At 36.8% G+C, this 246,118-nt stretch overlaps 1 protein-coding gene and 1 long non-coding RNA gene across 2 annotated transcripts; one reads left to right on the top strand and one right to left on the bottom strand.

Moving 5' to 3' along the window:
- Positions 1 to 20,646: 20,646 nt before the first annotated feature.
- Positions 20,647 to 21,415, top strand: LOC131434551 (uncharacterized). Its single transcript, XR_009230351.1, has 3 exons — positions 20,647 to 20,810; positions 20,863 to 21,038; positions 21,098 to 21,415. It is a non-coding gene; the product is annotated as an uncharacterized LOC131434551 (long non-coding RNA).
- A 3,540-nt stretch (positions 21,416 to 24,955) lies between these two features.
- On the bottom strand, positions 24,956 to 163,317 carry LOC131434822 (lysosome membrane protein 2). Its single transcript, XM_058601993.1, has 11 exons — positions 162,465 to 163,317; positions 93,237 to 93,556; positions 62,854 to 62,945; positions 62,620 to 62,777; positions 53,870 to 54,008; positions 53,584 to 53,787; positions 26,706 to 26,961; positions 26,478 to 26,606; positions 26,292 to 26,410; positions 26,098 to 26,223; positions 24,956 to 26,023 (listed from the first exon to the last, which is right to left on the bottom strand). Exons 2-11 carry the CDS (start codon positions 93,367 to 93,369, stop codon positions 25,523 to 25,525), a joined length of 1,857 nt encoding a protein of 618 aa, XP_058457976.1. The 5' UTR covers positions 93,370 to 93,556; positions 162,465 to 163,317; the 3' UTR covers positions 24,956 to 25,522.
- Positions 163,318 to 246,118: the final 82,801 nt, after the last annotated feature.

The raw sequence follows: 246,118 nt of genomic DNA, 5'->3' as shown, positions 1-246,118 counted from the left end.
TGTTCCATCTGACAATAACAATCTTAATGAATATATGGTCAAGTTATAAAATCGAGGATTGCGACACTTTCTGAACAAACTTATACGATGATTCACCAAAATCGAATAAATTTTCAACTAGGGAAAAAGTTCGAACACACGCTGCAATAGTTTCATTGACTCCAAACGTTGTCCGATGGAATCTTCGTTGTAGCAAACCTGTTGATCGTAGTTCGTTGTGAAGCGCGGAAATCGATGAGGGACAGGATCTTTGGAGAGTCGATTTCGCCGTTGATAATCTTCGCCACAAACGCAGCTTGTTGAATCTTCCTTAGTCGTTTCAGGGTGTCAAGACCAAACAGGCGACATCGATCAGGGTATGGTGGCAGATCCAAGAAATTTCGCCAAGGAAGATCTCTTAGCGCAAGCCGAATAAATCTTTTCTGAAGGTCCAACCGAGTTGATATGGACTCCATACCAAACTGGCATTTTCCAGCAATGGTCGCACTAAGGGACAGTATAACGCCTTCAAACAATGTGGATCCTTGAAATCTCTGCTGATTTTAGCTACGAATCCGAGTTGTTTCGTTGCCTTATTGAAGCAGAACGATGCTGATTAAATGTGAGTTTTGCATCCAATACAACACCAAGGTCGTTAACACGGTCAACTCTTGTAAGTGTTTGTCCATCAATTTTGTAGTCGAAGATTAATGGACGAAGTATTCGGTGAAATGTAATTACTTGACATTTGGCAATGCTGATCACAAGATGGTTTCGTCGACACCATGCGACAAATTCATCTAGCAGTTCTTGAAGATGAACGCAGTCCTTATAATTACGAATTACTAACTTCAGCTTCAAATCGTTGGCGTAGATCAGCTTGCATCCATAACCAAGCAGCAAAGCGGCATCGTTGAAAAACAGTGCGAACAAAAGGGGACTCATATTACTGCCTTGCGGAACTCCTGATTTATTCGTAAACGGGGATGAAACTGAGGTTCCCAATTGTACACGTAGAACTCTACCACACGAATAGGAACTCAGGCATTCAATGAACTTGTGTGATGCACCAAGTCGCATCAGTTTACATAATAGAATTCGGTGGTCTACACGATCAAATACCGCTTTTAAATCGGTGTATACTGCATCAATTTGTACCCTTTCCTCCATACGCGAAGAGCAGGTCGAGGTAAAATCGAGCAAATTTGTACTAACTGATCGTCCTGATATAAATCCATGCTGATCGGTTGATATATATTTTTTTGTACGAGAAAGATTAACAGAGCTGACAACTATTTCGAATAGCTTGAAGGTAGCAGATAGGCTCTAAAAAGAACTGATTTGCGAAATCTATCCAATGTTTACTTTTTGCCTTCATTTATTTATCTGTTCATGAACCAAAATTCTTGATCAGGGTTCAGGAGCTGAAACAAAATTCAAGGACTAAATTCGACATATGGAAGAAGTACGGGTGTGTCATGTCAGAGACATAACCGGATGTCGTGAATACGAATAAAACTGACACGATTTCTTTATACTTTCGAATTCGAATTGATAGTTGATCGATTGTGTGAATTGTGAAAATTTCCTCTTTTTCACTACTAGAATTTTAAACGATTTTTGACGTCGATTATCTCATTTCGGATTTGCATATTTCATTGCAAGAAATTATCAAGATGCTGTACAGGGTTCATTTCTGTCTTTAAGAAGGACCAAATTGTGGAATTCTGTACGATAATTAGCAAAGTTTGAAACATTTTTCTCGAACGATTTTCGTTCAGCGAAAAGTGCACGAAACAAATCAATTTATTTTGGATTTTCACTAAACTGATGATTTTTACTTTCGATTTGCAAAGAAGTAATCGTAATAGTTCTTTAGATAACATTTAGAGCCATTAAGATCTGAGGGCAGAGGGTCGCGTGTTGAGTTTTAAATCGACCACGTGGCTCGCTCAATTCTCTTTGCGCATCGTATTTCTCTTGTACTCTCTCGTATATGAGCAAACTGTACCGGGTTGCCAGCATACATTTTATTATTTTGATGAGAAGTTTTATCACAATAATCTATCGTATGGGTTGGACATTACATGGATTCCAATGAACAATGAAAAAATTTTCAATTTTCACAAAGATTGAATGTCTGTGTGTTTGGCAGCCTTGTCGAGCCAATATTATTTCTCTCTCCTTTTTCAGAATGCTATCAGGAAACCAAAGCGAAAAAAATGGCGGATGCATTGAAACTGACTTTGTTTCACAGAAAAATACAAAAATTTATTTTTATCGCGATAACATATATGTTTTTATATACTAATCGCATCTAAACTAAATTATCTAGACTTTGTCACGGTAAATTTATGGTACAAGCCTTCAAAGCCGAGATATTCGATGAACGAGTAGAGGTATGCATTTCCGAGGGTTCCAATTTTCAGCAGTTCTTCAGTCAGAAAAAAAATACAACGCGACAGCTAACCTCAATGAATCATTCTGAAAATTTCACAGAATATTCTCAACTAAATTTCGAAGACATTGTCAGGTGGGTTTTTCTATATTTCCAAGAAAATTTAATTTGAAACGGGAAAATAGCAAAAAACCTACCACTTTACAGTACTGTCCTTAGCCTTTAACACGGCTGATTTTGTATAATATCGTTATCTAATCGCTCGTACTTTTCACAATGCCGATTGATTTAATACTAAACAAATTTTGGTTAAGAACTTTTCTCTACGTGTTTTCTTTGTAGCTTTTACACAAGTGATCAGTCCGAACGGCAATAAAAATAACAACATACAGAATTTTGATGTCGATTATTTCATTTCGAATTTGCATATTCCATTGAAAGAAACTATATTGAATTCTGTTCGGAATATTTTTCTCGAACGCGATGCAGTTAAATGCTAGCTTTATTTGCGCTCGTTTGGAGCGAATTTTGCACTGAGGAAATAACACAAAGCTAATCAAATTATTCTAGATTTGCACTAAACTGATGATTTTTATCTTCGATTTGCAAAGAATTATTAGTTCTTTAGATAACATTCAGAGCTATTAGAACAACTGATTTTATATAATGTTTTCCACTTTTCGTTTTTCGTTTTCAATGCAAACGACCAGCAGCTCTGTTGTATGATGCAATCACTCTTGTTTGCGCGAAAACCCCAAGCGAAAGTAAAGAGTTTGCCGAGTTGTTTACAAATTTCGAGAAAACTTAATTTTTGAGTTGTTTGTGGTTATCGCACACTGTTCAAACTTTTATCCTAAATTCCTGATCATATTTTTGATGAAATAGTGGAAGAATTATGTTGCTACTATTAATACAAGTCGAGATATTCACGATTGAGTTCTGCCCATTCTTCCATATGGCTAATTTTGAAAAGGCGTAAGTCGTATTCACGACAAAAGGCACCGATTTCAGTTACAAAATTCTGGTTTGGAATCCAGCTCAAGATTTCAGGTCATGAATTTAGTCCTAGAAATATGAAACTGATTTCATATTCAGAATTGAAATCTGGGACTGGACCTTAACCTTAATGAAGGAACTGAATTCAGTTTTGAAATCTAGTTCCAGAATCCAAGTTCTGAACTCAGTTCTAGTATGCAGATTCTGAGTTCTGGAATTGAATTCTAAAACTGAACTCAGAAAATAAGTTCTGAAACTGAATTCTGGAATACATTCTAGTTCAGAAAGCAGAAATCTAACATTGAGAACAGAATCCAGGTTTGAAATTTAGGTCCCAAATTTTGTTTCAGAATTCGGAAGTTGGAAACTTCAATCAGAATTCTGAATTCAAATTCCGAACTAAATCCTGCTCCAAAATCTAGTCAAGAAACCAGAACTGGGTTTCAGTTTATAGTTATAACTAAATTCTTAACCAGAATGCAGGTGGACCAGAATTCAGGATCTAAATACAGTTATGAAATTCAGTTTTAAGACTTTGTTCCGGAATCCAATTCAAAATTCAGTTCTCGAGTTCAAATCCAGTTCCGAAGCTGAATTTGATTACTGACAATATGTTGTTCCTGCTACTGGTTGGTCGACATGACATGGGTAGAATAGGCAATCGCAGTGGGAAAGCCCGGACAGCTTCAATTCTCACTAGTGCTACCATATCGGATGCATCCCTCGCCCGGCACCATTTTGAATTGGAAACAAAAATTCCGCTCTCCAACTCTCAACTTTTCTTTTGTCGTGAATACGACTCACTTCACTATGGGGCGCCTTTTCAAAGTTTACCCTCTGAGAGAGTGATAAGTTTTTGATCGTGAATATCTCCTGTTGTATCTAATGAATCAACATAATTCTTGCTACATGCCATCGGAAGTATGATCACAAATATTTGTGACATAATCTCAAATAGTTCAAAATTAAACTTTTCTGAAATGTTTGGTATAAACGAGTATCAAAGAAGATAATTCATAAGGCGCGTTTACCTTTCTCGTATTTTGAAAGTTCATAGCTCAGTGATCCGTGGAAGGATTTATATAATCTAACTACCAATAGAATCGAAAATTTTCAACTTGAACGTGTATTGCAACAACATTGAAGTTTTTCAATAGTACACTATTGAAAAACCTGTTTGATTTACCCTATGACAGCACCAGCCAACCAGAACACGAGATGTCTGTTACTATACAAGAGCATCCATAGAAAAGTTGAGTGGTTCATTTGTTTTTGCTGAGCAACTGTTTCCAAAACAAGACACACGAGAGCAACATCGAGGACCTGTCGTCTTACAGTTTCCCGTTCTGCGAACAGGAAAGGAATTTTAGCAAAGGAGCTGTCCGTACATCGCTGCCAGTAGCAGGTATAAAATGAAATGTGATGTGAGAAATAGCGTCATTTGAGTTAAAGCAGCTACTCTGATCGTCACGACACCGTCAGCACGATGGCACCGAAAACTGGTAGAAAGGTAGCCAAAAAGTCCAACGAGGCCATTCAAAGCACTTTTCAGAGTGCTTTTCAGACAATTCAAAGCACTTTTCAGTGCTAAAGATTATCATAAAGAACTAGTTGAATTTTGTCGCTTTCCTACAATTTTCTGAGTAACTGTTGCCCTTGTTTCGGCAACACACGAGAAGTTAAAATAATTTGGACCGTCACTAACACATTCAATTCGAAAAGAATCTGATATCTTCGAACTTCATAGCTTAAATAAAAATAAACTACAAATTTGTCGTACATAGCCTCCTATGTTGGCAAATTAAAAAAGAATTGTTTCAAGTTTGGAATATACAGTTGTAGAATAGTAGCTGTTTAATGTAACTAATCTGTACTTTAATGTAGGTGCATCGCTTAAAACTCTATTAGTGAAAAAGGGGAAAGCTTGCACAATTCATACAATCAATCAACTAACTGATATTCGGAAAAGTGATGGGAGTTTTTTCGTATTCACGACATCCAGTTATGTCTCTGACATTACCCACCCGCCTTTTTATGTCACAAATATCATAGAATCGTTGCGATGTAATACCCGATGCTGAAGACATATTTGGGTACAGCTGCGAAATTATTCGCACTTTGTTAGGAGTGTATGTATTTAAACTAGAATTTGAATTACCACAAGATCCATGATGCGAAGGACATGCGATGGGTTTTTTCGAAGCGGGTTAATTTTCGTGGTAGCAAAATGTAATTCTATGGGTAAGCTAGTTAGTGGAGACAGGAAAGCTCTCAAATTGTGGAATCGGAGGTCTAAACAGAACGGAAGCCAAGTATGTTGTACTTTATTTCGGTAAAATTAATCAAAAACAATAAACTTCATTTTAGCATGTCTGAGAGGATCAAGAAATCTCGATCGAAATTTAAATTATGTTAAAACCACGGAGACAAATATATTCTATTTAATCTTGTTTGCAGCTTTTTTTTCTGAATGAATCGTCACTAAATTCTTAAACTCCTTTTTAAATGCTTCGTAAATCATCGTCTCGTTTTTAGAATCGAGTTGCTGTAGTAAACTGTAAACCACCACACTGTCATATTTTTCATTTGAGATAAACAAATAACAAATTCTAAGCTCTTATTCTACTGAATGTTTGAAGGAAATTGTGTAATCGCGTTATTTATCAGTTGTGTAATAGCAAAGCAACAAGAAAAACAGTTTTAGGCAAAGTTTAGAGGCGTTCGGCTCATGATAAATAAATTCGATTAGATTCATCACACTTAGCCCTAGCAGTTCGTATGATTATGACATAGGAAAAGGAAATCTCATAAAAGAAACAACAGATTTTATTATGTCGTATATCTTCATCGGGCAAACGATAGGAACGAAATTTTATCAAATATTGCGTGTAGTTTGAGGATGCTTGCTTTTGAAAAACCCTTCCGCAAAAGGTAATTTAATGTGATTAGCTTCAAATTGATGCAACATGGGTTATTTAACATCGATTAGATCCATAAAATTTGTTAGGTGAGCCAAAATACATGAAGTGGCCAAAAACCCTCTGTTACCCTTCGTGTAAGATTAAAAATAGACCTGCATCTGCATGGAAAGTATAAATGTATAAAGTTCCAGGATAGTTAAAATGGTAGCACAGTTCCCGTGATTGGAGAGTGGTTTGAAAGATTTTTGGTTTTCGTAATCCCATTTTATTATTTAACACTTCTCAACCTGTTTTTCGTTGGGTTTTAAATAAAAATTTAGCTAAGGTAATGAGATCTTTTACATCATGATAAAATCATATGAATCTTCGTACTGCGGCCTGGCAAAATTTGTGTAAGTTCGGCAGCCCTGCAGCTTCTGCTAGTCCGACACTGCCGAGCGGGCCTGTGCAAGTGGCAATCCTAATTCTTGCTATTTTGAATCAATCATTTATACTAACGAAGATAGATGACTATATCACTTGCGCTTATTTCTCCGTAATGGTCGATTCCAGTGGAAATTCTGAAACGGTTCTTGTATCTGATTGCATGGAAGTTTGTACGCAAATTGTGCTTTCTTGTATACTTCATTCATCCGAAGCCGTTGCATGCAGCATTGTACAGTGACGCCTTGATTATTAACCCAGGAATTTTTTTGGTGGTTGATTTGTATTCCAAAAATATGAAGGTTTAAAAAGGATTTTCAAATTGCATCTAGGCGTTTGGATAGAGATGAGTCATAATCAGCAGAATATTCAGCATCCTTCTCCGTTTGTTATTTTAGATAGTTGTTATAGAAGTAACTTGTCAAAATCGTAGCTCTTTCTATATCAAGTCTATGAATATTTTCGATGATTGCCAAAAATCGAAATTTAAATACTTCGTTTCGTTTTTGGTCGGTGCCTGTGTCTTCTATTTGCTGTTAAGTCGATTGTCGAAAAAATTGTTGGCCTACTTCAATCCGTTCATTCATTGAAACCAGCGATAGAAGATCTGCTCGTTATTCACCTTTGTGAATGAACTTAATTAATTTATTAATTGCAACTTATTCCCTGGGGCGGTGGTAAACAGTGAGCGGAAGTTGTTACATCTTTTACACTGCTTGTTATTGTGGATGACAGAACTTTGGCGCCCCTCCGTAGCGTGGTTTTAACAAAGCTTTCAACTTTTCTCCAGGAGCACAGCATTAAAATTGAAATAACATCAAACGATTACGCTAAAAACCTAATCAACTTGTGTGGTGTTTTCGTTTACCTTCCACCCCCACCAATCGCCCGCCGGTTCTACTCCATTTAATTAATCCTCCCGACTGCTAAGCGCCGAGGTGTCTCGCGGCGAATGTTGATTGTATAATGAAGAAGGCGGGCGATGATAATTACGCGTGGATCTTTTCCCTGTTGTCGCGTGCCGGAATGTCAGACGTCGTCGTTGAAAGACGCGGATGCTCTAAATAACCGACCGGTTAGTGACTTATGGTGAACTGAATCAACATCGACTGATTGAATTGATCTCGGTTGCGACGGGAGGTGTCTGTTCTCCGGTGGCATGACTTGGCAGGATCATCGTTGCGTGGAATATAACTTTATCGGCTAGCAGCAGACGACAACCGTGCAATAAAACGTGGCTTATGTAAATCAGATGTTTTCAGTTGTAAAATGTAGTTGAGGACATATTGCTCCTTTGCGTCAGATAATGAGATTATTTACTGCTACTTTGGTTTAATTAGAGTGTTAATAATGACTGGTACATTCAGACCTTGTTAGTAGAAAAGGTGACGAGTGCTCTTGACCTGATGACCGTACCGTGACGCAGCCCGTAAATATCGGTCTATTGCGCGTCGTTTGACGTGTAGTCAGAACTACAGATTTATTGGGCTTGGTTCTCATAGTTCAAGTGATACTAGAAGGTCCCATAGAATTATTGAATACTATTAATTCAATTAATAACCTTTTCAGAATCTTCAGGTTAAGGATTCTTACGTTCGATGGACGAACTATCGAGATATTTCTTAGCTAAATCAGAATAACTAGCCACTAGCATTACATACGATGATTTACGGATGATTTTTGACACATTGAAAGGAAGTTTGTTATGAACCGACTTAGTAGACTAAGGCCGTTTTGTATCTCTCTAAATAATTAATCATTTTAGACCTTAAGGTGAAATGTAGCGGAATGCGAAAATCGCGTTTTTGATCAATTATTCAAAAACTAGACCGATTTTCGAAAAACCAAAAACACTTAAGTTTTCGAAATCAAATTTATCATAACTAAGTATTCTTAGAATTTTGAAATTTTTCTTTGCCGAGCCGTAATTGGTTTTTGAAATGTATAAACGGTAACTGTTCCGTTCCACGGGGATGATTTTAGAACTGAAAAGTAGTGTTTGTAGCAGAATTTCACAAAGAATCTGAAAATGCAACTCAAAATTATAAAATTTTAGCTAAAACAACCGAAATTTGAAAAAGTTTACATAAACTTTTCCGCATTTTTTTTATTGCTTGCGCGCTGCTGTTTCGTATTGAGGTGGTGTGAGAAATGCACGGTGGGCACGGTGGCATTATATCGTGAGCAAAAATTACATGTAAAATTATGACGCGAATTTATGCAGCATTGGGTTTTGTGTTGAAATAAAAACGAGTTGAATACAATAAAATGGGTATTGTAAGAAATTGTTTATTTTCTTATAATGCTAATAATGTCCAATTCTGTTGAGTTCAATGCATTGATGTTGCTGAAGCAATAAAACTTGGCTGTGTAATATCGTATAACAGGTATTATTTTAGATTGTAGCAATTTTTATAGCAAAACTATAACTTCATCATTGACAAGCTACTGAATGAAATACAAACCAAGTATTATCGTGATATAAACAATGTGATAAACATTGATAAACAACAGGCATATACATGGTTATCAAGTTGGTTAATACATATACATATAACCTCATGTTAGTCATTCATAATTACTCATGATTTATAGCTCTAGTGTAAGAGTAATCACTAACAATAACGCTTGAATTAGCATATATTCAAAGTGTGAAGGATTAAAAAATCCATTACGTCCAGTCTTTTTTACAAGCCAATGTAACGGGAGGTAAACCCACTGCGCTCAATCATTGAAAAAAGTTCTTGTTTCTATGTGTCTGTTTTTCTTGGTATGCTTTGTGCGACGGTTCGTTCAACTGAAGCGGATAAAATTTTGCGCGAATTTTATGACGCTACATTTCACCTTAATGTTTGCTCTACCTAAAGACTGTCCCAAAAAGTATAGACGCACACTGAGTTCGCTGTTCTAATAAATTTGGAGCTTCGGGAATGCAATCCCTCTGCATTCCCGAAAGAAGGCAGAACGATTCGAAATATTTATGAACAGAAGTAAATTCGACACACCAAAAAAACATTTAGCGTCTACACAGGAAGAATATATTCACTCCAGGTAGAACGATGAACCCCTCTGACTATAGCACCTTACCACATTGGGTGAGAGACGATACAATATCCATCAATTCATGATCTCCATACACAGATTGAACCCTGTATGGCGAACCAAAAACCCGGATACGTTATTGCGTCAATGCGGGACTGTTGCATATCAGATGATATGAAGTACCGTAATCGCATTCATACACTCATAGCAAAAAAAGAGTTGTAACAATCTCAATGTGATTATCAATCGATGTGAAAAAAAATTAGACGCACTGAACATCAAATGCAATTATTTTCTGTTTTCAAGAAATATTGTAGATCAAACACATGTTATTACATCGAAATAACGTATTGAGTAGATTACATTAATTAGAATGAATACCTAGACGATTCTGATAGGAAATTATGCATCTTTTCGTGTAATATTACAATTTTTAGAACGACACCAACACATTTGTGATATTACATCAAAATAGTTGCACATTACTACTCACTACTGATGTGCAGAGATTACGATATAATATCACAACAATCTTGGTGTCGTTCTTGAGGTTGTAATATTACACGAAAAGATGCATAATTTCAGATCAGAATCATATAAGTTAAGGTGGTGTAATGTACTCAATACGTTATTTCGATAAAATAACGTGTGATTTATCTGCAATATTTCTTGAAAACCGAAAATTATTCCATCTGATGTTCAGAACGTCTAAATTTTTGTTCACATCGATTGGTAATCGCATCTTATTTACTTATTTTCTCAAATATTTTCATATCATAACCTTTATGTCGATACACGAATACTACACTAAAAGCTAATTCTTATTGCTATTATTCCATCGCTATAAGGCGCACTGAAAGAGAATGCAATGACTGTGAAAAATTGAAATGATTGATTCCTCTGAAAATATGACCTTTATATGCGTGTTTTGTTATTAGTTTGCACTCGCTTTCAGCGCACCTGTGGGACTAAGCGAGATTGTCGAGAACGAATTTCAATGACGGCTAGTCCACGCCGTACCAATCCTTGCGTGAGCTCGGCGCTACGCCGAAGCCGAAGAAATAAAAATGGGGACGGGTACAGTGTGATGCCTTTCATGCAGCCCACCTGGATTCGATTCCCAACCCCGCCCATAGGGTTAGAAAGTTTTTCTGGCTTGAAGAGGCGAATGACCTTAAGGTTAAATCCTCTATAATTCAAACAAAAAAATGTTCCGTCGTGATGGGAATTGACTTCAATCTGTTGCGATACTGTAAGTATCGAGACCAAAAGTATCGATACTAACAGCAACTACAAATAATAATACCCCTAGGTCCCATACAAAAGCATGCAATTTTTTTGGTTCACCAAAAGAACAAGTTGGCCTAGCCCATCTCTTAGTTTTGAACTGACAGATCAGAATAGCAGAAAAAAAACATATCTGGCAACGCTACATCGAAGTTGCTACGATACGGAACTAGTTTGTTTGTTGTTTTCCTGACTTTATGTATTGCATTCTGAATACCAGTTATGCAGTATTTAGTAATTGCAGAGATCGACAACCACATGATTCTGGCTGTATCGTAACAATATGGCTGAATGAGGCGAATGTAGAATGGATGAGGATGATGTAACCGTACGCTCTAGCATGGAAAATATTCTGTATTCTTTTGTTTTCTGTAAATCCCGCTAGTGGTTCTGCTGAGTGTGTCAATGAACCCTTTATTTTCTACTTCACTAAACAAAACATTTATTTCTGGAAGAACAGAACAGATTTATGTACATACTACGCAACTAACTGCTGCTTTAACAGTTGATTTTATTTATATTGATTAAAGTAGTGAACGTGATTTCTGGAATGGTTTTGGGTCATCTCTTCTAATAAAAACGTGTTTAATCCACCTAGCAGTGAGATGATATCTATTTTTATCAATCCGCATGTGTTTTTTGCATGAATATTCTTCGGTGTTTAAGTTTTCATGACATTATTTTAATAACCGTCGTTTTAAGCGACAATTTGAGATTTTAATCACTCATTACTCTGTAATGTCGAAACTGCAAATCGGATCGAATTTGAATCTAGAAGTGTGATAATCGATTAAACATGCCATGATATGTAAGTTTCACTCTAGATTTTACGGTAATTTAAGGTACTTCCAGAGCCGGTATTCAGGAACCAGCATAACCCAAACCGATTCGTATGGCCATATGACGAATAAATTACAACAGTTTTGAGTCCAACTTTGAAGCTTTTCGGGATTGTCATCTTCTATATCGGTTTGAATTTTAAAAATTCATCATCATGTAATTCGAGAACCGGAAGTCATAATTGGATAAAATTAATTAATTTTTGTATATAAGTTTGTTTTAATTTGAATTTTTGTTTCTGAAATTTGATTAAGCTTTTTATACTGGAACCGGAATTCTAAAAGCGGTATGGTCGAAGTCAGATAAATTCACCTGAATAGCTGTATAGTTTACATTTGTTTCAAAATATTTGCAAATCAGTTAAGACATCTTTGAGAGATCATAGCACGAATTAAATTTTTAGGTGCATTCTGATCGACAACTGAATACCACTAAAACTGAAAGAAGTTAATTTTTTTATCGACTATCCAAATCTGCTAACCCGATAAACCAGATTAATTTATGTGGAATAGACATTTTTATACTAATCAACCTGTATCCCCGAAACCGGAAGTTGGATCTGACTGAAAAGCAAGATGTTTTATAGAATCTTGAACCATTTGAATCTTAGATGATTCTTAGATTTCATTTGAATCTTAGATCGGTTTAGCCATCTACGAGAAAAATGAGTTACACAATTTTGATTTCGTTTCACATATCATCCTGTAGTTCCAGAACCAGAGCTCGGAACCAAACATAATTCAGGAACTTTGTTTGGGAGCATACGACTTTTCGTATGAATCTGAATTTGTAGAAAAGAAATTTTCAGAGAAAATTGAGTGAAATTATTTGTCACACACGCATTTGCTGATCTCGACGAACTGATTCGAATGGTATGTGGATGTTATGTTCTTCCAGCATTTATTGCTGTAAGTAGTTTAAAACAATATAATTAAAAAAAATTCTGCCATCATCTGGTTTATATATGTCATATTCGAACGACTATGTTGCCAAAAACGAGCCGTGCCAAAATCGGTCCGAGGCTAAATGTCATGAAAAAGGATGCTGTACACAATCCTTTTGGTACTTAGAAACAATTGTATGTAACAGTATAAAAAATCGTGTTTTCCGTTGCTCCCAAGCATTTCTTTGTCATACAGCGCTCAAAACTTGTACTGCTGGAATAGGGGGAAAAGTCGTTTACACAAAAATTTCGATATCTCCGTTAAAAATGGACGGATTTTAACAATCTATGGCTTGTTGGATAGGTATTACCGTGTGGAATCTAAGTCTGAAAACATATTCTGTTTTCAAGGTCAATTGTGACAGATACTGTCAAAAAACTGAAAATTTTGACATAAAACTTTGTATAACTCAAAAAGTAAACATCCGATCTCAAAACCATTCAATAGCGTTTTGGGTGACGGGGAGACCTTTCATTTGCGACTAGTTTGATCAAAATCGGTTCAGCCATCTTGAGATCTCGACCTCTTTGTTGACAACACACATACAGACACACACACATACACACACACACACACACACACACACACACACACACACACACACACACACAGACATTTGCTCAGTTCGTCGAGCTGAATCGATTGGTATATGTCATTCGGCCCTCCGGGCCTCGGAAAAATTTTCTAAAGTTTGAGCGAATTCTATACCTATTTTTTATATATATAAAAATAGGTAAAAAGGTAAAAATGATACCATGTAGGGTTGGAATAATACAGAACACTATCGTTAGGTCTTAGATTCATGTATTTATTAGACTTGATTTACTTTTGGTCACCTCAATCATAACCGGTTAGCAAGTATGGCCGATTCAAATATACCAAAGCACCTAGCTTTGACAATAAGTTTTCGGTAGTTCTTGAATGATTAAATTCGATCGTATTATGGAACGGATTCTTTATTTTTAATACAATAAATATGAAAACAAACGAACTTTCTCACTTACTAAACGAGTTATCACATTTTACAGGAGTTGACTAAAATACAAAATGTCTTCATCTCCTTCAGCCCTTTACCAGTCAACTTGTCTGGAATTTGATGTGGAATTCAGTATGATTTCCAAATGGATTCCGACTCGGATCGGTTCGGAATCGGTTGTTGTATCTGACTCGGAACCCATTTGAAGATCATACTGAATTCCAAATCAAATTCTTGACTAGTATAATGACGACACAACCATGCACTTCGTAGGAAAATCAAAACGAGAAGTGTCCCTGAAGCTTCCCCGGGATTTTCCTGTTCAATCGTTTGTTTAACATTCCGAATGGATGAAAACTGAACTAAGAACAATTCTTACTCGAAAGTTTCGTCTAATTCCTCCAACCGGTAGGAAATATCCTACACTAGCACTTTCGGTAATCCGTTTACTTTATAGTCAGTATCCAACACTGGCCAATGACGAATCGGAGTTGGCATCACTGGGAGTGCAATTCGGTGTCCTGCTGCTGCTATCAAAAAAGTATAATTTTAATGTGTTGTTTGATACGTATATTTAATATTTTGGTTGAAATAGTTATTTTGACGTGACAAATAGTTATTTTTGGTGTGACAAATGTGTGTTTAGTAGTGAGAGTGCTATTTATTGAATAATATTGATCCGCGAAACTAAAGATTCTCAAGCGGCGGATACTGTGAAATTGCGCCCCAAAATTCAATTATGTTAACCTGTTAATCGATCGAAGCGCCGTCTGTATGTCATTGTCGGTTTTGTCGGATTTCTATGGAATGTGTGAAATTTTACAAGTCGATCGTGTCATTCAGACTGAAGGTCTAGAGCTGGTCTGTAGCGAACCCATTCGCGAGTGTTTTTATTCTATTCTTTCAGTGGTCGTGTTTCATCTCGCGTTGCTGACAGCAGAGCGAACAGGAGAAAAGGGATACTGGTGAGATCGTTCCTTGGAGATATTTTATATTTTTCTTGCTCATTATATTTCTCCTGAATATCGCAAATCAGATTTTGTTGAGATCATATTGTTTACCAAAACATATTCGGATCTTTTTCCCTCCCTACTAACGAAACTCCTATCCCGTGATACTCGTGGAGATACAGTGGTACCCGCGGTCTCTAGAAACAACGAGTATCGGACTAACATTCCTTCCTTTCCCTCAGTAGCACAGCCTTTGGTCGTAGCCAGCGTCGTTATTGATCATTTAATAAAAAGTTAGGAGTGAGTGGGTATGTACAGTGAAAATGATTTGCTTCTCCCAAGCTTCAATTTCTTGGTTCTTTGTACATTTCCACTCATTCGGTCAATCACGAAGTGCAACTACGGGTGATCTACTTCAGCGAGCTGAGCTGAGCTCAGTATCCAACACTGGCCAATGACGTAATTTGTTTAACTGGTCTGGGTTCGCGTGTGGCATATGCAGGCCTGTTAGCTATACGACCGACGATTGTCCTACTCAAAATAAAATGTTTAATATATCACCGTTCAAATTCATGACAGTAAACAAAAACCCTGGTATGTCGAACCGTATTATCATTCTGAGAAATTGTACACACTTAAAACCGATTCTCGAGCTCGGCATAATGAAATGCCGAATTATATCGGCAACACTTAATTTTACTGACTATTCAGTAATTAACATGCTCTTTTCCGAAAATCGTTAAAGTTCTATGCTGATATCTCGGTAAAGCGAGTTCTTTTGCTGAAGTTTGGCAAAATATTATACTGAACGTGTCAGTAAACAACAAATATACCGAGATCAGCAAAACCGTTTGCCGAGATTTCGAACAGCGACTTAGCTTTTACTGAAAATCGGTGAGACACTTGTCATCTGATGTTTTCTTTCGATTTTCCAAGCATCACGTCGCCATTGCTCGTGGAACTTGAAAACATTTAAATTGGAATGAAGGAAAAAGATTTGTATAGGGCAACGGCTCCCTATTTCATCTGAGCTCCTATATCCATCTTATCCCTTCACCTCATAACTTTGAACATGAATAATATTTTACAACCTACCGGAAGCAAACTGTGAAATGTTTTAAAATGATTTGAAAAGCTATTGTCACACTTTCCTATTGAAAGAAATGGTTTTAAATTCTTCGGTGATCTTTTTTTTCATATAAAATAAACTTCACTTTTCAATTTAGGACACATTTTCGTCTCAAGATTTACAGTTCGTCATGTTTCTGAATATCTACTAATCGATTCGTCTCAAAACATGATCACTATTTAGCACAATTACACTACCATTGAATGCTGGATGACTTCATAATTAGTTATGTTCACTTGCCACTTGTTTAGTTAACGATTAAAAACTTCAAAATTTACCCGACAAGCAATAAAAGTCTTCAAAAATATGAGATGAAAGTTTTTCACTTCGTTCACTTGATTGCGCTTTGTTTTCATCTCATTTGGTTTCGCAAAGTTGCCAAGTTATTTCATAATGTTACAAAACAAAAATTGTTTATCTTCTTTAAATTATCATCAAAAAGTATTTTTTTGGTATCCGTGACATTAGTTTAATTATATTATTGATATTAATATTTCAATAAAACTGTTTCTGCTTCGAATATTACCAGAAAGAACGTGTTAAATACTAATGAAATAACCCCTGTGGCAAATCTAGTAGCACTGGTTTCATTCCTCTATACGCCAACATATCGCTGTGAAGTGTGCGTGTGTGTTTCATCGGCTGTGCACAGAGATGCCAGGTATTTTCATAGAAAATATGTATTACTTTGCATAGAAAGTCCATATCTGTTCTATCTGTTTTCACTAATAAAATGATGTTAGAAGATAGTTCTTTAGATCTCCGTAAGTCATTGCCCCATTAATTAGATAATTCAACGAGTAAATTTTTTAACAATAATAATAATGTGGAAAAATCCTGGTGGGTAAAAAAAAAATTCAAAATTTCGAAAATTTCACGTTGAGGTTGTATCGTTTGAGTTGTATATCTGGCAGCGGTAAGGCAGTCGGTCACCAGAATGTCTGCAAGCCATATTTTTCCAGCTGGCAGCGTTTAGTCAGCCATCTGGCAGCCATGCGTATGCGGGTGAGAGTGTAATAGTGGAATATTTTGTTTTGATTGCTGTCGCCATTGCTAATTTATAGGATGAATAAAAGATCAACGATAGGATGGATAAAAATCAATTGAGATGAAATTAGGAGCAGAGAAGTGAAAACATCATTAGTGTTTTTAGCTGTTTTGTAAATATTAGTTGAATTTTCAAGAAATGTGAATCAATTTTCAACGTGGAGCAAGGCGAATGAAGCAGTAATATGAAATAGTTACAGTGATTTTAGTGGCTAAATCGGGGTTTGAAGGCGACGTCCTTACAAATGAGATGAAATAGGGAGCCCTTACCCTATTTTGTTAAAAGATAAGTAAAATCGAAAACTATCTAATTTGCATATATATATATATATATATATATATATATATATATATATATATATATATATATATATATATATATATATATATATATATATATATATATATATATATATATATATATATATATATATATATATATATATATATATATATATATATATATATATATATATATATATATATATATTTATATCTGCTTATTTACAGGTAAAGGCGTGAGGAGCACTAGAAACAATTGTCTCTAGCCGTAACGTTTTCGTTTGGTGTTTGCGCTTTTTTGGTTTGCTGAATTGAAATGACCATCAATAAAATATTCCTTTCACCAACATTAGCTTTTGTGATAGTAATTTCATACAAAAATAAAAAAATATCTTTCCTTTTTTCGATTACTGATGACTCGGCATTTCATGATTCCTTCCTGATAACTTTTGCCGAGCTAACAGCAAAATTTCTGCTGACAAATTCGGCAATAATTGACAGTTGACAAATTTTGGATTGCCGAGATTCTCAGTAATTATACATTTTGCCGTGACGATTACCGAGCACTCGGCTGTGCAATTCTCGGCATATTTTTGCCGAGATTCAGCAAGAAATTTCAAGTGTGTAATATTTGTTATGCTGTCGATATCTGGCTGAAGTTGGCATATGATCGGTTAGGGGAATCAGTTTCTTCGGCGAAAGTTTACGATTATTCTTTGTCACGGAAGCCGATAGTGCGATTACTGGAAACTATCCTACACACATTCGTGCGATTCTTGCCTTAAATTATGTGGAGTCTTCCAGGTAGTTAAAACTGTATACAAAGATTAGTCGATTAAATATAAGCGAATTGGGACGATTTTTATAATGTGGGAATACTACCTCGTCACTTGATCATAATAAATCCGATATCGCGAGTTCAAATTCAATGGTTAATATCTTAGTCCGTTTCACTTTTGCGCTGCACAAGATTTCCCAGCAGAATCAAACTTAGCCACGCCGAGTTCATCGTTGGAATGTTCCGAACTTTTTTTGGAATTTTGTATTTCTGGTTATCGATTTGCAGACAAATCCAAACTGTTTCGTCTTTTTCATAAAAATAAACAGTAACTATGGTGAATAAATTTTCACCTTTCAGCGTTGCTAGTTGAATGGTTCGTTCGTTTGGGTACATTGTCACTCTGACAGTGCATTTCGACAGTGTACCGCATCGACGACACGACCTGCCACTCGCTTTTAAAATTGTATCGTAAATCGAGCTACCCCTCTGTAACTGGTAATGTCAAAATGGTATCTTATGAAAAATGTTTAAAATTGGCAACGCGGTCAGAGAAATTGTTGTTGTCAAAATACCAGTTAATGTAACCCTAGTTACCATTGTTTATCTTTTCAATGTAATCGTTATCGGTTTCATTATTGCACCAGCCCAATCTAGAGCAACTCTAACGCTCTCATTGTCGACTGCGGATCTAGTTCGGAATTGAGATTTTTTTGGCTTGCTAATTTTCTATTTAATTATATATTCTGTTCACTAATAATATGTATTCTTATAGCCTCTCTTCAAAGTTCGTAAAGACCCGAAACTAAATACCGACCGCTTTTGAGTTTATGTACGGCGTGATGCTCAGAGGGCGGAGAAAATCTCACCGTGAGACCGGAATGATCTTCAACCCATTGCATTGTAGCACTCAGATGAACAGTATGACCCCGAATGTTGGTATTGTGCTGCAATTTTGATAATATAGCTACTTGTTAAAATCATTACTTGTTTGTACATTTCGGTGTCGAAAATTCCGTGGTAGTGCTAAAAAAGCCCGGCATTTTAGTCTCGATCGTGATTGCCATTATTTAATACTTTTAAATGTAATAATAAGCCTTCACAAATTTTATATGACATCTTCACTAATATTGAAATTATTTAAAAGTCCTACAATAAATGAATGTTTATTACTTGTGAAATATGCAGCGATTACAATTTCAATCAACTGTGATCTGTTCTTCGCTGATATGATTGGATTTAATGATATATGTGGATAGCCACATGCCGCTGTTTGAAGGAATCAAAAGAAGTGGACGGAACCGTAGGTCAAGTGGCCTACCCTAAAATGCGAAAACGGAGTGTCTCTTTTTAACTCTTCTTTTTCTTCTGTTGTAGGCATATTAAGAAACCGTGTAGAGCTAAAAAGGCATCCTAGTGTAAATAAAACATTTTTGTTTTATTCCTTTTTTATGATAATGAACAATATCCATCAGGATGCGATTTAGCGGACCATATTTATCTATTAATCCAATTTCAATTGCATTTCATTTGAGAGAATTAGAGAACAGCTGTCGGTTTTGATATGAGAGTTCACAATCAATCTTAGATTAGATTTTGTATTAGTGGTAATCGAAAACATGATAAAATGTTGAAACGTGAATAATTTAAGAAAATGATCGGCTTTACTGCATCTTTCAGGGTTGTTGGTCTATTTGAAAGATATTTAAGGTATAGTCGCGCATACTAATGAACTATCCAATATTACAAATATATTTCTGATTCATTTTCCAACATATATTTCTGAATTATTTTAGTTATGGCATAAAATTTGAGCCTTTTTGCACAATTTTATACCATTTCTGACATTTTGACTTTCTAGCCGATGCAAATTAGATTCTAGATGTTGTCCATCGCTAATTATCAGGCTGATTATGAGTTTCAGAGTTATCAACGATATAGTTGAAACCGTGTTGATATTTTGCTGGTTTTGTTGAATACTTCTTCATAAACTAGTACTTCTAAAGGTTATTAAAAGCTGTCATTGTTATGACCTGGAAAATAGTCTCATTAGAACAGTAAATTTTGAGATCTAGCAGTTTTTATTCGTATCTTCATTTCATTTAAATAAATCCGCTAAAAAATAGCCTGTTTAACAAATACACTACAGTTTTCTGAAGTTTTTTGTACTAATCGCTTTTTATAATCGAAATGAGCTGCATATTAAAATTTGTTATTTGTTTTTATGAAGGTATCTTGGTAACTAGCTCGTAGCAACATATACAGTGTTGCTCGAAAATTTTTCTTTTGTCATTAACAAGGGGCTGTTCAATAAATGGAAACTGATGGTAAATCGCTCACAGACACTTTTTATTCCAATTTTTCTTCGGAGTGTCTGGTCGTGTCGTCGACCGCATGTTGGAAAACGTGTCCTCGAAAATTTGTCGAAGCATTTCGTATTATAATTTGTATTTGCTAACAGTGTCGCCGACGACACGACCCGACACTCCGAATAAAAAGTGTTCGTGAGCGATTTACCGCCAGTTACCACAAATATAGCGACCCCTTGAAAATGATAATAATAATTTTCTTGCGCAACACTGTTTGAGTTGCTAAGAACTCGTTACCAAGGAGCCCCATAGTAAATAAATAAACCGTAGTGTCGAATAAAATCAAAACCGATTTTCCCTAGTGATTTCAAACTTCTACAAGACCAAATGTATATTAGTGATTGATTTTATTTTTGAAATTATCCTGAGTCTCGACTTGATCTTGCTGGATTACTCTGCGGAGGACGATTCAACAAGGCAGAATAAGTATTGGATCAGTTTCACACAAGGTTAAAAAGTCTGATTGTTACTTTGGCATTTCATTATGACGAATCGTTTCAGAACACCAAATATGACACCTGGACCACGCGATGGGGTAATAAGTATCAGGCCATAATAAAACATGTCGGGAAGAAATATGACTGTTTGAGGACTGCAATGTGGTCGAGAATTGGCTGTCTATGCAAATGCGAGTTGAACGATCTTCCAGAAGAGTTTAGAATTTTACGACACTGCAAGTAGTTTGAAAGTAATCTTTTCGATCGTATTGAATATTTTTGTATATTTCGAATTACAGAACTATCCTGCACCAGATCCAAGTTCAACAGTTGACCATGTAGGGTATCTGAGGTATTTTGGCCACTCTAATATATTTTAGCCCGGCGTACATATTTCTGGATATAATCAGAACTAAGTACATAAGTTCATCATGTCTCAGAATTTAAAAAAAATTTCCATTCATAAACTTATTAGGTATGAATATGTACTTCATTTTGATTATAATTAAAAATATATGCACCAGGCCAAAATATATTACAGTGGCCGAAATAACTCCGTTGCCCAATTTGTTAACAGTTAAAAGACCAGTTTTTTATCCCTATCGCGATTATCAAAATTAAATACCTCTAATAAAAAAAATAAGAAATTGGACCCATGGATTTTTTTTAACTTTGAGCGAAGTGATTGTTTTTTTTTCTAATTGATACGAATTATATGTACTGCAACGTGCTTTAGATCGTAGCTTTCACTTGATGATACCGCAAAGATGCAAGCTCAATTCAGTATCTGTTTAAACACGTCCAGAAACTAATTTAGAGCAAGCATTAATAGGTCGATTCATAGTTTCGTCTATAAAAGATTCTGATATTCGAATGCCTTTTTATCTTCGATTTCGAAATTCGGTATGGTATCGATTGATGTAATAAATTATGCACAATTCCGCTAGCGAAGATAAATCCTACGAATATTTCCTAATACGTTTTTTCCTAATACGAATCTAAACCATCAAACCTCTTTGAAAAATATAACAGTGTGGCTTCGAAGACCGCTGCAAAGAAACCGTACGATCCTCAAATGAATGGTTTCTCTGTAAAGATGGTAGAGCTGCTCTGTAGCGAAATAACCTTCGCTTTTAAAAATATTTAGATTTAAATTCCTCTTTCAACTGTTATGAAAAGATTAAGGTAAATAAATGATACTACGGTAACGGTAACTGTTATTCCAAAAACAACAGTTTTTCAGACTGCGTTGCCAGTTTCAAACATTTTTCAAGTGATGTCATTTTGACATTACGAGTTACTGAGGGGTAGTTAAATTTGTGATACAGTTTTTAATAGTGAGTGGCAGGTCGTGTCGTCGGTGTCGCTCTAATGCGATATCGATACCAAAAATACCCGATTCTTGAAAAAAAGTATCGATACCTCAAAGTATCGACTCGGTATCGGACATCCCTACTGATCACAGTACTGCAATAATGCTTGAAAGAAATGCAGTAAGCATTTTGACATTTTCAGATAAAATCTGGTAACGACGGTTTTGTCTGAGCGCAAGTTTGCTAGCTTCGCCCTCAGTCCATTCATTTCCCATAATAAGTAAACAGTATTTGAAATGCAGAGATGTTCGATTTGAGTTCGACATGCGATCACAAGACCGTGAACCGACAGTGAATCATTCGAGCTGCCTGTAGGAACAAAAATAAATTCGCTTACCACAGATTATCTGCTGAAGCGTCGTACCCCACGCAGAATCGCGTAGTTTTCTGCTTGAGACACAGTACAGTATCCACCAAGTGAATGATACTGCTGTAATCTCATTTCACGACAGTAGACATCGGCAGAATCCAACAGAGAACCGTCATAAAAGATAATTGTTCGATGAATCGCGTTTCTGTATTCTAAATGTATATAGATTTGTAAATAAATGATTATGATTACGGCGGTATATCTTCGGATTTATGTAACAGTATAATACTGATATTAAACTTAATCTAATTTAAATAGTTATCCCTGAAAAATCGTAAGAAAATAATTTTTTCACAGTGATTGCATAACCTTTCTTTATGAGAAAGCAAAAATGGGTCTCCTCGCAAAAATAAAATGTTGGTCCAAACGTTGTACCAAACCTCTTGAGTAGTGTTAAGAAGAAGGCTCGTGCATTTCGATATGGTATTGAAGTTGAATAAAGCGAACATGGAAAAAGTTGATTGATATCTTTGAATTGATTCGCCAAAGGTTTGGAGATGATTTTCTTGTGATGCAATTCGATTTCATACACCCTTTGTGATGATCAGTCGCTTCTTACCTTGATGCATCGAGTAAGGAGAAATATCGGAATCTGTCATCGAGCAAAATAAAAATTAGAGGGTTGTATTCAAGACACGACCGAGCACAATAACATTAAAAATGAAACGTTTCTAGGGTCTTCATACTAAATACAAAAATAAAGATGATAATGATGATGATACACTAAACTTCACTACACTTTAAAGTTACTTGAAAGCTCACTTTTAGATACAAACAACCTAAAGATTTAAACCTGAACAAATGAAACTATTTTATTTTATGATGATAATTTTCGAGAAACGTACAAACTTATTAATTTGATTCGATTTATATCGTTTATTTACCCCCAGTTTCAACCTAATAATGGTCGTTCACTGGGTGGACTTATTAATTTTATAAACAATTAATCGATCCAAGAGAATGTTGCACCAGTAATCTCAGTAATGGTGTAATTTTATGAATCCTTCAAAATCGTCGATAATCTTCGGAAAGTGTCGGTAAATAATATGGCAACAATACGACGAAGAAAACATGTGAAACAGTCCGCATAAAATATTTAGTTACTTACATTGATTTTCGCTTTGACATATTAGGAATATACGGAATGGATACGCAACAAAATTCCGAATTTTTTTTTTAACACATGAATAAACATTGTCATAGTTACAACGCGTGTAGCCATCAGACGCTTATTGTTTTGAAGCAAATAATAATTCAACTGAAACTGGTCATTAACTAAATTGTACGAGGGTTCATAGTCAAACGATACATGTAAAATTTGTTCGTATGGGAATGAAGATTTAAGTATGCAAACCGATCCGTTGACAAATTAAAACATTTTTAAGCGTACAATATTGAAGCTTTGGAATCATTTAAATTAGGAAAATCCATTAACAAATCATCGAGTAACAAGCGCTCCAAATTAGATCCGGAAAATCTATCGCCGATAATTCTAAATTGGCCTGATAGTTACCAGGGAACCAAAATAAAATACTCAATTCAAACCTATTTTTCAATGGTATGCAATTGAAATATTCAAATGACATTATCTCATAAGTTTAAGTTAAATGTTTCCGAATCGATTAGTTGTTGAATTAAATAAATCCATCAACAAATGACTGAGTCATAAGCGTTCAAAATTATGACAGAAAAATTTTACGCGATTAGTTTTGCATGTTTTAAATTGACACCCAGCCTCGGGAAGCGAAGTGTAAGGCATTTTTAATGGCAAAATCGACCAAAAATTTGCCAAATACATGGGATATTTCAAAAGAATCGGTAACCACGCTGATTCGGTTCTTCAATAGCTAGATGATATATAAGATACTCAAGCGAACACGGTGTTGCAGACAACAGGAAATTTCACCAACACAAAATGCAAAAGCGACAATCCAGCAAGTGAACGCATATACAATCCAGTCATCAGCTCACTGGACGAGCTACTTATTTCATTCACAGTCAAACATCAACTAGGCAAAGAAATATTTTGCCGCCTATATTTATAAATTCCTCTTCGAACTACGCAGAATGGTGCGGTGTTTTTATGCATGACGCAAAGCCTTCTATGCCGAATAAAAAGTTGACGTCATTTTGTACAACAGGGATTGGTGGATGAAAACATAGGTCGATTCCAACCATTTTTTCAATAGTACGCTATTGAAATACTGAAACGACGTCGTCATACATGTTTAAGTTAAAAGTTTCCGAATCGATTGGTTTTTAAATTATAACAATCCATCAACAAATGACCGAGTTATTAACGTTCAAAATTATGACACAAAAAGGTTACGCGACTATTTTTGAAACTTTTAATTGACACCCGGCCCCATATAGTGAAGAGTAAGGCATTTTTAATGCCAAAAAAAAAACAACGCTTTGGTGAACAATATTTACAAACTATATTTACAGGGTAAAAACCAATGTGTTGTGCATATATCTTTTTTTCCATTTTTGTTATGATTCACGGTACTATTTTAACGAAGGCAAGTTCAGGGCAAGTATGTACAATTCTGAATGGTTGCTATTGAATTAGATGACACATTAAACTAACGGACTGTTGCTTGCTGTTTTTTTTCTTCATATTAAGTTAAAACTTATTTGCTAGGAAAACTTGAGCAATCGTCATTTTAGAATCGGCACATGGGACCATGTGACAGTTTCCAACTGGCTGGCGATAAACAATATTCTATAGTTATAACTAGACTTATTCGAAAACAACTGAAGAAAAATAGAACAGAATAGAATAGAATAGAGAAAACACAAAAGGAATCGTATGATGCGAATTACGCACACTAGAGAAGAGATTTCGCACACTAGTTTAAAACACAGTCTCTGTCACCGTTTTTATTATTCTAAATTGAGCGAAAAAAAATCGCCGAATATGAATAGCCCTTAGGTTCGGAATGATCAGATCAGTTTTCCCTCGAAACTGAGAAAATAACCTATGCCGGTGAGTTATCCTCGTTCAGCAGACTCTGTTCCTGAGGATGCTGATGGTTGTGGTGACTGTGATGATGATTATGATGATGATGACTTCGTTGGTGGTGATGGCTTTGAAGTAGATTGTGGTTGTGACTACTGACATTGTTGTTGTTGTTGTTGTTGTTGTGGTTGCTATTGCCGTTGCCGTTGCTATGGTGATAGAGGTTTGGATCGGCACTGGTCTTCAGCAGGATGTAGCTATCCCGTTGCACCATTATCCGGTGTTGGCCGTTGATGATCATGCTGCTACCGCGTCGAAGCGATCGTCGTCCCATCTCCAGAAATTCGGTCGTGGGATCCGAGGTGAACACAAAGTTTTTGTACGCCCGAACAAACACGTAGATCAGGGCAAATGTTCCGGTCAGGATCATACCGTAGGACAGAATTGGCAGCGCAGTTGGGGCAAAAACCGTACCCAGGTAGATCCATCGGCGAATCGGAGGCGTTAGGTCACTGACACCCTTGAAAAGGAAAGAAACGAAAAAGAACCGGTTTAATTTTCTTGGCTTTAGAAGCGCTTCAGAGTTACTGGTACCTCCTCAAGCCACATGATTGGGAAGACAAAGTCTCGGAAATTTTTGGTTGCCATAACATTTGGTGCTTCTTCGACTAGTAGGTTCAGCTGGACTCTCACTTGTCCCTCCAGAGGTACGCCAAGTTTCTGGAAAGAATCGGCGATGGATGGTGAATTGGAACAGAGAAAAAAAACAGGTTGCAATTGGGACTTACAGGTTGAATTTTGAAAAACGTTTGATGTAGTTCTTTCTCGGGTTTCAGCCCTTCGACGGCATCCAGCAGCTGCGGGTCGGATTGGTAGAAGTGTGGGTTGGAAATGTACACAGGGGCACCTGCGAGAAGAGAAAAGAAATACGGTCGGTAATTCGTCGAACTCCTTTCGGACCAAACATTACTCACCATACTGACAGGGGCTGATGTTTTGCAACCCTTGGTACCGTTTGTAATCCGGATGATCGAAGCAGGTGTTATTCTTGTTGTTCGGTCCATACGCGTTCTCCGCCAGTGTGTAAAGATCTGCCGCGATACCTAAAAAAAGAGCTTCAGTTTTAGAAGTTCCGGTGCTGTTTTCAGCAAATCTCCCTGGAAGAGGAAACACATCTCTCGACTCTTGGTCGGTTAGCTTACCATCCTTTTCGACGGGATACCGGTAGACCAGTGGCAGCGAGCGACACAGATCCTTGTCGTAGATGTAGACCACATCGGCATTGGTGACCTCCCGGGGTGGAAAGAATGACCCTTCCGATGCCTCGATGCTGGAACACGGTGGTTTCTCCCAGTTCGGCAAATGATCCAGCCCGTTCAGTTTGTCGAAGTAGCCAAATCGGTCCATCCCGGTGTAACCGGTGTTCATCGTCGCGTACTCGGGCAGGGTTCCATTCCGCTAGATTTCGGTGTTCAACAACACATAACAAGAAGGACGGAAAACGAAACGAAATAGGATCGGGGTTGTTTTTTTTGTCTATTCAGAGTTGTGCTTTGAAATTGGATTTTGGAAAGATGACAGATTTTGATGAATATTATGAAGAACTAAAAAAAAAGTAATAAACGGGGCTGAAATAGGAATGTACATGAAGTTGAAACGATTAGTCGGTGAGAGTTGAACTTAGAGAGAAATGTAAATGAGGCTGCTTTTTTTTCGGAGTGTCGTTGTATCCTAATCTTAAAAATTGCTAATATTTTCAAAACTAGAACGTTTTATGCAAATTTATTTTTTTTGATTGAAGAAAAGTAGAAAAACGTTACGTCAGTATAGTTCATACTTACACCTTGGCACATCTAGCTTCGAGCAGTTCGAGTTATCAGTTTTGGTTGAACAAATATTGTCCGTCGGTCCTTGAGCTCAAGACAAGCCAGTTGAAACTACAAAGTACATGCAATTACTCCATGGTTTCTCGTCATGGAATCATAGGTCAGAAGTCAGTATATTCGTTTGATAAAGTTATCAGAATTACATCTCTCAATTATGGTCATGGTCTAGCCTTGCAGGTAGGACGAAAAATATAGGTTACACCCCGTCCCCAACCACTGGAATTAATGCACCCGAAACGTCTTAATCATACGCGATGTACATGTCGATCGTTCGAAATCTTTTCATACTTCAATCTGATGGCGCTCAAGCTGGCAGCAAAAACCCATTCAAGCCGAACAGCCTGGCGTCTGGTTTGTCTAGTTGCTCAGCGGCTGAATAAAATTATCGTAACTTTTGACGCTCAACGCGCGCGGCGTGGCCGACGAAATGGGAGTGCACCTTCGCCTCACCCAGTACCCGGTCAATCGCGGTCTATACCAAAGCCAATCGATTATTGCATGCTATTATTTGTTAGCAGCCTATTATATTGGTATCGGCTCTCACATTAAGAAGCTCGGAAGAGCAGGCAGTATAATTTTATCGCCAGAAAGAAGTATTGGCGAGCTTGGAACGGTTCTGGTTCCCTCTCTTGTTGTTGTTGATTATTAACCAATTATCAGACCGATAATAGCCCATTAATGCGCGGATCAGCTTAACAAAACGAATCGACTGAGCATGGCCGCCTCATCCTCGATCAGCATAATGCCACTAGCAAGTTAACAGGATAAATACATGCTATTTATTAAATATAATATTTCAGCTTCCGATACGATACAGACGAGAACTAGAGCCTGCTTTGATCAGCAGGGATGCCAGATTTCCAGTTGGTTGATTTTCAACTCAGGAAACATTAGACAAAACTGATTCAGAAGACTGAAGAACCCATACACAGCTGCTGAAGAACCGCTGAGTGAACTATGTCCATCATTACTCTACTTTTTTCGATTTCGAGCAAATATATCCTAATGATTTCATCACGATATTGAAAAAGACGGCTGGGTAATGTCAGAGACATACCTGGATGACGTGAATGCGAATAAAACTGACATTTTTTTTTAGTTTGAGCAAATTCTAAACCTATTTATCATATGAAAGAAATCCATTAATGTCGAATGTTACCAAAAATTAGGGATAATACTATTTTTCATGATATTGTAAGTAAAATGATGGTGTCGATCCCATATGGGTTTTGGCCACTTTTGAGTTGGCCCGACGGATAACGTTTATTTCTACGTTCCTTTCAGAAATTGAAAAAAACAATTTGCAGTCCTAACAGTGAGATGATACCTTTTTTCATCAATCAGCATGAATATTCTTCGTTATGTTTAGTTTCCATGAAATTATTTGATGAGCGTCGTTTTTAATTGATTGTAACTAAAATTTACAAACTACAAGACGAATCGAAGATAGAAATTGTATGAAACCTTAAAAGTATTCCTTTCAATCTAAACGTGTGACAATCGATTAAGCATTCCATGAGATGTAGAAGTGAGTTCTTCAAAGTTTTTGTCATTATTTACGGTGCTTCCAGAAACGGTATTCAGAGACCAGCATAACCGAAAATAGTTCGTATGTCCATGAATAAAGTGAATTAGTTTTGAGCCAAGCTTTGAAGATTTTTTGGTATGACGGTTTGAATTTTAAAAACTCGTCACCCATAATAATGTCAAAATTTGAAGTAGGAGTCGAATAAAATTTACATATTAATAAGTTAATTTTAATTTGAATTTTTGTTTAATGAATTCGTTCTGGCCTTCTTTTAGCTTCTCTGTTCACGATACTTTCGGGAACGGAATTCGGAAATCGGTGTAGCCGAAGTCAGTTAAATTCGCCTAAAGGATTGCTATCCATTTCATTAGATTCGAAATCTTAGAGAAATCATAGTGCGTTCCAAAACAAATTTTTGGGTACCTTCCGGGATTGAAAACCGAATACCGGTGAAATAAGTTTAAATTTATGTGAAATTGTTACACTCAGGCTCGTACCTAGGATTTCGTTTTGGGAGGGGCCATCACCATGATTTTTGACATTCCGCAAATCGACTGTACTTTGTAAACAATCAACATGGAAGCCGTAAGAAGGGAAAAAATGTGCACAGTTATTTGGAAAATCCATTGTGGTCTGCATCTAGGCTAGCTAAACAGCTGAAATTGCCCAGAAATACCGTATGGCGCGTTATCAAACGGTATAAGAAAACATTGACGACAATTCGGAAGCCTCAAGCCGATCGTCGGAGTCGAACTGTCGACCGGAAACTGCGTGGTAAGATTTTGAAGACGATTAAGAGGAATCCTAATCTGTCGGACCGTGATTTGGCCAGAAAATTCGGTGCTGCCCATAGTACCGTGAGGAGAACTCGACTCCGGGAAGGAATCAAGTCGTATCCAGCTAACAAACAGACGAATCGGACCATAAAACAAAATAGTGTGGTCAAAATTCGTGCTCGGAAACTATATGACCAGGTGCTGACCAAGTTCGACGGGTGTCTTCTGATGGACGATGAAACCTATGTCAAGTCTGACTTCGGACAAATCCCAGGTCAAAAATTTTACTTGGCAACGGCTCGGGGGGATGCTCCAGCCAAATTTAAATTTGTTTTCACCGATAAATTTGCAAGAAAATTTATGATTTGGCAGGGCATTCGCAGCTGTGGCAAAAAAACGAAAGTTTTCGTTATAAATAAATCAATGACATCTGAACTATACCAAAAAGAGTGTCTCCAAAAACGAATTTTGCCGTTCATTCGATCCCACGACCATTCCTTAATGTTTTTGGCCAGATTTGGCAAGCTGTTATTACAGCAAAGTCGTTCAAGAATGATATGCAGAGAAAGGGGTCCAGTTTGTTCCGAAAAACCTTAACCCACCCATCTGCCCCCAGTTTCACCCTATTGAGATATACTGGGCAATCATGAAGAGGAGACCCAAGGCAAAGGGAAAGTTTGTCAAAGACATCAATCAGATGACGACCTGGTGGAATAAGATTGCTAAAACGATGGACGAAGAAGGTGTGCGCAGCCTAATGAGCCGTGTTACAGGAAAAAATTCGAGAATTCGTGACGAATAATTTTATCCGTATTTTTTTAAAAGTATGAAGAAAACGCTACATTTGTATAAAAAAAGTTCTTGAATTCAATAATAAATAACTGAAATACAGGCAATTGTCTTTGTTCCAATTCTATCTGAAGCAAGATTTAAGGCCCTTTCATAGCGATTTCGGTCTTTATTCGCTTTATTAATGCACGTTTATACGTGCATTGTGATAGTCCAGAAGTATACTAGGACAATCGCAGAAAACTGCCATCATGATCTTTCCGACCCATTGAGCCTTCCTTTCAGGCACTCGTACCGCTTCGAAGTACGACTTCAGTCCATTGTAGGATAATCGTTCTGTTCTCTGTCATATTATAATGGATCCAGCCAAACATGTGCTCGAAGTGCGCTTGCGTTCGCCTTTCTAGACCTAAACAAGTATGTGCGGGAACCAGCGGCAGCATATCTTTCTCATCTGCAGAATCTTGCCCAATCGTGCTTTTTCTTTTTCTGGTTTCTCGTATTATTATTTTTCTGTTTTTTTACCCCGGTTTTAACCTACAATTTATTTAGTTTTGACACTGTTCGCTTTGTATCAAACTTTCTGTTTTTAATTTCGGGAGGGGCCACCCTTCTGGGTGCGTGCCTGGTTACACTAATTACCCTGTATCTCCTGAGCCGGTAGTCGGATCTGACTAAAAAACAAGCATTGATGGGACCTTAGATCTTTTATTTGAATGTTAGATGGACGAAATCGGTTCAGCCATCTACTAGCAAAATAAGTGATATTATTTTAATTTTATTACATGTATCATCCTGTAGTTCCGCACGGAGAACCCTTCGATCATAAAATTGCGATATCGCAGTTTTTGATTTTTGCGATAGTTGATTTAACTAATTTCTTTTTGATTCAACCAATATGGTTTTTGATTTGCACATATTCAAGTAGTTGAAAAATATGTTGTTTTGAATGCTGTCAAATGCCGGAGACAGTTGAAAGCAAAACAATAATCGCAATGCAAAATCAACAACTTGTTTAGTTGAAATCTGTTCGCGTCGCTTCAAAATGTCAATGAAAACAACATCGATGGTTAAAGCGTTTGGTGAAATTGTGTTTATTCGATTTCGGTGAAATTGTGTTTATCTAACAGCGGTGTTGTGTTTGTCCCGGGTTGGTGGTTCAATGCATAGGGCGCTGGTCTTACAAACCAGTTGTCGTATGTTCGAGCCTCGACATGGAAGAATTCGTAGTGTCAGTAGAATCGTAGCACCAGCCATGCACTGGTTCTGTACACTCCGAATCGGTTGCGCGAAGTCTGTTGAAACAGAAGGTCAAATTCCACTACAGGAATGTAATACCAAGGCTTTGGCTTTGTTGTGATAAAGTTAACTTTGTTTAAGATGAAAAAGATTTGTTGACAAATTAGAAAATGTTAATGAATGATCATCTCGTAATCTTTCAGGTATGCACAAAAAGTTTATGCTTCAAATTCGATCATTATTTACTTCCAGCAGACTGTTTTACTTCCAGCTGTTTGTTACCGATGATGATGTTCATGCATTAGCAATAAAACGCTTTTTGACATGAATTTAATTTATAAAAGTAACAGGAACGAAGGGTTTCAAACACATAGAACGCGCTGCGATTGAATGGCGCGATTGAATTGCCGTCGCAAAATTCCAATTCCCAGGGGTTGATGCACTCAAGCTCATATAAATTGACTAAAATTATCAGTGCATAAGTTTAGTTCAACCGTTTGAAGGTATCATCTTCCAATACTCATTTTAGGTAAATTTAATAGTTTCGCTAATTTACTCGCCCCTTTCGGGCGCTTTTTGCTAATTAAAAACGTTTTTCTACATCAATCATTTCCGATCGAATCAGAAGTATTTTTTTAGAATTTAGATCTTTACTGATCTCAACTTGACATGATCATGATCATACAAAAATCAAAATCACTTAGAGATCAGATTAGTTCTGATTTCGTAATGAAAATATATTCCTTGGTTAAGATCACTTGAATTCAGCAGTGATCGGTGGTTTTCCCAGCCCTAATGATATTAAATGTCAATATAAAATACTATTTATATTTTAACAGGATATTTATTTCATGATTCTCAACATACCGAACTTATTTCAAATAGATCATGATGTGTATCAGTAAGTATATTTTGATTATTTTCGCAAATCAATAACATTGTTCGAGTTGATTCAGCTATTTGCAATGTCTAAAACAAATAAAACCGATTTATTTTTCAACTAATAGAATTTTGTTTCAATAACAACACCAGTTATTTCAACTAAAAAATTTGTTGAAATTGAAAGGTATGTGTCCTCGCTAATTGACAGCATTTTTTTTTCAAACAGTTAAATTAGTTGTTTCAACCATCGTTTCTGCTAATCGAAAAACAAAAATGACAGTTTAGTTAAAACAACAATCGATTCGTTGTACCAAATTTTAACCAATCGAATTCAGAAAATCAACTAATATTCTGGTTGAAATGGGATCGCGGGTGGTTCTGTGCGGAACTAGAATACTGATCCAAATGAACTTCAGAAACCTTATGTCATGTTCGAAAGGGTGCTGTCTTTTAGGCGCTAAGAAATAATTGCATCAAACAGTATTGAAAATCGTGTTTCACTTTGCTCTGAAACATCGCTTTATCATCAAGCGCGTTAAACTCCTACTACTGGAATAAGGCGAAAAGTGGCTAACACAAAAACATCGATATTTCCGTTGAAAATGGACGGATTTTAACAGTCTATGGCGCCAGCGCCAGCGCCAGCGCAGACACCGTCGTTGGCGGCAGTCACGTACCCAGAGGGGGCCCCGAGGGGACCGCAACCCCCCCCCCGAAATCAAAAACAGATATATAATTATTCAAAAAGTCTCAGACATATGTTTCAGAAATAGCAAGACAGTAAACGTATAGAAATGTAATACAATAACAGCTCCAGTGGAAAAGTTTAAAGTGTCTGTTAAAAACACCCGTAAAAGGTACACCGAGAATTAGGTCCATAAGCAATCTTCATTAATATGATTTTTTATCTTTGGGCCCCTCCCGAAACGAAATCCTGGGTACGGGCCTGGTTGGCGGAGCTTAGAAACAAAACAAAATTTCGAAAAATCGAGTGATGAATACCGCAAATTGAATGCCGGTTTAGATAGAGCTTACGTCATGCGAGTTCAAACGGACCTACGTAGAAACCCCAGGAATTTTTGGAATTTTGTGAATTCGAAGCGAAAATGTTCAATCACTCCTCAGAACGTTTGTTTTGACGGTGTGACGTCTGCATCAACCTCAGACTCATGTGAGTTGTTTGCTAAATTCTTCGATTCCGTGTTTACTTAAAAAGTGGCCTCCAACATCGAAGCTGAAGTCGCCGCTTCATATGTTCCTGAAAAACTTGGTGGATTTGCGTACATTTATAATCACTCCCGAAATGATCATTGCTGCAGCAAAGAAACTGAAGAGTTCGTACTCGGCTGGACCTGATGGAATTCCATCTGTCGTTTATACTCGCTGTGCAACTGCTCTGCTCGAACCAGTCGTTCATGTTTCCAATCTACAAAAAACGGTGATCGAAAGGACGTGAGAAATTATCGTGGTATTACGAGCCTATCTGCTGCCTCCAAGCTATTCGAAATAGTTGTCAGCTCTGTTGTTCTTTCTCGTACGCGAAGTTATATATCAACCGATCAGCATGGATTTATGCCAGGACGATCCGTTAGTACAAATTTGCTCGAATTTACCTCGACCTGCTTTTCGCGGATGGAGGAAAGGGTACAAATTGATGCAGTGTACACCGATCTAAAAGCGGCATTTGATCGTACAGACCACCGAATTCTATTATGTAAACTGATGCGACTTGGTGCATCGCACAAGTTCGTTGAATGGTCCTACGTGTACAATTGGGAACCTCAGTTTCATCCCCGTTTACGAATAAATCAGGAGCTCCGCAAGGCAGTAATATGGGTTCCCTTCTGTTCGCACTGTTTTTCAACGATGCCGCTTTGCTGCTTGGTTATGGATGCAAGCTGATCGTAATTCGTAATTATGAGGACTGCGGCCATCTTCAAAAACTGCTAGATGAATTTGTCGCATGGTGTCGACGAAACCATCTTGTGATCAGCATTGCCAAATGTCAAGTAATTACATTTCACCGAATACTTCGTCCATTTATCTTCGACTACAAAATTGATGGAAGTGATTACAAGAGTTGAACGTGTTAACGAATACAAAACTCACATTTATTCAGCATCGTTCAGCTTTAATATCTAAGGCAATGAAACAACTCGGATTCGTAGCTAGAATCGGCAGAGATTTCAAGGATCCACATTGTTTGAAGGTGTTATACTATTCCTTAGTGCGACCATTGCCGGAAAATGCCAGTTTGGTATGGAGTCCATATCAACTCGGTTGGACCTTGCGGATTGAGCGTGTTCGGAAAAGATTTTTTCGGCTTGCGCTAAGAGATCTTCCCTGGCGAAATTTCTTGGATCTGCCACCATACCCTGATCGATGTCGCCTGTTATGTCTTGACACCCTGGAACGACGAAGGAAGATTCAACAAGCTGCGTTTGTGGCGAAGATTATCAACAGCTAAATCGACTCTCCAAAGATTCTGTCTCTCATCGACTTCCGGGTTTCACAACGAACTCTACGATCAACAGGTTCGCTACAACGAAGATTCCATCGGACATCGTTTGGAGCCAATGAACCTATTGCAGCGTGTGTTCGAACTTTCTCCCTAGTTGAAAATTTATTTGATTTTGGTTAATCATCGCATAAGTTTGTTCAGAAAGTGTCACAATCCTCGATTTTATAACTTGACCTTATATTCATTAAGAGTTTTATTGTCAGATAGAACAAGCAAACAAATAATCAAATAAACAAATGTATCAAAGAGTTTAACTACCTCGGTCAATCGACCACAACAAGTTTCACACTCAGCCTTCTCATTTCTCGCTTATGAACCCAAAGCGCAGTACACAGCTCATGCCAAATATTTTGATCTGTAACGAATAATGAACAATTTCGCTATACGCAAAATAATCAATGATAAGAGCATTTTGGTTTTAAATTGAATGGCTGAATTGACCGTCTTATATAACATGCACAAATGTTTCTCCCTCTTATTAGTCAATTAAAAATACTCATGGTTTATAACCGTACATTAGTGTTAGTGCTTGTTTTAATAGCGAACAAACCGTGTCATAAGCTCACTGCACTGTATCCACTGAAAATATTCCGAATTTCTATATATCGGTTTTGAACGATACGCTTAGTGCGATGATTCGTTTAATTCATATGGTTGGAATTTTGCGTGCCTTATGTCGGCACTGAATTTCAACCTAAATGCTTGCTCATACCAAACACTCTAATTTCAATTTTGAGTTACTACTCAAAACTTTATCGTAAATTGCTGAACATATTTTCGATGGTATGGAGAAAGAAATCTTTTTAATACCTTAAATACAACAAGAGATATTCACGATTAAGTTCTACCCATTCTGGAACATGGTAAATTTTGAAAAGGCACCACATAGTGGGGTAAGTCGTATTAACGACAATAAACAATCCGCTTTGTGCTTGATTCATTTTTTTTACGTTAGCTCCGCCTTTATTGGTGACAGTGTATAACGATGTTGATATTTAAACAGTGCTCTTTCACGCCACCTGTTCAGTTCTTTAGCTCCGATTTGAGGCTATCGTTTTTATCGACATTATTATAAAATGAAATGGTTTCCTGTTTTTTTAAATGATTCTTCAATTGAAAGCTGACTACGACCTATACAACGAGAGCTATTCACGAACAAAGATTTATGACTCTCTCAGAAGGTAAATTTAGAAAAGGCACCCAATAGTGAAGTAAGTTGTATTTCCGAAAAAAAAAACACGAAATACGACAGGCCCTAGACTGCCAACTCTCCCCTATATGTGCAAAACCGACTTTTACACTAACACGTTTATAAAGTGAGCGAAAATTCCATGACATTTATAATATCACTGTCAACCAGGTTGATCGAGCACTCAGAAACGAGCAGTCCAGTAAGAATTCATTACTCAGTACGTTTTTGAGATAATGTAACAATTCAAACAAACGGTAACAATTTTCGAACAATAAACTCTGTAAGTGTTAACAATCGAACTGTGTTGAATATTTATTGCAGTCTATAACCAGTCTGGCATCACTGATGACTACCCTGAACTTTGACAGGCAAGCTTCGACCGGTTCAGTATATCGTCTATGGCTGCCCATCACTCAAGTTTTAAATCATCACTTACCGCCTCAACAAAACAACTCCTTTATCGTGGAGACGCGTGATGCATGGTTTGTCGGAACAAGTTAAATTGCCTGTCCTGAGTCCGATCAATAATCATCAAATTACAGAGAGTTCTCAGTTCGAAAAAGCGAGAATCGCATTCGTTCGTCAGTTCTGTTCTAACGCCAATCCATGTTATTATTCGTAATTATATGTCCGTCCATCATTACTATCTATCTGATAAGAAAAATATCGACGGAGTGCTGCTGTAGCCGCTTGTGGTCACAGAAAACATGACGGTTTTCCCCATTTCCACACGGGTCCCATGGGATCTAATCGAATCAGTTCAATTACTAGCATCAATGGCCGCATGACGCCGACTCACGGTAATCGGGTGCAGATCTATTGCATAATAAATTGTTCATTAGTTGGTAAATCTCTACACAACAAACAAACTAACGGGACGCTCTTTCTCGAGTCGGCGGAGTCTGTTATGTGCGGTGCGCGTGGGAGAACACTGTTATCGCTGACGAGTGACCGATCCGATAACGTCGATTGTTTACAGTTTTTTTGCGCTTTGCTAGATTGCCATCGTCAGTATTATGTCAGCTGATGCCTTTGCTATCGGGTTGGATTACATTTATAATACGGAGGAAAAGTACTAATCTTCTTTGTTTATTGCATCATTACTGAAACGTAGTACTTTTGTTTATCTCGTGTTCGGTGATGAATTATTTTAACAAAGGATTCGAATACAAGGTTGGATCCGATTAAAATCTTCTAAATAACTTGTTTTTTAGTGTTTGACATAGAGTTATAGAAAATCATTGTTTGTAGCTAAAAAAAAACAAAACACGACTAGAATTTATGTAACGTTTGATCGGATCGCCAGGTACGGAAAATTACTAATGATTGTCTAATATCGATCCGGCATAATAGAACGCATCGAAGATAGGAATCGCTTAGTGCCAAATGTGGACGATATGGTGAATGCGTCGAAAATTTCCCATCGATATCTCCGAATTTTTACCGAATTCACCACTGACGTGAGTGACCGAATGTTCTCCTGATGGAACTCGGCACTTTCTGGTGATCGATTCTTGACGTTTTTGATGAAGTGATTTCCGGATTTCAAATTTAGTCAATGATCCGATGTGAAGCAACGATCAGAACCGTCGGCCGTGCAAAAGGAATCAAGAGGATGACATCCTAATGGCCGGCTGTGATTAATTTGTGAAAACATAGGTTGACTCTAAGCAATTCTTCGATGGTTTGCTACTGAAATACTGAAACCAAGGATGGCTTTTATCGTATCAAAGAACGCTCACTGGCAACTCTTCACACGATTGAATCAGTGCCATCAAAGAGAGACGGATATCATCGCAAAAACAAAATCCCGGTATGGCTCATTTAACAAAGAATGGACACCAGTGCGAGAGCGAATTTCTCTCGATGACCTGTCTGAGAATTAAAGGTTAGCACGCTGCTGTGGGGATCCTCTCTGAAGCAACAAACGGTCGCTTATTCTCCTTTCGCGATCCGATTCTATACAGGCAGTTGATAATTGCGATAGAATCATTTTACTCTTGCCGCTTATTCTAAATATGTGCATATAACCTTTGTATAAGTTATGTCTATGAAAATGTATGTGAATGCTCCACACAAGGGTTTTGAAATATTGCAACTCTCTTGGGAAATTTCACACAGCACCGATCATTATCAGACTGTAATTAAAAAAAAAAAACTCAGAGTATAAAGTGGAGCGAAGAAATGTACCAAAATTCTCTCACGGTTCATGCATTGAGAGACTCGAGTTCTTGTAGCATCTTCTACCAGATTGAAAATGTTCTATACAATATAGATAGGAATATAGTAGCTTCTGTCAAATTTTCGGCAATCACCAACACTGACTGAAACTCCGTTGCCATACACGTTTAAGTTGAATATTCCCGAATCGATTGGTAAATAAACTGGTAAATAACTTAGTTATTATCATTCAAAATTCTGACAGAAAAGGGTTACGCGGCTAGTTTCGTATGTTTCAATTATCATCCGGCCTCGTACAGTGAAGAATAAGGCATTTTTAATGCCAAAAAAACAAGAGTTTTTCTTGTAGTCCTACAATAATAATTCATACTTGAAAATGATATGTTAAATATACGTAGGACGATTTAAAAGCAAAACTAATCAAACCGAATCATTTAGAGGAAGATGGGGTCTCCTAAGGAAACGTAGCTAACATATTTCCTAACTAAAGAAAATAAACGAGCATTTTGCTCCACATAAGTTTAGCCATTTTGTTCCCATAAACATGAGACGACAACTTTGAACGTTATTCTATTTAATGGAAAATACATAATCTGTAACAGAACAGAATTTTGAAAATCGAAGGATTGGCATGCAGCTTCAATGGTTATCGGATTATAATTGTTCGCATATCTCAAGAAAATTACTATGGAACGAGCGCTTCAAATTCCATATTATAACGACACAATGGTGTTTTTTGTTTATTTTTCCACTCATAAAACATGAATTTTATAGGTGACATAATTCTACAAACGATACGATTCATAACAATTTAACTTGTCAAATGACGCAATATTCCATTCGTGCAGAAGTCTACTGCCCCCTAGTGTAATTTGTACTTGGCTACCAAGTGACGCTGTATGCATTTATAAGTTATGTATCAATTATTCATTAGGCAGATATGTGCTTCTGTGGCTCAGTCGATTTACTGGAGTGCTTTGCGATCTGATGGTTCTTGGTTCAAGTCGCGCGCCATTGATCTTTTGTTTTTCATTTCACTCGATTTCAAGCCATGTAATTTTCAAATTACACAATTTTACATGTTCTTGCATATAAATTTGTGTGAAATACCACACTCCATTTATGTGCATCTTATAGGATGTAAAATCACAAGTTTGGTTCGAATTGTGCATATATGACTGGTTCTCAGTTTCACAGAAATTTCTGTGAAAAAAGTTGATAACTTCTGGAAAAAGAAAGGGGACGTTTCGTCTCGCAGGTGCGTTTTACCTCATCTTCCCCAAAAGAATTTCTTCATGCAATTTATAGAGAAATCACTTGTTCGCTTGTTCTTCGCCGGATATGGAAAGGTACATTAAATTGAAGACTTACTTTACATAATTTAGGCTGTAAACCATCTCGTGAGTTATGAAAACCTTTTTATTTAAAATTTGACAGTCGAGCAATTATTTTTTGTCGAGTAGTTGAACTTAACTTAAACTGCGGCCTATTTCAAAGTTTAATGGATGGAAAGTTATTAGAGTTTATTTTACACTGAAAATTGAATGACATCAAGTGATACAATAATTGCAATGCAACGTAAGTAAGGAGAACTTCGAGAAAAACTTAATTTGTTTGACAATGTATTGAAACATTTCATTGGGCTATTGTCTTTTATAGAAAGTATTATAAACAATTACAAATAAGTAGTTTTTACTGAAAATCTTGAGTTAGAATTTTTTTTGCAAAATTTTTTCAGTGTCAGAAAATAACCATCGACCAGAGTGTCAGAAAATAACCATGCTTTAGAGCAGGATTATTTTTGGTAACGACAAAATAACTGCTAGACTCAAATTCAAATTTTAACAAAAAGTTAAAATAATTCACGAGATGGTTCACAGCCTTAGCCATCCTAACTTATATCAGTGTACACACTTATCAGCCGCTACCTAATTTTGGGTAGAAACCTACTCAAAGTAACTAGAGTGCATCTCTGTATATTCAGATAACTAGCGTTTTACAAAAACCAGACTAACGAATGATGACGTCAATATTCCAAAGTGTTGTCATGGGAACATTGACAATGCTCGCTACCTATTTTTTACGCTTTACGTGGCCCAAATCTTTTTTCTTAACCTGCTCATAGAAAAGCTTGACAATGAGCAATTCAAAAAAAAAAGTTTTCAGTGTGCGGGAGTTGACAGTCGACGAAAATAATCGTAGTAGTCATGTTAATCTGGTGCACTAATAGCTTAGGGCAAAAGATCCAAATAGACTTCCATTTCAAAACTTTTTCAACAAATAAGATTGTTTGTCACTAGATTTTTTGTGAAAAAAAAGTGATAGGGTTATTGTACTAATAGTCAGCTCATTACTAGAGTCGCCATATTATTTAACCGATTACTTGATTTTCATACTTGCTTCGGTTCTAAGAAGCAATACCGCAGAAAAATAGCTCGAAAATACTACTGGTATAGCGACGCGAATGCATCAATTTTCATCTCCCTCTTAAGGTCAATCAATCGAACAGATTTGACCCTAAGTCCTTAACTAATAGTTTGCTTATATGAGATGACTACTGGAGCCGTTACTCTACGATGAAGATTTACTGGAAATAGGGTCTCAACTCGGATGCATCCTTGACACGGCAGCAATTTTCTTTGAGAAAAAAAGAACTTGAATTTGGAAAGACTTATTCATTTAAGTTTTCGGTTTAACATATCATCGATACTGGAGACGTAACTGAGTGCCAGTTATACCTTATTATTCTCACTTTGTCTGGAGTGTTATAGATCTATTTTCTACAAATTTAACAATGCGTGGAAGATGCGCATTGTTTTATCTAAGTGAGCTGATCCATTTATGAATATCCGATGAATTATCGGTGAATTGTAGTATCTAAAGCTAAAGCTTTACATAATATGATTGTGATCTTACCAAAAACATTGACCGTATGCTTCAATCCATATGCAAACAGAGGAAAAAATATCTTGCCAAATCTAGGCGAATTCAGTTTTTGTTTTGTAAAGAGAAGTGATGAAAGGTGAATTTGCGATTCTCGAAGAGTATTGCAATGAAAGTTTACTGATGGTTCCCGTTTTTTATGGAACTTTACTACAACAGCAATAAAAAAATAATGTTGATTCTATGCCACTGGCTAGTATTTTCATCTTCAGTCTTTCATTTTTATTCGGCTTGTAGAGTAAGAGCGTGTCCATTTTAATTTTGATAGTTTATTAAATAATAGTTTTTGGCTTATACATACATTGAAAACATACTGTGGTAACGGCGCTTACAGTTTAATAGTGAGTCCAATCAATACCAGCATCATTTATCGCTTGGCATCCCCGAGGCATACTTTCCACTAAATGTTCGGCGTATTCGAGGAGAAGCGCATTCCAAATGAGCTTAAAATTGCAAACACGTTTTTCGACGAAGCTTCTGTTTGATGTAGGCCCAAACGTATTCAATTGTCACAATGCATTTTTACCCGTTTTCGTTAATTATTATCTTCTTGCACGATCCAGAACTCGTTTTTTCGTTGATTAGGTACAGATGTTCCTGAATGGCGACGTGAAATAACTCGAAACAAACCTTTTTGCTTCAATTTCGTTTGTCCTTGACGTAAGCATAAACCAGCATTGCGCGAAAACAAAGCGACGATTCGTTTTTCGTCCTTTTTGATCACTGCCTACCGAACTACGATTAGGAAGGTAATTGACGGTTTTTGACTCTTTAAATCGTTGAACCCACTTTTTGACAACGACACCGACTTTTAAACGTATAGAACTCATTTTTGGTTCTCTAGGGTGGGTGCAAATGAACACGGCCTCCAAGCGTTTTACGTAAATGGCTTTCATCGTGATTTTAGTGTATTTCCAATGGAAGATTGACTTTAAGTTGATATCACTTACCAATCGCAAGATATGATGGACTCGTTCTTACTTAACATACTGTACATGGTGAAAATATGAGAGCTCGCGAAGGGAATCTATCAAAAATGAACGATGAACGATGTCCAAAATGTCCAAAAATTATACCAGAGGTTAACATTGTAGGCAAAAAATCGTTTCGGTAACATTTCAACAGTGTAAAAAGAGCTCCGGCGTAACAACGCACTAAATTGATATTGCATAGAACCACGACGAATTTATATTATGGGAGACCGGAGTGAAAATTGCCACTCGCAATAATTCGAAAACTAAATGTTACATCTCATCGGATAAGCCTTCTATACGTGAGCTCGAACAATAGCTACAATTGGCTTATGTTTATTTGACATGCCGTCCATGCATTTCAGTCACAGTAGGCGGTGAGAGCGAAAGTGTTGAATTTTTCATCACTAGTCAAATTTTCTAGTTCCAGAATTTTCGATTGTAGAATATATTCCGGTGAGTTTTTTTTAAATAATTAAGATGCGTAATATGATTCGCAAAACCAAAACGAAGCGATGGGGCGAAAATAGCCAATTACTCATTGACTCTCATTGACAACTAATTTCGTTATTAAAATCAGAAAATTTGTTTCTATTTATCTATCATCGTCATTACTGAAGGACTGCACAAAGAAAACAAAAATGAAATTTGTTTTATTAACAAGTTTATTAGCCAAAAACTCATCAGAAGTGTCAAAGCAAAACAATCCATTAAAAATTTAAAAGGGACAGTCTTGTTGAAACTGCTTGAAAATTGTTTTGATGTTTTTCGCATGTGTTACGATATATCCATATATAAATTTCTAAACCGATATGTAAAAATGACGTAAACTGTTAGTGAAAAGTGTATTTATTCAGAATTTGTACGCATTTGAGGCGATTGTGGGTAATAATGTTTTTACGCGGAACAGTGAAGTGAGTTTCGAATGTTGCACTCTAATTGTACAAGTCAAATGATGTTTTTTGTATCTTCTAACATTCCGGGCTACGCCGTGAGAGAGTCGATTTCGCGAAGTCGAATGAAGTAAACAACGATTTAGAAGAAAAATTTTCAAAAAGAAGTTGTTGTTTCGCTTATTGCTTTTTCTCCAACACAACATCGTATTTATACCTGCCAATATAGAAAAGATAACCGCGACTGAATTTTTTTTCACTACTACAGTGTGCCATCTAGTGGCTAGTAGTCATTACGGTGTTAACGTTTTTTCGGCGACAGAGCGCCATATAGCTGCAAATTGCAGAAACCAATTCAACCATATATGTTGGTTGAAAACAACGTTTTATTTCTCTAATTCAACTAAAAAATTAGTTGAATGGATTTGAAGTGTGCCTTAGCTAGGAAAAGACAGCACGTTTAATTGGTGGATTCAACTGAAAAAATAGTCATCTCAACAAATATTTTATTATTATTAAGGGAATTAGAATTAAAAAATCTAAATTAGCAAAAGTAAGATTTTTTTAGTTGTCTCAAAAAATAACTAACCTTATTCAGAAAATCAACCAATTTTTTTTCGCCAAAATGCTGATTTCGGTCTTTCCGTGTTTGAGAGGTAAACTTATCGTTGTTTTTACCTTTTTTTTATATATATAAAAATAGGTATAGAATTCGCTCAAACTTTAGAAAAATTTTCCGGAGGGCCGAATGACATATACCAATCGATTCAGCTCGACGAACTGAGCAAATGTCCGTGTGTGTGTGTGTGTGTCTGTATGTGTGTTGTCAACTAAGAGGTCGAGATCTCAGAGATGGCTGGACCGATTTTGATCAAACTAGTCACAAATGAAATGTCTTCCCGTCACCCAAAACGCCAGTGAATGGTTTTGAGATAGGATATTTACTTTTTGAGTTATACGAAATTTTATGTCAAAATTTTCAGTTTTTTGACAGTATCTGTCACAATTGACCTTGAAAACAGAATATGTTTCCAAACTTAGATTCCGCAAGGTTATAGCTACCCAACAAGCCATAGTTTGTTAAAATCCGTCCACTTTCAACGGAGATATCGACATTTTTGTATACGCGACTTTTCCCCCTATTCCAGCAGTAGGAGTTTTGAGCGCTGTATGACAAAGCAATGCTTGGGAGCAACGTGAAACACGATTTTTTATACTGTTACATACAATTGTTTCTAAGTATCAAAGAGACTGTATACAGCATCATTTTTATGATATTTTTTCTTGGACTGATTTTAGCACGGTTTGTTTTTGGCAACATAATCGTTCGAGTATGACATGTAAATAGATGATATCAGCATTTTCGAGTTGAAAGTAATTCCATAATTATATTGATTTAAACTACTTACAGCAATAAATGCTGGAGGAACTTAACACCCATATACCATTCGAATCAGTTCGTCGAGATTAGCAAATGCGAGTGACAAATAGGTTCACTCAATTTTCTCGGAGATGACCCAACCGTTTTCTACAAACTCAGATTCATATGAAAAGTCATATGCTCCTAAACAAGGTTCCTGAATTATGTTTGGATCCGACTTCTGGTACCGGAACTACAGGATGATTTGTGAAACGATATTAAAATTGTGTAACCCATTTTTCTCGTAGATGGCTGAACCGATCTAAGATTCAAATGAAATCTAAGAATCATCTAAGATTCAAATGAAAAGTTTTCAAGATCCTATAAAACATCTCGCTTTTCAGTCAGATCCAACTTCCGCTTTAGGGGATACATGGTGATTAGTATAAATATATCCATTTCACATAAATTAATCAGGTTTATCGGGTCTGCTGATTTGAATAGTCGGCAGCCAAATAAACTTATTTCAGTTTTAACGGTAGTCAATTTTCGATCCGGAAGGCACCCAAAAATTTAACTCGCACTACCATTTCTCAAAGATGTCTCACTGATTTTCAAACATTTTGAATCGAATGTGAACTAGACAGTTCGTCAGATGAATTTAACTGACTTCGGTTAAACCGACTTTCGAATTCCGGTTCCAGTATCGAATCGTCTCCAAAAGCTCAATCGTTTTCTTAAAAGAAGGCCAAATAGAATTTCAAAAACAAAAATTCGAACTAAAGGATTTATGGTCCCGTACAAAATTAATGAATTTTATCCGATTTTGACTTCCGATTTTGAATTACAGGTTGATGAGTTTTTAAAATTCAAACCGATATTGCAGATGCCAATCCAAAACAGCTTCAAAGTCATATTTATTTATACCGGCCATACGAATCGTTTTCGATTATGCTGGTTTCTGAATACCGTCTCTGAAAATATCTTAAATAACCGTAAACTCTAAAGTGGAACCTACTTCGACATATCATTGAATGTTCAGCCGCACTTTTAGACTCAAATTCGATCCAATTTGCAGTTTCGACATTACAGAGTAATGAGTGATTAAAATCTAAAATTACCGCTCAAATCTAAAATCTAAAATTACCGCTTAAAACGACGGTCATTCAAATAATGTCATGAGAACCAAAAAACATCCAGAATATTCATGCAAAAAACACATGCGGATTGATAAAAAAGGTATCATCTCTGCTAGGTGGATTAAGGCCATCGTCCAAGTACCATGCGCGCGGGTGGTTTTAAGAAATTTTCGATGGAATTTTTGAAAAATTTGACAAAACCAAAACAATACAGACCTTTGAAATACTTTTATCTATCTACAGGGTGAAAATGGCTGGAAAATTCGGAGGATTTTCCGAGTCTTATCAAAAATAGCTCTGAAAAATGGGTGTTTTTGTGATCTTTCACAATTATCTGGAAAAATAATGCGATGACATAAACTTTTTTTTCAAATAAACCTTATGATGGATACAAAGTTAACAATTGGGAAACAATTTTGGAAAACCTTTTCACGCTTTTCATAGAAAATCCACGAATTTCAAAAATTTTCACGAAATCTGTTATATGAAATTCGTTGATTTTCCATGAAAAGCATGAAAAGGTTTTGTAAAAATGTGTCCGAATGTGATCCTTGTTGCCAGCGTAAGGTTTTTTTGAAAAAAAAATTCATTCCATCGAATTATTTTTTTAAAAAATTGTGAAAGATTACAAAAAAGCTCATTTTTTCAGTGCTATTTTTGATAAGACTCGGAAAATTCTCCGAATTTTCCAGCCATTTTCACCCTGTAGATAGATAAAAGTATTTCAAAGGTCTGTATGTTTTTGGTTTTTGTAAAATTTTTCCAAATTTCCATCGAAAATTTCCTAAAACCACCCGCGCGCATGGTACTTGGACGATGGTCTTAAGCACGTTTTTTGTGCTCTAATCACAGCATGCTCTGCGATTGGCTGTCAGCTTTCGTTTGTTTACTTGTTTGTGCGGTTGAAATTCTGCGTTTTCAAAACGTCTTTAGACTCAGTTTGCTTTAGACTTATGTAAAGGAGGACTCAAAATCCCTTTTAGGTCCTCAGTACTTTACTGTCGTCGTTGGGGGAGGATGTGAGCGATGCGGACAGGTCGATTCAAGTGGAGGAATTCGGTCGAAAGATACTGGTATGGCAAGCAATATGTTCCTGTGGTTTGAAGTCAATCATTTTTTACACTACCGGAACTATAAATGCAGAAATCTATCGATCTGAGTGTCTCCAGAAGAGATTGTGGCCTTTATATAAGAAGCATAGTACACCTCCCATGTTTTGGCCGGATTTAGCGGCGCACAGTGATGCCTATCCATACAAAAGTTGGCAAAAACCTTAAATACGTCGATAAACATCAGCTGGATGTTTTTTTTATTAATAATGTGAGGTCTCTGAAAATATTTCCATCTTAATAATGTATGAAAAAATATTGGATCCACCTAAAAGTGACATGATGCACCGTTCGCTACGGACCGGAAAATGACGACTTTTTTTTAAATAAATTAACTTGTGTATTTTTATTTATTTCTTGATTGATCAGGAGCTTTCACTAATGTTTCAAATAATGAATAAACCTGTGTGGAAAATGTATACACTAAGAAAAAAAAAACTTTCCTTATATCTTGAAAACATCAATTTTCTGCAGAAGGGCTTATCTTGATATTTTTATTTTCTGATATATTGACAGAGCATTGCATGAAAAGCGGACGCAATAAGAAGATCTTCATGGCATAGTATGTTTGCTTCATGACAATGCAAGACTCCATGTTTCGAAATTTGTAAAAGCTTTTGTTTTGTAATCGCTGCAATGAAATGTTCTGCCCCAGTCGCCATTTTTTATCAGATATTGTTCCATACGGTCGCCATTTGCTGCAATACATGACGCATAACTTGTCAGGTCAGTTTCAAAAACTACGATATCACCAAAAATTGGATTGATTCGGATCGTCGAATCTGAGGAAAAGGAATTTTTCAAACGTGGTATCCGAGTCTTACCAGAAAGATGACAGAAAGTGGTACATAACGATGGACTATACTTTGAAAATCTCACTAAAAATCATGAAACTTAGCAGAAAAAACGCATTTATTGTTGACCCCGCAAACAATTGAAAATAACCTTCAAGGTGCAGAGATGTGCAGGATCGCATAATGGTTTCGAAAAGTAGAGAAAAAATGCTATACAATCAAATACTATTGAACAGTGGCAGCCCTTTCCTACCTATATAGAACTTTAATCGCAAAACATCATCATTTCGTCATATATTTTGTACGTAAGGATGAAAAGAAAGTTTACAATACCCTATCTTTGAGAGGATATGGAGAGATTATTCCTTATTCAAAAATTTTCATACTTTAAACTGTAATCCTTCACTTATCTGAGAATTAAAAAAAAATTAATACAGTGCAGGAAAAAAATAACATTTATTTTTTGGATGTCTGCCACCTTGGCATCACTGTGCGTTGGCTCACTAGGGTATTACTATGCAAGAATTGGCGAAGCGGTTTGGAATTCATCATGCCAATGTTAAAACCACCAGTAATAAGTTTGGGGAACACTATTCTTTGGATGAGCTACCAGGAAGAGGCAGAAAACCCGGTTCTTCCAATCCGAAACTGGACCAGAGAGTGGTATCTCTAATCATGAAGAACAAATCAATGTCAATACGTGATTTGGCCAAAAATGCAGGAACGAGTATCGGAATTATCCAGCGTATCAAGGGGCGAAGTCACCTGAAGACCTACAAGAAGCAGACAATCTCGAAACAAAGTGTAGAACAGCAGAAGCGAGAAGCAACAAGGGTCCGGAAATTGTGTTCGCGTCTTTTGCAGTGTCCGGATGCATGCGTTTTGATGGACGATGAGACATATGTAAAGGAGGACTCAAAAACCCTCCAGGTCCACAATACTTTACTGTCGTCTGGTATGGCAAGCAATTTGTTCCTGTGGTTTGAAGTCAACCATTTTTTACACTACCGGAACTATAAATGCAGAAATCCATCGATCTGAGTGTCTCCAGAAGAGATTGCTGCCTTTATATAAGAAGCATAGTACACCTCCACTGTTTTGGCCGGATTTAGCGTCGGCCTAGCGGAAAAGGGTATAAATTATAATAATTTTAATTCAAAAAAAGTTGGGCTCAAGTGTTCAAAAAAAGCGATGCAACACTTGTCCGGAACTTGATGAAGAGCGGCGTTCGATCAAAAGTTCGAAAATTCGTGAAGGAATAACTTCAATTTTATCCGGTTTTCATTATGCTCAAATTTAACCTTGTACAATAAAGGATAAATTTCGAGTTTCAATAAAATATCGTTTTTTATCATAATTTGAAAGAAAAAATTGTGGATAGTTTATTTTCAATACACTCCTTACGTACCCACAAATTAGTCCGAAAATTCCCATCTCTCGAGCATAATCGATGATCACAAATTACCGAATCTAAACGTTTCTAAAGCCCATTCGTCATCGGCAGCATAAAAGTTGAGCGAAGATTCGGATCCATTGAATGATTTGGACAAATGCTGCATTTACTAGGACACATTACTCAATATTCATTGCTACAAAGTTTGCATTGAAGGCTAGCAGTATTCCTGAGCCAAACAGTGAATCAGATTATGAGTGAAATGTTTTTATTCATTTAGATTTTGATCTTAGCTCAAAGACAACTGTATTGAATTGCACATATTATTTTCTCATCATTATTTTTTTTTTCTCGACAAAAATGGTAATTTTAAGATGAAATGATGTTTTTTATATACGAAGTAGTAGCAAGATATCAATAAAAGTTTTTCAATTCCGAGTTTGGTGCACTCCAAGACCGATTGCGTTGCGATTTGCAACTGAAGGCTGTAGCTTTTGAACAGTATATAACATTCCGAGTGTAAATAATATTTTCCGCACTATTTTTTGCACAACACCAAAAGCTATTTTCGCCCCGGTATCCCCTACTTATTTTGTGCAGAAAAACAACAATGCACATGTAAACAGAAAGTTTTTGGTTTTTTGAAATTTAAATTTTTGAAATTTAAATTTTTGAAAAAAATTTAAATGCAACATGCATGTGCATTAGTTTTAAATTAAATTTAGTGATTGTGTAATTTTGAAATTGTTAAATCGTTGTCTCCCAATCTTTATCAACTGTTCTGCCGACTTCACAAGTTCAGAACTCTGCATAAAATATCGGTGTAAAGTTCAAACAAAGTGTCAGTTTTTTTCTCGCATATTATTCCATTCTAGAGTTTAAAATAGAGAGAGAGAGAGAGAGAGTGTTACGTCATAGCTTTAATTTGAATAGAAAATTTTAACAGAGAATAATTTTGTGTTCCCTTCTCGAACAATTCCCTAACAAATAGTATAGACAAAGACTAAACTGTCAAAATTCAAAGACTATACTTATTACTTATTTTGAAAATATCATTGTTTCAATGCTAGGTCTAACTTTCGGTTGAACGCGTATATATCAATCTATATATATATATATATATATATATATATATATATATATATATATATATATATATATATATATATATATATATATATATATATATATATATATATATATATATATATATATATATATATATATATATATATATATATATATATGTATATATATATATATATAAATGGACATAAGTTTGTATGTTTGTAACGCCATAACTTCGGAACTACTGGACGGATTGCCACCAAACTTGGCACAGGTACTACTCGCATTTCAGAAATGGTTTAGGAAGAATTTTTTTTAGGGGAGAGAGCGCAGAAAGTGTAATTAACAGAAGGGGGTCATGAAAAAATTCATATAACTTGATTAGAATCGATACGTTTTGAAGACCATATTAACATTTTGCAGACATTAGATATGACTTTACGGGGGGTGGATGTAGCAAGTGGCTTTAAAAAGGGGGGTGTAATGTTTGAAACGGAACAATTCCGAAACTATTGAACGGATTGCCACCAAACTCGGCACAGATACTTCTTGCTCTTTTGAGAAGGTCATAAGGGTATTTTAATGGGGGAGCAAGCGTAGTAAGTGTCCTTAACCCCCCTGTTAAGGACACTTACTACGCCCCCTGGTCATGAAAAAATTTGTCTAATTTGACGAGAATCGATACTTTTTTAGACCATAGAAACAGTTTGCATATATTAGATATGATTATATGGATGGTGGATGTAGCAAGTGCCTTTAAAAAAAGGGCGGAGGGGGGGGGGGGGGGGGGGGGTGTAATGTTTGTAATGCAATAACTCCGGAACTAATTAACAGATTGCTATCAAACTTGGTACAGATACTTATTGCTCTTAAAAGATGATCATAAGGGTATTTTTGTGGGGGAGGGAGCGTAGCAAGTGTCCTTAACAGGGAGAGGGGGGTCATGAAAAAATTTGTCTAATTTGACGAGAATCGATACTTTTTGAAAACCATTGAAACATTTTGCATTCCGTAGGTATGATTATATGGGGGTTGGATGTACCTTTAAAAAGGGGGGTGTGATATTTTTCACGGCATAACTCCAAAACTACTGAACGTATTGAAATCAAACTTGGCATAGGTACTTCTTGCTCTTCAGAGATGATCATTAGGACATTCTCAGGGGAGAGAGTTTGTAGCAAGCGTTCTTAATTTGAGCAGGTCATGTCGAAATGTCCCGGGTTGGCGGTTCAATGCATGGGACGCTGGTCTCACAAGCCAGTTGTCGTATGTTCGAGCCCCGACCTGGAAGGATTCTTAGTGTCAGTAGGATCGTAGTACTAGCCATGCAATGATTCTGTACACTAAGAATCGTTTAATGTGAAGTTTATAGAATTTTCCATAAAACGATACTTCTTGTTGAGTACAGATATTATTTGCGCTTCAGATGATCCTGAGAGCATTTCTAAGAAGAGAGTGGGAGCGGGTGGATAAAGTAAGGGTCTCATCCAAGGGAGGAGCAAAGTTCAAATTGTTAATATAATCGAACGTAACTCCAAAAAACTCAAACTCATCACACCAAACTAGGTTGGATATTTTAAGATGGAGAGAGTGGGGGGTTAGGAAAGTACCATAACAACTCAGTAAAGGTACTTCTTACTATTCAGAGGTGGTCATGACAAGCTTAGATATTCATGACAATGGTTTATTGTAACATTTTCTTATTCGTCGTCAAACGAGATAGGGGGCGGATTCAGACTAGGAGAAGAGGATCTTGAAAATCAATTTTCATCTTGATTTTTTTTATAAAATAAGAGAGGGGCAAGAATGTCAAGATTGTGCTAGATAGTATTGCTATAGTTAATTTGAATTAAGTAGTACTGCTATTGTTAATTTTAATGAATTAATCGATACTTTTTGAAGAGCACAGATACTTCATACACTACTAAGAGGTTGTCATAAGAATTATCATGGAGGAGAGCTGTAGTAAGTTCACTAATAAAAGGGGAGTTCAATATAAAATTTATTCTACGAGAAACGATGCATCTTGACAAATACAGATGCTACTTTTATGTCAATGTAGATTAAAAGGTTATTTTAAGAGAGAGGGAGTGCAGCAAGTGTCCCAAACATGGGAAGTGTAAGGTAAAATTGATTGAATAGCAACATAAAACTGCTCAGAATATTACAGTAAGTAGGACAACTTCAGGAATTTTGTTCGGCCTTTTCTTCCCGAAACATTTCCGAGCAACGTCGGATCATTAAGCTAGTAGGCGTATAAAATCATAATGAAGTCAGTATGCAATCTGTCAACTTCATCATCAAAATCAATTTCGAAGAATAAAAAGTATAAGAAGTCTAAATACACTGTCGTCCAAAATGAGACCTTATATTCAAAACCAGCGGACCGGAATTGCTACAAAAACATCTGTCTACGTTGTGAATCTTTTATAGAACAGTTTCGTAATAATAATTGTATACTTGTGTGATATGTAGCTTAATTAACAGCTTGCATATAGCCTAGCGAAGTTTCCATCTTCCAATTTCTAAAATAATGACAGGTTATGATAATTTATTCAAAAACTAATCGAAAAATGTTAACCAGTTCCGCTACAACGGTTCTTTCAATTCGAACAGAACATCTAATCGTCTGATGTAATTCATATTAAACAAATAGTGAGTTAGATATCATCACCATTGCTAATTATGCATAAACACCGGCTATTCCCACGATACTAATCAATGTGATTACAACTCGGCATCGGCATCGGCGGCAGCATGGATGTGTGGTAGCAGCATAGAACTCAGCTATGATACACAAGTACGATCAAGGTGATCTTAATAGTTCGGTTGATCATCGTACGAGATAATAACATAAAATTTCCAGCTTCATTCATGCGAATTCAGCCGCGCCATGAGCCAGGGAAAAGCCACTGGGGCGTGAAAAATCGATCGATCGGGAATTTGTGAGCGACGAATCTAGGATCTACGACTACGACATGCGGAAAAACAGCGCGAAACTGTTGTAATGCGGAAACCCTTCTCGTCTCCGTTGAATAAATTTTATGATTATTGTTATTATTATTATTATTAAGTGAAAAACAGACAGCGACAGGAAAGGGAAAAAGATCAGTTCGATCGACGGTTTACAGATGATACTAGGTCCAAATGATACTATGTACTGACGCGATAAGCGAGATGACGATGAACGATACTTTTTTTTGCAGTTTTTGCTGCTGCTCTCGTTGAACAATTGTGATCGGATGGTGACAGAGCTTCGCTCCTTGTGGTTTATGAGTTCGCAGTGTGATCCTGGAAGTAGCAAAAGAGGGAAAACATGGCGCGAGCAGAGAACGAAACGAAGCGATGCTGGATTCTTGTCTGGTCTGCATAGTTTGCAAGGTAGGAAAAGATGACACTAGACTGATGGCACTCACCCCGTTCAGCAGACCCATCTGCGACATTGGCCTCCGATTCCGCGGATAGAACCGATGGGCGAGGCTTACGAGGGTGTCATCGTATCCAAACACCAGCTCGTCGGCGGTCAACGAAATGAACGGTTTGTACTTGGTGGCCGTTAGCACCAGTGAGATTGTTTTCGCCAGGAAGTAGCCGAGATGTTTGCTCTGGGTTGAGATTGTCTGTGAGAATGAAAGAAACATAAGTATTCAGTGTAACCGAGTTTAACCTCGAACCATAAAAATAGAAGAAAAAAAAACCTACCAGCAGAGGGATATTTGGTGTCGTTATTCGTTGGTCCTTATCTACGCTTAGTTCAGGAACAAAATGTAATATTTTCTTGTGCTGATATGTTACAGTGTAGTTGTCATGGAATTTGATATTCACTTTTTCCATATCTTCTCTGAAACAACGCATGGGGAAATATTCATGTTAGGAAAAGATAAATTCAATTAGGCATTTGATGTACGACTGAAATGATTCATGAACTGATGCAAATTAATTACTCATTATTACCAGATTACTAATGAACACGATAGACCTCTGAGCATCTGTGAAAACTTACTACGATGACTAACAAACACACACAAACTTTGAAACAGTGCCAGCAACTTGAAGACATTTAAGAAATAAAATATTTACACATTTTTTCTAACGGCCGGCATTGCCTTCAGGCCCCCGGCTAGACGTTTATGACCGGTTGAACTTGAGAGTGTCCATCCTCATCCTCTGGCGGTTGTTGGTGAATGTACTGCAACTGTTGCAGTGGTGCACGTAGACACCCGGGGGTCGTACGAGCAGCCTACAAGGGCACACAGATTCCATTGACGTGGTGCTGCAACCTCCTAACGGAACGCGAATTTTGCCCCCGGTATGGAGTCAAAAATAGATTCAGGAAGTGCAACTGTCGCTGAGGAACTGTGCGTGTTTGCACATTTGCATGTTTTTTCAGCTCATTAGCATATATCAAGTGCGACGGCACGCTAGGTAAGAATTCAGATGAAAAATTTCCATTTGATTGCTCACAGTGGAATAATACGGAAACGATTGTTTGTCTGGTCTGGAAAGATTTTGTTGAATGAACAGTTTCGTAAAATACGGTGTAATAATCGAAGGGGGTTTCCAATTTCGTATGAGTTGAATGCGTGGCTTGAGTACATGATTCGTTCATAGAAAGTTCCGGATTTTCTATGACTAATTATAATACAAACTTCTTCCACTCGCAATAATTCGAACAGTAAATATCAGTAAATATCATCGAGCATTAGCTACGATTAGCTTTGTTAGTTCATTTGACATGCCGTCCACTCGTTTGAGCCTCAGTAGGCGGTGAGTTCGAAAAGTGTCGAATTTTTCGCCAAAAGTAAAATTTTCTTGTTCCAGATTTCCTGCGACGACACGACCAGGCACTTCGAAGAAAAATCGGGATAAAAAGTGTTCGTGAACGATTTACCCCTTTGAAAATGATAAAAATGATCTTAAGAAACACTGTTAAAGTTGCAACGAACCTAGGACAGGACCAGACAACAGGCTTCTTTTTCCAGAAAAATATGTCTCCTCTTCTTATTCCGGTTGCTTCCTGTTATAAATAAAACATTTCTCGCGATCACTGTTGCCAGTAGAGATCATTATTCATTCTGAAAAGCTTCTTCCCTTATAAGATGCGAATATTTATCATTTGAAAACACTTTGACAAATGTTATATCAGCCAAAAATATAGCTCTGATATTTGATCTGATGCTTATTTTAAAGAAATAGTTGAAAAAGTTTTTTATTAAAATTGTTCTAAAACGTATTTTTGGATAATTAATTTTTGCAGCTCCATTAACTAAAGTATCCAAAATATTCAATTTGAGAGAAAGACTAACAAATAGAAGTATCCAAAGATTTGGTGTTATTCTCAAGTACAACTAACATAATCAATATTGTCGTTCATATCGCACTTCGTGATTTCAGGCTTACTCTTTGTATCATCTAGTGATTGTTAAATGTACTCGTATACTTTCCACATTGATAGGACTTAAAAACAAATTGAACTTAAATCCTTTTGAAATTAATAATTTTAAAAAGATGATCTGAAAAACAAAATATGCAACACCAAACGACATTGTTACCGACGATACTGACAACACTTTTTCTGCCACCCTGCTGTAATATTAATTTCAACAACTTGTACTTGCTTATGTCAATTTCAACCAATCACGAGCTGGTCTGAAATTGGTTCTCGAAATGGGTTAACAATTGTCAAGAACTAGTTTCCGAGGAACACTGGGAGCTTGAATGATTAAACAAATTAAAAAAAATTGTTTTATTCATTTATTTAAATTTTAGCATGAAGACTAACGATTTCAAAAGAAATTTATTTCTTAAGTATTTGTTTATTAACACTCCTAATACCAAGCCTAAAAAAGTTACGCGAAGCACCAAGCCTGAAAAAAAGTTGGAACGGTAACTTTAAGCTATCATAGCTCAGTTGTTACTTGACCAATTTCGATAAATTTTCCACCCTCGAATTTTGTGAAGTTTGTAGATAATTTTAAGTATATCATTATTGGCAATCTTTTAGGAAAAACTAATGAAAATCTGATTTTTCCCGTTCCAAGTCATTTTTCAAGCTTAAAATATGCCCTATCTACATTCATGCGGCACATGTATAGCGAATCGGATATTGAGAACTTCAACTTTCCCGAGTCATAACTTTGTTGTTAGTTAACCCTAAGACAAGACCTGACAACTGGCTTCTTATTCTTCCTTCCGAATTATCCTTCTCGTCATTTTCGCCCTGTGGAATAAATACCAACGTATCGGGTACAGTGTAGCCATATTTACAGATTCTTAATAACTTTATGCTAAGAAAGAAATATTTGTTAAATCTAAATTTTTAGACGCGTTTTTTGATTTGGAATAAACATGAAAAATGTTTTGGTGAATGCATATTTTTATTATTTATTAATGTTTAAAACAAAGCTTTGATGACAAAATACGAAATATCTCATGTTGAACGCGAAATCGAATCCATTGTTGACGTATTACCGGATCTTTTGGAAACCGGAAAAAGTCAAGTTTGGATAGAAATGCTTAGTGTGACCACAGTGTGGAACACAACAGTTCATTCTTCTCGTAAAACTAAAAACACTTTCGAGTTTACACTAATTTAACAAATCTTTTTGGTTACACTTTAACACACTAAAAAGAAAAACGGTTTGATGCTGATTTTAATTACACAGTGATGCCACTATAAACATTTATTACAAATAAGATTGAAAAAAAGTGAAATATCCTCTGAAAATTTTTATTTTCATTGGTCAGTTAAAATTATACATTTTAATAAACTTGTTTTCTGAAATTCTTTATACTTGGCATCATTGCTCGCGTACCCTGCAAAAGTTTTTTCTTTTCACAATATGCGGGTAAGGAGTGTATCGAAAATAAGCTATCCACAAATTTTTCTTTCAAATAATGATAAAAAACGATATTTTATTTAAACTAAAAATTGATCCTTTATTGTACGAGGTTAAACTTGAGCATAATGAAAACCGGCTGAAATTTAAGTTATTCTTTCACGAATTTTCGAACTTTTGATCGAACATTCTTCATCAAGTTCCGGACAAGCGTTGCATCGCATTTTGTGGACGCTTGAGCCCAAATTTTTTTGCACTCCTGCATGTTCCCAGCTGCCTTACCAGTCCTCTTGAAGACCCTCTTCGCGATTGCCCAGTAACGTTCGATGGGTCGAAGCTGAGGGCAATTTGGTGGATTGATATTTTTCTCGACGAAATTTATACCCTTTTCCGCAAGCCAATTGAGAGTGGCTTTGGCACAGTGAGCCGACGCTAAATCCGGCCAAAACAGTGCTTCTTAAATAAAGGCAGCAATCTCTTCTGGAGACACTCAGATCAATAGATTCCTGCATTTATAGTTCCGGTAGTGTAAAAAATGGTTGACATCAAACCACAGGAACATATTGCTTGCCATACCAGACGACAGTAAAGTATTGTGGATCTGGAAGGGTTTTGAGTCCTTCTTTACATAAGTTTCATTGTCCATCAAAATGCATGCATCAGGACACTGCAAAAGACGGGAATACAATTTCCGGGCCCTTGTTGCTACTCGCTTCTTCTGTTCTACACTTTGTTTCGAGATTTTCTGATTCTTGTAGGTCTTCAGGTGATTTCGCCTCTTGATACGCTGGATCATTTCGATACTCGTTCCTGCTTTTTTGGCCAAATCACGTATTGACATTAACTTGTTCTTCGTGATTAGAGATACCACTTTCTTGTCCAGTTTCGGGCTGGAAGAACCGGGTTTTCTGCTTATTTCTGGTAGCTCATCTAAAGAATAGTGTTCCCCAAACTTATTTATGATGGTTTTAACACTGGCATGATGAATTCCAAACCGCCTCGTCAATTTTCGCATAGTAATACCTTTCTCACTTAGCCCTGTGTCCAGAACCTTAATTTTCACTTGCTTTACAATACATGATATTTTGAAAACGCAGAATTTCAACCGCACAAACAAGTAAACAAACGAAACCTGACAGCCAAACGCATAGCATGCTGTGATCTGAGCATAAAAAACCATCACAGATACATGCGTACAACACAAATGTATGTGGATAGCTTATTTTCGATACACTCCTTAGCAACATCAACATCAGCCAATCAGAAACTGATCCATTTTGGAACAAAAGCAGCCCCCCAGTTGTCAGGTCTTGTCTTAGAGTCAACCGATTTTCGAAATTTGTTCACCATTGGAAAGGTACTACTTCCAGAAATAAAATGCACTGAAAATAAAACGAAAAATAGGGTTGTCTACCCAAAGTTATCATGAAAACTGTAGATAGATGACTTCTGAAAAAGTGAGACTTTTTACAATGCTCGTAAATATCTCGAAATTCAATGCGACGACCTGTATATTTTTACACATCATACGATTGCTAGTGATACCAGCTACAATTTTCGTCCAACTACCATTCTTGCACTATCAAAAGAAAACCTTAAAAAAATCGATGAATTTACAAGTATATATGAATTTATCATTTTTTTTTCACATGTTCGTATATATTTCAAAAATTAAAGCGATGACATGTAGATTTTTCTGCTCCAAAATATTGGAATCATTACCAGAAACAATGTGTTGATGAACAAAATTATATATCCGTTCAAAGAATCTCAAGAAATTTGACACAAATACAGAGAATTTCTATTATTGGGAAAATTTTTCCAAACCAAATCAAAACAAAACTTTGAAATTATATGACATATATTTTTTTATTATTTTAGTTGGAAAGTTATTATGAACAAAATTCACGAAAAAACTGAAACTTGGATTTCACTGACAATCTTAAAAATTCTGCCAAATACACCTAAACTCTAAAAATAATTATATTTTTGTATTTGACAAAAGATCTAAACAATTTTTATGCACAACCCAAACGCAATTGATAACTACTAAAATTCTGATTTTGTTTAAGGTTTTCCGTAAAATCTCAAAAAATCGGTAGAAGATAGGAAATTTCAAAATTTCCGAGTTACATTACATTGCAATTAGGGGGACAAAAACATTTGTGGCCTAACCTTATATTATTATTATTATATCGTTTATTTATACCCGGTTTTAACCTAGTTACGGTCGTTCACCGGGTCCGACCTTAACCTTATACTTTAGAGCTATGATGTCTTCAAAACAAATGATCAGTGAAAGATAAACCATATTTCGATGTACATGGTATTAGGGTGGCTCTTATTATTAAGACGATCCAAAACTTATGTTACGGATGTGTTGAGAGAGAGAGAGGACGGCAAAATTGTAGATAAACTTATATCGAGCAGCTTTGCTGAAGACACCATTGTGGTATTTGCAACGGTTTTAGTGTTACAGCTATTTTTAAAGAGCAACTTAGGGTGTTTCTCAAAAAATCAGATTTTTTGCTCTAGCATTTTTATTTTTCACTTTTCGTATTAGATATCTTTGAACATCTTTTAGAGTTTGTTAAAAACAATTTTTTAATGACTGGCGCATTCAGGTAGCGTTTTCTGAACCGAAGTTATGAGCAAAACTAGTTCAGAAACAGGTTATTTTTAAACTGCTACATCTAACATTGAGGCAAATGAAAAAAATCCGTTTCTTGCATTTGACAGAAGATATTTTTTTAATTTTTTTTTAATTGTGCTCAAACATTGGGTTTTTTCATTGAAAAAAAAGGCGGAGGGGATATTTTTTTTATTGCGCTCAAACATTGGGTTTTTTCATTGATCATGTAAGGTATTTATTAGCTACATAATAAAATAAGGTATTTTTATCATCTAGAGTTTTAAAACTAACTCAGGTGCATATTCGGGAAGATGAAGTTCACTCACGTGTTCGTTGCTCTATTTGATAATGCTATTACAGAGATAATCTGACTTTAAAAGCAATCGTTTGAATACCTCTTCCAGATTCACTAAACGATCGGATTTTCCTATACTTGTGTATTGATTAATTTCGACTTTCTTGCACTTCCTCACTGAACGTCCAGATCATGAGTCAACTCGAATTTTTTTTTTGAAAAAAATCGACTCTCTGGGACTTTGAATTTTAAGATTTCCGATATCGAACGTCGAGATCTGGTGTTATCTCGACGTTTCATTCAATTCTAAAATATATGTCATAAAAAAAATTTCCGATTTCAGTGAATTTTTTTCAAAAATAAAAAAATGTTTTCAAAAATCAAACAAAATTCTTTGAAGAATACCTTTTTCATATGAGAATAAGGCATCATTACACTATTAGGTGGATAAAAACAGGTTTTACTTAATTTCGTGAGATTTTTTGTGCTAAATTTGTAACTCTACTTTTCCTGAATTGATAAACAAGTATATGGTAGATTTTCGAGTGGAATTTACTAATATAAAATTAAAATAATTTTCGAATTTTATACATTCCGAAATAATTCTAAGTTTTTGAAATTTAAATTTGAATATTCTATTGATTATAATTGACTTCGTTTAGGATAGCGGAAAATTTAAGATATATGTTTTTGTTCTTAATTTCTTGTGAAATAAAAATCAAACAATAAATTGTGTTTAAATTGTAGTTGGTTTCTTTTGCCATGAAATTAATATAATTTTACGTTCTATTTCATATTGTACAAAGCCATTGAAATAATTTCAAATTTTTGTGTTTTCACAAAATTTATTTTAATAATAAAAAACAAATTCTACGTCTCTTTGAAACAGATGAAATAAACACGGATTGCAATATATTTACTTTGATTTGCAGAAACGTTGGAACGTAATATATAAAAGAAAATTTTGAAATTTCCGTTCTTCTACCGATTTTTTTGATAATTTACGGAAAACCTTTAACAAAATCAGAATTTTAGTAGTTATCAATTGAGTTTGGGTTGTGCATAAAAATTGTTCAGATCTTTTGTCCAATACAAAAATATAATTAGTTTTAGAGTTTAAGATTGTCAGTGAAATCCAAGTTTCAGTTTTTTCGTGAATTTTGTTCATAATAACTTTCCAACTAAAATAATAAAAAATTATATCTCATATAATTTAAAAGTTTTGTTTTGATTTTGTTTGGAAAAATTTTCCCAATAATAGAAATTCTCTTTATTTGTGTCAAATTTCTTGAGATTCTTTGAACGGATATATAATTTTGTTCATCAACGCATTGTTTCTGGTAATGATTCCAATATTTTGGAGCAGAGAAATGTACATGTCATCGCTTTAATTTTTGAGTTATATACGAACATGTGAAAAAAATGATAATTTCATATATACTTGTAAATTCATCGATTTTCTAAGGTTTTCGTTTGATAGTGCAAGAATGGTAGTTGGACGAAAATTGTAGCTGGTATCACTAGCAATCGAATGATGTGTAAAAATATATAGGTAATTGCTTTGAATTTCGAGATATTTACGAACATTGTAAAAAGTCTCACCGTTTCAGAGGTCATCTATCTACAGTTTTCATTATAACTTTGGGTAGACAACCCTATTTTTCGCTTTATTTTCAGTGCATTTTATTTCTGGAAGTAGTACCTTTCCAATGGTGAACAAATTTCGAAAATCGGTTTACTAACAACAAAGTTATGACTCGGTGAAATTGAAGTGTTCAATATTTTCTATGCAACGTTTATGCCAAAGGAAAGAAAATTGAAAAGCAGATAGGGCATTTTGGGCGCGTGAAAAAAACCTGGAACGGGAAAAATTAAATTTTCATTGGTTTTCCTTTACCAATCGTATCCTACAAAATTTTTGAATCAATCTTCGAACTTCACAAAATTCAAGGATGTAAGATTTGAGATTCGTTGAAAAACAGCTGAGCTATGACAGCTCGAAGTAACCGTTCGAATTTTTTTTCCAGGCTTGGTATTTGGAGTGTTAAATAAGAACAGGTGATTTTGCTGGACGAGTCAGTCTTTAAAAAAAATATTCGCGATTCTCGTCAGAAAATTTCATAAAAAAAATTCCAACTGGTACTATTATTTTAATTAAAACATTTGGTTTACTGTGCACTACCCAGAAACATTTATAAAGATGATTCATTCGGCGAAAGTACTCTCGGTGAAACGACCTAAATACCCTGACCCGTATTAAGGCTGCTGGAGAGGTGGTTCGTTAAGAAGTAACTGTTGCTATTGGAACGGCTTTTACTGTCGTTCGGTGACTGGATAAACTTTGACCGTAGACGTAGAATCGGAATGTCGCAACTTAGCTAACTGCGTACCAAGTGGGTGATGGGAGAATCGAATGAACTAGCTCAAGCTTCCGGAGCAGGTTTGCACCGAGCGACAAAACAAACAACGATCATCGTATGTGCAAGCTAAATTGGAACTGAAGTATTTTCGTTGTTTTGCGGAAGCTCTTGTAACGCCGTCATACGCAAACATGGTATTTCCGGCTTCATTCTGCAAAAAGACTATCTAGCTTGATTTTGAATGATTAACACTAGCATCAGGATGAGCGCAACGACGAGCTCAGTGCGAATTGCTGATGATTGATGAATGGGTCGGGTTTGCTTACCTATAAACGAAAGGTCCTACTTCAACTAGTTTTGGCTTTTCACCGGCGAGAAAACCCTCCGGATTGGTTACGTTAAATATGTACACCTTAGTTAACCTAGTGACGCCCGGTCGCTGCCAGTAGTGGAAGCTTAGCGTGCCGTTCCATAGTCTTAAATTCTGTAACGAGAACATTTCGGAGGCGTATTTTGTTAGATGAATCCATTAAATCCAATCCAAGGAACCGCCAACTCACCCTCATAATAAAAATATTCAGCCAAGGAACCGAAGATAATATCACACCGGCAATGAGGGTTACTATCCCGAAAATAATTACTGCTACACGATCTGCAACGAAAGCAAATAAAGATAGATGTTAGAAAAAATGATCATTTAATAGTCGTAGGCTACGTAAAAAAACCCTGATCAGCCGGTATCGATTACATTAATTTGGCAAGTCAGAAATCATGAGCGGAGGCTAGGTTTATTGGTAAACAAACAATGTTTAATCGAATTATTTGGCTGCTGTAGGGAACTGGTTTATCGAATCGTTGTATTCATTCGGCTCTGGCGTCACTAGACGGTTGGCGGTGATGCAAAGTTTGCTGATTTTTTTTCGAAGAAGTTCGTCGTTGCGAACCAAAAACCAATTTGACACTCAGAAGATTGGATATGATAAAGAGACTTCATGAGCCAGTCCAATTGAATACAACATTAGTTTCGTCATTGTTTCCTTCGAATCACTCACCTTCACACGAAAAAAAATAAACATTCACTTCTACTTAGCATAGAATTACCACGTAATTACAATCAAACAGAGTTCAGTATTTCATTTTCTTTTCAAACAAGCAAAAGTTAATTTTCGAAAAATTTTGACGGAGGTTAATTTTTGTTGCGTCTGACAAGCACGCCTACTGCGATTGTTTCACTAAAATTATGGATACGGACTTCATCTTGATATTTTAATCAATCATTCTCCGGTAGCCTTTCTTGCATACAACATAAGTCACCAGCTGCGTATTTTGTAAGTATAGTTCAAATGTAGACTTAAAATATAAATATAGCGCATTTTTCATTGATATCAATCGTTCATTTTTTCAACGAAGCGTCACGATCTATTCCGCTTCATCATCAATGACGCGACCCGACTGGTGCTCATTCAGCTAGACCGGGCTGTTCATTTGATCGGTGGGTTGGGATCATACTCAAAAACAGTGTATGGATGATATAATTGCAATTATTTAATATTTGTGTAAATAAAAAACCTGATTTAATTAAGTTCTACGGCATCATGCCGGATAATTAGCCCCTGAATTGGTTTGTGGGTTGTATTTTTGCAATCGCAACGTATATTCTTCGTTTTTTGCTATATTTTATTAATACCGGTATCAGACAACAGTGGATTTCGAGTCTGTCCGAACCAGGGATTCCCGAAATAGTCGATATCGACCGCATGGGGTTGAAATTAGTTCTGCATCGACATGAACGCAAGCTGATGCAAGAAGTGTTGAAACACACACACAAGTTTTATGAGACATTGTATTACATGTAAAGTAAGTAAATTAAAAAAACATTTGATTTGGAAACCTATTTTCATCCTTGGAAGCACCCAAAGATCTTGTAATATTTTAGGCGGAATTGGTAAGCTGCCACTAGAGTCGAGCAGACAATTTAATCGTTCCGTGACAACAAGGCAAATTTCATTCAGGAGATTTCCATTCCTCCTAACTGCTCTCAATTTTACCAGATCGCGATCCTTTGCACAATTATTGAGCAGAAGTTATAAAGTACTTAAAAAGTGATAAAATTGCCAAAAGATGATGCCGAATAAAATAGGTGACATTTTGGGTGAAATGTCATCTTAGCCAATAATAATACATCTTTCTCAAAGTTTGTACACTAGTCAACATCTCGACTTCGTTTTGATAAGAACTAATTTCTGAAACAATTACATTTGCTTAAAAAAAACGTGATTAATCCACCTAGCAGTGAGATGATACCTTTTTTTTATCAATCCGCATGTGTTTTTTGCATGAATATTCTTCGGTGTTTAAGTTTTCATTACATTATTTTAATGACCGTCGTTTTAAGCGACAATTTGAGATTGTAATCACTCATTACTCTGTAATGTCGAAACTGCAAATACAATCGAATTTAAATCTAGAAGTGTGATAATCGATTAAACATGCCATGATATGTAAGTTCCACTTTAGAGTTTACGGTAATTTAAGGTACTTCCAGAGCCGGTATTCAGGAACCAGCATAACCCAAACCGATTCGTATGGCCATATGACGAATAAATTACAGTTTTGAGTACAACTTTGAAGCTTAATTGGATAAAATTCATTAATTTTTGTATGTATGTATAAAACTAATTAATTTTGTATATAAGTTTAATTCAATTTGAATTTTTGTTTCTGAAATTTGATTAGGCTTTTTTGAGAAAACGATTGAGCTTTGAGAAACGATTTTATACTGGAACCGGAATTCTAAAATCGGTATGGCCGAAGTCAGATAAATTCATCTGAATAGCTGTATAGTTTACATTTGTTTCAAAATATTTGAAAATCAGTGAAGACATCTTTGAGAAATCATAGCATGAATTAAATTTTTAGGTGCCTTCTGAATCGACAACTGAATACCACTAAAACTGAAAGAAGTTAATTTTTTTATCGACTATCCAAATCTGCTAACCCGATAAACCAGATTAATTTATGTGGAATAGACATTTTTATACTAATCAACCTGTATCCCCGAAACCGGAAGTTGGATCTGACTAAAGAGCAACATGTTTTAAAGAGTCTTGAAACTTTTCATTTGCATCTTAGATGATTCTTAGATTTCATTTGAATCTTAGATCGGTTCAGCCATCTACGAGAAGAATGAGTTACACAATTTTGATTTCGTTTCATATATCATCCTGTAGTTCCGGAACCAGAGGTCGGAACCAAACATAATTCAGGAGCTTTGTTTGGGAGCATACGACTTTTCGTATGAATCTGAATTTGTAGAAAAGAAATTTTCAGAGAAAATTGAGTGAAATTATTTGCCACACACGCATTTGCTGATCTCGACGAACTGATTCGAATGGTATATGGATGTTATGTTCTTCCAGCATTTATTGCTGTAAGTAGTTTAAAACAATATAATTAAAAATAATCTGCCATCATCTGGTTTATATATGTCATATTCGAACGATTATGTTGCCAAAAACGAGCCGTGCTAAATTCGGTCCGAGGCAAATTGTCATGAAAAAGGATGCTGTACACAGTCTTTTTGGTACTTAGAAACAATTGAATGTAACAGAATAAAAAATCGTGTTTTCCGTTGCTCCCAAGCATTGCTTTGTCATACAGCGCTCAAAACTCCTACTGCTGGAATAGGGGAAAAAGTCGTTTACACAAAAATTTCGATATCTCCGTTAAAAATGGACGGATTTTAACAATCTATGGCTTGTTGAATAGGTATTATCGTGCGGAATCTAAGTCTGAAAACATATTCTGTTTTCAAGGTCAATTGTGACGGATACTGCCAAAAAACTGAAAATTTTGACATAAAACTTCGAATAACTCAAAAAGTAAACATCCGATCTCAAAACCATTCAATAGCGTGGGGTGACGAGGAGACCTTTCATTTGCGACTAGTTTGATCAAAATCGGTCCTGCCATCTCTGAGATCTCGACCTCTTAGTTGACAACACACATACAGACACACACACATACACACACACAGACATTTGCTCAGTTCGTCGAGCTGAATCGATTGGTATATGTCATTCGGCCCTCTGGGCCTCGGAAAAATTTTCGAAAGTTTGAGCAAATTCTATACCTATTTTTTATATATATAAAAAAAGGTAAAACGATTTAACAACTCGTACAAAAACTGTTACAATCAATCACATTACAAATGCTGCAGCGAAGATACGGTTATGAAACTCATTGAAAATATTTCGTAATGTAAACTGGAATTTATTTGATGTTCACAAAAACATAGCAAACAAAACTTCTAACAAACAAAGTTCACATCTGATGTTCAATATAACTGCACGTAACACAATCAGAGCTTATAAAAGTCAGTACTTTTCAAATTCTCAATGAAATCTGTCTTATTGTCACAGAACGACTGGATTGTCTGCTCGACTGTATTGGCAGCTTGCCAATTCTAGCCAAAATATGACAAGATCTTTGGGTGCTTTAAGGGGCGGGTAGGGTCTAACACTTTTGAAAAATCATTTTTTTTATTTTCTTTGTATTTTCTCATAGTAAAACATTTCAAGAATATTTTGTGAAATTTTAAAGCCTATCGGAGAAAAACTCGGAAAGTTATGGGCCTTTTTCTGCTTTGATCGACTTAAAAACTTGACAAAGCATTCTTGAAATGTTTCATTATAAAAGAATACAAAAGAAAAAATATGATTTTGTGAAAATGTTAGACCCTACGGGCTCCCTTGAGTAATAAATTGTTTCAATTGATTTTATAGACAAAAAACTTTAAAGTGCATATAATAGTGAACCCACTTCGTTTTCTTAAGGATGACTTACGCAATCAAAGCACTGTTTTATTCTGTATGTTATGCACAAACAATCTCTTGGTTTCTTTCAAAAATCGAAGAGAAACATTTTCAATAGAATACTACAATATTTTATACCTTATGATCAAAAAAGAACCGGAATTTTATAAAAACCCTGTTTTAATCCACCTAGTAATGATGCCTTTCTCATATCAATCATACTATCATATATAATACTGTGGTATTCTTCAAAATAATTCTCTGCGATTCTTGAAAGAATAACCGAAATCGGTTTGTTTGACCGCCTACTGATAAAAACTATCAATTGGAAAAGATTTGAGGTCGATTTAGAAATTTTTTCAAGGTTTTTCCCCATTTTCAGTGATGGTATACAATTTTTAACACACTTTACCCTATATTTTCGGATCCGAAAGTCGGTTCCGCATGAAATTCAGGGATTACGCATGGGACCACAGGACCTTTCATTTGAATCTAAGTTTGTGAAAATCGGTCGCGCCATCTATGAGAAAAGTTAGAACACATATTTTCTTATTTGCACATTTTACCCCATAACTCCCGAACCGGAAGTCGGATCCAAACAATATTCAGGAATTTTTTATGGGACCTCAAGATCTATCATTTGAATCTAAGTTTGTGAAAATCGGTTCAGCCATCTCTGGGGAAAGTTAGTGCACTTATTTTTACAATTTTTTGCACATTTTACCCCATAATTCCGGAACCGGAAGCCGGATCCAAATAATATTCAGGAATTTTGTATGGGACCACAAGACCTTTCATTTGAATCTAAGTTTGCGAAAATCGGTTCAGCCATCTCTGAGAAAAGTTAGTGCAAAAAAACGTTACATACACACATACGCACATACACACACAGACATTTTGCGTACTCGACGAACTGAGTCGAATGGTATATGAAACTCGGCCCTCCGGGCCTCGGTTCAAAAGTCGGTTTTCACAGTGATTGCATAACCTTTCTATATGAGAAAGGCAAAAACGCAAAATTTCAATTTTTAATAAATTTCTTTATTATCGCCTTCAAAGTACTCTCCTCCTGCGGCAATACATGCATGCCAACGCTTGATCCAATTTTCCATACAAGTTTTATAGGCCGCCGAAAGTATGGCCTTTAATTCACGCAGCGAATTCTCTTTTATAGTCTCTATGGTCTCATAACGCGTTCCCCGCAATGGCAATTTGAGTCTGGGGAAGAGGAAAAAGTCACACGGGGCCATATCTGGAGAGTACGGTGCTTGGTTGATGATATTGGTTGAATTTTTGGCCAAAAACTGCGACACAACCAACATCAACACGACGCTGTTTTTGAATGGAATTCAGCTTTTTTGGCACCAGCCGAGAAGCGACGCGTTTCAAACCCAAAACATCAGTTAAAATGTGTTCGGCTGATCCATAAGAGATGTCCAACAACACAGCAATCTCTCTAATCGGTACAGATTTTGCAACACGATTTGCTTCGCCGATTCAATGTTTTCTTCAGTAACAAATGTTGTTGGACGGCCAGGGATCTCATCATGATCCAAGCTTGTACGACCACCTTCGAAGCGTTTATACCACTCGTATGCCTGTGTTTTTCCTAGACACGATTCACCAAAGGCCTTTTCTAACATTTTCAACGTTTCGGAACACTTAAATCCATTTGAAACACAAAATTTGATGCACGCACGTTGTTCTAAATTTTCATCCATTATAAAAATCGCCACACGAAAATTCGTACTAACTAATCGTACGATATGCGTCAAAATTTGACAGAATGTGTATAAAAGTGTTGCCATAAAAGTTTACCGATTGGACAAGCGCGGGCATTTTAAAATGAAAATTCCGGTTCTTTTTTGATCATAAGGTACATGAGAAAGGCATCATTACACCACTAGGTGGATTAAAATAGGTTTTTTATCATAATTCGAAAGAAAAATTTGTGTATAGCTTATTTTCTATACAATCCTTACTTGGAGCTCACGAAAACAATGATAAGTGAAATTCTGGCTAGTTTTGGCAAGCTACTAAATAACTAATGTGGATGATTTCAAACATACCGACCTTCGGGAGGAAATCTATCCCGTCTTCTCTTCATCCTTGGATGGGCAAAGCCGATTTTATTTTTATTTCTTGCATCGTTTAACTTTGCCTAAAAATTAGTTAAAAAAAAGTTTGAGGCATTTCCAGCGTATTATATTATAAGGGTTAAGTCAAATCTATCTGATGGACCTTAAAAATGACCACGTGCTTTATGGCATAAGTGGAGTGGAGATTTCATTAATATATGAAACGATGGAAATTGATTCCTAGGTTGCTTTGATGGCGATGCAGCGATCATTCATGAAATTTTAACAAGGTCATTTATGTAGGGGAATGTATTGTACCAGGGAAGTAATTGGTAATTGGCAAATTAATTAATGTAGAAATGTTCATGACAAAAAATTGAATTAAAAAAAAATCATTTAGTCTAATTCCAGAGCGATCTTCTCCCTGTGGGAAAATAATCCACAAGGAATAACATGATAGCTTGGACGGTAATTATAATCACTCGATACCCTATTAGTGGGTTGCACAATTGTCATAAAATGCAACAGTTCCCTCCATGGCACCGATTCGTCGTCGTCGTCGTCGGACAGCCGCTCGTTCTGGGCGAGATTTATAACACATACAGAGTAAAAGTGTAGTTTTTTTTCTTGCACTGTGCTCGTTTATCTTCTTGCCGTGGGGCACATTGTCGTCATGGTAATGGATATGGCTATTTCTTCACCAGTTGAAGCACCCTTCGTTGTCCACAGGAGGTGCATCCCAGCAGCAGTGGCTAATGGCCGTGCCTCGTGGACACGACCGAATCAGTAAAGAACAAGAAAAAGTCTATCACATTACATTGCAGTAATTGATTTGAATTAATCTCTCTCTCTCTCTGTGTGGCGTCGGGCTGCATCTCGGTGTTTGTCATGTGTGATGGTGTTACAATCCTGACCGGGCGGTGTGACAACGACAAGAGATTGCATAATGGCAGGGGAAGGCGGGCGCGCGCGTTGCGAATTGCACATGGCATGCATGGCACCGAAGGCTTTAATTGGTGTCCAACTGACCTACCGCAAGCAGCAACTAGTTGAGCAAGTTTGGGCTGCAAGACTTGCTTTCTTGTGGCTTGTGGTAGCACTGCCATGTGGCAGTGAAAGATTTTCTAGTGCATGCGCACTACGTGCAACGAAGTACGAGCGTTTTGTCCAAGATCTTGCGACACCTTCTCGCTAGAAGGCGTCTAACCTAGTTTCGCTTTCATCCAAACGAAAAGTAATAAATTTTGAAGGAGATTTCTACCAACCGGTAAGGGGCAACCTAATTAGCCGCATGGAGTCGGCCAATCGGTTCTGCGGTAAATGCGGTACCGCGACGATTGCATGCTGCGGTGGTTACATTTCAGTAAATATTGATGAATGGGAGCCATAAATGCCATAAGTGCTTGATGACCGTTTTGTTTTGTTGAAAATTTAGGCTAAATGTGATGTTTAGTTTCGATTTTTTAACGTCGGTTGAATCATAACTTGAATCATGTGTGGATAGGTTTTTGATCACTATCACCTCTGCCGTTGCTAAGTCTTCGTGTCTGGTGAACATTCTACGTGAACGAACATAGATGTTGCTCTTTTCCTGCGGCTGCAGATTGTGCACCGGGCAGAACGAAACAGGTCGCAGATTGATTTTTTTTGCTTAGATATCACATTCTTCTATACTGCTCCTCGATTCAGTGAGACCTTTCGATCGTATGAATGTCATACCGAGGTATTTGATCACATTTGACTCTTCTCACGAAACGAGCATGCTTTGCATCATAGGTGCCACTTTCTGGAAACAAGATTATTATGTTACGAAATATATGGAAACGTCTGAAAATTTGTTCAGCTTCATTGGGACTCACTTTGTCCAGTGTCATTCGAATGTTTTCGCCTACTATGTTTGATGGATTATGCATTTTATAGCTTTCTCGTTTTTCAAACTGGCACTACACTGTGCAATCAATGCTACATTGATAAGTGTTCCAGAATTTCGTCTTATGAAATGGAACGGAAATTTTTTTTATGAAATTTCCAAATTTGTTTGAATGAATTCCATTGATGACGTTTTATGAGAATCATTTTATTATATCGAAAATTTTGTTCTGTAATTTAATTCGGAACATGTTTCTCTTGATATGTTTACGTTTCATCTTTGACTCATCAGTGCATAGTAAGGAGTATCGAAAATAAGCTATCCACATACATTTGTGGTGTACGCATGTATTTGAGACGGATTTCTATGCTAAGATCACGTTGGATTACGTTTGGATGTCAGCTTTCGTTTGTTTACTTGTTTGTTCGGTTGAAATTCTGCGTTTTCAAAATGTCGCGTATTGAAAACGAAGTGAAACTTAAGGTTCTGGATACATGGCTAAGTGAGAAGAGTATTACCATGCGAAAATTGGCGAAGCGGTTTGGAATTCATCATGCCAGTGTTTAAACCATCCATAATAAGTTTGGGGAACACTACTCTTTGGATGAGCTACCAGGAAGAGGCAGAAAACCCCGTTTCTTCCAACTCGCAACTGAACCAGAAAGTAGTATCTCTAATCATGAATAACAAATCAATGTCAATACCTGATTTGGCCAAAAAAAAAGCAGGAACGAGTGTCGGAATGATCCAGCGTATCAAGAGGCGAAATCACCTGAAGACCTACAAGAAGCAGAAAATCTCGAAACAAAGTGTAGAACAGAAGAAGCGAACAGCAACAAGGGCCTGGAAATTGTATTCGTGTCATTTGCAGTGTCCGGATGCATGCGTTTTGATGGACGATGAGACTTATGTAAAGGAGGACTCAAAAACCTTTCCAGGTCCACAAGACTTTACTGTCGTGGTTTAGGAAGATGTGAGCGATGCGAACAGGTCGATTCAAGTGGAAAAATTCAGTCGATAGGTATTTATATGGCAAGCAATATGTTCCTGTAGTTTGAAATCAACCATTTTTTACACTACCGGAGCTATAAACGCAGAAATCTATCGATCTGAGTGTCTCCAGAAGAGATTGCTGCCTTTATATAAGAAGAATATTACACCTCCATTGTGTTGACCGGATTTAGCGTCGGCTCACTACGCCAAAGCCACTCTTAATTGGCTTGCGGAAAAGGGTATAAATTTCGTTGAGAAAAATATCAATCCACCAAACTGCCCTCAGCTTCGACCCATCGAACGTTACTGGGCAATCGTGAAGAGGGCGTTCAAGAAGACTGGTAAGGCAGCTGGGAACATGCAGGAGTTCAAAAAAATTTGGGCTCAAGCGTCAAAAAATGCTATGCAACACTTGTCCGGAAATTGATGAAGAGCGTTCGATCAGAAGTTCGAAAATTCGTGAACTTAACTTAAATTTCATCCGGTTTTCAATATGCTCAAGTTTAACCTCGTACAATAAAGAATCAATTTTTAGTTTGAATAAAATATCGTTTTTATCATAATTCGAAAGAGAACTTTGTGGATAGCTTATTTTCGATACACTCCTTAGTTCAAATTTAACTGCTATGCGCATAACTCGGTAGTTCAATTCGAACCGCTAAGCGGACGTAAAATTTCTGATATTTGCAGAACACTTTTTTCTTTGTATAGAAATGCAATGTCAAAATCCAGGGGTTAGTCAAATTTTGTGCCCTAGCTGGCCAAAACTGCATCGGCCAGAAAGAGTCAACAATATGTTTTCGTTCGGTACGTCAGTATGGACATTGCAATTTCTATGCAAAGAAAAATAAGTGGGTGGGTAATGTCATGGACATTACTGGATGATCTGAATAAGAATAAAATGAATCGTTCAGTTTCTTTGACGTTAAAGATTTTGAACTCTTTAACTGGAACTCAGGAACCGATCTTTTTATCCGAATGCTAGAATTGAATTCTGAAGCTCAATATCGATGATAGATTCGGTAACTGAATTCTGAACAGTTAAATTCATCACTGAACCTGTGTTGTGGAACTGAACTCGAGACCAGGATTCTGAATGCTGATCCTGAATCCTAGCACTGAACTCTGGACTTGGGTTCTGATCCGCAGCTTAATTTTTGTTACAGAATTCTGATCCTGAATTTCGTTTCCAAATTCGGATCCAGAATTTAGTTCGAAGATCTTCCGAATCTAGTTCCTAAGTTTAGTTACATTTCTAGAATTGTAGAACTGAACTTTGGAACCAAATTCTAGCAGAATATTTTTTAACACCATTCAATTCTACTATATATAGTAGAATTGAATGGTCTTAAAATATTATTCCAGTGAAATTATTCTACTAAACGCTCAAGTGACAAATTAGTGACCAAATTCTAGACTAGCATTCTAGTCTAAAGCTCCGAACCTGGACTCTGGAATGCAGTGTAGAACTCAATTAATTACATCTTAATTTTGGATCTGAGTTTTGTTCCTGGATTTCGATCTGAAGATCCAGAATTTCTAGTTCAGAACCCTGAACCTAAATTCTGAAACTATATTCTAAATCAGAAATCCTACCAGGAATCTCTGAACTGAATTCTGATCTGAACCATTATTTCAGTTCCAGGATGCAGTTTCAAAATTCAGATCCAAAGTCCCCGTCTCGGATCAATCCTTATCTCAGATCCAGAATTCGGTTCCAAAATCTCGGCTTAGAATCAAGTTCTGGGTTCTGAAATGAATTCTGAAACCTTCTGAAATTTCAGAACTAAATCCTAGAATTGGATTCTGATCTGGACTGAACCAGTCAACTACGTAGGGAAGAATGAATGAATCATCAAGGGTTGATTTTTTATAATGTTCCCCATTTTGCTCCAATGCAAACGACCAGCAGCAAGATGACGCAATCGCCCTTGTTTGAAACGAAACTGGCTCTGCGAACGTCCCGCAATTGATTCAAATTTGAACTGAATTCTTGATACTAGAACTGGAACTGAGCTCTGGACCTGAACCAACCGGAATGATGCACTTCCTTCAGTCAACTGCGCACGCTAGAATGAACGAAATATATCAAGTGTTAACCTTTTTTTATATAATTTATTTGACCAGTCAACCTTTTATACCTACGAGAAAGGTGTAACTCTTTCGTAATCGTTGATAGCTAACATTTTAGAAAACTTTAGTTTTGAATTATTTGTGATTATGTCATACAACTGCAATTATGTTGAAACGTTAGATACAACAAGAGATATTCACGATCAAAAATTTATCACTCTCTCAGAGGCTACATTTTGAAAAGGCGCTCCATAGTAAAGTTAGTCGACAAAAATTTTTCTGAAAATAGCATAAACTTTACGTCTGCATAGCGGTTCTTAAGATATTTTCAGTACTAACCGATCTATACTGAAAACGCATTACATCACGTACTTGTGGTTCCTATCACTATTCAATTCAAGAATTCATGGAGACATTATTTCCATCTCGTTATGATATATTATTGATACATGACGGTTCTTCAAAGTAAATTGTAACAGTTGGTTTGGAAACCCTTACAATATAAGTAAGGGTTTTCAAGAATTTTCGATATACCGGAAGTCACTATATTGACTTTCAAAACGAGATCAAACATCGTTTTTTGGTATTCAGTCTATTCCGAAGATACCCTCATTTTCAGGGTTTTCAAGTAATATCGATACACTAAATGTTTCTATCCTGGTACTCGAAACGGCATCAAACATCGTTTTTTGACATCTGTTCATTAAACCCCTTCCGAAAATACCCACATTGAAAGAGTTTTCAAGAAATATCGAAAAACCGGAAGTCGCCAGCTTGGATTTCGAAACAACCTCTAAATCTCCCGGTTCCTACTAATCGACTAACTAATCCTACTAAACGACTTCAAACATAATTGTCCTTCTCCTACTAATCAAATCCGTTCCGAAATTATTCATATTGTAAGTGTTTTCAAGGAATTTCAATACATTGGAAGTTGCCATCTTGGTTATCCAAAATACTTAAAACAACATTTACCGGAATCTACTTTTTGAACTCGGTCCAAAAATATTCATATTGTACTAGTTTCCAAAGAATATGAATGAGACGGAAATCGTTTTTGTAGTATGCAAAAAACTCTTTTTACGAAGTTGGTTCGTAAAAAATGTTTACATTATTTGGGATTTGATTCGTAACAAGTTTTACGTGTCAGATTGCCGTTTCAACCTTCCGAGCGAACGGACGTGATTTGGATTTACTGCGAAAGCATTGAAAACCAGTTGTGTGTGTGTGATAAAGTGGTCGGACGATCGAAACGATATTGTGTGATAGACAATAGTGCTTTTTCCTCTGAGAGGTTTTTTTCGCATTATATAATAGAACAGTGCCTTATTGTGAGCGGTGGATCGAAACGGTACCGTTAGCCGGTTATTGTTTCGGCGATCAAGGCCAAGTGTGCGGATTATAAACAAGCGGCCATTGTGTGAGGATTATAAATAAGTGTGCTTTTTCCTCTCGGAGGTTTTTTGCACATCATCAAAGCGGCGATACGCCGACCGACGAAGACCAGCTTGGTGTCCCCCGTTGGATCTTAAGTTAAGTACCGTTACTTCGATTATTCGTTTTTGACCATTATATTTCCCCCCGAATTACTTGTTTCTGCGCGGAAGTAGTTCCGCGACATATCTAATTTAAGTCCTGGCCCCCCCGCTCCCGATGTTCAAATGGAGACTTCCCTTGTCTGTAAAATGTCCCGCATAAAGAGCTATCCTGATGGGCTCGCACTACCGGCCGGGCCTTACGCGGTCTATTTCCGGACCAAATCAAGAGAAAAAAATTTAAATATTTTAAAAATATCGCGAGACCTGTTTTCGCGATATAATACTATAAAAAGTATTGATAGAATACGGCCAGACAAGCTCAGGGTCCTGTTTACCAGCTCTAAACAGGCTAATGAGCTTGTTCAAAAGGATCCCTTTACGCAGGAGTACCGCGTCTACGTGCCCGCTCGCGAAGTAGAAATCGACGGTGTGGTCACCGATGCGAGTTTGACTTGCGAGGATATTCTTAAGTACGGGGCGGGTTGTTTTAAAGACCCCTCACTTAAGAATGTCAAGATACTGGATTGCAAGCGATTGCATTCAGTATCGATCGCAGGGGATGGAACAAAGTCTTATCCCCAATCAGACTCTTATCGTGTGACCTTCGCCGGCACTGCTTTGCCCAACTACATCCTCTTGGACCGGGTTCGTTTGCCTGTTCGTTTATTTGTACCCCGGATAATGAATTGTACCAATTGCAAACAACTGGGGCATACAGCTACTCATTGCAGCAATAAGCCACGTTGTGCTAACTGTGGGGAAGCTCATGCGGACGGCTCTTGCGGTAAGGATGCTGAAAAGTGTCTCTACTGTAAGGAGGGTCCACATGACCTCTCTGATTGTCCCGCTTACAAACTGCGAGGTGATCGAATGAAGCGTTCCCTAAAGGAGCACTCCAAGCGTTCCTTCGCAGAGATGCTTAAAAGTGCCACCCCTCCTAAACAGACAACGAATCCATATGCCTGCTTGTCGACTGACGAGAGCGATTCTGACGACCCTTTGGAAGGTCCATCTTCTGCGGTCCCTCATAGCTGTAGGAAAAGAATGAATAAATCTTCTCATAAGCTACCTAGTAAGGGTTCGAAGGTGTCTTCCGAAGGGCTTCGAAAAGTTACAGCTAACGGGAATCGGGAAAAATCACCGAAGCAAAAAGCTCCTGGTCTCGGAAAACTCAATTCCGAGATGGAATTCCCACCACTTCCAGGGACTACAAAATCCCCAAGCGTCCCTAAAAATCCACCAGAGAACCAACTAGGTGCTGGACTTATCAAGTTTTCTGATGTTGTGGACTGGATTTTTACAACTTTCAATATTTCAGACCCTCTTAGAAGCATTTTAATTGCTTTCATGCCTACAGTAAAAACATATTTGAAGCAGTTGACTGCAAATTGGCCCCTTCTTTCAGCGATTGTATCTTTCGATGGCTAAATCATCCACCGAGGTCACGGATCTAATCACTGTTTTACAGTGGAATTGTAGAAGTATTATCCCAAAAATAGATTCATTTAAATTTCTAGTAAATAATCTGAAATGTGACGCATTTGCATTGTGCGAAACTTGGTTAACTTCTGAAATACCCTTAAACTCCCACGATTTTAACATTATTCGCCTGGATCGAGATGATCCCTACGGAGGAGTACTTTTAGGGATCAAAAAGTGCTATTCTTTTTATCGAATTAACCTCCCCTCGATACCAGGTATTGAAGTTGTCGCATGTCATGTTACAATCAAAGGTAAGGACCTTTGTATTGCTTCCATCTACATTCCCCCAAGAGCCTCGGTTGGGCATCGGCGACTCAGTGATATCATTGAGCTCCTTCCCGCACCGACGTTGGTTTTGGGAGACTTTAACTCACACGGTACGGGATGGGGCTGTCTTCACGATGATAACAGATCAGCTATGATCCATGATATCTGCGATAACTTCAATATGACAATATTGAATACGGGAGAAATGACACGGATTCCTGCACCACCAGCAAGACCAAGTGCGCTGGATTTATCCCTTTGCTCGACATCGCTACGGTTGGATTGCACGTGGGAGGTAATTCCTGATCCCCACGGTAGCGATCACCTACCGATCGTAATATCAATCACCAGCGGCTCAAAACCATCGAAGACAATCAATGTTTCGTACGACCTCACACGAAATATTGATTGGAATAGCTATGCGACCTCGATATCTGAGAAACTTGAAAGAACTCAACAACTTCCTCCGGAGGAAGAGTACACGTTTTTGGCTGGCTTGATTCTCGACACCGCGACTCAAGCTCAGACGAAACGTGTACCCGGCGCGAAAACTAACATCCGTCCTCCCAACCCGTGGTGGGACAAAGAGTGCACACATTTAAACGCGGAGAGAGCCTCCGCGTATAAAATATTCAGAAAAAATGGAACACCTGATAATTACCGGAATTACGCGGCGTTAGACGTTAAAACTAAGAACTTGATCAGAGCCAAGAAACGCGGTTACTGGCGTCGGTTTATAGACGGCTTAACGAAAGAAACATCTATGAGCACTCTTTGGAACACAGCCCGACGAATGCGCAATCATAACACCACGAATGAAAGCGAGGAATATTCCAACCGCTGGATATTCGATTTCGCTAAAAAAGTATGCCCATACTCTGTACCGGAACAGAAGATCACCCGCGCCGCGACACCAAACACAAACGAAACACCGTTTTCGATGGTAGAGCTCTCACTTGCACTTTTGTCATGTAACAATAAAGCCCCGGGATTAGACAGAATAAAATTCAACTTGTTGAAAAATCTGCCAGACCCCGCCAAAAGGCGCTTGTTGAGTTTATTCAATAAGTTCCTTGAGGACAACATTGTTCCACATGACTGGAGACAAGTGAAAGTGATCGCCATTCAAAAACCAGGAAAATCAGCCTCCGATCACAATTCGTATCGGCCGATTGCTATGCTTTCCTGTATCCGGAAATTGTTCGAAAAAATGATTCTCTTCCGTCTAGACAATTGGGTCGAAACTAATGGCTTACTTTCAGATACACAATTTGGTTTCCGCAGGGGTAAAGGAACGAACGATTGTCTTGCGTTGCTCTCAACAGAAATTCAAATGGCATTTGCTCGTAAAGAACAAATGGCGTCAGTTTTCCTAGACATCAAGGGGGCTTTTGACTCAGTTTCCATAAACATCCTATCTGAGAAGCTGCATCAGCATGGTCTTTCGCCAGTTTTGAACAACTTTTTACATAATCTATTGTCTGAGAAACACATGTATTTCGCGCATGGTGATTTGTCGACAATACGATTCAGTTACATGGGTCTTCCTCAGGGCTCATGCTTAAGCCCCCTTCTATACAATTTTTACGTAAACGACATCGATAAATGTATCAACACATCTTGCACGCTAAGACAACTTGCCGACGACAGCGTTGTGTCTATTATAGGACCCAAAGCTGCCGATCTCCAAGGACCATTACAAGATACCCTTGACAACTTGTCGACATGGGCTCTTCAAATGGGTATCGAGTTCTCTACGGAGAAAACTGAGCTGGTTGTATTTTCAAGGAAGCGAGAACCAGCACAACTACAGCTTCAACTAGGGGGTGAAAACATAGCTCAGGTCTTCACATTTAAATATCTCGGGGTCTGGTTCGACTCCAAAGGCACATGGGGATGTCACATTAGGTATATGAAACGAAAATGCCAACAAAGAATCAACTTTCTTCGTACAATAACCGGATCGTGGTGGGGTGCCCATCCAGGAGACCTGATCAGGCTGTACCAAACAACGATATTGTCCGTGATGGAATACGGATGCTTTTGCTTCCGATCCGCGGCGAACACTCATTTCATCAAGCTGGAAAGAATTCAGTATCGTTGTTTGCGTATTGCCTTGGGTTGCATGCAATCGACTCATACGATGAGCCTCGAAGTGCTGGCGGGCGTTCTCCCATTGAAAAACCGGTTCTGGGATCTCTCATATCGTTTACTCATTCGATGCGACATTTTGAATCCTCTGGTGATTGAAAATTTCGAAAGGTTAGTTGAGCTCAATTCTCAAACCCGTTTTATGTCCTTGTATTTTGATTACATGGCTCAGAATATTAATCCTTCTTCGTTTGTTTCCAACCGTGCTCATTTCTTGGATACTTCTGATTCTACTGTGTTTTTCGATACTTCCATGAGAGAAGAGATTCGTGGAATTCCGTATCACGTGCGCCCTCAAGTGGCCCCAAATATTTTTTATAATAAATTTAGAACAGTCAACTGTGAAAAGGTGTTTTACACTGACGGATCAAACATTAACAAGTCCACAGGCTTCGGTATCTTCAATCAAAACATCACCGCTTCGTACAAACTCAGTGATCCGGCTTCAGTTTACGTCGCAGAATTAGCTGCTATTCAGTACACCCTCGAGATCATTGAAACCTCGCCCAAAGACCATTACTTCATTGTCACGGACAGTCTAAGCTCAATAGAAGCTCTCCGAGCAATGAAGCCAGGAAAGTATCCCCCTTATTTCCTGGGGAAAATACGGGAACATTTGAGTACTTTATCTGAACGGTCTTATTTAATATCGTTAGTCTGGGTTCCTTCGCATTGTTCCATTCCGGGCAATGAAAAGGCAGACTCATTGGCTAAAGTGGGCGCATTAGAAGGTGATATTTATGAAAGACCAATCTGCTTCAATGAATTTTTCAGTATCTCTCGTCAGAAAACTCTCGAAAGTTGGCAAACTTCATGGAGCAATGACGAACTGGGACGATGGCTACACTCCATTATCCCTAAGGTATCGACGAAACCTTGGTTCAAGGGGATGAACGTGAGTCGTGATTTCATTCGCGTTATGTCACGACTCATGTCAAATCACTATACATTCAACGCACATCTCCGGCGTATCGGGATCGTGGAGAACGGGCTCTGCACCTGTGGCGACGGTTATCAGGACATCGAGCATGTCGTGTGGTCGTGCGTAGAGTATCGCGACGCCAGGTCGAAGCTACTGGAATCCCTCAGGGCCCGAGGTAGACCGCCTGAGGTTCCGGTTCGGGATGTGTTGGCGAGTCGGGATAGTTCATATATGCTTCTCATATACCAGTTTCTCAAACACATTAATATACAAGTGTAATCTGTTACATCTGGCTTAGAAAGTTCCTCCTATTTATCGACGTTGTTTCAACTGTGGCTAAGAATTATTTCTCAACTGCAGGTTCGACACTAACTTCCGCCGATTATCCCGATTCCTCATCTGTCCACCATCTTCATCGGAACTAACAAGATCTTTGTGCTGTCACTAACCTTTTCGCTTCCCCCCTCCCCGTCTCTTCACCATCTCGATGTCAACTAATTAGATCTCTGTCGTTTTAGTCAATTCATTCCCATATCCCCTTTTTACTCCGTTTTCCGCAATATTTACTTCGCTATTTTTTTTTTTCTCATTTTCTTCTGTAACAACACCATCATCGCCCACGGAAACTTACCAACAGCATGCGGGCCACCCGCCGGGTATTCGTAACCTGGGGGTGTTTCCCGCGGACCCACACGGACCGAAGAATGCGGCCAACATGAACATTCACCAACGCCATATGGAAGACTCTCATGAAATATTCAATTCACCGGCCACTGCCGATCACCAGCTGAAGGCTGGATCTGCCAAAGTCAACCATTGCGACCCAAATATGACATTACTCAATGATACAACCCTAGTTTTAAGTTAGTCGTAAATTAAAATTAGTAAAAGCCCTTGGCATCTTAGAGCTTAAGCAGTGTGCCTTAAACATTATATTCTTGAATAAAAAAAAAAAGTTTTACGTGTCCACTTCGGCGAATGACCAAACGGTTAAAGCCGAGGTCCTAAATAAACGAATAATAATAATAATAATAATAAGTTTTACGTGAAAAGAGGTAGCGTAAAAAATCTATTCGTAAACGGAAGTTTTGGTGTACCATACGAATATGAATAATGTCTCGATCGGACTTCCGGTTCTGGAATTATTGGGTTATAAGTGTTTGAAAAAGGGAAATATTCTTCAAAATTGGATTTCAAACTGTTCCGTGTGGGGTCTAACACTTTCTAAAAGTAATTTATTTTTTCTTTGTATTTTCTTATAGTAAAACATTTCAAGAATATTGTGCGAGATTTTCAATCCTATCGGAAGACGATACCGTGGGAACCGCAAATCATGATTTTTAGGAAGCGTTCTTAAAAATACTTCTTCACCGACTTATTTCTCAATATTTTTCTCCAAAAAATTACTAAATTGTTGTTGATGCTTTGTATTATGCAAAACGTTTGAATTTATTTTGTTGAACGTCAAAACCATTAAAATGGATCATTTTTCTCTAAGATGACCGGATCTTCCCAAACTTAGATTCAAATGAAAGGTCTTACGGTGCCATACGGGATTCTGAAATTTTGTCTGGATTCGACTGCCGGTTTCGGAGCTGCAAAGTAAAGTGTGTTTAAAATTTCCAACGATGCAAAGAAGCGGAGAGAAATATTCTAATTTAGACTCCAAACTACTTTTTTTCTGTATCGATTATAGAGGTCATTCGCCTCTTCGGGCCAGAAAAACTTTCTGATCCCATGTGCGGGGTTGGGAATCGAACCCAGGCGGGCTGCGTGAATGGCATCGACTTACCCATCACGCTATACCCGTCCCCCTAGACACCAAATTAGTTTATAGTTTATGTCATTCCCGAACAAACTGTTTCTATTCAGATAAAAAAAACTTTTCTTTTCAAAAATCCTACCGTAATATTCATAGAAATATGAGTAATTTGAGAAGTTATAATCACACAGATGGATTAAATCAGGGTTTTGTACTAAAATTTATGTTTCTCACAGTTTTTACTCGCGTTAGCATTCTACGTTCATCAGGAAATGATGCAGTCTCAATGACAATTTCTTTACGCACTAATTTAACGACAGGAAGCTTAGAAACTTTTGTGCGAATCAAACATTTATGAGGCTTGTCAGTAGAAACTTCTGACTGTAAATGTAAGTCTGGTGAACTCCATTTTAGAAGATTTTGACCACTACTTCCGGAACTGTATTTACAGAACAGGATATCGGACACCAATGTGACCAATGGGACTCGGATATATGAATGATTTAATGTCAGGTTTGTTGGATTTTGCTGCTCTTTTTTGCGTTGCAATGCAAATGGACATTTTCAGCTTACCACACTAACAACCCGTGATTCCGGAACCCGAAGTCGGATCCGAATAAAATCATAGACTAAAATTTGGCGAAAAGCTTATTTGGGTTCACCCGAGTTTCAGGATAATGTGGTTCCTGGTATGCGAGCTTCGCCCTATACCATTCGACTCAGTTCGTCGAATAGAGCAATGCTTATCTGTGTGTGTGTGAGTATGTATGTATTAATGCTTGTGTGTGTGCGCGTGTGTGTACACTAAGGTCTCTTTTTACGCGGGATATTTTTGGAAAAAATCAACTATGGGAAAGTTTTTGAGATTTCCGAAACTGACATTTTTTTTAAGCCAAATGAGATATGGTGTAATATCAAAAATTTTTTTTTGTGGAAAACGACTTTTGGACTTAAAGAATTTGAAACCGCGTATCTTCGGAAATCCGTTTAGAAAAAAAAACGCAAAACTGAAGAATGTTTTATGATATCAAATGTCTTAGAAATGCATGAAACGTTGAGATATGGTATAATCTCTAAAAAAATCGAAAAAAATGTCTGGGACTTTGAAATAAAATTCTTTCATTTCCGCGTAATTTCGGAAATCCGAGCAGAAGAAATTTTTTTTGATACCGGATGTATTAGAAATACATGAAACGTCCAGTTCTGGAGTAATCTCAAGCATTTTTTTGAAAACTAGAACTGGAACTTGGGACTTTTTTGAAAATTGAGACTTTTTTGAGATTACCCGAATTAAGATTATTTTATGCCAAATGCCTTAGAAATGCATAAATCGTCGAGATCTAGTGTAATCTAAAAATTTTGTTTTTGAATAATAGTTTTAATAGTGTCAGAAATCCGAGATAACACCAGATCTCGACGTTTCATGCATTTCTAAGATAAAACAAGAAAATTGGATAACTTCGGATATCCGAGAAAAAATAACCTCATAACATCGGAAATCCGCGTAAGAAATCCGTGCAAAAAAAAAACTGATAAAAAACCACGTAAAAAAGACCTCTGTGTATATGTCAAATAATGACTCTCATTTTTCTTAGAGACGACTACACAGATTTTCACAAACTTAGGCTCAAATAAAAGGTCTTAAAATCCCATAAGTCACTATTGAATTCCATCCGGATCCAACTTTTGGTCCGAAAGTATAGGGAAAGTATGTTTTAAATTGTCAACCATCATTTAGAGCGACGATGAAAATTAGTGATAAATTCTACTGTAGAGTTACGTAATGGAAACCAATATTTACATTTTTTTACATCGCTCCAAAAAGGAGATGATGAGTTACCAAGGCCTATACATTGATGTTTGGTTTCTTGTTAAATACTGATTAACGGACAAAAGTTGACCAATGTCGTGAACAGTTCACAGTTATGATCAATATAATTGAACAATTACCGAGCGTAAATAGTGTCACCACCAATCGGTTTCGATTTCCCTCGAAGAAGATGGACCTGTTGTTCATCCTTGGCCGGACGTTCCCTTGAACAGCGGGGGTACGACTTTACCCGGGTGAAACGTCTCGTAAAATATGATAAGCAAAAAAAAACTGTTAAACCCTCACAGCCCAGTCCGGTTGTCGTTGACGCTCGGTTGTAATTAAATCGTGCCATCATGCGCATGGCGCTGTTTTGTATAGCGTCATGTTCGTTTTTTTCGACAATAGGCAATTAACACATAAGCATTGCAGATTTTTATATGTCAACCGTTCCTTCATCAAGATTTGGTTTGGACGAACAATTGGAAACGGAATGAGCAACAACATGAACCTGTAACGTGGTGTTGATGTCATGACAACTGCCTGCTGCGATGAGACTTGATCCGTTTTTCGTTCCATTCTGCTGTGAACGCATGCGTGATAAATTGAGAAACATATGAGACTACAACAACAACAACAACAAAAATGGTAAAAACGTTCGTCCGATTTTGTTGTGATTGCGGTACTTTGTCACTTCTAGAAGAAGGCGTGCTGAATGCTGTCATGGTGCATAAAAGGAATTGAAAAAAATTTCAGTTATGCTGCACGGATATTTTTTTAGTCACCGACTAGTGATGTAGTGCCGTTTTTTCTTTCAAAGAAAACTGTTGTCCGGTAGGTTATAATGTTGTTGAAACGCTTTTGTTCCGAAATGGCTTAGAACTACACATTTGCATCGTGATCTCGGTAACATATATTCAGCTTTGAATTTGCAGTTACGATGGCGTTTTATCACAGAAACAGTTATCGCATTGTTTTCTATGAATTTTTTTGCGGTTTTATTATGTTCGTTGACAGTAAGCTTAAGATTTAGCTGATGTAGAGAAAATATACCTGACAGTATATTATACTTCCACCACAAGTTGGTGAAATTGTTGAATAATGCCCAATCAACTGTCAACCCATGTAAAGAAAGTATTCGTAGAACTTAGAGTGCCTATAACTAGACTGACGACAGCTGTTCGTTTGGAATGACAGCTTTGTTCCAAAAGAGCAAACGACCTGTCAAATATAATGCAAATCTAGCGAAACTGTTAACGTCACTCTGATTATAGGCACTCTAGTAGAACGATTATCGAAAGCCAGGAAGACTAGATTGGAAGGATTCAAACGCAAAAACGTTTCTCCGCTAAGGATGTTGCAGACGAACTGGGAGTGTCGTCGTCGGATACAGATACAGTTTTTTATGTTTAGTTCGAACTGGACTTGGCCGTTCAATGTCCCGGGTTGGCGGTTCAATTCATAGGACGCTGGTCTTACAAGCCAGTTGTCGTATGTTCGAGCCCCGACCTGGAAGGATTGTTAGTGTCAGTAGGATCCATAGTACTAGCCATGCAATGATTCTGTACACTAAGAATCGGCTGCGAAGTCTGTTGAAACAGAAAGGCCAAATTCCACATAAGGAATGTAATGCCAGGACTTCGACTTTCGGAACCGGACTGGGTTCGGATGTGAGAATTTTAACATAAAGATTGTCGAGATTGTCGGGTATTTGAATCCAAAATCGAACCCAAGAATTTGCATACCTGACCATGTCTTGTTTTTTCCTTGTTTTGATTGACACTGACAAAAATGTCACCTTTCATGAAAACACTTGTTATGATCTTGTAATATTTTTGTAACTGATTTGACAAATAGCATTCGGAAAACGATGTTCAAGATGACTACTTCCGGTTAATTGAAATTCTTCGAACATGGATTTCATTGTGGATGTTTTAAAATGGATTTCTCCAGCAATTGCCAGATTAAAATATTCTATGAAATGATTTCACCGAAACGGGTTTGAAGAGTAGATTTTGTTTCGGTTAATCAGTACGCTTTGAAAACTGTTGAATGTGGGTGCTTTAGAGCGGGTTTGTTCAGTAAACTGAAAATAATGTTCTTGAAAATCCATGCGATGTATGTACTCAGTAAACCCGCTCAAAAGTAAACCCTCAAACATCATTTGTCGATTGATGCATGCCCAATTCACTATAATCATAATCGATATTTTCTTGAAAATTTCGAAAATCACAGATATTGGACTGGGAAACGACTTCAAACATTGCTTTTCTGCTGCTACACTTCAAATACTTTTTTTTTGTTTCAATTATAGAGGCTTTAACATCTTAGGTCATTCGCCTCTTCGGACCAGAAAAACTTTCTGACCCTATGTGCGGGGTTGGGAATCGAACCCAGGCGGGCTGCGTGAAAGGCATCGACTATCCCATCACGCTATACCCGTCCCCTTGAAATACTTTCTGATAGTATTTATATTTGAAAAGTTTTCAAAGAATCACGCATTTGTTTCCATGGAAACAGATAAATCTGTACGTAAACAATTAGAGCAAATTCAGCAGGTGGAAGTTTTACATGACAGATCTATAATAGAACTGAAACTGGAACAAACGTATCTCCAGCAATCTAGTTTTATTTATTCGAACAGTTCTACTGGCAAATATAAAACTGGTATGCACTGTTGTTCTATTTTTTGTATTTTTGAAGCACGAGTAAAACGCTGCTGGGGTTACCAGTTTGTCTTGTTATAATTTCCAGATTTAAATATTAAAACTGACATAAACTATGCATCTAGAACTAGAACACTTCTGAATGTGCTCTAATAAGCACATTTGGTTCGAACGAAAACGAAAAAGAACGAATTTCGAAACTCGAGATTGGTTCCGAATCCAGTTGCAAAAGTTAGATTCGGAGTCCAAATCAAGAATTCAGTTCATGAACTTAATGCTAGAATTCTGGAATTGAACTAATTTTCAGAGTCCAGGTTCCGAACTTAATTCAAGAATCATCAAAATGTAATTCCAGAACCCGAGATCTGCATTCAATTCCAGCTGGCAGGTTCTGAATTCTGAACCTAAAACCAAGAAAATAAATTTTGAAACTGAATTCAGAAAATAAATTATGGTTGAAAGTTTCGTTCCAAAATTCTGCTTTGGAGTTCAGATCTAAAATTTTGTTCCGAAACCCAGATTTAGAATTCATATATTGAATTTTACTTCTGAATTCTGAAGTTGAATTCCTGAATCAGAATTACGAATCAGAATTATTAATTTAATACGAATGTCGAACTAAAATTAAGGCAAAATATTCAGTTCTAAAATATAGTGAAGAAACTAGAGTCTTCGTTTTAAATTTTGAATCTGAATTATAAAGCTAAAATCTGAACTTGAAATTAAGTTTTGAATTCATGTTCTGAGCTCAGGTCAAGAACCCAAAATTCAGCTTCGGATTCCAGATCCAGAGTATATAAAAGCTGAATGCGATTACTGATTGTCTGAAGTTTCTAATGCTGTTTGAGAAGACGACTCGCTACGAAGTCCGAAAGCGAATGAGAGTAGAAACGGAGCATTTCTGGCTTTATATTACGCTTAATTAAGAAATGAAGAAGCTCTTACTTCTACTTACTTGTTGCTGTTGGTTGAAGGCAGGGTTGTCCCATATACAGATTAATCTGTATTTTACAGATAAATTGGCTAATGACGATATTTCTATGTTCATTTTTTTCTTGCAATTAGTATAGCGTAATCACGTATGCTCTTAAAACTTTCTTCTGATAAGAAAGAAAGATGATGGCCTCGGTCATAATGCTACATTATACCTAATAAACGCAAGTGAAAATAAGCAGAACAAGTGGTCAGTTTAAGACTGAATGTCTTTCATCAAATCAACCCAAAAATCACAACGTTCTGTACAACTACAAAATCATAAAAATCCAGACGATGAAAAGTTTTGTCCAGCCTTTCTCAAATAAAAATAACTTTTCAACCGAGGCTCGGAGGTACAATTCGATTCAGCTCGATGAACTGAGCAAATGTGTGTGTGTGTGTGTGTGCGCTCGAGCCTCAGTGCTTCCACAAATACGTCCTTGTTAAAGTTCGCTGTTTTCCACTTTCGCTCACCAAACTGCGTTCTGCTTGATTCCACCTGCGAGTTGCGTCCAACACAATACCGGATCGCTGTGGGTGTATTCTTCGCACACTCTCCAGTCCATGCTCCCTATCATTCCCGGGCTGCAGAAAGTGACATCTATGATGGACTCTCGACCATCCTTACGGTAGGTGGTGGTGGTACCGTCATTGGCAAGATCTACGTTCAGCTTAGCTAGGGCCTCCAGAAGACTGCTTCCCCTTGGGTTCGTGAGGCGGCTGCCCCATTCGACCGCCCAGGCATTGAAGTCACCAGCTACTACTACTGGTCTTCGGTCGGTTAGCTCTTCCGTTAGTTTGTCCAACATCCGGTTGAACAGTTCGATCGTCCATCGTGGAGGTGCATAACAACTACAGATGAAGACTCCGTTGATTTTGGCTATAACAAACCCTTCATCTGCGCAGTGCACCACTTCTTGAATGGGGTATTTTCCCACTGCCCATATTGCTGCTGTTTTGGCTCCGTCTGATGTCCAGTTTCCATCTCCGGGTGGAATTTGGTATGGCTCCGAAATTATCGCAACATCGCATCTATGTTCCGCAACAGATTGCCGCAGAAGATGTTGTGCCGTATCACAGTGGTTGAGGTTGATTTGCACTACCTCCACTGGGACTTCGTTGCACTCGCTTGTTTGAAGGCTGGGCATCTGCTACCGCCTGTAGGATGTTTGTTATCCTCCGTGGCAGCGCAAATTAGGCATTTCGGAGGCTTCGTGCAATCCTTTGCCTTGTGACCTTCCTCGCCACACCTTCTGCATAGTTTGCTCCTATCCGGCCCTTGACAGTTCCGTGCGAAGTGACCAAAACCCAGACACTTGAAGCACACGTCCGGTAGCTGGGAAACGCTCAGTGGGCACACAGACCAACCCACACATATTTTCTCCACTTTCAACGCTTTATTAGCTGCATCTACTGGCAGCTCAATTGAGGCTACCTTGGTGCCGTCAGGTCCATTCCTGATACGAATGGTCATCTGGACCTCTCCTAGCTCGCATTGCTCCTTCAGGGCTAATTTTACATCCTCCTCCGTAGTAATCTCGTCCAGATCTTTACACCGGAGAGTCGCTTCCGGGCACAAGGCTCTTACTTTCACCTTGTTTCCGAGGGCTTTCTCGGTAAGCTCCTTGTACGAGATGCTGCCTGCTTTGGGGTTTCTTTTCAGCTCGAGAAGCATCTCACCATTACGAGTGCGCCTGACCTTTTGCACCTTTTTTCCCCTAGCTCCTTAAGATCCGGGTTCATCCGCATAGCGCGTAGGACTTCGGCGTACGAGTGGTCGCTCGCTTTGACGATGAGAGCCTCGCTCTTATTCCTCGTGCTGACGACCTTACGTTTTTTGGGCGGGTTTTTCTTGCTCGCTTTCTCCTTTTTTTTGCCGACGACCTGCCATTCAGTGCGGCTATTTACCGCATCGGTTGCTTCTGGTGGTAGTTTAGCTCCAGTGACACGGGCATCCTTGTGTCTCTTGGGACCACCTGGTCTAACATCTCCAGGCGATGCCCTTGGCCTCTTTGGTGTGAAGAAGGGCGTGGACTGCACCCCAGGGGGGACACTACTCGCCGTGTTGACCTCCCTCTTAGCTGTGTCGGCTTCTGCCCTTTGCATTTGCGCTGCGCGACGTGCCTCTAAGGCAGTTTTCGCCGCTAACAACTCCTTCTCCCCAGCTTCTGCTCTCTGCACTACGCTTTTCCACTCCTTTACAGCTGAACCAAGAGCGCCTTGGAGCTTAATCACCAACGCCTTGATGTCTTTGTGCACGTTACTTCTCTTATCCACATACTCGTGTAGCTCGAAGTTCGACGGGTCAGCTAGTAGTGATTGAATAGATTTTCACTAAGTTAAATTCAGATGTAGTGTATCAATGTAGTAGTATTATGCAACAGAAATCTTCAAAACTATTTTCTAACCTTTTTTAAATTGTAGTATTTCGGTAGTATGAATATGAGAAAGGCATCATTACACCACTAGGTAGATTAAAACAGCTTTGTTTTTTTTTGTTTTTATAAACTTTTTTATTTCGTTCGATTTTTGCATGCAGATCTAAATGTGGCAACCCTGGTGGAAGGGCCTCACCATGACGTTTAGTTCCAGTTGAACATCAGGACTGATAGGTGCTTGACTACCTGAAAACCGTCGTCGCGGGTACGAGAAAGGCAAGCAAGCGTAATGAGCGTTCCAAAAGTTTGAGAAAACTAGGTTTTTGAGTTATTTATGGTTATCTCACACTGTTGAAAATTTAACCACAAATTGCTGATCATATTTTTGAGGGCATGTAGAAAGAATTATGTTTCTACGCTTAGCACAGCTCCAGATATTCACGATTATGTTCTGCCCATTCTTGTACCGGTCGAATTCTGAAAAGGTGTCCCATAGTAAAGTAAGACGTGTTCACGTCAAAAAAAATTTTTTGGTGAAAAATTGTTTCAATTTGTATGTTGTACTAGTTGTTAGTCGAACGAACTGATTTCAGCTATGACAGTTAATTTGTTTAGAGACGGCTGAGTGGATTATCACGAATTTAGACTTAAATGAAAAGTTTTGTGGTCCCACAGACTGCTAGCGATTTTTGTTCGGATGTGACTTCTGATTTCAGGTCAACAGAGCGAAGTGTGTTCAAAATTTATAACGCTATGTAGAGTAAAAATGCAAAAAAAAATCGAAGATTTTAAAATCCTTCAGCGATCGTTCATTTAAAAATAAATTGTTTTTTCCAATCTAGCAAACATTTTTGTCTCACATGATCACCATTTCATATTACATTACACCACTATTCAATGTTGGATGACTGCATAATTAGTTCACTTTTCATTTGCTTAATCAACGATTGAAAACTCCTAAAACTTCCCGCTAAGCAATAAAAACTTTTTAAAAATATAAATATTTGTACTTAATTTACTCGAGTGTTCCTTGTTTTCTCATAATGTAATTTTTTTTTCTTCTTTGAAAAAAATCAAGATCAACAAATATTTTTTTGGTTTCCGTGGCATTTGTTTAATTATATTATTGATATTCATATTTCAATAAAACTGTTTCGGCTTCGAATATTACTAGAAAATTAGTGTTAAATACTAATAAAATAACCACTATGGCAAATCTAGTAGCACGGTTTCATTCCGATATATGTCAACATAACGCTTTTAAGTGTGTGTGTGTTTGTTTCATCGGCTGTGCATTTGATATTTTTATATTTTTGAAAGGGCCAATCCAGATTAACCTTTCAGTAAAACGAAAGGAAACGAAAATGACCCAATAATTGTTAAAAGCCGAATTGATTCCAATCTGGTTCTAAAATTATCATGTGTTGTCTCACAGTTGGCATTAGGCCAACTTAGGCCAATTAGGAGAATGTAATAGTGCAATATTTTGTATTGATTGCTATTGCAATCGTATTATTCATGTTTTCGTATTATTCATGCTCGAAAATGTCTGTTTATGTACCCATTTCTCGCCATTTGCGGGAAGTTTTACTTTTCTGTTACAATTCGAAAAAAATGCAATCGAATGCTTTTAGAAACTTACGGTGATGCTGCTCTGAGTAAAAGAACGTGTCGGGAGTGGTTTCAACGATTTAAAAATAGTGATTTCGATGTCGAAGACAAACATCTTGGTGGAAGAGAAAAAACCTTCAAAGATGAATAACAATTTACTACGAGCTCTTGAAACCGGGTGAAACCATCTCAGGAGATCGCTACCGAACGCAACTGATGCGCCTAAGTCGTGCGCTGAAAGAAAAGCGGCCATAATATCAAGAGCGACATGACAAAGTCATCCTCCTACACGACAATGCTCGGCCTCACGTCGCAAAAGTGGTCAAAAAGTACCTGGAAACGCTGAAATGGGAAGTCTTGCCCCACCCGCCGTATTCCCCAGATGTCGCCCCTTCTGACTTCCACCTATTCCGTTCGATGGCACACGGCCTGGCAGATCAACATTTTCAATCCTTCGAAGAGTTGGAAAAATGGATTGCTTCATGGATAGCGTCAAAATAGGACTCCTTTTTTCGAGCCGGGATCCGAAAATTTCCGGAAAGATGGGAGAAAGTTGTCGCTAGCGATGGACAATACTTTGAATAATACATCTGTAAGCACTTTTTCGCAATAAAGCTTTATAATTTGGAAAAAACGGCGGAAGCAAAGTTGTACACCTAATAACTATAATGATTTTAGTGACTAAATCAGGATTTTTAAATAACATCCTCACAAATGAGTAGACATAGGCAACCGTTAACCTATCTGTTGTCATACACGGCAATTAATATTGGCTGCAATATAGCCTTTCACAATTCTCAAGAAGATTCTTCCAGCTATATATCAGCAATTAGGAAGCTTATCTGCTGTAAATCGAACAGTAATAAAAAATTTTTAAAGCGTGCTAACCAAAAATGAGTCGATGCGATGATGAATGAAAATTTTTAATTAAATACGAGTAAAACGCTTTAGGCAACTATACGTTGTCATAATGTGGCATTGGTTCGTGCTCATTGGTTGTCTAGGTTAGAGTGTTAACTCATGAATCATGTGGCAGAACATGGCAAAAAATCGCATGCATCAAAAATAAATTTAAACTGGCGCTTTACAACAACATCGGCAAATTTTTTCTTTCCCTAGTTCATGGAAACTTGTAAACGGTAGTGATTGGTACAGAGCATTCACGACGGCATAAGAAAATAACAATTACATTTCACAGGGATGGGGAGATGTGCAGAACAACTGAAGAAACTTGACTAATGTGCCAATTTGTGGTAAACCACTTAATGGGGTAGTTCATTTCATGCTGAAGGAGACGCCCCGTCCGACGAGGTGGTGATCGAATGAAACCAGGTGTGGACATGCTCTCGCTGACCAGTCATCGGTACAACATATGTCGTAAATTAGAAAATGACTTACATTCTTGGTTGAAATAACCGGTGAGAAATTTCTCATCACTTTACGATGTGGGTTTTTTTTAACGAGGCTATTATGTCGAAGTAATCCTTGACATTTCGCAAGTTCTTCTCTCGGCCCAATGGGTTTCGACTGTAAGCGAAAACTGTAATACTCACTGTTGTTGAATTTCGCTCCCTGCGAAATAAGCATCGATAGCGGCGTTGGGCCATTTGGGCCACGTGGCGACAGACCGAACAGCTGATTGCTAGCATTTTGTCCCACTTTGAAGTAGTTTTTGTGCAATCCCATCACGTGGTTGACAGCCCCGGATTAGTCCTGGGATCGTTGATAGTCTCGTCGTCTTCGTCTTCGTCAGCGTCTTCGTCGTCGTCGTCGTCGTCACCGTTGTTGTCGTCCGTGCCGTTTCCCTCGAAAAGGATCGGCTTTAATTTGACCGGTTTTCGAAGCCGTGACAAATTCCAGCTGCTAGGATAACCTGAAACAGAAAGAAAATGTATTGATAATTAGTATTTTTCAGTGTAACTTTACAATAACGGTAGAGAATGAAGAAATGATTAATGAAATTTGCGCTTGACATTGACAATTTATGTATATTCGCCACGGGCAGAGAGTAAGCAGCAAATCATGGCCATCTGATTGTCACCTCCATACAAGTCGTTGACATAAATCGAAACGTGTGATTTTGGATGACAACAAACAGTAATTCGGTAGGTTGTATAATAATCATCGCCTACTCATGGGCATCATTCATTTTTCTCTCGCATATCACCATCTCATCTGGTTGATTATACAAGATTTTGCCTGCCAGCTTGGACCGTTTCAAAAGATCCGTTCATTCATACTTATGACGGCTTCCTTGGAGACCAGATGTGTTTATTCGATGAAACAAAACTCATCGAAAAGGCGTCGTCGCAACGTCGGCGTAAGTATTTACAAACCCGACCAGTTGTTTGTGTCCGCAAACGATGTGTCACTGGTTTGCCAAGCCCGTCGAAGAGGTTGACATTGAGTGCAATAACGCACTATAGTTTGAAACCAAAATCGCACCCAGTTCCGCAAACAAGTATGATCCAGAAGTACACAGCGTCGAAGCTGAACCGAACTGTGGGATCTTCGAAAGGAAAATTTTGTTCTATTGATAGCGATACTAACGGAACTACCCAAGTAGCACACGTTATTTCACTTCAATGACAGTAACTTATATGAAACAAATTCATGGAACAAGTTGAAGACATTGAAATGTGCATTATAACTGCTATGTAACATGAAAAGCGTAAGAGGCGGAGCTTGGGCGACTTACCAAGGGTTGGAAAACAACTTCTCAGTAAAGAATATTTGATTTGATTCATCGCACACATCAGTCACAATGAAACAGAAAATATAAGGTGTGTCAAGTTACAATTTGTTGGTGTTTTTCCGATTCAACATTTACGGCCAAAAATTGGCATCCGATAATGAGAGCTGAAATATAGAATTCAATATTCTTAAAACTCACTATATCTACTCAAAATCTAAGTGCTATTCGATATTTATGGTGAAGTTGATCATTGTACTTATTGAAAACTTAATTATTGTGATTAATATTAGTTTTTCATATACCAAAGTTAACACAGTTGACCAATCGCAATAATAAAAAATTGCACTTTTTTTCAAATTTAAAGAACATAAGTTTTTCCATGCATACATTGCCGTGACAAAGTGTAGAAATATTTTCTCTGTTAGTGCGAATGTACTTCCCAAAACGAAACAAGTTTGCTTCGCATATGTACCGGTAAAAAAATTGCTAATAAGTGCAGATTTAACTTTAGTCAATTTTTTTTAAATTTAAGAAATTTTCTACTTATTCTACTTATTGATTTAATATTATTGTCCGGGATAGTGTATGGAAGCTTTCAACTGACACTGTGTTTGTATTTCTTTGTTGAATCACAACGAATACGGTAATCGATATGAAATCATTACTTAACTTTGTCTTATAGTGTGTCACTATTTCATTGTCGCATTTTGTTACGGTGACCAGTTGGCGACTAAAAACAGTCAATGCGAGCACGTCGTAAGAGTTAGATTACCTAAAAGTTACGTTGGAACTTATTGTAACTTAGTATGATGAGATGTGAATTCGTAACATTATTTTGACTCCATTGTCACCATCATAATACGACTTGTTTCGTCGTGTTTGTTATGCGACCATTATGCAGCATCTGTTTTGTTTTTATTTTTTATGAACAAGTTACATGTGCTACTTGGGTAATGAGTGTGGCCACTTGAAGTTGCAAAGTAAAGCAAACCCATGTTATCTGATGCAATACTATAAATGTTTTCGATAAACACTTTCCAAAGTGCTGAGATCATTTGAGCTTGTAATCTATATCAATATTGAAATTGAAGTTTTCCATTAAATTGATGTTTTTTATATCATTAGTATATACCATGAGGTATTCTCCATCCATGTAAGCGCTGCTATTTATTATCCACATATTTATCATGTAAAAAACTCTGGATAATATTTTGAGCAAAGTATTCCATATTCCATAAGTTTCATAAAATTTTCGTATTACTGATTTTATGATTTTTTAATATATTTAAATCAACTGAATTTACTCAAAACGAAAAGAATTATCCGTCGTTTGATAACCTTCAACCCAACACAAACCTTTTTTAATCCACAAATCTTGCTCCACAGAGTTTAAAAAAGGCAATAAATCCGACGTAACTAATTATCGTGCAATAGCTTCACTTTGCGTTGTCTCAAAGTTATTTGAAAAAATTGTTCTTGACTTTTCAGTTCACAATTGCAACAATTACATATCTGAAACGTAACACGGATTTATGCGATCAACGTCTACTAATTTAGCATCCTACACTTCGTTCATCATTCGAACTCTACAATCGCGTCTACGGGTGGCGGTGGCGTTCACGGTGGCGTTTGATAAAATACACCATCGAATGGCAATAGCTAAACTTTACCGACTTGGTTGCAGTCATATCTAACTGGACGGAAGATGTTTGTGAAAACAGGAAACAGGACAACAACACCTGTTACTGTTCGTTTTGGAGTGCCTCAAGAAAATCATTTAGGGCCGTTTATATTCTTACTCTATCTTAACGATCTCAACTTCACTGTAAATTCACAGATGATTTCAAACTATATCATCTGATATATGGCCAAGATGACGCAAGCTTTTCGTCATGACCAAGATGATGCAAGCTTTTTGGACGCTTTCGCAAAATGGTGTCATATCAACAAAATGATACAGAATGCCTCTAAATGTTCCGTTATATCCTTCTCTCGAAAGCATTCATCAATTATATAAGTATTAAGCTTAAAGGTTTTCGTAACGTGCACTGCTTGAAAGCTCTCTATTGTGTACTAGCCCGGTCAACCCTCGATCATGCAGCTATTGGTTGGTCATCCCATTATCAAATCTGGTCATATTGTTAGATAGTAAAAAGAAATAATTGCCAATTACATTATAATAAACACTATCTCTGAACGAAAATTAGCTGTGATTTTCATATTCGATTGAATAACTTTTTCATTTCGTCAAATTTCTTATCATTTTCATGTACAGATAAAGAATTTTGATCCCCCAATACAGATTTATAGATTTTTCTCTCGAAAAATATCTATTCAAAAGTGGCAGCTCTGCACGCTATTCGAAATTGCGCGAAACACGATGCAAATGGAGCAAAGTCTATGGTGTTTTCTTCTGATGCGTACCGTCATTTTGTCCGATGCGTACCGGTTTTGCATCGTCATTTTGTATGTCGGTTTGGAAGTTTTTACACAATCATCGCCTTATAATTCCAGAACCGAAAGTTGGATCTGGATGAAATTGCACAGTATCTTTTGAGACAATGCTTTAATTTGATTCATGATTTGTGAAAATAGGGTCAACCGTTGCTTTTCTTCACTATTATCGTTGCTTACGAAGCCGGCGACTCTAATCCCAAAGTAGGTTTATCTATCCAATAGCTAACAAACTTTGAAAACTGTATGAATTTACCAGTAGGTTTGATAAAAATTTGCACTTCGTTTCTCCATCATTTGTGGAAAAATACTCATGAATTTGAACATTTCTCACTTATTGCACTGTAATACCGGAACCGGAAGTCGGATCTGGATCAAATTTTTGGGGACTTTTTGAAGAAATTCAAGGCATTTTATTTGCATTTTAGGTTGTGAAAATCGGTTTTAAGCATATTGAGAAACTGTGAACCTGGGATTTCTGACATCATGTACGGATTCGTTGTTCGCTTACTACTGAGCAGTGATTCCTGATTATCACAATTTACATTTTGAAAATTATCGATGAACAAGTATAAAGCCTTGCCCATTTAGAAATAATAAATTAATCTGTATCTTGGTAACGAAATGACGTACACTTAAACGTAATACATAAAACCAAAGATAAATCACTCCTAATGAAAATTCTTCTCATCAATCGCGTCCCGAGCCGTTTTTCTACTTTTCTTAAGATTCCGCTTCATGATTGCCCAAAATCTCTCGATGGGCTGTAACTGCGGGCAGTTGGACGGAATTATGTTTTATCGCTGGAATCTAGGTTATTATTGCGATACCACTGGGTGACTTCCCGGCTGTAGTGACTATTCGTCAAATCTGGCCAAAACTTCACGGGAACTTCATGGACTTCAATGAAAGGTAGTTCGCAATTTTTGAGGCATTCTTCCTTGTTCATCATCTTATTTGTCAAGAACACTTTGGTCTTTGCTCCGCAGTTGTATATCCCTTGCCAAATCATCAGTTTTTTTTGGCAAATTTGTTCAAGTTCGATATTTTTAAAAGAGCGTAGATACTTTTTGCACAAATTATATTTGATAAAAAGAGAATTTGTGTACATAAAAACATTTTACATACCTTAGATATGACTGTGTGGGGGGTGGATGCAGAAAGTGCCTTTAAAAAGGGGGGTGTTTTGTTTATTGTGGCATAACTCCGAAACTACTGAACAGATTACTATTACATCTGGCACAGATACTTCTTGTTCTTCAATTATGGTCATAAGTGTATTTTTATCGGTAAGGAGCAAGTAGACAATACTTCTGGTTAAGTACAGATATTATTTGCACTTGAGATGATCCTAAGAGTAAGAAGGGGAGGGGTGTGACAAGTGTTTGCTCACAGGGGGACATTTTTCGACAGGCACAGATATTTATAACAGCTTAGAGATGGTCGTAAGGATATTTATACGCGTGAAAGAATCGCTAATAAACATGCTGGGCAAGAATTTCAAGGTCGTGCTAGATAGTACTGCTATTGTTAATTTCTATGCTACGCAAAATTTTTTAAATTATTTCAAAAGATCTGGTTTAATTTTTCCGGGGAATTTAAAATAAAACTAATAAGTTTGTACTTATTTTTCTCCCAAATACAAGTAGGTTTATATTTTATCCTTACAGCAAATGAGTTCTTGATAACAATAACTAAATCATGAAAATAATATAATTGAAAAGAATTTGGCGACTTTTCACAACATGAGTACTTTTGGAATGATTTTGGATTATGTATCCCTTAAATATCGAAAATTAAAGACTGTCCCAGAAAGTATGGACGCACTTTGATTTCGCTGTAAATAATTCACAAGTATTAGATATTCAAATTTTATTCGATATACTGATAATATTAAACTACAACAACAGAATATTATTCTCAACATTTGCTACTTAGCCATTTTAGACTAGTTGGCGCACCTTCTTGCGAACGTTCCTCATTAAATTTCGTACAGACTTTTTGGCGACAAGTTTTGACACTTTTTTCCAATCTTTTTCGAACTGTTGAATGGTTTCGGCAGCCGAGACATGTTTCCTAAGATGTGCCTTCGTTAATGCCCAAAATTCCTCAATTGGTCGAAGCAAAGCAAAATCTTGGTATTACATTCCTTTTGTGGAATTTGGCCTTTCTGTTTCAACAGACTTCGCAGCCGATTCTTAGTGTACAGAATCATTGCATGGCTAGTACTATGGATCCTACTGACACTAACAATTCTTCCAGGTCGGGGCTCGAACATACGACAACTGGCTTGTAAGACCAGCGTCCTATGCATTGAACCGCCAACCCGGGACGAATTGGTCGAAGTTGTGGGCAATTTGGTGGGTGTTTTGGGACGAAAGTGACATTTTTGGTAGTATACCATTCTAACGTTGATTTCGAGTAGTGGCAAGAAGCAAGATCTGGCCAGAAGATAACAGGATCCTTGTGGCTTCGAATCATGGGTAGAAGCCGTTTTTGTAAACATTCCTTGATGTATATTTCGCTGTTCATTGAAGCAGTGGTGATGAAGAGTTTCGAAATCTTACCGCTGCTACAAATTGCTTGCCAGACCATAGCTTTCTTACCAAATTTTTCGGCTTCAATCGATGTCTCGGACTGGTTTAACACTTGCCCTTCTCGCACCGTATAATATTGTGGTCCCGGCAAGGATTTGTAATGGAGTTTCACGTAGGTTTCGTCGTCCATGATTATGCAGTTCAAATTTCCAGCAGGAATCGTATTGTACAGCTTTCGAACCCTCGGCCTGATTGATGCTTCTTGTTTCGGATTACGTTTTTCGACCCGTTTTCGGTTTATCCTCAAAGGTGTTATCCTCACCGAACTTCCTGATTGCATTTCGCACGGTTTTTACACTTACTCCTTCAATTTTTGCTATCTTTCTCAGTGACAGTCCGCGTTCTGTGCACCATTTGTACATAATTTTTCGACGTTGTTCTGCTAAAAGTTCACGCATTTCGAAACAAACTAATGAAAACGAATAAACAACTGCACAAGTGGTTAGAGAAGAGTGTAAAGAATAGGACGCAGCCATAAAAATTGACAGATTCTGAAGCATTGCGAAATGACAGCGGTTTTGGTTGCGTCCATACTTTCTGGGGCAGTCTGCAGGATTATTATTTTTATATTAAATTGGTTTATTCGTTTTGTTTTATATCTTGGAGTAAGTCGTATTTAAAATTGATCCACTAAGTAATCTTAAAACTATATACGATGATTTCCAGTTAAAGAATATTTTTCAAATACCTTGCCATACAAAAATGCTTGGAAAAGGATCAAAATAGAATCAATTATGAATGAATCTAATTATGAATTTTCTTTTCCGCGAACAATCTATGCTGTTTTAAATTTTTTGATTTGGTGCATCCGCCACCATCTTTATGTTATTTATATGAATCTTAGAATTCCTTCATTTTTTTATGAAATTGTTCTCATTCGTGCCTTGCACACAACCTTGTAATTTTTTCTTCTGTGCAAGCAAATAAGTCCCCAGTTTTGAGTGAAAGAAATCAACTGCAGAAAGAAAGAACAAAAATTTTAAGTGTTACAAGCAGTAGTGTGTCTAAAGTTTTATGATATGAACTTCACTGAAATAAAAAATTGATCATTGATAGCGACCGCCGCGACTTGAACCGAGAATCATTGGCTACCAAAGTACGTCTGTCGATCGACTGAGCCACAGGAGCGCACATCTGCTTGGCTGGTAAAAGGTGCATTCAAATGCGTACAGTTACAGTCGAAACCAGTAAAATTCGTGCTAATCTAACATTAAGTCATTACAAACGGAAGCTTCCGTCATTTGACAAATTAAGTATTTATGAATTACATCCTATGAGGGATTAAGTCACCTGTAGAATTCAATTTTTTTTGGTGTCACATAAACTTAGTTTGTTGTAGGATCTTGGACTCAAGCTATTTGATTTAGGTATACAATTAGACTGTATCGATCCATGTTCGCGAGTTGTAACAACACAAAAACAGTCAACGATGGTCATTCTGCATCGATGAAAAGATACATTGATCAAACTAAGCAGATAACAAGCAGAACGAAATGATGATTGTCATTAAAATGCTGTACGGTTCGAACAAAACTATCGAACAAAAAAAATTATTATTATCCTGCAATAAGTCAGCGTATGTAACGTACGTTGTAAACCGCCCGAAAACGATCCGATCGACTTGAGAACACGATCAAGCTCATGGCGTGACTTAATTTAATTTGCTTTGTTTTCATTTTTTGTTTTCTTTCTTTCATCTGTCCAAGAAGTCATTCCTCTATCTGGTTGTTAGCCGTCGTTGTTTTCTTCCCCAAGTCAAGATAAATTGACAAAGGTCATCGCAGCAACCGGCGTACGTGAAAAAAAGGGTCCCAGCCGCAGGGAAGCAGACGCACACCGCAACCGGTTTCCGATGACTTCTTGCTCGGATGCTGACGCGGTTGCGCGCCCGGTGGCGGTGACGGTGTGAAGTTCAACTCATTCCCTCGGCAGGGAATCCGCTAATAACTGTCTGCGAAAATATTTTATTGAAACTTTATCGCTGCTCGTTTGTACGGTGCTGTTGTAGAGGATGGAGGTAACTCTGAGGACGGGTTGGAAAAGTTGGGCTGAAATTGAACTTGACTCTCACTGATGGCTAGCTGGCAAAGCCGAACGAAGGCGTCAACGACGACGACGACGACGACCGCAACGACTCGACGTCGTGGAGTTGAGCCTTTCTTACCAATTTGGGGAGAACTGGGTTAAGGTGAAAGTCAGTTTAGTTTTGTTTGAGGCGTTGGCGCGCGCGTGTCATCTGAGGTTGCGTTGCCGGCTTAATGGGTGACGAATTCCCGTTCTTGAACTTTCGGAAAGTGGAACTGCACATACCGGTATTGAGTGTGGTCGTGCGACTGGGAAAAGTATTGATTATCTAAATTTTGTGATTTATGATTCCAGCTTATTGGGTTGAATTTTTAACTACAAAATTCGATACTTTAATGTGAAAAGCAACCATCTTTCTGGAACCAATCAGTTTTTGATATTCTAGTGCCAAAAAGATATCATAATCACATTTGATCAAGCGTTGTCGTGATGAAAAATTACGCTCTCATATTCTGATCGATGTTTTTCCTTTAATGTCCGCTTTAAACGGCAATTGTTCCACCGGTAACTTGAGTACGGGTTTGTCCTTGTGCTACTGCCGGTTGGTTCTCGCTCGGCCAGCTGCAATTACTACATCACTCTATGTTTGACAGCATTATTACCGTTGGTTGTCTGCACATTTGATCCAAATAAATAGTTCGTGTGAGATAAAGAAAAAACCGAACTATAAAAAAAAACAAATCTGTTAATAATTACGAAATGTATGACAGCTTCTCGAGTTTGAAATCCATCGGCTGCCGTAAGGTTTTCAAGTATCAAGTTTATACTAATTACACTGGTGTAGAGTCAGGCCCGTACGCCGATAGGACTTTACATACATGCGCATACACTCGATCGTAGATCATGCAATGAAATAGTTCGTTCATTATTCAACTACCGACGCTGCACCGCCCGGTATGTTTTTGATGCGCTTGTGTTTAGGTTGAAAATTAACAGCTCATTCATCATTCGCAGTGGCAATCGATATTTTCAAGGGAAGCCCGGTAACCAAAGGAGCTAGAACCAACGCGATCACTGCAATGCCTACTGTTTACATTGCGTACAGTTATCCTCGTTTGTAGCTTTCCATCGGCCTACTAGTGCAGGCTTTTGTTAGTTCTAGGTCGCACTTCAGCCTTCACCAGCCGCTACCGTTCGAAGGGTGATCGAACGGGACACGAAAAACATGACTTCCATCCATCGGTGAAGGCTATAATTTAATTTCTTTCGATTGCTAAAATTCCTCAAACCAAACTCTAGAACCGAGCGCGCGCGGTCGGTAGCTCTCCGTTTGCTTGCGTCAAATCCAGTCAGTGGCAATTCTAGCAGTGTAAAAAAGGCAATTTTATTACCGCGAACTACCGCATGTCAAGTTGCAACATTTTCCAGCAGCTACCCAGTTGGTTGCGAACGTAAATCACCATCTCCGAGTCGGTGATCGGACCAGCGAAGAACAGTTTATGGTTGGTCTTTGGAAATGATCGGAGAGATCGGAGTGATATCCACAACAGTGAGAATGACAGTTCGATTCTGTTGCATGACACAGTATTTGCCTAATTGAGGCCAAACAAATCTAGTTAGCCGGAGAACGGAAATGATGGATGTTGATCGAAGAATTTCTTGTATGACAAGCTGTTGTTGTTGGATTTGTATTCAACTGAAGTTGTAAGCAAGCTGTTTAGTTTTTGCATCGAGGTTCTTTGAAGCGATGATAAATTGCCGCATTCACCTATACAAATCATTCTATGCGTAATGTTCAACCGTTACGAGATTATCATTAGTGTGACAATTTTCAAACTATTTGGGATTAAGGAGTGTATCGAAAAGTAGTTAGCAACATTGATTATTGAATAAAAAAGCGAAAAAAAAACATATTTTGACATCAATTTTCGATATATTGTAGAAAAATTACATTTGTTATGCATTTCACTGATTATATTGAAGAAAATCCTAGTTTCTGTGAAACGCTCGCACTTTGGATATGACTTTTTTTCATTAAATTCTGCACAGTTACTTTTGTGACTTTCCTGGTGGCAGCTGTCCAGTTTTTTTTTAACTCCTGCATGTTTTGTGACACTGTACCTTCCTTCCGAAAGTGCCGCTTGACAATTGCCCAATACCTTTCAATTGGCCGAAGATCCGGGCAGTTCAGTGGGTTGATGTGCTTTTCCACGAATTGTACATTATTTTTTTGACAACCACTGTAGAACGGAGTTGGCGTAGTGGGCTGAAGCCAAATCCGGCCAGAAGAGAGAAGGAGCCTTATGCTTTCTGTACAGTGGCAGCATTCTCTTCTTCAAACATTCTTCCTTATATAGGGTGATTTTTTAAGAGCTTGAGAACTTTTTTAAACAATAAAACGCATAAAATTTGCAAAATCTCATCGGTTCTTTATTTTAAACGTTAGATTGGTACATGACATTTACTTTTTGAAGATAATTTCATTTAAATGTTGACCGCGGCTGCGTCTTAGGTGGTCCATTCGGAAAGTTCAATTTTGGGCAACTTTTTCGAGCATTTCGGCCGGAATAGCCCGAATTTCTTCGGAAATGTTGTCTTCCAAAGCTGGAATAGTTACTGGCTTATTTCTGTAGACTTTAGACTTGACGTAGCCCCACAAAAAATAGTCTAAAGGCGTCAAATCGCATGATCTTGGTGGCCAACTTACCGGTCCATTTCTTGAGATGAATTGTTCTCCGAAGTTTTCCCTCAAAATGGCCATAGAATCGCGAGCTGTGTGGCATGTAGCGCCATCTTGTTGAAACCACATGTCTACCAAGTTCAGTTCTTCCATTTTTGGCAACAAAAAGTTTGTTAGCATCGAACGATAGCGATCGCCATTCACTGTAACGTTGCGTCCAACAGCATCTTTGAAAAAATACGGTCCAATGATTCCACCAGCGTACAAACCACACCAAACAGTGCATTTTTCGGGATGCATGGGCAGTTCTTGAACGGCTTCTGGTTGCTCTTCACTCCAAATGCGGCAATTTTGCTTATTTACGTAGCCATTCAACCAGAAATGAGCCTCATCGCTGAACAAAATTTGTCGATAAAAAAGCGGATTTTCCGAATGGACCACCTAAGACGCAGCCGCGGTCAACATTTAAATGAAATTATCTTCAAAAAGTAAATGTCATGTACCAATCTAACGTTTAAAATAAAGAACCGATGAGATTTTGCAAATTTTATGCGTTTTATTGTTTAAAAAAGTTCTCAAGCTCTTAAAAAATCACCCTTTACTTGGCGTTAATTGTGCCCTTCGTGAAGAAAATCGACGACCGCAAACCACAGGTACAAATTGCTTGTCAGACCAACACCTTCTGCCCAAACTTTTCCATCGCCACCGTGGTGTCAGCGTCGTCCTGGTCCTGGTACACCGATTTCGTATAATATTGCGGTCCGGGCAGCGCTCGAGTTTCTTTCTTGGCGTAGGTTTCGTCGTCGATCAGGATGCATCCGTCTTTATTCTGTAGAATCCGGTTATACAGTTTTCGCGCTCTTGTTTTGGCCTGAACTTGCTGTACCAGGTACTTTTTCGGCACCTTCTGTTTCTTGTACGTTTCCAGGGAGTTCCGAACTTTGATCCGTTGAATCATTTCGATGCTGGTGTTGAACTGCTTGGCCAAATCCCGCGTCGACGCCGATGGGTTTTTCCTGATGTACTCAACCACTTTTTTGTCCCGGCCGGGCTGGCTGGGACCCGTTTTCCTACCGAATGGGGCAAATCCTTCATGAAAAGGGTCTTACCGAACTTCTCGATAGTATTTTTGACACTGGTGTGGTGCACTTTCACCCGTTTTGCAATTTCGTTGTACGTGACACTACTTTCTGAGCACCAAGTGTGCAGAATTTTCTCTCGCGTTTCCGGATCAACTCGACTCATGATTGAAACGATAAACCGTACCAAAACCAATCGATTGCGCAGCTGTTAGTGACATGTAAACAAACATGTAACCGCAAAACACGCTGCAAAAATTAAGCTATTTCAGAGTAATAACTGTTTGAATGTTGCTAACTACTTATCGATACACTCCTTAAAATTTTCGGCAAGATGAATTATAATTCCAGCAGGTAGCGAAAGAAAGGACCGTTCTCAATCTTGGTAAAGACTGTACTAAAAAATAATGATACTCTTTCAATTGTGTGTAGTTTGAAGTATAATGTTTACATTACAGTCTGTCAAGTCGAGATGGTGTCCAAGGAAAATCCAGGCCAGGTCTCAACAGGTGAATTGCGAAGCAGTTGGGAATCGAGAATTCGACCGTGTCTCGTGTAGTAAAATCGTTCAAGTAGATCCAGACAATTCTGTGAAAGCAAGAAATGTGAGCAATCCGAACCTTTCGATTCGAGATGTGAACAAAAAAGTCAATTCTTCCATCTGATTTGTCCAGTAGACAATGAAGCGGGCCGAAATTCGTATATTCAAGTTAGGAGAGGCGCTGAAACGAACCGTTGAACAGAATATGAAGACCAAATCCTGCGCCATGAAGCGCGAGTGAGTAATTGATCAAAGTAGTCAATCGCCTTCAGAAATAATGTCAAATTGAACTTGAATGAAAAGTATGGAATCTTGTTCTAACGTATTTTAACAAAACTGTCAAAGGTCTGCTCTTTGATCGATGACGTAACATACGTCAAACACCATTCGTCCATGATTTGGCAAGCGATTGGCTGTTGTGGCCCGAAAGCGGAACCATTCGTCACATTCTCGACGATAACATCTCAATCCGGTCTCCGTTGCCATTGTGTTGGTGAGCTATATCAAGAAGAATGCTGTAAGTTTAAAGTCTTAACTATGGCACTGTAAAGCTACCGCTTGCTTGGCAGCCTTTCTGAGTCGATTTTATTTCTCTCTCAGTTTTCGTTACGTTACCAGGAAACGGGAGCAGAAACAATGGCGCGTGCTTAGAAATTCACTTACCTTCACAAAAATAACATTCACTTCATTTTTATCGCGACAACACCTACGTTTTTATGTTCTAAGAGAGGACTGAAGCCAGTTTGTTAGGGCTATTTTCACGCTTCAAATCTGATTTTCTCAGAAACGGTGACGAATATCAAAAAACCCAACTGACAATCTCTTAGGAAATTATTTTAGATTATTCTGTGGAAATTTCAGAATCATTCATTGACTTTAGCGGTCGGGAAAGTAAAAACGAACAATAGCATAGCTGAAAACGGCTACTTTCAACTTGTTCAATGAATATCTCCCCTTCAAAGTCATGCATCAAAAATCTATTCTGACAATGTTTAGATGATTTAATTATCTTATCGCATTTAATAAGTGCATGAAAACATAGGTGTTGTCGCGGTAAAAATGAAGTGAATGTTATTTTTGTGAAGGTAAGTCGATTTCTATGGCGGCGTTATTTTTTCTGCTCCAGTTTCCTGGTAACGTTACGAAACATGAGAGAGAAATAAAATCGACTAAGCAAGGCTGCCGAACAAGCGGTAGCTTTATTGGATACATATGCGAGAGAGCTTGGAGAGAAAGGTAATACGCAGAGCGAGACACGTGTTTATACTGGCCTCAGCCCTCAAGGTGAAATGTAGTCCCAAAAAAAACGCGCAAAATTTGAACTGCGTGAGTTGAACGAATCGTTGCACAAAGCATAACAGGCAAAAACCGACACATAGAAACCAGGAATATTTTCAGTAATTGCGCACAGTGTGCTTATCACACATTTTACTTGCTTATAAGGGAGAGACTTATTGATTCGTAATGGATTTGTGAATATTTCACAATTTGAATGCATCTTAATTCAATCTTTATCGTTATTGGTTATTATTACACTAGAACTAGAACATTGTACCTTATGATAAAAAAGAACCGGAATTTTCATTTTAAAATTCGCGTCCGATCGGTAAACTTTTATTCTCTCAACGTTGGCAACACTTTTATACACATTCTGTCAAATTTTGACGCATATCGTACGATCGTCGTCATCCAATGATACCACGATAATAACGTAGATTCCGGCCCATAGATAGATTTTGGCAATAATGAAATGGAAGCTTAAGAAAAGTGGAAAAACGGGACACGACTAAGGTGACCAAAATGTGGAACAAATGTACCAAGGAAGTTGACTCCAGCGGTGTGCAGCGTTTGATGGAAGGAATCAAGAAGAAGGAAAAGATTTGTATTGATATTTTTCCTTAAAGTACAGGGAATTATCTTTGGTTTGATGTATTACCCTTATTTGTACGTTATATATTCGTTACCGAGATACAGATGATTCTATTATTCCGAATTCTAAATGGACATAGCTTTAGGCTTATAGAGATTTTGGCAGCTAGCAAAATGGTTCGGTTTTGTCAATTTTTCACTGAAAGGGAGCGAAGTTATTGTGAATATTATTTCATTGTATTTTAGTTCTGACTCAGAATTTTTGAGTTACATTTCAGTGAGAGCGATCGATCAAGGAGGAGTGTAACGAAAATAAACTATCCACATACATTTGTGTTGTACGCATGTATTTGTGATGGTTTTTTAAGCTCAGATCACAGCATGCTGTGCGTTTGGCTGTCAGCTTTCGTTTGTTTGCTTGTTTGTGCGGTTGAAATTCTACGTTTTCAAAATGTCGCGTATTGAAAAGGAAGTGAAAATTAAGGTTCTGGACACATGGCTAAGTGAGAAAAGTTTTAATATACGAAAATTAGCGAAGCGGTTTGGAATTCATCATGCCAGCGTTAAAACCATCGTTAATAAGTTTGGGAAACACTATTATTTGGATGAGCTACCAGGAAAAGGCAGAAAACCCGGTTCTTTCAACCCGAAACTGGACCAGAAAGTGGTATCTCTAATCATGAAGATCAAATCAATGTCAATACGTGATTTGGTCAAAAAAGCAGGAACGAGTGATGGAATGATACAGCGTATCCAGACGCGAAATTACCTGAAAACCTACAAGAAGCAGAAAATCTCGAATCAAACTGTAGAACAGAAGAAGCGAGCAGCAACAAGCAGCAACAGGGCCCGGAAATTGTATTCGCGTCTTTTACAGTGTCCGGATGCATGCGTTTTGATGGACGATGAGACATATGTAAAGGAGGACTCAAAATCCCTTCCAGGTCCACAACACTTTACTTTACTGTCATCGTTGGGGAGGATGTGAGCGATGCGGACAGGTCGATTCAAGTGGAGAAATTCGGTCGAAAGGTACTGGTATGGCAAGCAATACGTTCCTGTGGTTTGAAGTTAACCATTTTTTACACTACCGGAACTATAAATGAAGAAATCTATCGATCTGAGTGTCTCGAGAAGAGATTGTTGCCTTTATATAAGAAGCATAGTACACCTCCACTGTTTTGGCCGGATTTAGCGTCGGCTCACTATGCTAAAACCACTCTCAATTGGATGCAACACTTGTCCGAAACTTGATGAGGAGCGTTCGATCAAAAGTTCGAAAATTCGTGAAGGAATAACTTAAATTTCATCCGGTTTTCTTATGCTCAATTTTAACCTCGTACAAGAAAGGATAAACTTTTAGTTTGAATAAAATATCATCTTTTATCATAATTTGATAGAACAATCTGTGGATAGATTATTTTCGATACTTGTCTTAGCAACAGCTAATTTGAGTTTCAAAAAAAAAAGTTTTATTGGCCGTATTTGTTCTCTGTTACGGAAGCACCAACAATTGCAATCGAGGAGTCCTAAATCGCATTAATTTCTCAGAAACAAAGACTCTACTGTCAAAAAGCCAAAGCATGAATTGTATGTTTATGTGCTCATAATTTTAGTTGTTTGTAAATAAATTGTGAATTGAAAGTATGAGAAAGGTAAAACTCGATCACTAGGTGAGCTGACCATTAACGTGCGATAAACATGCTGATTTCTTTAATTCTGAAAAAAGCCATTTGATTATGCGGAAATATGAACCCAATGATATTCGTCTAATATTCAATAGCACCCCGCGATCATAAATAATTTGACGGAGACGATCGCTTCTTCTGACCCTCCGCAGAGTCAAGTTCAACCTCAACCAGTACCAGGCGGCAGTACTCTATTACCGAGCGATGCCAGCAATTTACACCATCAGCAATCGTCAGATGCGTACCGGAGACTCGGTGTACATTCTAAATATCGAGGCGGCATCTAAGCTCTCCAAGCGATCGCAGGAGAATTTATTTCTGAGGTTGATTGCCTCTTTTAATTATACTCCAGACTACGGGCACTGAGTGGCTTAGCCATCGGAGCGCGTTTATCATTGTTCGCTTTGAAAAACGGTATTGACCACACAAATGAATGATTGAAAACGCGTTTGACACCCAGACGATAGACGACGGTTTTGGACGAACAGAAAATCTCCGTACCGCGCTCATCAGCGGTTCAAGTGGATGTCGCGACCTTCTATCGCCTAGCTGTTTGCAACTTTGCAATCGATTCTCAGTTGCAGTTGGGTGATTTATGAACAATTTCCCACAAGAACATCGTCAGTCAGCTGCCACGCATATCCTCCCTTTTTTCGAAAGTGTACAATTAAAAGCAAATAACGATTTATTTATTAACTTTACCTTGTGTTAATTGAGCGCAGTGTGTTAAGATTTGCCGTCGTAGCTTCACAGCCGATGCGCACCAGCTTAGCTTGCATTGTTCTTCTTCATGGCAACAAAAAAAAAAAAACGGTGTGTTGCGACTAACTGACTAAGCTGACGTTTCAAGCATTCTTAGTTTCTTAGTGGCCTTATGCCAAAAAGGGCCCACCACCACCACCACCACCACTGAAACGATCGATACGCTTTGATCATTAGCCCACCACCCTTCAATTACTTTGCACAAACATTGTAAAACACACAAAGAACAATTACCACCTCGGTTTCGCGACCGGACCGGCAGGCCCCGGTAGTCGCATTAGTGTATCCTCGGAGGAACTTAGCGTGTCTCGCGAGCAGACTAACCAACCACGAAGTAAGGAAGAATAGATTAGTAACTATTTTACCGTTTTCAGTTGCGCTGGCAAACGGGCGCCATTTTCGCATTACGGGGTTCGTGCGATCAATAGAGAGATAGAATTTGACTAACTTGACTTTCGATCCGTTGCGTTTGGCACTGACTGGCAGGAACCATACCGTGCAGAAATACGAACGGTGAAACATAAGTAAGTCATCAAATGAAAGAGAAATTCGGTACGGTATTCAACGAGGTTGATTCTAGTATTCTCGAGCATAACTAGCTTGGTGAATACCAACCCGACAGATAATTGAATCAAATCGATTTGATTTGCGGACAATCAACTCTCAGACTGGCTCTGCTATGGTATGTCAAATAAACTTAAATGATTTTGATCGGTCCACTCGGATTCGGTTGGAAGAATTATCTTCGGATCGTTTATCTTTGTGATCGCCAGAAGGGCACAACTTCATCGTAAGTGACTAATGACGTTGGCTGCTGTTTTGTGACTTTCTAACATCGAATTATTAGATAGTTAATGTATTTGTTAAATTACCGATGTTTTGGCCGTTTTTAATGGTCTTTTTTAAAGACTTCACCTAAATGTCAAACAATTTAACAAATAAATCTTTTGTAATGTGTGCTGATAGTGTACGACAGTGTTAGAACTGTATAAAATTGAGTTTAAAACCGGGACAAAATAAACGACAATCATAATAACACATAATATTGTACTGGATAACCGGAAAAAGAAACTGCACGAGCACGTCATAGTTGGGCAATATTCTACAAATGAGAAAGATATTCTGCCACTGGATCCCGCACGTACTTATTTAGGCCTGAAAGACGAACACAAGGGCACTTTGAATACATGTTTTGACTGGATCCATTGTTATAAACCAGAGAACAGAATAAATATTCGACAATGGACTGCAGTCGGCACGAGGGCTTCCAAATGGAACGAGGCCCAATGAGTCGGAACGATCATGATGTCGATTTACTGGGATTGTCATGGTATACTTTTGGAGGATTACCCCAAAAGAGAAATGCAAGTATTAGCGTGGAGCGATTGAAGAACGAAATCGATGTAAAATGACCTCACTTGAAGCATATGAGCATTGCTACCATGGTTATTACTTGGGCCCATCCACCTTATTCACCTGATTTGGCTCTCTCGAACTATTATCTGTTCCCAAACCTCAAATTATCTCTGAGCAATCTAGATGAGTTTCTTATTAAAATTTTAGACCACTACTTCCGGAACCTGAAACTGAAAACAGTATAGAAAAAGTTAGTTTGTATGGTTATTAACTAAAGACTGTCCCAGAAAGTATGTACGCAACCAAAAACCGTTGTTTACACTCTTCTCTAACCACTTGTGCAGTTGTTTATTCGTTTTCATTAGTTTGTTTCGAAATGCGTGGACTTTCAGCAGAACAACGTCGAAAAATTGTGTACAAATGGTGCACAGAACGCGGACTGTCACTGAGAAAGATAGCAAAAATGGAAAAAGTAAGTGAAAAAGCCGTGCGAAATGCAATCAGGAAGTTCGGTGAGGATAACACCTTTGAGGATAAACCGAAAACGGTCCGAAAAAAAGGTCCTGCAAACCCTCAGTCGGATAAACGTATACTGAAGGCGTTCGAGCAAAATAAGGAGGTTTCAGTTCGTGATGTGACCAAAAAAGTGGGCTCTTCGAAGTCAAATGTTCTTTGTGCTAAAGAACGTATGCATCTTCGAACCTACAAGAAGCAGAAACAACCAAAACGTAGTCCGAAACAAGAAGCATCGATCAGGCCGAAGGTTCGAAAGCTGTACAATACGATTCTTGCTGGAAATTTGAACTGCATAATCATGGACGACGAAGCCTACGTGAAACTCGATTACAAATCCTTGCCGGGACCACAATATTATACGGTGCGAGAAGGGCAAGTGTTAAACCAGTCCGAGACATCGATTGAATTTGAAAAATTCTGTAAGAAAGCTATGGTCTGGCAAGCGATTTGTAGCTGCGGTAAGATTTTGTAACCATTCATCACCACTGCTTCAATGAACAGCGAAATATACATCAAGGAATGTTTACAAAAACGACTTCTACCCATGATTCGAAGCCACAAGGATCCTGTTGTCTTCTGGCCAGATCTTGCTTCTTACCACTACTCGAAATCAACGGTAGAATGGTATACTACCAAAAATGTCACTTTCGTCCCGAAAGACATGAATCCACCAAATTACCCACAACTTCGACCAATTGAGGAATTTGGGCATTATCGAAGGCACATCTTAGGAAACATGCCTCGGCAGCTATTCAACAGTTCGAAAAAAATTGGAAAAAAGTGTCAAAACTTGTCGCCAACAAGTTTGTACGGAATTTAATGAGGAGCGTTCGCAAGAAGGTGCGTCAGCTAGTCTACAATGGCTAAGTAGCAAATGTTGAGAATAATATTCTGTTGTTGTAGTTTAATATTATCAGTATATCGAATAAAATATCTAATACTTGTTAATTATTTACAGCGAAATCAAAGTGCGTCCATACTTTCTGGGACAGTATTTAATATGACCTATAAATTCAGAAGATGTTGTTCGTTCTTCACGATCCGGAGAAAGGAAGCTATCTCTGACCTCCTCTCAAAATCGATCGCATCATCTTGTCTTCTCTTGCGGATTGTTGTACTCTATGAATGGCCATTTGGAAGGTCTTAGACAAGCCATTAAATAAAAAAAAACTTTCATTTCTCAAATCTTAACTGTTTCGTAGTTCCAATTAAATTAAAATACTTGAAAGATAATAACTATCTATATATTGATTTGAGTAAAAAATCTTTCGCGAAAAGATTCATTTCCATGTGATTGAAACAGTCGAAATTAAATTTATGCAGAAAATTGTCTTATTCAGTTTTGGGTTTCAATGAAATACCGAAATTTTCAATACCTCTCACATCATGTTACGAACATTCTGCTCGTCAACTTCAGAGTCCCTTGTAGTATAGAAAAAAAATCTACGAGAAATTGTGCCTTTTACCATTAATCGAAACACACAAAAAATCACTAAATTTTAGGTGTGATTTGGCTAGCTGCCACTACAGCCGAGGCACACTGCAGTGATACCACTGGGTATCTCAACCGAACCATTTGCCCTCAATTTTATCTGATAAAGAAACATTCCGTGTCGCTCTCCAATTTTTCTTCTTATCGCGATTGCAAGTCGCGGAAAGTGACCCGGAATGTTTCTTAATCAGATAAAATTGAGGGAAAATTGATGGGTTGAGGTACCCAGTGGTATCACTGCTGCGTGACTCGGCTGTAGTGGCAGCTAGCCAAATCACACCTGAAGTTTAGTGATTTTTTTTGTGTGTTTCGATGAATGGTAACAGGCACAATTTATGGTAGAGATTTGATTTCATAGACTCATGTGTAATGAAGGTTTCGTTCGCAGTAGCAAATCGCTTGCCAAACCCAAACCTTTAAGGCCGAATCAAATTCGCTGATTTCCTTTTTTTATATATATAAACAAATAGGTATAGAATTCGCTCAAACTTTCAAAAAATTTTCCGAGGCCCGGATGGCGAGATCTCAGAAATGGCTGGACCGATTTTGATCAAACTATTCGCAAATGAAAGGTCTCCCCGTCACCCAGAACGCTATTGAATGGTTTTGAGATAGGATGTTCGCTTTTTGAGTTATACGAAGTTATATGTCAAAATTTTCAGTTTTTGACAGTATTTGTCACAATTGACCTTGAAAACAGAATATGTTTTCAGACTTTGATTCCGCACGGTAATAGCTATCCAACAAGCCATAGATTGGTAAAATCCGTCAATTTTTAACGGAGATATCGCAATTTTTGTGCTAGCGACTTTTCCCCCTATTCCAGCAGTAGAAGTTCTGAGCGTTGTATGGCAAAGAAAGGCTTGGGAGCAACGTAGAACACGATTTCTTATACTGTTACATACAATTGTTTCTAAGTACCAAAAAGAGTGTCTACAGCATCCTTTTTCATGACATTTTGCCTCGGACCGATTTTAGCACGGTTCGTTTTTGGCAACATAATCGTTCGAATATGACATATTGGAAGGATGGCAGTACTTCCCAATTCAGAACATTTTCATTATTATATTGATTTAACAGTTCGGCTGAAAAGTTCGTATCGTTTAATAGAAACACACATTTTTATGCCAAAATTCGTTTTTATTATTCAACATAATTGCCATCAGAGGCAATACAGCGATTATAGCGATCTTCCAACTTTTCGATACTATTTTTGTAGTACGATTTGTCCTTTGCCTCAAAATAGGCCTCAGTTTCAGCGATTACCTCTTCATTGCTTCTAAATTTTTTACCAGCGAGCATTCTCTTGAGGTCTGAGAACAGGAAAAAGTCACTGGGGCCAAATCTGGAGAATACGGTGGATGAGGGAGCAATTCGAAGCCCAATTCGTTCAATTTCAGCATGGTTCAAATGAGGCCGTTTTTTTAAATTTCGTCCTTCAAACGCTCTAATAACGCTATATAATAGTCACTGTTGATGGTTTTTCCCTTTTCAAGGTAGTCGATGAAAATTATACCATGCGAATCCTGAAATACAGACGCCATAACCTTACCGGCCGATTGTTGAGTCTTTCCACGCTTTGGGTTCGGTTCATCGCATGCAGTCCACTCAGCTGACTGTCGATTGGACTCCGGAGTGAAGTGATGGAGCCATGTTTCGTCCATTGTTATATATCGACGAAAAAAATCGGTTTTATTTCGATATAACGGCTCCAAACACTGCTCAGAATCATCAATTCGTTGTTGTTTTTGATCGATTGTGAGCTCACGCGGCACCCATTTTGCACAAAGCTTTCTCATATCCAAATATTCGTGAATAATATGTCCAACACGTTCCTTTGATATCTTTAGGGTGTCAGCTATCTCGATCAACTTCACTTTACGGTCATTGAAAATTATTTTGTGGATTTTTTTCACGTTTTCATTGGTAACAGCCTCTTTTGGACGTCCACTGCGTTCATCGTCTTCGGTGCTCATATGACCAGTACGAAATTTTGCAAACCACTTACGATTTGTTGCTTCGCCCGGTGCAGAGTCTGGATAACACTCATCAAGCCATTTTTTGGTATCGGCGGCACTTTTTTCCATCAAAAAGTAGTGTTTCATCAACACACGAAATTCCTTTTTTTACATTTTTTTCACAACAACAAAAGTAGCTTCACTCAAAATGCAATATCTCACAAACTAATAATCAGACAGCTGTCAAATTTATAAACATATCTTTTGAAGGTTGGTACTAACTGAAAATGGTATGGATTTAATTCTAGTGGCGCCCTCTCATAGAAACGATACGAACTTTTCAGCCGATCTGTTAAGCTGCTTACAGCAATAAATGCTGGAAGAACATAGCACCCATATACCATTCGAATCAGTTCGTCGAGATCAGTAAATGCGTATGTGACAAATAATGTCACTAAATATTTTACCTTTTTTTCGAGGATGACTCAACCATTTTCTTCAAACTCAGATTCATATGAAAATTCGTATGCTCCTAAACAAGGTTCCTGAATTATGTTTGGATCCGACTTCTGGTTCCGGAACTACAGGATGATTTGTGAAACGAAATTAAAATTGTGTAACTCATTTTCCTCGTAGATGGCTGAACCGATCTAAGATTCAAATGAAATCTAAGAATCATCTAAGATTTGCTGACTAGAATAGTCGACAACCAAATAAACGTATTTCAGTTTTAGTGGTATTCAGTTTTCGATTCGGACGGCACCCAACAATTTAACTCGTACTACGATTTCTCAAAGATGTCTACACTGTTTTCTAAACATTTTGAAACAAATGTAAACTACTCAGGTGAATTTGTCTGACTTCGGCTACACCGATTTCCGAATTCCGGCTTCAGTATCGAATCGTTTCTCAAAGCTCAATCGTTTTCTCAAATAAATCCAAATCGAATTTCATAGACAAAAATTCAAATTAAAATAAACTTATAGTCCCACACAAAATTAATTAATTTTATCCAATGCTGACTTCCGATTCTGGAATAACAGGAGGATGAATTTTTAAAATTCAAACCGATATAGAAGATGATAATCCCGAAAAGCTTGAAAGTTGGACTTAAAACTATTGCAATTTATTCGTTATGTGGCCATACGAATCGGTTTGGGTTATGCTGGTTCCTGAATACCGGCTCTGGAAGTACCTTAAAGTACCGTAAACTCTAAAGTGGAGCTTACTTCGACATATTATGGAATGTTTAATCGATTGTTCCACTTTTAGATAGAGTAATGAGTGATTAAAATGTCAAATTGCAGCTTAAAACGACGGTCATTAAAATAATGTCATGAACACTGAAACACCGAAGAATATTCATGCAAAAACCACATGCGGATTGATAAAAAAAGGTATCATCTCACTGCTAGGTGGATTAAGAACGTTTTTTTAATTCGATTTACTTTATTTGATCGTAAGAAAGTAATTCTACTTCGGAAGTGCATGGATTGTTTTGCGTAAAAGCTTTACGTGGCCGATTGGCTTACATTTTTGTTACTTAAAAAAATTTTTTGTTATTGGAACTCGTTGTCACCCTTTTTCTAGGGGGAGATGAGTTTCCATTTCCATCCAACGAGGATCGGGGGTCACTTCGTCCGCGGCTTATCTCATCATCCATTGCTTCATCGTCGGTGTTGTGTGTGATTTCCGTTTTCTTTTCGTTGTCCTTGTTGATCGTAGTCTTGGGCTCGTTGAGAGTTGCTGTAGATGCGCCTTGTTGTACATTGGTTGCAGTTGCTGGTTGGTTGGAGAGTAAGTTGTTAACTGCAGCTGGTGTACTTTGTTCTATAGGGGAAACGTTGGATGGTTTCGTTGAAGGGGATGCTTAACTGTTGTTGGTGGCTGTCAAAGGTGTACTGGGGTTGCTTGGGGTTGGTGTGACGGAAGCACTGTTGTCCTTTGGTGTAGTTGTCTCCTTGTCCAGTTTATCACATGGCTTACCGTAGTGAACATTTTTTTGACAATACTGACATGTGGCCATCTGATTGTCATAGGTAACAAGTGATTTGCACGGAATTCCTGTATCTTGACCGAAAATCACATAAGAAGGTATAGGCCTCTTCAAGTGTATGCGTAATAAACGTACGCCATTTTGAATACCGGAGAAAAAGTTCTTTCACTTTTCTTTTTCGATAGAGAGAATCTCTCCGTATTGGGACATAGTTTTGCTAATATAATAATCGGTGACGCTTGAGTGAAGATCATGCACACGCACTTCTATAGCACTATCATCCATATATTACTGGAATGTTGTACCTAATGTTCTCGTGCTCCACATAGTGCACATTGTTATTGTCTTTTGCGAATTGAATTGCATCCAATTCTTTATAAAACTGGATGTAAACAACATTATTCGTCTTATTGCATTGAAGTGAATGTACACGTTCTCGTACCGAAGGTCGAATTTTGCACTGCCTGAAGTCAACAACAATTGTATTCTTTCGTGTCGGCGGTAGCTTTTGTTCGTTTGGTTCACTCATTTTCGAGGTCTATTGTTCACTACACAATACTGTACTTGGTTTCTTCTGTTTCCAACGTAAGCGGTTTTGTTTTATCGACTGACTTGGATGCGATGTAAAACCGAACTGATATTGCCCTTGTTGTTAATTGTACAGTGGCCGAGAGATCTCTGAGATCTACTCGTCGAATATTTCTTTTAAAGAATTTCGACAAATCGCAATTACTTTTGACATCCGATACACCTCGTGCACCTTCGTTAAATTCAAGTGGATTTAGCACTGAGTTTCACCTTAATGCTCGTTCATACTAAACATCTATGAAAACTTCAATTTCATGTTATCTTTTATTATCTCATACTACTGAAAATATTATCATAAATTACTGAACATATTTCAGTTGGAATGGAGAAATGTTGTTGTCTTAAATACAATAAGAAATGTTCACCATTAGGTTGTGCCCATTCCTGTACAAAGCAATTTATAAGCTTAGAGATGCCACTTTCATTCCTTTGTATGGGTATGGGTCATTTCGTCAAAATCCGTTGCGTCGAGAACCGTTTCGCAGAGAGATATTTCATCGAATATCGTTCCGCCGAAAAGGCGAAATTACCAAAACCCGTTGCATCGAATACCATTTTATAGACATTTGTTGTGTTGAATGCCATTTCGCCAAAAACTGTCTCGCAGTAATACGTTCCGCCTAAGACCCGTTCATCGGAAGCCGTCTCGCATGAATTCGTTGCACCGAAGTCCGTTTCACCAAATGAACCTTTCCTCCAACAATGGTTTCCGCAGAGATCCGTTTCGTAGAATAGGTCATTTTCGCGAAATTTGTAACGTCGAAAAACTAACTTCGCTCATAACCTTTTCGCCGAAAGCCGCTGGACCAGAGGGTAATATTATTTTAGAAATTACCGAAACTGCTAACTATGTAACCCTCGAGAAATGGATGCCAACGGCAGACAACGGCCATTTCGACCCGAATCATTCATGCAAAACCGTTAAGATTCATAAAACTCACAGTATCCATCGGAAGCTGCAGGGAAATTAAATTTATGATTGCGACTGGAATACCATCGATATTCCTAAGAAATCTTGCAGAAGAACTTTAACAATCACTTCTACAACTTTTCAATTTATCGCTAAAAAACGTATTTTTCCTAAAACATGGGAATTATTTTTTCTTGTATTAACATTCAAATTAGTTTCAAAATCTGATATCCGAAACACCCGTGGAATAGTCACTGTTTCAAGCATTCCTACATTATTTGAAAAACTTGTAAACGAAAAACTTTTTCAACAACTGAAAAATGTAATAACAAACAGCATAGATTTTTTAAATGTCGCTCAACCACAACGAATATTCAAAATTTTCAGTATAATTACTATTACTGCAGGAATATGGCATAGTACACAATCTACTACAATGGCGCGAATCTTGTTTAACGAAATGTGTAGAAATAGTTCGCTTTCATAACATTCTGTCTGAACCATTTAATGTAACACCGTACCCCCGGGCTCTCATCTAGGACCTTTTATTTTCATACTGTATGTAAACGACATTTTCTTCATACTCAACAATCTAAAAGTGCTTATATATGCTGACGACATGGACTTTAGAAACATCAACGACGCTGCAATGTTCCAGAACTAAATCAACCTTTTTGGTGCAGTAAAATTTTACACAAGCTCAATGTAAACAAATGTAGCTCAATAACATCCAGTAGGAAAAATGAGACTCGACTGAGACTATAGACATACATCTAGGAAACCAACTTGTGTATTCTTAGTCTCTAAGCTCACTTTTGTGAAATATTAGAATGTAAAAATCAATAAAGCAAATGGTATGCCGGGTTTTATTAAACACTTCAGTAATAACTTCCATGACCCATTTACAATTAAATTATTATATAGTACAGGGTGGGCCTTTTTTCTGAACAAAATATAAGAAAAAAAAACATTTTTTTTATTTAGTTTCATTTCGATTATAATTTATTTTGGTTCAAGGAGATATGTTACAGCTATTTTCAGAAAAAGATATCGCGTAAATGGCCACCTTTGGCCTTGAGTACAAAATATGCCCTTTTATCGGTGTTTTCCATCGTTTTGGTTAATGTATGTTAATGTTAATGTCAATATGGCGGCGATTTCACATCATACGTTGTGTTTGAGTTGAGCTATGGTTCTTCTATTATCAGCGTATACCTTGGATTTCAAATAGCCCCACAAGAGAAGTCTTGTGGCGTGAAATCAGAGGACGCCTTCGAGGGCCAGTCTAAATCACCGTTTTTCAATATGACTCGTCCGGAGAACAATGGTCGTAACAAATCGAGTGTTAGATGAGCGGTATGGCATGTTACACCGTCCTGTTGAAACCAGTAACCATTCAAACCACAAATTTATTTATAATGGCTCGATCACCATAACAGTTTTCGTTACTACATCATCGTTTTGGAAAAAAATAGGGATTATTCACGATATCCACACAAACGTCACACCAAGTTGTAACTTTTTAGTCGTATAGAGGCGAATTATCGAAAGAAACGTACGTTTGGTTTTCACAATTGAGAAGTTATTTTGAATGTAAAGCTGAACAATTTGTAAAATTGTCTTGGAATGGCACCTCCAATGCGGTATGGCATTAGTCGATCTGACAATTCTGTCATAAGTTATTGGGTTGCTCGATGCTTCCACTTTGAACGGCCTACCCTGTACATATGTCAGACCTATTTTGGAAAATGGCAGCTTAGGATGGAATCCAAATAATATTATTCACGAAGAACGCATTGAATAGATCCATCCAGAAACATCATCTTTTAGATGCACTTCGTAAATTAAACTGGACAGCATTTCCTCTGCCATCGTATGAAGCACGCTGCATGCCCTATCAATATACAAACACTTAAATGACATTTTGTCTCAAAGCGTACAATCATCTTCACCACTATCTCAATTAAATTTGTATGTACCTGGCCGTCAATTACGAACACGGAAATTATTTTCAGAAAGACACAATAGAACAAATTATGCAAAGAAATAGTCCAGTCAATCGAATAATGCGTCACTATAATCAATGTTGCAATCATTTTGACTACATAAAGAATCAATTAAAAAATCATATTAATATGCCAATAAGTTTGCGGAAATGTAACATTCAATGAAAAATTATATCCCATACGAACTTTCGTCTTCACTGTGTAAGTCAGCACTGAGATTCCGTTACATATTTTTACGAATATTTCGACAGTAAATAAATTATTCATTTTGTTCAATAAGACGAAAAATCGTCTCCAACTTAGTTTACTTTTTTGTCGTTGTGATTTTTGCCATCGCGACATTTGTCGTCTTCAAACAGTTTCCTTCAGTAAAATTTATAAAAAATATCGCTTCTATTCTTCTACACACCAAAAAAAAAATTTAATTTTACTGGTGACCTAATCCGTCATACGATGTATTGAATAAAATCTAAATTTGTCAAATGACAAGGAATTCCATTTGTAACGACTTAATGTTGGATTAGCATGAATTTTACCAGCTTCGACTGTAATGAGCATTCGGCTAGCGGGTGAAACTGTATGAATTTAAGTGCACCTTTCACCAGCCAAGCAGATGTGTGCTTCTGTGGCTCAGTCGATCAATGGACGTAATTTGTGATCCGACGATTCTCGGTTCAAGTCACAGTGGGTCGCTATCATTACTTTTTAAGATTTCAATAAATTTTATGTCATGGAGTTTTAAACACAACACTTACACGTAAATTTGCGTGAACTGCGATGCTCCATTCATGTGCATCTAATAAAATGTAAAATCACCGGATTTTTTCATAGCGTGTATTTTATAGCATCGCTCTCCTAGCATATTTGTGGTCGTTTCCTAAGAAATATAATAATTCTTTTCACATTAGCTTATGATCTAACAAAATACCTATAATCGCTTGTTTCATTCTATCCTACACTATGTTTGTCCTTGGCGCAAAATCAGTTCCATCGGATCGATTATTTAATTCTTTCGTAACCGCGTAAGACATAGGAAAACGCTGAGATAACTCGCTCAAAGTGCACCACTTCCTTCACAAAATTATCATAATAACTGCAGGCAGCTATGCATATATGCCTTCATGTTGTATGTTGGAAACGGAACGGTCCGGACCGGTTCGGATGGAAACCAGTCACTCCAAACAATGCCGGCCACGAAACCGCGTCAAGTGCGCCGAACCACTTATATGGCCAAATTCACGGTCAGCGAAAGCCACCGGAGAAGCATCACCGGTATTTGGTGTGTATGTTGTTTTTTTTTTCGTGACTGGCCACACTGATGGCCAAGGCAGACCACTCGTCAAGTCACAAGCATACAGTGACCACTTCCATTGCTCTCCGCACAGACATTGGAAGCAATTAGACATTAGCGTATTTGAACGTCCGAATGCCTCTACCGGTATGAATCTTTGTGCAGATGGTTGTACCGAACCAAACGGCTTGAGTGCTCAATCTGCGCCTCGAATCGCTTCCAACACAAATCCCAAGAACTTGTACCAACCTTCATTTTTTTCCTTCCATTCACATCAGCTGAGTGTACGCCGAGTACGAGTCGGACTAAAAACACATGCTAGAAATCTAATTACATTCCTGCAGAGTCGAATGATTTAGCACATGATGATCAAGTCTTTCGACAAACCGTAAAAGATCAATATTATCACAATTACTCCCTGTAGAAAAAATTCTGCACAGCGCAGAACGCGCCAGGACGGTTTTCCAAATTAAGCACAATCGGATATTCCCACGAGATTACGACTCATTCAATAGTCCGCAAGGTAGCTCGAATAGATAAGACAAACAATTTGTCGTTTTGGTCATCAGAATCAATATTTGACGAAAAAAAAAATGCAAATGAAGACGATACACGCTTGGATTCCAAGGTTTTCCGTTCGGTCACGCTCACTGGAGAAGCAACCGGCAATCCTGGTCTCTACTTCAGAACCCAGCCCGATCTACTGAGTGGGAAGTTTTTCTGCTCGTACCGTCGAAGATTTTGGCTTCGGAAGAAGATAAAAACAAACGTGCGACTTATGACGTGAGAAGTAAGCGTTCTTGCTGTTTTTCTACTCGCTGTTTTCATGTGAGTAAATTGACCTTCCTGGTGCAGTTAAACAGAACAGGTTGTTTGGTGTTAGAATTATCTCGTCAAAGTTCCGGGTCTGAATAGGGGGAATCGTTGTTGGACATTTTATTTTTAAAACTGTACTCTGAACTAACCGATTGGGAGGGAAAATGCAATACACTTGTCTTTTTTACTCTAGGAAAATTTCTATCCAGTGCGGGTTGATGGTCATTTAGTGCCCAGATCGCATCTTTGTCTCTTTGTTGCGTTTCAGTTGTTTGTGTTGAAAATGTCGTTGTGAAGTTTTCCGACCCCATCGACGTTCAATGCTTACTAGATCATCGATAGGTATTTGGCGGGCAACGACATGCTCAGTATTTGGCCGTTAAAGAAAAGGTAACTAGATCGTATGAATAAAATCGTTTGGCGCGCAACGAGTTTTGTGTGGTGATCTCACACGCATCCATATGCTTCGTAATTTCGAACCACTGGCTTCAAAAGGTATCAAAATTATTGCTTGTCAAGTGACTAAATGGCGGAACGCATAACTGTTCCAGCTATACTGCTGCAGAAGAAAAAGTTCAGAAATCGTTCACCAGTAGATGGATTGTGTCCATGATCGCTACAGGATTGCAACAAATTAACAATTTGACGAATTTAAACGGAAAACTTTTAGATTTGGCATTTGTTAGTTGCTCCACTGACCCTTTTGTTCTCACAATTCAAGCTTCATACACTTTATTGACGAATGACAATGCAGACTTTTATTATGACTTCAATCAGTGCGATTATCAACTACTGAATGCGGAAATCTCTCGTGTAAATTGGATGGATATACTCAGACAGGGCGCATTGGATGATGCAGTAGACTTGTTTTATCGTGAATTATATTTTATTTTTCAAAATCTCGTGCCGCGTAGGAGACGCGTGTGCAACTCGAACAACAAGCGGCCTTGGTGGAATGATGAGCTGCGCAACCTTCGGAATCGGTTAAGAAAGGCTCGTAGAAGATTTTTTCGGACAAAAGGTAAAGGAGATAAACTGTTGGTGCGTGAATTAGAGCATCAGTTTGAATCATTGAACGTATCGACTCTACGTTTCTCGACTGGAGAACAGTTTTAAGGAGGACCCGAAACAGTTCTGGTCTTATCTGCGAAGTAAAAAGTCTTCCCGAGGATTTCCAGAAAGCATCTACTATCGAAACCAATCTTCTCGTCTTTCTTTCAAAGCGTGTTAAGTAACAACTCACCACCTTTGTCAGAATCTTACTTGAATAGTCTACCGTTGTATAATGTGAATCTACCCGCTGCTGTTTTCACCCAAGACGAGGTGCATAATAATCTACGATTAGTTGATGGATCAAAGGGACCGGGCTCGGACGGCCTTCCGCCATCATTTGTAAAGCAATGCTCATCTGCTTTGGCCTTGCCGGCATCTCTTATTTTTAATCGTTCTCTCGCTGAAGGCTATTTTCCTGCGAAATGGAAAGAAGCTGTAATAGTACCAGTTCACAAATCCGGAAACATAGATGACGTCACGAACTACAGAGGCATTTCTATCCTTAGTTGCCTCCCAAAAGTTTTCGAGCGTATGCTGTTCGATATTATTTACCCGTCAGTAAAGCACATCCTCACAACCGATCAGCACGGCTTTGTAAAAAAACGATCAACTACTACGAATCTAATGAGCTACGTTTCTACTCTGATTGACAAGCTTGAAAAACGACAACAAGTTGATGCGGTGTATTTCGATTTTTCTAAAGCTTTCGATTGTGTTCCTCATGTACTCGCTGTTGAAAAATTGAGACGAAATGGATTCCCTGACTGGATAACAAACTGGATTCTTTCGTATCTTACAGATCGTAGTGCTTCAGTTCGAGTCGGAACTGTACATTCTGATCCTTTTGATATTACATCAGGTGTTCCACAAGGGAGTCATCTCGGACCACTTCTGTTTGTGCTGTTTGTGAATGATCTTTGCAATGAACTGTCGTCGTTTAAAGTAATGTATGCCGATGATTTAAAAATTTACCGAATCATGTTGTGCGCTACAAATGGACATTGAATGGGTCATAGATTGGTGTAATAGAAACGGCATGAGTGTTAATGTTAATAAATGTAATACCATAACATTTTCACGAGTTCAGTCTACAATTTTATTTGAATACTCAATGATGGCGAATCCAGTCTTAAGAGTTTCTTCTGTAAAAGATTTAGGCGTAGTTCTCGACCGTAAGTTACGCTTCACCGAACAGCTTTCGATGGTTATTGCTAAAGCTTTTGCCATCCTGGGACTTATCAAACGCAACACTAAAGACTTTAGCGACGTTTATTGTCTCAAGGCTGTTAACATTGCTCTAGTGCGCAGTATTCTAGAGTTCCATACCACAACGTTCACATCGACCGGATCGAACGAGTGCAGAAATGTTTTGTCCGATTCGCGCTTCGAAGACTTCCTTGGCTTAATCGGCTTCAGCTACCACGTTACGAAGATCGCTGTGTTCTCATCAACTTACCCACGCTGCAAAACCGGCGGATATTTCATCAACGACTTTTCGTTTTTGATTTGCTTAATAATAACATCGACTGCCCCACACTTCTGGCGAGGATTCCTATCAATGTTCCGGGAAGATCTTTGCAAAGAATGGACTTCATACGACGATCAGCTCATCGCACACAGTATAGACAAAATAATCCAATGGATGTTTGCTGTAATCAATTCAATAGAGTTTATCATCTGTTTGATTTTACTATGAACAAAGACACATTTAAATCGAAAATATTGTTAAGTTAATGTTTTCAGACTGGATAGATAATAATAAGTCTGTGCGATAGTTTTTACTCTAATCGAAGACAAATAAATAATAATAATAAAGTTGATAGATATATATCCACTAACTAACAAGATCTGACAACTAAATAAATTTACCAGTAGGTTTCATACAAATTTGCACCTGGTTTCGCCATCACATGTGAAAACATACTCATCGGCTTTTCGGGGAATTTTTAAAGAATTTCAAGAACTTTCATGTGCATCTTAGTTTTTGAAAATCGATTAAAAAATTTCTGAGAAAATTGAGTGTGCATTTTCTCATAAGTTGGCGCATACTACCTTGTAATTCCGAAACCAGAGGTCGGATGAATTTGAAATTCAATAGTAGATTATGGGACCGTAAGACCTTTCGTTTGAATTTAAGAAGACGTAAGTTTACAAGACTTTTTCCAAGTGTGTATGAAGCATAGTTGACTTGTGAAACTCGATGAACACAGGTTGTTTATCAATTACTGTGCAATGACAAGATGATTTGTTGAACCCTCGGTCCCGGAACACTATCAAAAGAGGTATTAATTGAATGTTTATACTGTTGAACTTTGATACTCGTAGAATAAACCTATATGGACAACGAACATAATTGAAAGCAACAACCACGAAAAAAAGCACATTTCATCGCACTTCTTTGTCTCGGTACTGGTCGCAGTTTAAAAAAAAACGAACCGAGACCTCCAACACCTCTGATGTCAAAGATTGTAAAGAGATACAACGTCTTCCTAAAGTGATCTCCATAAATCCGTACCACAGCGGCACGACTTGTGAGGCTGGCTGGCTGTGTGAGGTACAGATGAATAAATAAAAATTACGCAAACCTACTTGAGCATCATAAAATGCCATCACATCATCACGAGTGCCGCGGCTAAGCAGGACCCCATGCGGTGAGGCATGCTTCGTTCTTTGGCGGGAACAATTTACCATTTAATTGGGTCTCTGGTAAAAGGCAACTCGCCAACATTAAACAGCCTTCAAACTCACTAAACAAAGTGCTGCCGTGCAGCCGAGAGATCGATTATTAGAATTGTTGGTCGAAGTGGACTTTTATTTATCCGATAGACAACATAAACTGAGTAATTCCAGAAGGTCGTGATCACGGAAAATTCTTGTGGCAAAGAGGTGAGTTTTTTTTCTTGCAGTTTGAGATATTTATGCAAGTGCTTCTGAAAGGCTGCTGGTGCTGGTGCCTGATGGCAGTCAACGATTCTATTTTTCCCCCCCTCTCTCTCTCTCTCGGTTTCGGTTTTGCTGCGGTCTTAGTCTAAACAAATATGTGGATACACTTGCACTGCTCGAGTACGACGAAAAGAGCGAAAGTCTTTGCGGTTTGGTCCAATGAACCACTTCTAACGGGGTTTGTTTTTCTTGTCGGCCGAGCCACCGAGGAAACAGGTTTCCAAGTCAGTAGGTGCCGATGTCGTCATAAACCTGTAATCTATGGTCATGCCAGAGAAGGTGGAAAGCCCAAGGATGCAGTCCGTCGGTCGGATTCGGTTTGCTTAAATGTTTGGAATTGCACTCGCAGATTTGTTGCGTTAATGGTGAAGTGATGAAGAAATCATAACGTACTAATTTTTTAGTACACGCAAGTCAATTCATTGATTTAAGATTAGAACAGTCATGTGCAAGGAGTGGAGTGACTGACAGCGCACTTAGACCTATCCCACAACGGTGTCTTACATCTGGATTTTGATTTTATTTTATTGCAAACTCGATTCTCGTTGCCCGACTTATTCAGACTTTGATTTGCTTTCAGTTGGACATTTAAAAACACAAAAATGAAGTTAAATACCGTCTAGTGTCTTTTTTTTTTGATGAAATAATGAAACCTCGTGCTCGTGTAATTCACCGAGCTAATAAGGAAAACCACACGCACAGGTGAATGTTAACACAAACCCCTGGCTGGAGAACAACAAACGAATCAAAATAATGCGGCGGTTTTTGTTTTGCATCGCCCCAAAGCACACAACTCGAGTGCCACGAGCCGAAAACTTGTGCCCATAAATCAGTTTACGAAGCGTCGAAACAAACACCTCTTTTGTAAACACAGGTGATATAAAGTCTGATCGCTAATTTTCCGGCCATTAAATTTCGGTCCAGAGAGTTTCTGCTGCGATGAAGAGCAAGGAAAGGAGACGAAAAAAAATACATAGGCACTCATACGTACGGTTTAACCGTCGCGACGCCACCTTTAGCTTGCCGTTTGGGTCGCATTTTCCGCTGACACGAGCTTGATAAAGCTGCCGAATGGATTGAGCATGGTTGAGTGACTTGCGATCGTTTACAACAGCACAGAGGGAAGGAACGGGGGTGAACGAGAGAGAAGAATAGTAATAAAAAAAAACATTTCAATTTAACGCACTGTCATTCCGTGGTACGATCGCCCGCGACTGATCTTCGGCTATTGTTTGTTGACATTATTATCTTAAGCGCGTTGATTTGAGTTGTTTTTGTTTTGTTTTTTTTTTTCGTTTGACATGATGTAGTTAGGCCTGATTAATTTGTTTTGTATCCGACGCTGGCAGAGTGATTTACGGAAGTTCCTTTATTAATAATGATTAGCTCAGGATAACTTTTCAATCAGCTTAACTATTCGTAGATGATTCACTCACTATTGCCAAATGTTTCCCAACCAAGTACGCTTCTATCGACTACACTCTCAAACAAAATAGTTTTTGACCGATGCACAGAACGACCGAAATTAGCTCTGTGCCTAATTCGTATTACTGTTTTTGGATTACTTGATTTTAACAACAAAATTTCCAAAATAACTACTAAATTAGTAGAAATTCAGAATTTACTTTGCTTAAAAAACTCTCGTTTGTAGGGAAAGTGCACGGAGAACCCTTCGATCATAAAATTGCGATATCGCTGTTTTTGATTTTTGCAATAGTTGATTTAACTAATTTGTTTTTGATTCAACCAAAATGGTTTTTGATTTGCATATATTCAAGAAGTTGAAAAATATGTTGTTCTGAATGCTGTCAAATGCCGGAGACAGTTGAAAGCAAAACAATAATCGCAATGCAAAATCAACAACTTTTTTAGTTGAAATCTGTTCGCGTCGCTTCAAAATGTCAATGAAAACAACATCGATGGTTAAAGCGTTTGGTGAAATTGTGTTCATTCGATTTGAGAATTTTATGATAACAAGTGTTTATCTAACAGCGGTGTTGTGATAAAGTTAACCTCGTTTGAGATGAAAAAGATTTGGTGACAAATTAGAAAATGTTAATGAATGATCATCTCGTAATCTTTCAGGTATGCGCAAAAATTTTATGCTTCAAATTCGATCATTATTTACTTCCAGCAGACTGTTTTACTTCCAGCTGTTTGTTACCGATGATGATGTTCATGCATTAGCAATAAAACGCTTTTTGACATGAATTTAATTTATAAAAGTAACAGGAGCGAAGGGTTTCAAACGCACAGAACGCGCTGCGATTGAATGGCGCGTTTGAATTGCCGTCGCAAAATTTCAATTCCCAGCGGTTGATGCACCCAAGCTCATATAAATTGACTAAAATTATCAGTGCATAACTTTAGTTCAACCGTTTGAAGGCATCATTTTAGGTAAATTTAATAATTTCGTTAGTTTACTCGCCCCTTTGGGCACTTTTGCTGATTAAAAACGTTTTTCTACATCAATCATTTCCGATCGAATCAGAAGTATTTTTTTAGAATTTAGATCTTTACTGATCTCAAAACAAACAAACAAATAAAACCGATTTATTTTTCAACTAACAGAATTTTGTTTCAATAACAACACCAGTTATTTCAACTAAAATATTTGTTGAAATTGAAAGGTTCTCACTAATTGACAGCATTTTTTTTCAAACAGTTGAATTAGTTGTTTCAACCATCGTTTCTGCTAATCGAAAAACAAAAATGACAGTTTAGTTAAAACAACAATCGATTAGTTGTACCAAATTTTAACCAATTGAATTCAGAAAATCAACTAATATTCTGGTTGAAATGGGTTCGCGGGTGGTTCCGTGTGTTTAGTTTCCGAATATCCTGGACACAAACCAGCCATGTTTCAACCCAACACGAAATTCTCATTGACAACTAATTTTGTTATCAAAATCAGAAAATTTGTTTCTAATTATCTATCACCATCATTACTGAAGGACAGCAGACAGAAAACAAAAATGAAATTGGTTTTATTAACAAGTTTATTAGCCAAAAACTCATGAGAAGTGTCAAAGCAAAACAATCCATTAAAAAGCTAAAAAAGACAATTTTGTTGAAACTGCTTGCAAATTGTTTTGATGTTTTTCGCATGTGTTACGATATATCCATATATAAATTTCTTAATCGATATGTATAAATGACGTAAACTCTTAGTGGAAAGTGTATTTATTCAGAATTTGTGCGCATTTGAAGCGATTGTGCGTAATAATGTTTTTTACGCGGAACAGTGAAGTGAGTTTCGAATGTTGCATACTAAAAAAGGTTGAAAGATACAAAAAACAATATTTGAAATATACAATTCAAATATTGTTTTTTGTATCTTTCAACCTTTTTTTGTGCTCGCCCGTCAAGACTAGTACCCGTAGTTCTCCGTTGATAAATTCAAATTTCCGTAGGAGAAATCCAATTTCCGTAGATTTTGTCTACGGATCCGTAGGTCCGTAGAACATCGTCGAATCCGTAGAACTACGGAAATTTCCGTAGATCTGACATCGCTGCGCATATTCAGTTTTTTTTCCGAGTGCTCAAAGTGTTCAGTGAGAGAATCGATTTCGCGAAGTCGAATGAAGAAAACAGTGGTTTAGAAGAAAAATTTTCAAAAAAAAGTTTTTGTTTCGTTCGTGTTTTTTTTCTCCAATTCAACGTCGTATTTATACCTGCCAATATAGAAAAGACAACCGTGACTGAAAAATTCTTTTCGGTTATAGTGTGCCATCTGGTGGCTAGTAGTCATTACGGTGTTAACGTTTTTTCGGTGACAGTGCGCCAAATAGCTGCAAATTGCCGAAGCCAATTCAACCATTTATGTTGGTTGAAAACAAGGTTTCATTTCTTTAATTCAACTAAAAAAATAGTAGAATGGAAATGAACTGTGTCTTAGCTAAGAAATGACAGCACGTTCGATTGGTGAATTAAACTAAAAAAAGAGCCATTTCAACGAATAATTTATTATTATTAAGGGAATGAGAATTAAAAAATCTAAATTAGCAAAAGTAAGATTTTTTTAGTTGTCTCAAAAAATAACTAACTAAAATCAGAAAATCAACTAATTTTTTCGTCAAAATGCTGATTTCGGTCTTTTCGTGTGGTAATCCTTATACTTCTTGAGTTCAGGTGTTTCGAGACATGTCAAACTGGAAAATTGGTTACGTTACATTAACAACAAAAAAACATACAACGTTGAACAGATTATGCACTGTAAAACTTACTAAAGTCTATCGTTTGTAGTCAAAATGTTGATATCTGACGCTGGTCAATTTTAGAACATGCTATAAGGTACTATGAAAAAAAAAACCCTTCTTAATCCACCTAGTGGTGTGATAATGCCTTTCTTTCACTACGGCAAGCCCTGCCCTGAAACTGCGAAAAAGACATCTTCAAAAAAAGTTAACCGTTCCAGCACTATTGATTCAACAAACATAAATATTGCAATAACCGAACAAGCTAAAGCATCAACTGCAATCATCGTGAAACAACACAAACCCACTTCAACTAGCATCGATTCGGACAATACTATGGATGTTCAAGAGACGCACCAAAACAATGACTACGGAAACACTAAAAACAACAGCAACGACGACGGCGCCGGTAAAATGGAAGAAGATGCGACTCACGAGCCAATGGCCCTTCAACCTATGGTGAATAGGAACGAGAGCAACTCTCCTCCGTAAGAAAATTATCTTGATTTTATTTGCAACTAATGTTCTATGATGAACCGGCTCGGTTTAGTTTTAGGATCTTGAGCCATATAAAATAAATGCATGAATAATAAACAATCGAATCAAAAACTATTTAAAAAACTCTTACTATTGACTGCATAACAAATATTTGGTTTGCATGAATTACGTACAGTGTCACACGTTACTTAATTACCCAACTAAGAACTGTCCCAGAAAGTATGGACGCAACCAAAAACTGCTGCCATTTCGCAATGGCTCAGAATCTGTCCATTTTTATGGCTGTGCCCTGCTGTTTAAATCTTCCCTAACCACTTGTGAAGTTGTTTATTCGTTTTCATTAGTTTGTTTCCAAATGTGTGGACTTTCAGCAGAACAACGTCGAAAAATTGTGTACAAATGGTGCACAGAACGCGGACTGTCACTGAGCAAGATAGCAAAAATGGAAGGAGTAAGTGAAAAAGCCGTGCGAAATGCAATCAGGGATTTCGGTGAGGATAACACCTTTAAGGATGAACCGAAAACGGGTCGAAAAAAAAGTCCTGCTAACCCTCAGTTGGATGAACGTATACTGAAGGCGTTCGAGCAAAAAGAAGGAGGTTTCAGTTCGGGATGTGGCCAAAAAAGTGGGCACTTCGAAGTCAAATGTTCTTCGTGCTAAAGAACGTTTGAATCTTCGAACCTATAAGAAGCAGAAACAACCAAAACGTAGTCCGAAACAAGAAGCATCGATCAGGCCGAGGGTTCGAAAGCTGTACAATACGATTCTTGCTGGAAATTTGAACTGCATAATCTTGGACGACGAAACCTACGTGAAACTCGATTACAAATCCTTGCCGGGACCACAATATTATACGGTGCGAGAAGGGCAAGTGTTAAACCAGTCCGAGACATCGATTGAAGTCGAAAAATTTGGTAAGAAAGCTATGGTCTGGCAAGCAATTTGTAGCTGCGGTAAGATTTCGAAACCCTTCATCACCACTGCTTCAATGAACAGCGAAATATACATCAAGGAATGTTTATAAAAATGACTTCAACGCATGATTCGAAGGCACAAAGATCCTGTAGACTTCTGGCTAGATCTTGCTTCTTGCCACTACTCGAAATCAACGGTAGAATGGTATACTACCAAAAATGTCACTTTCGTCCCAAAAGACATGAATCTACCAAATTGCCCACAACTTCGACCAATTGAGGAATTTTGGGCATTAACGAAGGCACATCTTAGGAAACATGTCTCAGCTAGTCTCAGCTAGTCTACAATGGCTAAGTAGCAAATGTAGAGAATAATATTCTGTTGTAGTCCAATATTATCAGTATATCGAATAAAATTTGAATTTGAAACACTTGTGAATTATTTACAGCGAAATCAAAGTGCGTCCATACTTTCTGGGGCAGTCTTTCTTATGAAGCTTCCATCATGGTGATTAAGGTGAAATGTAGCGTCATAAAATGCCCGCAAAATTTTATCCGCTTCAGTTGAAAGAACCGTCGCACAAAGCATACCAAGAAAAACGGACACATAGAAACAAGAACTTTTTTCAATGATTGAGCGCAGTGGGTTTACCTCCCGTTACATTGGCTTGTAAAAAAGACTGGACGTAATGGATTTTTGAATCCTTCACACTTTGAATATATGCTAATTCAAGCGTTATTGTTAGTGATTACTCTTACACTAGAGCTATAAATCATGAGTAATTATGAATGACTAACATGAGGCTATACGTATATGTATTGACTAACTTGCTAACCATGTATATGCCTGAGTTTAGTAGCAAGCATGGATTCTCCTTCAAAAGAACGATTGAAGACGAGATAGAATTAAAAAATTATTAAAAAAAAAAGTTAAAATTATTTAGTGAATCTTTTCTCAATCACATATTTGGGGCACAAAATTGAATATAAAGTTATTTCGTAGTTCATTATTATTCAATCGATTTTGAAAGGAAAATCAAGCGTTGATTCATTGTATTCATAATAATTTAAAAACCAATGAATTCCAATAAGTTTTCCATGCTGATTGGTTCGAAGCTGACCCTCAATGTTTATCACTTTGTTTGTAACACAGGTTAATGAACGATAATACTTGGCGTGTACTCATTTCATTCAGTAACTTGTCAATGATGAAGTTATAGCTTTGCTATAAAAATTGCTACAATCTAAAATAATACCTGTTATACGATATTACACAGCCAAGCTTTATTGCTTCACTAACCTCAATGCATTGAACTCAACAGAATTGGACATTATTAGCATTATAAATGACAGTTACTTAAAACATAAACAATTTCTTACAATACTTATTTTATTGTATTCAACTCGTTTTTATTTCAACACAAAACCCATTGCTGGTTAAATTCGCGTCATAATTTTATATGTAATTTTTGCTCACGATGTAATGGCACCGTGCCCACCGTGCATTTCTCACCCCGGGTAGAAGTGATTTGCAAACCAATACCAAATTCTGTCATTAAAATCAAACATCTCAATGGTATAAATTAACATTATTTTGTTTGAAATAAGAGTTAAAATATCAAAAATCATATCAAAGCTTGCATGAGAAAATAGCAACAAAAGAAAAAATTCTGTCATTGTAATATCAAACCAAGAACAAAATATTTATAGAAGATGAATTTGTTAATTATTTTATAATCTAGCATTTAGAATAGAGTAATATCTTAAGTATTTCTCTTATCTGATTCTGATGCAGTTTATTCAATGGTATTTTATTTGAAGATAAAACTTTTGGATCAATTTACTTGATGAAATTGAAATAGCTCATCAATAACGAAATAAGATATTATAACTAATTTTGATGTTGAACAGATATTGTACAATGTCTTGATCCCTTGATGAAATATCACGAAAATATCAAGTATCGCTCTGACAACACAGAAACATCAAGCCAAGATATGATGGTAAAATTTATTATTATTTTGACCTTTGTTTGCTATTTACACCTACCCGGGACACCACCTCAATACGAAACAGCAGCGCGCAAGCAATAAAAAAAAAATGCGGAAAAGTTTATGTAAACTTTTTCAAATTTCGGTTGTTTTAGCTAAAATTTTGTAATTTTGAGTTGTATTTTCAGATTCTTTGTGAAATTCTGCTACAAACACTACTTTTCAGTTCTAAAATCATCCCCGTGGAACGGAATAGTAACCGTTTATACATTTCAAAAACCAATTACGGCACAACAAAGCAAAATTTCAAAATTCTAAGAATACTTAATTATGATAAATTTGATTTCGATAACTTAAGTGTTTTTGGTATTTCGAAAATCGGTCTAGTTTTTGAATAATTGATCAAAAACGCGATTTTCGCATTCCGCTACATTTCACCTTAAGCCGAAACTTCGGACAGTAAACAAATTTCGTACGTATTGCAAGACTGAGGCAGCCGTTCTTACTCACACAATTATCACCCCAGTCGAAATCAATAATATGCAATAAACCTTTAAATGGATCAGGATTATGCATAAAGCTTCGACAATTCTTCTGCTGGACAGTGATTGAAACATTTGTGGTGAACGATAAATTATCCATCGAACGAAACAAAAAAATGAAAATATGTGTTTTCTCATAGATGGCGCGACCGATTTTCACAAACTTAGGTTCAAATGAAAGGTCCCATACGTAATTCCTGAATTTCATCAGGATCCGACTTCCGGATCCGGAAATATAGGGTAAAGTGTGCTAAAAATTTTATACCATCACTGAAAAGAGCGAAAAACCGTAAAAAGTTTTCTAAATCGACCTCAAATCTTTTCCAATTGATAGTTTTTATCAAACAAATCTATTTCGGTTATTCTTTTAAGAATCGAAGAAAAATAATTTTGAAGAATACCACAGTATTATATATGATAGTATGATTGATATGAGAAAGGCATCATTACACCACTAGGTGGATTAAAACAGGTTTTTGTACTACTCCCTGGATTGGTTTGTGAATTTGCAAACCAGAAGGCACAGTCTTTGGTTTTGAATTTGACTTTTTTTGATTATGAAATTTTCGGTTAAGAGAAAAGCATTCGCTTCATTGACTCTATTCATGCAATACAATATGTGTTAATAAAATTTGAAGATGCGACATATTTCCCATCAACTAAAAATGAATTTTTCTACATACCATACCTACCCTAAACAGTTTGTAAATAGAAATTATTTGCAAGCATTTCCATCCGCTCAATGAGTCGTCACAAACCTAGCGGCACAAATTAAAAGCCACGATAAATTCATGCAGTGCTATTGAGATGATTACAATACTAAACTGATACTAGTCGAGTGGAAAATTTGACCAATATTAAAATGGAGGAAGATGTTCTAACCGCAAATTGCAAATTAAGCACCGTGCCAATTTTACATAACGGATGCCGCAGCAGTAATCGTATGGTTTGTTTCGGAACCGCTTTGGCTGATAGAAGAACCAACCAAGCCCAGACGATCACTGCTGCTATTTGACTAATCATCTCCGCCCGCCGAAGGGGCCGTACTTTGCATTGCGATGTCGAAGTAGGCGGACAGAAACTGGTAGCCTGGTAGTGGTTTGAATGATCAGCCTACTGCGATCAGCGCAAAGATTCGCACGCGGCCGTTCTTCATTCATGGAACCAAAACACGCAGTCAACGGGCAAACCGACAATGAATGGTGTAGGATTTCGCAAGTTTTTCTCTTCTTATCCTCCTTCTTATCACGGGAGGGCGAGATAAGACTTCGCTTAGAAGAGACTGAGATTCGATTGCGTTGGAAAGATTTATTAGTTTGTTCGTACTTTTATTTGGTTATTTTAAAATGTTCGGAAAGGTTCGTCATTTTCAGCGTTGAAGTTACTTGGGTAAAACTCGTGTAGATAAGCGAACTATTAACCGCAAATTTATTCAGAACATTAAAAAATATGCACCGTGAAATTACCATGCATTGGTTGCGTTAGCTATTTCGTTGTAGGGCAAAAATGAGCCGCACCGCATTTTTCATTCAGATTGCATAAAAATAATGCATCGCACATGACAAGGGTGCGAAAAGTACCTGACGTGTAAAAGCCAACACACCAATCGAACAATGAAAAAGACCACTAGCAGTACTTCGGCAAAGAAAAGTTACCCTCAGAAGATGGATCATTCGAAGGCAGGCGAGAGAGAGCACAGTAGGCGCTGTGTTTTTTTTTTGTTTTGCGAACAACTTTCCTCCCGTCGCCGACTTCGATCTTCTTCTCTCGCCCGGGGGGGCTGAGAAGGCTGATCAGGCAGTGATCACCTCGTAACTTCTGGCGCAAGATTTTGGTCTGTCGGATCGTTTCACGCGGTATGCGTCGCTCTTCTTCGAGTCGATCATCGCTGAGAAGAAATTTACCTTGCCGAGGAAATGTGTTCGACTCTTCCTTTGCTCAATTGTGATGATGATGATGATCTGCTGTTGGCGGTAGCAACGGAGGCTGTGCTAAACGTTGCCTTTTGACCTCCCCGTGTCCAGTGTGTATGAAAATTGGCAGCCAGTTGATTTACTGCTGTCCGGCCCGAACCTCGTCCTAATTGTAGACCATAGAAGGTTGACCCGGGCGGCCAGAGATCGACTTCATGGCATGCATGTTTGCTTCGACGATGACTCCGATCAGCCCATGTACGGGGTTGGGATGAGGCTATCCTTCGCGTTTGTTTTGCTTTCATCCGGCCCGTATGCTAGTCGTTCGATGATTGGTCTTTCGGTTAATTACTTCACCGTTCGCGGTTTAAATTGGGTGACAAAGAAGGCACTAAGAATTTTCGATTAACACCCGTTCACTTCAATGGTTTCAACATTGCATAATTTCATGTACACAAATTGCAGAATGACTGCTGACTGTAATTACCGCATCTTGGGCTTGAAGCACGGTTTATGTGTGCTCTTCGAGCTTCGAGATTAACCATACACCATGCGTTATCTAATAACCATGCTGGATAACGCGTGACTCGCGTGTTCGTGGCTCACGCCCAGATCATCATTATCGTCTAACGAGATAGGTTTGTAATCGCTGTACAGAACATTAAATCTGAAGCGTTTTAATAATTCAATTCACGTGTTAGCATTCCGTATTGAATAAACGGCTGAATTCTTGAAACTGTTACGTAAAAGAAATTAGCTGATCTTCACATCGGTTACCTTCCGTTTCAAAAGGACCGCCCGTTACTCACTGAATCACTCCCATTTCAATTGGGTAGAAGAACTTTAAACCTCTCGAGCACACTTGAAATCGTTTTAAATGTAAGCAAACATGCGCGTGTTTCAATTTTTAACACTGCTTCACCAGGAACGTGTTCAGTGAACTGAAGGGTCTGTTGCTATTTATTCCAACTGTTATTTTCTTGAGCATAATACGTCATACGCCTCTGTTAAACGGCATCAATTGTTTACATACGATGGTGCAATATCTGCGGGGCCGGTGGGTCTGCTACCAGATGGAAACGAGATACTTAAATGATACGATCATCGTGTTCAGATAACATCGATCGTGACGTTGCACAAAGTTCATGTCAAGTCAGATTGTTTTATGAGTGAGCTGCGGGAGCTAGAGGGAGTCAGAAGTTAGTCAGAAAAATAACAACATCGTCTGTTTGGATTGCTTGATGAAATACATTCCGTTGGTTTAACGATGGCTTGTACTATTTGATTGATAATTTAATTATTAAAGCACTACTTATTGGCTTCCGTACGATCAGGGATAGAATATGCTTTCATTCGATAGATGAAATTTTATGTTTTGTGTTGATGTCAGTGAAACACAGGTTTCATTGTCTTGATTGTCGAAACTACGTTGACGAGTTTCCTAAAAATTTCTTCTGATCAGTTTTTATCATTTATTATTCATATCCAATAAAGGGAAGAAAAAAATATCCGAGAGTCTCGTGCACTTACTGGATGAAGACGATACGCGAACGCACCGACAGTCTGCAGATATACTGAGAGCTCAGTAACAAGCATTTGCCATACATCTCCGAGCCATGAGGAAGATTCAGATAGAAGTAACGTTGGAAAACTCCAGTGCACAGTGGTCCGAAACGGGAAATTAGCGTGACAAAAATATTTTCACTATTAAATATTCAGTTTTTGCAATGACTGAGCGGAAATATATATTGGAGAAGCCAAGTGAAAGAAAAACTAACAGAAAAGATGAATTTTTGGAAAAAGATACGCTCAGAGACAAGACTCGAACCTGCGTTCTTATGCATTCCTTCTCCAATATATATTTCCGCTCAGTCATTGCAAAAACTGAACTTAGTCATGGCGGCTTTACGTCAAACTAAAAAAAAATTAATAAATCGTTATTAAATATTACTTTTTGTAGTTGGTGTCTTCACTGAAAAAAGCACCTCTCTAGCTTTTCATTTGATCGAGTTACATCAATTTTCCCGAATAAAAGTAGGGTAGGCTCCTGAAAATTCACTTTTTTTGTGTGTGTGTTTTTTTTTGTGAAACGTTCTACGGAAAAGTTGTCTTCAAAAGAGTTGTTGTACTAATCATTGCGCACAATTTCGCTCAACCAAGCTTTTTCATATGAGCTACCAGTAAAAAGTTATGATTATTTTTTCATCAAAAACTAGTCAAACTTTAAATACCAATATTCATTAAATGTCAAATCAATAAAAATGTATCCTATGCGGTTCCTGAAAGGTCATAATATAAGTAAAAATTTAATAGAAAATTGGAAGGATGTTATTTTTTTAACTAATTTTAATTAGTTTTAAAAATACCTTCAAAAAACTCAAAAACATTGCATAACTCTTAAACGCCTTAACGTATCAACATACCGCCTTCGGCAAAATGATAGTATCAAATTAGTTCTACAAGTGTTCCATACATTGTCCATCCTAGAAATGAGACACACAAAAACTACAGCCGAAAATAGATTGCAGGAACAATTTTAATTATTTATTACCAAAATAACTACTTCAATTGACGATTTATTAATTTTTAGTTTGACGTAAAGCCGCCATGACTAAGTTCAGTTTCTGCAATGACTGAGCGGAAATATATATTGGAGAAGCCAAGTGAAAGAAAAACTAACAGAAAAGATGAATTTTTGGAAAAAGATACGCTCAGAGACAGGACTCGAACCTGCGTTCTTATGCATTCCGTGCATACGCGCTACCATTTCGCCACTCTGATCTTGCTTTAGCCACACTAAAACTCACAGACATGGTTAGCAACGTACATCGAACATGGTCTACATCCTGGCCGTCACCCCGACCGACACCTTATATCCAAACATCTTCTCTGTCCATCAAACACTAGTCCTCTCGCTTTATACCTATTTCTCCGATCAAGCATTGAGTAGGAGAGTGTATTTATAATCGCTTGTCACCTTCTTTAATGGTGCCAGTCGCTGGCTGGACATCGTCAGCGACAGACCCCTATGAAGGTTGTATTGATTGTCTGCCCTTTCCTACCAGAAGCAGATTGTTACGGAAAATCAAACCGCAATTGTTTTTAACGATTTATTAATTTTTAGTTTGACGTAAAGCCTTCACGTTTGACGTAAAGTACTTCAATTGAGTTTGAGCAACTGAGGATTAGAAATACTGTGTAATATGGTTATTTCGAACTAGTTGGCCATGATCAATCTATGAACAGAAATTTTCATAATCTCGACAACCATTCCAACAAGTTGGTGCAAGTTAGTAAAATGCAAATATTTTTATCCACATCGTGCCAAGACGCCTATGACACTGGCCCTTCTTTCTCATCCACTTGTGTACCGAATAGCCTGTAAAAACTGGAAAACGTCGCACAATGTGTTTTGGTTCGAATAAATACATTCTACTTATTTTACCAAACTAATGATTTTTTTGAGATTCAGGAAGTACTTTGACTTACAACAAATCTATTTTCGGCTGTAGTTTTTGTGTGTCTCATTTATCGAATGGACAATGTATGAAACACTTGTAGAACTAATTTGATACTATCATTTTGCCGAAGGAGGTATGTTGATACGTTAAGGCGTTTAAGAGTTATGCAATGTTTTTGATTTTTTGAAGGTATTTTTAAAACTAATTAAAATAAGTTGAAAAAATAACATCCTTCCAATTTTCTCTTAAATTTTTACTTATATTATGACCTTTCAGGAACCGCATAGGATACATTTTTATTGATCTGGCATCTAATGAATATTGGTATTTGAAGCTTGACTAGTTTTTGATGAAAAAATAATCATAACTTTTTACTGGTTGCTCATATGAAAAGGCTTGGTTGAGCGAAATTGTGCGCAATGATTAGTACAACAACTCTTTTGAAGACAACTTTTCCGTAGAACGTTTCACAAAAAGTTAGAGTAGAAAAAGTGAATTTTCAGGAGCCACCCTACTTTTATTCGGGAAAATTGATGCAATTCGATCAAATGTAAACCTAGAGAGGTGTTTTTTCAGCAAAGTTGCTCAAAACAAAAATTCCTACAACTTTATTGTACAACAAAATCATTTTTGAGTTCAACTAAGAAAGTTAGATTTCAGATTTCCATCTAAATGAGGACCACCCTAGTAACAATTTTCATGAAGAGGAGCGCCATTTGATTACAAACAACTAACGCTAATTTCCTGTTTCGGATCATAGTGCAGTGGGAAGTGCTTGACCATGCGACCTACTCGCCAAACCAGCCCCTATCCGACTTCTACCTGTATGTGTCATTGGACCACGCACTTTCTGAGCAGCGCTTCGATCCTTCGATTCATGAAATCATGAATAATAAGTCATGATTTCAAGAGCAAAATGATTGATATCATGAACAAAAACATAACAAAAACTTCCATGAAAATTCCCTTAATATAAATCATTTTGCTTATGAAATCTCATGAGGAGACATGGTTCATGATTTCATGATTAAATGAATGTGCAAATTAAAGGTCTTGTAGTTCCATAGAAAATTTTTGAATTTTATCCAGATCCGATTCCAGGGCCAGAAGAGAAAGGAATTCAATTTCATAAGAACATTAAAAAATTTTCTAAGTCACAGAGTCAATTTTTTAATTTTTTTCCCTGAGATTACAGCAGATTGGACGTTTCATGCATTCCTAAGACGTTTGGCATAAAAAACATTTGCATCGATTCATTCATACTACGGTCTCAAACTTCCCACGTACCAAAGTCGATTTTTTTTCCAAATAATGTGGATTAAAAAAATTGGAATAAAAAAAATCTTTAGGTTTGCAGTTTTTTTCTACGCAGATTTCTGAAATTACGCGGTTTCAACTTTTCTAAGTCCCAAAGTAATTTTTTTCAATTTTTTTTAGATTACACCATGTCTCAATGTTTCATGCATTTCTAAGACATTTGGCATCAACAAAAATTTTCGATTCTGGACGTTTCATGCATTTCTAAGATGTTTAGCATCAAAATGGCGGGTGGGTAATACCAGAGTCATAACTGGATAACGTGAAAACGAATTGCTATGATACGCTTCCTTCACACTTTCGAAGCTAATCGATTGTGTGGATTATGCAAGCTTTCTCCTTCTTTATGACTAGAATTTGAAACGATACACTTACACGAAAGTACGGACTAGTTACATTAAACATTTTGACATAAATTTATATATTATGAAATAATTTGTGTAGTTCTTCATAATAAGAAACGTGTGCGAATTGATTCAAAACTAAAACTATTTTGGGTGAGGATTGTATTTTTACGCGAATTCGTTTGTAGCTTTTTCACAAATGGGCGGTCCCATCGGTCTCAAAACTAACAAAGTACAGAATTTTGGTATCGATTTATTCATTTCGGATTTGCATATTCCAGTAAAAGAAACTATCAAAATGTTTCATGGGATTAATTTGTGGCATTCAGAAGGGCCTATTCTGAAAATTCCCTAAGATATTGAACACTGCTTGGAGCATTTTTTTCGAACGAGAAGCAGTTAAATGCGGGCTTTATTCGCACTCGTTTGGTGGGAATTTCGCACAGCTAAAAGTTCGAAAGCTTATCAAATTATCCTAGATTTGCACTAAACTGAGATTTACCTCCGATTTGCAAAGAAGTAATCTTTATAATTTTAATCTTTTTTATAAATATAAAAAATAGGTATAGAATTCGCTCAAACTTTACAAAAAAATGTTCCGAGGTCCGGAGAGCCGAGTTTCATATACCAATCGATTCAGCTCGATGAACTGAGCAAATGTCCATGTGTGTGTACATATGTATGTGTGTTGTCAACAAAGAGGTCGAGTTGGCTGGACCAATTTTGATCAAACTAGTCGCAAATGAAAGGTTATGTGGAACGCACTACGATTTCTCTAACATGATTTCACTGATTTTCAAAAATTCCAAATTCAATGATATGCTAACAATACATTAGGTGAATTCAACTGACTTCGGCTATACCGATGTCCGAATTACGTTTCCGAAAGTAATAATTTGAAGGTTTTATAGAATTTTTTTTTTCATCGTATCAAGTTTGCAAGTGCAAATGCTTTTTTTTATTGTTGATGGGAATTCATTTTGGATTCATTCAATGTTTTACCAATGGTGACTAAGCTTTTCCTTGTTTTCTTGAAAACAAGATATTTTCATATTATGGAAAAATAAGTCATTTCTGCATGGCATAACAGCGTAACGATAACTTATTTTTATTCTGTCTCGAATATGTCGCTAGTCACTAGTCAAAACTATGCTTTTTGAGTCACGTAATTGGTTGTATTTTAATAACAATCACTCGAATTTCTTGTTGCAGGCTAATCATAAATAAGCTAACATAATAAACATTTTTCGGGCGGTGTTTTTTTCTTTAAAATTATATAATTCTTTCATTTTGACTCGTTTGTTAATCGGCTTAATGTGGCGTTTTACAAAAAAAAATTATTTTTGTAGCTGGATCCTGTTGTCAGCTTCTTCCTTAGAGAAGAGGCGTTTTCGTTGTTATCCAGCAAATGAAGAGGGCTATTCACGCTCCCGTCACTGTTGTTGGCGGTTGGCCATCGTTATTGCCGATATTAGCCCAGGCGTAGGGTTTCTTTTTTTAGCTGTAGCTGGCGTACCTTGCTTAGTTTCGTTGAGGATGTTTTATTGTTGTTGATGGCTGCCAAAGATGTACTGGGATTGGTGTGAAGCACTTACCCTAGTGAACAGCTTTTTGGCAATGTTGGCATGTAACCATCTGATTGTCATAGGTAACAAGTGATTTACATGAAATCCTTGTATCCTGGCCGAAAATCACATAAGAAGGTTTAGCGTTCTTCAAATGCATGCGTAACAAACGTACTCCATTTAGAATACCGGGAAAAAAGTTCTTCCGCACTTCTTTTTCGATGGTAAGATTCTATCCGTACTGGGATACAATTACTACTTCAAAAAAATGCTTTTGAAAACACGGGTTGAAAATTATTAATACAACACGGTAAATCGTAATTTCAACAAAACAATAAGGAAGGTTGTTCATTATAATTTATTAATTTGATGTTTTGTACATAATTTGTGCAAGCGAATTCCAAGGATTTTGTCCCGCATAATTTTGGACATTCTGTTCTCATAAACATGATACGATAGCTTCAGTAGCGTACCAAGGAAATTTGACGTCCCGGGCAAAATAAAATTGGGCTTGGTGAGAGTGAGAAAAAAAATAGACTGAACTCCATCTTCGGAGGGATCATTTGGACGAGCAAAACAAATAATCCCAAGGATTGTGCTCCCTTCATCCCAATCTAGATACTCCACACATACTGCGAAAAAATTGTGTAAATTTACGTCTTCTGAGGCCGACATATTTGAGTATCTTATTGCAGTAGTTTTTTTTTTGTTTTGGCATTAAAAATGCCTTACTCTTCACTATATGGGGCCGGGTGTCAATTAAAAGTTTCAAAAATAGTCGCGTAACCTTTTTGTGTCATAATTTTGAACGTTAATAACTCGGTCATTTTTTGATGGATTGTTATAATTTAACAACCAATCGATTCGGAAACTTTTAACTTAAACATGTATGATGACGTCGTTTCAGTATTTCAATAGTATACTATTGGAAAAATGGTTGGAATCGACCTATGTTTTCATCCACCAATCCCTGTTGTAGAAAATGACGTCAACTTCTTGTTCGGCATAGGAGGCTTTGCGTCATGCGTAAAAAACACCGTATCGTTCTGCGTAGTATGAAGAGAAATCTATAAATATAGGCTGCACAATATTTCTTTGCCTAGTTGATGTTTGACTGTGAATGAAACAAGTAGCTTGTCCAGTGAGCTGATGACCCTATTGTATATGCGTTCACTTGCTGGATTGTCGCTTTTGCATTATGCGTTGGTGAAATTTCCTGTTGTCTGTGCAACACCGTGTTCGCTTGAGTATCTTATATATCATCTAGCTATTGAAGAACCGAATCAGCGTGGTTACCGATTCTTTTAAAATATCCCATGTATTTAGCAAATTTTTGGCCGATTTTGCCATTAAAAATGCTTTACACTTCGCTTCCCGAGGCTTAGTGTCAATTTAAAACATGCAAAACTAATCGCGTAACATTTTTCTGTCATAATTTTGAACGCTTATTACTCAGTCATTTGTTGATGGATTTATATAATTCAACAACCAATCGATTCGGAAACATTTAACTTAAATTTATGAGAAAACGTCATTTGAATATTTCAATTGCATATAATTGAAAAATTGGTTTGAATTGAGTATTTTATGTTGGTTCTCTGGTAACTATCAGGCCAATTTAGAATTATCGGCGATAGATTTTTCGGATCTAATTTGCAGCGCTTGTTCCTCGATGATTTGTTAATGGATTTTCCTAATTAAAATGATTCCAAAGCTTCAATATTGTAAGCTTCAAAATGTTTTAACGCATACTTAAACCTTCATTCCCATACGAACAAAACGTGACAATGTGACTGAACAAGTTGTTGCCCCACCAGGAATTAAACGCTTCAAAAGATTCAAAATTGAATTCTGAAACTTATCTAAAAGCGGTCTCCTCGGTTTAGTAGTATAATTGAGTTCCACAGGCTCACATACACAGTACAATTAGATGAAGTATCATATAGTATCAAAGATAAACTCTAGGTAAGTTTACCTGCGATTTTACATGTATCGTTTTAATAGGAACCCTTGTAGAATTTGGTTAACCGCCAGTTTCAGTTCAATTATTATTTGCTTCAAAACAATAAGCGTCTGATGGCTACACGCGTTGAACAAAATTTCGGAATTTTGTTGCGTATCCATTCCGTATATTCCTAATATGCCAAAGCGAAAATAAGTAACTTAATATTTTATGCGGACTTTTTCATATGTTTTCTTTCTCGTATTGTTGTCATATTATTCACCGACACTTTCCGAAGATTATCGATGATTTTGAAGGATTAATAAAATTACACCATTACTGAGACTACTGGTACAACATTCTCTTGGATCGATTAACTGTTTATAAAATTAATAAGTCAGCCCAGTGAACGACCATTTTTAGGTTAAAACTGGGGGTAAATAAACGATATAAATCAAATCAAATTAATAAGTTTATACGTTTCTCGAAAATTATGATCATAAAATAAAATAGTTTCATTCGTTCAGGTTTAAATCTTTAGGTTGTTTGTATCTGAAATTGAGCTTTCAAGTAACTTTGAAGTATAGTGAAGTTTAGTGTATCATCATCATTATCATCTTTATTTATATGATTAGAGTTGCATGAAGTCAATAATCATAATAATGCTGAGAATCGGAGGACGGGTATAGCGTGATGAGTAAGTCGATGTCTTTCACGCAGCCTGCTGGGGATCGATTCCTAGCCCCGCGCACATAGCTTCAGAAAGTTTTTCTGGCCCGAAGAGGCAAATGACCTTAAGGTTGAGACCTCTTTAAAGGCTGTCTAAGAAAGTATGAACGCAACCAAAAACCGCTGCCATTTCGCAATGGTTCAGAATATGTCAATGTTTATGGCTGCGTCCTGTTGTTTACACTCTTCTCTAACCACTTGTGCAGTTGTTTATTCGTTTTCATTAGTTTGTTTCGAAATGCGTGGACTTTCAGCAGAACAACGTCGAAAAATTGTGTACAAATGGTGCACACAACGCGAACTGTCACTGAGAAAGATAGCAGAAATGGAAGGAGTAAGTGAAAAAGCCGTACGAAATGCAATCAGGAAGTTCGGTGAGGATAACACCTTTGAAGATAAACCGAAAACAGGTCGAAAAAAAGGTCCTGCTAACCCTCAGTTGGATAAACGTATACTGAAGGCGTTCGAGCAAAAGAAGGAGGTTTCAGTTCGGGATGTGGCCAAAAAAGTGGGCACTTCGAAGTCAAATGTTCTTCGTGCTAAAGAACGTTTGAATCTTCGAGCCTATAAGAAGCAGAAACAACCAAAACGTAGTCCGAAACAAGAATCATCGATCAGGCCGAGGGTTCGAAAGCTGTACAATACGATTCTTGCTGGAAATTTGAACTGCATAATCATGGACGACTAAACCTACGTGAAACTCGATTACAAATCCTTGCCGGGACCACAATATTATACGGTGCGAGAAGGTCAAGTGTTAAACCAGTCCGAGACATCGATTGAAGTCGAGAAATTGAGTGAGAAAACTATGGTCTGGCAAGCGATTTGTAGCTGCGGTAAGATTTTGAAACCATTCATCACCACTGCTTCAATGAACAGCGAAATATACATCAAGGAATGTTTACAAAAACGACTTCTACCCATGATTCGAAGCCACAAGGATTCTGTTGTTTTCTGGCTAGATCTTGCTTCTTGCCACTACTCGAAATCAACGGTGGAATGGTATACTACCAAAAATGTCACTTGCGTCCCAAAAGACATGAATCCACCAAATTGCCCACAACTTCGACCACTTGAGGAATTTTGGGCATTAACGATGGCACATCTCAGGAAACATGTCTCGGCAGCCGAAACCATTCAACAGTTCGAAAAAGATTTGAAAACAGTGTCAAAACTTGTCGCCAAGAAGTCTGTACGGAATTTGATGAGGAACTTTCGTAAGCAGGTGCGCCAGCTAGTCTACAATGGCTAAGTAGCAAATGTTGAGAATAATATTCTGTTGTTGTAGTCTAATATTATCGGTATATCGAATAAAATTTAAATATCTAACACTTGTGAATTATTTACAGCGAAATCAAAGTGCGTCCATACTTTCTGGGACAGTCTTTAGTAGAATCAAAAACAAAAAAAATTTCAGTGCGGGTCCAGACGGCATTCTATCTGTTTTACTGAAAAAATGTTATAGCAGTCTGCTGATTCCATTATCGATATTATTATAATAGCTCTCTAAGAGAGGAATTTTTCCCCGACTTAGGGAAAAATTCAATCTTTCCATTTTTTTTAAAAGGAAGTAAAAACGAAATTTCCAATTACCGAGAAATAGCGGCGTTTTGTGCAGTTAGATAGAGATAAGAATGATTCTGTTTGGAATAGTAATCAATGTAATTTAAGGAAATGTATCATTTGGATAATTATAATCTGTTGGTACAAAAGATGAGAGGTTTTATGCCTGCAGGAGAGAGTGAGTTACAAAACAAATGAACAAATAAACAAATATATTTTGGAACTAAATTTAGTGTCTTGACTGGAAATCTGAATTTTGGAACTCCAAGCAGTAAAAGTTCAGCAAAAATTACTCAATCAATCAACCAATACGAACGTTAATCGATTTTGTGAAAGAAGCATGTAAATTTTATTCGTATTCACACCCTCGAGTTATGTCTGTGACACTACATACCCGCCTCTTTGCCTTTCTCATATACCGTGAAAACTGACTATTTAACAGAGGCCGAATGTTATAACCTCGACGAACTGAGTAAATATCTGTGTGTGTATGTAACAAAAATATGCACTCGATTTTCTCGGAGGTGGCTAGACCGATTTTCACAAACTTAGATTCAAATGAAAGGTCTTACATCCCCATATAATCCTATCAATTTTCATCCGGACACGACTTCCGGTTCATGAATTACAAACTGATAGGAATAATAATTTATTTTTCAGTGGCGTTTTTTTATACATGACTCGGAAAAATTCAATCAAATACATTCAAATAGTCGTATAATTCTTGAATTCTACTGATTTGGTTAGTTGATAACCAAATACATTGATTTTGGGTATATCAGATCTTCATTTCGGATTCCGGAAGTATCGATAAAAGTGATCGTTTAATCTAACCCGGAAATCACTTCAATTTTATAGAAGCGGATGAACCAATTTTTACAAACTCAGTCTTGTAGTGCCATACCAAATTCCTGAATATTATTTGGATCCGACATCCGGTTCCGAAAATATGGGGTAAACTGTGCAGAAAAATGAAAATATGTATACTAATTTTTCTTAAAGATGAAGTACCCGATTTTTACAAACTTAGATTTAAATTAAAAGTCTTACGATTATTCGACTTTCGACGGCTTCGGAATTATAGGGTAAAGTGTGTTAAAATGGTATACCATATACAAGTGGCGAAACAAAGCACGGTAAATTTTTTTTTAATTTACCTCGAATCTATTCCAAGCGTTAGCCATTGTCAGTAGACGGCCAAACATTAATTTGGCTTTCTTGTATGTTCTTGGTTTTTTTTTTATGAATGACCGAAGATTGTAGTCATAGACTTAAAAATGGATCCCAGTCACTTTTCTTGAACCAACTTCGATTATACCGGTTATCAGATTCCGATTTTGGAAGTACCTCTTTTCGTTTCCTCAGAGATGGCCTAACCGACCTGAGTACTGTTTCACTCTGTAGGTTTTACTAGTTTATGGACAAACCGTTTTGTTTTTCAAGAATCAAAGAAAATTATTTTGAAGAATACTACACATTTATACACGAGAATATGTGAGATATGAGAAAGGCGAAAAAAAAATTAAAATCAAAACAGGTTTTTTCAATTAAAATAAGTGTTCTGAAGCAAAGGTGGCGATTTACATAACAATTTTCAAGTGTCCATTACTGAGAATTTGCCTTCCAAAACCCAAACAATTACATTTAATCAATGCGACATCTGCATTTTCATTTTCGGCGTTCTCAGATTGACGCAATGACGCTAAAATGAAATTAGAAGTACTGCTTGTTTAGAGATGATACTTTCAGCATGAGCTGTCAAATTGGTAGAGAAATTTTTAATCGCATTACAAAATTTTTATAGAAATTTTTAATTACATTTCATAGTAGGAGTAGAAAAAAAATTTTTAGTCTGAGATGGTAGTGTTGATCCAAATTTATTGTGTGAAAAGTATCGGTTATTTAGAATCAAGCATTATACTTGATTCGATACCATTTTTTAAATGCCCGGAAATAACAAATAAAGTATTCGAAATAAATGGTATTCGATCGCTAAACATTTTAGTACTCGAGAAATCAACATTAGACAGGTTTCTGTTTACAAAAAATGTTGGTCCAAAAAAAAGTAGCAGTAATTACTTTGAAATCGATTTTTTCTACTCTAAGTTCATTTTTATTTCTGATATCTCTTTGTACTATTGAGTAAACGAAAAAATCGTCGCAGATCATAGCTCCCTCCATTTCTTGGTTCCATTTTTCATTGGCAGGTGTCACTACCGGTGACCTGAGAAGCCAGATCTGCAGATTTGTCTGTAAATCTGCAGTTTTCGTACATAGACATTTTTTTATGTGTAGACTTTCGCAGACTTTTGAAAATCGAGCTTTTCGCAGACTTTCGTCAAAACTCTGTAATTTTGAAATTGTTGCGACCTTTTTTTCTCACCAAATTAGTTTAGCGTATCATACTTTATAGAGAAATGGCTGCCAGCAAGACATACTTGCTGACTGCTGATTTTTTTTCGGATATACAGACTTTTCCAACCCTGTCTGAAGATATTTGAAATTTTTACCTGGCATCTCTACCGGTGATTCACTTTTGCGATAATCTTTAAATTAGATGGTGTTCTTAAAGATATTTAATTTTTTTTGTCAATGCCATTATTTTATAGTATTAGAATATTAGGAATATAATGAATAGGGCTGTGTTATGAAGCACTGCCTAAGTGTTACTCACAAAAAAGTCTAATTTCAATGTGTATCCAACAACTTTTAGTAAAGTCATTGGTGGAAATAGTTGTTGATTAGTGAAAAAGTGTTATTTATTGAATTATACTGATTCGAGAAACTAACATATGTTCAAGCGACAGATACTGCGAATTTACCGCCCAAAATTAAACTATATTCACCGATCGAAGCGCCATCTGCCTGTCATTGTTGATGTTATCAGATTTATGTTTGAAAATTTGTATGGAATGTGTGAAAATTTATAAGTCAATCGTGTGATTCAAGCTGAAAATATAAAATTGGTCTGCAGTAAGCCCATCCGTGAGTGTTTATTTTATTTTATTTTTTTCAGGTGTTGTGAATCATCTCGCGTTGTTTCCAGCAATGCGATTAGAAGAAACAGGATACTGGTGAGATCATTCCGTAGAGATATTTCACATTTTTCTTATTAATTATGTCTTATTATATTTCTGACTACTACAAATCGGGCTAGACTAAACCTAGTCAATTATTCGGAGAACGATTGATCAATTGATCAATGGATCCATTTAGTATTTTGTTATTTTGTTTAGGGAGTATATATCGACATTTCTTCATATGGCGTAAGGCTTTGTTGTTCGATTGATGGTGATAGAGTGATATCTTGCCAGTATTACGGCTGTATATTGAAAAAACAAGACAAAACACAAAGAATTAAATGTATGAATTGATAATAAACCTCCCAACAGCCGACAGTCCGGATTTTTAGGAGTTTCGCAAGAAATTTCGTATTCTAGTAGGAACGCATTCTTGGTAGCCAGCAATATACACACGAAAATATTATCCGAAAATTCACTAACAAAGAACCTTTTCATGTGATGCATGGGAAAATGCAGATAATTCCTCGGTTTCTGTAACTGTTGCATTGACCTAACAATCCTTCCCTTCCCAAGTAGATCGGACGTGGCCGGCGTCGGTATTGATCAGCATGCTGGGATCAGTAGAGTTTGCACAATGTGAAACTACGTGTTATTCCCAAGCAAGTTGCTTCAGAAAAGCATTTCAGAAGCTTAATTGGTTCTGATCAATAATGGAGTAGAAACACACGGGCGGTCTTTAATGCTAGTTTTAAGTTCAAGATGGAGTAAGAAGTCGAATTAGTGTAAGAGCGAAGATGAACATACCGAAATATGATCGCACTTGCGCATCATTGAATTTCCTGACCCTGCGCAATCTCTTCTATACGTTTCCGGTAAGTAATTCTTCTCCCCCCGAGGCAGTTTCGTCTGCCACAGAAAACTGACGACACGGAAAATCCTTCACAGTATGTATTGAGACCGAAGCCGCAAGTGCCGCTCATTAAGAGGAAGCCGAATCAGGCCAGCCTCGTCTCGTAGACGGGGCCAACTGCGAAAAATGATCTATCAATGCCAATCAATTGATGATCCAGTAATTAGCGTATTATCCAATCGATCACCTCGGAGAAAAAGTGAAACCTCACGCGAAGCCTGCGTCGAGTTGAGTCGAGAAGTAGTAAGAGACCGCATTCGACCGTCGTCAAGCGTCTCGAGGTTAGCTTTTTCAGGTGCTGCCGAAAGGAATTACCGATAATTTTAATAATTTAATGGTGCATTTTGTTTTTATTCCGATTGCTGTGTGTGATTACACCGAAGTTAGGGTTTAGCAGCAATGGATTCTGTCAGACATTGTGAAACTTTGGTGACCTCTAAAATGTACCTCGACGGTTTTCGACTTGGAATAGCTGTTCAATCCACCAGTCAGCTGCAGTCTGATGGTGATGGCAAATTGGAACAAACGATGGTGTAACATGTTAAAAGCGGTTAAGCTCATAACAAGTAGCTCAGCATTAATTGAAGTACCTAAAGAGCGCTAAATACTTTAACCAAGTGAAGCATGAAGCGGTCGGTTGGAGGTGTGCGTTCAATAAACGAACGCTTTGGTTGTGCAGTGGATCGGCCTGGCTGGTATGTCTAGGTTCTGATTTCAGAATCGAACTTGTTTTATTACTTTTTTTTTGCTTTACGCAGTTGGGCCCAATTTCGCGTGATTGTGAAAATTTGATCCGGTTTTGCGAGAACCAGTTGGATGCCTTACTATCAGCTGATTCCGTTTGACAGGTCTGTTTGGGTGAATTTCCGCAGTCACAACACACCGTGACCTTGAACCGGGCGATGAGTCGGCTGTCAGCTGAGTCAAACCGAGTTTGTCCCAGGTAAAACATTTCCCACGTGTAGATGCATAATGATCACCACTTATACGGAGAATGATAGCATGGGAAACCGCACGCAATCGGTTCACGTGTTATGTAAGAAACCGATACATGTGCCGGTTGTAGAAAACTAAACCAGCGGAAAATTTCACTCTTGGCGAGGCCGGCCTAGGCGAGGCCTCATTTGCAAATGTAAAACGACAGGTAACTTTTCTGATTGAGGTTGACCATACAAAGTCGCAATTGACCCTGTGACGAAAGCAAAAGCCAATGATTATAGCTCTGAACCCATTCGGACCGGATATTCACTGGATTACTGGCACGAATCCGGAATGTTTTGCGACGTCGCTTGTTTGCTATTTTCATTTGAATTACCCGCACCGTGAGCGCGGCGGAAAGTCTCAAACTTGTCACGTTGGCCAGAGTCAGGGACCGGGAGCGGGTGGAGCCAGACGGGAAACTTGTCCTCACGTGTGTACTTGAATGCGCTACCACTGCACTGGAAGAGAAGCAACAACATAGCAAAATATATAATGCTGTTGCACTGCTCAAGCGATTATGACATCGAACATTACTGGCTGGAATTGATCACCGATCGCGCCGAGCCGACTTGCGAAACGGGATGCATCTTCTTTGTTGTTGTTGTTGTAGCTGTAACGTAGATTGCTGGCGAATGAGTGGTCTGACAGTGAAACAGGTTAGTAGGAAATAATTGTTGGGTGACGGCTGGAATGACGGTCGCTTTTATTTTAGCAAAATGTAAACTGAATATGTTCCAACCCTTTTTTTGACTTTCGTTTTCCGAAATCTTAGAATTTATGTAAAAATTGCGATCGACTTTTTGCTTATATCGGTTGGTGATGGTTCTGATTAAAGCTCGATTCATTTAATATCTGGACTTTCGAGATCGACTATATTCTAATGAAATGAAACAGAACAGTAAAGTAATAAAAATAATACAGATTTTGTATTGTATTTTCGAAAACAAACTGCTGTGCGACGAAATTTTCGGGAAAAACAGTTTTTTTGGGCGTTCTGATGAATAAGAAATATCATATTTTTTATAATGAAAACATGAGTTTTTTGTCCATAGCTACAAATTACTTGCCAAGGTAATTCGTCTTCAATTCGTCTGCGTCTCTTATCGTCATTTTTATGAGCCGAATTATTGGCAATGTTATTATATATTAAAAAAAATGTTTCGTTGAGATAATGTGTGTACTTCTCGTAGTCGCGTGTGACTCATTAATTTAAATTATAGTTTTGCCTTTCTCATGTAGAAAGGTTATGTAATCACTTGAAAAAGCGAGTAGTAAAAATTGGCCCGGAGGGCCAAGTGTCATATGCCATTCGTCTCAGTTCATCGAGCTGAGCAATGTATGTGTGTCTCATATCTCACTAGGTTTTCTCAAAGATGGCTGAACCGATTTAAAATTTCCACTTAGATTCAAATGAAAGGTCTCACGGTTCCATGCGGAACTCCTGAAATTCATCCGAATCCGAGAAAATAGTCGTATGCTCAACAATGGATCTCACTCACTTTTCTCGGAGTTTACAGAACCGATATTTCCAATCTTAGGGTCAAATGAAAGGTCTTATGGTTCTACCAAAAATTACAACATATTTTCGGATACAAAAAAAATTTAAATCGTCGTTTAGAGTACGATGTCAAAATTGCGAAAAATCCTTATAATTTGAATAAAAACTAGTAGAGTTTGTACGTCATGTTAGTTGGTGGTCGTACGAACCGACTTCGATTATACCGGTTCTCGAGTTCCGATGCTGGAAGTACCTGTATAGTAAACCCACTTCGTTTTCTTAAGGATGACCTCCGCGAACAAAGTACTTTTTCATTCTGTATGTTATACTAGTTTATGCACAAACAATGTACAAATATTTTGAATAATATAACATACCACAGTATTATATATGAGAAAGTTTATTTACAGAATTGTACTGTATTTTTGACCTAGATACTGCGTACTGTTTTTACCCTTAAATGTACTGAATTTTAATTTGTACTGTATTCTCCCATTAGAATGTACTGTGTTTTCCACATCATAAAATTAATACAGAATTTTATTTTCTTAGTGCCTCGAATTTCGATTTGCACAATACAAAACGACAGAAAAACCGTTTTTATCCACCTAGTGGTGTAATGATGCCTTTCTCATATTACTTATATTTCCAAATATATCACTAGAAAATAAGAAATAAGAAACTTTCTTTGAGTATAAACTAACTTGACTTTTGTCGTGAATACGACTTACTTTACTATGGGGTGCCTTTTCAAAATTTACTCTCTGAGAGAGTGATAAGTTTTTGATCGTGAATATCTCTTGTTGTGTCTAACGAATCAACATAATTTGTACTACATGCCATCGGAAATATGATCACAAATTCAAATGATTGCATAAACTTTCTATATGAGAAAGGCAATAAGTGTACTTTTATAGAAATGTATCGTTATCATAATTTTGATTTAACACTAACAAGTAAGTTCAAATTAAATGAAAGATTTTCAAATTTACATTTTTTTTTCACCTGAACAATATATATTTAAATGTGGCAATCCTGTACGCTATGCGAAATTAAACATTGCACGCTGCGAACGGAGCAAAGCCATACGTACCGACGCGTATCAGTTATGCATCGTCATTTTGAATGATGATTTAACTGTTTTGACACTCATCGTCGTATAATTTCGGAACCGGAAGTCGGATATTGATGAAATTTTACAGTATATTTAAAGACAATGAGAGCTGCAATTTGAATCATGAATAATAAAAATCGGTTCAACCGCGGCTGATAAATCCGTTTTCGGAGCTTTTCTTTACCATTATCGGTGCTCTCGGAAGCGGAAAGCGGGAACTAGTAGTCCCAATGTTATATTCACTAACTAACAATATCTACCAACTAGATGAATTTAGCAGTAAATTCTATAAAAATGTGCACCTCGTTTCGCTATCGCTTGTGAAAAAATACTCATGAAATTGAAAATTTTCACTAATCGCACTGTAATACCAGAACCGGAGGTCGGATCGGGATAAAATTTAATAGCAGTCTCTGGAACCATAATACCTTTCATTTGAATCTGAGTTTGTGAAAGTAAACAAATTTACATCTTTTTGGGTGTAAGTTTAGATCAATTGAGACGCACCTTTTATGTGCAACGATGAAAACGTGAATTTACATGATTTTTTCGTGCTGTGCTGACAACACGTAGCAAAAATAAACTCATTCAAACAATAAATAGAACTTGAACTTCTTTTCAGCGTGGTTTCTTCATTGTTCATTTTTATTCAGAGCGCGTCATAACGACTTTGCTAAATTTTGATAATTTGGCACAAAAGAAAATTGTCTCCACCAAAAAAAAAACATTAAATACACCAAATCAAAATCATACTTCAAATGATTTGTTTCTCGCGCAAAAAAATACTGTGAATTTTTGTGCAAAAAATGTTTGATTTTTGTCTTTCTCTGTATATAAAGGTAATAAAATTGCTGAAAAACGGGACTTTCGAAAGAAGTGTCGGAGGCCCATAATCATTTTTCTCAGCGATGGTTTAACCGATTTCTACAAGCTTTGACTCGACTTTCTGAGGCTTGAGATTTCCGAAAGCGAAAAAAGAATTGTCGATGACAAAAGTCTTGAAATTTCATGAAACGTTGAGATTTAGTGGCATATCGAAAAAAAATGTTTCGAAAAAATAGACTTAAAAATATTGAAATTTCCGAAATCGATAAAAAAGATCGATGTCAAAAGTTTTAAAATTACTGAACCGATTTGAATAATTTTGTATTATTAGATTTTTTAACTGTTTAGAATAATGTAGACTAATACTGACTTGATTTTGAACATTTGTCAAGTGTGTAAAGAGAAAATGTCGAAGCAAGTACTGTAAAATGACCTATGCATCGCAACAATGGCTGAGAAACGTAAACATCTATCGCGATAATCTACGCTTTTTTTTATTATAAATCATTCATATTCATACTAGCGATGAGTTATCAGATTGTTATTCGAGTTTTGACTTCGAAGGAATCAAATATTTTCATAAAATTACATGTAAATCAGTCAATTTCTACGTTTTATTACATCATTTATTTTTTTTTCGCAATGACTCTCTACTACTGACTAAATAACTGTTGTGACATTGATGATTTTTCAAGATTCAAATTTTCATCACCATGCAGCACCACTTACTCATATCCGATTTAGCTTGAAATGTGCACATGGACTTTTTTGAGGCGCTCAATCTTTTGGGCACTACCGCTTCACACAGTTATAGATGATTTAGATGGTTTATTCAAATAGAATAAAATTGAAATAAACTATCTCAGTCCACCAAAAAGAAGCTTTAAATTTAATTTGTTTTCAACAAGATGTTAATCAAAAAAATAATTTAAATTTATCATTTAAAAAAAAATTACATTCTTTGACAAAAATATTTTTTTTGTCAATTCTCAAAGTTTTTTACAATTCGAATAGATAATCCAGCATCAGGACGTATCACAAAAATAAAAATTACGAATATCGACGAGATATTTTGCGAATATGTTTTTTACATGAACTTTTAAATAAAAACACTTATAGCAAAATTAGTTCCCTATCGAAAGGGGGTTTGGGGGGTTACTTTACGAGCCCGAGAAAAATCTAATAAATAATAAATAAATAGTTGGAACTGAATGGAACGGTATGAAATTCGACCCCCCTTTGGATTTCGGTTGAAAAGTCGGTTTTCACAATGATTGCATAGTCTTTCTATTTCTGCAAGCCAAAATAAACTCACCGTCTAGAAAATAAAGCAAACGCCAGAAAATAATCCTCAATCAGTACACGAAATTTCGATAGAATTGATTACCGCCGTATTTTCAAGAATTGAAGTGGCAGTTTGAAGTTCGTTAAAATACTATTTATGGGATTCAATTCGTTATGAAATAACGACTTCAACTTTCAACCACTCACTAAGAAATGGTTCCGAAAGAGCGAAGTTGAAATTTGCGTCTTTCCTTTATTCTTCGTCGTGTTTCCCAACATCTCACAGGTAGCTCAATTTGTAATTCTACATAGGGTAACACTCCCTGTTTCATCTGAGCTCCTATTTCCATCTCATCCCTTCACCTCATTACTTTGGACATGAATAATATTTTACAACCTACCTGAACCAAACTGTGAAATGTTTTCAAATAATTATAAAAGCTATTGTCACATTTTCCCATTGAAAGAAATGGTTTTAAATTCTTCGGTGATCATTTTTTTTTTCATTTAAAATAAACTCACACACCAAAAAAAAATTGAATGTTACAGGTGACTTTATTCCTCATACGATGTAATTCATAAAGACCTTATTTGTCAAATGACGGAAAATTTCATTTGTAATGACTTAATGTTAGAATAGCTTGAATTTTACTGGTTTCGACTGTAACTTGCATTCTGCTAGCAGATGCGACTGTATGAATTTAAATGCACCTTTTACCAACCTAGCAGATGTATGCTTCTGTGGCTCAGTCGATTAACAGACGTACTTGCGATCCAATGATTCTCGGTTCAAGTCGCGGTGGTTGCTATTAGTATTTATTTTTTTATTTCAACGAATTTCATGCATGGAGTTTTAGACGCAATATTAAATGTTTTTCCACGTGAATTTGCGTGAACAGCGACGCTCCATTTATGTGCATCTTATAAGATGTAAAATCACAGGGATTTTTTTAAGTGTGCACTTTTCAATTTAGGAAACATTTTCGTCTCAATATTTACAGTTCGTCATAATTCTGAATATCACCTAATCGATCCGCTCAAATCGTGATCACCATTTCGCACAATTACACTTCCATTGAATGCTGGATGACTTCATAATTAGTAATGTTCACTTGTCACTTGTTTAATTAACGATAAAAACCTCAAAAATTACCCGACAAGCAAAAAAAGTCTTCAAAAATATTAGATGAAAGTTTTTCACTTAGTTCACTTGATTGCGCTTAGTTTTCATCTCATTTGGTTTCGCAACGTTGCCAAGTTATCTCATAATGTTACAAAACAAAAATTGTTTTTCTTCTTCAAATTATCATCAAAAAGTATGTTTTTGGTATCGGTGACATAAGTTTAATTATATTATTGATAATAATATTTCAATAAAACTGTTTCGGCTTCGAAAATTTTCAGAAAGTGCGTGTTAAATACTAATGAAATAACCATTGTGTCAAATCTAGTTGCACTGGTTTCTCTCCGCTATACGTCACCATAACACTGCTAAGTGTGTGTGTTTCATCGACTGTACAAAGATATGCCAGATATTTTCATAGGAAATATGTATCTGCTCTATCTGTTTTCTCTAATAAAATGAATCAGTTCGAATTGGTTTAAAATTTCAATATAAATGTTCTCAGTGTTCATCATCGAATCTTTGCATAATAGATTTCCATTTTAACATGTGATTTGTCCGTTGATTAATTAACTTTTAAAGAAGTACTGCAATCAAATACTAACTGATGCTCAGAGAGAAAACTCTAACTATTTACTTCTCACATTTTATGAACCTTTACGAATCTGTATTAAATTTAGAAAATCTATATAAAATCTGTAATCTGATTTAAATCAGTATGCGAACGCCAAAATCTCTAAAATACAGATAAATCTGCATAAATGGCATCTCTGGTTCTGTTTTTTGTTTCTAGAAGAGCTAATGCCTAAATAGTAACAATTCTTTTTATTTTTGTTCTTTTTCAAGTTCTCCCAATTAACTGCACAGTAAAATTTCAAATTTAAAACGAAAGGCAACGAAGCCAATAAAAAAAATTAAACGTCGAAATGATTCCAAACTGTTTCTAAAAATATCGTGTGTTGTCTCATAGTTGGCATTAGGCCCTTTTTAAGGAAAATTCTGACATTTTGAACCCGAGAGTGTAATAGTGCAATATTTTGGTTTTGATTGCTGTCGCCATTGTTAACTTATGGGATGAATAAAGGAACGATAGGATGAATATAAAACCTTTGAGATGAAATTAGGAGCACAGTAGTGAACATATCAGAAGTGTTTTTAGCTGATTTTTTAAATATTATTTTAATTTCAGAGGAATGTGAATCAATTCCCTATGTGTAGCAAGACGAATTAAGCAGAAATATGAAAAAATCGTAGTGATTTTAGCGGCTAAATCAGGTTTTTATGCTAACGTCCTTACAAATGAGATGAAATAGGGAGCTCTTACCCTATTAGTAACAGTCTAACAAGTTGTTTTCAGCACGGTTCTATTTAGGATTCTTAATAGTTATGTTATGAGATGATACGAACAGAGCTAAAAACTGTCACGCATTCTCAATAAAAGATTCCAATCCAACAGCCTCATATTCGTTTTTTTACTCTCAAACAAACGAAGAGAGACGAAGCATTTTCGTCTTTCATTGCAAAAATGAGAGTATCAATGCCACAGTCACTCGATCCCCTATGACAAGACGAAATAAAACTATCGTCTGCAGGGAGAATCTATAGAATTCTTTGTCGTTTGGTTAAAAGGAGTGTCGAAAAATGATAAATCGGATTAATTACACCCCAGAGCCTCTTCGAAAACCAAAACTAGTATAGATTCGAGCACCAACAGTTAAAAATCATTGTGAATCTTTTCCTGTGATTGTCGATTCTCGAAGTTTCGGTTGAATATCGATTCTCACTGAAATCAGGAAATGACTGAAAGGGCAAATGAAAGAAAGACAAAGACATGGATCTCGTTTTCCTAATTTGCAAGCGGAGCTGAGATTGACATTTATTTATCGTCATATTCGTAATTTTTAAGTCAATGAAATTGACTTAAAGAAGATCTGGATACGAACAAGGATTGTTATAAAGACAAAAGATCCGGATTGCTATAAAGACTATAAAGGCTATAAAGATGATAATTCCTTTGATTTCAGTTTCGAACATTTCTCACCTGTTTCACCTGCTTGTCAATTACATTTTTTTTGGACTGGATTCTATTTTATTTGTTATACTTGAAGTGGCACAATCGCGCTGAAATAGAATTTGAATCAAGTACAAGACATTGTTTTTTACAAGCCAGTTGCGCTATGTTCGAGCCCCGATCTGGAAGGATTTGTAGTGTCAGTAGGATCGTAGCACCAGCCATGCAATGGTTTCTGTACACTATGAATCGGCTGCGAAGTCTGTGGAAACAGAAGGTCAACTTCCTCTACAGGAATGTAGCTTTGCTTACAAGACATTGCTTAAATACAACAAATTCTAAAGCCTACTTTGATGTACGTGATATTTGTATGACGAAATGTTGTTCGTCTTCTTTGATTCGATACAAATAATGTTTGATGGATCGGACATGGTTTCCCAATTGACGCATTCAAAATCTATTAAAAAGCATTCATGTGTTCTGCCCACTCCATTACATCTAGAACAAGTTTCATTTTTGGTGTTCAGAATATTTAACATTTCCAATAGCGCAGTACCATAAAGGACTCTAAAGTCAAACACTTATTGCAGATGATGATCATCGTACGGATCGGACATTAGCTAATCGGTAAAAGCACTCTCACGGCTTCTGCCTTGACATGGATGCAGAAATCGAACCATTTTCATGTTCAGCTCAACAGGTAGCCTTGTTCGGTCTTGAACTTCCAACATATCCGGCGGTTGTTGTCTGTCGCAACGGATCTGTGCTATGTTCCGATGCGGAACTTGAACTTCTCTTGCAAAAGAACCGACGCAACCGAGTTTCTATCGGAACAATTGCGTGACTATCGCCGCTGACATTGAAAATTGTTTCAAGTTGGGGCTCGAACATATGGACTGTGGGCTTGTGAAACATGGGCCTCGCACGCTCTTAATTTTATATAAACTCAATTGCCATTTCAAAACACATTGAAGGATGTTTTTTTTCCTGTGCTATCAAGTATTTGAAGTATGTTAAAATTGATATGATACAATAGAACATAATTGATTGCTGTTGAAAAACATATTTTACTTGTAGACAAATTGATGAATTTATGAGTAAACCAAGCGGCATTGCAAAATTCTTGATACAAAATACCCATACATTAAACTAAATTGACGATATTTGCAATTCGAAATTTCGATTTTTAGGGATCGAATCTACAAACGAATTTAGTTCATCAGTTGTGAATGAAAAATACATAAACTTTTTTCGTCTCGTCTTCGATTTTTTAGTGCAAAACAGTTCAACATGAGCCACTCTCAAGTTACTCATGGTGGCCTAATTTCGGTAGTCAAATACAAATTTTTCGTCTCGTTGCAAACAACGCATTTCTACCGCTCTGTGACGATCTTTCATACTGACCCAGACAAACGAAAAATCAAAACGATCGATTCTTCAAGCGTTCATTCCGGAGTCTAGCCTCTCTATGTCGACAGTCATTTTTTCTGAAATTACTTGTATGCGCGGCGCTGTACCCAACTGCATCGGCTTTAATGTTGTTAATTTGAGTGCTCTGTGTTGCCGAAGATAATGTGCATTTATCGAACCTCGTTTGTTATTGTGACCACGAAGATTATTGGCAATTTTGTTTGAGTCGAGAGGTTCGTCACTTGTTGACTCATACGAATCGTCCGCATGGCGAATCTTGACCTGAAAATGATATTGAAATTTTCACTTACCGGGGTGGGATCGCAAGATTCAAGCCAAACCAAAGTAGTCAACGATGGGATGTGGTCCAAAATATTCTAGACAAATCGTTTTGGATTACACCTTCGTAAGCAATCTAGCTTTCAGTTAAAACTTGGGAACTGCAGGTTCGTCCACGGGTACAAAACTTTCTTCACTTCTGTTTCTGCTAATAAATCGCTGGCAGAATTCGTTTTAACTGACATTATCGGTTGGCACCGTACTCTTCTTCATTGATCCCAATTGGAAATACTTCTTCAGGATTTTGTTTTCGACTTAAATTAATATTCTAATCTACTAACTTTCACGTGTTTAGAACTCGTTGTTTTGGAATTCACGAAAAAAATGCGAATAAATACTCGTTTGAGGTAATGCTATTTCACTTCGAAGGTAGAACAAATTTTCTTCCGGTTCACCAAAACTTTAAATTTTCCAAGATGTTTGCTTTCACTTCACAGATCCTTTTCTCGTCAAGCTTGAAAATGACGAAGGCTTTCCGATCTATCTTCACCAACACTTCAGTAGAATCCGCAGGCAATACTGTATCCGTTTGTTTTTTTTTTCTTGCAGGAATCCAAAAAATACCAGTAGCAGGAAAGAACGTAACTTAGAACCGTAGAAACCGATAGAGTTTGAAGACCGAAAAACCCGGACACGTCCGCGACTCGCGAAAGTCTACAAACGAATGGCAGCAGGCTGACCGTTGGCCAACGAATTCAAGAACTTCGCTAACTTGCTCGTGAGAAAGGGTCCTGGTTGGTTCTGTTACTACTTCTTATTACTACTGCTGCTGCCGTTGCGGTTGATTCCGAGAGCTCCTAGTTGAACGATCCGATCGTGCTAAGATTCAACGATTTACTACCCATCACGGCTTGCTGTTGCTGCTGCTGTTGGCGGTTCCACGGTGTGCGATGTTAAGTTAATCGCAGGAGGCACTGCGCACTGACAATGTGCAGTACACTAAGCAGCGGGCGCCTGCAAGTGAACTCTTGGTGAATATGCGTGAGTGTTCAGGCGGTACCGAGCGGCGATGTAATTTACTTCGACTTGCTCGAGCGGGCACTGAGAATCGCTGTGAGTGGTGAGTACAGTCGCCTGGTATGTTGGCGCAAATCGTAAATTGCTTCAGTAAGCATTTTGGAGGCGTTTCCGTTGAAATAAAAATATCCAAGTAATGTCATGTCAAACTGAGTCCTATCAAATTCAAATTACATACCTTAACATGTTCCGTGAAACGAAACTGAACTGAAGCTTATGATGTCTGTTGGACGACATTTCTCAATTACATATTATAACACGCTTGAAAACCAGCCCCGAATGCAACGATTCTAGCATTAATCATTTCGACTGTGCGGTTCTGCGAGGACCGTACTTAAGGTACTTAACAGCCGTTGACCCTTTTCTACCCGTGCACTTGACCTGGTAATGGGCTGACAGAGGCTGGTTTCATTTTCTTTGAAATCAAAACAACATGTACCTCACCATAGTTGTGGCGCGGACGAATTACGGAGCGCCTCCACGAGTGACATGCATTGTTGCGTTGTTGCTCGACACGCAAGCACGGCGGCAAAACAAGGCAGGCGGTGCGCACTCGGTTGTATTCTGGAGCATTTGCGCGCGCTCGAAGCAACGTGCTGCCGGCCACTCGTCAGATTTTCACCACCGGCAGGCAATTTTCTCACCACGATGGTTCACTTCGGTCGGCTACCTAGTTCTAGTGCCGATCGGTGGGAGGTTCATGAATCTTACAGGTGTGTCTCGATTTTGAGAACTTGATTTTTCGGAATTTAATTTTCGAAGTACAGAGGGTCTCGTATAACGCGGTACACCGGGGGCGTGAAAAATGAATCCGCGATAAACGGGACCCAGAGCATATGGGATTTCGACTGATTGGGGCTGTGAACGATTATCTCGCTTCGGTCGACAGATAGAGCTATACAATCTTCGGCATACTTGTTGTAGAGACTTAGACCAACAATTTAGTGTAGTTTGACCGACAATTTGTTGAGAACTGCTCCGCCAGAGGCGCTTTGAAAAGAGCATGGAATAATTCATTTGTTCACAATAAAAAAACAGTTTGAACAAGAAATGTCGCGAATATTTCACTTTCGGTTTGCGTCGGTGTTTTCGGAAAGAATGTTCCGGAGGTCAAAACAGATCCAATGGTGTGAACAGTAATTGAAATTTCTCGCATGGCTGACTCTAGTGTGCAATTCAGCGTTCGAAATTCCTGCAATTCAAAATCATGTTGACTTATTTACATGGTTTCTTCGAGAAGGTGTTTTAAGGTTCCAATACCTATTGAATGATTGATGAAACAGTTCTTATTGTATCTACAATATGATCTTCTGTAACTGAACACCATACTTGTTTATTAGAGTGATTTTATCGATCAGTTTTTGAATAAATTGATTGAGGAGAGACAGATTTTAAACTGTTTTTCTAGAAGGCGTTAGTAAGTTACTAAAGTATTAAGATGAATTAGCTATCGACTTCTGGAATCTGAGGAACTTGATAGAGTGAAACTCGAATTTCATACTTAATGTTTTGATTATTTATACAATTATATATAATGTTAATGGAGGGGGCCGAATGTCATATACCAATCGATTCAGCTCGACGAACTGAGCAAATGTCCGTATGTGTGTATGTGTGTGTGTCTGTATGTGTGTTGTCAACTAAGAGGTCGTGATCTCAGAGATAGCTGAACCGATTTTGATCAAACTTGTCGCAAATGAAAGGTCTCCCCGTCACCCAGAACGCCATTTAATGGTTTTGAGATAGGATGTTTATTTTTTGAGTTATACGAAGTTTTATGTCAAAATTTTCAGTTTTTTGACAGTATCTGTCACAATTGACCTTAAAAACAGAAAATGTTTTCAAACTTAGATTCCGCACGGTAATAGCTATCCAACAAGCCATAGATTGTAAAAATCCGTCCATTTTTACCGGAGATATCTAAATTTTTGTGCTAGCGACTTTTCCCCCTATTCCAGCAGTAGGAATTTTGAGCGCTGTATGACAAATAAATGCTTGGGAGCAACGGAAAACACGATTTTTTACACTATTACATACAAAAAGATTGTGTACAGCATCCTTTTTCATGACATTTAGCCTCGGACTGATTTTAGCACGGCTCGTTTTTGGCAACATAGTCGTTCGAATATGACATGTATAAACCAGATGATGGCAGAATTTTTTTTTAATTATAATGTTTTAAACTACTTACAGCAATAAATGCTGGAAGAACATAACATCCATATACCATTCGAATCAGTTCGTCGAGATCAGCAAATGCGTGTGTGACAAATAATTTTACTCAATTTTCTCGGAAAATTTTTTTTCAACAAAGCTCAGATTCATACGAAAAGTCGTATGCTCTAAAACAAAGCTCCTGAATTATGTCTGGTCTGTATGTGTGTTGTCAACTAAGAGGTCGTGATCTCAGAGATAGCTGAACCGATTTTGATCAAACTTGTCGCAAATGAAAGGTCTCCCCGTCACCCAGAACGCCATTTAATGGTTTTGAGATAGGATGTTTATTTTTTGAGTTATACGAAGTTTTATGTCAAAATTTTCAGTTTTTTGACAGTATCTGTCACAATTGACCTTAAAAACAGAAAATGTTTTCAAACTTAGATTCCGCACGGTAATAGCTAACCAACAAGCCATAGATTGTAAAAATCCGTCCATTTTTACCGGAGATATCGAAATTTTTGTGCTAGCGACTTTTCCCCCTATTCCAGCAGTAGGAGTTTTAAGCGCTGTATGACAAAGAAATGCTTGGGAGCAACGGAAAACACGATTTTTTACACTATTACATACAAAAAGATTGTGTACAGCATCCTTTTTCATGACATTTAGCCTCGGACTGATTTTAGCACGGCTCGTTTTTGGCAACATAGTCGTTCGAATATGACATGTATAAACCAGATGATGGCAGATTTTTTTTTTAATTATAATGTTTTAAACTACTTACAGCAATAAATGCTGGAAGAACATAACATCCATATACCATTCGAATCAGTTCGTCGAGATCAGCAAATGCGTGTGTGACAAATAATTTTTACTCAATTTTCTCGGAAAATTTTTTTTCAACAAAGCTCAGATTCATACGAAAAGTCGTATGCTCTAAAACAAAGCTCCTGAATTATGTCTGGTCTGTATGTGTGTTGTCAACTAAGAGGTCGTGATCTCAGAGATAGCTGAACCGATTTTGATCAAACTTGTCGCAAATGAAAGGTCTCCCCGTCACCCAGAACGCCATTTAATGGTTTTGAGATAGGATGTTTATTTTTTGAGTTATACGAAGTTTTATGTCAAAATTTTCAGTTTTTTGACAGTATCTGTCACAATTGACCTTAAAAACAGAAAATGTTTTCAAACTTAGATTCCGCACGGTAATAGCTATCCAACAAGCCATAGATTGTAAAAATCCGTCCATTTTTACCGGAGATATCGAAATTTTTGTGCTAGCGACTTTTCCCCCTATTCCAGCAGTAGGAGTTTTAAGCGCTGTATGACAAAGAAATGCTTGGGAGCAACGGAAAACACGATTTTTTACACTATTACATACAAAAAGATTGTGTACAGCATCCTTTTTCATGACATTTAGCCTCGGACTGATTTTAGCACGGCTCGTTTTTGGCAACATAGTCGTTCGAATATGACATGTATAAACCAGATGATGGCAGAATTTTTTTTTAATTATAATGTTTTAAACTACTTACAGCAATAAATGCTGGAAGAACATAACATCCATATACCATTCGAATCAGTTCGTCGAGATCAGCAAATGCGTGTGTGACAAATAATTTTACTCAATTTTCTCGGAAAATTTTTTTTCAACAAAGCTCAGATTCATACGAAAAGTCGTATGCTCTAAAACAAAGCTCCTGAATTATGTCTGGTTCCGACCTCTGGTTCCGGAACTTCAGGATGATATGTAAAACGAAATTAAAACTGTGTTTTCTCGTAGATGGCTGAACCGATCTAAGATTCAAATGAAATCTTAGAATCCTCTAAGATTCAAATGAAAAGTTTCAATATTCTATAAAACATCCTGCTTTTCAGTCAGATCCAACTTCCGGTTTCGGAGATACAGGGTGATTAGTATAAAAATGTCTATTCCACATAAAATAATCAGGTTTATCGGGTTAGCAGATTTGGATAGTCGATAAAAAAAATTTACTTTTTTCAGTTTTAGTGGTATTCAGTTTTCGATTCAGAAGGCACCTAAAAATTTAATTCGTGCTATGATTTCTCAAAGATGTCTTCACTGATTTTCAAATATTTTGAAACAAATCTAAACTATACAGCTACTCAGGTGAATTTATCTGACTTCGGCCATACCGATTTTAGAATTCCGGTTCCAGTATAAAATCGTTTCTCAAAGCTCAATCGTTTTCTCAAAAAAAGCCTAATCAAATTTCAGAAACAAAAATTAAAATTAAAATAAACTTATATACAAAATTAATTAATTTTCTACATACATACAAAAAAATTATTAATTTTATCCAATTACGATTTCCGGTTCTCGAATTACATGATGATGAATTTTTAAAATTCAAACCAAAAAAGAAGATGACAAACCCGAAAAGCTTCAAAGTTGGACTCAAAACTTTTGTAATTTATTCGTCATATGGCCACACGAATCGGTTTGGGTTATGCTGGTTCCTGAATACCGGCTCTGGAAGTACCTTAAATTACCGTAAACTCTAAAGTGGAACTCACATATCATGGCATGTTTAATCGATTATCACACTTTTAGATTAAATTCAAAATTAAAATAAACTTATAGTCCCACACAAAATTAATTAATTTTATCCAATGCTGACTTCCGATTCTGGAATTACAGGAGGATGAATTTTTAAAATTCAAACCGATATAGAAGATGATAATCCAGAAAAGATTCAAAGTTGGACTCAAAACATTTGCAATTTATTCGTCATATGGCCATACGAATCGGTTTGGATTATGCTGGTTCCTGAACATCGGCTCTGAAGTACCTTAAATTACTGTAAACTCTAAAGTGGAACTTACTTCGACATATCATGGAATGTTTAATCGATTGTCCCACTTTTAGATAGAGTAATAAGTGATTAAAATCTCAAATTGTCGCTTAAAACGATGTCGCTTAAAATAATGTCATGAAAACTGAAACACCGAAGAATATTCATGCAAAAAACACATGCGGATTGATAAAAAAAGGTATCATCTCACTGCTAGGTGGATTAAGCACGTTTTTATTGAAGGAAAAGCCCAATGGAGTGAAAATTTCATAGTTCCAGTTTTTGTAGCAAGTGCGGATAACCAATTCGAGATTGTAACAAAACCTGCTAAGCAAACGTAAACACATTTCGGTGAACTGATAAAAAGTAAAAATCGATAAATTTATAACACTCCTGATAGCTGGAAAGTTTGCAGAGATCGCTGCAAGGAAAACTACGAAAAGCAAACCGAATTTATTCTGAATGGTTTCGACGCGATGGATGTCGAGTTAACAAGAAAGAGCCTAAAAGACAGTACCATTTTCAAGAATCGCAAAACAGTTCGCAATATAGTGCCTTTAGGCAATACATGTTTTAAAGGTCTTTGTGATACTAAATATAAATCCTAGTACTTCGAAAATTATGTATTTGATGTTATCTTCAAAATTAAGTTTTGTTTACAACAGGACTCTCAAATCCTCTACGTTCGAATTCCGTTTGAAAACATTTCGGGAAACGATATGGTCGAATAGAAAGAATTTACGAATTATTTTGATGCATACAAAATCATTCTATTGAGACCGCATCAATTGGAGAAAAAATCGAACTGTTTCTGTGGGAATTTGGTATTACCCCGATCTTTGAAAGGATTAAATAATTTAAAATCATTGGCTAATGTTAGTTTTAGGAATTGTTGTGGAAGGTTGAATTTATTTAAATAACAAATAGTATCAAAAATAGTCAAAAATGAAGATATTATTCAAATTATTAATCGTACAGTAAGTTATATTTGTGGTTAGTTTTGTTCGCTCTGATCGTTTTTCCATTCAATTAATCAATTCTTTAGTTGTGTATTAGATTGTCCAAGGATGGGTTGCATTTGTTTTCGTCGTTCGATGTTGTTATCCAAACAACAAAAGTTCTCTAATTCGTTGAGTAGCAAAATTTTTAAGTTGATTTCTTCAGCGCTTGGTTGAGGAATAATAATATCGTCTATATCATCCGTATCTGGATCAACATCAGTGACAATTTCTTCTGCCTTAATCAATTTATCAGCGATGATGTCATCAATTTCCTCACCAGAAAGATGTTCAGCACCCATCTTTCCACCGAAATCCTTAATTTCAGAAATACCAGACTCCAAAAAAAGATGGAAGTAGTTTTTTCCAGCAATTTTTCAACGTTGATGACTTAATTTGAAATAAAACTGATTGAATGGAATCAAAGCAATTCTTGAGATCAAATTTTTCCTTCGAATCGATTAATGACAGATTATCTTTTTCAGAAATTTATAAAATTTGCCTGTAGCTTTTTTTACATAATACAGCTCTAGCTTTCGAATTGATCGTCAAATGGGATGGGTCAAATGAGATAACTAAGTCCTCACAAGTCCCTATCTCATGCCTCCCCGAGCGTCTTTTATTCCCGCGGAATACGAGTAAGTGACTCTACTTACATATCCGCCCAACCCTTTTTGTTCGCTTTTCGGTAACAGCTATAGTAAGAAGGTGAATTGATGAGTCATATCGGAGCTACTGTAAGTTTACCCACATCCACTGGCAAGTCCTTGAACTGATGGTGGCTTTACTTCACATCACATCACATCACAATACAGCTTGAAATTTCGAATTATTCCCTGATCCAAAGGCTGTAGAATAGACGTCGTGTTGGGTGGCATGAATAAAAATTTTACATTTGGATGATTAACATCAGGTGGATGAGAAGGGGCATTATCCAACAATAAGAGAGCCTTGCATCCGATTTTGCGATTTAAGCAAAATTGTTCTAACTCGGGAATGAAACAGTTTTGCACCCAATCTTGGAAAATTTCTCGAGTCATCCAGTCTTTTTTATTGCTCCGGTAGTGTACTGGAAGATTCGAACGCTGCAAATTTTTTAAAGCACGTGGATTACCTACATTATGAACACCCCAATTACCAAGCCTGAAAAAAAGTTAGAACAGTAACTTCGAGCTGTCATAGCTCAGCTGTTTTTCAACGAATCTCAAAAAATTTTACATCCTCGAATTTTGTGAGGTTCGTAAATTGATTCAAAAACTTTGTAGCAGACGATTGGTAAAGGAAAACCAATGAAAATTTGATTTTTCCTGTTCCTGGTTTTTTTTCACGCACTCAAAATGCCCTATCTGCTTGATTTCTACTGAATGATCAGAAAGTTAACTACAACGTATTTAGAGGAATCAATTATATATTCACGTCTATAACACAACCAAATGAAACGAAAGAAAGAATCTATGATCGTTCTCTCTGTTGCACTGTAGTTGTTTTTATATTCTAGCTTTCAACGCGACTCAACTAGTATTTAGTAGTATGTATGCGAGAAAGTAATTCTGCAGAAACACACTACGATAGCGTCGCGTAGGATGTATGCTTCAGAAAGGATCCCACAGTAGCGTGCTAACCTTTGATTCTCAGAAATGTCATCGAGAGAAATTCGTTCTCGCACTGGGGTCGATTCTATGTTAAATGAGCCATGCTTGGTTTTTGTTGTTGCGATGATATCCGTCTCTCTTTGGTGGCACTGATTCAATCGTTGAAGTTGCCAGTGAGTGTTCTTTGATACGATAAAAGCCATCCTTCTATATCACATAATAAATTTTATATCGTAAGATTGTGATCACACTAGAGCCATTCTGTAGGTAAGTTCTCAACTAACATAGTTTTCATAATGTAAACTATAACATTCCTAACCACTTCCAACAAACAAAACCACTCTATAACTTTTAGTTATAGAGCGGTTTTGTTTGTGATAATTGATATTTGTATTCAAGCACACTAGCTACATCTGATGGAGTAAGTCTTAGTTAATACTTTTGCTGTTTGACAAATTTTGAATTTCCGCATTCTTCAAAATACTGTAATTTGCGAGTTACTTGAAGCTCAAATCGTTTTTTTCTGTGTTAAGCGAATGATTTCTATAATGCATTTTTCAAAGCGCCTAAATTGTTGGTCTAAGTATCTACAACAATTTTGCCGAAGATTGTGTGGCTCTATCTGCCGACCGAAGCGAGATAATCGTTCACAGCCCCAATCAGTCGAAATCCCATATGCTCTGGGTCCCGTTTATCGCGGTTATCCGGCAATAACGAATTCAGCAACAACGAATACCGGCAAAACCGAATCCGCGTTGTACGAGACCCCATGTAAATCGAAACAGGATATCGAGTTTTTGATGGCCACAATTCCGTTCATTTTACTATGCAAACTAATAATTCGTGATGCATGACACTCACAAAACTTAGCATTCTCCAAACTGCCCCCATTTTTTAAATTTACTGAACAAGCACACAACTTTTTTTTATAATTTCTGAATAAATAAACAATTTATTTTACAAGTAAATTGAAAGAATGCTGCAATGTTGTTCCTTTGATATGAAACGAAGGTAGATCGATTTTTAACAATAGGTAGAAATACCTTGAAAATTTCTCAGGGTAGAAAAAAGTTAAGTGTTTTCTATGTTTGTTTGTCCCCTGGAAGACATATTTCCTTGGTCTCTGTTTAGTAAGGATAATCCTCTTTCTCAATCCTTAGATGCTTTCCCTAGCTCTGCTATGTGTTCCTTGAAACGGGTAACTAATGTTTTTTTTGTTTGTCCAATGTACAATTTATCACAATGAGAACATGAAATTTTATATACCCCAGTTTTTTTCAATTTATCAGTAGGATCTTTTGTAGATCCTAGCAAAGTTTTCAATTGATAGTTAGTATTACTGAATACTAAATCCAAGCCAAAGGGTTTTAATTTTGATTTAAGTGGATTTGCCATGTTTTTGTTGAAGTCCACCGATATTCTTTTCAAATTTTCTGTTAGGGGGTCAAAGATGTGAGTGATAGTTTTTTACAACAATCTCACTTTCGCATATTTCGCATAAAAACGGGGAGAGCGGATTACCCATTGGGGCCCCTTGTAATTGTTTATAAAATTCCCACGGGAGACCCCTTGGTGTTATTGTTTTGCTAGTTTTAAGTGAAGGTTATAACATTCCATAGTTTTAACGTTTTGGGTGCTATATAGCTTTTTTTAACTTTCTTTTAAAATTTCCCTCTGTATTTTACACATGATATTATTAGAAATAGATTTCCTACTTCGTATTCTGCAGCATGTTGGAATATTTCCAAAGTTTTTTGTATTTTTTCAAAAATGCAATATCTTTGGACACTTCTTTCTTAACTTTGAAAACCTATTTAACTCACTAGGCTTGGTAGCCATTGTCACTAATTAACAGGGTCTGAGTGCCAAAAGTCCATAAACCTGGGATTGAAATATGGGAAATTATTTCTTCAGTAGGAGCCCCCACCCAAAAACTCTCCAAATGGCTAGTGGACTTCGCTACTCAACTTCTGAACTCAGGTGAAATCGAAGATGACGACATAATGGTATCTTTTGATGTAACCGCCTTATTCCCAAGTGTCCCGGTGAAGGACTCAATCAGTTTGTTGGAAGATTGGTTACTTCAACAAAACAGTTATCGACTATCCAAATCTGCAAACCCGATAACCGTGATAAATTTATGTGAAAGAGACATTTTAATACTAATCACCCTGTATCTCCGAAACCGGAAGTTGGATCTGAATGAAAAACAGGATGTTTTATAGAATCTTAAAACTTTTCATTTGAATCTTAGATGATTCTTAGATTTCATTTGAATCTTAGATCGGTTCAGCCATCTACGAGAAAAATGAGTTACACAATTTTAATTTCGTTTCACATATTATCCTATAGTTCCGGATCCAGAAATCGGATCCAAACATAATTCAGGAACCTTACGCATACGCACTTTTCATATGAATCTGAGTTTGTATGAATCTGAGTTTGCATACGAAAAGTCATTAATGCAAAGATTCATATAAATCCGAAATGCAAAGATTCATATGAATCTGAGTTTGTAGAAAAGAAATTTTCCAAAAAAAATTGAGTGAAATTATTTGTCACACACGCATTTGCTGATCTCGACGAACTGATTCGAATGGTATATGGGTGTTATGTTCTTCCGGCATTTATGTGTAAGTACTTTAAACCAATATCCAAATTATGGAATTGCATTTAATTCGAAAATGCTTCCATCATCTGGTTTACATATGTCATATTCATACAATCATGTTGCCAAAAACGAGCCGTGCTAAAAACGGTCCGAAGCAAAATATCACGAAGAATAATGCTGTACACAGTCTTTTTGGTACTTAGAAACTATTGTATGTAACAGTATAAAAAATCGTGTTTCACGTTGCTTCCAAGCATTTCTTTGTCATTCAGCGCTGAAAATTCCTACTGCTGGAATAGAGAAAAAAAAGTCGCTTACACAAAAATGTCGATATCTCCGTTAAAAAAGGATGGATTTTAACAATCTATAGCGTGTTGGATAGCTATTACTATTATTACGCAATAACTCAAAAAGTAAACATCCGATCTCAAAACCATTCAATAGCTTTCTGGGTGACTGGGAGACCATTTGCGACTAGTTTGATCAAAATCGGTTCAGCCATCTCTGAGATCTCGACCTCTTTGTTGACAACACACACACACACACACACACACACACACACGTACCTTTGCTCAGTTTGTCGATCTGAATCGATAGGTATATGACATTCGGCCCTCCGGGTAAAGGTAAAAAGGTGACTTCAGTAAAACTAGTGCCATCTATGTGTTAGGCCCGGAACTTTTCAGCCCATGTGTTAAAGTAGCAGAGATGCCAGGTAAAAATTTCAAATATCTTCAGACAGGGTTGCAATAGCCTGTATATCCGAAAAAAAATCTGCAGTTAGCAAGTATGTCTTTATTTCTCTATAAAGTATGATACGCTAAACTGACTTGGCGAGCAAAAAAAAACTAGATTTTCAGAAGTCTGCAAAAATCTGCACAACAAGAAATGCTTGCAGCACTATGTACGAAATCTGCAGATTTACAGACAAAGAAGAATTAACGTTATGGCTATATCCAAAGATCAATTCAAAGATAATTTATCTCACATTATCTAATTTTTTGCGTGCACAGCTATTAGTACAGTGGCCAGACAAAAATAACTGCAACCTGTACATTTTTAGGTACTAAAACGTGACTTGTAGTGCGTGGGACAGATATGCGAGTATTTTGGATATGGGACTGACCCGTCTTGTTATTTTTTTTCAAATTTTATGTAACTAAGCCTAAATTATTTTTGCAACGTAAAAATACGTAAACGTAACGTAAAAATGTACGTTATCCGTCGGGCTAACTCCAAAGTGGACAGAACCCATATAGAAATGATTGTATACTGCCGTTCTACGCATAATTGGCCCATAACAGATCGGTTGAAAAGTTCGTATCGTTTCTATGAGAGGGCGCCACTAGAATTAAATCCATACCATTTTCAGTTAGTATCAACCTTCAAAAGATACGTGTATAAATTTGACAGCTGTCTGATTATTAGTTTGTGAGATATTGCATTTTGAGTGAAGCTACTTTTGTTATTGTGAAAAAATTAGAGGGTTGTATTCAAGACACGACCGAGCACAATAACATTAAAAATGGAACGTTTTTAGGGTCTTCATAATATATACAAAAATAAAGAGATGATGATACACTAAACTAAAAACTTTTTCAATTGACTAATTACAAACTTACTCTAGTTTTAGCGCTTAGATTGTTGGCGAATGATAAAATTGACAATTAGATTCTTTCTTGATAATTAATTATATTCAATTTTGATCCCTTTCCACAATTTTTTACATTGTTAAGATTTTGAATAACGTCCTTTAACTAGAATTCAAAGATACTTGAAAGCTCAATTTTAGATACAAACAATCTAAAGATTTAATCCTGAACAAATGAAACTGTTTTATTTTATGACAATAATCTTCAAGAAACGTACAAACTTATTAATTTTATAAACAGTTAATCGATCCAAGAGAAGATTTTATTTATTTTAACGAAAAATGTTGTACCAGTAAGCTCAGTAATAGTGTAATTTTATTAATCCTTCTTCAAAATCGTCGATAATCTTCGGAAAGTGTCGGTAAATAATATGGCAACAATACGAGGAAGAAAAATGTGAAACAGTCCGCATAAAATATTTAGTTACTTACATTGATTTTCGCTTTGGCATATTAGGAATATACAAAATGGATACGCAACAAAATTCAGAAATTTTGTTCATATTGTAACTTGATGTTATTAACACATGCATGAACATTGTCATAGTTACAACGCGTGTTTTGAAGCAAATAATAATTGAACTGAAACTGGCGGTTAACCAAATTCTACGAGGGTTGCTATTCAAACGATCAATTTGATACTATATGATATTGCATCTAATTGTACTGTATATGTGAGCCTGTGGAACTCATTTATACTACCAAACCGAGAAGGCCGCTTTTAGATAAGTTTCAGAATTTAATTTTGAATCTTTTGAAGCGTTTAATTCCTGGTGGGACAACAACTTGTTCAGTCACATATAATGAAGAAGAAGTTTCTATGATTATCATAATAACACAACTTTATACTGAATCCATTTTCGCGCCACCGTTTTGTTCGTATGGGAATGGAGATTTAAGTATGCAAACCGATCCGTTGACAAATTAAAACATTTTTAAGCTTACTATATTGAAGCTTTGGAATCATTTAAATGAGGAAAATCCATTAACAAATGATCGAGGAACAAGCGCTGAAAATTAGATCCGAATTAATTAATTATATTTTAAATTGGAATGCTCGATCTTTGAAATCGAGTGAAGATGAATTTTATAATTTTCTCAAAGTTCACAAAATTCATATTGCCATTGTGACAGAAACTTTTCTTAAACCAAATGTAAAATTGAAAAGTAATCCACATTATGTGGTTCATCGATTTGACAGGTTTACTGGAATTGGTGGTGGAGTTGCCATTTTTGTCCAACGGCAAATTAAACATCGAATTTTACCTTCTTTCAATACTAAAGTTATTGAAAGCTTGGGAATCGAAGTTGAAACCATTCATGGAATTTATTTCATCGCTGGAGCATATTTGCCATTCCAATGCACCGGCGAACAATTAAATTTCTTTAAAGGCGATTTGCAAAAACTTACAAGATATCGATCGAAATTTTTCGTAATAGGGGACTTAAATGCTAAGCATGTCCAGTGGAATTGTAGGCAAAATAACAGTAATGGTAAAATACTTCATAATCAACTCTCAGCTGGTTACTTTACAGTTCTTCATCCCAGTAATCCTACTTGTTTCTCTTCCGTGAAAAACCCGTCTACAATTGATCTGGTTCTAACAGATCAAAGTCACATTTGTAGTGAACCGATTACTCATGCTGATTTTGACTCAGATCATCTTCCTGTAACATTCAGACTTTCCAACGAAGCTATAATTAACCCAATTAGTTCTATTTTCAACTATCATAGAGCTAATTGGTTGGATTACAGATCTCACATTGAAAATCATGTGGATCATGAAACTATTTTAGAAAATTCTGCGGACATCGACACAGCAATTGATAATTTGAATCATTATATTATCGAAGCTAGAAATCTTTCAGTTCCCAAAGCTCAAACTAAATTAAATTCTCCTATCATCGATGACAATCTTCAACTGCTCATTCGGTTGAAGAATGTTCGTCGACGACAATATCAACGTTCTCGTGATCCTGCTATGAAAAACATAGTTAAGGATTTACAAAAAGAAATTAAACATAGATTTACTCTTTTGCGAAATGAAAATTTCGCTAAAGAAGTTGAACAAATTAAACCATATTCTAAACCTTTCTGGAAACTTTCTAAGGTTCTTAAGAAACCTCAGAAACCAATTCCTGCTCTCAAGGAAGGAAATCAAATACTTCTTACAAATGGTGAAAAAGCTCAAAAACTTGCTCAGCAGTTCGAGAGTGTCCACAATTTTAATTTAAACGTTGTGAGTCCTATTGAAAATGAAGTCTCACTGAAGTATGATCATATTTCAACCCAAGTGTTATCACACGATGACATTATTGAGACGAATTTTGATGAAATTAAATCAATTATTAGGAAACTCAAAAACATGAAGGCTCCTGGTAATGATGGAATTTTTAATATTCTTATTAAAAATCTTCCCGATGTTGCCTTGTGACTCCTGGTTAAAATTTTCAACAAGTGTTTTTCATTAGCTTACTTCCCAAAAAGATGGAAAAACGCTAAAGTAATTCCTATCCTAAAACCTGATAAAAACCCAGCAGAAACATCAAGTTATCGCCCAATTAGCTTACTTTCTTCTATCAGTAAACTTTTTGAAAAAATTATCTTGTTAAGAATGATGACTCATATAAATGAGAATTCAATTTTTTTACCAGAGCAGTTTGGATTTCGTCATGAACATTCAACTACTCATCAACTTGTCAGAGTAACGAACATGATAAAATCAAATAAATCTTCTGGGTTATCCACTGGAGTTGCTTTTCTAGACATAGAAAAAGCATTCGACAGTGTTTGGCACAAAGGTTTAATAGCAAAAATGTCTGATTTCCAGTTTCCTATTTATTTGATCAAAATGATTCAAAATTATTTAACTGATCGTACTCTTCAGGTTAGCTATCAGAATTGTAAATCTGAATTGCTACCCGTACGAGCCGGTGTTCCGCAGGGTTCGAGCGTAGCTCCAATCTTGTATAATATTTTCACTTCTGATCTTCCAAATCTACCCGTTGGTTGTCAGAAATCGCTATTCTGTGACGACACAAGTCTGTTAGCCACAGGTAGAAATTTAAGAGTGATCTGCAGTCGCCTACAAAGAAGTTTAAATATTTTCAGTGATTATCTGTCAAAATGGAAAATTAAACCAAATGCAGCAAAAACGCAATTAATTATCTTTCCTCACAAGCCAAGAGCTTCTTTTCTAAAACCAAACAATAATCACATTCTCAAATTGAATGGCTTGGAATTGACATGGTCTGATCAAGCTAAATACTTAGGTTTAACGTATGACAAAAAACTCACTTTCAAGGATCACATTGAAGGAATCCAGGCAAAGTGTAATAAATATATTAAATGTTTATATCCTCTTATAAACAGAAATTCTAAGCTCTGTCTAAAAAACAAATTGTTAATTTATAAACAAATTTTCAGACCAGCCATACTTTATGCGGTACCAATTTGGTCAAGCTGTTGTTCCACCAGGAAGAAAACGCTTCAAAGGATTCAGAATAAAATTCTGAAAATGATTCTGAAGCGTCCTCCCTGGTTTAGTACAAATGAGTTACACAGACTCACAAATATAGAACCATTAGATGTAATGTCACATAATATTATAAGCAAATTCCGACAAAAATCGATGCAATCTTCAATTGAATCGATTCGCTCTCTGTATTAGTTAGTAAGTTAGTATATAAGTTCCTTTTCCCCATTACACAATACAAGTAGGTTTAGAATTTTCCCTACACAAAAATCTCAGAATTGCGGAAGCAAATGATGTCTTCATGGTAATAACCAAATCATATATATATATAACAGGGCTGAAAAGTCACCACTTGTGGCTGAACACCCAATTTAAATCTTAATAATTTAATTTAAACTCATATTCCAATAAATTGTTATTAAAAAAAAAAAAAAAAAATAGATCCGAATTAGATCTATTGCCGATAATACTAAATTAGCCTGATAGTTACCAGAGAACCAAAATAAAATACTCAATTCAAATAAATTTTTCAATGGAATGCAATTGAAATATTCAAATGACGTTTTTTCATAAGTTTAAGTTAAATGTTTCCGAATCGATTGGTTGTTGAATTATATAAATCCATCAACAAATGACTGAGGTATGAGCGTTCAAAATTATGGCAGAAAAATGTTAAGCGATTAGTTTTGCATGTTTTAATTTGACACCCAGCCTCGGGAAGCGAAGTGTAAGGCATTTTTAATGGCAAAATCGACCAACAATTTGCTAAATACATGGGATATTTCAAAAGAACCGATAACCATGCTGATTCGGTTCTTCAATAGCTAGATGATATATAAGATATTCAAGCGAACACGAAGCGGTGTTGTGCAGACAACAGGAAATTTCACCAACGCATAATGCAAAAGCGACAATCCAGCAAGTGAACGCATATACAATAGGGTCATCAGCTCACTGGACAAGCTACTTGTTTCATTCGCAGTCAAACATCAACTAGGCAAAGAAATATTGTGCAGCCTATATTTATAGATTTCTCTTCATACTACACAGAACGATGCGGTGTTTTTTATGCATGACGCAAAGCCTCCTATGCCGAACAAGAAGTTGACGTCATTTTGTAAAGCAGGGATTGGTGGATGAAAACATAGGTCGATTCCAACCATTTTTTCAATAGTATGCTATTGAAATACTGAAACGACGTCGTCATACATGTTTAAGTTAAAAGTTTCCGAATCGATTGGTTGTTAAATTATAACAATCCATCAACAAATGACCGAGTTATTAACGTTCAAAATTATGACACAAAAAGGTTACGCGGCTATTTTTGAAACTTTTAATTGACACCCGGCCCCGTATAGTGAAGAGTAAGGCATTTTTAATGCCAAAAATGGAAAAAAAGGAATTTCGTGTGTTGATGAAACACTACTTTTTGATGAAAAAAAGTGCCGCCGATACCAAAAAATGGCTTGATGAGTGTTATCCAGACTCTGCACCGGGCGAAGCAACCATTCGTAAGTGGTTTGCAAAATTTCGTACTGGTCATATGAGCACCGAAGACGATGAACGCAGTGGACATCCAAAAGAGGCTGTTACCGATGAAAACGTGAAAAAACCCACAAAATGATTTTCAATGACCGTAAAGTGAAGTTGATCGAGATAGCTGACACCCTAAAGATATCAAAGGAACGTGTTGGACATATTATTCACGAATATTTGGATATGAGAAAGCTTTGTGCAAAATGGGTGCCGCGTGAGCTCACAATCGATCAAAAACAACAACGAATTGATGATTCTGAGCAGTGTTTGGAGCTGTTATATCGAAATAGAACCGATTTTTTTCGTCGATATATAACAATGGACGAAACATGGCTCCATCACTTCACTCCGGAGTCCAATTGACAGTCAGCTGAGTGGACTGCACGCGATGAACCGAACCCAAATCGTGGAAAGACTCAACAATCGGCCGGTAAGGTTATGGCGTCTGTATTTTGGGATTCGCATGGTATAATTTTCTCGACTACCTTGAAAAGGAAAAACCATCAACAGTGACTATTATATAGCGTTATTAGAGCGTTTGAAGGACGAAATTTAAAAAAAAAACGGTTGTTTCATCAAGACAATGCACCGTGTCACAAGTCGATGAAAACCATGCTGAAATTGAACGAATTGGGCTTCGAATTGCTCCCTCATCCACCGTATTCTCCAGATTTGGCCCCAGTGACTTTTTCCTGTTCTCAGACCTCAAGAGAATGCTCGCTGGTAAAAAATTTAGAAGCAATGAAGAGGTAATCGCTGAAACTGAGGCCTATTTTGAGGCAAAGGACAAATCGTACTACAAAAATGGTATCGAAAAGTTGGAAGATCGCTATAATCGCTGTATCGCCTCTGATGGCAATTATGTTGAATAATAAAAACGAATTTTGGCAAAAAAATGTGTGTTTCTATTAAACGATACGAACTTTTCAGCCGAACTGTTATATATGGAAAATCCTATAAAATATGGGTCAATTATGCGTAGAGCGGCAGTATATGAGAAAGGTAAAAAAAAAATTTAATTGTTTTTCGGCCTTATAATTACTTAAAACTGTGCATAAGATACCAAATCGATCGGACCCACCGTTACCGCAATATTGGAAATTTTCAAGGGATTTATTCTTAATCCCTTCTCAAAAGTAAGGCTAGAGTTAAAAAGGTGAACTGATGATGTAAAATGTCACTTTTGATCATAAAAAATCCATATGCAAAATTTGAGCTAAATCAAAAAATACAAGCAAAATCGGCATTTGATTTCATATGGTGCTCAGGAGCCGCTTCATATAATTTAATAACTTGTGTCCTTTTAGTGTTCACTTATCATCTTGATGCTTTGGAGCCAGAACTCGGATCTAGAAAGAAAATACCGCAACTGGGGCTTATGACGAGTCTTTAATATCAAACTAAACATTCGAAAATAGAAATTGTGTATTTTGTGACAAACCGAAACTGATAAATGCGAACATTTTAATGCAATAAAGTAGTATCATAAAATACATACACAAAACCCTATGTGGCCGTTCTGAGTGCATTCGCATAGGCAGAAGACCGCATCAGCAACGCGGGAGCAATTTTCCCACTTGTTAGCTATTAGCAAATCTAGCGGTTATCCAACACACCTGATCAGCTGAGCAGTTTTGCAATGACCATAACTCGTTCTGAGTCTCGTTTGCTATTTACGTACGCTGACGAAAAGCTTTCACTTCTAGTCAGCACAAAACTGGATTTTTCTCGCCTCTTCTTCTCTTTGCCTCTCGTGTGCCTCGTCCCTGCCCGGTCAAGAAAACTTCTAGCCCCGAATATTGTTGTATGAGATTTTTCCCTCTCACCGCTGAGACCGCGCTGAGACTCCAATCCAATCCAATCCAAACTGGTGAAGGCGCCTTCGTCCCAGTAGAAAATGTGGGTCAAATTACTTCAAAGAAATAATATCCAACGCACTGCAATGCTTGTGAGAGTAAAATGTGTTCAGAAAAGGTACAGTTTAGAAGTGTCCGTCGACGTTTTTTATTTTTTATTTTGGCGTATGCGTAAGAAACACAATATTTGCAATGATCTGACGTTCGACTGTACATGGCATCAGACTGAACTCTGTCGGTGTCGAGCTGAACCATGGGGTGGGAAAAGTGGCCACTGGTCCCCTCCATTCTTTTTGCGCTATCCATATTTCAGCTTCAATCGTCTTCTTCTTCGTCTACCATAAATGCTCAGGTAGGTAAAGTTGGTTTCTTCATCTATTCAGTTCATTCATGATGCTCTTCCAAGGGATTCTGGTTTTCCTCTGGCACTTCTCTGCTACCAGAGGAGTGCAAAGCACGTGATCAATAACCTAGTGACGTTCCGCAAGCTGTCGATCAGTTGTTGGTCGATTTGCTCAGTTTTAACTCCAATAGGAGAGTTGCTATTTCAATTTCAATATTAATACAATTATTGAAATTTCAATTACAAAACCGTCGTTTGCTCAGAAAAAAATAGTTTCTTTTCGCATTGTTAAATATAATGCGTGTTAACAACAAGGAAACCAATATTGGCTTAATGCGATTAGAAACGTTACTGCTTGCTATATTTGCATAGTAATAACAATTCCAACCTTGAGCACGAAACTGAAATGTCAACAGCTATTTTGTATATTTCGAGTGCCCAAGGCTTGGTGGGTGCTGCTTGGATGACTTTTTGGCACCTAGCATTAATTTTTTTTTACTGCATGTACCAACCAACAGACGACAGAATCATTGCGGAAATTGACGGGGATATTCGAGGATCATCGGCACCGTGAATTGAGGTGTGGGTTGCGGATTCTATTGTTGTGTCTTGATTAAATTCACTGAAAAAAAACTTAAGAGGCCATATATGAAAATTTGATTTAGAAATATAAGTCGAATTTTTTCGTGCTTGTACATTTGATGAATCTATTTTACATTTAAGGTACGTTCTATTTTTTTTTTGCTTCTAGCCCGGATGATTTCGATACCTGACCTGACGATATCTGTTTCCTTTCTTAGATCGAGTTTGGTACCTAATACCTAGAGGAAAAGTCAACTGAGTCGTCGTCCTTCTGTAAAACAGGTGAAACATTAACATTTGCTTCCACATCCAATGCAATATCTTTTCTATATTTGATATTGTGATAGCCAGCGATTATACCTATTATGCTGTTGACATGGCGTTGGATTGCTATCAAATTTAAAATACCATGTTCTAAGCAACTCGTTTTAGTAAGCTTAATTAGTCAAAAACCATTGTCATAAGCCAACGCAATTCCATGCTAACATACTTTAAACAGCATTGGGAATAAATTCTATCAATGCTTCACTTACAATTTGAAACGATTGTGAACTGAAACTACTATCCCAAATTCTTATTTTAAATAAGTTTCAAATTTCTATGATCGACAATAACTAACAGTACATAGTCATTTTACTATTTAATCTTCTGGCAACAATCAATCGTTACCCTTGGCATCTTAGAGCTTAAGCAGTGTGCCTTAATATTTTATTATATTATTGAATAAAAAAAAAAACAATCGTTCGTTCAGGTGATCAACCGTATCAATACCAACATTCTTATGGAGTGTAAATGAATAATTAAATTAACGAAATTAGGCCTTAAACATGGTTTACATAAAACAAATTAATATTGATGGTCTATCTCAGAAGAATAAATAATTAGAAAAATAAGGTAATAATAATTTTTAATAATATTTAATTGAATACATGCATGTAAATATATAAAAGAAGAAACCCATAAATGAGTAAAACCAATATTTGTAACAGAATTAAACAGAAAAGTTCACCTTTGGCATCTTATAGCTTAAGCAGTGTACCCAAAAATTATATTATAATATTGAATTAGAAAAAAAAACAGAAAAGTATATAAATAAACAAAGAAGTTATTATCCTTTTCATCAAAAACATAAATAAATCAATGAATAGGACAATAAAAACATGAATCGATCAATGAATTAATAAATGAACAAATAAATATATAAATAGTCATATTTATTTATTTATTTGTCGTTTTCTATACTCGGTTTTAACCTAATTATGGTCGTTCGCTGAAAAAAATCATATTGAAAGTAAAATATGTTAACAGATGAATAAAAAATGAATATTTGAATGAGCAGATCAATGAACAACTTAGTAGACGAATGTATATAATTTAATTTATTTCTTCTAAAAAGTATGTGAATGAAGATTATATTCTAGTTGTTCCATTTTCCAAATATACGAATTTAAATTGAACAAATTAAAATACTTGCGTAGTATTGGAAAAGTATTGAGAAAAGAGAGAAATTAAGTAATTGAATAAATAAGTTGATTATTTAATCAATTTATCAAATTGATATATCGAACAAAAAGAAAACAAGTTATTGGGAAATCAATGAAATGGGAATTGAATCCAAGAAAAATGAATTAAAATGATTTATGGAAACATATAAACAAATGAATAAAATAAATAAAACAAATGGAATTAAAACAATAAACACAAAAAATGAATAGATAAAATAAATCAAATGAAGTTGTCAAGAAACAATATGTGAGAAAAAGTAATAAAATATGTAAAATAGAAAAATAAAGTAAAGAAGTGAATTGAATAAATTAAATAAATAACGGATACAATGAATAATATAAATAAAATGAATAGAATGAATTAAACATGTTAAGTAAATAAAATAAATAAAGGATGCAGTAGGAGTTTACTTGATAAGCGCCGATTCACTAGAGCTATCGAAGCATTAGAGAATCGTAAAATAAACAGTGTATGGAGGGACCAGATAGCGAACTTTTACGATATAGTGATAGGCAATGGATCAGCATTAACCTTCTGTTGGATCATGCCAATATTACTGGGAATGAACGAGCTGACGTTGAGGCAAAAAGGGCATTACTGAAACCAGTTCATCCCGACTCCCGAATTTAAAGAAATGCAAAATATCATAAAGCCACTTGTATCTATTAAATGGCAGTTAAAGTAGGATATCGTAACAAATAACAAACTCAGAGAAGTGAAAAATACAATATTACCGTCCGAAGTAGCATTTACCGGCCTCAAATAACAAATAAATTGAAAATTAATTAAATGGGTAGTAAATTCAACCCAAACATAAATGAATTCAAAGGATTTATTGAAATAAATGAATAAGTAAATGAAATTGAAATGATATCAACAAAAAAATGAAATAAATTGAGTTAAAACAATAAATACAATAAATTCAAAAGATGAAGTAAATCGAACGAAGTTAATAAAATGAATAAAATATGTGATACAAAAGAAGCAATGTATTTTAAATAAGAAAAACGAGTTCATGAAAGGAATCCAAAAAATAACAAAACAAATAAAATTAATAATATGAAAAAAAAAAAACAAAAAGGAATAAAACATGTTAAGTAAATAAAATGAATGGAATGAATCAAATAAACAGAGTCTATAAAAAATAATTAAAACAAATAAGATATATAATAAAAAAGAAATTGAATGAATAATATGAGCAAGATAAATAAAATAAATTAATCGAAACAAAATCAAATAAACAAATAAAATAAGTAGAATAAGTAGAATCAATGTGATAAATTGAATGAACAAAATGAATAAAATATATAGATTAAATAAAATAAACAAAACTATTAAACCGAACAGAATAAATAAATCAATAAGAAAAAACGAAATGAACAATAAATGAAATAACTCAAGTAGATAAAGTAAATCGAATAAGTGATATACAATGAAACAAAATCAAATAATAGATTAAATATATCATCAAAATAATTACAATTAAATTATATTAGAATTAATTAAATAAATGGAATAAATGATAGAATGAATATAATATGCAGGGTCTATAAAAATAACTAAACAAAGAAGGTGAACAAAACAAACGAAATTGAATGAATAGCGTAAGTAAGATAAATGAAAAAATATAGCAAATTAATAAAATAACAAAAGTATGAATATAACAAATAAAGTAAATACAACAAATGGTATAAACGAAATACATGAAGCAAATAAAATAAACAAAATCACATAAACAAATAAAATAGGTCGAATAAATTAAATAAATGTAATAAATTGAATGAACAAATGAATAATATATATAGATTAAATGAAATAAGTGAAACTATTAAAACGGACAGAATAAATAAATCAAATGGCATAAAGTAAATGAACAGAATAAGAAAAACATAATAAAAAAAAAATATAACTGCATAATCGAAATTTATTAAATCAAAGAAATAAACACAATAAATAGAATAAACGAAATAAATTGAATCATCTAAATCAATGAAAAAATCAATATGAATAACACAAATTAAATAATCTACATAAAAATGTATTAATTCCATTATTTTATTTATATTTTTTGTTTTATTTATTTTGTTTATGAAATTTTTTTCGTTTCTGTTATTTATATTGCTTTTCGCATGAAAAAAACGAATGAAATATATATAAATTTTTTTCAAATCAATAGAATAGATTAAAAAAACGAATAATATAAACCAAATAGACCAAATAAATAAAACAAAAAAAAATAAAATAAATAAAACATTAAATAAATAAAAAAAAATGAAATAAATGAAATAAATAAAATAAACGAAATAAATAAAATATATTAAATAAATATAATAAATAAAATAAATAAAATAAATAAAATAAAAAAAAATAAATAAAATAAATAAAACAAATAAAATAAATAAAATAAATAAAATAAATGAAATAAATAAACTAAATAAAATAAATAAAATAAATAAAATAAATGAAATAAATGAAATAAATAAAATAAATAAAATAAATAAAATAAATAAAATAAATAAAATAAATAAAATTAATAAAATAAATAAAATAAATAAAATAAATAAAATAAATAAAATAAGTAAAATAAATAAAATAAATAAAATAAATAAAATAAATAAAATAAATAAAATAAATAAAATAAATAACATAAATAAAACAAATAAAAAATAACTAAATAAGGTAAATAAAATTAATAAAAAAAAATATTAAAATAGATAAAATTAACAAAATAAATGGAATAAATAATATAGACAATATAAATAATATATATATAAAAAATAAAATTAATAAAGTGAATAAAATTTTCAAATAAAATAAGAAGAATTAGCAGAATAAATCAAATAGATAAAATAAATCGAATAAGTGAAATACAATTGAACACAACAAAACAATAATAACTATAAATCATCGGAAAAAATGGCATTGCAGTAATAAACATTATAAATAGAATATACAAACTAAATTAAATAATTAAATAAATAAAAAAACAAAATGAAAGAAGTAAACAATAATGAATAGAGTAAATGAAATAAGTTAAGTCAATAAAATGATACTAAAATAAATAAAAATTGATTGAATGATTGACTTAAAAATATAAGCGAAATTATTGAAATGAAGGAAATAAATCTAATCTATACAATAAATGAATTGAATAAATTCAGTAAACTAAAAATTTAATAACAAATGGAGTAATAAAAATCGAATAAAACAATAGAAATAAACATACAATAAAATTAAGAAAATCAATAATATTAATTATTGAATAAGTTAAATAGTGATTGAATATAATAAGAAGTGAGTTATAAATAGCGAAATATGAATAACTTAATAAATGAATGATTTATTACATAAATCAAATATTAATTGATGAAACGGATATTTGAATTACAAAAAAATAAATTAAGCGAGCTGATTAACAATTAAATAAGTTTTTTAATATATAAATGAACGAAAATAAAATGAATATATAAATAAATAAAGACCGAAATATTTTTTGTTGAAGTTGGAGTGTTGAAGCTGTTAGTTGAATAACTATATTGTTGGTTAATTCAAATATTATATAACTGAATCAATATCCCATATCAAGTTAATAAATCAATCAATATTTAAACTAGTATATGAATAAATGAATGAATGAATAAATTCAATATATGATAATACTAACTGGTTAAAAATTGATAGATAAAAACAAAAATTACTGAAATATTTAAAAAAAAGAATTATTTCACAAAAAGCAATAATATATCCACAAAAGAATCATTGAATAAATAAATAAATTCTTAAGAATATTAGTATACACACAAATATATGAATGAGCCACTGAATTAAGAATAGTTAAGCTAAAAAACTAATGAATGAAGAAATCAGTAGCTGAAAGAAAGGTCTTACTACTTACTACTTACTACTTACAACTTACTACTTACTACTTACTACTTACTACTTACTACTTACTACTTACTACTTACTACTTACTACTTACTACTTACTACTTACTACTTACTACTTACTACTTACTACTTACTACTTACTACTTACTACTTACTACTTACTACTTACTACTTACTACTTACTACTTACTACTTACTACTTACTACTTACTACTTACTACTTACTACTTACTACTTACTACTTACTACTTACGAGTATCATTTCCTGAAGATTATTCCTCCTACCACATTGGGTCCAGAACGAATGAAAATAGCTTCCCGAGAAAATGAGCAATATTCTGGATAGATAACTATCTCCATTTTAATTGGGTCATTGGGGAAAACTGCTATGTAAAACACTTCCAATGAACAGAAATTATTCCCGCAGGGCGGTGTTCAACGATGATAATCATCAGGACAGTAGAGTACAGAGCGCAACTAATCGGCCTTCGATTATCTTTATAATTCCTGAAAATCCAATAATCATCGGGTGGAACTTCCAGTATAGTCGTGGTTGGTTCTTTCGTAGGAGTGATTATCAATCGACCAAATCCTGCTAACCGGATGGTTTTGCTTACCGATTTTTCAGAATGATCTTAGCGAACAAACACACGAGCTGATTTGTGTAGCGCGTGACGTCCAAACTGTTCACATCTGCTTGTCGCGTCGAAAGGTGCGAAAATACGTTGTAAACCCAGACGGATGATAGTTTACCGAGCTAACGAGTCGTTCCGAAACGTACACAACCGAGTTGTTTCAGAATAATAATTTGAGCTATCAGAGCTCCACTCCAGAACTACGGTGTGCGGGCAAAGATTTTGCTGTATCATCCAGATAATCTATTCCGGAGCGGATGTCTATGAACGTCTTCATTACCTCCTATCGTAATAAAAACTAATTTGATTAAAGTGTGACAAAACAAAACAACAGACAAACAAGCTGCATTTTTTTACTTTGTAGATTCTAAGGGCTGCCGGATGGGTTAGCAACAAAAAACTACAATCTAGTAATTATTGGTAGGTGACAAGTAACAGTCTGAAATGCGCATCTGTATTGTAACGTTTATTATTATGTTATTATTATTATTATTAATAAAGTCTACATGAGTAATCAGTTCACTTCAAATGTGACTTCGATCAGTTGGAACCAGATCAACTATAGAAGGGTTTCGTACAGAAGAGAAAAACGTTGGGCTATTTGGAAATAAAACTGAATAGTAACTAGCAGTAGGCTAGGTCATTCAGGTTACTTTGCTGGGTATTCCATGCAAAATCCTTGTCCCAGTCATATTCCAATGACAGTGCTAAGGCTATGATCTTGTGCTTAGTTCAATGTAAAACTGATACCCCTTTCAAACGAAAACATTGATCAGCTTTTCTTTCCGCACCCCACATGGCCGATATTATTTACGACTAGTAATTTTAACCATTATTTAGTTCAATGTCGAATCGTCAAACACCACAACAATAAATCCCACCGGGGCAACCCGCGGTGCGGTGCGGTGTGGATTTACTGGAAAGTAAGCAGTGTAAGCAAACAAACCGATTCGAATTAATCGGACGAACGGACTGGCAAACCTGCCAAAAGAGTGACTTTGAGAAACAAGTTTTTCTTAAATGTTAAAGCATTAGTTGACTAAACGCCCATCGTCGGAGAAGAGCAGCAGAGAGGATGAACTGGGGGAAGGGAGGTGGCACCGAGACTTTCAAAAGATGGTCATGCAGAGTACTTCGAATGGGTGCAGGCTGACATGCGCCGAAAAATGCCGCCAGCAAAAGATGGTTTATGATTGTTTTGCGCCGCATGTGCCGTAGGTTGTTTCGAGAGGTTCATGGCTAGCGGTTCGTGCCTAATTTTATGATCCCTGGTCAAACCATCGAAACGTTATGGTTTTTTGTTTCTCTCTCTATCTCTCTTGTTCAGTGATTAATGGATTGTTTTTGAATCGAATCCATTTGAATTTTGCAAAAGAAGCCTGGTGGCGTGATGCTGAGAAGATTCGAAAGTTGCAAATAATTGCAATCAAACACCCATTCATTATCGACAGTTTTAGGCCGATAAATTTTTTCTTCTGTTTGAAGATGGGAGCTTCAAAAGTGGTAACCAGCCGGCGATTGAGTGTTATGCAAAACCATGAGTGTGCAGACAGTCCACAGTCCAGACCCCAGCAATGCAATTGTTAATTTTTTTTTGACTGCAATTTTAATGATTTTGGCTTCTGCTCTCTGGCAAAAGCAAAATGCAATAAAGAGTGCGGTCAACAAACATAAAAATTAAGACACCATTAGATTTGCTAACCATAAGCACATGCGATTTAATGGCGATCTGTTGAAATAAAATATTTGCAAGAGTTCATGTGGCTGCTGATCGCTTGGAAGCAATTTGGAAAATATTTATGAAAGATTTGACCAATCAACAATTGGTCGGAGGAGAGGCTGCAATGCCGTATAAAATGATTTCTTACTAAATCAGTCATGAACGTGGTTTCGTTAGTAAGAGATGTGAAGAAAGTATAACTTACTTTATTTCCGAAATTTAGTTCCAAAGTCCTGGTCTATAATAAAGATTTTCATCTAAATTCCAGATTTCGGTTACAAAATCCAAGCTTAGTCAAGTTCTGGAATTTGGTTTCAGTTCCGGAACTCTGCAACTCGAATCTGGTCTTGGGTGTTGGACGAGGAACTGAATTTTGGATCCAGATTCTGGAAGTCTGGTCTCAGGTTCTGAAACTGAATTCTAGACCCTGCAGTCAACAAACGCATTCAAACCAATACATAAAAACCTATTTTACTCCATCTAGTGGTGTAATGATGCCTTTCTCATTTTTATTTTTTCCTGTATATTACAGAACAAATTCCCCGAAATACTACAATTTTAAAAAGTTCAGAAAACAGTTTTGAAGATTTCTGTTGCATAATACTGCTAAATTGATACACTACATTCAAATTTAAGTTAGTGAAAATCTATTCAATCATATGTGAGAAAGTGAAGTGAGCTCCTTTTTATCATATTGGATTATTATTGTCGGTAAGGAGTGTATCGAAAATAAGCTATCCACATACATTCATGTTGTACGCATGTTGTTTTTTGTGATGATTTTTATGCTCAGATCACAGCATGCTGTGCATTTGGCTGTCAGCTTTCGTTCTGCGTTTTCCCAATGTCGCGTATTGAAAAGGAAGTGAAAATTAAGGTTCTGGACACATGGCTAAGTGAGAAGGGTATTAGTATGCGAACATTGTCGAAGCTGTTTGGAATTCATCATGCCAGTGTTAAAACCATCATTAAAAAGTTTAGGGAACACTATTCTTTGGCTGAACTACCAGGAAGAGGCAGAAAACCCGGTTCTTTCAACCCGAAACTGGCCCAGAAAGTGGTATCTCTAATCATGAAGAACAAATCAATGTCAATTAGTGATTTGGCCAAAAAAGCAGGAACGAGTATCGGAATTATCCAGCGTATCAAGAGGCGAAATCACCTGAAGACCTACAAGAAGCAGAAAATCTCGGAACAAAGTGTAGAACAGAAGAAGTGAGCAGCTACAAGGACCCGGAAATTGTATTCGCGTCTTTTGCAGTGTCCGGATGCATGCGTTTTGATGGACGATGAGACTTATATAAATGAGGATCTAGAAACCCTTCCAGGTCCACAATACTTTACTGTCGTCGTTGGAAAGGATGTGATCGATGAGGACAGGTCGATTTAAGTGAAGAAATTCGGTCGAAAGGTTCTGGTATGGCAAGCAATATGTTCCTGTGGTTTAAAGTCAACCCTTTTTTACACTACCGGAACTATAAATGCAGAAATCTATCGATCTGAGTGTCTCCAGAAGAGATTTCTGCCTTTTTATAAGAAGCATAGTACACCTCCACTGTTTTGGCCAGATTTAGCGTCGGCTCACTATGCCAAAACCACTCTCAATTGGCTTGCGGAAAAGGGTATAAATTTCGTTGAGAAAAATATCAATCCACCAAATTACATTCAGCTTCGACCCATCGAACGTTACTGAAGAGGGTCTTCAAGAAGACTGGTAAGGCAGCTGGGAACACACTCAAGCGTCTAGAAAATGCGATGCAACACTTGTCCGGAAATTGATGAAGAGCGTTCGAAAATTCGTGAAAGAATTACTTAAATTTCATCCGGTTTTCATTATGCTCTAGTTCAACCTCGTATAATAAAGGATCAATTTTTAGTTTGAATAAAATATCGTTTTTTATCATAATTTGAAAGAAATATTGGTGGATAGCTTATTTTCGTTACACTCCTTATGGCTTTATAACTAAAACTTGAAAAGCTGAGGTAAGTTTAGGACTCTACATTTACTATCGCAGTTAGCTTCGCAATCGACGAAGTATACCAAAAAAAAACGGATGGGTAATGTCATGCGACAAAACCGGATGACGTGAATACGAATAAAATGAATGATTCAGTTTCTTTGATGTTCAAGAACCTGTTTTCTGGATCTGGAATTCTTATTTTGATGCCAGATTCTGGAGCTACACTCTAAACCTAAACTCGGAAACTGAATACTCAAATTGATTATTAAACCGATAACTGGACCTGAATTCTGTCTCAGAACTATGGGCATAGATTCTGGTATGCAATTCAGTTTTAGCTTCGACTTCACGGTCTAGGATACAATTTTCAAATTCGGATCCACAATTCAGCTCTTAAATTCATTTCTAGAACTCAGAAAATGGAATAGAACTGAATTTTGGGAAAAATTATGAATTCAGAACCTGGATTCGGGCATGTATTTTAGGATCGAAAACTGGAAATACTACTGAATTTTTGATCTAAATTCTGGTCCTGTATTTCGGTCTTAAGTTCCAGGACTGAAACTGAATTCCGGATAGTAATTCTGGAACTGAATACTGACTTCAATTTCAGTACCAGGTTTCAGTTTCAATATTCAGATTCTAGTTCATTTCCGAAATTTAGTTCGAAAGTCCTGGTCTAGAATATAGATTTTGATTTCAGTTTACGGTTACAAAATCCAAGCTTAGAGTCATGTTTTGGAATTTGGTTTCCGTTCCAGAACTCTGCAACTCGAAACTGGCCTTGGGTGTTGGATGAGGAACTGAATTTTGGATCCAGATTCTGGAAGTCTGGTCTCAGATTCTGAAACTGAATTCTAGACCCTGCAGTCAACAAACGCATTCAAACCAATAAATAAACAAAAAATCAAATTTATTAAAACGAGAAAAGTATGCGTAAGTTTTTCAATTATTAAACTTATTATTTTCACTTCAAATTTGCATATATCAATATCCAAGTAATTCTAATAGTGTTTTTAGTGAACATTCATAGCCCTTGTGGAGGTTTTCAAGGTCTGTGTTCACCTTTCGGGGCATTTTGCTCCAATGTAAACGACCAGCAACTGGATGACGTAGTCGCTTTAATTTTTAAGCGAAACTCGTACTGCGAACGACCCGCAGCAGAACTGCTTTCTGTGAGGATTGATGCAATTTTAAAGCAATTTTTGTGAGGGGTTTTCCTGTTAAGTGACTTCGTGGCAGCTTTTTCAGAAATGGACAAATTTTGATGTTGATTATTTCGTTTCAGATTTGCCTATTTCAATGAATGAAACTATCATAATGCAACACGAAATTCATTTTTGGGTTTCAGGTGAGCCAAATTGTGGATTTTTTTCGCCATTGAACACTGTTCGGTTTATTTTTCTCGAACGCAAAGTCGTCAAATACTGCCCTTGATTGCACTCGTTTGGTGCGAAGTTCGCACTGCGAACGATGCATTGAAATGTTTATTTTCACTTCCGATTGGCATACTTCAACAGATAAGAATTTCTAATATAACATTCTTCAATTCTGAAAGCATTTTTGTAAACATTTATCGCCCTTCAAAGGGCTGATTTGTAGAATTTTTACGACTGTTGTTTACTTTTCGGTGTGTTTTGTTCCAATGCGAAGGATCAACAGTTGAATGCCGATGTAATTGCCCTTGTTTGAAACTAAACTCACACTGCAAACTGAATTCTGAACCTGAAATTATTTTCAGAAACTGAATTCTTGATACTGGAACTGGAACTAAAGTCTGTACCTGAACCAACCGAAATGATGCACTTGCTTTGCTTCCATTTCAGAAAACTTTAATTTTTAAATAATTGTGATTACGTCATACAACTGAAAATGTTATCATAAATTGATGATCATATTTTCGATGTTATGTAGCGAAAATTATGTTGATACGTTAGATACAACAAGAGATATTCACGATCAAAAACTTATCACTCTCTTAGAAGAAACATTTTGAAAAGGCGCCGTATAGTAAAGTAAGTCGTATTCACGACAAAAAAATAATAATAATGATGTTCCTGAAGATGATCTGAAAAATAAACACATATTTTGTTGACTATATTAATAGATGGCTTTTTTATGTCATTTTAGATCATATTTATTTCAAGTCAACGGCCATCGTTTCGAAGATTTATACCTTCACGTCTGTCGACGAAACGTCTGTCGACGAAACGTCTGTCGACGAAACGTCTGTCGACGAAACGTCTGTCGACGAAACGTCTGTCGACGAAACGTCTGTCGACGAAACGTCTGGAAACTCAGATCCTCAGATTCCCCGGTAAAATATGACCAGACCTTTTGAAATTATTTAAAACAAATTGCGTAGCATTCGAATTATCAATAGCTACATCATCTAGTACGACATTGAAATCCTTGCCCCTCTCTTGTTTTACAGAAACTGGGAGATGAAAATTGGTTTTCTAATTCTTCTCTTTCTAGTCTAAATCCCCCCTCCCCTTGTTTGTACACAAATAAGCTAAATTTTACAATAAACACTCCTTTTCTGAGACGCTTGCTACAAACGTGGAGTTTGTATTTCTGCAATGAATATCTAAGCTCGTCAAGAAAAGTCAAAAAAATCCGTTATGATCTCTAAATTACAAAAAGTATCTGTGCAATGTTTGAGGACAATTTACTGAGTTGTTATGGAATTTTCCCGATACATACCATTAGTTTGACTTCCAGCTTCTTTATTAGCGACACATGCTATCCTTTCACGCGTATAAATATACCCACGACCATCTTTTAGTTGTTATAAATATCTGTGCTTTCAAGAAATGTCGATTTTCGCAGAATTCAAAACATTTCACCTCAAATTCCCCTGTTAGCATGCACTTACTACACTCATTATATCCACCCCCCTCAAATATCCTTATTTAATATTTATTGTATATTGCTGCGCTCCCTCTCCTATAAAAGCATCCTTATGACCATTTCTGAAGAGCAAGAAGTACCTGTGCCAAGTTTGGTGGCAATTCGTTCAGTAGTTTCGGAGTTATGTAGTTACATACATTATACCCCCCTTTTTAGAGGCCTTTACTACATTCACCTCCCATATCTGAAGTCATATCTGAAGTATGCAAAATGTTTCTACGGTCCTAAAATAGTATCGATTCTGGTTAAATTATATGAATTTTTTCATGACCCCCCAAGTTAATGACACTTGCTACGCTCCCTGCTCTATAAAAAATATGCTTATGACCATCTCTGAAAAGCAGAGTTTTCAAAAGTCTGAAATGTTTCCACGTCACGTCACTTCAGTTATGTTGAGTCCGCTTTCTTTACCACATGGTAAATTTGAATGAGTTAAAAATAATCTCTTCCACTTCGGCAGAGGTATCTGACGACCGGCATTGACTCTGCCTAAGATGAATTTTTAGGAATGACATGAGTTTCTACCGGGTGATTTGGGAGATGAGCTTTGAGTCCTGATGAGTTTGGTTGTTTAGGGTCTTGGATCCGGATTTTTCTTGAAGGATTCTGTTATTAGACTTACGTCATTGCAGTGGCGCTAAACCGGCTTCAACTTCTCGATAAATCGCCGACTCAAAGGCTACCGACTCTCTCCTACATTGAAAAACGTATTGCATTGATTCTCGTTAATCGCAAATTGTAATCAAAATTTAATATTAACTAAATATATACCAACATTTTGGCATTAAAAATGCCTTACTCTTCGCTATACGGGGCCGGGTGTCAATTAAAAGTTTCAAAAATAGCCGCGTAACCTTTTTGTGTCATAATTTTGAACGTTAATAGCTCAGTCATTTGTTGTTGGATTGATATAATTTAACAACCAATCGATTCGGAAACTTTGAACTTAAACATGTATAGCAACGTCGTTTCAGTATTTCAATAGCACACTATTGAAAAAATGGTTAGAATTGACCTATGTTTTCATCTACCAATCCCAGCTGTGGAAATTGACGTCATTTTCTTGTTCGGCATAGGAGGCTTTGCGTCATGCATAAAGAACACCGCATTGTTATGCGTAGTATGAAGAGAAATCTATAAATATATGCTGCAAATCATTTCTTGATTTCAGTTGATGCTTGACTGTGAATGAAACAAGTAGCTCGTCCAGTGAGGTGATGACTGGATTGTATATGCAATCGTTCGTTGGATTGTCGCTTTTGCTAACTCTTCACTGTACGAGGCTGGGTGTCAACTTAAAAAAATGTAAAACCGTAACCTTTTTTCTGTCATAATTTTGAACGCTCATAACTCAGTCATTTGTTGATGAATTTATATAATTTAACTACCAATCGATTCGAAAATATTTAACTTAAACTTATATGATAACGACATTAAATTATTTTAATTGCATACCATTGAAAAATTGGATTGAGTTGTTTTCACGAGCCAATGACAGTCTCAGTGAATGATGTCAAACTCTCGTCCGATTTGCTCAGTATGAACTATAGCACAAAAGGGAATCTATAAATATATGCCCGAATACATTTCTGCTTTAGTTTACCCATGGCTTATCTTGATTCTCCGGTAACTAGCAGGCCAACTTAGAATTATCGGCGATAGATTTTTCGAACCTAATTTGAAGCGCTTGTATCTCTGTGATTTATTGATAAATTTTCCTCATTTAACTTGATTCGAAAAAGTTTAAAAATGTTTTAATTTGTCAACGGGTAGTTTGCATACTGAAATCTCCATTTACATACGAACAACACGGTGGCGCGCAAATAAATTCAGTATAAAGTTGTGTTACGATGATAATCATAGATAATTATTTTGCATTAAATGTGGCTAAACACAAAGACATCTCAGCATAATCCCTCAGACCCTATTATTAAAAAAAAAAACAATAATCGTGTAACCTAATTGAATAGTTAGAAATTGATTTATACGTATAAAGCATAACATTTTGTTCGAATCTTGCTTCCAAGAATCTTATAGAAGAGATCCAGACTAAGTGTAGCAAAAATAATGCAATGCAAATCGTTATGCAGTATCGATTTGAACAAGTTGTTGTCCCACCAGGAATAAAACGCTTCAAAAGCTTCGGAACTTAGTACAAATGAGTTGCACAGACTCACATATACAGAATTATCAGATGCAATAAAGTACAGTATTAGAGATAAACTCAAGACAAGCTGATTTGCGATTTTACATGTATAATTTAAATCCTTACTAAACTCGGGTTACCGCCAGTTTCAGTTAAATTATCATTTACATCAAAACAACAAGTTTCTTATCACTACATGCGTTGTAACAATGACAATGTTCGTTCATGTATTAATAAAATCAAGTTACAATATGAACAAAATTAAGGATTTTGGTTGCGTATGCATTGCTTCCTTAATATGCAAAAGTGAAAATCAATCAAAGTAACAAAATATGTTCTGCGGACTGTGTCACATATTTTCTTCCTTGTATTGCTGCCATTCTATGTTCAGACACTTTCCGAAGATTATCGATGCTTTTTAACGAAGGATCATTAAAATTACACTATTACTGAGTTTATTGGTTGACGGTTATTCAAATTTTTCACATCCACATTTTTCGATCAAAATATTTAAAGTCATCTCTAATCGCTGTTTATAAAATGATTAAGTTTGTACGTTCTCTGTCTTGAAAATTATTAAGATATAAAATCGTTTCATTTGTCCAGATTTATAATTTGTGCTTGTTCGTATCCAAAATTGATCTTTTAAGTACCTTTGAAATCATCATAATTGACTTTCATTTAAAGGATATTTTCCAAAAATTTTCAAATGTAAAAATTTATTGAAGGCATCAAAATAGAGTAGAATCAATTGTTCTGAAAGAATCAAATTGTAAGTAAGAGTAAGTTTGTAATTTGTGACTTTTAGTGCATCCATCATCATCTTTATTTTTGTATTTATTATGGGTACCTAAGAATTATATCATTTTTAATGTAATCGTGATCGGTCGTGTCTTGCATACAACCCTCTAATGTTTTTGATTTAGGGAAATAGATAGTAGTCGCTGGGAGCCAGGTTTGGAAAATACGGGGGATTGGTAGACCAATCCGTATAAATCCCAAATCATTCAATTTCACCGTTGCTGTTTTACCAGGACTCGTCTGTTTTCCATGGCTTGAATAATAATTAGAACTCGTCCGACATGATCAGCAGTTATTCAAACACTAGTGGATAGATTGTCATGAAATTTGATATTGGGCCATCTGGAGGCTTGTTCTCAATGAAAATGTACACGGTTCGAAACTATTCACGTTTTTTCTGTGAAAGTCCCGGGACTTTTCATTCCATGTAGTAACCAATTTTCATAAGCTTTGTTACCATTGAATTTTATATGAATCTATTTTTTGGTTTTGTAGTATCGAAAATAGTGGTCATAAACATCGAAACGGAACTCACTTCACTTTCCCGGAGATGGTTGAACAGATTTTCACAGTGTCCCATGGTCTTTTCAGCTGATATTGAGATTAATTCGAATCAATTTCCCTGTTCCTTAATTACAGGGTTAAGTGTGTTAAAAGTTTAAATTTGGTACAAAAAAAAAACAGTGTTTAAATTCTCAAATTCTTCGGCTCAAAACTGTTTTTGTTGGTTATGTTAGTTACAGGTAAAATTGTTTCACCATAAAATTTTCTACATTATTTCGTTGATTAGTAATTGTTTGATTTACTTAAAATATTAAATGCCTTAATCCGTAGTAGGCAAGTAAAAAATAAACAAACATAACCTCATTGTCTTCTAAATTAAATGCAAGAAACTCTCTTGCATTTAATGTCAGAGTCAATGAGCTTCTGTTTGTTTTTTTATCTGCCTAAAAAGGGTTAAGGCATTTAATATTTTTTCAACTAATTAACGTAACAATGTAATATATTTGAACACAAACATTTGGAATATGAGTACCCATTTATCAAGATCAAAAGAGTTTACAATATTTTCTATTTCCTATGAATGGCACTGTTTATAAATATAACCTAATATTATTATTATGACAATGGGCTTAATTTGACTAAGACAATTGGTTTAAGTTTCCGTGTATAAAATACGGCTTGAAGTATGATACAAATTTTTGTCCTAATTTAACCTTGTGATCGTGATCGTTTTGCCCACTGCCAATACGAAAAGTAGAAACAAACTACGTACCAACTTCCGTGCAATTTTATCGTTCTTCAGCAGTTAATCAAATCATATAAGTTTCTCATATTTGGTGATCGGTGATTATTGCCTGTCCAACCTTCCTTCTAGATGCCTTCTGGCCACCATTAGCGCGTTCATCCGAATGCCACCGCAGACGGGGCCCCGAACGAAAATGCCAATGACTGTAATGGATGTGAGCTAATCTACTGGAACGGGAAATAAAAATGTTCCTCCCGTGAATCATGCATACATATACGAACATACGAACACCGATGTGCGAAGACGTGAAGGAGCAGATTACAACGGCCGCGCAACGGAATCGCTACCAATCCCTTGTGCGGCACAAAAACTACCGGCACCCGGCGGAGTTCGGGAAAGAAACCGAGTTCCAACAGAACGGCCGGCAACGGAGGAAAAAATCACATACAAGTGCTACTGACAGCTTCATCGTCTGAATAATTGTATGCTCTTTATTGCTCCCTTTTTTCCATTTCCTCGGGTTCTTGATGGAGGCTGTAGTAGGTATTTCTTGTTACAGCATTTGTTAATGGGACTTTTGCGGAAAATGGTTATTGATTGAAATTTTCCACTTTAGAACAAGCCTTCAAAGTGTTTCATTATGTGAAATCGTGTAAAAACGATGGTAGAAAAACTTGATAGTGAGTGTTGTAAAACATAATGACGGTTTGTTGCTTATTCTATTCCCAAGGGTAGCAATTCTTCTACCCTTTTTTCAGATCAATTCTAGTCAAGTCTCGAAACATACCCATTACAACACACTCGCTAACAATGTTTTGACAAATTAAACTTCGATTTCATTCATTTCAAAGTGTCATAAAATTTTAAATTTATGACTTATTTCTAGGATGTTTCATTCAAATCGTTTTGCCCTCATACACCGGAGAAAAAAGAACAATCCTTCCCGACCAGGTATCGCTTGGAATGATACTTCGACAAAAAGTAGATTATCCCTCACAAATGCTGGCAAATTGTTCCGTTCCCTCGTTTCCGATCGACTCGCTGCTTAACCGAAAGTCAAACCTTTTTCCAAACCCTCTTCAGTAGTTCCAATTCGGGCCATTATGGTCCTAATTGTTGTCGTTTTTCTGTTACAGAACGAGTTGTTGTTGTTGTTGTTGTTCCTGTTGACTGCCAAAGGGTTACAATTAATAAGTGGTGTCTTTTGGGATGGGAGGTGAATTAATAAATGAATTTAGTTTTCGGCAGTTAGCAACAATGAGTGAATTTTCTGAACGTACATTTGTTCCACCGTTGAGGAGGGTTTGTGATGTTTGTAAATGAAAACAATTCGGTACTTGACAACGGTAGACTTTGTGGAAATTTAAATTAATTTGAAAAATAAACTCTTGTATCTCGACAATTGGTTTGCAAGTAAAGTTTCAGAAAAGGAGATTCTTTGCACCTTTCACAACAAAAACCCTTGCAATTTGTCTAACCTAAATTTGTGCCCATAAATCACTAAACTTTGCTCTTATCTAACATTCAACGGCTTTATTTCTAAATTGGCCAACCGTTCAGTAGTGCACTGTGTTAGAAGTGAAAATGCAATAAAATGCACTGCGGTGGGATCACAATTGCACTCGGGAGCGGTTTATAGTCGTCGTTGTCGTCGTCGTCGTCTATTGCTCTGTCTGACCGATGATGATGCGGTCAAGCCTCGGCAGAACACGCGGGACGGAGAACCGGTTGAAGGCTGTCATTTCACGAGTTCATGTGAAATGGGCTTGCAAAATAATTTCATTTTTATTAAACATGATTCCAACAGTAGGCCTTGGAAGGAGTTTTGCATGGAACGAAACATAAACTTTTGATGTGTGCTCGGATCGATTCGGTATACACTCTCAAATGGTTTTAGTAATGTGGAAATTTGCTCCTGAAAGTGTTTGGTGATAATTGATTTAGTCTTTTTTATGTATGTTAATGCAGTAAATAAAGCTATTTTTCGTTTTTTTTTGTGTAAAATTTACAATTATCATGGAAAAATATCGGTCGAAGCACCAAAATCCAAGTTTTCAAGCTCACAGATCCAAGACCAAAGTCTGTGGACTCAATATCAAAACGACAGGGTTCACAAGTCTAGGATTCAGATAAAAACAATTTTCGCCTAAATATAAAGTCTCTAACATCTGAGTGAGAAGATCTAAGTGCAAGGACCTAAATGCCAAGATATCAAAATCTAGGAGAAAAGATCGATGCTTTAAGATTCAAGATTTCATGACCAAATTGGCAAGTGTAGAGTGCCAAGACCATTGTGTCAATATCAAAGTGACAAACTCAATGCTAAGATCAAAGTATCAAGATCAGAGATCCAAGATCAAAGTGCCAAGACCGAAGTGCTAAGATCAAAGGTGCCAAGCGCCAAGATAAAAATATAAAGACTGTAGTGTCTATTTTAGAGTTGATATCAAAGTGTCAAAGTTTAAGTGCTAAAACCGAAGTGCCAGGGCCAAAGTGATTAGTCCATGGTGCCAAATCCAAAATGTCAAGATCTAAGTGCCAATCCTTAAGTGCTAAGATCAAAGTACCAACACCAAATTGCCAATATCAAAGAGCCAAGACCAAAGTGCCAAAATTAAAATGCCAAGATCAAAGTTCCAAGACTTCAGTGTGTAGACCAAAGTGTTAAGACCAAAGTGCCAAATCCAAAATGCCAGTACAACAGTGTCAAGATCTAATTTCTAAGACCGAAGTGTTCAGACCAAAGTGCCAAGACCAAAGGTGGAAGATCAAAGGACCAATATTAAAGTGCCAAGATAAAAATGCCATCACTAAAGGGCCTATAAATACCTATAAATGCTTCCAAATACCGGAATTATAAGATCAAAGTTCCAACACCTAAGTGCCAAAATCAAAGGACCAATATTGAAGTACCAAGATGAAAATGACAAGACCAAAGTGCAAATATTAAAGAGAAGATATCAAAGTGTTAAGACCGAAGTGTCTAGTGACAAAACTAAAATTCCAAACCCGAAGTGGCAATATCATAGTGCCAAGAATAACGTGCCAAGACCTAAGTTCCAAGGTCAAAAGGGTAAGATAAAAGTGCTAAGACCGAAGATCCACGACTAAAGTGCCAAGGCTGAAGTGCCAACACTAAAGTGCCAAGAGCAATGTATCAAGACCACAATGCCAAATCCAAAGTGTCAAAATCAAAGTTCCAAAGTGTCAAGACCAAAGTGGTTAGACCATAGTAACAATACCAAATTGACAATACCAAAGAGCCAAGACCAAAGTATCAAGATCAAAATGCCAAGACCAGAGAGCCAAGATCAAAGTGCCAATACCGAAATTCTAAGATCAAAGTGCCAAGACCAAAGTGCCAAAATCAAAGGACTATTATTGAAGTGCCAAGATGAAAATGACTAGACCATAGTGCAAATATCATAGTGTTAAGACCGAAGTGCATAGTGACAAAACTAAAACGCCAAACCCAAAGTGGCAATACCATAGTGCCTAGAATAACGTGTCGAGATCGAAGTTCCAAGGTCAAAGTGGCAAGATAAAAGTGTTAAGACTGAAGATCCACGACTAAAGTACCAAGACCAATGTATCAAGACCAAAATGCCAAGACGGAAATGCCAAAGCCAAAACCAAAGTACCAAATTACAAGTGTCAAGATCAAAGTGCAAAGACCAAAATGCCAATGTTAAAGTGAAGATCTATACGTCATGACCTAACATAAGTTTGTTAAAATCGTTCCAGCCATATCTGAGAAAACTGAGTGCACAAAAATGTTACATACGGGGTATTCCACGCAAAATCAGCCACCCAAATTGTTTTTTTCATCTAACTATTTTTTTCGGTAAAGAACTCGAAAATATTCGACAGGTATTTTTTTTATTTCAGTATGGTACGTGGAATTTTCGAGATATGATTTTTTGAAATTTCGCGTTTTCAAAAAAGATCCTTTTTGAACAGCCTATACTGTAAAATTTAATAAAGATACAAAAATTCTTCCAAGACATGAAATGTGCGCTATTTCCTTAGCTTTCATTCCATAAAACAACCTTTAAAGTTAATATAATGAAAAAAGTTAAAAATTAATAAACAAACAAAAAAATTCAAACTTGGGCCTAATTTTTTAGAAACCTTAGCGGTTTAACTCAATCTTTGCAAAGTTTCAGAGTGGAAAGATCAATACTCTCGGAGCAGTGAGTTTTTCAATTACGATCCGCACGCGCGAAGCGTACCGCAGCGCAATTCGCTCGGATACGGGCTTAACTTGTCGACACATGTCGCGCCACAGATCGAATACTAACTTTGTCATTTTATTGTTAGCAACGTTTCAGGCAGAAAACGAGTAAAATTGGGACAAAGGATTTACGTGAGTAATAAAATAATGGTGGCATAAAGTGTTTGCACAGTTGCAATTTTTATATGATTTGATTTTTCTGGTTTAAAAAACTCAATACTTCAAACGTGTCCTGGGAAGAGAAAACTTTCATTTTTAATTCCTTGTCTCCGTGTGGCTCAACATAGTGAAACGATTGTGTTTCAGAAATAGTTTTACCACAGATAACAGATATACAGGCTCATATATGAACTGTGTGTAAAATTTGCTCAATCAGCATGGCGAACAGTTGCAGATGTCACCACGATCGACACGAGATGCCACCACGATTTGGGTGCTACATTCACTTCACGCTAGATTTTTGTTTTGCTGTTGGTTAAAATGGCAAACTTATTTTTGATTTATTTCGATCGAATTTTCGTGTGATTTATGCGACATGGAAATAAAGTTGTCTTTAACACTTAGAAAAATCGTGTGATAAGTGTTAAAATTGTTGTAGTTGGAATATTTCTATAACAGGCAGGAGCATGTAGTTATCGTTCCGGAACGTAGTGGAACGTTTTGAAAGATCGCGGCGAACAGTCGAGTAGATGGCAGTAGTGTTTCCAACGTATAGCAAATTTGAAATTTACACAGAATTTTGAAAAATTTTGTTCGAGCCTGTATATCTGTTATCTGTGATTTTACAATTTTTGAAACGATTTCTCTGCTTTTACATAATCTTCCGAACATTTGTATATGACTGAAATATTTGGTAGAGAAGATGCTTTCCTAGCCCACTCGTACAATTCATTCGCGGTTGAAATTTGACAATCATTGATCATTTGTAAACTTGCGCGACGTACCATTCTTTTGATAGTTCCTCCAGCATGGCCCTTTTCCATGAGCTGTCGCGTGAAAATTCCACTGTGAAAAACGATGAAAATCATGCTCGTGATGAAAAATATTCGTGTTAAAAAGTGTTTTAAATTTTTGAATTGCTGAGAAGCGGCGTCAGTAAAATAGATGCACTTGCGTATATGTGGATAGTATTGTGAAAAATATTGATTAAAAGCTTCGAGAAAAAAATACACAGCTATTGCGTCATGTTTCTTGCAATCAGAAATAATTACTAATGTTCTATGATCTATTTTGCTGTTCATTTTACTCCGAAACCTCCATTTACGAAATAAACGGGGGTTCGTAAAAAAAGTTTACGTTATTTGAGATTTCGTTCGTAAAAAAAGTTTACGTTATTTGGGATTTGGTTCGTAAAAAAAGTTTAAGTTATATGGAATTTACTTCGTTATAAAGTTTTGTGTAATTATTGTGGAAACCGCGCATCATATGTTTATTTTCGGAACGGATGTGAAGAGTAAGTTCAAGAAAATGATGTTTGAGCTCGTTTCAAAATCCAAGATGGCGGCTTCCGGTTTATTGAGATTGCCTAAAACCCCTAACAATATGGGTATTTCCGGAACGGGATTGATGAGTAGATGTCAGAAAACGATGTTTGAGGTGGTTCTTAAATTTAAGATGGTAGCTTACGATTTGTTGATATTCCTTGAAACCCCTTACAATATGGATACTTTCAGAAAGAGATTTAAAAGTAGACGTCGGAAAATTACATTTGAGGTGGTTTTGAAATGCAAACCAGTGACTTCCGGTTTATTAGTATCTTTTGAAAGTTTTTCCATTTTCTTTTAACTTGGTATTCCTTTAAAACACGATACCGTTCCGAAAATACCCATATTATAAGGGTTTTCAAGGAATATCAACAAACCGGAAGTCGCCATCTTGAATTTCAAAACTACCTCAAACATCGTTTTCTGACATCTACTCATCAATTCCGTTCCGAAAATACCCATATTGTATGGGTTTTCAAGGAATATCAACAAACCGGAAGTCGCCATTTTGGATTTAAGAACCACCTCAAACATCATTTTCCGACATCTACTCATTAACCCCGTTCCGAAAATACCCATATTGTATGGGTTTTCAAGGAATATCAACAAACCGGAAGTCGCCATCTGGAATTTCAAAACTACCTCAAACATCGTTTTCTGACATCTACTCATCAATTTCGTTCCGAAAATACCCATATTGTATGGGTTTGTTTTCAAGGAATATCAACAAACCGGAAGTCGCCATCTTGGATTTCAGAACCACTTCACACATCATTTTCCGACATCTTCTCATCAATTCCGTTCCGAAAATACCCATGTTGCAAGGGTTTTCAAGGAACATCAATCAACCGGGAGTCGCCATCTTGGATTTAAGAACCACTTCAAATATCGTTTTCCGTGAATGACAAAACCTCTTTTTACGAAGTAGGTTCGTAAAAAAAGTTTACGTTATTTGGGATTTGGTTCGTAAAAAAAGATTACGTTATTTGGGATTTGGTTCGTAAAAAGAGGTACGTAAAAAGAGGTAACGTATAAAAAGTGTTCGTAAATGGAGGTTTGGGTGTATAATAGATAACAATGGGTCGTCGAATATAGTCGCTTGGTCGTTGTTCCAATGGAAGCCAGTTATGGCGTTTTGAATAACGAAGGCGTAATTTCCCGCAAAATCGCAAATTGTTAACATTCCAAACAATTTATTTGTCTAAAATTTGTCCTTTATTGTAATTCCGTGCAGTCTCAAGTGTTGCCAATAAATTTACGTACGGTTTCATTTAATAAGAACTGCCGGAATCATGGCAACAGAGGTGTGACTCTTTCTTTGATTTATGTTCCTGTTGATTGTCCCAGAGTTCGTTCAAGTACTGCTGGGGAAACTGAAATTTGTTAAAACATTTTGTTACATTAGATAACATTAAAATACATTTAGAAAAGGTCAACAAAATTGAACATTGATGTAATCCGTGTCATAAATGTTGTGTTGTGTGTGTTGATAATTTTCAAATTAATCGTTAACATTTATTACACGGATATTTGGGATTTAAAATAAATCTTTCCAAAACAAACGTACTATTTCAATTAAACTCGAAGAATTGAAGATGTTTTGGTAAAGACATTTTTTACGATTTCTGCAGCTAACACGATTTTTTTTCTCGCACGGCTTGATCTGCCAGGCCGTGTGCCATCGAACAGAATAGGTGGAAGTCAGAAGGGGCGACATCTGGGGAATACGGCGGGTGGGGCAACTCTTCCCATTTCAGTGTTTCCAGGTACATTTTGACCACTTTTGCGACGTGAGGCCGAGCATTGTCGTGTAGGAGGATGACTTTGTCATGTCGCTCTTGATATTGTGGCCGCTTTTCTTTTTGCCCAGAGCCCTGAGACGTTTTGAAATGGCTTGCTGACTCACTCCCAACGATTCGGCAAGCTCTTCATGGGATTCAAGCAATGCTTCAAGTTGTTCATCTTTTAAGGTTTCTTCTCTTCCACCACCATTTTTGTCTTCGACATCGAAATCACCATTTTCAAAACGTTGCAAACCACTTCCGACACGTTCTTTTACTCAGAGCAGCATCACCGTATGTTTCTGAAAGCATTCGATGCGCTTCAGTCGCATTTTTTTCGAATTGTAACTGAAAAGCACAACTTGCCGCAAATGGCGAGAGTTGGGCACATAAACAGACATTTTCGAGCGTGAATAATACGAAAATAAGAACAACTGTCACTGAAACGGCGATGACAATTCGTTAGGCACTGTACACACTCACTTTAAAGGCATTGTCATCTATGTATTTTGACCAGCCTCAGCCGGTACAGGCACCTAGCGGAAAACGGCGGAAGCAAAGTTGTACGAGGTCTGTTCAAAAAGTTCCCGGAATTTTTTAATTGCGTGCGTCTGGAGAATCCGGTGGTCAAATTTTTTTTTATTGTGCTGGTACATATGTCCCTAATGTATGGTAAAATTTTCAGCTGTATTCATTGTTTACATTCTGTCTTGTAGCGGCTGGTTTAGACGTGTTTTTTTGAGCTCGGCGATTTTTGTCTTGGTGACCTTTGGTGCTTCCACGTGGACGATTGTGCTTTTGTTTCGACATCATAACCGTACACCCATGTTTCATCACCAGTTATGACCCTTTCAAGTCACCAGTCAAACACTTTCGTCGCTCACTGCTATGAATTTACTAAGGGAAATGTGTTGGAGCATATATTTATAGATTCCGTTTTGTGCGATGCTTCATACTGCACAAATCGGACGAGAGGATGACTTCATTATGGCAAGTTGTGATTGGCTCGTGAAAACATAAATCAATTCAAACCAATTTTGCAATGGTATACTATTGAAATATTTAAGCGGCGTTATCTCAGAGGTTTAAGTTAAATGTTTCCGAATCGATTGTCAGTTAAATTATATAAATCCATGAAATCCATGGCTGTATTATCAGCGTTCAAAATTATGACAAAAAAAAAATAAAGCGGTTACCGATTTATTAATTTTTAGTTGGTTTGGCGTAAAGTCGCCAGACTAGGTTCAGTGGGGAACATATATTGGAGAAACCAAATGAATGAGAAACTCATAGAAAAGATAATTTTAGATACGCTCAGAGATAGGACTCGAACCTGCGTTCTTGTGCATTCCGTGCATACGCGTTACCATTTCGCCACCCTAAGCAGTGTGATAGACACGGCTCTTGCACATGACTGGATTTGGTTAGCGTTTCATGGAACATGGTTTAAGTTACAGCAAAAACTATGAAATCATGAAAGCAAACATGGTGAATTATTAGGTGCAGTCTACATCTGATTGACGAATAGATAAATACATGCAAAATACAAATCAAGAAATGAAGAACAAGAATAAACCCAATCTAGTTAAAACTGTACTTTGATTGTTGACAGAAAACGTTCGGTCAGGTGCCCATTGGTAATGGAAACGTGAGCTTTTTGTACGAAGTAGCAAATAGCTTGCAAAATTTGAAATTTTCTAGTAAAACAATCGGTTTTACATCTGTTGGAACATCTTTTCTGACTGTGGTTAAGTTTTTTGTCATTTGCCCGGGAAGCTCTCTTGATTGGTCACTTGCTGACACAATTAGAAAGATTTCGAGTAATTTTTCCATTCTACGCTAAACATCAGTTAAATCTAAATAGTCAAACATAAAACAATAATTAAACAATAACAGAAGTCCAGCGTAGACAGTCAACATTGAAAGTGAAACTGTCTGAGCTTTGAGACACCACTTCTGTTTCCGTTGTTAAAGCAACATTTTCCTAACTCGATTAAAATTGCATGCAATATGTATAACATTCCGCATTTTTGAGTTAATGACAGCCTTGTTCTTTCTGTATTTAAATTAAACAATTTGAAAATTGTTCTTTTTTTCCAGTCAGTGGGACGGTTTGATTTGATTTACACGTGGTGTGTCCACTCCCGACATAGGGCACGAGCAGTGATGAACCGGTTGCGAATGCAAATGCCGATAATTAGGTTGTACGCTGCGTCGGAACTGTCGCTAATCACAGAAAAAAAATGAAATCATGGGTACGTAATAACCGTACGTGCACTCCATTGATCTGATAACTAAAGCAGTAGCAACAGCAGCAGCAGATTGTGGATTAGCCGGTACAAAAGACTTCGATCCGGTGCGAACGTGAGAACCGTGCTTGATTGGAGCAGGCGAATGTTGGGCGAACCACTATTCCATTAGGATCCCAATTACCAGGAATGGAACGCCCTTGCAAGTTACGGCACGAACATTTATTATTTCATCGTGTGGATGACTGGATTGATTTGTCGACTTGTTCACGCTACCGAGAGAACTGGACAGATGAATCGTTCGGCAGATGAAAGCGCCGGTCGTCCCCGAAAATGAAAAATGTCCATCCGGGTCGACCGACCGACGGGTTGGAAATCAAAGGACGAGAATAATATTTTACGACACTTTTCCGACCCCAAGGCAGAGAAGGTTCGTGACGGCATGACATGTAAAAATTTTCACGAAACACTCGCACCGACACATTCACACATTCGGGTTAACAATGCTTAGGGCTAAAAATCACACTACTGGAACACACTGGGAGTTGGTAGACCTCCTGCCACCCTCATTCCGTTCCGCAGGTGGTGCGAGAAGTGGCCAAAAAACTGTTTACACTTTTCACGCTTCACATCAAGAACACACATTCCGGTAGCTTGGGGATTCGCTTCCGATGGAACCGGACTGGGGATGTTCATATGAAGAAGTTGGTCTGGAACAAATCCAAATTTTAAGAGTTAACCCTGGATTAGCTTTATTTGAGCTGTACAATTCCGTTGCAAAATAATTCGTATTTTTTCAACATATTTTCGCAATAACTTAAACTCTGGGGACATCTCCACATACCATAACGCTGCGTGTGATCCTCAACCTAGCCTAGTGGAGGAAGTCACGTCCCTAGCGACTTGTGACCTTTTTACCTCGTGGCCGAGGGTGACGGCAGTATGCCCAGTCTATCGCGAATCGAAACAGTAGTCCGAGTAGAAGTGCGAAAGTTCCCGTTCCCGTTCCTGGTGGCAAAAAGATGAAAGCTGCTGCTGCTGCTGCTGGGTCCATCGTTCATCGTCTGTGTCGTTGTTGGAAGTCGAAACACAGAAAGCGAAACCGAATTAATTCCCACTTGACAAATTTTCACTCCGTTCGCAGTGGCAGTCGAACGCGAAGCATAAACTGCACATGTGTTATTTTCTAGACGGCGAAAGTCGAACGTACGCTATCAAGTGATTTAAATGGCAACAAACGAGATGTGGATGGAAGTCTATGGAGCTGAAAATGAAAGATAAAAAAAAGCATTGGAAAATTCTATTCGCAAATGGGTCTTACGATTTTTATTGTGTTCCATATGGAAAAGTGCGGAAAAATAGTCTGAATAAATATCAACGCAGTACGGAAATATATTCGTAGTTGGTTGAATCGATAATGTAGAGTTTTTGTAAAAGGCTGTCATTTTGAGCCGATATAACATTATAGAACTTCAATCAAACCTGAATAACAAGAAGCATTCCGGTTTTATCTTCGTGTAAAGAATTTAAAGCTAGTTTTCACCGAGTCCAATATTATTTCATCTTGAATAATATAAAATTTATTATATTATTAGTTAAGTTTAAAATTTAAAAGGTATTAAAATTGGTGGAAAACTCGATTTTCGAACGGAGCCTCGGATACCCAGACACCATTCAACTCAGTTCGGCGAGATCGGAAAATGCCTGTGTTTGTTTGTGTGCACTTTTCGAAGATATTTTACCGCTCAATTTTTTCAAAGATGATTCAACCGATTTACAGAAGCTTAAGTTCGTTTGAAAACTACTATTTAGCCATCGATTGGCTGTGACTTTTGGTGCCGAAAATGTGACATAACCGACACTCTCGATTTTCTCAGAGATGGCTGAGCCGGTTTTAACAACCCGAGGCTCAATTGAAATCTACTATTGAATTGTGGGTGAAGTTCAAAAACTGAATGGTTGTCACTATTGGTTCTGAAGATATAATAGTATAAGTGACGTAACCGACTAATCGCACATTGTTCATCGGCCGAATTTTCTCGCAGATGACTCAACAGATTTAGATAAACTTCTTTGAAAGCTTACAATTTCATTCCAATTTGGAAGCCGAATATTTCCGGTTCGAGAAATGTTATTTTATATATGACGTAACTGACAAATGTTTTAAAATTTCTCGGAGATGAAAGAATCAATTTCAAAAGACTTAGACTCGTTTGAAACCTACTGTTAGGTTATTTGATGAGCTCACAATACTAATAACCGAGGACAGAGTCTTACAAATGTTTTAATGAGACTATTTAAAAGACAATAAAAAAAAGCATTAACGTACCACTAGGTGGGTTAAGAAGGTATTTTTCTATCTAAATCTGGGTATTTTATTGAAGAGTCATTTTTCTAGCTTTGAAACAGATAATCCGAGAGAGCCAAATTAATTGAATATAGTGGATAGATGAGTAATTAGAGTCCTAAATCGTTGATTCGAGCCTCGACCTGGAAGGATTCATAGGGTCAGTAGGATCCATAGTACTAGCCATGCAATGATTCTGCACACTAAGAATCGGCTGCGAAGTCTGTTGAAACAGAAAGGCCAAATTCCACAAAAGGAATGTAATGCCAGGACTTTGCTACATCCTTGATTTGAGCTGTATTAGCTCTGTGCCGTATAGTCTGGTAATTAACCAACTCACTCAGACCCAGCAACGCCGGGAGATAGTCGCAGTAGAAGTAGCAGTAGCAGCAGCAGTAGCAGTAGCAGTAGCAGTAGCAGTAGCAGTAGCAGTAGCAGTAGCAGTAGCAGTAGCAGTAGCAGTAGCAGTAGCAGTAGCAGTAGCAGTAGCAGTAGCAGTAGCAGTAGCAGTAGCAGTAGCAGTAGCAGTAACAGTAGCAGTAGCAGTAGCAGTAGCAGTAGCAGTAGCAGTAGCAGTAACAGTAGCAGTAGCAGTAGCAGTAGCAGTAGCAGTAGCAGTAGCAGTAGCAGTAGCAGTAGCAGTAGCAGTAGCAGTAGCAGTAGCAGTAGCAGTAGCAGTAGCAGTAGCAGTAGCAGTAGCAGTAGCAGTAGCAGTAGCAGTAGCAGTAGCAGTAGCAGTAGCAGTAGCAGTAGCAGTAGCAGTAGCAGTAGCAGTAGCAGTAGCAGTAGCAGTAGCAGTAGCAGTAGCAGTAGCAGTAGCAGTAGCAGTAGCAGTAGCAGTAGCAGTAGCAGTAGCAGTAGCAGTAGCAGTAGCAGTAGCAGTAGCAGTAGCAGTAGCAGTAGCAGTAGCAGTAGCAGTAGCAGTAGCAGTAGCAGTAGCAGTAGCAGTAGCAGTAGCAGTAGCAGTAGCAGTAGCAGTAGCAGTAGCAGTAGCAGTAGCAGTAGCAGTAGCAGTAGCAGTAGCAGTAGCAGTAGCAGTAGCAGTAGCAGTAGCAGTAGCAGTAGCAGTAGCAGTAGCAGTAGCAGTAGCAGTAGCAGTAGCAGTAGCAGTAGCAGTAGCAGTAGCAGTAGCAGTAGCAGTAGCAGTAGCAGTAGCAGTAGCAGTAGCAGTAGCAGTAGCAGTAGCAGTAGCAGTAGCAGTAGCAGTAGCAGTAGCAGTAGCAGTAGCAGTAGCAGTAGCAGTAGCAGTAGCAGTAGCAGTAGCAGTAGCAGTAGCAGTAGCAGTAGCAGTAGCAGTAGCAGTAGCAGTAGCAGTAGCAGTAGCAGTAGCAGTAGCAGTAGCAGTAGCAGTAGCAGTAGCAGTAGCAGTAGCAGTAGCAGTAGCAGTAGCAGTAGCAGTAGCAGTAGCAGTAGCAGTAGCAGTAGCAGTAGCAGTAGCAGTAGCAGTAGCAGTAGCAGTAGCAGTAGCAGTAGCAGTAGCAGTAGCAGTAGCAGTAGCAGTAGCAGTAGCAGTAGCAGTAGCAGTAGCAGTAGCAGTAGCAGTTTTCAAACCTCCGTTCACGAAAACTTTTTTACGTTATCTCTTTTTACGGACCAAATCCCAAATAACGTAAACTTTTGTCACGAACCTTTATCGTAAAAAGATGTTTTTACATACAATGAAAATGATTCCCGGCTCATTTATATTCCATGGAAATTACTACAATATGGATATTTTCCGAATGAGTTTGATGAGTAAATGTTGGAAAACGAAGTTTAAGGTGGTTCTGAATTCCAAGATGGCAAAGCCATCTGTTCCAGTTCTTTATATCCAGAATTTCGCTGTATTTAGGGACCTATTTTATGTTACAATTTAAATAAATATGACGAGATTTAATAAGTTGCCTTCACCCTTTATCGATCTTTGAATGGCCTGGTAATTCGAAACTGATTTAATTAGTATTATAGAATTTTTTTACTAAATCCAGCTATAGTTTAGATCTGCCGCAGATGTTGTACTACTGTTTTAAAGCGGTAAGCGCCTTCTTATTAAAACCGTTCTGGAAATATACATATTGTGAAGGTATTCGAGCAATTCGAGTAGTAACAACAGAAATTGTATGGGTTTGTAAGGAATAGAAATAAATCGGAAGTCTTGGACTTCCGAATCACCTCCAACATCATTTTTCGACATGTATTCATCAAATCCGTTCCGGAAATACGTATATTCTGATGATTAGTAACAGACATTGATGAACCGGAAGTCGCCATCTTGGATGTTGAAACGATCTAGAACATCATTTTCTTGCAAATACTGATAATTTTCGTTCCAAAATTAACCATATTATAAATATCCAATAATACATATACTTATAGAAAACTTTTTTACGTTGAAAATTCCTAATAACGGTAACTTTTTTAACGTCATGATTCGAGTACGAACCCCCGATCATTACTTAAATTAAAATTTGGGTGTAGTAGTAGTATTTGAAAACAAATACCTAGACCTTATATTGGATTTTTTGTTACCTGAAAATATAAATGTAGCGAAAAGTGTTTCATTCGCGACGCGCACGCCTACTGCGATCTATTTCACCTCGTGTTGAATGCAACTCGAGATATTCACGATAGAGTTTTACCCATTCGTCCATATCGAATTTTGAAATGATACCTCATAACAAAGCAAGACGTATTGACGACAAAAATAACTAACACAGATTTAAATTTTACTAAGGAATCGAAATTAAACAATAATCATGCTCTCGAGCCAATTAGATATGAGTTGTCGTTTCATTGCAATGACGCACTGAAATAAAAGGTTTGTCGCAAGTAAATTTATTACAAATTGGTTAACAACGTAAATAATACGTGAATCGAGAAAACTATTCAATCGGTGAAAATTAGATGCGGTATACAAATGTTACAAACTTCAAAGTATAGACCAAAGTTCAATTTAAGCTCAACATATTTGATGCATCTTCTCTATTGAAAATAATTAATGAAATGACCAAAACGCTTGAAAACTTCAATGTAAATCATGAACACTAAAGCTACTGTATTTATTCTAAATTCTTCTATATTTTTGATTACTGTTTCTTACACTTGCCCTCAATCTAGAGTTTTCACCTGCGATGCATCCCTCGTCCGGCAATAATTTTGAAGAAGTTTTTTATTTAACTTTAGTGGAGTACGATTTTTACTAGAGAATCAAATTGTCTGAAGATCTACGATGCTTTGGAGATGCGCCTACTTTTGTCTGAGCGGGCTAATTATAGTCTAGGTAACAATTTTTTATCCGATGGGTAATCTGACAGTTAATAAAGGCATTTAGCTTTTGAGTTATGAGTTCTGATTTCTCGTCAGATCGGTAGTTTTACATCGGTCACTCATTGTAACATTGACCGAATATTCCAATCCATTCGAGAAGGAAGGAAATGTGAATCAAGTAGGTTGGACTTCATTTTAATAAAATGACTCTAAACAAATCAGCTTTATTTCAACAGGTCTTGGAAAACCATAATATTTTGATCAGAATTGTATAAGGACAACGACATTTTTAGATATTATGTTTGAAAGTTTTTCATTATTGAATGTTGAAACTTTCTTGTATTTGCACTCTAAATCAATTTCTACCTTTTAGAAGCGACTAGCAAGAAATTACTATAAACTTAGTAATTATGTACAAAATGCAGTCGGTATTTAATCACATATTCCACCTTATAAAATTTAAACATAGGAATCCCACAGTCACGAGCAACGGCGAATGAAATGGTTTTATGTTTAATCATATATCTTTATCGGGCGAATGATAGGGACGATTACTTCGCACACCGCGAAGTAAAGTCTTGGTATTATAATTTTTTCGTGAAATTCGACTATTCTGTTTCAACTAGAGCTTGGCAATCTGCTCGCGAGCGGTCCAAAAAAAAACCTTGAAAATGTATACAAAAGAGAACGATTATTAGTTTAAATACATGCAAAAAATACTCCCTAATAATGAATTTGTATTGAAACATAATTTTTGGTTCTCATACAAAATTTCCGAGGAACGAACTAACGGTGCAACAGTTATTTCAGTAGAACTATCAAATTTTCAGTTCTATTAGTTATTTCAGTAGAACTATCAAATTCTGAGCAATTCTTTGAAATGAATGGTTTTGCCCATCTCTAGTTTCAACAGACTTTGAAGTCGCTGAAATTCGATCATACGTTTCCATATTGATACTGATTTCGCAACATCGAATAAACTTCTTTTCAAGTAGTGACGAACTTGTCTCATTGTTAGTTTCCCGGGGCAAAAATTACGCCATGCCACAATGTTTTCTAAGATTTCCCAGTTAATAGTAAATACCCTCAAAAGATTTTTGTTGTTGTTCTCGGCCTGCTTGACTAGGAGTCAACAATTATTTTCCTGTTGACACACACACTCTCTCTCTCTTTGCCAACAAATTCATCGAAACTTCAAGAATCCGTGATAGTTCAAAGTGTTGTTTCCGCTCGTTCGGAGCTTGTGGACAGAACATGTGTCGAAGAGTATTGACCGGTTGCACTTTACGAGATCTTTCTTAGCGATCGGCGTATTGCTTTACATGTACGCAGTTGCTAGATCAATCTTGAATCACTAGAATGACACGCGAGATTGTTTTTCAAAGCAAGCTTATCCATGCTCTACTCATCTGTTTCAACCGTACTCAGATTACAATTCACTCTTGAGCTTTATATAGTTGAGTTGAGGACAATAGTTCAATTCCACTAATAATTGAGCTACCGGGTCAGAAAAACTTTCTAACACTATTTTCGGAATTAGGAATTTAAATAAAATCTCCACCTCAACAAGTATTTTAAAATCCACAAACTGAAACAGTACCATTGTTTAAATAACCAAGGGAACGCGACACTTGAGTCAATTTGCTCAGGTTCGGGAAACTTATTTTCACTGGGGTATAACCACAGATAAATAATAAAACATGGGGGTCCCGAACAACCTCTGAAAAACAAAAGTGAAACATACCCGGTACTTTCTAAAATGATCGAACTCACATCCGTTTTCGTTAGGAACATGGAATGTCATTCATTTTAAAGCGGCAACTCTGTGGAAAATATATAGGGTAAGGGCTGCCTATTTCATCTCAGCTCCAATTTACATCTCATTCCATCACCTCATAATTTTGAACATTAATCATATCTTTAAACGTACCTGAACAAAACTGTGGAACGTTTTAAAACATTTATTCTAGGTTTTACCACACTTTCCAATTGAAAAAAAATAATTAAAAAACCTTCAACAATCGCTTTTTTCATTTAAAATAAACTCACTTTTTGATTTAGGAACCATTTTCGTCTGAAGTTTTACAATTCATCATGTTCTGAATATTTACTAATCTCAAAACATGATCGCTATTTCACATAATTACACCACTATTCAATTTTGGATGACTTTATAGTTAGAAATGTTCACTTTCCACTTGTTTATTCAACGATTAAAGACTTCTGAAATTACCTGATAAGCAATAAAAGCAATGAAAAATATGAGATGAAAATTTGCACTTAATGCACTTGATTGCGCTTTGTTTTCATCTCATTTCGTATCGCAAGGTTGCCAAGTTTTCTCATAATGCTAAATAAAAAAATTTATTTTTTCTTCTTTCAATTATCATCAAGAAGTATTTTGTGGTACCCGTGACATTAGTTTAATTATATCATTAATATTATATATAAATAATACTGTTTCGGATTCTAATATTACCAAATAGAGCGTGTTAAATACTAATCAAATAACCATTGTGGCAAATCTAGTAGCACTGGTTTCTTTCCGCTATACGTCACCATAACACTGTTAAATGTGTGTGTTTCATCGGCTGTGTACAGAGATGCCAGATATTTTCATAGAAAATATGTATCTGCTCTATTTGTTTTCACTAATAAAATGAATCAAATTCAAATTCAAATTGGTTTTAAATTTTAATATAAATGTTTATCAGTGTTCATCATCAAACATTTGCACAAAAGATTTCCATTTTAACATGTGATTTATTCGTTGATTAATAAACTTTTAAAGAAGTACTTTAATCAAATACTAATAGATACTCAGAGAGAAAAGTCTAACGTTTTACTTCTTACTTTTTATGAACCTTTACAAATCTGTATTAAATTTAGAAAATCTGTAATCTGATTTAACGAACGCGAACGCAAAAATCTATACAATACAGATAAATCTGTATGAATGGCATCTCTGGTTCTACATTTAGAAGTTTTTAGAAGGGCTAATGCCTAAATAGTAACAATTCTTTTTTTGTTTTTTTTAAATTCTCCAAATTAACTGCAGAGTAAAATTTTAAATTTGAAACGAAAAGTAATAAAAAGGATCCAAAAAATTTTAAACGTCGAAATGATTCCTAACTGTTTTTTTTAATATCGTGTGTTGTGTCATAGTTGGCATTAGGCCCTTTTCAATGAAAACTCTGACATTTTGAACCTGAGAGTGTAATAGTGCAATAATTTGGTTTTGATTGCTGTCGCCATTGCTAATTTATGGGATGAAGGACCAACGAACGGATGAATACAAAACCTTTGAGATGAAATTAGGAGCACAGTAGGGAACATATCAGAAGTGTTTTTAGCTGATTTTTTAATTATTATTTTAATTTCCAAGGAATGTGAATCAATTCCCAATGTGCAGCAAGGCGAAATAAGCAGAAATATGAAAAAATCGTTGTGATTTTGGTGGCTAATTCAGGTTTTTAAGGTAACGTTTTTACAAATGAGATGAAAAAGGGGGCCCTTACCCTATATATTTGCAAGGCAGTGAAAAAATCCGAATACAGGTTTCATGACAATGGTAAGATATGTGACCATTTTTGCTGGATTTGGGTTTCATTGTAGCGACGTTCCCCGGTATGTCCAACTAGGTATTGTTAACCTATTTTTATAATTATTGTTTAATCTGTTTTTTTTTCACAGCGATTTTCGAACTGCCTTCGCTTTGTTCAAATTGAGTATAACCTATCTCTAAAGATACTTAGACCTGCGTTTGCAGACTTTATCAAGCGAAGCCACAGTTCAGGCAAAACTGCTAGATTGGGATAACGATCTGGTGAATCCAACTGCCTATCACGCCGCAATTCTGATGGATTCCAATGTTTGCACATTTCGTAATTGACAAAACAAAAAACCGTAACGATCCGCTAACCTGAAAAGTGGCTCTGGCAGTGCTAGAAGTCAAAATTTCAGCAGGAATAATTGTTTCAGTTGTAGTTGCGCTGCCAGCAATTTCAAACATTCCATAGCTTAGGTTAGCTTCGGCAGTATTATTGGTGCTATGAAGATTCAGCAACAGGACCCAAAAATTTGGGATATTAACGTAACGTAAAAAATTATATTTTATTTCAGTTTTCTTTATATTGAAAAACATTTTTTCCTGCAGGGTTGTTTTCAAGAACTTTTCTTGCAAATCATACCAATTGTGTACAGCTGTAGAATTTGACTTTCGAACAATAAACACTATGGTCAAACAGTGGATGGCGATTTTAAAATGCTCAAACTTTTGAATATCGATAACAGAAAATAAATTCTTTACTTCACATTATTTGCTTCAAAATCGTTAAATAAAACCATTGTTTGGTATATGAACTAGTACTCTTAACTTCGAGAGCATTCCTCTCCTAACAGATGGAAAATTATTGGATACAAATCTGGACTTTTATTTTTATAAATAAAGTATTAAGACCACAATAAAACGAAACTAACTTTCAAACTATCAGGTGTACAACTTTGTACCGATAGGTGGCTGTACCGGCTGAGGCAGGTCAAAATACATAGATCACGTATTGTTCACGCTCGAAAATGTCTGTTTATGTGCCCAATTCTCGCCATTTGCGGGAAGTTTTACTTTTCTGTTACAATTCGAAAAAACAATGCAGCTAAGGCGCATCGAAGGCTCTCAGAAACTTGCGGTGATGCTGGTCTGAGTAAAAGAACGTGTCGGGAGTGGTTTCAACGTTTTAAAAATGGTGATTTCGATGTCGAAGACAAACATGGTGGTGGAAAAAAAACCTTCAAAGATGAACAACTAGAAGCATTGCTTGATGAAGATTCGTGCCAAACCTTGGGAGCTTGCCGAATCGTTGGGAGTGAGTCAGTAAGCCATTTCATAACGTCTCAAGGCCCTGGGCATGATTCAGAAAAAAGGAAACTGGGTGCCGTACGAGTTGAAACCGAGGGACATCGAGCGCGGTCTATTTGTATGTGAGCAACTGTTTCAAAGACAAAATCGTAAGGGGTTTTTACATCGAATCGTAACCGGTGATAAAAAGTGGGTACGATACGATAATCCTAAACGCAGAAAATCATGGGGAAAGCCCGGGCATGCTACTTCGTCGAAGGCAAAACCAAATATTCACGGCGCCAAGGTTATGATTTGTATTTGGTGGGATCAGCTCGGTGTGATTTACTACGAGCTCTTATAACCGGATGAAACCATCACAGGAGATCGCTACCGAACGCAACTGATGCGCCTAAGTCGCGCGCTAAAAAAAAGCGGCCACAGTATCAAGAGCGACATGACAAAGTCATCCTCTAACACAGCAATGCTCGGCCTCACGTCGCAAAAGTTGTCAAAAAGTACCTGAAACGCTGAAATGGGAAGTCTTGCCCCACCCGCCGTATTCTTCAAATTTCGCCCTTTCTGACTTCCACCTATCCTGTTCGATGGCACACGGCCTGGCAGATCAACATTTTCTTCAAAAGAGGACTCCTTTTTTCGAGCCGGGATCCGGAAATTGCCGGGAAGATGGGAGAAAGTTGTCGCTAGCGACGGACAATACATTGTATAATACATCTGTAAGCACTTCTTGCAATAAAGCTTATAATTTTTGAAAAAACGGCGGAAGCAAAGTTGTACACCTGATAAAACAAAATTATTAACTAAAAAGAGAAGAATACTGATTTTTTTCATGCGGGTCTGATCCTTTGACTGTCAACAGTAGGTCAAACGTCTGGGGGCCATGACTTCCTCAGAATCGATGAAACGAAATCCTGATGGACACGTCAACAAGCAAAATTGCCGCATCTGGAGTGAAAATCGACCAGAGCTATCAATGCATCCCAAAAAAGACGCTGTTTGGTGTGGATTATGGGCCGGTGGCATTATTCGTGAAATACCGGCCGACATGTTGGAGAGCAACTAACACTATTCCATATGAATTTCCGCTCACAGGTTTTATTTCTAAACGAAAACTTGTAGTAGCTAATGTTAGGGACATAACCGCGAGATTGACGTAATGCTGTCGACAAGGGGCAGATTACTTAGATAGATAAAATCTTATTAGATCTTTGTAGAATGCCTTGGATTTTGGAAAACACAATTGACAATTACTTCCACGAGCGAAAATTTGAACAAATCGTTTGCCTCTAGTTCGGCGAACGGCGCACAAAGTAAATCTGCCACATGCCTGTGTGCTCTTCCCTACAGCGCTAACATTCCGCACCGAGTCGTGACAACCATGAAGTTGGACGTCGTAAGCATTGGTGACGACACTTATTCTGATTGAAAATCGATTTTATTAAATCAAATTAATGTATATGAGGAAACCCAATTAACTCTTTGCTTGATTCTATGTAGAGACACTGAAAATGGCTTGGAACTAAATGATTTGATCGTAATTGTCGAGTAGTCGATTTGTATATGCATTCTCTCCGTTGTGTTCATACTTTGATGAATTTTTCGCCCTTGTTTGAAGAGAAAGCTGCACTGTGAACGGAGCGAATAATGAACATAATAGATCAATAGTTCAAAAGAGCGGTAGCCATTTCGCCGAAAGCCGTTCCGCCGAAAGTCATTTCGCCGAATGGGTCACTTCGCCGAATGCCATTTCGCCGAATGCCATTTCGCAGAAAGCCATTTCGCAGAAAGGGTCATTTCGCCGAATCCTGAAATCGTCTTGAAATCGTAATTAGAATTGATTTAAATTAAAGAGAAACGAAAGATGATAGCGTTAACGCCCGTTTTGTTAACTTACCATTGTACTTCTTGAATAACGATTGATTGTTGTACTTTTGAATAAAGATTGATTCATGAACCTCAGAAAATTTGTTGACTACTAACTAGTAAGCATCAAAGCAATTGCATAGGTGTATCTACCAGGCAAATTTAGGTGGTATTTTCCGTTTATTAAGTGAAAATGAAAAAAATACTAATGCGGCTACGCCACATCGTTTTAGTTTATGTGCTGTCCGACCTCGCTGCCGCTCGTTCGGACCTAACTAAAGCAAAGAAACCTAGCTTTCAGTAGACCGGGCAAACGAGGCGGTTACAGGTTTGTATGCAAGAGGCCGCCGCTTCCGACGGCGGGTCGGCGGCCGACTCAGCTGGCCGCCGCCCATCTTGGCTTCGGTTATGTGGCTGCTCAGGAGACATAACATGCAGGAGATATGACCCTTACGGCAAAATTACCTTTCGGCAAAAGGACCCTTTCGGCGAAACGACTTTCGGCGAAATGACCTATTCGATGAAACGACTTTCGGCGAAATGGCATTCGGCGAAACGACTTTCGGCGAAATGGCTTTCGGCGATATGACCCGCTCCCGTTTCAACGTTTTAAAAATGGTGATTTCGATGTCAAAGACAAACATGGTGGTGGAAGAGAAAAAACCTTCAAAGATGAACAACTAGAAGCATTGCTTGATGAAGATTCGTGCCAAACCATCACAGAAGATCGCTACCGAACGCAACTGATGCACCTTAGTCGTGCGCTAAAAGAAATGCGGCCATAATATCAAGAGCGACATGACAAAGTTATCCTCCAACACGACAATGCTCGGCCTCAGGTCGCAAAAGTGGTCAAAAAGTACCTGGAAACGCTGAAATGGGAAGTCTTGCCCCACCCGCCGTATTCCCCAGATGTTGCCCCTTCTGACTTCCGTTTATTCCTTTCGATGGCACACGGCCTGGCAGATCAACATTTTCAATCTTTCGAAGAGTTGGAAAAATGGATTGCTTCATGGATAGCGTCAAAAGTGAACCCTTTTTTTCGAGCCGGGATCCGACAATTTCTGGAAAGATGGGAGAAAGTTGTCGCTAGCGACGGACAAAACTTTGAATAAAACATCTGTAAGCACTTTTTCGCAATAAAGCTTTTAAGTTTGGAAAAAGACGGCGGCAGCAAAGTTGTACACCTGATATAAAATTATTCTTAAGGCTTTTTTCCAGGTGTAAGATTAAACATAAATCTGTTCTGCTATTTTTATTGGAATATTTGATTCTCTAGGGATAGAGTGAACTGCATATAGTGTAAAACGGAAATGATTTTTAATTATTTACGAAGCAGATCGGACAGAATTTTTTTTCTGGAAATAAAATGAAATTTCTTTGCATCGAATTCTACTAAGAGTTAATGTACTGTTTTGTTTAAAATGAGCTCTATGACAATTGTTACGTATAGCCTTTACCAACAACACGACAAATTAATTAAAGTTGTGGCAATTGATATTAATACCCCGAAACCAAGGTAGTTCGTAAAAATCGCTCAATCGTTTTTAAATATTTTTTTTTAAATTCTGCAAATTTGATATTTTTTTGCATCGTCTTCACGCTGAGCTGCGAAAAATTTTACCCCTGTTACATGAAAGACATTCGTCAATTTCTTTTGTTAAAAGTCACTCTAATCACACCGAAAAAATGGATAATGGTTCTTCGTAAAAAATATGTTCCCATTGAAAACAGTGCCCTTTTGATTTATTGACCTCAATGTGAACAGCACCACCAACAAGAACAGAAAGAAGAAACAGTCGAACAGACTCACCCCTTGCGAAACAAACAAACAAAACAGCGCTTGCTGCGTTTGTTTTTCTCATGTTTGTACGTCTTCTTATTATAGTAACGTTTCTGAGATCACGACTTTACAGGAACAGTCAGCATAGGATGTTGGAAACTCCTGGACCGGTATTCCCCTTCTGTCACCAAGCAAATTGATTCATCGGACTGTTCTCAACTCTCGTGTAAATAATTACAGATATCAGATCCTTCTTTAAAACTGTTCATGTCGATTCCTGGCTAACGAACTGCCTACTAATCACGCTTCAAACATTCCCTGGCGGAAATTGTTTCAATGATGGGAACCATTGTTTTGAATACTGTTTGTGCTGCACTTTCCACTGGACGAATCACTGGATATCGGAACCGTACGGCGCTTAGGAACAGTGCACATAATTTGTTTGCTGACACCGTCATCAATCCGGACGGACGGACGGACGGACGGATTGAAATGGGCTGACACATTGTTTAGTCTGCGCGCCCTGACACAAACAGGTTAATCAGCATTCATTTGCGTCTAGTTCCGTAATTGTATATCTCTCTTTCACTTGTGACGCAACAGGTGGATTGGATACCGGGGAATCACATTGAGAATGTTGTTTTGTTGGAACAATTACTAACCGCTGATTAGCATATATATGTCGATCTCACCTGGTAATAACAAAAGGGGCAAGTACTGAAAGCAATTCAAACAGCCTAACAATAAATCTCCGGTCAAAATGGTTTGGTTCTAAAAAAAAAAGAAAGAGAAAACTCCACCATCATCAAAACGGATGGAAAAGTCTAGTAAAAAGTTGCAAGAATTCCGACCGCCGGTGTTGGAAACGTATGATATAACCGAAATCCAGTCGTAATTACCGGTTAAACAACATTAATAGAGCGTTTAATTCAACACTTGCACAGCCAGCGAACGAGGAGACGAACATGATTGCCATTATTGTTGCTGCATGTGCACACCCTCATTACCATTAGCTTTGGGTTCAGGCATCGGCAATGTTTTTAAAGACCACTCACTCACTCTTTCACTCACTCACTGATGATTCCTATTTGTGTTTCTATCTATCTTTTCCCCCCCTCTTGGTTGTACGACTTTGTGACTCAGCAGAAAATCAGCAGATTCAATCGGGCGAAATTGTTTCACTTATCCTCAATTACATACGAGTTGGTTTGATGTTTCCATATCTCATTTTTTCCATGTTCAATCTTTCACCCCTTCGAATGGACTTGCCGCCAACATCGGAGCCAGCTGGCGGACGGTCTCAACACCACGAGTTTGGTTTTCATCACCTCGCGAGTCCTAAACAAAGCCCCAACCAGATCACAGTCCGCTCGTCGTCGTCGTCGTCGTCGTCATGTGTAGGTAATAAAATTGCACTTTGCTATCCTCACTTGGTAAACCGCGTCAAATGGGGTCACCGAGCTTTGCGTGGACATTGAAGAATGAAGCAATGAACTTCATCTGAAAGTACTTGGAGCAGATCGTTTTGAAGTAAGTTTCATACCTACACTAATCGCGAGGCTTGCACAATAAAACAAGTGGCTTTCAAGTAACGGCCTTCGGACACTTAGTTTTGGCTAGAGCGATTTGGGCATGGAAGATTGAACTTTTTTTTATTGTCTGCTATTTGTTACTTGGATACTTGCGGACTTTGTATGAAACTAATTTGAATTGGTTTTCACAAAGCTTGATTTTCATTATTCGGATTCATTACAGTCAATGAAGTTGACATTGATGTCACGAACGATTCATTTAATATCTGGTTGCACTGTTTATTGACGTGAATTCTTCTGTTTTGAATATGTCGAGTAGTATTGAAGATTTTTCCAGAAAGTATGGAAGCATTTCGCCATTTTCGCTAATTCTCTTTCATCACTTGTGTAGCCGTTTATTAGTTTCCATCAGTTAGGACTGTGGCTTAGAAAGATAGAAAAAATGAAACTTAAATTTCAAATCTTTGTCCGGGTCACAATTTTATACGGAGTGAGAAGGACAAGTATTGAAGAAGTCCGAGAAATCAATTTAAAGTTGAAAATTCGGTAAGAAAACTATAGTTTGGTAAGCTTTATGTAACTGCGGTTAGACTTCGCATCCCTTCATTACAACCTGTTCGATGAACAGCGAAATAGGAACAAGGTTTACAAAACCGACTTCTACCCATGATTAGAAATCACTGAATTCAGGATAAATTTCGTGTCTTGGCATTACACAAAATCAACGGTAGAATGAAATGTCACTTTCGTTTTTCGAAAGACAAGATCCCACCAAGTCGCTTGGTAACTTGGATCATTTGAAAAATTGTAAACATTGATGAGGACACATTTTAGGAAACTTGTATCGACAGCTGAAACTAGATGCGTACCCAGAAAAATATCACAATATAACAAGATAACAAGATAACAAGATAACAAGATAACAATATAACAAGATAACAATATAACAATATAACAATATAACAATATAACAATATAACAATATAACAATATAACAATATAACAATATAACAATATAACAATATAACAATATAACAATATAACAATATAACAATATAACAATATAACAATATAACAATATAACAATATAACAATATAACAATATAACAATATAACAATATAACAATATAACAATATAACAATATAACAATATAACAATATAACAATATAACAATATAACAATATAACAATATAACAATATAACAATATAACAATATAACAATATAACAATATAACAATATAACAATATAACAATATAACAATATAACAATATAACAATATAACAATATAACAATATAACAATATAACAATATAACAATATAACAATATAACAATATAACAATATAACAATATAACAATATAACAATATAACAATATAACAATATAACAATATAACAATATAACAATATAACAATATAACAATATAACAATATAACAATATAACAATATAACAATATAACAATATAACAATATAACAATATAACAATAACTGTATAAACTAAAAACTGAAAAACTAAAAAAATAAAAAAATATAAAACTAAAAAACTAAAAAGAAACTAAGAGAACTTAAAAACTAAGAAGAAACTAACAGAACTAAAAAACTAAAAAATTAAAAAACTGAAAAAACTTAAAAATAAAAAAACTGAAAAAACTAAAAAAAAAAACAAACTAAAAAACAAAAAACTAAATAACTAAAAAACTAAAAAACTAAATAACTAAAAAACTAAAAAACTAAAAAACTGAAAAACTAAAAAACTAAAAAACTAAAAAACTAAAAAACTAAAAAACTAACGAAACTAAAAAAATAAAAAACTAAAAAACTAAAAAACTAAAAAACTAAAAAACTAAAAAACTAAAAAACTAAAAAACTAAAAAACTAAAAAACTAAAAAACTAAAAAACTAAAAAACTAAAAAACTAAAAAACTAAAAAACTAAAAAACTAAAAAACTAAAAAACTAAAAAACTAAAAAACTAAAAAACTAAAAAACTAAAAAACTAAAAAACTAAAAAACTAAAAAACTAAAAACTAAAAAACTAAAAAACTAAAAAACTAAAAAACTAAAAAACTAAAAAACTAAAAAACTAAAAAACTAAAAAACTAAAAAACTAAAAAACTAAAAAACTAAAAAACTGAAAAACTAAAAAACTGAAAAACTAAAAACTAAAAAACTAAAGAACTGAAAAACCAAGAAACTAAAAAACTAAGAAACTAAAAAACGAAAAAACTAAAAAACTAAAAAACTAAAATACTAAAAAACTAAAAAACTAAAAAACTAAAAAACTAAAAAACTAAAAACTAAAAAACTAAAAAACTAAAAAACTGAAAAACTAAAAAACTAAAAAACTAAAAAACTAAAAAACTAAAAAACTAAAAAACTAAAGAACTAAAAAACTAAAAAACTACAAAACTAAAAACCTAAAAAACTAAAAAACTAAAAAACTAAAAACCTAAAAACCTAAAAAACTAAAAAACAACAAAACAACAAAACTACAAAACTACAAAACTACAAAACTACAAAACTACAAAACTACAAAACTACAAAACTACAAAACTACAAAACTACAAAACTACAAAACTACAAAACTACAAAACTACAAAACTACAAAACTACAAAACTACAAAACTACAAAACTACAAAACTACAAAACTACAAAACTACAAAACTACAAAACTACAAAACTACAAAACTACAAAACTACAAAACTACAAAACTACAAAACTACAAAACTACAAAACTACAAAACTACAAAACTACAAAACTACAAAACTACAAAACTACAAAACTACAAAACTACAAAACTACAAAACTACAAAACTACAAAACTACAAAACTACAAAACTACAAAACTACAAAACTACAAAACTACAAAACTACAAAACTACAAAACTACAAAACTACAAAACTACAAAACTACAAAACTACAAAACTAAAATACTAAAAAAATAAAATACTAAAAAACTAAAAAACCGAAAAACCAAAAAAACCAAAACACCAAAACACCAAAAAACCAAAAACAATAAACAAAAGGACCAAAGAACCGAAGAACCAAAGAACCAAAGAACCAAAGAATTAAAGAACCAAAGAACCAAAGAACCAAAGAACCAAAGAACCAAAGAACCAAAGAACCAAAGAACCAAAGAACCAAAGAACCAAAGAACCAAAGAACCAAAGAACCAAAGAACCAAAGAACCAAAGAACCAAAGAACCAAAGAACCAAAGAACCAAAGAACCAAAGAACCAAAGAACCAAAGAACCAAAGAACCAAAGAACCAAAGAACCAAAGAACCAAAGAACCAAAGAACCAAAGAACCAAAGAACCAAAGAACCAAAGAACCAAAGAACCAAAGAACCAAAGAACCAAAGAACCAAAGAACCAAAGAACCAAAGAACCAAAGAACCAAAGAACCAAAGAACCAAAGAACCAAAGAACCAAAGAACCAAAGAACCAAAGAACCAAAGAACCAAAGAACCAAAGAACCAAAGAACCAAAGAACCAAAGAACCAAAGAACCAAAGAACCAAAGAACCAAAGAACCAAAGAACCAAAGAACCAAAGAACCAAAGAACCAAAGAACCAAAGAACCAAAGAACCAAAGAACCAAAGAACCAAAGAACCAAAGAACCAAAGAACCAAAGAACCAAAGAACCAAAGAACCAAAGAACCAAAGAACCTACAAAACCGAAAAACCGAAAACCTACAAAACCGAAAAACCAAAAAAAAAAACACAAAACCAAAAAACCAAAAAAAAACGAAAAACCAGAACACTAAAAAAAATACCTGAAAACCAAAATAAATTAAAAAATTTAAAAACAATACACCAAAATACAGAAAAACAAAAAAAAAAACAAAAAAAAACCGAATAACCTAAATAAAAACGAAGAATCAAAAAAAGAACTATAAACCAATAAACCAAAAAACCTAAAAATAAACAAAAACCGAAAAACCTAGAAATAACCAAAAACCGAAAAAACAGTGAACCAAAATACCAAACAACCAAAGCAAACCGAAAAACCAAAAAAAACAGAAAAAACCAAGAAATAACAAAAACATAACAAAAAAACGAAAAACTGAAGAACCAAAAACCGAAATACCAAAACAGCCGAAAAACCAAAGACCAAAGAACCAAAAAAAGCTAAAACAAACAATCAAAAACCAAATGCAAAAAATAAAATCGCAAAAACCGACGGCGCAGTATTGTGCAGTGAAAACTGAACCATCCCAATAAATAGTAGGAGAATAATTGATAAAATAATGATCAAGTTACTATGATTTGGATGAATCTTTGCACACTAAAGATAGAGAAATCAATTTGACTCATGACTGAAGACGTAACGTTTGCATTTAAAAAAAATCATGAAAAACTTGTTTTGAAAGTTTTGAAAATACTGATAAAAAGTTTTTGCTGTAACTCCACCATTTTCCAAATCACACTTACACAAATTTGCACCAAAATTAAGGTTTTATGATGGAATTATTCCAAAAAATATTATTGAGGTTTTTTTTTATTTTAGTTTTTCAGTTGGTTTTATAATTCTCGAAACTTTTTTTTCGCAGTGTATATTTATTCAAGAGTGCCCAATTGATTTTATACGACGTCTTCTTGGACAATTTACAGTTTCCGAGTTAACATCATTTGAAGAAAGTACATGAAAAAATATACACGCCTTTTAAAAAAAAATTCAAAACAACTGAAAAGTAAGCGGAGATGAACGTGTTTCATCCATTTACGGTGAAATTCTCCAGCAAAGAAAATAACATCGCTTTTTAACTGCTTTCCAAAAACCACCAAACCTGCAATTTGGTGCACCACAATGGAAAACCGCACATTCGCACTTCAAATGCATTGATTCTGTTTATTTTTTGTGTGTGCACATTGCGAAATAGCTGAAAATTCATTTCCTGTCCGGCAGCAATGGCAAACATCCGGGAAGAAGAAAAAAAATCCCAACCCTCACTCGAGCGATCGGCAACTCTCGGGACATATCCTCTATCAGTTGGTAAAAGTTACCGACCGAATACAAACAAAAAAAACTGCATTCCCACCAGGTCGGCAAGGAACATACGCCCACACGTGATGATAGGAACTAAAGAAATGAAAATTCACCAGCATTCAGCATCCCGAAATCACACATTTACACACACACGGCAAGCGATGCAACCCTGCGCGAAATGGAAATCGACCCAAAAACCTATCCTTGATCCCCCGATGCCCCGATGGGGCAAACAAGCTCAAAAAGAATCATAAAACAACAAACATTGCATGCACAAAGGAATGATTCGCACATTTTCAGATTTTTTCTCTGTTGGCCGGGCCATTCGCCGCCACAGATAGGTACAGCAGCACCAGTATCTGCCAAATTTTTATTTTGCAAGCTCATCCAGGTGTGTTTTTGGGGTGGCCGAGCTCCATTGCCATCTACCGTATAATGTGTTTTTTTTTGTTTTGGCATGACCAGATTCAATGTTTTTTTTTCTCCTGTGTGTGTGGCCTGAGCATTATTTTTCAATTTAACAGTCGAATTATTCTGTTCAGATGAGAGTTTTTGGCAGGCGACTGGTCTATTTGTTCGTTTGTTTTCCCCCCGAGAGTTTGCCTTTTTGTGTCCACATGTTGGGAATTTTATTTCTTTGTGAACGATCGTTCATTGATTCATTTTTAGACAGTGGTGACGACAGTCTCACAATTATTGAAAAGTGAGAAAATAAACCCCAACACTAGAGCATTTCCGATGAAAGTCACGGAAGTGGTTTCCTAGCATTACAAAACTTGTTAAACTATTCTTCAAAAGCATCCGATAACGTAAATGGTCGTTGTCGGAAGTAGAATTGACATGCTAAACACATCAACCGTTCAAGTGTGAATTTTCACACCAAGTATGTGAATAAATTCTAAGTATACTAAGTATATAGTGAGGTGCATCCCCGATTATGGTACACATGCAGATTAGATGATTGACGCAATTGCTGTCTAATGATACCGTACGGGGTCAAAGTGTGGGCGTTCTGGTAATTTCTTTAATTATTCAGAAAAAAACTGTTGAAATTCATGGGAATGAGATTTTTATTATGACCAAGTTTACACCTCGGAAACGAAAGGTACATTGAATCCCGAAAAATACGCAAATGGGAACCGAATTTAGAAAAAAATACATATTTGAACAAATTTGAGATTGACTTCAACTGTTTTATTTCATCCTGTTGGTATGGTATTTCCTGTTAAATTTTGAAATTTCGGTACTAAATATGGACTCCTGGTATTCATTTTATGCCATAAATAAAACAGTCGTTTCGAGAAGCAGTCATTTTAATATTGCTCACATGAAAAAAAAACTTCTAACAATATAACATTGCGCTATTTTGTCGTGAATACGACTTACTTTACTATGGGGCCCATTTTCAAAATTAGCCGTATGGAAGAATGGCCAGAACTTAATCGCGAATATCTCGACTTGTATTAATGGCAGCAACATAATTCTTTCACTATTTCATCAAAAATATGATCAGGAATTTAGGATAATATTTTGAACAGTGTGAGATAACCACAAACAACTCCGAAATTAAGTTTTTCCAAAATTTGAAAACAACGCGGAAAATTCTTAACTTTCGCTTGGGTTTTTCGCGCTAGGACGACGATTTTGAGGTAGTCAGGTAGATATCTTCAACTGAACGTTATAAAAGGGGAATCGTGGTTAGAGGTGTGCAAAACAGCTCATTTTGGTGAACAGCTCCGAACCGATCAGCTCTCCAAAGTGAATCGATTCGATGTATCAGCTCATCAGCTCTTTTAGTTTAAACTTAAGGTTCATTTTGGGCGCCGTTTTTCTTATGCACCGGTTTTCTTTCATATGCATGATCGAAATTGAATCATTGATTTGCAATGATGCAATGAATGCAATGCGAATTAACTTATCTTTAATTGATGTCGACTAAATTGAATATCTTAAAGAGCCGAAGATCCGATCAGCTCGTAGCGTGTTCCCTTCGTCATAATGCAGTGAACTGGGTAGCAAATGAGTGAGCTGGTGAGCTGCGGTTCTTTTGAAAAGAGCTGTGAGCTGTCAGCTCACTTCAATGATTCGATTCACTGGAACAGCTCAGGAGCGAATTGCCCATCTCTAATCGTGGTCGAAAATCGATCATTTCTTCTTGTGCGTTGGATGGAAGCAGTTGTCGGGGCGAGAAGACGCATTCAAAAAGTGGCATCGGGGATCGCACCTTCTGCGTGGATAAAAAACTCAAACGCTCAGGTCGTAGTTCTCATTTGTCTTCCGGTCGTCAAGGCGAGTAGACTCATTAAACCAGTTTCGCATCATTTGGCACTGCGAGCGGATGTGTTGCAGTTTGTACGCAAAGCTAATTTCAACTCAAACAAGAGCGATTGCATCATGCAACAGAGCTTCTGGCCGTTTGCACTGGAGAGAAATAGAAACGAAAAGTTGACAACATTATTTCAAACCAACCGTTCTAATGGCTCTAAATTTTATCTAAAGAACTATTAAGATTACTGCTTTGCAAATCGAAGGTAAAAATTCTAGTGAAAATCCAAAATAATTTGATTTGCTTTGTGGGATTTTCGCTGTGCGAAGATCGTTCGAGAAAAATGTTCCGAACTGTGCTAAATGTCGTAGGGAATTCCACAATTTGATCCTTCTAAAAATCAGAAATATATTCTGTACAGCATCTTGATAGTTTCTTTCAATGAAATATGCAAATCCGAAATGAGATAATCGACGTCAAAAATCGTTTAGAATTCTAGTAGTGAAAAGGGGGAAATTTTCACAATTCACACAATCGATCAACTATCAATTCGAGTTCGAAAGTATAAAGAAATCGTGTCAGTTTAATTCGTATTCACGACATCCAGTTATGTCTCTGACATTACATACCCGTACTTTTTTAATAGGCTGTATAATCGTTTTCATTCTAGGTAAATCTGTATCTCACACCATTTGGGTCTACTTTTGATAAGTGTTTTTTCTCAAATAAACGATAAATAGACATCGCAAAATTTCCCGTATTCTGCCTGACAACTGCTTCAAATCGTGCACTAGTTGTTCCGTGAGTTAGAATTACATAATCCGCCCCCTATTTTTTGGTCGGATTGGACAGGAGATTGTAAGCTCTATTCTCTTCCGTCTCATATTCCCTTCTGTGTGAATTGTGCTTAGGTCAGACGCAAATGAACAGTGGATTTTTTTGACTAGCTCGACAAGAGGGTAAATATTCTAACAACTGCCCGGAACAATTTTTTCCGAATGATGAAAATTTGGTGCTATTTGATTATTGAAATGACTTGCCGAAAGAAACATTCGAATATATTTTTGTCCAACACTTGATTTTTCTAACAAACCCATACAATTCTTCAACAAATGAATATATTTGAACGCCATTTTGACATATCATCATGTTTTGCGTAAAAGCTCTACGTGGTCGATTTGCTTACATTTTTATTACTTAATTTTTTTTTTGCTATTGGATCTCGTTGTCACCCTTTTTCTAGGGGGAGATAAGTTTCCATTTCCATCCAACGAGGATCGGGGGTCACTTCGCCCGCGGTTTATTTCATCATCCATTGCTTCATCGTCGGTGTTGTGTGTGATTTCCGTTTTCTTTTCGTTGTTCTTGTTGATCGTAGTGTTGGGCTCGTTGAGAGTTGCTGTAGATGCGCCTTGTTGTACATTGGTTGCAGTTGCTGGTTGGTTGGAGAGTAAGTTGTTAACTGCAGCTGGTGTACTTTGTTCTATAGGGGATACTGGTTTCGTTGAAGGGGATGCTCCATTGTTGTTGGTGACTGTCACTGGTGTACTGGGGTTGGTTGGGGTTGGTGTGAAGGAAGCACCGTTGTCCTTTGGTGTAGTTGTCTCCTTGTCCAGTTTATCACATGGCTTACCGTAGTGAACAGCTTTTTGGCAATATTGACATGTGGCCATCCGATTGTCATAGGTAACAAGTGATTTGCACGGAATTCTTGTATACTGACCGAAAGTCACATAAGAATGCATAGGCCTCTTCAAACGCATGCGTAACAAATGTACGCCATTCAGAATACCGGGGAAAAAGTTCTTCCACTTTTCTTTTCGATAGAGAGAATCTCTCCGTATTGGGACATAGTTTTGCGAATATATGAATCGGTGACGCTTGAGGGAAGATTATGCTCACGCACTTCTATAGCACTATCATCCATATATACTGGATTGTTGTACTTAATGTTCTTGTGCTCCACATAGTGCACATTGTTATTGTCTTCTGCGCATTGAATTGCATCCAATTCTTTATAAAACTGGATGTAAACAACATTATTTGTCTTATTGCATTGATGTAAATGCACACGTTTGAAGTCAAGATGCATTTGCTCCTTAAGCAAACCTTCAATTTCTCGTATCGAAGGTCGAATATTGCACTGCCTGAAGTCAACAACAATTGTATTCTTTCGTGTCGGCGGTAGCTTTTGTTCGTTTGGTTCACTCATTTCGAGGTCGTTCTATTGTTCACTACACAATACTGTACTTGGTTTCTTCTGTCCCGAACGTAAACGGTTTTGTTTTATCGACTGACTTGAATGAGATGTGAAAGCGAACTGTTACACTGCGTTATTTTAATACTGCACATTATTTCAAAAAGGAACTACATTCTAATGGCATAAGCTGAGATTAAGTTGTAGCCTACTTGTGCGGCTACCATGATGCTACTGTACACTTCGATTTGCTAAAATGAAAACTGCTAGCGCTTTGAAGGAGTGCTCGCACTCTGTGCGTATTGATGAGCCATCGCTCTTGGAGTAAGTACGGATATAATCTGTAACAGAGTGAGCTGACTCGCAGCAGTAACCCACTCGCAGTAAGAGTTTACTCCTGCTGACTCTAACTCATCGTTCCCAAGGAAAGACACCACTTCTGTTTAAAATGCACCTTTTTGTGTGTGACTCATAAGCGTGCGCTAAGGAGTGCGAGCAAAATAGAATACGTCTCGCACTCGCTCGAGAATGTGCTGCATGCACTGGGTTCTCGCTCACTGTTTGAATTTATCAGCATGTATTTCTAGTAAAAAAAAATCCCGTATTATCTCTTATTATAATAAGATGAACATAAATAGAACGTTTCACTTCACCCAAATTCACGCACAAGACCATGTAATGTTGTGTCATTGGAAAATTCCATGAAGTGAAATACATTGAAATTAAAAGAATCTTTTTTAATCCGCCTAGTGGTGTAATGATGCCTTTCATATTACTAATATTTAAAAAAATATCACTAGAAGATTCTGCGAAGAATTTTTTTTTCAATCTTGAATAAAATAAGAAACTTTCTTTGGGTATAAATTAACGTAACCTTTTCAATTTGTAAACAGTTATGTCAAGTTAATAAGAATTTTACTTTATTTTGCATCTATGAGACTATCAGAAGTTTGATTTGAGCCTGTTTGTGGAAATCGATCAAATCATATCTGAGAAAATTGATTGAGTCTCGTTTTAAATTTTTTGACCACTATTTCCTGTACTTCTGGAACCAAGAACTTGGAACCAGTATAGCCGAATTCGGTTCGTTTAGTAAGTAACTAAATTAGCCTACAAATTAAATCGATTATGAGCCAAATCTAGAAGAATTTTACCCTTTTTTGCATCATCACTCTAACTGACGGTGTGATATTCAATAGCAACTTATGGGACTACGAGATTTTTTATTTTATGAGTGACATTATTTAACACATACTCACACACATCCACGCACAGACACATACATTGCTCAGCTCGATGAGCTGTGTCGAATGGTATAGAACATTTAGCCCTCTGGACCAATTATCACTAGTCAATTTTTCAAGTGATTGATAATTAGAAATATACATTTTTTTCACTTAAAAAATATAGATTTAAATGTGGCAACCCTGCACGCTATATGAATTTGAACGAAGCACGCTGCAAACAGAAGAAACCCGCACGTACCGTCGCGTACAAGTTTTGCATCATCATTTTGAATGACGATTTGAATGTTTTGATACTCATCGCCCTCTAATTATGGAACTAGAAGTCTGATCAGGATGAAATTGTACAGTATGTTTTAAGAAAATGAGGGCTTTACTTTGAATCATGATTCGTGAAAATAGGCTTAACCGTTGCTGAGAAATCGAAGTGAGTTCCGTTTTTGAAGATTTTCTTCACTATTATCGGTGCTTTCGGAAACGGATACCGGGGACTAGTAGCTCCAAAGAAGTATTTTTTTATATTCACTAACTAACAAGGTCTTCCAACTAGATGAATTTAGCAGTTAGTTTTATAAAAATGTACACCTCGTTTCGCCATCGTTTGCGAAAATATACTCATGAAATTGAAAATTTTCACTAGTCGCACTGTATTACCGGAACCGGAATCGAATCTGGATCAACTTTTCGGGGACTTTATGAAGAATTTTGAAATCTTTTATTTGCTTAGTTTGTGAAAATCGGTTAAGAAATTTCACAGAATGCGTTGAGTGGGCATTTTTTAATAAATTTGCACATATTTCCTTGTATTTCCGAAAGCGGAAGTCGGATCCAAATGAAATTCAAGAAGATTGTATGTGGCCATAAGACCTTTCATTTCAATCCAAGTTTGTGAAAATCGATTCAGCCATCTCAAAGAAAATTGAGTGACATTGTTTGTCACACACACACACACACACACACACACACACACACACACACACACACACACACACACACACACACACACACACACACACACACACACACACACACACACACACACACAGACATTTTGTGATCTCGACGAATTGAGTCGAATGGTATATGGCACTCGGCCCTCGGTTGAAAAAGTCGGTTTTCACAGCGATTGCATAGCCTTTCTGTATGAGAAAGGCAAAAGACCGATAGTGATCGCTGCACGACTTGAATCCTTAATCATTTGATTGCAAAAAACGTTCGCTAATCGATTGAGCCACAGAAGCACTCATCTGTTTTGCTGGTTAATGATGCATATAAATTCATACTTGCTAGCCGAATGCCAGTTGAAGTCGAAGCCAGAAAAATTAATGCTAAACCATCATTCAGTCATTACAAATCAAATTTTTCGTCATTTGTAAAACATTTTAATTTTTCTCCGTCAGAACACGCACGGCTGAGAACGCCGACTAAAGTGAAGAACGTCAAGTTGTAACATTTGCGGACATTTGGGACAATTGATATGTGACTGTAACGTTTCTGCTCAGAAAGTTGCTTTCAAGACATTTCTGCAAACATATAATAGATCCAATAAGAAATTCTAGAAATTCGGCGTTCCGTCATCGTTGATCGTTATCCACAGAAAATTTCACCGCCTACTGATTCAATCGTGTCATGTTTTGGATCATTTGTGTTGGAACCTCTGATTACTTGTTAGACAGATCACAGTGCAGGTATTGCCTTAATTTGCACAAAATATTATGCAACTGCTATGAAACGTAAGGCTTACTTTTTAACTAGTGCAATCAACCGGTAACACGCACTGATAACAATCATCAAACGACATGTAGCTTGTCAGCCAACTTCAAAAATCCTACAAAATTCACTTTCGCATCATCTAGGCGCAAATTGCTATCATTTGTTTAATTTTCCTGGTAAAACCTAAAATAAACGTCAAAAACAGTCGTCTCGTCCCGGCCACCAGCACAATGCGGCACGCGGCCTTTGTACCGAGGATCTCCATTTGTCCACAGCACGGCACTGTTCCCCCGGAATTTGCTTCTGTTTTTCGTTTTTACTTTTCCGAAAGTGTGACGTTTGCAAGTGACATCTCGCCACACATACACTCACACTCACAGACACAGTATAGGGGTGACACGCGTGTCCTTTGCTGCTGTGCTACGACCATCCGTTGGTTGCTGAAAGCTCTAATCACGTTATACACTTTTAATACTCATTTCACGCGGGTATGAAACTCGATCGAATGAAGAAAAAAAAACTGTCTCCTGCATTTTATTGCTATTTTTTCCGTACCGTTAGAGCTCTACAAAAACCAGGGGGATGGCCATAAACACAGTGCTTTGAACTAGGTAATAAAAAAAAAACCTTTGGTTGTTCGCTTTAGTGTAGAAGTTTTCCGAAGCAAACCGAGGCATATTTCAATTGCAATCCATTTAGTAATAATAGGCGAATCTAATACCGTTTCCGAGCAGTGCAGATCAACAGATCCAAACGGACTTTATTTGGAATGCTAGGTTTATGAGCTTCTGAAAAACTTGTCCTCGCAATCCAATAAAAAAATTTCATTGAAAGTCATTTAATCTGCACGGACAATAAATTTCTCTCTCTAATAGGTGGAAAATCGCAGTCGGTGTGCGGCTTTTCCCCTTTTTTTCGTTTCGAAGAAACGCTCGCAGTTCAAATATAAACAAATCAGTTATGGTCACGTGTCAACTGCAAGCAAAGCTCGCATGAAAATTTTCGTTATTCATGCTAATGTGGTTCGTCCGTTCGTCGTCCGAAAAAGGGGATTGACGTCACTTGGCGTGGCGAGAGACGAGCAACGATAAAATGTGTTTATCCTAATTTTATCATTTTTCATTAATTTATGTTTCTCGTTTTTCTCCCAAATTCGCTTGGGTGGATCCAACCTTCAGTGTCTGTAGTGGTGTGACACCATCCGTCCAGCCGGCCACCGCCTGTCACATCCGCTGCCTGTCTGTCTGTCGGTCCGTCCGTTCGGTTTTTCCTGCATGCAAATAATTAATTAATTTTTGTTTTGACTTTTTCGACATGGCCACGATTGGACGCTTCAAACTCGGACGGGAAGTTTAATAACTTCTGATTTGTTTGTGTTGGTTCCGTGTTTCCTCATTCGGCAGGTGAATTGGACGACAGAAAATGAAGGTAGTACCGAATTGACACGGCAGTGATAAGTGATTTGTTGGTGAAAGCAATCTTTTACTTGTAGCTTACAAGTAAAAGTTGAAGAATAATATTGCCACTATTTCATAACATTTTATAAAGAAGAAACCTAGACACCATCCATTGCCCATCAACTTGACGAAGCACCGTGCCGACCGGGGAAAAAGGGATCACTTTAAAATTAAAAACTCAATTTGATATTCAAATGTCTGAATTCAATTTGCATACCTCAATCAAAAAGTCATGTTTTGATCTGCAGAACAAGAAGCGAAATAACCAGCTCACAATGGGAGCCGTTTTTTTTTTGTTTTCGCCCTTCTGCTATGCAAAACCATCTGACAAATATGAATATTCCATGTCATCGAAATGTAAATAAAGAGACATTCCGTAAACATTCCGATCACACCAACCACACACATACACAGACACACATAATGAATGGCCACAGCCGCTTGCAGCAAAAAGTCATCCATCGCAAAAAGTGCGGCAGCTGAAAGAGCTGACACCCCTGACAGATCAACAACCCCTTCGCGGGCTGCTGGCGGAAGCGATCGAACGTCAATACATTCTCCGATTTGCTCAGGGTAAGAGCGAGTGAGCCGACGACCGACGGTCCGATTTTAATAAAATCCTGATTTAAGCATAATTTCATTCATTTAAAATAATTAAAATATTACCTTTTTCCCGGGGGTTGGGGTTGATCGTGTTTTTTCCTCCCCGTCAGCTTGCTCGATGCAAATTAAATCATTCTCACACTCTCCGGTTCCGGTGTGTGATGTTCGTGCTCTTCGGGAAATTATGTTACCAGTCGACCACACGCACAACACTGCCACTCGACAGCCAACTTTACATGCAACCATTTTAATGAGCTTCCCGATGAGCTACGGCCGGCCAGTCCCGGTTTGCTCAGAAAAAGAATGGAAGGGAGTCTGTTGAAAGTGGATTGATTTTAATTTCGCTTGTCAAACCATTTGTTAAACATTGTCAAACAATGCAACCGGAGGTGATCGAAGTAGGCTTCCGGAACAGTCGGACTGCTGTGGTAAAACAGCAATCACTGTCGTCTTGCAGGCTTATTGAACTCTGTCTGTCAAATTTAGATGTACTTACTAACTGAAACATGATCGATTTTCTTGAAAATTTGTATAAAAGTAAATTTACATGAAATCAAAATGGAGTAAAGTCTAAACAATTTTTAAATTTCAGCTGTGAATGAAATTTCAACATTAGCGTTAGAGTCCGCATGTGTACTTTTGTAGGAATTGTATTTCATGGCATTGTGGCTTTGCCCAAACTGAACGTGAAAAATTTTCGAGTCAGAAGTTTTGTTGTCATATCTGTTTTACGATTAATTAAGACTCTGAGTAATATTCGGAACGGTTTTTGCCTTTCTCTATGGAAAGGTATTAGAATTGCTGGAAAACCGATTCTTGAACGGAGCCTCGGAGACCCATAGTGTTATATACCATTCGACTCAGTTCGACGAGATAGGAAAATATCTCTGTGTGTATGTGTGTGCGCACTTTTCGTAGATATTTTAACGCGCCCTATTTTCTCAGAGATGGCTGAACCGATTTTAACAAACTTATGCTCGTTTGAAAGCTACTGGCGGCCATTGATCAAGTTCGAAGATCAAATGGCTGTGATTTTTGGTTCCGGAGATATAATGGTATAAGTGACGTAACCAACGAAACGCGTGTTTTTACTCCTCTCAATTTTTCCGAAGATGGCAGAGCCGATTTCAACAAACTTAGGCTAGTGTGGAAACTTCTATCGGTTTTTGAACAGGTTTGAAGCTCGAATGGCTATCATTTACGGTTCCGGTGGTATAATGGCATGAGTGACGTAAACTGAATAACCCTGCGTTGCTCGGGATTGTAAGGCCGCAAAAAAGTTCTTCAAATTGTCCTCCCCGTTGATACTCTGATTGTAATGAAACACAACCTAGACGACAACCCGATTGAACACTACTTCGTTCATGTTCAGATTGCGAATGATCAGTGTCCCATCTCAGATCTCACAATAATCATAATTTCCATGGTATTCTCGACAAGTTGGGTTAGTTTTGTATTTGAACCATTTTGTTAGAAATATTTAAAACACCTTTCTCTCTATAAATACCTTCTTAGTAATCTCCGAGTTGCATATGTACATGTGCTCAGAGATATCTATCTCCTCTGTGTGACGAAGAGCAAGCAAAATTTCTCCCCTCGCACTGATAACTTCAACGAGAGCTCTTCTCTTTCACATTTATACACCACTGTTGTGTAAAGTGTGCACGCATCATGAGTGCGTTTGTTTATTTCCTTTTACCTCTTCCACTGAATCGCACCAAAGTGCTAGAGCATTAGCTAATAAATTCTCTGAGGTGGATGCAGATACTTTCACAGAGGTGTACACGCCGGTGAGCACTCTGCTGTATGGTTTTCGTAGATGAAGCGTGGACACGCAAAATCAACAAAATAAACCACAAGCACACACTCAAATGCTGTCTATTCGACACTAAGAAGAAGTGCGCTTTCCTCTTTGTGCGGTGCTTCGTTTTTTGCATCCTCGGTGTGGCAAAAATCTGACACTAGCGTGTATCACTCTGGTGAAATGCCATCTCTGCATGTGCTTGTTACGTACTTCCGTACTTCCTCGTCACATTCGATGTACAATGGCTTTGGTTTTCATGACTATAAACACTTGATACTACCTCCTATTTATAAAAATTTTCATGACATCATTATTTCCAAGTAATTGCTCAAATTTTTCTATCTGATAATGATTATCAGGTGTACAACTTTGCTTCCGACGTTTTCCGATAGGTGGCTGTACCGGCTGAGGCTGGTTAAAATACCTTGATGATAATGCCTTTAAAGTGAGTGTGTACAGTGCCTAACGAATTGTCATCGCCGTTTCAGTGACAGTTGTTCTTGTTTTCGTATTATTCACGCTCGAAAATGTCTTTTTATGTGCCCAATTCTCGCCATTTGCGGGGAGTTTTACTTTTCTGTTACAATTCGAAAAAAAAAAATGCAGCTGAAGCGAATGCTCTCAGAAACATACGGTGATGCTGCTCTCAGTAGAAGAACGTGTCGGGAGTGGTTTCAACGTTTTAAAAATGGTGATTTCGATGTCGAAGACAAACATGATGGTAGAAGAGAAAAAACCTTCAAAGATGAATAACAATTTACTACGAGCTCTTAAAACCGGGTGAAACCATCACAGGAGATCGCTATCGAACGCAACTGATGCGCCTTAGTCGCGCGCTAAAAGAAAAGCGGCCACAGTATCAAGAGCGACATGGCAAAGTCATCCTCCAACACGACAATGCTCGGCCTCACGTCGCAAAAGTGGTCGAAAAGTACCTGGAAACGCTGAAATGGGAAGTTTTGTCCCACCCGCCGTATTCCCCAGATGTCGCCCCTTCTGACTTACACCTATTCCGTTCGATGGCACACGGCCTGGCAAATCAACATTTTCAATCCTTCGAAGAGTTGGAAAAATGGATTGCTTCATGGATAGCGTCAAAAAAGGACTCCTCTTTTCGAGCCAGGATCCGAAAATTTCCGGAAAGATGGGAGAAAGTTGTCGCTAGCGACGGACAATACTTTGAATAATACATCTGTAAGCACTTTTTCGCAATAAAGCTTTAAATTTTGGAAAAAACGGCGGAAGCAAAGTTGTACACCTAATATTTTATAACGAAAGGCTGTTTATCATCATAACTACATTCATACTATAGAATGATTTTCTTACATCATTTAATTTACCATTTTGGTCATTCACCGGGGAGGAAAACCTATGGAATAACGATTCAGTTAATAAAAATGTTGTTGTAAACTTATTTCCATCACCTTGAGTTGACAGTTTTCTCAATTTCCGCTTACACTTTCCATGTTCGGGGCACTTGCTACACTCCCTCACCCCCAAAATAACTTTATAATCTATTCTGATTTAACTTCCCTTTTTTCAGTGAACTTACTACAGATCTCCTCCATGATTTTCCTTAGTAGTGTAGAAGATATCTGTGCTTTTCGAAAAATATCGATTCCCACCTTTGGTACATATGCCAAAGATTACCCCCTTTTTAGAGGCACGTACTACATCCACCCCACACGAATACCCTTATAATCATATCTAAGTTGCGCAAAAAGTATCTATGATCTTCAAAAAGTATCGATTCTCGTCAAATTAAATTAAATTTTTCATTACCCATGTTAACGATACTTGCTACGCTCCCTCCCCAATAAAAATACCCTTACAACTATCATTGACGAACAAAAAGCATCGGTGCCAAGTGTGATATTAATGCGTTCAGTAGTTCCGGAATTATGTTGTTACATCCCTTTTTTAGAGGCACTTGCTACATCCACCCCCCATATAATCATACCTAAGGTATGGAAAATGTTTGCATGGTCTTCAAAAATTATCGACTCTTGCCAAATTATATGAATTTTTTCATGACCCGCTGTTAATGAAACTTGCTACGCTTACTCCCCTATAAAAATACCTTTGTGATTATTTCTGAAGAGCAAGAAATACCTGCACTAAATTTTATAGCAATTCGTGCAGTAGTTCCGGAGTTATGCCGTCACAAACATTACACTCCCTTCTTTAGAGACACTTACTACACCCTTCCTCCACGAATATCCTAGTAATCATATCTAAGTTGTGCAAATATTATCTATGGTATTTAAAAAGTTCCGATTTTCGTCTTATTAGATAATTATTTTAATGACCCCCTTTGTTAGGGACACTTGCTGCGCTTCCTCCCCCCATGAAATATTCTTATAACCATCTCTGAAGAGCAAGAAGTACATGTGCCAAGTATGATAGCAATTTGTTAAGTAGTGTCGGAGTTATGTCATTACAATCATCACACCCCCCTTTTTAAAGGCACTTGCTACATCCACCCCCCATATAATCATATCTAATATATGCAAAATGTTTCTATGGTCTTAAAAATTATCGATTCTCGTCAAATTAGACACATTTTTTCATGACTACCCCTATCAAGGACACTTACTACGCTCCCTCCTCCATTAACATACCCTCATAACAATCTCAGAAGAGCAAGAAGTATCTGTGCCAAGTTGGGGTCAATCCGTTCAGTAGTTTCGGAGTTATGCCGTTTTCGACATTACACCCACCTTTTTAAAGACGTTTGCCACATCCACCGTTCGTATGGTCATATATAAAGTATGCAAAATGTTTCTATGGTCTTTAAAACGTATCGATGCTTGTCAAGTTATATGAAGCTATAATCACTAAAGTGACGTAATTGACAAAATATATTTTTATCCTTATAAATATTTCAGATAGTGACCTAGGATCACGTTAAAATGTACGTTAAATGGTACTTTTGGTCCGAGAAATGACGCATGCTTTTGCGAACTACCTGAAACAATCTGAATAAATCGTTGTCAAAAATGAGCTAAAATTAATGCCAGGAATTAGCTTAACAAAAAGGTTGAAAACATTGTTTCGATGAAAGAGAAAGGCGTCACCACTAGGTGGATGAGAAATAGGTTTTACTTATCTCTTCATTATTTTTCCAAATATTTGGTACACGGATCAGGTTGTAGAGGCATACTTAAAAACATTATATTTCATGATGTCCCAAAATGATTAATGTCTTGTTTTCTTTTCTAAATGCGTTTATATACGTTCAGATGAAATAACAATATTTCAAAGAAATATGATTTTTTACCAGCATGGGCCAGGGACTATGAGTCTCTATCTGCTATTTCAATTATTCCTAAATCCTTCATATCTCTACTATCTCTACTACTATTGAATTTTATCCCGATCCGATCTCCGGTTCCGGCATCATAGGGAGATATGCACCTTAAAATTGAAAAAAAAATTGTCACTCACGTTACTCAGAGATGGTTGGACCGATTTTCACAAACTTAGATTCAAACAAAAGGTCTTGAAATTCTTTAAAAAGTCCCCGAAAAGTTAATCCAGATCCGACTTTCGGTTGCGGTGTTACAGTGCGATAAGTGAAACATTTTCAATTTCATGAGTGATGGCGAAACGAGTAGCAAATGTTATGAAACTTACTGGTAAATTCATCAAATTTTCAGACTTTATTAGTTCGTGGATATATAAATCTACTTTCGGACTACTAGTGCCAGGTTTCCTCTTCCGAACGCATCGGTAATAGTGAAGGAAAACTCCAAAAGTTCCGTTTTTGGAGCTTTTCTTCACTTAAATTTTTCTTAATTGTCTTAAAAGATATTGTGCAATTTCATCCAGATCTGACTTTCGGTTCCGAAATTATAGGGCAATGAGTGCAAAACCGGTACGCGCCAGTATGGAGGAAGAAAACACTGTCGCCTAGTACGCACCATGCTTTGTTCAGTGCAGAGTTGGCATATTAAAATATTGCCACAAGTTTTTGATTTTATTCAAGTTCGAAAAAAAAATGTTGACAGAATCTTCTAGTGACATTTTTGAAAACATATGTAATATGAGAAAGACAGTCTTATTCCCAACTAGTTCGTTTGATACGAATCATTTAGGGTTTTTACCAGATGGATAACCGGTTTGTGCAAAGTGCGTTATTTATCTCACGTCGGCTTCGACTTATTAACAAAAATTGGGCAGCATCATGTAACGATTTGGACGATTAGAATGATTCATCTAACATTCCTTAAATTTTTAATCTGAAGATCGTAAACCACTTCGTAAGTCGTTAATTCGTTTTCGCCTGGGACGTCAGGATAGACATAGAACTTCGGTGTAAATAAGTGCATTGTAAATAGCAATGACTTTACGTCTGCTTAGCGGATTATGTTGATTCGCGAGCAGTTAACATAATCTGCTAATGCACTGATGAGCTGAATGCGAAACGTGAAATAATCAAAACAGTCATGTACACGTTTGCACAAATCGGTACCCACGAGGTACCAAAACCAAAATGGCCCACTTCGTAAGGTTCAAGCA

This window comes from Malaya genurostris, chromosome 3 (assembly GCF_030247185.1).
Source record: "Malaya genurostris strain Urasoe2022 chromosome 3, Malgen_1.1, whole genome shotgun sequence".
NCBI classification, from domain to species: domain Eukaryota; kingdom Metazoa; phylum Arthropoda; class Insecta; order Diptera; family Culicidae; genus Malaya; species Malaya genurostris.
The sequence above is the reverse complement of the archived record's forward strand: the minus strand, read 5'-3'. Positions and strand labels throughout refer to the sequence as shown.

What these genes read in the sequence shown, in the direction of transcription:
- LOC131434822 (XM_058601993.1), bottom strand. Translation starts at nt 93,369, where the DNA reads ATGGGATTGCACAAAAACTACTTCAAAGTGGGACAAAATGCTAGCAAT. An exon ending in GTAGGACCTTTCGTTTATAG is followed by an intron (nt 54,009 to 62,619) that starts GTAAGCAAACCC and finishes GCGTTGTTTCAG; the next exon opens with AGAAGATATGGAAAAAGTGA. An exon ending in GTATCCCGTCGAAAAGGATG is followed by an intron (nt 26,607 to 26,705) that starts GTAAGCTAACCG and finishes CTCTTTTTTTAG; the next exon opens with GTATCGCGGCAGATCTTTAC.